Below are 288,358 nucleotides of genomic sequence, written 5' to 3'. Positions count from 1 at the left end.
ACCGTGACCGGCTCCAAAACCTGCAATTCAAAGCCCAAGTAGTCTTTTATTAGGCTGCCCGCTTAAATCAATCTAAATCTAAGCATAATAAGTCTCTAATCAGGTGCTGGGCAGAATAATAGGTTGTCACGCTCCAGGAAAAATAGGCAATCATGGAATGTTTTCTTTAATTAGGCCGGCTAAAGTAGAAGGGCACGGCGCGAGCGCAGGACACATTCATCATAGCCAAGGTGGGAAATTACTTCAATTACTCAGGAAGGGGAGAGTGAGCCGAATTACAGGAGTCACAGACGCAGAAGAGAGGACAGGGAGATCGAGAAGGAAGTCCGAATGACACCGAGAGGGCAGAGGAGGCGAGAGAGGACGAGACGGGACAAAAAGAGAGGAGAGCGGAAACAAGGACAGACGAGACGAGGAGAGAGGAGACAGGACCTCAGAGGACTCTTGTGCAATTCTCCAGTAACTTTACCTCTGTTTTTATGAGGGGGGAAAGAACAAATTAATTTTTAAAAATTATTAAGTTCAATCAAATTATAATTTGAGGGGCAATTTGGTAATTATGTGTTGGCCATAAGGAATTTCACAGCACTTTCCTGTATTTTTTCCCTCATGAGCTCACTCTTTAATGATGAACTAGCTAAGGGTTCTAACTTCCTGTTATCATTGGAATAAAGTTTCATCACTGTTGTATTAAGGGTTCAAAATTTCAACTAACTTAGCATTATATGGATAAACAAACCTTCTGGGTTTGTCAATCTGAACATACTTGGTAAAAAAAGAAAATAAAAGAAAAAGGAAGAAGATAATAATTGCTCCAGAGTGCACTTCAAGTGCAGATCACTGCACAGACAGAGTATGTGGAATTTTAAGGTTACTGCCCTAATGATGAAAATGATGACTGATGATATGCTTCCACCCATTAAGACTGAGTTGTATCCAGGTGTTGCCCTGTTATGGTAGCTCAACTGTGGGACACCTAAAACAACAAAGTACTGTGCAATTAATGCAATTTAAAAATTGACTGTGGTTCATTCAGGCCTTAACCATACCTCGATTACCATATTGACGCTGACAGCCTTAATTTGTCATATGTTTAAAACTTCACTTTTTGGAGGAGGTAAGTAGAGGGACCTGAAATAACTTGAAGGGATGATAGTGACATAATCACTAAATAAAGACCAAAAATGGGTTAAAAGTGGCAAAAAAAAAAATGGTTCAAGGGAGGCAATAATTGAATAAAGCAGCAAATATAGGTAGGAAAGGAAAAGTGTCAAAAATAGGTGAGAAAATACAGAAAAGCAGTTAAAAAGTGGCAAAAAGCAATTATAAATAGGAAAAACTGGGTTTAGAGTGGCAGTAAGGGGTAAAAATGTGTGTAAACATTGTTAAAAGTGGTAAAAAAAAAAAGGCAAAATGGATTACAAATGGAAGAAATGGGTAAAAAGTGGTAATAAGGGGTAAAAATGTGTGGAAGTATTGTTAAAAGTGGTTAAAAAAAAGAAGCAAAATGGATTACAAATGGAAGAAAAAGAAAAAGTGGCAATAAGGGGCAAATGGGTGGGAACATGGTGAAAAGCAGTTGAAAAGTGGCAAAAATGGGTTCAAAGTGGCTACCTTTCTAAGTAACCTAAGTAACCTTGAGTGTTCAGACAGTCGCTGATAAATAAGATGTATTATTATTATTATTATTATTATTAAATAAGGACAAAAATATGTAAGGAAATTGAGGAAAGCCACAAAAAAGTGGCAAAATGGATTAAAGATGGCAACAATGGGTTAAAGTGGCAAAAATAGGTAGGAAATGGTGAGAAGTGGTTAAAAAGTGGCAAAAATGGATTACAAACTGCAAAAATTAAAAGTGGCAAACACAGATCACATGAGCAACAGTGGAATAAAGCGGGAGATATGGTACAGGAAAATAAAAAAGTAGCAAAAATAGGTTGAAAAATTGTTAAAAGCGGTTGAAAAGTGGCAAAGATAGATTAAAAATGGCAAAAATAGGTTTAAAGTGGCATTAATTGTTTAAAAGGGGGGGGAAATGGTGGAAAGCAGTTAAAAAGTGGCAAAAATTGATTATAAATGGCAAAAATGAGTTCAGAGTGGTAATAAGGGGTACAACTGTTTAGAAACACAGTGAAAACTGGTAAAAAGAAAAGTGGCAAAAATAGATAATACTTGGGGAGAATGGCTCACAAGTGGGGCAATATGGGGGAAATATGGTGGAAAATGGTTAAAAGGGGGGTAATGGTTAAAAACCAATAAGGGGCAACAAAAGGGTGGCTAAAGTAGCTAAAAGTGTTAAAAATAGCAAAAACTGGGTTAAAGTGTCAAAAATGGGTGTAATGGGGTGTACAGATAGCGTAGCGGTCTAAGGCAGTACTCATGTATGCGGGCGGTCTGGGTTCAAGTCCGACCTGTGGCCCTTTAATGCAGTTCTCTCTCCCGTTTCCAACTCTATCCACTCTCCTCAATGAATAAAGGCACGAGAAGCTCAAAAATAAATCTTAAAAAAGTGGCATTAATAAATTATTTGATTATCAGAATCCAAGCAGAATCATCACATCAAGGCGATCTGTTTAGACGTGAAAGGTGCTCAGTGTCCGAGAAACCAGAGCTTAAAAAAAAGGAAGAGACATAACGCAGCTCTCCTCCTTTTTCTTTCTTTCTACCTCCACCTCCTCTCTTCTCGCTGCTCCATTGACCACATAGCTCCATCATCGTCGCATCTCCGTCCCATTTTTGTTGTAACAGCGATCAGTCATTTCTGCTTTCATCTATTTGCTATTGATGAATGACCAATTATTTGTCTTCTAATTTGCTGAATGATGACCCGGAGAGCAAATCAACTTCTTTTTTTTCCTCCTCTGTTTGATTTGACACAAGATGGCGGTGATTGATTGTATCCTTAAACTGTTATTACATTTATAATGTGGCGCTCAAAGACGACATCTCACTTAGCCCGCGCTCCCTCTCTTAAATAAATATGATATTCTATTGGTTTCATTACAGGATGATGAAGAGATGATAATTCAGACTCGAACAGACATCTGAATTAACAGGAAGGAAAATTAAAGACAGAGTGGATTGATCCATCTTTTAATCAAGCCCTATGGCAGGGCAGATTTTCAGACCCAAACTATGATTTGAAAAGTGGGATATTTACTATTTCTGTCAACATTTATAACATTCTCTTTACATGTTTTAAGAGATCAAATCCAACCTGATTTTGTGCTTATTTTGCACATTTTGAGCCTTGTTTGCAAATTTGGGTATTTTGGTGGAATCATTCAAGTCCATCAAGCTGTAGTCCAACCATGAGATAGGGGACTGGGTAAGAGCTACAAATATGAAATGTGGTACGCAAATGTATCATGATTAGACAAAAAAGGTCTCTTGGGGCCATCCTCTAAAATGTACAGGAAACACACTACAAACAGCTAAAGGTCAAATTTTGTCCTTTTTGGGCAATTCACAAGTTTCATATTCTAACGAACTACTCTGGGGGGTTTCAACCGATTGACTTCAAGCATTTTTTGCTCATTCTAGAAAACCTGGAGATCTAAAGTGTGTAAACTGTGAGTTTTCACCATAAGGCAGGGCCATGACTGGAGCTCAAACTTGAACTTCTTTTTTGTTTATACTTTGCAGTGAAAATACACCAATAATGCCTTGTAACTTTTTAATGCTTGGGTCAATCATCAACAAATTCAACAGGAATGATCCCACATTGACCCTGAACATGTTCATGCATCCTTATCATTATTTTGTCATAGCGTCCCCTTCTGGTGATTAATTGTTTCCGCCTCTGATTTTTTAAAATTTCCCTTTAAATTCTCAGCCCCGGCACACCATTCAGCCTAGGTCTTTGCTTTTTGGTCTGCATATGGGTCATCATCGGACCTACAAAAAAGCCTCTTGGACCCATGCCCAAATCCCACCAGGAAGTCCACCAGCCTCATCTGTATTCAAAACTCAGGCATTTTCAATGTTGCCAAATGCTTCCGGTTACATAATCTTAGAAATATGTACAGGGTACCTTAACATACACTCAAAAATTATACACAAGAACTCAGACCAAGAATACTCGAGATGTAAGATAATGTGAGAGAAAAATGCTGTAAAATGTAGCACCATTGCATTTCTGCTGTTCTCAGCCATGATATGCAAGAATATGCAAAGTTGAACGTCACAATTATGCAAACTGTACAAACATAATTTACTAATAATGAACAGTAACTGTGTAAGATCTATCATTTGATTACACACAAGAGGTTGTGATCAACCGCTTGATACCAGCTGTGATATGACGGGACAGAGGAAAAGCCAATTAAAAGTCCTAAAACTGGTTAGAATTTATTTGATTAATGTTCCGTATAATATTATAATAGTATTATAATAGTATAAATATTAGCAAATTATGTATTTCATTGCATTTTGCTCTAGATTTTCCACCCTGTTACATTCAGGTTCCACCTTGTTATACAATAATAACTTTATTTATCCCCAAAGGGAAATTAATTTGTTAGACTAAAATTCATCAAACATGACAAAAGTCATTGTTAGGACTAAAATCTAACAGGGTGGAAAAAAGTAGTTTACTTGTGTCAAATTTAAGCTCAACAGTTTGGACGTTTAAAAGGAAGCATAAAACTTCTCGAGAAAGTTTGTTTTAAATCACTTTTCTCCTTAAAATTCCCTCCAAAAAGTGATGTCACTTCCTGAAATAGGATTCATGGGAAATGTAGTTTGTTTATTTTTGTATGTATTATTATTATTATTATTATTATTATTATTATTATTTTATTTTAACTGAAGGTGAATAATCCCAAACTAGCAGGGCAGAACTTGATTCTGGAGACACACAGTTAATAACTGAATTAAACAGATTGTTAAAAATTGATGTTTGATGAAGTACAGAGATTATAACCTGATTTGTGCATTATTGAAAAGAAAGTAAAGATTTTATTTCTTATGATATTGCAAAGGTATCTAACTGAAACATAAAAAAATGCACTGAGGACATCATGAAAATGAACTATATTTCAAGTGTTTAGCAAGGGGTCTTCGTACTTACATTAATGTGATATTTCCGTTTTCAATGTTTCATGCATTGTAAAAAATTCCAAATTTCTGCTTTGACTTTGTCGTGATTGGATAATGAGTGTAGATTAATACGTTTTTTTTTTTTGTTTTGTTTTGTTTTGTTTTACTGTAGCATCTGGTTGCAAAATAATGACATTGAAAACAAATTAAGTTGGTCTGAATATGTATATGTAATATAGATACTTTTATATAAGATGTCTGTGCTTTTGTTTTGTTTATTTTCATTGTTTGGGTATCATCTTAAGTGTTGTTAGTGTAATTTGGGTTGTTTCATACCTTCTTATTCTATGGTTTTTTGTTAATGATGCAGCAAATAAAGATTTAAAAATAAAAAATTACAGGTATGTAAAAATATTAAAGGAGATTTTGCTCACTTAAATGTCTTCAAACGCGTTAAATTCTCACTTAAAAGAGCTTCTTTGCTATTACCACTCAGCGGCCTGTAATATAAACTTTGGCCACCAGATGGTAGCATTTCACCGCTACTGTTATCCTGTGTTTCTATTGAGGCTGGTGCATTTCTTACAGTATTCCGCTTTAAATCAGACAAATGACAGGGAAAACAAACACTAATGAAGTTGATTTTTCATTGTCAAAAATACTGTTGAATCAGACTTTTGTTTATGTTGGAATTGATGCACATGTAAGCTCAAGAACGTCATCGATGAGTGTGAGCTTTAGTTTGGAAATTTGGCCACAAGATGGCAGCGTTTGACAACTTATCGTGGCTTAAATGCAACCTCTCTCCAAAATAGGGTTTTATTAGCCTGAAGAATTATTATTCACAGCATTTAAAGGAAATTTAACATCTGTAGAAGCAGTGTGTCATTAATTAGCCTTATTTTTCACCATTTTAATGACTTTTAGGGGGACTAAATTTTAATAATTCATTGTTTAACTTCTCTGGAGTATCAAGGTCATACATGTATGACGTTTGATTATGCAGATGCATATTTAAATGGTTTCATGAGACTATGTTGAAGATTTGCGGTAAATCTGGGATTAAATTCAGCTTCTAGATTTCATTTTAGGAGGGGATAGAGCACAAGGAGTGCAAACAGAGAGGAGTTGTTCAAAATTTCCAAACATTTCTGCAAAAGTTAGGCAGTTTTTAGGCCAAAAATGATTGTTTGCGCAAATGAGAGTATTGTTTATTACCTCATCTTAATAACAGATTATTTGAAGGTTTTACTTATGAAGTATTTCATTTTTAAGCCTTATAATCAGCTTCTTTTTTATTTTTGGAGGGCAAAAAGAGCAGACTTCTGCACAAATAAGGGTAATATTCACACATGAATGCCTTTTTCAAAATCTTAGACAAAGTAGAGTAAGATTTCATATGAAAGTTTGCTGATTTTCTCTTCATTTCTTTCATATTAAGCTACCTTTGTTGTTATTATTTGCAAATAAATAGGCTAAATGATCAGCAAAAGGTTGCTTTTTCTCAATTTTGAAGCTCAATTTGGCATAAAAGTGTTAAATAAAGATGTAAGAAGCAACAAGATGATCATTTATTTAAATCAGAGTATCATTTATTCATCTTTTTATCCTCAAACCAGATTAAATAAGGGATTAATGGCTGATAACAACAGGCTATCTGAGATTTTCTGCTTAATTTTGCTCTGTTTCCCACTATCTCTTGTAAAGTTGCCAATAAACGCAGCAGGAGTTGCTTTATTCCTTCTGTTGCGTTCAATCAGAGTCTGTCTGTGAATGCAGCCGTACAGATCAGTCCTTTTATTCTCCGCAGTGTTGTGAAAAATAAAGTGTCTCAGTCCCATTTCATTTGTCAAAAACCTCCTTAAGAATGAAAGATGCTCCCCCCCCTCCTCACTCTCCCAAGGACGTATGAGCTCATGCTGCTGGCCGGCTGCCTGGACGAGGAGGAGGAGGACGTGGTGGAGGAGGAGGAGGAGGAGGAGGAGGAGGAGGAGGCGAGGGGGCGTGAGCATTCATCAGGTGCATTACGTCACCGCAGGCCAATCCCCTGCTCTCTGACACCAGCAGCGTCTGTTGCACGGTTTCACATGTGTGAGTTGGCTCAGAAACACGGGCCGAGGTTCACCTGGAGGACGGGGTCACAGGGTTGATTCAGGTTCAGGTTCAAACATAAACGCACCCCGCTGTGCGGTGTGTAACACCAGAGGAGCCCTTACAAGACCTGGATGATTGGATTTTTTAAATGCAACCTTAAACTGGGTCAGTGAAGAAACAAATCCCACATTTAGAGAAACAAACCTGCAAAACATGATTTTAAAAAAGCACAAGGCATCATGAAATGTATGCAGGTATTTCTGCATTTACCAAAAACACCATAGAGACATTTAGAGACATTTTTACTCATGCATTTCTGAAATCTTTGGCCAATTTAGTGTCCAAAACACTGAAGACGTTGTTGCATGTGCACAAAGCTTGCACCAGTTGTGAGATTCAATGTTGTCCATGAAATGTGTTTTATTTTTCAATTCTAGCCTTACATGCAAACTCTAAAAAGTCTCTACAACAAACATGCAAACACCATCCTGCAGAAAAAATCACGTGTTGTTTAAATGATTCAAAAACGTGATTCAAGTCATAATTCTATTGTTCAGATATCTCCCATCTGGTCCTTTTGTCACAGCTTTGATGCTCAGTTTTAAACTTCCTGGTCGAAAGTTCACCCAAAGATTGTGCAATTAAGTGAAACAATCCTGATGCAACGACTCGGTGGCGTCTCTGCAGATAAACTTGACATTTGAGAGTCTGATTTTAGCTGAAACAGACTGATGACAGCTGTGAGAAATGAGGGATGTACGGTTTATTTAGGTCTCTTTCATGTGAGTTTTATCTGTACTCTATAACTCCGATCATTTCTGTTGGGATTCTGTCATCATTTACTTTAGAATAAAAGTTGGCTCTGGTACAATCAGCCAACCAGCCTTGGTTTAATGTTTGTAAGTCTTTAAACAGAGATAAATGAAATAAATTAATGCAAACTTGAAAAAACTGGGAAGACTCACTGAATGCACACCCACATATTTCATAATGAGTGAATGTTTAGCAATGAATATTTGAATATTTGTATACATTTATGCAAAGAGTGAAGAGGGAGTTGAAGGACGAGATTAAAATTTAAAGACAGAGTAATGTTTAAGAGTGGAGGAATGAGGAGGATGATTTTTAAAAGTAAATAGTTGAAAGTTAAAGGTGCAGTGTGTAATATTTAGCCTAGTAGCATTTAGCTGAACAAATTTGGTAAAATAAAGCAAAACATTTCTAAGACGGTCTATCTAAATAAGTGTTTAGTCATCTAAATTCAAAAATAGCTATTTTGAAAAAAACATCTCAGAATAAACCTTTAATTCATACATAGGGAGGGTCCCCTCCATGGATGCCGCCATCTTGGATTTTTATATGTTTCCATGGTAACATAGAGGAAAAAAGGGGAAAAAAACATAAATAATATTGTATTGTATTCACATTACAGATACACATTAAATTCAACTGGTTGCCACAGTTTCCAGCAGAGAAATGCAATCTAGAACCCACTTCTAGATGTTGATATTTAGTTTTACACACTGCACCTTTAAATGAGTATTTTTTACATTTTACAAAAAGAAGAAGACAGAAAACGATGATGGATGGATGGATGGACAGATGGATGGACGGATGATGGATGGATGGATGGATGGATGATGGATGGATGGATGGATGGATGGATGGATGGATGGATGGATGGACAACAGGATGGATGGATGGGAGGATGGATGGATGATGGATGGATGGATGGACAGATTTATGGACGGACAAAAGGATAGATGGAGGGATGGATGATGGATGGACAGATGGATGAAAGGATGGATGGATGGATGGATGGACAGATGGATGGATGGACAGATGGATGGATGGACAGACTGAAGGATGGATGGATAAATGATGGATGGATGGATGAACAAATGGATTAATGTAGATGTATGGATGGATGATGGATGGATGATAGATGGATAGATGAACAAATGGATTAATTTAGATGGATGGATGGATGATGGATGGATGATAGATAAATAGATAAACAAATGGATTCATTTAGATGGATGGATGGATGATGGATGGATGATAGATAAATAGATAAACAAATGGATTCATTTAGATGGATGGATGGATGGATAGATGGACAGATGGATGGATGGACAAAAGGATAGATGGAGGGATGGATGATGGATGGACAGATGGATGGATGGACAGACTGAAGGATGGATGGATGAACAAATGGATTAATGTAGATGTATGGATGGATGGATGGATGGATGATGGATAGATGAACAAATGGATTAATTTAGATGGATGGATGGATGATAGATAAATAGATAAACAAATGGATTCATTTAGATGGATGGATGGATGATGGATGGATGTTAGATAAATAGATGAACAAATTGATTCATTTAGATGGATGGATGATGGATGGATGTTAGATAAATAGATGAACAAATTGATTCATTTAGATGGATGGATGATGGATGGATGTTAGATAAATAGATGAACAAATTGATTCATTTAGATGGATGGATGATGGATGGATGTTAGATAAATAGATGAACAAATTGATTCATTTAGATGATGGATGGATGATAGATGGATGGATGATAGATAGATACCAGGTTTACAACTGGATTAAAACTTATTTTAGATATAGAGAAATTGTATTGCATTGATTAATTATTGAACTAAGGTGGAAATTTGGCCATGATGCAGGAATTATTCAAGAATTATGAGCATCTGATCAAATAAAGCAGCTTTTTCTTCATTAAAGTCTATTTACATGAAGTATTAAAGGTCATGAGCAACAACAAATATGTCATTTTTTCTTAAGGAAGATTTTTTAAAAGGGTGAAAAATTGAAACTTTTCCTGCACCAAAGTGCTAGATTTGAAGTAAACCAATGAAAATCACTGCAGAGGCTTCTGGAGGAGCTGCAGGACTAAATCAATGAAGCATCTGTGAGGGGTGGAGCCCAATCCAATCACCCAATGACTTACACGCCCTGCCCCCACCTCCCCCGTCCTCCCCTCTCACACCGCTGCCAGCTCTGTACATAAGACGATCACTGAGCTCTAATAGCATGAAGCGAGAGTTAGATCAGATACCGGAGCTGGCAGCGTTATCAAGCCGCGTGTTTGGAGCGGCGATGACAGCGCTGGCACAAACAGGGAGCGCTGGAAGCTGGACCCAGACCAGCCGGGGTTCAGTGTGTGTGTCGGTGTGTGGCGCCTGTCTGGCTTTTGGCTGGAGAGTGAAGCCTGTTGGAATCAGGGAAATTTAAGTGCAGAGGCCAAATGTGGGCACGTTAAAGTCCAGTTTAAGAGGAGCAAACAGCTGCAGTATGCATCTTTTATCATGTTTATGCTACAATAATCACCCTTCTGCTGGAGTTTGCAGCTTGCAGCCCATTTTTTCACTCATTTTCCATTAAAATCATACAGTTTCATGGCTTATTTCACTTCCTGTGGGAGAGGCCTGCGACAACCTGCAGGCAAAAGAGAAGGCAACAAAGCTCAATGTGCAGAAGTGCATTCATCAAAGTTATCAGATCAGATTTGGGTGATCTCAGGACAACAGTAGCCTCAAACACACATAGTTTATGGCTTACTGATTTGACAGACAGCTAGGAAGAAAAATGGGGACGGATAAACAGTTCAAGCCAAGAAAATCACTTCGTTGCCATACATAAATAATATTGACTTAAAGAAATGAGGTAACCTGATTTATGATGAGACTTGTAGAGACTTCCAATAGTCCCTTTTTACTTTGACAGTCTATCTTTGTAAATATGACAGAAATATTTCTCCATGCTCAATCTTATGCTTGCATATAAAGGATATGCATGCAAAAAGCAGGTAAAAGGCCTAATGTCTGATTGCACTATTGAGATTTTTGTCCTAGAAAAAAAAACTTGATTAAAAATGCACAATTTATAGATTGGAATCAGTGCTTCTCCAATCAAATAATCCATTCACCTATGTTTGATACTCTGGTGGCCACTGCTGAGGGTGTGATAATACAATTGCAATGCCTGCCAATAAGCAAGGGCGATCAAGGGGGTTGTCATTGTCGTCGTGTACATGGCACCGTTGTAGTCAGCAGTATCATGTCATCGATGTGAGCCCTGATTGGTGGGAGGTGCCTGCCATCTCTCCCCACCAACCACCCCCTTGGAAGCTCCTGTAATTACTTCCTTTGCGTTGTGAAGCTATTGAGGAAATAGTGCCATTATAACTATTCTACTACTTGACAGCCTGTCGTGAAATTGCTATACTGACGCGCATCCTAATGTCTCGGATGTGTGCTTTTGCACCCCTGGCACTCTTGAGAAAACAAACTTTCCCTAAATAGGACTAAACAGTACTCTTAAACATGTAAAAACAGGGGGGGTTGGGACCAAACAAAATCTTCCCCTCTACATTTAGAAGTGAAATGGATCAAAACAAGTTTAGTTCAGAGGACTCCTTCTCCTTGGGAATCAGGATACCCACTGCTTTACAGCAGGCTTTTGGGATAGTTTCTACCACACTAACCTTATTAATCGCCTCAGAAATCTAAGTGCATCAGTCACACTTATACAAATCTGGTAGGGGACTCAGTTGGCCTTGGGTGAGGGTTAGGTCATAGCTCTAACACGCCTCGGATCTGTAAGCCTTTCTGAAATGCACCTCTACATCTAGCTGGCCCGCTCTTTCTGCTTCCTCTTCCTCCTCAAATGTTCGGCCTTAAAATCCTAATACCCTTTCTCTCATCTTGAACAGATACATTTGTTTGGAGGTGATTTTTAAGTGGTGTTAAAACTTTTTCAATTGTTAGACTAAAAGTACAGCGGTAGGTCAAAAGTATATATTAAGTAAAGGCCTAATGAATAAATTGGGTTGGTCTCTCTGGGTGGGGAGAGTGTCTTTGCCTCAAGTGGGGGAGTTCAAGTACCTTGGGGTCTTGTTCACAAGTGAGGGTAGAAGGGGCCGCAAGATCGACAGGCGGATCAGTGCAGCATCTGTGGCATTGCAGAGGTTGTACCACACTGTAGTGGTGAAGAGGGAGCTGAGCCGAAAGGCATTACTCTCAATCTACTGATCTATCTTCATCCCAACCCTCATCTATGGTCATGAAGTCTGGGTGATGACCGAAAGAGCAAGATGGCGGATTCAAGCGATTAAAATGAGATTCATCAGGAGGGTTGCTGGGCTCAGCCTTAGAGATAGGGTGAGGGGCTCGGACATCCAGAAGGATCTCAAAGTAGAGCCACTGCTCCTTTGTGTTGAATGGAGTCAGTTGAGGTGATCTGGGCATCTGATCGGGATGCCTCCTGGTCGCCTCCCTGTGGAGGTTATGCGGGAACGTCCAACTGGAAGGAGAACCCTGAGTAGACCCAAAACTCGCTGGAAAGATTATATATCTTATCTGGCCTAGGAATGCCTAGGAATCCCCCAGGAGGAGCACAGGAAAATGTTGGGGAGAGATGTCTGGGTTGACTTGCTAAGCATGCTGCCACCGTGACTCGACCCCGGATAAGCGGAAGAAAATGGAAGGATGGATGGTCTGATGAATTTAGCGCCAACCTCCGAAATCTAGTCAGCTCATCCATGAGTTTTGGTGGCCATCAGTGCAAAGTTTGAAGAAAATTTATCCAAAAATGGCCAGGAAAGCAAGGGACCAACATGAGGTCAAATGGCCCTCACATATGACCTCCAAAAGCTATCAGTTCATCCTTGGGTAAGGGTGAGCCTTCCTGCAAATCTGATGAAAATCCTGAAATATTGTGTTCACAAGAATCACTTTGACGTTTGGGCAATGCATGTATGTAGACAGCTTTGAACAAAGGATTGGCATCTCTGGCTTGGTGGTTGTGTTTGCACATCCAGGGGTGGTTGTCCTTGAGGTGGTCAACCTGGTTCAGTTTCAGGGTTGGCCGGTCGCTCCTTTCCTTTACGTCATTCCCCACTTTCTCTCTGCTTTCCAACACTGTCCACTGTTTTTAAGACTTGTCTCCACACTTATGCTTTGGTCTCACTGGAAAAAGAGGCGATGAATAAATATTTGCCTACAGAAATTGACCGTAGCACAAAGCGAACAAACACAGTCATATTTTGAGTATGAGATTAGTCCTGAGCTCTCTTTGACTCTGAAACATCGCTGGAGAAACACTGTCAAAAAAAGCTGTTGATCAGGTTAGTGGTCTTCAAAATATCCTGAGCTATAAGTGACGATTATATTTTATAAGATGGCACATCTTTCACTTTGTCTGCTCTTTTGAATTTTTCTTCTTTGTCTCTCTTGTTCACAGTTATGTCCTTCAGCTCCTCCTTGTCCACTAATGCCTCTCTTCCACCTGCCAAAGTCAACCTCTTTTATGAAATACACAACTGCTTCACCTCCAAAGGCGGCGCCTTCATCGTCACCTCCTTCACCCTCACCTGCAACCTCCTTCTGGTCCCTCTCTTCGTCCTTGTCCTCTACTTTGGATACCAGAGATCACGGAACCAAAGCTGCGATTCACAAATGAGCCACACAGACTTTCTAACCCACCACATGGTGGTCGTTGAGCTTTTTAGCCTCTTTGGTATCACCATCATCTGCTGTGGCATCCACGCTGACCTCCCACTCATGACGATGTTCGGTTTCCTCCTGTATACCTTCATCCTAACAGCCCAGTTGCTTATTCACATCCTGACCTGCTTGGAGCGTTACCTGGCTGTGGTTCACCCCCTTACCTACTGGAGCCTGAGGACAGCCAAGAGGACCAGAATCAGAAACATCACCATTTCCTGTGTCTATCTCCTCAGCTTTACTGTGTCTTGTATCTATAACATAGCAGATTATGTGACCATGTCCATTGTCTTCTTTAATGAGATGGCCTTCTTCTTAGTAATCATCTCTTTTTGCAGCCTTTCAGTTCTCTGGGTTCTGACTCGTCCAGGGCCAGGGGACGCGGAGGGAAACAGACGAGTTGATCAGTTAAAGATGCGGGCGTTTTACACCATCATGGCCATACTGGGAGCACTCTTGTTAAGGTTTGTGGGTCATATGATTGGCATTGTTGAGCGTGAATCCATGAGGATGGGGGAGAGTACAGCATGTTTCATGTGGCTATCCGCAGCCTGGTGCACGCTACCAAGCAGCCTGGTACTTCCTCTGCTCTTTCTGCACAGAACAGGTAAATGGCCGTGCTGCAAAAACAGCACTGAATCAGGGCAGGCCATGGATTGTTGATGCCTTTCAAAGAAGCAAAACTCTGGTTTAGGGATTACTTTGGGTTACCTTTGAGTGTGAGATGTTCTGCCTAGCATGCTCAATAAATTGCATTTGAATGAGTTTGACATGTATTTGCATGATTTTTATACAAATACAAAAACTTAACTACAAATTAAATCAAAACTACTTAGTCCATACATTTAAAAAAGATTGTTCTTAAATATTCACTTGGTGGAAAGACTGAATGGTATTAAATGCTCCGTTTGTTTACTTTGTGTAGACAAAGATGTAAATATCTACGACAGCATTCCTGCTCTGGCATCCCTAGAGAAAATTTGCCTGCAGAAATGAACCGTTTCAAGAATCGCTCACACCCAACACTTTATCCTACTTTGAATATTCAGAGATGTCTCTGTTAAAGGATTACAGATGTAAACTAGGGCTGCAAGCAGTACTCACACCTTGGCGCTTGTCAGGGTGTGTCACAGCCACAGGAGTATGGGAGTAATTGAGTGTAAGCAGGTGGTGCATTAGCAAAGACATGCAAAACACATTAAAATACATAGAGGGTTAGAACCTAGTCATACGTGTGAGGTTTCATGCAAATCAGAAGTTTTATATAAGAGTTACAGTGACTTCCTGTGAAATGGCGAATTGCTTGCCAAAAATAGAAACGCCCCAATTGTGTCACCTTCTGTTGCCAGTAGGGGTGCTACATCAAAACAAGAAAATTAAACCTTTGAATATGTAGAGGGGCACACCTTGATCTTACATGTGAAATTTGAAGGCAATCTGAAGTTTTGTATGAGAGTTACACGTACTTCCTGTCAAATTGGTGACATATTGAAATGCTTGCCAACACAGGTGAGGCATCCTCAATGAAACATACCGTTGTTGTGGCCAATTACTGAGGCCTTTGTTTCAAATCAGAGCTCAACAGGTTAAGCACAATAAGAGGGATGAAGACCCATTTGTGTCACTTCCTGTTGCCAGTAGGGGGCACCATGATGAGATATTTGCATGTGAGCATGTTCAGTGTGATACTATTGTTTTGCAAAACAGAGCAGAAGATCACAGAAAATTGTTTACTGAAGTTTGAACAGGTTAAAGTCATGTGGCACCATCAAAAATGCCTTATTTTGAAATTGAGACAAAGCTGGTGGACTTCCTGTTGGGATTAAGGCATGGGTCCAAGAGGTTTTTTTGTAGGTCTGATGATGACCCATATGCAGACCAAAAATCATAAGGGTAGGCTGAACGGTGTGCGGAGGCTGAACATTTAAAGGAAAATTTTTGCAAATCAGAGGCAGAAATGTTCAACACGCACAAGGGGGAGCTGTGACAAAGTAATGATATAAACATATAAATGTTTTCAGGATCAATGTGTGATCATTCACGTGAAGCATGGTGATGACTGATATTGGAATTAAAAAGTTATAAGGCATTATTGAAGTATTTTCACTGCAAAAAAAAATGTACAAAAAGTAGTTAAAGTTTGGGCTCCTGTCATGACCCCGTCCTGTGGTAAAAACCCACAGTTCCTACAAACTTAGATCTCCAGGTTGTCTAGTGTGTGCAAAAAAATTTTGGAGTCATTTGGTTGAAACCCTTCTGACTAGTTTGCTAAAATATATAACTTGTGAATTGACCAAAAAATTCCAAAATCTGGCTGTTTTTTTGTGTGCTTCCTGTACATTTTAGAGGATGGCCCCAATAGACTTTTTTCCATCTAATAATGTAGACTTTGTGATTACGTTTCTTTGAAACATTTGGGATCATTTGAAGAAATGTTTGTACATTTTCTATGAGAAACTTTAAAATATGTTTATGATTTTTCACAGAAATTTTAGGTAGTTTGGTTGAAATTTCAGGGAAATTTTGTTGATGCTGGACTTTATTTTTGCTCACAATTAATTCCTGTTCAAAGACAAGGCTGTGCTTTAATACTTATCAGGTCTAAATTATCCCAAATAAGTGGGGGGGGACTAAAAATGCATTCCAAACAAAAGCTCAGGTCTCAGGAGGTTAAAACACGTACACAAAAAGTTGGGTTTTATGTTACTTAACCTGCGTATTGACTGTAAACGGGATTCTGGAGTTCCTCATGGCGCAATTTTAGAGCCACACAATTTTCATATTCTAAGAAACTCTGCCTCTAAAACCTGCCTCTTTCGGGAAAAATACCTATCTTTGATTCAATGTCATTTTGTTTCCATAGAGAGAACATAAAGAAGCTTTTCTTATAAATTTTAAGTCTGTGTAGTCTAATGTGCTGTCAAATCAATTGGGACATTCCTCATGTTCTGTCTTCAAAATTGCATACAGTGCCAGTCGAGGAGATTAAAACACTGAATTACATTAATTTCAGAAAATTTGGTTTATCTTATTCGTACAACCCTGCCTAGATCCTTGCTTGTGTTGTACCTACTCTCCAACATATGTCACTTTGTACCAACTACATAGAAATCAACACTGTTACTTATACAAGTCAAATTTCATAGATTTTCTTCACTGCTGCAATTACTGCCATCATCTGGTCTACATTTACTGCTACATTGCATCCAGGAATATAAATCTAGAGCATGCAAAATATGAGGATACATGAGGCTAATGCATCTTCAAGACTGCAGAAAGTGTGCAATTCATCCTGATATATGTACGCCCTTCATAGAGCCCAACTTTCTCAGTAAGCATGCACAGAGGAATTTATAGCTTTAATTGATAACATTTGACATCAACACTCTTTAGACGTCCATAAAACGTGCAGAAATTTCCTTGAAATTCGCCCCAAAACCCTGAACTCAAAGCTAAATTTTATCCCAGCATTGACCCTGAAACAAAGTCCTCACCTTCCTGTAAATAAGCGAAGATGAGATAAAACCTCCTTACTTTCAAGGTCTAAATCTGTGCAGACCTGACAAAGATAGAAGATCTCACACGAACACGCACACTTGCACCTTTCCCCCCCGAAGTGTTTTGATCTCAGTAATCAGGTTGGCCAGGGGGAAGGAATCCCACAGCTATATTTATGACCGACACAGCCAGCAGAGAGAGAGTGTAAACACACTCAGATGTGTGTGTGTGTGTGTGTGTGTGTTTTCCTCTCACCTTATTTCAACCCTTCACAGAGTATCGCCACACCTCCTCCATGACTGTGACAGCCTCATCTGGATTAAAAGCAGATAAAAGAGGTAAAATAACACCATCAAAGGGAAAAACATGATGTTAAAGAGAGTTATGACCATGTTTGGGTCAAATATAGAGCCTATGTGGGTGCAGCTGTTCTCCTCGTTGTTGTGTCGTTGTCCTGTGGTCTGCAGGGTGTAATCAGCCCAGCCCACTGGCCCGCTGTGAATGCTCCATGCTTATCGCCATATTTTGCAGCATATTAAGCCAACCACAGGCGTTTTCACACTGTGGTTTTGCCACATTTGTGTTGATTCACCTGCAGGATGTTACTCATGTCTCCTCTGACATCTGAAATATGTGTTTAGGGATCAGCTGGTGGGGAAACTTTGTCCTCAAAGTTTGCATTTTTGCCATTAAATGTAAAACGAAACTAGGGCTGCATACAGCACCGAAAGGCCCTTGTACCTCAGTGCAAGAAAATGACATAAACATTTAAATATGTAGACGGGCAGACCCTAATCAAACATGTTACATTTAATGCAAATCAGAAGTTTCACATAAGATTTAAAGTGACTTCCTGTGAAATGGTGAGATAATGAATCGCTCGCCAATAAAGCAATGGCCCAATTGTCTTATTTCCTGTTGCCAGCAGGGGAGCTATGTCAAAAATAATGAAATTAAACCTTTAAATATGTAGAGGGGCACACCTTGATCCTACATGTAAAATTTGAAGGCAAACTGAAGTTTTGTATGAGGGTTACACATACTTCCTGTCAAATTGGCGACATATTGAAATGCTTGCCAACACAGGTGAGGCATCCTTCAGTGAAACATATCTGTATTGTGGCCAATTATTGAAGCTTTTCTTTCATAATTAGAGCTCAATTGGTTGAGTGCAAGAGGAAGAATGAAGATATGACCCATTTTTGTCACTTCCTGTTGCCAGTAGGAGGCGCTATGTTGAGATGTTTGCATGTTAGCATGTTTAGTGTGATACCATCATCCAGAAAGAAAGAGCAGAAGATCACAGACTATTTTTTTACTAAAGTTATAATACATTAAAGTCATGTGGCACCATCAAAATGCCTTCTTTTAAAAGAAGCTGGTGGACTTCCTGTTGGGATTAGCGCATGGGTCCAAGAGGCTTTTTTGTAGATCTTATGATGGCACATATGCAGACCAAAAATCATAAGGTTAGGTTGAATGGTAGGCAGGGGCTGAATAATTAAAGAGAAAAATAAAAATATCACAGGCAGAAATTCAACTGCCACAAGGGGGCGCTGTAAAAAAGTAATGATGTTGTATGCATGTGTTCAGGATTAATGTGTGATAATTCCTGTGAAGTTTGGTGATGATTGACATTAGCATTAAAAAGTTATAAGGCATTATTCGTCTATTTTCACTGTAAAAGATTTGCAAAAAGTAGTTTTTGTTTGGGCTCTGGTCATGGCCCCGCCCTGTTGTGAAAACTCACAGTTTGTACAACTTTAGATCTCCAGGTTGTCTAACACGAGCAAAAAAAATCTGGAGTCAATCAGATGAAATCCCTTGGAATAGCTCAATAAAATATGAAACTTGTCACTAGAGCAGCTTTGTTTTCTACAACTTCAAACATCACTCTAAAAATAATCAAGGTCCTTTCCATTTTATTTAATGTGCACCATGCTTAAGGATGAGCTATGAACTGTAATAATTCCAGAGGACATACTGAGTCAGGTTTACTATAAAAGGTGCAAACGTTGTCAAAATATTACTTTTGAAAGATTATTGAAGGAAAAATAGAAAAAGGAGCAGCAAAACATTCTCGCTATCCTTGGCAGATCTTGGAGTAAATGTTTGTAACTGTATAAAGAAGCAGATGGTTTAAAAAGAGAGGAAATTATTAAAGCATCCCTCCCCAGAGACATGTAGTTTGCTAAAAAAGTATTTAATATTCAAATGTATTTCTTCTTGAAGACAGATTGAGGCCAGCCTTGAGTCTCTGTCATCCTCCGCTCCAAACAAATCATCAGCGGGGGAATAACCACAAGCACTCCTTCATCTTTGTTATTCTGTTGCCTTCGCCATAATTGACGGATATTAACTTCCCATCAAGCAGCTCTAATTATAATCAATCCTCCAATAAGGCACACAATTAAAGGAGCAATTTGATTGGTTAAAGTTGAACCCCAGAGTCTAATGAAGACGTGCAGGCAAACATATTCATCAGCGTGACAGCGAGTCAGAGTGAACATCTGGAGACAGAGTTTTGAATTAGAGACGCTGACAGAGCAACATGTTGTCATCAGGACCTTGGGTGAACTTTAATGAGCACATCTTAATCTGTCCTCAGGAGGATCAATCAATAAGTACCTTCACATTGTCTTCTGAGATTGTTGTATGATCATTTAAGTGGCTTCAGTCAGGATTTTTATTTTGCTACATTGCACAACTCTTCTCTGACACTAACAGCTGTTTTAACCTTTGCAACCTCAGAACTATGTGACAGAAAGTCTGTGATGTGCTTTTATTTTGTTTTGGTCCATCTCAAGTTTAAAATGCCCCTTTTTCACTGAAAAGGATTTATTATGACTAAAACTTTCAATAGAATGTGGGTCTTAGTTGTCTCTATGGAGGTGGTGGGTCCTGATGCTTGACCAGCTGAAAACAATTTCCCTCTAAGGTTCTTTGTAACTTATTACTCACTTGGAGAGCAACCTTTAAGGCACTTTGTCAGGATTTGTCCAATGGAAGGCACCCTAGAAGGCACTTTATCACAATGTACCACTGGAAGGTAACACTAGAGGGCACTATCATATTTAAACCACTGGAAAGTAACCCAAGAGGGCACTTCATCACATTTAAACCCCTGGAAGGTCAACCCTAGAGGGCCCTTTATCACATTTAGACTACTGGAAGGTCAGCTTAGAGAGCACTTGGTCACATTTATACCACTGGAAGGGCACCCAAAGGGCACTTTATCACATCTATACCACTGTAAGGGCATCCTAGGGGGCACTTTATCACATTTAAACCACTGGAAGATCATCTTAAAGGGCACTTGATCTCATGAAAACCACTGGAAGATCATCTTAAAGGGCACTTGATCTCATGAAAACCACTGGAAGATCATCTTAAAGGGCACTTGATCTCATGAAAACCACTGGAAGGTCATCTTAAAGGGAACTTTATCATATTTGAACCACTGGAAGGTCTCCTTAGAGGGTACTTTATCACATTTAAACACTGGAAGGTAACCTTTGAGGGCAATTTATCACATTTAAACCACTGGAAGGTCATCTTAAAGGGACTTTGTCACATTTGAACCACTGGGAAGTCACCCAAGAGGGCACTTCATCACATTTAAACCACTGGAAGGTAACCTTAGAGGGCAATTTATTGCATTAAAAACAACTGGAAGGTCAACTTAGAGGGCACTTTATTACATACAAACCAGTGGAGGGACATTCTAAGGGCACTTTATAGCATTTAAACCCCTGAAAGGTCACATTAGAGGGCACTTTATTGCATTTAAACCCCTGGAAGGTCACCCTAGAGGGCACTTTATCATATTTAAACCACTGTAAATTCACCTTAGATGGCACTTTATTGCATTTAAACCCCTGGAAGATCACCCAAGAGGGCACTTTATCACATTTAAATCACTGGAGGGCACCCTAGCGGGCACTCTATCACATTTAAACCACTGAGGGGGGAACCCAAGGGAACTTGGGCTTTTGGGAAAGCACCCTTGAGAGCACTCTATCATATTTTGCCCACTTGAGGTCTCCCTATGGGGCACTTTATCATGTTTGGTCCACTGGAGATCACATTGAAAGGCACATCATCATATTTTGTTCACTTGAAAGCACTCTAGAGCAGTGTTTCACCGATGCACTACAATTAGCCCCAGGTCAAATTTTGGCGTTTTTAGGCGTTTAAGTTTTGTGTCTTATCTTATTCGTATCTCTGGAGATCTAAAGCTGTGCAAACTGTGAGTTTTGACCTTAGGTCGGGGCCGTGACAGGAGCCCAAACTGAAACTACTCTTTTGTACAGTGAAAATACACCAATAATGCCTTATAACTTTTTAATGCTTATGTCAGTCATCACCAAACTTCACAATGATGATGACACATCGATCCTGAATACATTTATAAATCAAAATCATTACTTTTATTACCCCCCCACCCCCAATCATGTTTTGTCCACTTGAAGTCACATTGAAGGGCATTTTACTGTCCACTTCAAGGGCACCTTTTAAGGACATTTTTCCTTCACTAAGAGGGCACCCAAAGGGTATCTCATCATGAGTTATGCACCAAAGGTGCATTTAAGGGGAATTTTAGCAGGTCTCATGTACTTTGAGCAAAGTTTGGTACACATGACTTAAATGAAAACCTCAGGGCTTTGGTTGAATAAACCTTTCACTTTTGTCTAACAGAACACTTTTCTGGCTTTGTTTTCACATTAGCTGAAGGACATTCACCCTCCTATAGACATGATAAATAATCACACCTTTTGAAGTAAATCCTGCGTTGTTTCTTTGCAGCCCACCGTCTTGAGTACCTGTAAACCCTGGCCCTAAATGAGGCTGGAAGGAATAAAAGACAGTGGCCCTGTTTGATGTCAACATCTCCCCGCTCACTCAATCAATGCCTGGAGCCTAAATGAAAGATGAAAGGCCGAGAGAGAGAGAGAAAGAGAGAGGAGCTTTTTTAGCCAACAAAAGGATCCCTGTGCTCTCAGACACTCCAGCAAACATCGATCTTATTCCCCCCACCAACCTCCACAAATGGATTTGATTGAACACACAAACTCAGCATCAAGTCGCATGTTTTATTCATCATTTGGTGCTGATACTCTTCTGTTTGTCGCTACTTTAGGTGATGCTTTTATCTGTGAGGGAAGAGGTGATGGCATTACAGAGGAAAGCATTCAAACTGGGGCTTGTGAAGCTTCTTGTGTGCTGTGGTTCATTTTGGCACCAGTAAACACAACAATAAAGGACTAAATTCAATCGTGCCTTGCAGCCACATCATATCTTGCATGTGAGACCACCAGTTACGAGGCAGAACTCGTGACCAGACCTAAAAACTGAAGGTCGTACAAGGGGAATAAAAATAGTAAAATAGGTGAAACATCCTGGCGGCCCTCCCGCCTGTTCACCATCTCGTCCTCGACACCGCCTCATCAGATAACAAGGTCCTTCCCAGAGGGCGACAGGACGCTCCGAGATGGAAATGAGGAGTCTGAGGGCCGAGAGCTGCAAGGACAAATGAGATATGTTTCTCTGCAATGATGTATGACATTCACAGGGAGGATAAAACACAGAAGGAGGAGGGTTTGCATGGTTTATAGACCCTAAGTTTCACTATAAATTTACACTGTTATTGCAGTGTTTTTATGAGCATATGTAACTTGTAGTTGCAGAGAGTTGTCACATGCATGGTGACAGAAAAATGCAATGGTAGAGAAAAACAATGCAGCAAATCCAGAAATAATGCTAACTTAACTGCACATGCAGTGAATTAGGGCTGCAATTACTGAATATTCTAATAATCAATAAATCTGCCTATTATTTGTTCTAAATTCAAATTTCAAATTATTTTTCCCCATGCCATCTTGTGCCTTAAAACTAAACTCAGATTCCTTCAAAGTTATGACCATCACAGATCTATTTAGTCTATCTTTGTCATTGAAAAAAGGCTTTCAATGATAATTTCCCACATATTTTTTTGCTAATCATTAAATTATTACCACCATTGTACTAAATGAAAGTAAAGATGATTGATATAGCACATTTTAAAACATTTTAAGCTGGCCAAGCGCTGTTCAAGCCACTTGAGTGTCAATGGCCCATGAAGCTTGTGGGCTCATCTTCCCAGGAGCTCTTGCAGCACTTCACACCAAGGTGTGAAAAGGACACATCTCAGAGTCTCTGATTCGAGGAGACCTAAAGAAAAGGCTAGAAAAGGTCTCAGACTCCCTCCTCTATCGCCAACAGGGTCAACAATTTAGATGGCCATAGCATACTAAACCATTTGGAAAGTAAATGTGATGTGCACAAACGTCAGGATGCCAGAGAATAAAGTAGAAGGAACTGAAATAATTTGAAGAGAATTTTTTTATTAGGCAAAAAAAAAAGGAGAAACTGGCAAAAATTGGTTAAAAGTGGCATATGGGATGACAGCAGCAAAAATGGGTGGAAAAAAATGGTGAAAAGCAGTTAGAAAGTGACAAAAATGGGCATAAGATTGCAAAAATAGGATATAACCAGCAAAAATGGGCTAAGAAAGGCAAAAGTGGGTGAGAAATGAAGAAGTGAAGAGTTGTTAAAAAGCAGCATGAATAGTTTGAAAGTGGCAAGAATTAGCAAAAATTGTAAAAAAAAAAAAAAAAAAAAAAAAGAAAGAAAGAAAGAAAGAAAGAAAGGAAAAATTGGCAAAAGTTGCAAAATAAAAAAAAAAATTAAAAGTTGGATAACAGCAGCAATATTTGGCTAAGCAAGGCAAAATTGGTGGCATGAAATTGAGATATGCTGTTAAACAGCAGCAAAAATTGGTGAGAAAGTGGAAAAAATGGGTTATAAGTGGCAAAAAGTAACAAAAATGGGTGGAAACAGTGATGAAAAGTGCCTACAGAGAGAAAAAAATTTGTCAAAATTGGCAAAATGGGTTAACAGCTGCAACAAAGGGCTAAGAAATGCAAAAATGGGTAGAAAAAATAGAAAAAAGCAGTTTAAAAGCAGCAAAATGAAACAAAAACAGATTAAAAGTTGGATAATCGCAGCAATATTTGGCTAAGCAAGGCAAAATTGGTGGCATAAAATGGAGATACGCTGGTAAACAGCAGCAAAAATGGTTTAAAAGTGGCAAAAAGTAACAAAAAATAGGTGGAAACAGTGATAAAAAGTGCCTACAGAGTAAAAAAATTTGTCAAAATTGGCATCATTGGGGTAACAGCTGCAAAAATGGGCTAAGAAATGCAAAAATGGGTGGGAAAAATGGTGAAAAGCAGTTTAAAAGTGGCAAAATGGCTTGAAATTGTCAAAAAAAAAGGCAAACAGTGGCAAAAATTGGAACAAGATTTGCAAAATAAATCTAATATCAGCAAAAATGGGCTAAGAAAGCCGAAAATGGAAGAGAATGGCGAAAAGCTGTAAAAAAGCAGCATAAATGGCTTAGAAGTCGCAGGAATTGATTGTGTGAAAAATTGAAAAAAAAAAAAAACAATTGTAAAAATTGGCAAATGTTGCAAAATGGATAAAAAGAGATTAAAAATTGGATAACAGCAACAATATTTGGCTAAGCAAGGAAAAATTGGTGGAATATTATGGTGACAGGCTGTTACAGAGTGGCAAAAAGTGACAAAATTGGGTGAAAACTGATGAAAATGCCCACATAAGACAAAAAAAAATTGGTCAAAATTGGCAAAAATGGGATAACAGCTGCAAAAATGGGCTAAGAAATACAAAAATGGGTGAAAATAATGGTGAAAAGCAGTTTAAAGGCAACAAAATGGCTTGAAGGTGGCAAAAACAGATGAAAAGGGACAAAAAATTATATAACAGAGGCAAAAATGGGTTAAGCATGGCAATAATGGTTGGGGAAATGGTGAAAAGATGTTAAAAAAAAGTCAAAAATATGTCAAAACAAGCTAAAATATGCAAAAAGAGGTTGGAAACAATTAAAAGCGGTCAGGGAAAAGGGGTAATAATTTCATGAATAATTACATTGAACATCAGAATCAAATAATGATAATTTGAAAATGTTTTTCAAATGAATTTGTGGCTTAGCATAAGTCTAAAAGACAGTTGAATGGTGTTTAAGCGACAAACGTACTTTCAGTGAAGATGAATAAGATTGAAATTTGTGCCAACAGATGCATGAACACAAGTTTAATGGGGTTTTTGAGATTGGGTTGTCCCAGGACTACATGCAAAACACTTGAAGCTATGATCGCTGGCATTTCCCCTCCGCCTGGAAATGAGAACAATGTTACAAAATGCAAACTCGGCACATCCAGTGTTTCCCAGCAGGGAAGGGATTAACGGGAGGATACATGAGGACGAGGATTCCCAATATGAGCTGGAAAATCTCCAGTGAGAAGGAAGTAGCTTCTCACAGAGGAGCAGAAATCGGCATTGTAATTTGTTCTTCACAAAAAGATTGAGTACACCGTGAGCTGAAAGCGCTCTGCACACTACGTCCACATGATTTAGCAAATGTAATCTAAACCAGTTACATCATATGAGTTATATCTGGATCTTAAAGGGTGCAACAGCTGTGTAGGTGCTTTGTGATTGCTTGCGTGCCCTTCTAACCTTGCTGTGCAATGTCAAACACATCATCTTAATATAGATGTCAATGGGAAAAAAGGAAATTATACACCTTCTGTTCTTAATCCTGCAGGGAGAATCATCTACAGGCAAGGTGTTCCGACTGTAAACACTCCATCTTAAAGATTTAAACTCATTTCTATCAGAGCTTTCTTATGCATGTTTCCTCAATTAACATCCTCCTTTTGTTTCTAGGAGTCACTTCATGTTAGCTAAATTTGTGTGATTACATAAGAGAAACAAAAACCCCACAAATCCAAACACTATTACAGCTACAGGCAAGGGTACAGGGCCCTCACACCTTCACAGTGTTGTGTATATGTCAGGTCATTGTACAGCTGGAAAAAATGGCCTGCTGCCCTGATCTCAGCTATGAACTCTAGTTTTGCACACCGATGTGAAAATGTGATGATGGAGTTCTGTGTCTTACCAACACATGATCCTAAAACAACTATACATTTGCAGCGATGGTCAGACTGGTTCAGGAGGGAATCTGACCAGATACAGAAGACACAGAAACTCCTGTTTACATGACATTGAAGCCTAAAACATTACATTTGACAGGCCACTGCAGCCTTGCCCTGTGAGTTTTGTTCATGAGCCACAGAAGATTAGTTAATTCCATGAAATTTACTATTACTTATATATGGATCAAACAAACTTCCCTGGAGGGTTTCATCCAAGACAAATCAATCATTCCCAAGGCTCAATAAGTCCAAAAAAAATTCCCAAGGCTCAATAAGTCAACAAATCAAACATTCCAAAGGCTCAGTAAGTCCACAAATCAAACGTACCCAAGGTTCATTAAGTCCACAAAAAAAGTTCCCAAGGCTCAATGAGTCCACAAATCAAACATTCCCAAGGCTCAGTAAGTCAACAAATCAAACATTCCCAAGGCTCAGTAAGTCAACAAATCAAAGGTTCCCAAGGCTCAGTAAGTCAACAAATCAAACGTTCCAAAGGCTCAGTAAGTCTACAAGTCAAACATAACCAAGGTTCATTAAGTCCACCAAAAAGTTCCCAAGGCTCAATGAGTCCACAAATCAAACATTCCCAAGGCTCAATAAGTCCACAAATCAAATGTTCCCAAGGCTCAATAAGGCCACAAAAAAAGTTCCCAAAGCACAATGAATCCATAAATTAAAAGTCCCTAAACTCAATGAGTCCACAAATCAAACATTCCCAAGGCTCAGTAAGTCAACAAATCAAACATTCCCAAGGCTCAGTAAGTCAACAAATCAAAGGTTCCCAAGGCTCAGTAAGTCAACAAATCAAACGTTCCAAAGGCTCAGTAAGTCTACAAGTCAAACATAACCAAGGTTCATTAAGTCCACCAAAAAGTTCCCAAGGCTCAATGAGTCCACAAATCAAACATTCCCAAGGCTCAATAAGTCCACAAATCAAATGTTCCCAAGGCTCAATAAGGCCACAAAAAAAGTTCCCAAAGCACAATGAATCCATAAATTAAAAGTCCCTAAACTCAATGAGTCCACAAATCAAACATTCTCAAAGCTCAATGAGCCCAAAAATGTAATGTTCCCAAGGCTCAATTAATCCATAATTCAAACATCCCCAAAACTCAGTGAGTCAATAAATCCATCATTCCCAAAAGTCAATGAACCCATAAATCAAACATTCCCAAAATTAGTGTGTCTACAAATCCAATGTTCTCAAAGCTCACTGAGTTCATAAATGTTACATTTCAAAGGCTCAATGAATCCATAATTCAAACATCTCCAAAACTCAGTGAGTCAAATCCAACATCCCCAAAGCTGAATGAGTCCACAAATAAATATTCCCAAAGCTCCATGAGTCCACAAATATAACGTTCCCAAGGCGTAATGAATCCATAAATTAGACATCCCCAAAACTCAATGAGTCCTCAAATCCAACATTCCGAAAGCCCAATGAACCCATAAATCAAACGTTCCCAAGGCTCAGTGAATCCATAAATCAATCATTCCCAAAACTCAGTGAGTCAATAAATCTAACATTCCCAAAGCTCAATGAGTCCACAAATTCAACATTCCCAAGTTTCAATGAACCCATAAATCAAATGTTCCCAAGGCTCTATAAATCCATAAATTACATGCTCCCAAAGCTTAATGAATCCATAAAATTAAAAGTTCCCGAAGCTCAATTCATCCATAAATGTAACATTCCCAAAAGTAAGTGAGCCCTTAAATCCAACATTCCCAAAGCTCAGTGAGTCCACAGATCAAAGCTCAATGAATCCACAAATCAATCATCCCAACATCTGAATCTGAACCGAACATCCCAACCCTTGGCCATCAAATACGTGTAAGGTCATCTCCTTGGGTACTGCCTGAGAAAAATTTTAGCATGATCTGACCAACCATGTAGGGATCGGAATGTGAAATTATGGAGTCTTGACTTCCTGTTGCCAGAGGGTGGCGCTGCACTATTTTTCAAAATTTCAAGTAGGAAAATATTCTGGCTTGGGCTGTTATTGAGCACATTAAATCTGTCTCAGATACGATGATGTACACCAGAGTTCTGACTGTTGAAAACTTTTCAGCAAGACGAAATGGCAGCTTTTTCATTTGTTGCCCTGCTGAGGCCACACCCTCTGACGAAAAGTCACAGATTTTTGCTCAGACATGAATCCACTTCTTAAGGCCTTCCTGACACCAATTTGACGTGGATATCTTGGATCATCTTGGAACTTGCTTGCATTGTAAACCTTGACATTTACTGTCACCACTAAGTGGCGCTATGATGTATGCTAAAACTGACCATATGAATGTGTGCAGGTATGGACTTTCCATGAACACAGGAAGTTTGAGTCTGGTTGGAATTTGCACAGCTGAGTAATAAACAACTTCCTGTTCGTCAAAAAATGTGCACATTTGAGGGCTTGCCACGGCCACGCCCTTTGACTAATGAATATGTCACAGAGAACCTTTAATCATCAAGGTGTCTTCTGCCTCTCTGCCAAAGTGCAAGTTGGTCGGATGAAATCCCTCAGACTAGTTCGATCAAGTATAAGTCCTGAGAATGGTCCAAAATGCTCCACTTTTGGCTAATTTATTCAAAACAACAGATTTCCTGTTAGAGATAGAAACATGGTCCCACTAGGTTTTTTGTAGATCTCCCCAAGCCGCAACTACACACCAAATTTCATAAATTAAAGAAAAAATGCCTTTTGACAGTGTTGAATAAAAACACCAAAGGGTGGCGCTACTGAGGCAGTTACTAGCGGCCTTTTTTGAAACCTATATCAGTCTCTCATTTCTTCAGAGTTTTACGTGTATGCCAGTTTTCACAACAATTGGTGCATGTCTAAGGCCCCAAAAATGGACGAGAGTGGGAGGAAACAAAACTTCTATGATTACAACAGGGCTCTCGCATTCACTGGTGCTCAGACCCTAAAACCAATAAAAATCTTGGGAAATCTTATTCCAAATCTGCAGGATTATCAAGAACAGAGAGGCCAAGAAATATTTCATTTTAACTTTTAAAAAATTGAGCTCTGTTGCATCTAAGTCTTTGATCTGTAATCTTTGTCCTTCCTCAAATACTTAACCAAAGATTTCTGAGAGATGGTGGTAGTAAAAGTCCAAAACAAATCAGGATTGATGGCAGGAAGAAGAAGGATCTATGAGGAGGCAGAGCAGGAATTAAAGCCTTATCTATAAAGTCTAACAGACTTTAGGAGAGGCTAAATGCAATAAAATGAAGCACCAGCCACACTGCAACACAGACATAAAAGTGTTTTGTTGAAAAGAAAACATTTTGAGGGTAAAAACGCAAAAAGACATGTTGCACGCAGTCAGAAAGACAACTGGACTTTTTAGATACATTTTTCCAGGCATACATGCACACAAAGCACGTTAAGCCCTGATCCTGAAAGGATTTGCACATGCATTAAAGTTTAAAGCGTGTGCAAATCCAGCCTGATCTTTCATACAAACACTACAACTCTTTTGCTTTCTTTTGCATATCCCTGATGTATTTCCTATCCCCATTGTCTTCATAAGAAAAAAATACATTTGCATGTGCAAAAAAGAGATTCATATGTATACAGATACAGATGGAGCCTTCTGTCTGCACTCTATATTGGTTTTGCCTGTATTTTTGCACATGTGTTGGGAGGTTTCAGCACCAGACCAGTTGCATTACACCCATGCAAACCTGAAAAGTGTACAGATCAGTTTTGATACATTAAGGGAGCATAAAGGAGACTTGGGCTTGCAGAAAATATGCAAAAATATAGATCTTAATTACAGCTCTGCCTGTATCATAATGTGCACTAAAAAACCCTTACACTTTACGACTAAGGCTTTAAGGCACATTAATGCTCTAGATTTAATAACACTGGTGTACTCAGAGGGGGCAGGAGAAGCAACCGCCCCCCCCCCCCATGGCACCTCAAAATCAGAGCAAAGGTGCCCTCTTTGATGCCGTTACAAGTAGACAAACACGAGTCCTCTAAGCTGACAAAATTTGACAAAGTGTCATCTGAGTGGACAAAAATTTAGAGACTGCCCTTTGAAGTGCCCTCTAAGTGGAAAAAATTTGACAAAGTGCCCGTTAAAGTGTCATCTTAGAGTGGACAAAATTTGACAGGGTGCCCTCAATCAGACAAAATTTAACAAAGTGCCCTTGAAGTGCCCTCTGAGTGGACAAAATTTGACAAAGTGCCCTTTGAAGTGTCATCTCAGTGGAAAACATTTGACAAAGTGCCCTTTGAAGTGCCCTCTGAGTGGACAAAATTCGACAAGTGTCCTTTGAAGTGTCCTCTGAGTAGACAGAATTTGACAGGGTGCCCTCCATCAGATGAAATTTGATAAAGTGCCCATCAAGTGCCCTTTGAAGTGCCCTTTGAATGGACAAAATTCAACAAGTGCCCTTTGAAGTGTCATCTCAGTGGACAAAATTTAACAAAGTGCCCTCCATCAGACAAAATTTCATAAAGTGCCATTTGAAGTGCCCTCTGAATGGACAAAATTTGACAAGTGTCCTTTGAAGTGTCCTCTGAGTAGACAAAATTTGACAGGGTGCCCTCCATTAGACGAAATTCGATAAAGTGCCCATAAAGTGCCCTCTGAATGGACAAAATTCGACAAGTGCCTTTGAAGTGTCATCTCAGTGGACAAAATTTGACAAAGTGCCCTCTGAAGTGCCCTCCATTAGACAAATTTCGTCAAAGTGCCCTTTGAAGTGCCCTCTCAGTGGACAGAATTAACAGTGCCCTCTGATGTGCCGTCTCGGTAGACAAAAATGACAAAGTGCCCTTTGAAGTGCCCTCTCAGTGGACAAAATTTGACAAAGTGCCCTCCGAAGTGCCCTCCATCAGACAAAATTTGACAAAGTGCCCTCCGAAGTGCCCTCCATCAGACAAAATTTGACACAGTGCCCTTTGAAGTGCCCTCTTTGGACAAAATTTGACAGTGCCCTTTGAGAGAACAACATCTGCCCTATGAGTGCTCTGAGATGTAATTATAATAAAAAAAAGTTTAAACTTATCCAGGTTTAGTGACAACTTCATGTTGAATATTTGGTGCCCCACCACATACATCAGGTGCCCTTTTCACCATTTTTGCCCGTGCCCCTTAAAAACCCTGAGTCTGCCACTGTCTGATAAGTCATCAGTATTCAATTCAATACAAAACAATACAAGAACTTTATTTACTTATTTATTTATTGATTGATTGATTGATTTATTCAGTCATATTGTTAACTAAAAGAGAGATGCTGCTGTTTGAATTGCACAATGCTGGCAACAGTTGGCAACATTTTAGTGAATTCAACAGGTGAGGAGCGAGGGAAAAGAATAGTATCAAAGTCATATTTGAAAAAAGCTAATGCAATGCATTTCTATGATTGCATTCCACCAGGCAGCAGCCGTGGTGCTTCCTACTTTTGCAATGCATTCCTGCAATTTAGACAGCGTGTAGACGTTTGCTTGCCTTTTTGATATAAGAAACCATTACTTGCTGCTGTTTTCGGCACCTAGAAATCAGTTTATGTTAGAATTTTCTCTTAATTCTAAGAAATATAATGACAACACAGACAAATCCTGGAACATTTCCATTCAAACCATGGTCCGCTTTATTCGGTGGACTCGTCATCTCTTTTAAACACTCATACTCTCACAAACAGTTGTTCACACTTCCCCCAGGTGGTTTCCTCTTTCCTCAGCGGCCGTGTTCATCACTTCTCCCCGCCTGGCTCTGACACTCTCTCCACTTCATCACTGTCACACCTGTGCGTGCATATGTGCAGGATTTTTTTCTGTTTGCATGTCTGGGAGTGCACATTTCTGCAAACATTGGAGTGTTTTCCTCCCCGAGTGTGACCCAAAACACACCCACCCAGACAGCGAGGCACACCTCGGGCGTCTGATGCAAACACAAACATTAATTTCAATTATGGCAGCTTTCTTTCCAAAGGTGCCAACGTAGAAAAAATAAAACAACAACAACAAAAACCTGCTGGAGTTTCTCCTCCAAAGGCCGCGGAGGAAAGCAAATCCCTCCACGCTCACCCGCCGCCTGGCTTGTTCTATTTTAGGTCGACTTTAAGTTTTTAATTTGGATTGATTACAGCAGCGTAGGTGTAGCAGCCGCCGAGATAATGAACGCTGTGGGAGAGGGAGAGCTGAAGCATTATTAATGAGACATTTAAAGGTGAAGGAATGGGAGGAGGAGGATGGAAAAGAGGCAGACTGATGAAGAGAGAGAGACGAGGGTTTGATATTTGGGGAGAGAAGAAAGAAGAGGGAAGAGCACCCTAAAACATGCCTAAAATCAGCTCGTGTGTAGCCAGCCCAAGCCAGGGGAAGTCACCTCCTGCTGGCCATTAAGGGAAGGCAGTCTAGTGGTATATCTGCACCGGCTCCATGTGGAAACAACCTCTAAGAAAATCAGTTTAAATAGTCTGTTTTAAAAGTTCTACATGAGTGACATTTTGCTCTGAACACTAGAAGAGCACCTCTTGTGTCTCCTTTAAAATACAGTCAATTATTTCAACTGGGATTTGTGCGGACGCTTGTTTGTGTGATTGACAGCCCCAGCTTTATCACACTCTGTTTGCCCAGAAGGTCCATGGAGAGATTTCTGGCTTCACTGACAGACAAAGACGGCAAGAAATGAGCCCGATCACAGACACAGAGGCCATATTTATGAACATTTTGGTTTTACGAAAGAAGGAAATATGTAACATTAATATTTATCAGCTGGTATATGTAACATTATCATCTGTAGGACTCATTATGTGTTTCTGGACTGAGTTTAGTCAAATCTCAAAGCAATAGCAGACACACAATTGTGCTTTGAATAATAAATAAATGGTTTGATATCAGCTTTGTTTCCTCTTTACATAAATCAGAAAATAGGACATGGCATAAAAAAGGTTAAAAGAGAAATCAAAGAAACTTTTAGGTTTTCATATATGATTAAAGATTTAGGTTTCATCAGGTTATGTCCTCTTTTTTTTAACTCTTTAAAATACTTCATGCCAATAAAACCTTTAGTTGTGCATTGATATCAAGAAAATTGTGGCTTTAGCTCTTATGAAGATTCTACTTCCTCAGGGACCCGTCTGTATGTCTCAGGGAAGAAGACCCCCCTAGGACCCACCTGGAAATATATTATTAGAAATAATAATAATAATAATAATAATAATATAATAAATATAATGATAAATATAATGGTAAATATAATGATAAATATAATAGTAATAATAATAATAATAATAATTAATAAAAGTAGTTGTAATAATAATCAATATAATGATAAATAATAATGATTAGAATTAAATAAAAATAATGACAAATAATAAGAAGAATGATAATATAAATAATAATAATTATTATTATTATTATAAATAACAATAACATAATAATGATGATAAAAATAATAATAATTAATAATAATAATAGTAATAATAATATCAAAATAATGATTAATAATAATTATTATAATCAAATGAAAATATGACAATAATAATAATAATCATTATAATAATATATAAAATAATAATATTATGATAATAATAATGATAAAAATAATGATGATAATATACTAATGATAAATATTATTATATAATGATAAACATTATTATTATTATTATTATTATTATTATTATTATTATTATTGTTGTTGTTGTTGTTATTCACAGGCAAGGGATGATCATGGGGCCCAGTGACCTTTAATGTTGACCTTTGGTCTCAAAAGTCTGATCAGATCATCCTTGCTTGAGCTTTGACATTTGTGCAAAGTTTCATGAAGATCTCTCAAAGCATTCTGGAAATAACACATTCAAAAGCAAGGTATGAACATGAGGCCCAACTACTTCGATTTTAACTTACAATCTCTAAAATGCAGTCTGTTTGTCTTTGAGCCAAGTTTGAGCAAGCTGTGATCAAAATCCTGCAAAAATTCTTCACATATGTTGTCAAGAGCAAGGATTAACATGAGGCCTAATGGCCTTGACCTTAAATCTATGAACTCCATAATGAAGGCAGATCATCCCTGAGTCAGAGTGGACAAAGTTTAAAGAAGATTTGTTTATGTGGCTTGAGGTATGGCATTCATGAGAATATATAGATAGATAATTGGACCTGAAAACAACCCAAACACCTCGGGCCCCTGGCTATCTCCAGCACAGAGGCATAACAAAGAAAACAAAAGACCGAAAAGGAGTTAAATAATTTCTGCTGCTGTTCCAAACATCTTCTTCACCTGTGTTTAAGTGCTGATGCTCTCCAGGCTGTTCGTAGTGTTTTGGTGAGGCTGCAGACACAACAGCATTAATAAAACGGATCCCCACGGTGCTGCAGATGTGTTCCTCATTAGTCTCTGCTTCGCTATAGAGGTCCAAATTGATTATCTCTGCAGCATGTCCCAAACTGAGAGAGCTTTTTGTTTTTTTTTTCAACAGAGGAAAAACAAAAAAAGGCTTCAGTTGAGTTAAAGCAGAAGAAGGAAGATCGATTTTATGCTTTGAGGAGGTTGTATAGGTGGAAATGCTCCCCCTCTTCAAGCCAAGAGTCTGTTTTTGTGGATACATGGCTGGCTTCATACTCGACAATTTTAGGCCTGTTTCTGGGCTCGTCTTATACCAGCAGTCTAAACCAGACATTCAAAACCTTTTCTTTACATCCTTATTCAGAGTCAACGTTTGTCTTTAATATGGGGAATAGTCCTCATAGAGTCTCATAGATATCATGTTCTTATGCAAGGGATAAACATGAGACCCAATGATCTTGACCCATGACATCCAAAAACTATTCTTGACATCTTTATTCCTAGTGGACATCTGTCATAGTTTGGAAAACAGTCCTCATAGTGTCCTAAAGATATCATGTTCTTAAGCAAGGAGCATGAGGCCCAATGATCTTGTCATAAGACATCCGAAACCTATTTTTTTCATGCTTATTCAGAGTTAACATTTGTCTTTAATATTGGGAATAGTCCCCATAGTGTCCCATAGATATCAAGTTCTTAAGCAAGGAGAGAACATGAGGACCACTGATCTTGACCCATGACATCCAAAAAACTATTCTGTACCTCTTTGTTCATAGTGAACATCTGTCTTAAGTTTGAGAAATAGTCCTCATTGTGTCCTAAAGATATCATGTTCTTAAGCAAGGTAAACATGAGGCCCAATGATCTTGACCCATGACGTCCGAAACCTTTACTTTACATCTTTATTCAGAGTAGACATTTGTCTTTAATATGGGGAATAGTCCTCATAGTGTCCCATAGATATCAAGTTCTTAAGCAAGGGATGAACATGAAGCCCAATGATCTTGACCTCATGACATCCAAAAAACTATTCTGTACCTCTTTATCCATAGTGGACATCTGTCTTAAGTTTGGGGATTTGTCCTCATCATGTCCTAAAGACATCATGTTCTTAAGCAAGGGATGAACATGAGGCCCAATGATCTTGACATATGACATCCGAAACCTATACTTTACATCTTTATCCAGAGTTGACATTTGTCATAGTTTGGGGAATAGTCTTCATAGTGTCCCATAGATATCATGTTCTTAAGCAAGAGATGAACATGAGGCCCAGTGATCTTGGTCCATGAAATCCAAAAGCTATTATGTACCTCTTTATCCATAATGGACATCTGTCCTAAGTTTGGGGAATAGTCTTTAAAGTGTCCTAAGGATATCATGTTCTTAAGCAAGGAATTAGCATGAGGCCCAATGATCTTGACCTAAGACATCCAAAACCTATTCTTTACATCCTTATTCAGAGTCAATATTTGTCTTTAATATGGGGAATAGTCCTCATAATGTCCTGAAGATATCATGTTCTTAAGCAAGGGATGATCATGAGGCCCAATGATCTTGACCCATGAAATCCAAAAACTATTCTCTACCTCTTTATTCATAGTGGACATCTGTCACAGTTTGGGGATTAGTCCTTACTGTGTCCTAAGGATATCATGTTCTCAAGCAAGGGATGAACGTGAGACCCAATGAGCTTGACCCACGACATCCAAAACCAAAAACAAAAGTAAGAATAGATAATAAACCATACAAACTTAAAACTCTGGCTTGTCTTGAGTTTTAATATATGTATAGACCATGAATCATCTGAGGTTACACACTCTATATTTGAAGTTTTTCTCTTCTATTTTCAGTTTAACCCAGTTAAATTAAAAATAGAGCGTAGGTTTACTCCACTACGATAAGAATATACAGTAACATGCTGCACGACAACTGGGATTACCATCGGCAGAGACAGCAGAGACAGAAGAGTCTGTATCTGAGCGTATAAATACTGTATGTGTGTGTTAGTGCTTCCTGAATATATAATACACACTCAGAGACACACCTGTCAGCGCCTCACCTGATCCTGCATCTCCAGGGAACAGCAGCAGCCGTCTCCTGAACACCAGCAGCTATATATAACGACACATCATTTGCATCAGACTACAACAACTTCATTTTAGTGCTTTCAGCGCTGACAGCAACATCGAGGAATATTTTCTCAATAATATTTCCATTTTTCTCACTTTATTTTCACCTATTTCATCACTCCGCTGTCCTTGAAGCGCTCTTACTCTCCTTTACATCACAGTTCTTCAACCTGAGAGTGAGTTTTTGAATCCCTCTGCATTTTCCACGACAAGAATTTCATTCAAATGAGGTCCACGGCCCCCTCGTTCTGCTCGGCGGGGGTCCCTGACACCTCTGCGAGTGATTGCTCGGTGGTCTGTAGTCAGACGAGGGAGGGTGTCTGATTTCAAAGGCGGAGTGGAGAAAGATTTGAGGAAGCCTTAAAGCCCTGCAGGCAGGCTGGCGCCTCTTATCCTCGATCCCAGTCGGAGGAAGCCAAAGCCTCCTGTTGAACCGACCTGTGCTGCAATTACTGCAGAGGAGCAGCCGAGGATGGATGGGGGGAGCTTGTCTGAGGGTTGTGTTTGCATGAAAAGGTGGAGGTGAATATGAGCCTTACAGTGCTTTTTCTGATGGTGCAAAATCTTCCTAAAAGTTGCGCCTTTAATGTCACATTTACCTCACAACTGGTGCCAAAAACTGACCTTTTGGTTGTGTTTTGGCTCTTCTTTTACACCACAATAGTATTTTGTGTGCCTAAAAAACTTAAATATTCAAAAAAAGCTCCAGGTGCACAAGGGTGGACTCCTGGGTTCTGATTCCTGTTGGAAATGAGGGGCAGGTTGTACCTGGGCAACATCGCCCTTCAACCTGAGGTTTTCTAGGGCCTACACACCTTAAAGAATGTAAATCTTCCAGAATGCCCTACAAACCATCATAAAAAATCATGACATCTGTTTACAGCAATGTCTGAAACGACATCTGAATACATATCAGGAGCTCGAAGGGTCGTTCCATTCCTCCACTGCTTTTTGCAACACTGTTTTGCTGTGCAATGGGGCACATGATAATTACGGGTACTGGTACCCTGGTACTGGTGCCGAAAACATGCCCGCACCGCATCATGTGACGCACCTTAAGTCCCGCCCCTAACACCCAGTCAGCAGTATATTGCATGTCAACAATCAAACTCCCCCAACAACCACTGCTGGGCCAGGCACTCCACTGATTGGGCAAAAGTTTCGTTTATTACAACAAATCAGTGCAACAAGGCAAAATGAGGTTCTACGCATTTTCAGCTCCAGTGCTTGACTGGCAAACACTGCTGTAATTTTTTATCCATAGAGCTTGATGTGGGTAAAATTAATACCAAAGAGAAGCTAACAGTGTGTCTCTTTGCTCTTGTTCTAATAAAGACATGTGGTCTGTTTCCGATAAAACTGCCACTGTGGCTACATCGGAGCTAATCGCTACACTGGAGGAAGTCATTACTAACGACTTCCAGTACAACTTGACCCCACCTGTAGGTACTGCCCAAGCTGCAACCTCCTGAAAGGCAATGCGGAACAACAAAACTGAAGTAGCGAGTGTCCACTTGAGGCTGGCTGCAGGAACACCGGAAGTTAAAAAGCCATTTTTTACACCAGAAATAAACTGGTTTACAGTCTGGTTCAAAATTTGGCTCATTAGCTCAGGTCTTCATGAGCACACTGTACAAGGAGGGACAGGTAAACACTACTTATCTGTCAACCAGAAGGCTAGCTTTAGCGATAGCTTAGCTGACAGAAAGTTGAGCTCAGTGGGCAGGCTCTTGTCTGCGGTTAGGTCGATCCAAAGTTCGGTTGAGACAGCAATATGGAAGCCGACACAAATTGGCTTCAAAAGCTGTTTGAGTCCATCTATTGCTGTCAAGGGTTACGGGGAAAAACTCAAAAGGGAGGACCCAAATGCAGATTAAACAGAAAGATTTAATTAAACAAACTAAAGTCCAGGAAAAAGCAACTGAGGATCACGAGGAAAAGCCATTAACAAAACTTACTTAAAACAAAGTCCAACAAAAGCAAAATCCACAGGGAGCACGAGGAGAAAACACTGAGATAAACACGAGGAGTAACAAGCACGAGGAAGACATTTGCAATGAACCGACACAGACACAGGGAGACACAGAGCTTAAATACACAGGGAGTGATTAACAATGGCAGACAGGTGTGGACAATCAGACACAGGTGAAACTGGTGAAGGATAATCAAAGTGGAGGGAAACTCAGGCAGGAAGCAAAACTGGAATAACACACAAGGGAAGGCAACTACAAAATAAAACAGGAAACATGGGACCTAACACAAGAAGCACACAAGGACTGAAAACTGAACACAAGAAGCAAAACTACAGAAACACTGAAAACACAGGAGGATACAAAGAACCAAGGAGTGAGCTCAAACACAGGGAGTAAAACTAAACATGAGACATAGGAATTAACCAAACATGAAACACAGGGAATAACTAGACATAAAATACAAGGAGTAACTAAACATAAAACACAGGGAGTAACTAAATACTAGAAACAGGAAAATACTACACAAGAAACACGAGGGCTAAAGAAAACTCCTAATAAACTCCAAACCTAAAACAAGATCAAACTAGAAAACAAGAATTCACAAAGATAACCATATGAAAACTCAGAAACATAATAAATCAAAACCTGGATCATGACAGAGCCCCTCCCTCAAGGGACGGATTCCAGACGTCCCAAACCAAAAAAAATCCAAAAACAGTTCAAGACCAGCAGGGTGGGTGGGAGGGGGGCCTGGAGGAGGGCCAAAGAGTCCATGTGGGCTGTCAGGGGGCAGCCCAGACGGGCACGAGAGTTCAGGTGGGCGGCCCGGAGGCGGCCCAGAGGGGCACGAGAGATCAGGTGGGCGGCCCGGAGGCGGCCCAGAGGGCACGAGAGATCAGGTGGGCGGCCTGGAGGCAGCCCAGAGAGGCACGAGAGTTCTGGTGGGCGGCCGGGGGGCAGCCCAGGAGGACACGACGATTCAGGAGGGCGACCCAGGGGCAGCCCAGAGGGACACAAGGATTCAGGAGGGCGGCCAGGGGGCAGCCCAGGAGGACACGAGGACTCAGGAGGGCGGCCAGGGGGCAGCCCAGGAGGACACGAGGACTCAGGAGGGCGGCCAGGGGGCAGCCCAGGAGGACACGAGGATTCAGGAGGGCGGCCAGGGGGCAGCCCAGGAGGACACGAGGATTCAGGAGGGCGGCCAGGGGGCAGCCCAGGAGGACACGAGGATTCAGGAGGGCGGCCCAGGGGCATCCCAGGAACACAGTTGGGGGTCAGAACCACCGACGGGGAGCCAGGAGCCGAGGGCTCTGTCAGGACCTCCGACAGGGAGCCAGGAACAGAGGTCTCCCTCAGGACCTCTGACAGGGAGCCAGGAACAGAGGTCTGGACAGCCACAGATGAGGAATAAGGAGCTTGGGTCTGGACGGCCACCGACGAGGAACCAGGAGCATTGGTCTGGACGGCGACAGACGAGGAACCAGGAGCTCTGGTCTGGATGGCCCCCGGCAAAGAGTCAGGATCTGGGGTCCGGACGGCCGCCAGCAGAGAATCAGGATCTGCGGTCCGGACCGCCTCCAGGGAAGAGTCAGGATCTGGGGTCTGGACGGCCTCCAGGGAAGAGTCAGGATCTGGGGTCTGGACGGCCTCCAGGGAAGAGTCAGGATCTGGGGTCTGGACGGCCTCCAGGGAAGAATCAGGATCTGGGGTCTGGACGGCCTCCAGGGAAGAGTCAGGATCTGGGGTCTGGACGGCCTCCAGGGAAGAGTCAGGATCTGGGGTCTGGACGGCCTCCAGCGAAGAATCAGGATCTGGGGTCTGGACGGCCTCCAGCGAAGAATCAGGATCTGGGGTCTGGACGGCCTCCAGCGAAGAATCAGGATCTGGGGTCTGGACGGCCTCCAGCGAAGAATCAGGATCTGGGGTCTGGACGGCCTCCAGCGAAGAATCAGGATCTGCGGTCCGGACCGCCTCCAGGGAAGAGTCAGGATCTGGGGTCCGGACCGCCTCCAGGGAAGAGTCAGGATCTGGGGTCTGGACGGCCTCCAGCGAAGAATCAGGATCTGGGGTCTGGACGGCCTCCAGCGAAGAATCAGGATCTGGGGTCTGGACGGCCTCCAGCGAAGAATCAGGATCTGGGGTCTGGACGGCCTCCAGCAAAGAATCAGGATCTGGGGTCTGGACGGCCTCCAGCGAAGAATCAGGATCTGGGGTCCGGATGGCCTCCAGCAAAGAGTCAGGGGTCTGGACGGCCTCGGACAATGGGGTACCAGGCACAGGCCTCCAGACCGCCTCGGACAACGGGGAACCAGGAACAGGGCTCTGGACAGCCTCAGACGACAGGGAACCAGGAACTGGGGCCGGGATGGCCTCAGGCAGGACAGGAAGCAGACAACGCTCAGCCGGGAATAGTGGCTGACGGCGCTCTGCCGGAACAGGAACCAGAAGGCGCTTGGCAGGAACAGGAGGCAGACGGCGCTCAGTTGGGACTGGTGGCTGACGGCGCTCTGCCAGAACAGGAGCCAGATGGCGCTTAGCAGGAACAAGAGGCAGACGGCGCTCAGCCGGGACTGGTGGCTGACAGCGCTCCACCGGAACGGGAGCCAGACGGCGCTTAGCAGGAACGGGAGGCAGACGGCGCTCAGCCGGGACTGGTGGCTGACGGCGCTCTGCCAGAACAGGAGCCAGATGGCGCTTAGCAGGAACAAGAGGCAGACGGCGCTCAGCGGGCTCAGGAACCAGACGACGCTCAGCGGGCTCAGGAACCAGACGACGCTCAGCGGGCTCAGGAACCAGACGACGCTCAGCGGGCACAGGAAACAGACGGCGCCCAACCGGAACAGGTGGCTGAGGCTCTGCGGCTCTGGAGACACGTGGCTGAGGCTCTGCGGCTCTGGAGACACGTGGCTGAGGCTCTGCGGCTCTGGAGACACGTGGCTGAGGCTCTGCGGCTCTGGAGACACGTGGCTGAGGCTCTGCGGCTCTGGAAGCTGGAATCTCAGGGGTACTGGAAGCTGGACTCTCTGGGGCACTGGAAGCTGGACTCTCTGGGGCACTGGAAGCTGGACTCTCTGGGGCACTGGAAGCTGGACTCTCTGGGGCACTGGAAGCTGGACTCTCTGGGGCACTGGAAGCTGGACTCTCTGGGGCACTGGAAGCTGGACTCTCTGGGGCACTGGAAGCTGGACTCTCTGGGGCACTGGAAGCTGGACACTCTGGGGCACTGGAAGCTGGACACTCTGGGGCACTGGAAGCTGGACACTCTGGGGCACTGGAAGCTGGACTCTCTGGGGCACTGGAAGCTGGCTGAGGCTCAGGGAGTGGTGGCTCTGGCTCAGAGGAGTTTATAAAAGCCAGCAGCCACCCAGGCAGCGAAAACTTTAGCCATGGTTTTACAGCAACCTTTCTTTTGGCTATCTTTAAAGCTGCCTCTCTAACAGAAGAATGAGCTGCTTTGTCCTTCCAAAGTCCATAGAAGGGAACTAAAATGTCAATTAGTTCAAAAAGCTCATCTTCAAGGTGAGGATCTGCTGGGTCCATTTCTGGTCGGTTCATTCTGTCAAGGGTTACGGGGAAAAACTCAAAAGGGAGGACCCAAATGCAGATTAAACAGAAAGATTTAATTAAACAAACTAAAGTCCAGGAAAAAGCAACTGAGGATCACGAGGAAAAGCCATTAACAAAACTTACTTAAAACAAAGTCCAACAAAAGCAAAATCCACAGGGAGCACGAGGAGAAAACACTGAGATAAACACGAGGAGTAACAAGCACGAGGAAGACATTTGCAATGAACCGACACAGACACAGGGAGACACAGAGCTTAAATACACAGGGAGTGATTAACAATGGCAGACAGGTGTGGACAATCAGACACAGGTGAAACTGGTGAAGGATAATCAAAGTGGAGGGAAACTCAGGCAGGAAGCAAAACTGGAATAACACACAAGGGAAGGCAACTACAAAATAAAACAGGAAACATGGGACCTAACACAAGAAGCACACAAGGACTGAAAACTGAACACAAGAAGCAAAACTACAGAAACACTGAAAACACAGGAGGATACAAAGAACCAAGGAGTGAACTCAAACACAGGGAGTAAAACTAAACATGAGACATAGGAATTAACCAAACATGAAACACAGGGAATAACTAGACATAAAATACAAGGAGTAACTAAACATAAAACACAGGGAGTAACTAAATACTAGAAACAGGAAAATACTACACAAGAAACACGAGGGCTAAAGAAAACTCCTAATAAACTCCAAACCTAAAACAAGATCAAACTAGAAAACAAGAATTCACAAAGATAACCATATGAAAACTCAGAAACATAATAAATCAAAACCTGGATCATGACAATTGCATCCAGATGCATCTGGCTACCACCAGTGTGGGTTTGCTCATTGAAAATAATGTTGGGGACTGTTTTGATGCACATCACTTGGTGGCAGTGTGTTTTGGACTTAATGCTAGAAATGGGACTGAGCCCAAGTTGGCATTGTCATGTTCTTCATGTGCAAGTTGTTCGCAATCACATGAACCTGGATGACCGTTGGCGTCAGGAAGTGGCGGACCATTAGGAATGACTGAAAATTGAGAATGTTAGTAGTTTAGTGTTATCCTGGGTTTCCAGGGCTAAAGCTTACTAGCTGATATAAAAAAAAAAACATAATTTTAGTTAGACAATCTTGTTCTACTTTGCAATGTGCTAAGTTTAGTTTCTCATCATTATCAACCTTTATTTAAGCCTCGAAAAACATGTGATGGTAAGTTACAAAAATACACAGTTAGAACAGTTATATCAAAAAGTATGATAAAGATTATTTTTTAAGCCTTAATTCAGATGGACAGTGCATTATGTTGATAATAGAGAGGGAAGCCAGGAGCCACAGGCCAGATTTGAACCCAGGACCTGCTTCGAAGACAACTTCCTGTGTACTTGGGGTACAGACAAACTACCATGACAACCAGCGCCCCTATACAGGCCATGCTTTTGGCACTGGTTTACCCCTGGTTCTTAAACTTTGTTAGGTAAATGTAAAATCAATTGTCCATCATTTGAGGTAGTTTCAAGGCTCTTTCTCCCAGTAAAGTGAAAGAATCAAACTCTGAGAAGTCACTTTCTTCATCACTTTGAAGCCATTAGCCACAGTGTTTTTAAATGAATCCATCCCCTCTTTGTTGGAGTGTTATAAAACACTGAAACTGTCACATTAACTGTGGTTGGACGCACTGCACTGAAATGTTGATCAGCGTGTGTGCTGGCACCCGGCCTGGTCCGATCCGCAGATCCAAGCCAGCAGCACCACGGACGCTTTACAGTGTTACGCTGGCGGATGTACCAAATTCAGCTGCAAAAATCCCCGTAGTATCACATTTCCACACATACAGGTTTTATCACGTTTAAATAAACAGCACACCTTACTTAAACATCACTTTGGCTATGTTTTAGTCATGAAAAAGGTGCAGAAAACTTAATATTTCAGCATCTCATTTGCAGAATTATTGGTACCAGGAAGCTGAAATGTTTGGCAGACTGTGCTTCGCAGGAGACTCACACATTCTGGGCTCGCAGTGAGAAAAAGAGAGACATTAGAAAATTAATTGTTGGGTGACATTTTCTCTGATTATGTAAGTTGTAAGTTGTTGGAAGCAGAATTGTTCCGTTTTGTGGATTTGACCCAGTTTTTTTCACACTTCTAACAACAAGAGAAAAGGCACTGACCTCCTTTCAACACTTGTGGGCATTTGTGATTGCATGCAGACCCGTGCATAGGACAGGAAAGTAGGCAAACACATGCAAAAAGAAGCTTTAAATGCTATTGCGATGCAGTAGAATGTACAGTACAGTTGGGTGTTTGTGGTGGGGCGTCAGTCAGGATGGAGCGATCCATCTGAAGTGAGATATTATACAACGGAGTCAGACATAACATGAGGCTGAACATCCTGGAGGAAAGAGGACAAAGTGTGTTATAGTCTTCGCTTGTCTGACATTTCAGCTGTCTGCACAGAAAAGCAAAGAACTTATCCTTTAAGTTCCTTTCTGCCTTGGATCAAAAACTTTAATGACCCAATTTAACATACTTTAGATTTCCAATGAAACAGTATGACTTAGTTTTTGACTTAGTGCATAGTTAGAAGAACTTTAAATATTCTCGAAATATCCCATTTACAAGCGAGCAATAAACACGAGGCCCTATTGCCTTAGCTTTGACCTTTGACCTCATAATTTACAGGAATTCATGTGTGACTTGGAGTAAACCTTTCTGCAAGTTTTTGAGAAAATCCCTTACAGACTTCTTGAGATATTGCATTTCTAATCAAGGGATGAACATGAGCCCCAATGACATAACTTAGAATTGGTATTTTTGAAATTTAGTCAGTTTTTCCTTGGATTATCATTTAAGTTTGTTCAAAGTTTACAAGAAATGGCTCAGAACATTCTTGAGATATTGCTTCCATCGGCAAGGGGTGAACGTGAGGCGCAAACCTTAAACCCTGACATATGTTCTCCAAAATTAAAATAAGTTACCCTGGACATCATGCAAATTTTGGAGAAAATATCTCAAAATATTCTTGAAATATCCCATTTACAAGCAAGTGATGAACATGAGGCTCAATTGCCTTAGCTTTGACCCAAGACCTCGAAACCCTAACTATTTCATCCATGAGTATGAGTGAACATTTCTGCAAATTTTTGTGAAAAACCCTTTAAAAGTTCTTGAGATATTGCATTTGCAATGCAGGGATGAACATGAGACCCAGTGACCCTGACTTTTGTATCCTACCTTGTTTAGCATTTAGAGAATAAGTCTGCAAATTTCTAATAGAATCCCTATAATTTTCTCTGAAATTGCATTCACAAGCTGAATGAACACAAGGAGTAATGACCTTGAAATTCCACTTGTGACATTCCCGCAAAGTTTGAAGAAAATCCTGCAGAATGTTTTTGGGATATTGCATTCAAGAGCAAAAAATGAACATAAGGCTCATTGAGCTATTCTTTTTAACTACAACATTTACAAGCTAATCAGCTTAAAACAGAGATAAGAATTGACATTTTTGCACATTTCTGGCAAAAATCCTCAAATTCCCTTGAGGTTTCAGAAGCAAGGAGTGAGCATGAGGCCCAATGACCATAATTTTTTGACCTTGTGTTTCCAAAAGTGCCAACTTATCCCTGAAGTACAGCTAGCATGTGTCTTATGTTTGAAGAAAATCCCTCAGACATTCTTGAGATATTGCTTTCATTGGCAAGGGATGGACATGAGGGCCAATAACCTTAAACTTTGATAATGTCCTCCATTATTAAATTAAGTTATCCTTAGGTCAGAGTGGACATTTGTGCAAAGTTTGAAGGAAATATTTCAAATATTTTTTAGCTGTCCCATTTGCATGTACGGGATGAACATGAGACCCAGTTACCTTAAACTTCGACCGATAATCTCAAAAATCAGAAACCAGGTTATCCTTTAGTCAGAGTGGACATTTGAAATAAATCCTGCCGAATATTCTTGGTATATTGCATTTATGAGCAAAAAAAAATGAACATGGGGCTCATTGACCTGTACTTTTTATCTACAACAAGTACAACCTTATCATCTTAAACCAGGAGTAAGAATTGACATTTTTGAAAATTTCTGGGAAAATACCTAAATCTTGTTGTGGGATCATACGCAAGGGGTGACCATGAGGCCTAATAGGCCTGACTTTTGACCTTGTGTTTCCAAAATATAGTTAGTTTATCACTAAGTTATAGCTGACATGTGTCTTAAGTTTGAAGGGAATCCCTCAGACCTTTCTTGAGATCTTGCTTTCATTGGCAAGGGATGAACATGAGGCCCAGTAACCTTTCACTTTGACCTATGACCTCAGAAATTAAACCAGGTTATTCTCCAGTCAGAGTGGACATTTGTGCAAAGTTTAAAGGAAATCCTCCATAGCATTACTGATATATCAGGTTCATAAAAATGGTTATAATATATCCGACTTTGTCTATCACCATCACAGAGAAGGTTTAGGTAAAACTTGTCTCTATTATTGGTTTAGAACAAACTTTCCCAAGAGAAACAAACTTTGTAAACCATACTTATTCATGTTTTAAGTTGTCAACCTTGCTGATAGTTTTCTGAGAAGTTTCAGAATTATGAAATATGTTTTTGAGAAAATAATAAGTCTATATCGAGAAAGAAAGAGGAAGATAAAGATGGAAATGAAATAAATTTAGAAAAGGGAAGAACATCAGAAGGCACAAGGAAGCAACCAGGATACATGAGAGGAAAACAGACGCTGTTGTTTTGTATCTAGAGAGAAAAAGTGATGATGAGGGATAGACATGCACGTCAGAGAAGACGGATAGAAAATGAGTCTCAAAGAGAGAAAAATGAGACAGGTCTGATCAGCTAAAGAAATGAGACGGAGGCCTGCATCCGTCAACAAAAGAGAAAAAATGAGCCGGACAAAAGCTGCTGTGGAGATGTGAGGAGAGAGAGAGATGTGTGTGAAGAAAGAACTGTAATTAACTGGAGAAAAAAAAAGAGACTATGAAAAGGGCAGAAAGGTCTGCATTTATTTAAAAAAAAGAAGGAGAAGAAAAGAGGGGAAAATAAGATTGAAAGAGCAAAGAGAGGGAGAAGTCTGCATTCATAAATTATTCACAGAGATGGATACGTGCGGCTGATAGATGGCTTTAAGACACAGGTAAATACTTAAAGAGGAGGAGATGGAGAAGTTTGCATCCAGAGAAAATGAAAATGGAAGAGAGAAAATGGATTAAAAAGAGTCTGATGAGGGGACAAACCACTCCACATGAGAAAAAAGGCGACAAGATGTAAAATTAGATGCTAATGGAGACAAGAGAAGATGAAGCGTCTGCAAAGTTACACCTTTAAATGAGAGCTAGCTACTTATAACCTCTCAAAGATCATTAGTTGATTATTTTCTATTAGCAGCAACCCTGGAGCAGATGCAGCAGGTCTTGTGAAAATTGAGTGTTGTTTAGGTTACAAAAACCTGCGTTCCAGATCAAGAGGACCTCCAACACCTCCTTTAACTTGGCCAAGAATTGAGAAATTTTCTGGGTAGAAAAAGCCTGACAAGAGCTACACAAAGTCTCTTAGACACATACCTCAACTCAACACGAAAATCTGCCATATGGGGGAAAACTTTGACAACTTCACGGGTTGAAAATGAAGCCAAAGTACCAAAAAACTTCAGTTCCTAGAATGGCCACTTGAGGCTGGCTTCAATGGTGAGTCATTCCCCATCAAGTCCCATGTAAAACACCTAAAATTATAAAATATTTACTTAGGATTTCACCCAACAAGTAAACATGTAACAGCCTGAGAAGCTTTGTCATTTAGACAGCTGTAATGCTGAATTCAAAGGCTTAAAAGAGCAAAACATTGTCATAAATAAAGAAGAGTGCTGCAGATTTAGTCATCTTAAGTTTTGCTTTATGTCATTTGTTGAAAACCAACAGTAACAGCAAACAAACATACTGAAAAAAAGGTTGTAACTTCAGTATTTGAAAATAATGCAAAATTGTTAAAAAAAAAAAAAAAAAAAAAAAAAAACTGTAGTTCCTAGAATGGCCACTTGAGGCTGGCTCCAAAGGTGAGTCAATCCCCTTTGACTCCCATGTAAAATATCAATTCCACAAGAGTTAAACTCATTTAAAGCCTGGAATTTAGTACCAATTTAGTATGCAATGACCTGCTGATGTCTAATGTCTAAGCCACTTGCAACGATGTCCTCTCAAAGTAAAAGACCTTGCTAAAGAAAAAGCAGCCCAAGATGACAATCATAATGCTAATCAAAGGCCTCAAAATAGCAAAAAATAGCCACCAAAATGGACAAATGAGCTGTAGTTTCAATAGTCAAACTTCAGCTTCCTGCCATTTGGTGGAACCCAAGAATAACATTGATGTTTCAGGTGGAAATTGCAGAAAAAATATCACACCATTGCATGAAATTTGCAGTAAACAAACATACGAAAAGAAAGGGAACAACTTAAGTAGCTGAAAATAATGCAAAATTGCCAAACTGCAGTTCCTAGAATGGCCACTTGAGGCTGCCTCCAACGGTGAGTCAATCTCCTACAACTCCCATGTAAAACACCCATATTTACAGAAGTATAAAGCATGTTAAAAAAAAAAAAAAAACTTCAAATTAGTGAAAATTTAGCATGTAGCACCTAAGCTGATGTACTTACCACTTACAACAATTGTTCTGAATGAAAGGAACTTCATGCTAAAGAACAATAATAAAAAGGAAAAAAAACAAAAGTGGAAACCAAGAGTAACACAGAAGTTCACTGTGGAAATTCCAGAGGAAAAAGTACACCTTTTCATGAAATCTGCAGAACCAAACATACTGAAAAAAGTAGATAACATCAGGGCTTGAAATTATGCAAAATTACGAAAAACTGCAGTTCCTAGAATGGCCATTTGAGGCTGGCTCCAAAGGTGAGTCAGTTCCAATGACTGTCATATAAATTAGCCAGTTTTTACAGGAGAGTTTAACATGTTTGCAGCCTGAGAATAGATGGGAAATTAGTATGCAATGACTCCAGTAATGGCAAAGATGTCTTTTGAAAATCAAGGACCCTAAGCACAATTAAGAAAACATCTCAACAGCCCATGTGATTCTAATCCCAAAATTATAGGATTCAATTAGAAATTTTTTCAGCTGTGAAAGTAATTTACTCTAGACTGGAACAACCAAACATTTTGGGGAAAAGGGGACAACTTAAGGGGTTGATAATAATGCAAAGGTGCCAAAAACTGCAGTACCAAGAATGGCCACTTGAGGCTGTTCCAAAAGGTAGTCAATCTCCATAGATGACCATGCAAAATACCCTACTATATGCTCAAATTAAAAGGAATTCAACTTGTTTGCATCCCGAAACATCAGAATGAGCCAGAAAATGTATTTACCTCAGGCAGAGAGCTCTCCAGTCTAGATTTGCTGACTTTTCTGTCCAAAAGCAACAATGCCAGGGTGGCCTTTATGCTAAATTTATGGCTTCAGAGCAGCAAACGTAATTCAGAATACATTAAAAGATATTTAAAGAAGACTGTCTGGTATTTTTAGGGAGTCTAAAGAAAGGTTATCCCAAAGCAAGGGGCACAGGAAGTTTTAGTGGCTGAAAAGAGCCCTTGATGGCAGGGTAGATGGATGGTTTGAATGTCTAAACTGGTTCAGGGCTTGTTAAAGTTTGCTAAGAGGCATCTCAGTAATAAAAGAAATCACTAAGTAGATAAAAAGTTTTGTGGAAGGTAAAGAAAATAAATGAGACTTTAGTGCAGACACTGATGATGTATAACAAAAAAGATTGCCCTTGAAGTTGCTCAAAAGCATCTTATTTTGCTTGTTCTGCCACGTTCATTGTTATTATCAGCTCTTTTATACAGAAACACGAAGCTTTCACTTATAACAAATAAAGAAAATACACTGACAATAATCCCAACAATTACTCCTCATCACTGGACAAAGCTAGAACATAATTATCCCCAAGGAGAAATTGATAAAGCAACACCAAAGCGCTCTTACGTCAGTGAGGCCGTGTGAGAATGAGGCGCGCTGAGAAAGAAAAGGAGCTGAAGTACATTGTGTAATATCACCACATATGATTCATGTAGTATTTCTGTCAGCTCTTGGCGTGATGCATCATGTCCTCTGCTTTATATTCCGCACAAGGCGTCCATCTCATTTTTCAATCTGCAACCTTGAAGGAGGAAGAGGATGGATGCACAGGCCTTCATGTGGCTGCATCTGAACAGCAAATAACTAGAAAATCCATGTATTCTCATTCACAGAGCATTTATTTTCCGTGTTGGCTTTTTATTATAAGCACTGTTTTTACTCATGCAATCATTTATCAATAAAGTGTGGGTCTAAAGCTGTTTATAAGAGCCATGCCGCAGGAAAAATCCATCAATTTACAGCTTTTAATGGCAAATGTTGTTGATGATATTGTGCTTCAAACTGCAAATTCCTTTTTGTGTTAATGGTGCTTTGCTAAAGTGTCCTATCCTTCGTGTTTTATTGATTGTCTGCTTTAGGAAGGGTGGCTTACTACTCAAGAATAACTGCCAATTTAGACATGATAACTTTACAAAACATAAATGGGAGCAGGTGCAGAGAGGCAGCAAACAAAAGCCCTTGAAAAAGCAAAAAACCTGCAGTTCCACAAATGGCCACTAGAGACTTGCTCCAAAAGTGAGTTAATTCCCATTAAGCCCCATGTTAGAGCAACATTTAACATGTTCACAGCCAGACAGAACAATTTTCCTCAAAAAATGGATGCAAGTGTGATTTTTCTTTTTTTTTTAATAAATCTCCCACACTAAAGCCCATGACCACAGATATGAGAGTCCACATATCTATCGCCTCGTCACAGGGCAGACCAAGAAGATGTGTGGACCGTTCATGTGAGAAGCCATCTCTGTCAGAAGAAACTAAAACTTTGGTGACAAAATCGGATTAAACTTCTGTTTGGGTCGAGTAAACTGTCTATTTCCAGGAAAAAAAAGCTTGTCCCTGTCCAAGCTTACAAAGCTCTGTTAGCTGCATAAGCTACTTAGATAAAGTAGCTATAGAGCCAATATAGCTATTGTAGCTAACTCTAAGCTCACAGAAAAACTACGTGAGCTACATAAGCTTTAGCTATGTTTACTAAAGCTATTGGCTTATGTAGTGCTGTTAATTATGTAGCTTAGCATAGCATAGCTATATTAGCTTGCTAACGTAAGCCACCATTTATGTCACTACTTCTAAAACAGGTTGATACCAAGGTTTTAATAGTTTGGGATTTTTCATTAGTTTTTATTTTATTTCATTTTCACTTTCTGCCTTCAATTTCAGTCTAGTTTTTATAAGTTTTTACCTCTGGTTTGTTAGTTTAGTATGGAGGACTGAAAGAGCCAAAATGAAATATATAAATAATTAAATAATTAATTGTGTCATTAATTATTTTATTATGGAAATAAATCAACAAATATATAAATAATTATTTAATTAATTAATTAAATGCATGTCTTATTGAATAATTAATTTGTGTCATTAATTATTTAAAATTGGTAATAAATAAATAATTTATGAAATACATAAATAATTAAATAAATGTTTAAATAACCATTTAAAATGTTCATTCTATGTAAAAAACACATCTACTTATTTCACTATTTATTTAATTATGTCAGTATTTATTTAATTATTTCACTATTTATTTAATTGTTTCATGGTTCCTGCTCCAGCAGTGCATCATGAAATAATTTTATCTGTCATCCTCTCCTATCAAACTCAGTGGGCGGGACTAAAGCTGATCGAGTTACAAACCATTGCTTTGATCTGCCGGGTTGCCAGACATGGGGATTCCCAAGCGGCAACCTCCGGTCCTGAAAAATGAAGCCAATGCAGAAGTGCAAAAAATTGCTATACCGCGAGTGTCCACTTGAGGCTGGCTGCAGGAACACCGGAAGTCCCGTCTGCACACATGTTAAACAGCCGGTTTTGACACTAGAAATAAACTGGCTTACAGCCTGGTTCAAAACACCAAACGTGTCTCATTAGTTAGTGTCTTATTGTGCTCCCACTGTAGGGGGGGTGAATTTTTTTTGTACCACGATCGTTTGGATTATATTTAGGATGTAAGCTGATTGGCGTGTCTCATTTGATTGACAGGTAGCTCGGCTGGCAGAGGCTCCGTTTCTGTCAACCAGAATGCTAGCTAGCAGGCTGACAGGAAGTCGCACTTAGTGGGCGGGCCGTTAGGTTGATCCAAAGTTTGGTTGAGACCACAGTTTCAATATGGAAGCCTCCATGGATTGGCTTCAAGAGCCATTTGAGTCCGCCTATTGTAGGCAGACGACGTCACACAGGGTTTGTCCGATTCTTTCTACAGTCTATGGGGATTCCCCACCAAACAAACAAACACACAAACATGGCAGCAATCACTGAGGATCTGCATGAGCTTTCCCGTGAGTTGATAACAGATAATTTAGTCCCGGCAGAGAATGTTGACGCTGGAATTTCGGACCCTGAATGTGGCCAGCAAAGCAGAGGGATTTATTGAAGTTCTTGGAGTTATTTCCACTCTCTCTGACCAAGATATTGACCAAAGAGTGTTCGCAAACTTAGAAGAAGTTCGTCAGTGATTCTCCCATACTGGGCCGCAACACACACGGACCAGGGTGCCCGGCTTTTGACATACCCACTGCCGTTCTAGAGCATCATCATGTCAATAAGATTGTCCTCTTTGAAACTCCAACTCCAACAACAGCATCATGTCTAGTGTGTCCTACCAGCGAGTAAAATTGCTGAGATGTTTGGAGTTTCAAAGAGGAGGTGAGAGTTGAAGCGCCTTCTGACAGGGGACTCCGCCAGACGTTCCCAACAGACCCACACAATACGTTTGGGCCTGCCAGGACTGACCGGCATCCTCCCCCACCAGCGGAGCCAACTCACCACCAGGTTGTGATCGGTTGACAGCTCCACCCCCCTCTTTACCCAAGTGTCCAGGACATGTGGCCGCAAGTCCGATGATAGGACTACAAAGTCGATCATGAAACTGCGACCTAGGGTGTCCTGTTGCCAAGCACACATGTGGAACAGCGCTCAGGTTCAGATCAGGGGAGGTGTTTCTTCCAATCATCCCCTTCCAGGTCTCACTGTCTTTGCCCACATGAGCATTGAAGCCTCCCAGCAGGACAAGGGAGTCCCCAGAAGGAGTGCTCTCCAGCACCCCGTCCAGCGACTCCAAAAAAGGGTGGGTATTCTGTGCTGCTGTTCAGTGCATACACACAAACAACCCCCCCCACCTGAAGGCAGAGGGAGGCTACCCTCTCATCCACCGGGGTAAACCCCAATGTACAGGCTGCCAGCAATCAGTATGCCCACACCTGCTCAGCGCCTCTCACCAAGGGTAACTGTGGAGTGGAGTGGAAAAGAGTCCAACCCCTCTCAAAGGGACTGGTTCCAGAGCCCAAACTGTGCTTTGAGGTGAGACAACTATTTCTAGCTGGTACCACTCAACCTCACTCACAAGCTCAGGCTTCTTCCCCACCAGAGAGGTGACGTTCCATGTCCCCAGAGCCAGCTTCTGCAGCCGAGGATCGGACCGCCAAGGTCCCCACCTTCGGGCGCCGCCCAAATCCAACGCACCCAACCTCTATGGCCCCTCCTACAGATGGTGAGTCCATGGGAGGGGGGACCCACCTTGCCTCTTTGGGTTGTGCCCGGCCAGGCCCTATTGGTGCAGGCCCAGCCACCAGGCGCTCGCCATCGAGCCCCACTCCCAGGCCTTGCTCCGGGAGGGGGCCCCGGTGACCCACGTCCAGGCAAGGGAGATGGAATTCCATCCTGCCGTTCTGCCATATGAGGTTTTTGAGCCATGCTTTGTCTCGTTCCTCACCTAGGACCTGTTTGCCTTGGGAGACCCTACCAGGGGCATGAAGCCCCCGACAACATAGCTCCCCTCCACTAAGTTAAGGTGGCAGCTCAAGGAGGGGTAGTTAATGACACATTATTTAATTTATTATATATTGATATATTTCATTTTGGAACTTTTAGTCCTCCATAGTTTAGTTTAGTTTTTTATTTGCAAAAATGCTTCGTTTTACTTTAGTTTTTATTAGTTGTAGTGTTAGTTTTAGTTTTTACAGATAGATGTCGCGGCTGAGCGAGCATCATACATTTTTAAAAACATATCAAAACAGGCTACTCTTCACTTATCATTTATTTATTTAATGATGATGTTTGAATACAACTCCAGATATAAAACTGCCACTGTGTGAAGTCTTAACCAATCAGATCAGGCAATTTTACACTCCCCAGACTTGAGCGTTGGTGTCAGTCAGTATGGTTGTGTCAAAGACTAAAACTAAGGATATTTTGTCTTCATTTTTATTTTAAGTAGTTTTGTAACTGCACTATACAGTTTTAGTAAGCTTTTGTTTTTTTTAGTAAAGCTTAGTTTTTTGTTTCAGTTTACTTAAATGATTATTTAATTTTAATTTTAGTCATTTCGTTAGTTTTAGTTAACTATAACAACTTTGGTTGATACATAATTTAATTCTTGATTAGACTGGTGACCTTTTTCACTATTCCATTTACGAAATGTTGTTGGAGTCTGGAAAAGAAAATGGGGATTTGTACTTTTATGAAAGTGTAGCTGATAACGAATTGCTTGTATTGTAAAACTAACACATTATGTTAGTTGTAACAGCATAAAAGTAACTAAACAGATTACTTTTTAATGTGTTACCCCCTCACTAGTGGTTTGTTGTACCGTGGGTTATTTTACACAATGGCTGTAAGTGGAATGATTAGCTTGGATATAGCCTCTCACTGTTTTGTCAGAAGTGGACAACTTTTCTATTTTGAAAACAAGAGAAAACTGAAAGTTTTCATGACAGAAAAGATGTTTTCCATCTTCTCCCGATCTGCCTCGGCATGGTTTTGTGATCGTTATGGGTGGAGTTTGTGGGTGAATCCAACAGCTGCTGCTGCAGTAGCTATTAGCTTAGGTGTAGCTGGAGGAAAGTGGTAGTGTATCAGAACTGGATCATAATTTCCTTTGAGAGTCACATCAAAAGCACATTTTTGCACCCATCTAACCCTATCAAGCCCTGGCATTTACTTATTCACCTGAAGAACAAGAAGATTTTTCTTTTTTTAGAAAAAAAATGTAGAAAGAATATTGATGTTTGGTGATTTAATAGCATTTTGTATGTGTACATTTTTGCCTCGAACGTGTCCAGAGGGTACAAAACTCATTCATTCAGATTTATTTTGGGCCTTTTCCTGAATTTATTAAATAGAAGGGGACAGTGGATAGACTCGCAAACAGGGAAAAGAGTGGGGAGAGACATGCAGGAAATGGTGCAACAGGCCAGATTTGAACCTGGGCCACCTGCCCTTCCCACTTTCAATGGGAGCTTTCCCAGATAACTATTAAAAATCATTTAGCATAAAAGCTATGTACAGACACATGTAAAATACACTGAATGAATAGACACTGGATGACTTAAGTATTGTTTTCAAATTTATTTTCAGGGGTTGCGTAGGATTTTGGTCAAGACGTCGCGAATGTCAGACACAAAGATGTCATTGCCTCTCTTGCTGAATTGTACACCATCATCAAGAAAGAGACTATCCTCAAGGTATCTAATCCGGTAGTGCTCGATAATTTCCCCTCCTAATCCACTGACAACCCTCCTCATGGTGTTGTTGACAGCCTTCCTGTCATCGTCAAGCTTCCGCAGTCTCCCGCCGTTTCTCCAGTGCTGGCGCTCATTAATGCAGGAGAAAGCGATCCTCATGGAGGGAAACTCACTGTGGAGCTTTGTAAGGTCTCTCTCCATAAGAGTGGTCAGTTCATCCACACTCAGCAAGACTCAGCATCTTCAAGCCTTCAATCAAAGACTTGACAGACAAGTCGATTTTAGCTTTCTCAGAGGCTTGCTGGTTTTCTAGACTTTAAGACCAAGAGCTGGATCTAGAAAATGAGCCAAGACTCCTTGGCTCATCCTGTTTCCAGCTTGGACTCTCAGGAGAGCAAGAAATCTCTTGACGGCTCACCTGAAAGGCCTGGATCCTGGCAATAGGACTCTCTTTTGAGATGCCTTGCAGCTTGGTCTGGTCTTCTTGGGTCAGTTCAGTCCTCTTCTCCGCAGAGCCAGGCCAAATGATTGGTTGATCATCTGGTTCCAGCATCTCCACGTCTTCATATACAAACTCTTCATTTATGTCAATATCTTCCACTGAGGCTTGCTGGTTTTCTGGATTTTGAGACCTAGAGCTGGATCTAGAAGATGAGCCAAGACTCTTTTGCTCATCCTGTTTCCAGCTTGGACTCTCAGGAGAGCAAAAAATCTTTTGACAGCTCTTCTGAAAGGCCTGGACTCTGGTAATAGGACTGTCTTTTGAGATGCCTTCCCTCTTGGTCTGGTGTTCTTGGGTCGGTTTGATCCTAATCTTTTCTGGGGAGGAGAGCTCTGGGCAACTTTGGGTGTCCTTAAAAGTTTTTGTGTTGGATAGTTTTTTCCGAGATCCTTTTTTACTGATGCTGATCTTTCCCTGTTTTGGGGAGATGCTGCCATCATCTGTTTTGCTTTTCTGCTGTTTTTCACCATCAGTCCTATTCCTGTTTTTCATTGGCATGACCTGGGCCAAAGTTGAATCATCCTCTTGAAGGACTGGCTGTTGGTCTGGACTTAAAGGTGGAGAGCCAGGCAAGATGATTGGTTGATCATCTGGCTTCAGCATCTCCAAACCTTCATTCACAGCCTTGTCAGTCAAGTTGGTTTTAGCTTCCACTGAGGCTTGCGGGTTTTCTGGACTTTGAAACCTAGAGCTGGATCTAGGAGATGAGCCACCACTCCTAGGCTCATCCTGTTTCCAGCTTGGACTCAGAGGACAACATAAATCTACCTTAAGACTCTTTGTTATGAATGGATGTCTCAGTACCTCACTTGGTGTGATTCTTTGAGCTGGATCAAGTTGCAGCATCCTCTTCAACAGTTCAACAAAGTCATCTAGCTCAGCCTGGGGATCTATTTTGGATAGAACATTTCCTGGCATCTACTTGATTTCTTTGAGCTCATCCAGAGAGCTGAACAAGCTGTTGTTCCATGGGATGGATCCATACTCATATGGAGTTTTGAATTTCCAAATATTAGGCCATACTTTCTTGTAAAACTGGCTTGTTTTAAGTCCAGCATTGACCATGTGTGCTGGCAGCTCACCCTGAGTTTGCCTGATGAACCACAGCATCTCATAGTCATGGCATCCTGGGTAAAGCACATACCCAAGGAGGAGCTCAACAGCGATGCTGCCGAGAGCCCACATATCCACTGCCTCGCCACAGGGCAAATCTAGAAGGGTCTCTGGTGCCCTGTAGAACCTGGGCTGATGACATGGACGATCCTCTCCTCCTGAGACATTAACAGCTGATCCAAAGTTGATCACTTTGACCTGTAACGGTTGCCTATTCCGGTCTACCACCATAATATTCTCAGGGTTGAGATTATTATGAGCGATCCCCAGGTTCTTCAGAAGAAGAAGGGTCTTGGCCACCTGGAAAACGACTTCCCGTATGTCCCTAAGCACAAAAGAAGAGTTGCGCCTCATGTCTATATAGTCCTTGAGACTGATGTCTAACAGCTCAAACTCCTGACACAAATGTCCCTTGAAGATAAAGGAGTTTTCCCACTTTACAAAGTGAAAGGTGTCCGGGTTGAAATCTCTCAGCTGTTCAAGCGTGCCATCCCGATAGTCGTCCTCAGACTCTTGGTCGATCTTTGTGATTTTCAAAGCGACCTTTTCATTGGTTGCCATCTTCAAGCACTTTGCAACTCTTGCAAAGGCACTTTTACTGAGAATATCCTCAACAATATAGTCTGAAGAGATCTTCAGTCCTCGGACGACTTGGAGGTCGATGTCTGAATAGACGTTGGTACGAGACATCTTGACGATCGTCTGTTTGTAGGTTAAACCTTTGGTTTAAGAAACACCAGCCCACAACTGCGTACTGGTATCTGCTCAAAAATGTCTTAAACACCAGCCAAAAACTGTGTACTGGTATCTGCTAAGAACGGTCTTAAACTCGAGCCAACACCTTCGTCTTGCTGTCTACTCTATTTAGACAGAATGAGCTGTCCTTTCATTAAGGGGGTTTACAGCCTGTAGAATCTGCCTTTGATCCTCGGATATGCCACTGTTCCGGAATTCCCCCATTCTGGGGAATCCACAGGTTGCCATGGTAACATACCACACAGGAAGTAAACAGCTCTAAAAAACAAGAGCCTTTATTTTAAAAACTGACCAGGCCAGTGGAAGAAGCAGATGCTTTACTTAGAGCGAGGCCTTTTTTTCTTATAATCACTGAGAAATATAATTGTTCATATTTTAGCACAAAGAAAATATCATAATTTAACCCTTGTGCCCTCCTCAAATGTACTACCCTCTGGACACCTTCCAGGCAAAAATGTACACGTACAGAAAAATTGCCATCAAACCACAACACCTCAATATTTTTTCTACTTTTATTGTCATAAATCTCTTTAACAACTTCAGACCTGCTAAAAAACTACCAAACATTTAATAATTTTCAAGATTTTAACCCTTTAAATGCCAGTTTGATTATGTGGAATACTTCATTTTTAACTAAAAAAAAAAAAAAAGAAAAAGAAAAATTGAATTATTTTTCATATAATAAATAGTGGAAAGATGGGGCATTGGAGGTGATAAGAGTCTTGGATGGGTCAAAGATTAGCAACAAAATTGATTTCATTGCATTTGTATTTTTTATGTAGTGCCAGCTTTAACATTAGGGCACTCTCTGGACACCTTCCAGGCAAAAAATGTACACGCACAAAAAATAACTTACATTAAATCACCATACATCAATATTTTTTCTTCCTCTTTTTCATACATCTTTTAAACAACTTCAGAATTGCAAAAAAGTACAAAAAAATTCAATAATTCTCAGAGTTCTAACCCTTTTAATGCCAGTATGATTATTTGAAATATATGCGTTATTTTCTAGTGCAAAGAAAAAAAAACATGCAAAAAGAGAATTATTTTCCATATAATAATGAGTAGAAAGATTGGGCTTTGGTGCTGATAAGAGTCTTGGATTGGTCAAAGATTAGCAACAAAATTGATTTCATCGCATTATTTTTTTTTAATTTTTTTTTTTTTTACGTAATGTCAGAAATACCCTCTTGACATCTTCGAGGCAAAAATGCCCCATTGACTTCCATTAAAACCACGGTTTTTAATCTCACTGTCAATGCAGTATAAAATCATGCATCCTCAAATGTCAGCATTTCAATGTGAAGAAGGCTACTGAAATTTGACATTTTTACCGTAGTCCACCAGATTCAACCATTTACCCATTGTAGGACCATGCACGGAATTCTACAATTTTTGCCCATTATATTATGGAGAGTTTTGTTGTAAGTTTAAAAGGGTTAAAATTCTGAGAATTACTGAATAATTGGTAGTTTTGAGCAAGTCTGAAGTTGTTTAAGAGATTGATGAAAAATGTAGAAAAAAATATTGATGTATGGTGATTTAATGGCAGTTGTTTTTGACGGTACATTTTTGCCTCCAAGGTGTTCAGAGGGTGCCCTAATGTTAAAGCTGGCACTACATAAAACATACAAGTGCAATGAAATCAATTTTGTTACTAATCTTTGACCCATCCAAGACTCTCATCAGCACCAAAGCCCATTCTTTCCACTATTATTTTATGGAAAATATCACTTTTGGGTTTTTTGTAGTAAAATAAAAAAAAAAAAATGAAATATCTAAAATAATCATACTGGCATTTAAAGGGTTAAAATTTTGAAAATTATTGAATGTTTGGTAGTTTTGAGCAGGTCTGAAGTTGTTTAAGAGATTTATGACAAAAAAGGTAGAAAAAATATTGATGTTTGGTGATTTAATAGCATTTTGTATGTGTACATTTTTGCCTCCAAGGTGTTCAGAGGGTACAAAATTCATTCATTCAGATTTATTTTGGGCCTTTTCCTGAATTTATTAGATAGAAGGGGACAGTGGATAGACTTGCAACCTGGGAAAAGAGTGGGGAGAGACATGCAGGAAATGGTGCAACAGGCCAGATTTGAACCTGGGCCACCTGCCCTTCCCACTTTCAATGGGAGCTTTCCCAGATAACTATTAAAAATCATTTAGCATAAAAGCTATGTACAGACACATGTAAAATACACTGAATGAATAGACACTGGATGACTTAAGTATTGTTTTCAAATTTATTTTCAGGGGTTGCGTAGGATTTTGGTCAAGACGTCGCGAATGTCAGACACAAAGATGTCATTGCCTCTCTTGCTGAATTGTACACCATCATCAAGAAAGAGACTATCCTCAAGGTATCTAATCCGGTAGTGCTCGATAATTTCCCCTCCTAATCCACTGACAACCCTCCTCATGGTGTTGTTGACAGCCTTCCTGTCATCGTCAAGCTTCCGCAGTCTCCCGCCGTTTCTCCAGTGCTGGCGCTCATTAATGCAGGAGAAAGCGATCCTCATGGAGGGAAACTCACTGTGGAGCTTTGTAAGGTCTCTCTCCATAAGAGTGGTCAGTTCATCCACACTCATCTGTCCTAGGTTGTTCCCACCGGCGTGGACCACCAGGACGTCAGGAGGGCCTTCATCTGAGACGTGACCGTAAAAGCAAGGAAGAACACCGTTCCATCCCATCCCACCTTTGCCAAACCATTCAACCTCGGCATGCAGTCCAAAATCTTTCCCAAACTTTTCAATAACAGCTTTTCTACTGTGTAGAATGTAGCTGGATCCAATGAGCCATATTTTGCTCTTTCCACCTCCTCTTCCTTCTGGGGCTGTAGCGTTATTTGGGGGTCCTACAGCCCTCAACTGATTGCCTGTAGATCCAGCCTTGATTGTGATAGAAGGACCAGCTTGATCGGCCTCAGGCTTAGGAGAATCCTTCAGATACAGGAATCTGATCAAAGGAATTTTTCTCTTCTTTGGGGCCTTTTGAAGAGCTAAAGGACCCCCTTCTTGGGCTTGACTTAAAATTAAAGAAACCTCTTTCTTGACCTGGACTCTGGTAATAGGACTCTCTTTTGAGAGGCCTTGTAGTGTGGTCTGGTCTTCTTCTTGGGTCAGTTCAGTCCTCTTCTTCAGAGAGCCAGGCCAGATGATTGGTTGATCATCAAGACTCAACATCTTCAAGCCTTCAATCAAAGACTCGACAGACAAGTCGGTTTTAGCTTTCTCAGAGGCTTGCTGGTTTTCTAGACTTTGAGACCAAGAGCTGGATCTAGAAGATGAGCCAAGACTCCTTGGCTCATCCTGTTTCCAGCTTGGACTCTCAGGAGAGCAAGAAATCTCTTGACGGCTCACCTGAAAGGCCTGGATCCTGGCAATGGGACTCTCTTTTGAGAGGCCTTGCAGCTTGGTCTGGTCTTCTTGGGTCAGTTCAGTCCTCTTCTCCGCAGAACCAGGCCAAATGATTGGTTGATCATCTGGTTCCAGCATCTCCACGTCTTCATATACAAACTCTTCACTTATGTCCATATCTTCCACTGAGGCTTGCTGGTTTTCTGGACTTTGAGTCCTAGCGTTTGATCTAGAAGATGAGCCAAGACTCCTTGGCTCATCATCTAGATCCAGCATCTCCACGTCTTCATATACAAACTCTTCACTTATGTCCATATCTTCCACTGAGGCTTGCTGGTTTTCTGGACTTTGAGTCCTAGCGCTTGATCTAGAAGATGAGCCAAGACTCCTTTGCTCATCCTGTTTCCAGCTTGGACTCTGTGGAGAGCAAGAAATCTCCTGACAGCTCTTCTGGAAGGCCTGGACTCTGGTAATAGGACTCTCTTTTGAGAGGCCTTGTAGCGTGGTCTGGTCTTCTTCTTGGGTCAGTTCAGTCCTCTTCTTCAGAGAGCCAGGCCAGATGATTGGTTGATCATCAAGACTCAGCATCTTCAAGCCTTCAATCAAAGACTCGACAGACAAGTCGGTTTTAGCTTTCTCAGAGGCTTGCTGGTTTTCTGGACTTTGAGACCAAGAGCTGGATCTAGAAGATGAGCCAAGACTCCTTTGCTCACCCTGTTTCCAGCTTGGACTCTGTGGAGAGCAAGAAATCTCCTGACAGCTCTTCTGGAAGGCCTGGACTCTGGTAATAGGACTCTCTTTTGAGAGGCCTTGTAGCGTGGTCTGGTCTTCTTCTTGGGTCAGTTCAGTCCTCTTCTTCAGAGAGCCAGGCCAGATGATTGGTTGATCATCAAGACTCAGCATCTTCAAGCCTTCAATCAAAGACTCGACAGACAAGTCGGTTTTAGCTTTCTCAGAGGCTTGCTGGTTTTCTGGACTTTGAGACCAAGAGCTGGATCTAGAAGATGAGCCAAGACTCCTTTGCTCACCCTGTTTCCAGCTTGGACTCTGTGGAGAGCAAGAAATCTCCTGACAGCTCTTCTGGAAGGCCTGGACTCTGGTAATAGGACTCTCTTTGAGAGGCCTTGTAGCGTGGTCTGGTCTTCTTCTTGGGTCAGTTCAGTCCTCTTCTTCAGAGAGACAGGCCAGATGATTGGTTGATCATCAAGACTCAGCATCTTCAAGCCTTCAATCAAAGACTCGAGAGACAAGTCGGTTTTAGCTTTCTCAGAGGCTTGCTGGTTTTCTGGACTTTGAGACCAAGAGCTGGATCTAGAAGATGAGCCAAGACTCCTTGGCTCATCCTGTTTCCAGCTTGGACTCTCAGGAGAGCAAGAAATCTCTTGACGGCTCACCTGAAAGGCCTGGATCCTGGCAATGGGACTCTCTTTTGAGATGCCTCCCCTCTTGGTCTGGTGTTCTTTGGTCGGTTTGATCCTAATCTTTTCTGGGGAGGAGAGCTCTGGGCAACTTTGGGTGTCCTTAAAAGTTTTTGTGTTGGATAGTTTTTTCCGAGATCCTTTTTTACTGATGCTGATCTTTCCCTGTTTTGGGGAGATGCTGCCATCATCTGTTTTGCTTTTCTGCTGTTTTTCACCATCAGTCCTATTCCTGTTGTTCATTGTCATGACCTGGGCCAAAGTTGAATCATCCTCTTGAAGGACTGGCTGTTGGTCTGGACTTAAAGGTGGAGAGCCAGGCAAGATGATTGGTTGATCATCTGGTTCCAGCATCTCCACGTCTTCATATACAAACTCTTCACTTATGTCCATATCTTCCACTGAGGCTTGCTGGTTTTCTGGACTTTGAGTCCTAGCGTTTGATCTAGAAGATGAGCCAAGACTCCTTGGCTCATCATCTAGATCCAGCATTTCCACGTCTTCATATACAAACTCTTCACTTATGTCCATATCTTCCACTGAGGCTTGCTGGTTTTCTGGACTTTGAGTCCTAGCGTTTGATCTAGAATATGAGCCAAGACTCCTTGGCTCATCATCTAGATCCAGCATCTCCACGTCTTCATATACAAACTCTTCACTTATGTCCATATCTTCCACTGAGGCTTGCTGGTTTTCTGGACTTTGAGTCCTAGCGCTTGATCTAGAAGATGAGCCAAGACTCCTTTGCTCACCCTGTTTCCAGCTTGGACTCTGTGGAGAGCAAGAAATCTCCTGACAGCTCTTCTGGAAGGCCTGGACTCTGGTAATGGGACTCTCTTTTGAGATGCCTCCCCTCTTGGTCTGGTGTTCTTTGGTCGGTTTGATCCTAATCTTTTCTGGGGAGGAGAGCTCTGGGCAACTTTGGGTGTCCTTAAAAGGTTTTGTTTTGGATAGTTTTTTCCGAGATCCTTTTTTACTGATGCTGATCTTTCCCTGTTTTGGGGAGATGCTGCCATCATCTGTTTTGCTTTTCTGCTGTTTTTCACCATCAGTCCTATTCCTGTTGTTCATTGGCATGACCTGGGCCAAAGTTGAATCATCCTCTTGAAGGACTGGCTGTTGGTCTGGACTTAAAGGCAGAGAGCCAGGCAAGATAATTGGTTGATCATCTGGTTCCAGCATCTCCACGTCTTCATATACAAACTCTTCACTTATGTCCATATCTTCCACTGAGGCTTGCTGGTTTTCTGGACTTTGAGTCCTAGCGTTTGATCTAGAAGATGAGCCAAGACTCCTTGGCTCATCATCTAGATCCAGCATCTCCACGTCTTCATATACAAACTCTTCACTTATGTCCATATCTTCCACTGAGGCTTGCTGGTTTTCTGGACTTTGAGTCCTAGCGTTTGATCTAGAATATGAGCCAAGACTCCTTGGCTCATCATCTAGATCCAGCATCTCCACGTCTTCATATACAAACTCTTCACTTATGTCCATATCTTCCACTGAGGCTTGCTGGTTTTCTGGACTTTGAGTCCTAGCGCTTGATCTAGAAGATGAGCCAAGACTCCTTTGCTCACCCTGTTTCCAGCTTGGACTCTGTGGAGAGCAAGAAATCTCCTGACAGCTCTTCTGGAAGGCCTGGACTCTGGTAATGGGACTCTCTTTTGAGATGCCTCCCCTCTTGGTCTGGTGTTCTTTGGTCGGTTTGATCCTAATCTTTTCTGGGGAGGAGAGCTCTGGGCAACTTTGGGTGTCCTTAAAAGGTTTTGTTTTGGATAGTTTTTTCCGAGATCCTTTTTTACTGATGCTGATCTTTCCCTGTTTTGGGGAGATGCTGCCATCATCTGTTTTGCTTTTCTGCTGTTTTTCACCATCAGTCCTATTCCTGTTGTTCATTGGCATGACCTGGGCCAAAGTTGAATCATCCTCTTGAAGGACTGGCTGTTGGTCTGGACTTAAAGGCAGAGAGCCAGGCAAGATAATTGGTTGATCATCTGGTTCCAGCATCTCCACGTCTTCATATACAAACTCTTCACTTATGTCCATATCTTCCACTGAGGCTTGCTGGTTTTCTGGACTTTGAGTCCTAGCGTTTGATCTAGAAGATGAGCCAAGACTCCTTGGCTCATCATCTAGATCCAGCATCTCCACGTCTTCATATACAAACTCTTCACTTATGTCCATATCTTCCACTGAGGCTTGCTGGTTTTCTGGACTTTGAGTCCTAGCGTTTGATCTAGAATATGAGCCAAGACTCCTTGGCTCATCATCTAGATCCAGCATCTCCACGTCTTCATATACAAACTCTTCACTTATGTCCATATCTTCCACTGAGGCTTGCTGGTTTTCTGGACTTTGAGTCCTAGCGCTTGATCTAGAAGATGAGCCAAGACTCCTTTGCTCACCCTGTTTCCAGCTTGGACTCTGTGGAGAGCAGAAATCCATTTTATGGCTCTCCTGAAAGGCCTGGACCCTGGCAGTAGGACTCTCTTTTGAGATGCCTTGCATCTTGGTCTGATCTTCTTGGGCCAGTTTGATCCTCTTCTTTTCTGGGGAGGAGAGCTCTGGGCAACTTTGGGTGTCCTGAAAGATTTCCGTGTAGGGTCTTTTTCGCAGAGATCCTCTTTTACTTATTTCGATCTTTCCCTTTTTTGGGGAGATGTTGCCATCATCTGTTCTGCTTTTCTGACATATTTCATCATGGGTCCTTTTCCTGTTGTTCATGGGCATGACCTGGGCCAAGGTTGAATCATCCTCTTGATGGACTGGCTGTTGGTCTGGACTTAAAGGCGAGGAGCCAGGCAAGATAATTGGTTGATCATCAAGACTCAGCATCTTCAAGCCTTCAATCAAAGACTCGACAGACAAGTCGGTTTTAGCTTTCTCAGAGGCTTGCTGGTTTTCTGGACTTTGAGACCAAGAGCTGGATCTAGGAGATGAGCTCCCACTCCTTGGCACATCCTGTTTCCAGCTTGGACTCTGTGGAGAGCAGAAATCCATTTGATGGCTCTCCTGAAAGGCCTGGACCCTGGCAGTAGGACTGTCTTTTGAGATGCCTTGCATCTTGGTCTGATCTTCTTGGGCCAGTTTGATCCTCTTCTTTTCTGGAGAGGAGAGCTCTGGGCAACTTTGGGTGTCCTGAAAGATCTCTGTGTAGGGTCGTTTTCTCCGAAATCCTCTTTTACCTATGTCGATAGTTCCCTTTTTTGGGGAGATGCTGCCATCATCTGTTCTGCTTTTCTGATATATTTCATCATTGGTCCTTTTCCTGTTGTTCATGGGCATGAACTTGGCCAAAGTTGAGTCATCCTCTTGAAGGACTGCCTGTTGGTCTGGACTTAAAGGCGAGGAGCCAGGCAAGGTGATTGGTTGATCATCTGGTTCCAGCAACTCCAAGCCTTCATTCACAGCCTTGTCAGTCAAGTTGGTTTTAGCTTCCTCAGAGGCTGGCTGGTTTGCTGGACTTTGAGACCAAGAGCTGGATCTAGGAGATGAGCTCCCACTCCTTGGCACATCCTGTTTCCAGCTTGGACTCTGTGGAGAGCAGAAATCCATTTGATGGCTCTCCTTAAAGGCCTGGACTCTGGCAATGGGACTCTCTTTTGAGATGCCTTTCCTCTTGGTCTGATCTTCTTGGGCCAGTTTGATCTTCTTCTTTTCTGGAGAGGAGAGCTCTGAGCAACTTTGGGTGTCCTGAAAGACATCTGTGTAGGGTCGTTTTCTCAGAGATCCTTTTTTCCTTATGTCAGTCTTTCCCTCTTTTGGGGAGATGCTGCCGTCATCTGTTCTGCTTTTCTGCCATATTTCTTCATTGGTCCTATTCCTGTTGTTCATGGGCATGACCTTGGCCAAAGTTGAGTCATCCTCTTGAAGGACTGGCTGTTGGTCTGGACTTAAAGGTGGAGAGCCAGGCAAGATGATTGGTTGATCATCTGGCTTCAGCATCTCCAAACCTTCATTCACAGCCTTGTCAGTCAAGTTGGTTTTAGCTTCCACTGAGGCTTGCTGGTTTTCTGGACTTTGAAACCTAGAGCTGGATCTAGGAGATGAGCCACCACTCCTAGGCTCATCCTGTTTCCAGCTTGGACTCAGAGGACAACATAAATCTACCTTAAGACTCTTTGTTATGAATGGATGTCTCAGTACCTCACTTGGTGTGATTCTTTGAGCTGGATCAAGTTGCAGCATCCTCTTCAACAGTTCAACAAAGTCATCTAGCTCAGCCTGGGGATCTATTTTGGATAGAACATTTCCTGGCATCTGCTTGATTTTTTTGAGCTCATCCAGAGAGTTGAACAAGCTGTTGTTCCATGGGATGGATCCATACTCATATGGAGTTTTGAATTTCCAAATATTAGGCCATACTTTCTTGTAAAACTGGCTTGTTTTAAGTCCAGCATTGACCATGTGTGCTGGCAGCTCACCCTGAGTTTGCCTGATGAACCACAGCATCTCATAGTCATGGCATCCTGGGTAAAGCACATACCCAAGGAGGAGCTCAACAGCGATGCTGCCGAGAGCCCACATATCCACTGCCTCGCCACAGGGCAAATCTAGAAGGGTCTCTGGTGCCCTGTAGAACCTGGGCTGATGACATGGACGATCCTCTCCTCCTGAGACATTAACAGCTGATCCAAAGTTGATCACTTTGACCTGTAACGGTTGCCTATTCCGGTCTACCACCATAATATTCTCAGGGTTGAGATTATTATGAGCGATCCCCAGGTTCTTCAGAAGAAGAAGGGTCTTGGCCACCTGGAAAACGACTTCCCGTATGTCCCTAAGCACAAAAGAAGAGTTGCGCCTCATGTCTATATAGTCCTTGAGACTGATGTCTAACAGCTCAAACTCCTGACACAAATGTCCCTTGAAGATAAAGGAGTTTTCCCGCTTTACAAAGTGAAAGGTGTCCGGGTTGAAATCTCTCAGCTGTTCAAGCGTGCCATCCCGATAGTCGCCCTCAGACTCTGGGTCGATCTTTGTAATTTTCAAAGCGACCTTTTCATTGGTTGCCATCTTCAAGCACTTTGCAACTCTTGCAAAGGCACTTTTACTGAGAAGATCCTCAACAATATAGTCTGAAGAGATCTTCAGTCCTCGGACGACTTGGAGGTGGATGTCTGAATATGCGTTGGTACGATGCATCTTGACAATCGTCTGCTTGTAGGTTAAACCTTTGGTTTAAGAAACACCAGCCCACAACTGCGTACTGGTATCTGCTCAAAAATGTCTTATACACCAGCCAAAAACTGTGTACTGGTATCTGCTAAGAACGGTCTTAAACTCGAGCCAACACCTTCATCTTGCTGTCTACTCTATTTAGACAGAATGAGCTGTCCTTTCATTAAGGGGGTTTACAGCCTGTAGAATCTGCCTTTGATCCTTGGATATGCCACTGTTCCGAATTCCCCATTCTGGTGAATCCACAGGTTGCCATGGTAACATACCACACAGGAAGTAAACAGCTCTAAAAAACAAGAGCCTTTATTTTAAAGGTGCAGTGTGTAATATTTAGCCTATTAGCATTTAGCAAAACAAGCTTGGTTAAAATGAAACATAACATTTATAAGTAGATTGATCTAAATTAGTGTTGACATCTGATAACACATTTTTAAAATTTATGTTTTAAATTAACTCAGAATAAGCCTTTTATTCATACATAGGGAGGGTCCACTCCAAGGAAGCTTCCATCTTGGATTTTTGCATTTTGCCTGTTTCTATGGCACCATAGAAGGAACCAATAACAGTTAAGCATGTATTGATTTTTAAACTTCACTGGTTCCCACAGTTATCACCAGAGAAATGAGCATCACACTCCAGAATTGACTGTTAGATGTTGATAGTCCCATTTTTACACACTGTACCTTTAAAAACTGACCAGGCCAGTGGAAGAAGCAGATGCTTTACTTAGAGCTAGGCCTTTTTTTCTTATAATCACTGAGAAATATAATTGTTCATATTTTAGCACAAAGAAAATATCATAATTTAACCCTTGTGCCCTCCTCAAATGTACTACCTCTGGACACCTTCCAGGCAAAAATGTACACGTACAGAAAAATTGCCATCAAACCACAACACCTCAATATTGTTTCTACTTTTATTGTCATAAATCTCTTTAACAACTTCAGACCTGCTCAAAACTACCAAACATTTAATAATTTTCAAGATTTTAACCCTTAAAATGCCAGTTTGATTATGTGAAATACTTCATTTTTAACTACAAAAAAAAAAAAAAAAAAAAAAAAACAGAAAAATTGAATTATTTTTCATATAATAAATAGTGGAAAGATGGGGCGTTGGGGGTGATAAGAGTCTTGGATGGGTCAAAGATTAGCAACAAAATTGATTTCATTGCATTTGTATTTTTTATGTAGTGCCAGCTTTAACATTAGGGCACCCTCTGGACACCTTGGAGGCAAAAATGGACACGTCAAAATCAACTGCCTTTAAATCACCATACATCATTATTTTTTTCTACTTTTTTTCATAAATCTCTTTAACAACTTCAGAATTGCAAAAAAAGTACAAAAAAATTCAATAATTCTCAGAGTTCTAACCCTTTTAATGCCAGTATGATTATTTGAAATATATGCATTATTTTTTAGTGCGAAGAAAAAAAAACACGCAAAAAGAGAATTATTTTCCATATAATAATGAGTAGAAAGATTGGGCTTTAGGGGTGATAAGAGTCTTGGATGGGTCAAAGATTAGCTACAAAATTGATTTCATTGCATTACTTTTTTTTTTTTTTTTTTTACCTAATGTCAGAAATACCCTCTTGACATCTTCGAGGCAAAAATGCCCCATTGACTTCCATTAAAACCACGGTTTTTAATCTCACTGTCATTGCAGTATAAAATCATGCATTCTCAAATGTCAGCATGTCAATATGAAGGAGGCTTCTAAAATTTGACATTTTTACCGTACTCCACCAGATTCAACCATTTACCCATTGTAGGACCATGCACGGAATTCTACAATTTTTGCCCATTATATTATGGAGAGTTTTGGTGTCAGTTTAAAAGGGTTAAAATTCTGAGAATTATTGAATATTTGGTAGTTTTGAGCAAGTCTGAAGTTGTTAAAGAGATTGATGAAAAATGTAGAAAAAAATATTGATGTATGGTGATTTAATGGCAGTTGTTTTTGATGTGTCCATTTTTTCCTCAACGGTGTCCAGAGGGTGCCCTAATGTTAAAGCTGGCACTACATAAAACATACAAGTGCAATGAAATCAATTTTGTTACTAATCTTTGACCCATCCAAGACTCTCATCAGCACCAAAGCCCATTCTTTCCACTATTATTTTATGGAAAATATCACTTTTGGGTTTTTTGTAGTAAAATGAAAAAAAAAATGAAATATCTAAAATAATCATACTTGCATTTAAAGGGTTAAAATTTTGAAAATTATTGAATGTTTGGTAGTTTTGAGCAGGTCTGAAGTTGTTTAAGAGATTTATGACAAAAAAGGTAGAAAAAATATTGATGTTTGGTGATTTAATAGCATTTTGTATGTGTACATTTTTGCCTCCAAGGTGTTCAGAGGGTACAAAATTCATTCATTCAGATTTATTTTGGGCCTTTTCCTGAATTTATTAGATAGAAGGGGACAGTGGATAGACTTGCAACCTGGGAAAAGAGTGGGGAGAGACATGCAGGAAATGGTGCAACAGGCCAGATTTGAACCTGGGCCACCTGCCCTTCCCACTTTCAATGGGAGCTTTCCCAGATAACTATTAAAAATCATTTAGCATAAAAGCTATGTACAGACACATGTAAAATACACTGAATGAATAGACACTGGATGACTTAAGTATTGTTTTCAAATTTATTTTCAGGGGTTGCGTAGGATTTTGGTCAAGACGTCGCGAATGTCAGACACAAAGATGTCATTGCCTCTCTTGCTGAATTGTACACCATCATCAAGAAAGAGACTGTCCTCAAGGTATCTAATCCGGTAGTGCTCGATAATTTCCCCTCCTAATCCACTGACAACCCTCCTCATGGTGTTGTTGACAGCCTTCCTGTCATCGTCAAGCTTCCGCAGTCTCCCGCCGTTTCTCCAGTGCTGGCGCTCATTAATGCAGGAGAAAGCGATCCTCATGGAGGGAAACTCACTGTGGAGCTTTGTAAGGTCTCTCTCCATAAGAGTGGTCAGTTCATCCACACTCATCTGTCCTAGGTTGTTCCCACCGGCGTGGACCACCAGGACGTCAGGAGGGCCTTCATCTGAGACGTGACCGTAAAAGCAAGGAAGAACACCGTTCCATCCCATCCCACCTTTGCCAAACCATTCAACCTCGGCATGCAGTCCAAAATCTTTCCCAAACTTTTCAATAACAGCTTTTCTACTGTGTAGAATGTAGCTGGATCCAATGAGCCATATTTTGCTCTTTCCACCTCCTCTTCCTTCTGGGGCTGTAGCATTATTTGGGGGTCCTACAGCCCTCAACTGATTGCCTGTAGATCCAGCCTTGATTGTGATAGAAGGACCAGCTTGATCGGCCTCAGGCTTAGGAGAATCCTTCAGATACAGGAATCTGATCAAAGGAATTTTTCTCTTCTTTGGGGCCTTTTGAAGAGCTAAAGGACCCCCTTCTTGGGCTTGACTTAAAATTAAAGAAACCTCTTTCTTGACCTGGACTCTGGTAATAGGACCCTCTTTTGAGAGGCCTTGTAGCGTGGTCTGGTCTTCTTCTTGGGTCAGTTCAGTCCTCTTCTTCAGAGAGCCAGGCCAGATGATTGGTTGATCATCAAGACTCAACATCTTCAAGCCTTCAATCAAAGACTCGACAGACAAGTCGGTTTTAGCTTTCTCAGAGGCTTGCTGGTTTTCTAGACTTTGAGACCAAGAGCTGGATCTAGAAGATGAGCCAAGACTCCTTGGCTCATCCTGTTTCCAGCTTGGACTCTCAGGAGAGCAAGAAATCTCTTGACAGCTCACCTGAAAGGCCTGGATCCTGGCAATGGGACTCTCTTTTGAGATGCCTTGCAGCTTGGTCTGGTCTTCTTGGGTCAGTTCAGTCCTCTTCTCCGCAGAGCCAGGCCAAATGATTGGTTGATCATCTGGTTCCAGCATCTCCACGTCTTCATATACAAACTCTTCACTTATGTCCATATCTTCCACTGAGGCTTGCTGGTTTTCTGGACTTTGAGTCCTAGCGTTTGATCTAGAAGATGAGCCAAGACTCCTTGGCTCATCATCTAGATCCAGCATCTCCACGTCTTCATATACAAACTCTTCACTTATGTCCATATCTTCCACTGAGGCTTGCTGGTTTTCTGGACTTTGAGTCCTAGCGCTTGATCTAGAAGATGAGCCAAGACTCCTTTGCTCATCCTGTTTCCAGCTTGGACTCTGTGGAGAGCAAGAAATCTCCTGACAGCTCTTCTGGAAGGCCTGGACTCTGGTAATAGGACTCTCTTTTGAGAGGCCTTGTAGCGTGGTCTGGTCTTCTTCTTGGGTCAGTTCAGTCCTCTTCTTCAGAGAGCCAGGCCAGATGATTGGTTGATCATCAAGACTCAGCATCTTCAAGCCTTCAATCAAAGACTCGACAGACAAGTCGGTTTTAGCTTTCTCAGAGGCTTGCTGGTTTTCTGGACTTTGAGACCAAGAGCTGGATCTAGAAGATGAGCCAAGACTCCTTTGCTCACCCTGTTTCCAGCTTGGACTCTGTGGAGAGCAAGAAATCTCCTGACAGCTCTTCTGGAAGGCCTGGACTCTGGTAATAGGACTCTCTTTTGAGAGGCCTTGTAGCGTGGTCTGGTCTTCTTCTTGGGTCAGTTCAGTCCTCTTCTTCAGAGAGCCAGGCCAGATGATTGGTTGATCATCAAGACTCAGCATCTTCAAGCCTTCAATCAAAGACTCGACAGACAAGTCGGTTTTAGCTTTCTCAGAGGCTTGCTGGTTTTCTGGACTTTGAGACCAAGAGCTGGATCTAGAAGATGAGCCAAGACTCCTTTGCTCACCCTGTTTCCAGCTTGGACTCTGTGGAGAGCAAGAAATCTCCTGACAGCTCTTCTGGAAGGCCTGGACTCTGGTAATAGGACTCTCTTTTGAGAGGCCTTGTAGCGTGGTCTGGTCTTCTTCTTGGGTCAGTTCAGTCCTCTTCTTCAGAGAGACAGGCCAGATGATTGGTTGATCATCAAGACTCAGCATCTTCAAGCCTTCAATCAAAGACTCGAGAGACAAGTCGGTTTTAGCTTTCTCAGAGGCTTGCTGGTTTTCTGGACTTTGAGACCAAGAGCTGGATCTAGAAGATGAGCCAAGACTCCTTGGCTCATCCTGTTTCCAGCTTGGACTCTCAGGAGAGCAAGAAATCTCTTGACGGCTCACCTGAAAGGCCTGGATCCTGGCAATGGGACTCTCTTTTGAGATGCCTCCCCTCTTGGTCTGGTGTTCTTTGGTCGGTTTGATCCTAATCTTTTCTGGGGAGGAGAGCTCTGGGCAACTTTGGGTGTCCTTAAAAGTTTTTGTGTTGGATAGTTTTTTCTGAGATCCTTTTTTACTGATGCTGATCTTTCCCTGTTTTGGGGAGATGCTGCCATCATCTGTTTTGCTTTTCTGCTGTTTTTCACCATCAGTCCTATTCCTGTTGTTCATTGTCATGACCTGGGCCAAAGTTGAATCATCCTCTTGAAGGACTGGCTGTTGGTCTGGACTTAAAGGTGGAGAGCCAGGCAAGATGATTGGTTGATCATCTGGTTCCAGCATCTCCACGTCTTCATATACAAACTCTTCACTTATGTCCATATCTTCCACTGAGGCTTGCTGGTTTTCTGGACTTTGAGTCCTAGCGTTTGATCTAGAAGATGAGCCAAGACTCCTTGGCTCATCATCTAGATCCAGCATTTCCACGTCTTCATATACAAACTCTTCACTTATGTCCATATCTTCCACTGAGGCTTGCTGGTTTTCTGGACTTTGAGTCCTAGCGTTTGATCTAGAATATGAGCCAAGACCCCTTGGCTCATCATCTAGATCCAGCATCTCCACGTCTTCATATACAAACTCTTCACTTATGTCCATATCTTCCACTGAGGCTTGCTGGTTTTCTGGACTTTGAGTCCTAGCGCTTGATCTAGAAGATGAGCCAAGACTCCTTTGCTCACCCTGTTTCCAGCTTGGACTCTGTGGAGAGCAAGAAATCTCCTGACAGCTCTTCTGGAAGGCCTGGACTCTGGTAATGGGACTCTCTTTTGAGATGCCTCCCCTCTTGGTCTGGTGTTCTTTGGTCGGTTTGATCCTAATCTTTTCTGGGGAGGAGAGCTCTGGGCAACTTTGGGTGTCCTTAAAAGGTTTTGTTTTATAGTTTTTGTCATGAGATCCTCTTTACTGATGCTGATCTTTCCCTGTTTTGGGAGATGCTGCCATCATCTGTTTTGCTTTTCTGCTGTTTTTCACCATCAGTCCTATTCCTGTTGTTCATTGGCATGACCTGGGCCAAAGTTGAATTATCCTCTTGAAGGACTGGCTGTTGGTCTGGACTTAAAGGCAGAGAGCCAGGCAAGATAATTGGTTGATCATCTGGTTCCAGCATCTCCATTCATATACAAACTCTTCACTTATGTCCATATCTTCCACTGAGGCTTGCTGGTTTTCTGGACTTTGAGTCCTAGCGTTGATCTAGAAGATGAGCCAAGACTCCTTGGCTCATCATCTAGATCCAGAATTGCCATTACATTCAATAAAACTCTTCACCCTTAATGTCCATATCTTCCACTGAGGCTTGCTGGTTTTCTGGACTTTGAGTCCTAGCGAATTGATTTCTAGAATATGAGCCAAGACTTTTGGCTCATCATCTAGATCCAGCATCTGGTCATTACAAACTCTTCACTTATGTCCATATCTTCCACTGAGGCTTGCTGGTTTTCTGGACTTTGAGTCATAGCGCTTGATCTAGAAGATGAGCCAAGACTCCTTTGCTCACCCTGTTTCCAGCTTGGACTCTGTGGAGAGCAAGAAATCTCCTGACAACTCTTCTGGAAGGCCTGGACTCTGGTAATGGGACATTTTTGAGATGCCTCCTCTTGGTCTGGTGTTCTTTGGTCGGTTTGATCCTAATCTTTTCTGGGAGGAGAGCTCTGGGCAACTTTGGGTGTCCTTAAAAGGTTTTGTTTTGGATAGTTTTTCCGAGATCCTTTACTGATGCTGATCTTTCCTGTTTTGGGGAGATGCTGCCATCATTGTTTTGCTTTTCTGCTGTTTTTCACCATCAGTCCTATTCCTGTTGTTCATTGGCATGACCTGGGCCAAAGTTGAATCATCCTCTTGAAGGACTGGCTGTTGGTCTGGACTTAAAGGCAGAGAGCCAGGCAAGATAATTGGTTGATCATCTGGTTCCAGCATCTCCAAGACTCTCATACAAACTCTTCACTTATGTCCATATCTTCCACTGAGGCTTGCTGGTTTTCTGGACTTTGAGTCACTAGCGTTTGATCTAGAAGATGAGCCAAGACTCCTTGGCTCAAATCATCTAGATCCAGCATCATACTTCATATACAAACTTAAAATTTGTCCAAATCTTCCATTGAGGCTTGCTGGTTTTCTGGACTTTGAGTCTCTAAGCGATTTATGATCTAGAATATGAGCCAAGATGTTTGGCTCATCATCTAGATCCAGCATCTCCACGTCTTCATATACAAACTTTTCACTTATGTCCATATGTTCCACTGAGGCTTCATTCATTGCTGGTTTTCTGGACTTTGAGTCCTGAATTGATCTAGAAGATGAGCCAAGACTCCTTTGCTCACCCTGTTTCCAGCTTGGACTCTGTGGAGAGACAAGAAATCTCCTGAACAGCTCTTCTGGAAGGCCTGGACTCTGGTAATGGGACTTTTTGAGATGCCTCCTCTTGGTAACTGGTGTTCTTTGGTCATTTGATCCTAATCTTTTCTGGGGAGTAAAATACACTGAATGAATAGACACTTTGGGTGTCCTTAAAAGGTATTGTTTTGGATAGTTTTTTCCGAGATCCTTTTTTACTGATGCTGATCTTTCCCTGTTTTGGGGAGATGCTGCCATCATCTGTTTTGCTTTTCTGCTGTTTTTCACCATCAGTCCTATTCCTGTTGTTCATTGGCATGACCTGGGCCAAAGTTGAATCATCCTCTTGAAGGACTGGCTGTTGGTCTGGACTTAAAGGCAGAGAGCCAGGCAAGATAATTGGTTGATCATCTGGTTCCAGCATCTCCACGTCTTCATATACAAACTCTTCACTTATGTCCATATCTTCCACTGAGGCTTGCTGGTTTTCTGACTTTGAGTCCTAGCGTTTGATCTAGAAGATGAGCCAAGACTCCTTGGCTCATCATCTAGATCCAGCATCTCCACGCCTTCATATACAAACTCTTCACTTATGTCCATATCTTCCACTGAGGCTTGCTGGTTTTCTGGACTTTGAGTCCTAGCGTTTGATCTAGAATATGAGCCAAGACTCCTTGGCTCATCATCTAGATCCAGCATCTCCACGTCTTCATATACAAACTCTTCACTTATGTCCATATCTTCCACTGAGGCTTGCTGGTTTTCTGGACTTTGAGTCCTAGCGCTTGATCTAGAAGATGAGCCAAGACTCCTTTGCTCACCCTGTTTCCAGCTTGGACTCTGTGGAGAGCAGAAATCCATTTTATGGCTCTCCTGAAAGGCCTGGACCCTGGCAGTAGGACTCTCTTTTGAGATGCCTTGCATCTTGGTCTGATCTTCTTGGGCCAGTTTGATCCTCTTCTTTTCTGGGGAGGAGAGCTCTGGGCAACTTTGGGTGTCCTGAAAGATTTCCGTGTAGGGTCTTTTTCGCAGAGATCCTCTTTTACTTATTTCGATCTTTCCCTTTTTTGGGGAGATGTTGCCATCATCTGTTCTGCTTTTCTGACATATTTCATCATGGGTCCTTTTCCTGTTGTTCATGGGCATGACCTGGGCCAAGGTTGAATCATCCTCTTGATGGACTGGCTGTTGGTCTGGACTTAAAGGCGAGGAGCCAGGCAAGATAATTGGTTGATCATCAAGACTCAGCATCTTCAAGCCTTCAATCAAAGACTCGACAGACAAGTCGGTTTTAGCTTTCTCAGAGGCTTGCTGGTTTTCTGGACTTTGAGACCAAGAGCTGGATCTAGAAGATGAGCCAAGACTCCTTGGCTCATCCTGTTTCCAGCTTGGACTCTGTGGAGAGCAAGAAATCTTTGATGGCTCACCTGAAAGGCCTGGACCCTGGCAATAGGACTCTCTTTTGAGATGCCTTGCATCTTGGTCTGATCTTCTTGGGCCAGTTTGATCCTCTTCTTTTCTGGTGAGGAGAGCTCTGGGCAACTTTGGGTGTCCTGAAAGATCTCTGTGTAGGTCGTTTCTCCAAATCCTCTTTACCTATGTCGATAGTTCCCTTTTTGGGGAGATGCTGCCATCATCTGTTCTGCTTTTCTGATATATTTCATCATTGGTCCTTTTCCTGTTGTTCATGGGCATGAACTTGGCCAAAGTTGAGTCATCCTCTTGAAGGACTGCCTGTTGGTCTGGACTTAAAGGCGGAGCCAGGCAAGGTGATTGGTTGATCATCTGGTTCCAGCACCTCCACGTCTTCATATACAAACTCTTCACTTATGTCCATATCTTCCACTGAGGCTTGCTGGTTTTCTGGACTTTGAGACCAAGAGCTGGATCTGAGAGATGAGCCAAGACCCCTTGGCTCATCCTGTTTCCAGCTTGGACTCTGTGGAGAGCAAGAAATCTCCTGACAACTCTTCTGGAAGGCCTGGACTCTGGTAATAGGACTCTCTTTTGAGATGCCTTCCCTCTTGGTCTGATCTTCTTGGGCCAGTTTGATCTTCTTCTTTTCTGGGGAGAGCTCTGAGCAACTTTGGGTGTCCTGAAAGACATCTGTGTTGGGTAGTTTCAGAGATCCTTTTTCCTTATGTCAGTCTTTCCTGTTTTGGGGAGATGCTGCCATCATCTGTTCTGCTTTTCTGCCATATTTCTTCATTGGTCCTATTCCTGTTGTTCATTGGCATGACCTGGGCCAAAGTTGAGTCATCCTCTTGATGGACTGGCTGTTGGTCTGGACTTAGAGGTGGAGAGCCAGGCAAGATGATTGGTTGATCATCTGGCTTCAGCATCTCCAAGCCTTCATTCACAGCCTTGTCAGTTAAGTTGGTTTTAGCTTCCTCAGAGGCTTGCTGGTTTTCTGGACTTTGAAACCTAGAGCTGGATCTAGGAGATGAGCCACCACTCCTAGGCTCATCCTGTTTCCAGCTTGGACTCAGAGGACAACATAAATCTACCTTAAGACTCTTTGTTATGAATGGATGTCTCAGTACCTCACTTGGTGTGATTCTTTGAGCTGGATCAAGTTGCAACATCCTCTTCAACAGTTCAACAAAGTCATCTAGCTCAGCCTGGGGATCTATTTTGGATAGAACATTTCCTGGCATCTGCTTGATTTTTTTGAGCTCATCCAGAGAGCTGAACAAGCTGTTGTTCCATGGGATGGATCCATACTCATATGGAGTTTTGAATTTCCAAATATTAGGCCATACTTTCTTGTAAAACTGGCTTGTTTTAAGTCCAGCATTGACCATGTGTGCTGGCAGCTCACCCTGAGTTTGCCTGATGAACCACAGCATCTCATAGTCATGGCATCCTGGGTAAAGCACATACCCAAGGAGGAGCTCAACAGCGATGCTGCCGAGAGCCCACATATCCACTGCCTCGCCACAGGGCAAATCTAGAAGGGTCTCTGGTGCCCTGTAGAACCTGGGCTGATGACATGGACGATCCTCTCCTCCTGAGACATTAACAGCTGATCCAAAGTTGATCACTTTGACCTGTAACGGTTGCCTATTCCGGTCTACCACCATAATATTCTCAGGGTTGAGATTATTATGAGCGATCCCCAGGTTCTTCAGAAGAAGAAGGGTCTTGGCCACCTGGAAAACGACTTCCCGTATGTCCCTAAGCACAAAAGAAGAGTTGCGCCTCATGTCTATATAGTCCTTGAGACTGATGTCTAACAGCTCAAACTCCTGACACAAATGTCCCTTGAAGATAAAGGAGTTTTCCCGCTTTACAAAGTGAAAGGTGTCCGGGTTGAAATCTCTCAGCTGTTCAAGCGTGCCATCCCGATAGTCGTCCTCAGACTCTGGGTCGATCTTTGTAATTTTCAAAGCGACCTTTTCATTGGTTGCCATCTTCAAGCACTTTGCAACTCTTGCAAAGGCACTTTTACTGAGAAGATCCTCAACAATATAGTCTGAAGAGATCTTCAGTCCTCGGACGACTTGGAGGTGGATGTCTGAATATGCGTTGGTACGATGCATCTTGACAATCGTCTGCTTGTAGGTTAAACCTTTGGTTTAAGAAACACCAGCCCACAACTGCGTACTGGTATCTGCTCAAAAATGTCTTATACACCAGCCAAAAACTGTGTACTGGTATCTGCTAAGAACGGTCTTAAACTCGAGCCAACACCTTCATCTTGCTGTCTACTCTATTTAGACAGAATGAGCTGTCCTTTCATTAAGGGGGTTTACAGCCTGTAGAATCTGCCTTTGATCCTTGGATATGCCACTGTTCCGGAATTCCCCCATTCTGGGGAATCCACAGGTTGCCATGGTAACATACCACACAGGAAGTAAACAGCTCTAAAAAACAAGAGCCTTTATTTTAAAGGTGCAGTGTGTAATATTTAGCCTATTAGCATTTAGCAAAACAAGCTTGGTTAAAATGAAACATAACATTTATAAGTAGATTGATCTAAATTAGTGTTGACATCTGATAACACATTTTTAAAATTTATGTTTTAAATTAACTCAGAATAAGCCTTTTATTCATACATAGGGAGGGTCCCCTCCAAGGAAGCTTCCATCTTGGATTTTTGCATTTTGCCTGTTTCTATGGCACCATAGAAGGAACCAATAACAGTTAAGCATGTATTGATTTTTAAACTTCACTGGTTCCCACAGTTATCACCAGAGAAATGAGCATCACACTCCAGAATTGACTGTTAGATGTTGATAGTCCCATTTTTACACACTGTACCTTTAAAAACTGACCAGGCCAGTGGAAGAAGCAGATGCTTTACTTAGAGCTAGGCCTTTTTTTCTTATAATCACTGAGAAATATAATTGTTCATATTTTAGCACAAAGAAAATATCATAATTTAACCCTTGTGCCCTCCTCAAATGTACTACCTCTGGACACCTTCCAGGCAAAAATGTACACGTACAGAAAAATTGCCATCAAACCACAACACCTCAATATTGTTTCTACTTTTATTGTCATAAATCTCTTTAACAACTTCAGACCTGCAAAACTACCAAACATTTAATAATTTTCAAGATTTTAACCCTTTAAAATGCCAGTTTGATTATGTGAAATACTTCATTTTTAACTAAAAAAAAAAAAAAGAAAAAGAAAAATTGAATTATTTTTCATATAAAAAATAGTGGAAAGATGGGGCATTGGAGGTGATAAGAGTCTGGGCTGGGTCAAAGATTAGCAACAAAATTGATTTAATTGCATTTGTATTTTTATGTAGTGCCAGCTTTAACATTAGGGCACCCTCTGGACACCTTCAAGGCAAAAATGGACACGTCAAAAATAACTGCCTTAAATCACCATACATCAATATTTTTTCTTCCTCTTTTTCATACATCTTTTAAACAACTTCAGAATTGCAAAAAAGTACAAAAAAATTCAATAATTCTCAGAGTTCTAACCCTTTTAATGCCAGTATGATTATTTGAAATATATGCGTTATTTTCTAGTGCAAAGAAAAAAAAACATGCAAAAAGAGAATTATTTTCCATATAATAATGAGTAGAAAGATTGGGCTTTAGGGGTGATAAGAGTCTTGGATGGGTCAAAGATTAGCTACAAAATTGATTTCATTGCATTACTTTTTTTTTTTTTACCTAATGTCAGAAATACCATCTGACATCTTCGAGGCAAAAATGCCCCATTGACTTCCATTAAAACCACGGTTTTTAATCTCACTGTCAATGCAGTATAAAATCATGCATCCTCAAATGTCAGCATTTCAATGTGAAGAAGGCTACTGAAATTTGACATTTTTACCGTAGTCCACCAGATTCAACCATTTACCCATTGTAGGACCATGCACGGAATTCTACAATTTTTGCCCATTATATTATGGAGAGTTTTGTTGTAAGTTTAAAAGGGTTAAAATTCTGAGAATTACTGAATAATTGGTAGTTTTGAGCAAGTCTGAAGTTGTTAAAGAGATTGATGAAAAATGTAGAAAAAATATTGATGTATGGTGATTTAATGGCAGTTGTTTTTGATGTGTACATTTTTGCCTCAAGGTGTCCAGAGGGTGCCCTAATGTTAAAGCTGGCACTACATAAAACATACAAGTGCAATGAAACCAATTTTGTTACTAATCTTTGACCCATCCAAGACTCTCATCAGCACCAAAGCCCATTCTTTCCACTATTATTTTATGGAAAATATCACTTTCTGGGTTTTTGTAGTAAAATGAAAAAATTTTCTTTGAAATATCTAAAATAATCATACTGGCATTTAAAGGGTTAAAATTTTGAAAATTATTGAATGTTTGGTAGTTTTGAGCAGGTCTGAAGTTGTTTAAGAGATTTATGACAAAAAAGGTAGAAAAAATATTGATGTTTGGTGATTTAATAGCATTTTGTATGTGTACATTTTTGCCTCCAAGGTGTTCAGAGGGTACAAAATTCATTCATTCAGATTTATTTTGGGCCTTTTCCTGAATTTATTAGATAGAAGGGGACAGTGGATAGACTTGCAACCTGGGAAAAGAGTGGGGAGAGACATGCAGGAAATGGTGCAACAGGCCAGATTTGAACCTGGGCCACCTGCCCTTCCCACTTTCAATGGGAGCTTTCCCAGATAACTATTAAAAATCATTTAGCATAAAAGCTATGTACAGACACATGTAAAATACACTGAATGAATAGACACTGGATGACTTAAGTATTGTTTTCAAATTTATTTTCAGGGGTTGCGTAGGATTTTGGTCAAGACGTCGCGAATGTCAGACACAAAGATGTCATTGCCTCTCTTGCTGAATTGTACACCATCATCAAGAAAGAGACTATCCTCAAGGTATCTAATCCGGTAGTGCTCGATAATTTCCCCTCCTAATCCACTGACAACCCTCCTCATGGTGTTGTTGACAGCCTTCCTGTCATCGTCAAGCTTCCGCAGTCTCCCGCCGTTTCTCCAGTGCTGGCGCTCATTAATGCAGGAGAAAGCGATCCTCATGGAGGGAAACTCACTGTGGAGCTTTGTAAGGTCTCTCTCCATAAGAGTGGTCAGTTCATCCACACTCATCTGTCCTAGGTTGTTCCCACCGGCGTGGACCACCAGGACGTCAGGAGGGCCTTCATCTGAGACGTGACCGTAAAAGCAAGGAAGAACACCGTTCCATCCCATCCCACCTTTGCCAAACCATTCAACCTCGGCATGCAGTCCAAAATCTTTCCCAAACTTTTCAATAACAGCTTTTCTACTGTGTAGAATGTAGCTGGATCCAATGAGCCATATTTTGCTCTTTCCACCTCTCTTCCTTCTGGGGCTGTAGCATTATTTGGGGGTCCTACAGCCCTCAACTGATTGCCTGTAGATCCAGCCTTGATTGTGATAGAAGGACCAGCTTGATCGGCCTCAGGCTTAGGAGAATCCTTCAGATACAGGAATCTGATCAAAGGAATTTTTCTCTTCTTTGGGGCCTTTTGAAGAGCTAAAGGACCCCCTTCTTGGGCTTGACTTAAAATTAAAGAAACCTCTTTCTTGACCTGGACTCTGGTAGCTCTCTTTTGAGAGGCTTGCTGGTCTGATCTTCTAGTTTGATCCTTTGGAGACCAAGAGCTCTGGATCTAGAAGATGGCCTGAAGACTCCTTGGCTCATCCTGTTTCCTATGCTTTTTGGGGAGAGCTGCCATCATCTGTTCTGCTTTTCTGATATATTTCATCATGGGTCCTGGATCCTGGCAATGACTCTTGAGATCCTCTTGCAGGACTTGGTCTGGTCTTCTTGGGTCAGTTCAGTCCTCTTCTCCGCAGAGCCAGGCCAAATGATTGGTTGATCATCTGGTTCCAGCATCTCCACGTCTTCATATACAAACTCTTCACTTATGTCCATATCTTCCACTGAGGCTTGCTGGTTTTCTGGATTTTGAGTCCTAGAGCTGGATCTAGAAGATGAGCCAAGACTCTTTTGCTCATCCTGTTTCCAGCTTGGACTCTGTGGAGAGCATAGGACTCTCTTTGAGATGCCTTCCCTCTTGGTCTGGTGTTCTTTGGTCTGGTGTTCTTTGGTCGGTTTGATCCTAATCTTTTCTGGGGAGGAGAGCTCTGGGCAACTTTGGGTGTCCTTAAAAGTTTTTGTGTTGGATAGTTTTTTCCGAGATCCTTTTTTACTGATGCTGATCTTTCCCTGTTTAGGGGAGATGCTGCCATCATCTGTTTTGCTTTTCTGCCATTTTTCACCATCAGTCCTATTCCTGTTGTTCATTGGCATGACCTGGGCCAAAGTTGAATCATCCTCTTGAAGGACTGGCTGTTGGTCTGGACTTAAAGGCAAAGAGCCAGGCAAGATGATTGGTTGGTCATCTGGTTCCAGCACCTCCACGTCTTCATATACAAACTCTTCACTTATGTCCATATCTTCCACTGAGGCTTGCTGGTTTTCTGGACTTTGAGTCCTAGCGCTTGATCTAGAAGATGAGCCAAGACTCCTTGGCTCATCCTGTTTCCAGCTTGGACTCTGTGGAGAGCAAGAAATCTCCTGACAACTCTTCTGGAAGGCCTGGACTCTGGTAATAGGACTCTCTTTTGAGATGCCTTCCCTCTTGGTCTGGTGTTCTTTGGTCGGTTTGATCCTAACCTTTTCTGGGGAGGAGAGCTCTGGGCAACTTTGGGTGTCCTGAAAAATTTTTGTGTTGGATAGTTTTTTCCAAGATCCTTTTTTACTGATGCTGATCTTTCCCTGTTTTGGGGAGATGCTGCCATCATCTGTTTTACTTTTCTGCTGTTTTTCACCAACAGTCCTATTCCTGTTGTTCATTGGCATGACCTGGGCCAAAGTTGAGTCATCCTCTTGATGGACTGTTCGGTCCTCTTCCTTGGAGAGCCAGGCCAGATGATTGGTTGATCATCAAGACTCAGCATCTTCAAGCCTTCAATCAAAGACTCGACAGACAAGTTGGTTTTAGCTTCCTCAGAGGCTTGCTGGTTTGCTAGACTTTGAAACCTAGAGCTGGATCTAGGAGATGAGCCACCACTCCTTGACTCATCCTGTTTCCAGCTTGGACAGAGGAAAACATAAATCTACCTTAAGACTCTTTGTTATGAATGGATGTCTCAGTACCTCACTTGGTGTTATTCTTGAGCTGGCTCAAGTTGCAACATCCTCTTCAACAGTTCAACAAAGTCATCTAGCTCAGCCTGGGGATCTATTTTGGATAGAACATTTCCTGGCATCTGCTTGATTTTTTTGAGCTCATCCAGAGAGCTGAACAAGCTGTTGTTCCATGGGATGGATCCATACTCATATGGAGTTTTGAATTTCCAAATATTAGGCCATACTTTCTTGTAAAACTGGCTTGTTTTAAGTCCAGCATTGACCATGTGTGCTGGTAGCTCACCCTGAGTTTGGCTGATGAACCATAGCATCTCATAGTCATGGCATCCTGGGTAAAGCACATACCCAAGGAGGAGCTCAACAGCGATGCTGCCGAGAGCCCACATATCCACTGCCTCGCCACAGGGCAAATCTAGAAGGGTCTCTGGTGCCCTGTAGAACCTGGGCTGATGACATGGACGATCCTCTCCTCCACAGACATTAACAGCTGATCCAAAGTTGATCACTTTGACCTGTAACGGTTGCCTATTCCGGTCTACCACCATAATATTCTCAGGATTGAGATTATTATGAGCGATCCCCAGGTTCTTCAGAAGAAGAAGGGTCTTGGCCACCTGGAAAACGACTTCCCGTATGTCCCTAAGCACAAAAGAAGAGTTGCGCCTCATGTCTATATAGTCCTTGAGACTGATGTCTAACAGCTCAAACTCCTGACACAAATGTCCCTTGAAGATAAAGGAGTTTTCCCGCTTTACAAAGTGAAAGGTGTCCGGGTTGAAATCTCTCAGCTGTTCAAGCGTGCCATCCCGATAGTCGTCCTCAGACTCTGGGTCGATCTTTGTAATTTTCAAAGCGACCTTTTCATTGGTTGCCATCTTCAAGCACTTTGCAACTCTTGCAAAGGCACTTTTACTGAGAAGATCCTCAACAATATAGTCTGAAGAGATCTTCAGTCCTCGGACCACTCGGAGGTCGATGTCTGAATATGCGTTGGTACGATGCATCTTGACAATCGTCTGCTTGTAGGTTAAACCTTTGGTTTAAGAAACACCAGCCCACACCTGCGTACTGGTATCTGCTCAAAAATGTCTTATACACCAGCCAAAAACTGTGTACTGGTATCTGCTAAGAACGGTCTTAAACTCGAGCCAACACCTTCGTCTTGCTGTCTACTCTATTTAGACAGAATGAGCTGTCCTTTCATTAAGGGGGTTTACAGCCTGTAGAATCTGCCTTTGATTCTTGGATATGCCACTGTTCCGGAATTCCCCCATTCTGGGGAATCCACAGGTTGCCATGGTAACACACCACACAGGAAGTAAACAGCTCTAAAAAACAAGAGCCTTTATTTCAAAAACTGACCAGGCCAGTGGAAGAAGCAGATGCTTTACTTAGAGCGAGGCCTTTTTTTCTTATAATCACTGAGAAATATAATTGTTCATATTTTAGCACAAAGAAAATATCATAATTTAACCCTTGTGCCCTCCTCAAATGTACTACCCTCTGGACACCTTCCAGGCAAAAATGTACACGTACAGAAAAATTGCCATCAAACCACCACACCTCAATATTGTTTCTACTTTTATTGTCATGAATCTCTTTAACAACTTCAGACCTGCTAAAAAACTACCAAACATTTAATAATTTTCAAGATTTTAACCCTTTAAATGCCAGTTTGATTATGTGGAATACTTCATTTTTAACTAAAAAAAAAAAAAAAAAAAGAAAAAGAAAAATTGAATTATTTTTCATATAATAAATAGTGGAAAGATGGGGCGTTGGAGGTGATAAGAGTCTTGGATGGGTCAAAGGTTAGCAACAAAATTGATTTCATTGCATTTGTATTTTTTATGTAGTGCCAGCTTTAACATTAGGGCACTCTCTGGACACCTTCCAGGCAAAAAATGTACACGCACAAAAAATAACTTACATTAAATCACCATACATCAATATTTTTTCTTCCTCTTTTTCATACATCTTTTAAACAACTTCAGAATTGCAAAAAATTACAAAAAAATTCAATAATTCTCAGAGTTCTAACCCTTTTAATGCCAGTATGATTATTTGAAATATATGCGTTATTTTCTAGTGCAAAGAAAAAAAAACACGCAAAAAGAGAATTATTTTCCATATAATAATGAGTAGAAAGATGGGGCTTTGGTGCTGATAAGAGTCTTGGATTGGTCAAAGATTAGCAACAAAATTGATTTCATCGCATTATTTTTTTTTTAATTTTTTTTTTTTTTACAAAAATGCCCCATTGACTTCCATTAAAACCACGGTTTTTAATCTCACTATCAATGCAGTATAAAATCATGCATCCTCAAATGTCAGCATTTCAATGTGAAGAAGGCTACTGAAATTTGACATTTTTACCGTAGTCCACCAGATTCAACCATTTACCCATTGTAGGACCATGCACGGAATTCTACAATTTTTGCCCATTATATTATGGAGAGTTTTGGTGTCAGTTTAAAAGGGTTAAAATGCTGAGAATTATTGAATAATTGGTAGTTTTGAGCAAGTCTGAAGTTGTTTAAGAGATTGATGAAAAATGTAGAAAAAAATATTGATGTATGGTGATTTAATGGCAGTTGTTTTTGACGGTACATTTTTGCCTCCAAGGTGTTCAGAGGGTGCCCTAATGTTAAAGCTGGCACTACATAAAACATACAAGTGCAATGAAACCAATTTTGTTACTAATCTTTGACCCATCCAAGACTCTCATCAGCACCAAAGCCCATTCTTTCCACTATTATTTTATGGAAAATATCACTTTTGGGTTTTTTGTAGTAAAATGAAAAAAAAATTGAAATATCTAAAATAATCATACTGGCATTTAAAGGGTTAAAATTTTGAAAATTATTGAATGTTTGGTAGTTTTGAGCAGGTCTGAAGTTGTTTAAGAGATTTATGACAAAAAAGGTAGAAAAAATATTGATGTTTGGTGATTTAATAGCATTTTGTATGTGTACATTTTTGCCTCCAAGGTGTTCAGAGGGTACAAAATTCATTCATTCAGATTTATTTTGGGCCTTTTCCTGAATTTATTAGATAGAAGGGGACAGTGGATAGACTTGCAACCTGGGAAAAGAGTGGGGAGAGACATGCAGGAAATGGTGCAACAGGCCAGATTTGAACCTGGGCCACCTGCCCTTCCCACTTTCAATGGGAGCTTTCCCAGATAACTATTAAAAATCATTTAGCATAAAAGCTATGTACAGACACATGTAAAATACACTGAATGAATAGACACTGGATGACTTAAGTATTGTTTTCAAATTTATTTTCAGGGGTTGCGTAGGATTTTGGTCAAGACGTCACGAATGTCAGACACAAAGATGTCATTGCCTCTCTTGCTGAATTGTACACCATCATCAAGAAAGAGACTATCCTCAAGGTATCTAATCCGGTAGTGCTCGATAATTTCCCCTCCTAATCCACCGACAACCCTCCTCATGGTGTTGTTGACAGCCTTCCTGTCATCGTCAAGCTTCCGCAGTCTCCCGCCGTTTCTCCAGTGCTGGCGCTCATTAATGCAGGAGAAAGCGATCCTCATGGAGGGAAACTCACTGTGGAGCTTTGTAAGGTCTCTCTCCATAAGAGTGGTCAGTTCATCCACACTCATCTGTCCTAGGTTGTTCCCACCGGCGTGGACCACCAGGACGTCAGGAGGGCCTTCATCTGAGACGTGACCGTAAAAGCAAGGAAGAACACCGTTCCATCCCATCCCGCCTTTGCCAAACCATTCAACCTCGGCATGCAGTCCAAAATCTTTCCCAAACTTTTCAATAACAGCTTTTCTACTGTGTAGAATGTAGCTGGATCCAATGAGCCATATTTTGCTCTTTCCACCTCCTCTTCCTTCTGGGGCTGTAGCGTTATTTGGGGGTCCTACAGCCCTCAACTGATTGCCTGTAGATCCAGCCTTGATTGTGATAGAAGGACCAGCTTGATCAGCCTCAGGCTTAGGAGAATCCTTCAGATACAGGAATCTGATCAAAGGAATTTTTCTCTTCTTTGGGGCCTTTTGAAGAGCTAAAGGACCCCCTTCTTGGGCTTGACTTAAAATTAAAGAATCCTCTTTCTTGACCTGGACTCTGGTAATAGGACTCTCTTTTGAGAGGCCTTGTAGCGTGGTCTGGTCTTCTTCTTGGGTCAGTTCAGTCCTCTTCTTCAGAGAGCCAGGCCAGATGATTGGTTGATCATCAAGACTCAGCATCTTCAAGCCTTCAATCAAAGACTCGACAGACAAGTCGGTTTTAGCTTTCTCAGAGGCTTGCTGGTTTTCTAGACTTTGAGACCAAGAGCTGGATCTAGAAGATGAGCCAAGACTCCTTGGCTCATCCTGTTTCCAGCTTGGACTCTCAGGAGAGCAAGAAATCTCTTGACGGCTCACCTGAAAGGCCTGGATCCTGGCAATAGGACTCTCTTTTGAGATGCCTTGCAGCTTGGTCTGGTCTTCTTGGGTCAGTTCAGTCCTCTTCTCCGCAGAGCCAGGCCAAATGATTGGTTGATCATCTGGTTCCAGCATCTCCACGTCTTCATATACAAACTCTTCACTTATGTCCATATCTTCCACTGACGCTTGCTGGTTTTCTGGACTTTGAGTCCTAGCGTTTGATCTAGAAGATGAGCCAAGACTCCTTGGCTCATCATCTAGATCCAGCATCTCCACGTCTTCATATACAAACTCTTCACTTATGTCCATATCTTCCACTGAGGCTTGCTGGTTTTCTGGACTTTGAAACCAAGAGCTGGATTGAGGAGATGGGCCAAGACCCCTAGGCTCATCCCGTTTCCAGCTTGGACTCTGTGGAGAGCAGAAATCCATTCGATGGCTCTCCTGAAAGGCCTGGACTCTGCTAATAGGACTCTCTTTTGAGATGCCTTGCAGCTTGGTCTGTTCTTTTTGGGTCAGTTCAGTCCTCTTCTCCGCAGAGCCAGGCCAAATGATTGGTTGATCATCTGGTTCCAGCATCTCCACGTCTTCATATACAAACTCTTCACTTATGTCCATATCTTCCACTGAGGCTTGCTGGTTTACTAGACTTTGAAACCAAGAGCTGGATTGAGGTGATGGGCCAAGACCCCTAGGCTCATCCCGTTTCCAGCTTGGACACTCAGGAGAGCAGAAATCCATTCGATGGCTTGAGATGCCTTGCAGCTTGGTCTGGTCTTTTTGGGTCTGTTCGGTCCTCTTCCTCGGAGAGCCAGGCCAGATGATTGGTTGATCATCAAGACTCAGCATCTTCAAGCCTTCAATCAAAGACTCGACAGACAAGTTGGTGTTAGCTACCGCAGAGGCTTGCTGGTTTGCTAGACTTTGAAACCTAGAGCTGGATCTAGGAGATGAGCTCCCACTCCTTGACTCATCCTGTTTCCAGCTTGGACTGAGAGGAAAACATAAATCTACCTTAAGACTCTTTGTTATGAATGGATGTCTCAGTACCTCACTTGGTGTTATTCTTCGAGCTGGCTCAAGTTGCAGCATCCTCTTCAACAGTTCAACAAAGTCATCTAGCTCAGCCTGGGGATCTATTTTGGATAGAACATTTCCTGGCATCTGCTTGATTTCTTTGAGCTCATCCAGAGAGCTGAACAAGCTGTTGTTCCATTGGATGGATCCATACTCATATGGAGTTTTGAATTTCCAAATATTAGGCCATACTTTCTTGTAAAACTGGCTTGTTTTGAGTCCAGCATTGACCATGTGTGCTGGCAGCTCACCCTGAGTTTGCCTGATGAACCACAGCATCTCATAGTCATGGCATCCTGGGTAAAGCACCTGCCCAAGGAGGAGCTCAACAGCGATGCTGCCGAGAGCCCACATATCCACTGCCTCGCCACAGGGCAAATCTAGAAGGGTCTCTGGTGCCCTGTAGAACCTGGACTGACGACATGGACGATCCTCTCCTGCACAGACATTAACAGCTGATCCAAAGTTGATCACTTTGACCTGTAACGGTTGCCTATTCCGGTCTACCACCATAATATTCTCAGGGTTGAGATTATTATGAGCGATCGCCAGGTTCTTCAGAAGAAGAAGGGTCTTGGCCACCTGGAAAACGACTTCCCGTATGTCCCTAAGCGGAAAAGAAGAGTTGCGCCTCATGTCTATATAGTCCTTGAGACTGATGTCTAACAGCTCAAACTCCTGACACAAATGTCCCTTGAAGATAAAGGAGTTTTCCCGCTTTACAAAGTGAAAGGTGTCCGAGTTGAAATCTCTCAGCTGTTCAAGCGTGCCATCCCGATAGTCGTCCTCAGACTCTGGGTCGATCTTTGTAATTTTCAAAGCGACCTTTTCATTGGTTGCCATCTTCAAGCACTTTGCAACTCTTGCAAAGGCACTTTTACTGAGAATATCCTCAACAATATAGTCTGAAGAGATCTTCAGTCCTCGGACCACTCGGAGGTCGATGTCTGAATATGCGTTGGTACGATGCATCTTGACAATCGTCTGCTTGTAGGTTAAACCTTTGGTTTAAGAAACACCAGCCCACAACTGCGTACTGGTATCTGCTCAAAAATGTCTTATACACCAGCCAAAAACTGTGTACTGGTATCTGCTAAGAACGGTCTTAAACTCGAGCCAACACCTTCGTCTTGCTGTCTACTCTATTTAGACAGAATGAGCTGTCCTTTCATTAAGGGGGTTTACAGCCTGTAGAATCTGCCTTTGATCCTTGGATATGCCACTGTTCCGGAATTCCCCCATTCTGGGGAATCCACAGGTTGCCATGGTAACACACCACACAGGAAGTAAACAGCTCTAAAAAACAAGAGCCTTTATTTTAAAGGTGCAGTGTGTAATATTTAGCCTATTAGCATTTAGCAAAACAAGCTTGGTTAAAATGAAACATAACATTTATAAGTAGATTGATCTAAATTAGTGTTGACATCTGATAACACATTTTTAAAATTTATGTTTTAAATTAACTCAGAATAAGCCTTTTATTCATACATAGGGAGGGTCCCCTCCAAGGAAGCTTCCATCTTGGATTTTTGCATTTTGCCTGTTTCTATGGCACCATAGAAGGAACCAATAACAGTTAAGCATGTATTGATTTTTAAACTTCACTGGTTCCCACAGTTATCACCAGAGAAATGAGCATCACACTCCAGAATTGACTGTTAGATGTTGATAGTCCCATTTTTACACACTGTACCTTTAAAAACTGACCAGGCCAGTGGAAGAAGCAGATGCTTTACTTAGAGCGAGGCCTTTTTTTCTTATAATCACTGAGAAATATAATTGTTCATATTTTAGCACAAAGAAAATATCATAATTTAACCCTTGTGCCCTCCTCAAATGTACTACCTCTGGACACCTTCCAGGCAAAAATGTACACGTACAGAAAAATTGCCATCAAACCACAACACCTCAATATTTTTTCTACTTTTATTGTCATAAATCTCTTTAACAACTTCAGACCTGCTCAAAACTACCAAACATTTGATAATTTTCAAGATTTTAACCCTTAAAATGCCAGTTTGATTATGTGAAATACTTCATTTTTAACTACAAAAAAAAAAAAAAAAAAAAAAAAAAAACAAAAATTTAATTATTTTTCATATAATAAATAGTGGAAAGATGGGGCGTTGGGGGTGATAAGAGTCTTGGATGGGTCAAAGATTAGCAACAAAATTGATTTCATTGCATTTGTATTTTTTATGTAGTGCCAGCTTTAACATTAGGGCACCCTCTGGACACCTTGGAGGCAAAAATGGACACGTCAAAATCAACTGCCTTTAAATCACCATACATCATTATTTTTTTCTACTTTTTTTCATAAATCTCTTTAACAACTTCAGAATTGCAAAAAAAAGTACAAAAAAATTCAATAATTCTCAGAGTTCTAACCCTTTTAATGCCAGTATGATTATTTGAAATATTTCTCTTTTTTTAGTGCAAAGAAAAGAAAAAAAAAAAACCCTGCAAAAAGAGAATTATTTTCCATATAATAATTAGTAGAAAGATGGGGCTTTGGGGGTGATAAGAGTCTTGGATGGGTCAAAGATTAGCAACAAAATTGATTTTATTGCATTTGTATTTTTTATGTAGTGCCAGCTTTAACATTAGGGCACCCTCTGGACACCTTCAAGGAAAAAATGTACACGCACAAAAAATAACTTCCATTAAATCACCATACATCAATATTTTTTCTTCCTCTTTTTCATACATCTTTTAAACAACTTCAGAATTGCAAAAAAGTACAAAAAAAATTCAGTAATTCTCAGAGTATATATAGAAATATATAAAAAATGAACTGAAAAAATAAGCCTGTAAAGGTATTTTTGAGTTGTTCGGTGAGAAAATTGACTAATTTTGCTTTAAGGGTCTTTGTTTCATTATTATTGTTTGTGTGTGTGTGTGGGTGTGGGTGTGTGTGTGTGTGTGTTTTTCTTTTATATATTTATATATATAAATATTTGCGTTATTTTCTAGTGCAAAGAAAAAAAAAACACGCAAAAAGAGAATTATTTTCCATATAATAATGAGTAGAAAGATTGGGCTTTAGGGGTGATAAGAGTCTTGGATGGGTCAAAGATTAGCTACAAAACTGATTTCATTGCATTACTTTTTTTTTTTTTTTTACCTAATGTCAGAAATACCATCCTGACATCTTCGAGGCAAAAATGCCCCATTAACTTCCATTAAAACCACGGTTTTTAATCTCACTGTCATTGCAGTATAGGATCATGCATTCTCAAATGTCAGCATTTTAATGTGAAGAAGGCTACTGAAATTTGACATTTTTACCGTAGTCCACCAGATTCAACCATTTACCCATTGTAGGACCATGCACGGAATTCTACAATTTTTGCCCATTATATTATGGAGAGTTTTTGTGTCAGTTTAAAAGGGTTAAAATTCTGAGAATTACTGAATAATTGGTAGTTTTGAGCAAGTCTGAAGTTGTTAAAGAGATTGATGAAAAAAGGAGAAAAAAAACATTGATGTATGGTGATTTAATGGCAGTTGTTTTTGACGGTACATTTTTGCCTTGAAGGTGTCCAGAGGGTGCCCTAATGTTAAAGCTGGCACTACATAAAACATACAAGTGCAATGAAACCAATTTTGTTACTAATCTTTGACCCATCCAAGACTCTCATCAGCACCAAAGCCCATTCTTTCCACTATTATTTTATGGAAAATAATTCAATTTTTCTGTCTTTTGTAGTAAAAATTTTCTTTGAAATATCTAAAATAATCATACTGGCATTTAAAGGGTTAAAATTTTGAAAATTATTGAATTTTTGGTAGTTTTGAGCAGGTCTGAAGTTGTTTATGAGTATTATGAAAAAAAAAAAATAAAGTAGAAAGAATACTGATGTTTGGTGATTTAATAGCATTTTGTATGTGTACATTTTTGCCTCGAACGTGTCCAGAGGGTACAAAATTCATTCATTCAGATTTATTTTGGGCCTTTTCCTGACTTTATTAGATAGTAGAGGACAGTGGATAGACTCGCAAACAGGGAAAAGAGTGGGGAGAGACATGCAGGAAATGATGCAACAGGCCGGATTTGAACCTGGGCCACCTGCGCACATGGTGCCTTAACCACTCGACTAACAGCACACCCCACCTCTTGAGAATTACATGAAAAGTCCTGCCTTTCCCACTTTCAATGGGAGCTTTCCCAGATAACTATTAAAAATCATTTAGCATAAAAGCTATGTACAGACACATGTAAAATACACTGAATGAATAGACACTGGATGCCTTAAATATTGTTTTCAAATTTATTTTCAGGGGTTGCGTAGGATTTTGGTCAAGACGTCGCGAATGTCAGACACAAAGATGTCATTGCCTCTCTTGCTGAATTGTACACCGTCATCAAGAAAGAGACTATCCTCAAAGTATCTTATCCGGTAGTGCTCGATAATTTCCCCCCCTAATCCACCGACAACCCTCCTCATGGTGTTGTTGACAGCCTTCCTGTCATCGTCAAGCTTCTGCGGTCTCCCGTTTCTCCAGTGCTGGCGCTCATTAATGCAGGAGAAAGCGATCCTCATGGAGGGAAACTCACTGTGGAGCTTTGTAAAGTCTCTCTCCATAAGAGTGGTCAGTTCATCCACACTCATCTGTCCTAGGTTGTTCCCACCGGCGTGGACCACCAGGACGTCAGGAGGGCCTTCATCTGAGACGTGACCGTAAAAGCAAGGAAGAACACCGTTCCATCCCATCCCACCTTTGCCGAACCATTCAACCTCGGCATGCAGTCCAAAATTTTTCCCAAACTTTTCAATAACAGCTTTTCTACTGCGTAGAATGTAGCTGGATCCAATGAGCCATATTTTGCTCTTTCCACCTTCTCTTCCTTCTGGGGCTGCAGCGTTATTTGGTGATCCTACAGCCCTCAACTGATTGCCTGTAGATCCAGCCTTGATTGTGATAGAAGGACCAGCTTGATCGGCCTCAGGCTTTGGAGAATCCTTCAGATTAGGGAATCTGATCAAAGTAAATGGTCTCTTCGTTGGGGCCTTTTGAAGAGCTAAAGGACCCTCTTCTTGGGCTTGACTTAAAATTAAAGAAACCTCTTTCTTGTCCTGGACTCTGGCAATAGGACTCTCTTTTGAGATGCCTTGCATCTTGGTCTGATCTTCTTGGGCCAGTTTGATCCTCTTCTTTTCTGGAGAGGAGAGCTCTGGGCAATTTTGGGTGTCCTGAAAGATCTCTGTGTAGGGTCGTTTTCTCCGAGATCCTCTTTTACCTATGTCGAATTTTCCCCTTTTTGGGGAGATGCTGCCATCATCTGTTCTGCTTTTCTGATATATTTCATCATGGGTCCTTTTCCTGTTGTTCATGGGCATGACCTTGGCCAAAGTTGAGTCATCCTCTTGAAGGACTGCCTGTTGGTCTGGACTTAAAGGCGAGGAGCCAGGCCAGATGATTGGTTGATCATCAAGACTCAGCATCTTCAAGCCTTCAATCAATGACTCGACAGCCATGTTGGTTTTAGCTTTCTCAGAGGCTTGCTGGTTTGCTGGACTTTGAGACCAAGAGCTGGATCTAGAAGATGAGCTCCCACTCCTTGGCTCATCCTGTTTCCAGCGTGGACTCTCAGGAAAGCAAAAAATCTCTTGACGACTCACCTGAAAGGCCTGGACCCTGGCAATAGGACTTTCTTTTGAGATGACTTGCATATTGGTCTGGTCTTCTTGGGTCAGTTCAGTCCTCTTCTCCGGAAAGCCAGGCCAGATGATTGGTTGATCATCTGGTTCCAGCATCTCCACGTCTTCATATACAAACTCTTCACTTATGTCCATATCTTCCACTGAGGCTTGCTGGTTTACTAGACTTTGAAACCAAGAGCTGGATTGAGGAGATGGGCCAAGACCCCTAGGCTCATCCCGTTTCCAGCTTGGACTCTGTGGAGAGCAGAAATCCATTCGATGGCTCTCCTGAAAGGCCTGGACTCTGCTAATAGGACTCTCTTTTGAGATGCCTTGCAGCTTGGTCTGGTCTTCTTGGGTCAGTTCAGTCCTCTTCTCCGGAAAGCCAGGCCAGATGATTGGTTGATCATCTAGTTCCAGCATCTCCACGTCTTCATATACAAACTCTTCACTTATGTCCATATCTTCCACTGAGGCTTGCTGGTTTACTAGACTTTGAAACCAAGAGCTGGATTGAGGAGATGGGCCAAGACCCCTAGGCTCATCCCGTTTCCAGCTTGGACACTCAGGAGAGCAGAAATCCATTCGATGGCTTGAGATGCCTTGCAGCTTGGTCTGGTCTTTTTGGGTCTGTTCGGTCCTCTTCCTTGGAGAGCCAGGCCAGATGATTGGTTGATCATCAAGACTCAGCATCTTCAAGCCTTCAATCAAAGACTCGACAGACAAGTTGGTGTTAGCTACCGCAGAGGCTTGCTGGTTTGCTAGACTTTGAAACCTAGAGCTGGATCTAGGAGATGAGCTCCCACTCCTTGACTCATCCTGTTTCCAGCTTGGACTGAGAGGAAAACATAAATCTACCTTAAGACTCTTTGTTATGAATGGATGTCTCAGTACCTCACTTGGTGTTATTCTTCGAGCTGGCTCAAGTTGCAGCATCCTCTTCAACAGTTCAACAAAGTCATCTAGCTCAGCCTGGGGATCTATTTTGGATAGAACATTTCCTGGCATCTGCTTGATTTCTTTGAGCTCATCCAGAGAGCTGAACAAGCTGTTGTTCCATTGGATGGATCCATACTCATATGGAGTTTTGAATTTCCAAATATTAGGCCATACTTTCTTGTAAAACTGGCTTGTTTTGAGTCCAGCATTGACCATGTGTGCTGGCAGCTCACATGTGTGCTGGCAGCTCACCCTGAGTTTGCCTGATGAACCACAGCATCTCATAGTCATGGCATCCTGGGTAAAGCACCTGCCCAAGGAGGAGCTCAACAGCGATGCTGCCGAGAGCCCACATATCCACTGCCTCGCCACAGGGCAAATCTAGAAGGGTCTCTGGTGCCCTGTAGAACCTGGACTGACGACATGGACGATCCTCTCCTGCACAGACATTAACAGCTGATCCAAAGTTGATCACTTTGACCTGTAACGGTTGCCTATTCCGGTCTACCACCATAATATTCTCAGGGTTGAGATTATTATGAGCGATCGCCAGGTTCTTCAGAAGAAGAAGGGTCTTGGCCACCTGGAAAACGACTTCCCGTATGTCCCTAAGCGGAAAAGAAGAGTTGCGCCTCATGTCTATATAGTCCTTGAGACTGATGTCTAACAGCTCAAACTCCTGACACAAATGTCCCTTGAAGATAAAGGAGTTTTCCCGCTTTACAAAGTGAAAGGTGTCCGAGTTGAAATCTCTCAGCTGTTCAAGCGTGCCATCCCGATAGTCGTCCTCAGACTCTGGGTCGATCTTTGTAATTTTCAAAGCGACCTTTTCATTGGTTGCCATCTTCAAGCACTTTGCAACTCTTGCAAAGGCACTTTTACTGAGAATATCCTCAACAATATAGTCTGAAGAGATCTTCAGTCCTCGGACCACTCGGAGGTCGATGTCTGAATATGCGTTGGTACGATGCATCTTGACAATCGTCTGTTTGTAGGTTAAACCTTTGGTTTAAGAAACACCAGCCCACAACTGCGTACTGGTATCTGCTCAAAAATGTCTTAAACACCAGCCAAAAACTGTGTACTGGTATCTGCTAAGAACGGTCTTAAACTCGAGCCAACACCTTCGTCTTGCTGTCTACTCTATTTAGACAGAATGAGCTGTCCTTTCATTAAGGGGGTTTACAGCCTGTAGAATCTGCCTTTGATCCTTGGATATGCCACTGTTCCGGAATTCCCCCATTCTGGGGAATCCACAGGTTGCCATGGTAACACACCACACAGGAAGTAAACAGCTCTAAAAAACAAGAGCCTTTATTTTAAAGGTGCAGTGTGTAATATTTAGCCTATTAGCATTTAGCAAAACAAGCTTGGTTAAAATGAAACATAACATTTATAAGTAGATTGATCTAAATTAGTGTTGACATCTGATGACACATTTTTTAAATTTATGTTTTAAATTAACTCAGAATAAGCCTTTTATTCATACATAGGGAGGGTCCCCTCCAAGGAAGCTTCCATCTTGGATTTTTGCATTTTGCCTGTTTCTATGGCACCATAGAAGGAACCAATAACAGTTAAGCATGTATTGATTTTTAAACTTCACTGGTTCCCACAGTTATCACCAGAGAAATGAGCATCACACTCCAGAATTGACTGTTAGATGTTGATAGTCCCATTTTTACACACTGTACCTTTAAAAACTGACCAGGCCAGTGGAAGAAGCAGATGCTTTACTTAGAGCTAGGCCTTTTTTTCTTATAATCACTGAGAAATATAATTGTTCATATTTTAGCACAAAGAAAATATCATAATTTAACCCTTGTGCCCTCCTCAAATGTACTACCTCTGGACACCTTCCAGGCAAAAATGTACACGTACAGAAAAATTGCCATCAAACCACAACACCTCAATATTTTTTCTACTTTTATTGTCATAAATCTCTTTAACAACTTCAGACCTGCTCAAAACTACCAAACATTTGATAATTTTCAAGATTTTAACCCTTAAAATGCCAGTTTGATTATGTGAAATACTTCATTTTTAACTACAAAAAAAAAAAAAAAACAGAAAAATTTAATTATTTTTCATATAATAAATAGTGGAAAGATGGGGCTTTGGGGGTGATAAGAGTCTTGGATGGGTCAAAGATTAGCAACAAAATTGATTTCATTGCATTTGTATTTTTTATGTAGTGCCAGCTTTAACATTAGGGCACCCTCTGGACACCTTCAAGGAAAAAATGGACATGTCAAAATCAACTGCCTTTAAATCACCATACATCATTATTGTTTTCAACCTTTTTTCATAAATCTCTTTAACAACTTCAGACTTGCTCAAAACTACAAAAAAATCAGCAACTCTCAGAGTTGTAGCCCTTTTAACGCCAGTTTGATTATTTGAAATATTTCATTTTGTTGTGCAAAAAACGCAAAAAGAGAATTATTTTCCATATAATAATTAGTAGAAAGATGGGGCTTTGGGGGTGATAAGAGTCTTGGTTGGGTCAAAGATTATCAACAAATTCGATTTTATTTCATTAATTTGTTTTTTTGAGTCAAAAAATGAAAAAGTGAAATCAAACTGGCATTTAAAGGGTTAAAATCTTGAAAATTATTGAATGTTTGGTAGTTTTGAGCAGTCCTGAAGTTGTTTAAGAGATTTATGGAAAAAAAGGTAGAAAGAATATTGATGTATGGTGATTTAATAGCATTTTGTAGAAGTCCATTTTTGCCTCTAAGGTGTCCAGAGGGTACAAAATTCATTTAGTATGAATGACATTTAAGAGTAAAACATGTTGAATATCAAAAATTTAACTAGAAAGACAAGTTCCTGTGAAAATTCATGCCACAAGCTGTAAAATTGACAAAATGATAACAAATTTAAAAAAAAAAAAAAGAAGAGAGAGAGGGAAGGCCAAAAATGGGCACAAGGGTTAACTTTAATAGCAATAAAAAATATTATTCTAATCGGGGGTTCAATTCTAACTGAATATTAAGATGATAAAATAAAATGTTAACTATCTAATTTTTTTTCTTGTCTTCCTTCCATGAGATAAATAAATCAGCACATAATAAAGGTGGGTGCGAGAGACTACAATGAGTTGCTATGGCTACAAAGACACCAAGCAAGGTATTGACATGTATTTGAGTGCTTTAAATCACATATATAAATCTGTAAATTATTACGCTTTATGCCACTTATTGCCTTTGGTTCTCAAGTTGGTCTACTGTGCGTTCACACCTTAAAACGAACCACACTAGGGTTTGTTTAGAAGCAAACCGAACCCCGTGTTTAAGCGGACTAGAGTCTGCTTGTTTGGTATAAAAGACTTTCAATTTGGGATTTACCAGTGTGCATTTAGGGCGCATTCACACCAGAGCTGTTTAGTCCGCTTCAAACGAACCCTGGTCCGTTTTCTCAGATAGCCCGGTTCATTTGGAGTGGTGTGAAAGCTCACACGAACTCTGGTGCGGACCAAACAAGCGGATTCTGGTCCACTTGAAAATGAGGGGTCACGGTCCGCATCCAAACGAACCCTGGTACGGTCTGCTTGAGATGTGAAAGCAATGGCATAAAAGCAATTTATATGTGATTTAATGCATTCAAATACATGCCAGTACCTCGCTTGGCACCTGTATAGCCATAGCAAAATGTAGTAGTCAGTGCTGATTTATTCATATCATGTAAAGAACGACATGCTGGACAGCTCGCTGCCTGCTCGTAATATCCCAATGCAAAAGCAGAAACCCTAAGGCAGTGTAAATTCTGTTTTTTTTTTCATTGTTTATGTGGAAAAAAAGACCAGCAGCCGGAGGTTGATTTTGTCTTCTTCTACGCATTCTTTTCTTCTTGGTCACTGTTTGTTTGTGACAACAGCAGCCCCAACGGACAGAGGTTGTAAGTGTTCAGACGGTTTGGTCTGTTTAAGAGCAATGTGAATGCGAACCAAACCATGGGAAAGTGCAACACTAGCTGGGTTTCCATTACACTTGGAAATGTGCAAAATCGAAATAGCGCAATAAAAAACTGGTAATGGAAACACCTGAATTTAACAAGAAAAACTAAAATATCACTCGAAAGTTTTACGCTTTCATGAGGAGGTTTTTCAGGCGTTTCAATATAGAAATATATCGCAAAAGTGCAATGGAAACACTTTTTCCGCATTTACAAGTCACGGGACGTGACGTATGGCGCCACGTGACCAGTCACTCCAAGACAACGTGGCGCGGTGCGTGTAGACAGAAGAAGAGACGAGACTTTTCTTAACAACATACTTCTACCCTTATGCGTGGCCTTTGCCATACACACAGACTTTACCTCTGAACCATCATCCGTTGCCTTTGTCTTTTGCTCAAAATTATCAAGGCAACCACCGTAGATGTAACCAAAACCGTACCAACACGCAACAGGTTTTGAGCGTCAAGCTTCCCAGCAGCGGATTCACGCAAGATGAGTTTTTACGAGAACTGCGAGGCCTATGCCCAAAACTTCCTTCAATGGAAACGCATTAGAAGTGCAATTGTACGAAATTTAAGGACTATCACTTTTATTTTGCGAAAAACCGTAATGGAAACCCAGCTAATGTTGCAATTCCCGTTCCAAAATGGGCCGAGTCCCCGGACTATCAGGTGTGAAAATGACCTTAATATTCCACTACCTCGGAATATCACCAAAGTTCCAGGCTTGCTAGAAAGCTTCTGTAGGGAATTCAAAGGCATGGATAGCGTCATTAGATCGGCAAAATGGTGACCTTGAGGAAGGAGAAAAAAAACAAGAGGTAACACAATTTATGGTTCAAACATTATGTACGTTTTTATATGTGTCACTTCTCTTCCTAAATGACAACACTGGTCTCAGAGAGCCTATATTAGTACTTATGCTTATTGTGTCCGGCATGGTAGCTGGTTCATTGCTCATCAAGCAGTGCAGAAGTCCACACATGGATATTAGTATTGTTTGAGGCCTTTTACAAGCCAGAATAATTGACTCCATGAAAAGCATTACTCAAATAGAATCTAAATAAGAGTAAATAGCATGGTAAACTAGCTTTTTAAGCTAATGTGTTAGCCTCAGGCATGTACTATTTAGCTTTGATAACTAGCAAAGCTTCCCAGCTCCAACCTCTCTGCCAAATACGGCCACTTCTGGCTCCAGAAAAACATGTTGACAGCAAAAATGCTGACCTCCAGGCTTCAAAACTGCAGGCAGCGACCCAAAAGGTGATGTCATGGTTTGCTACATCCATTATTTGTGCTGTCTACGGTGCAAAATGAGTCGTTTTGCCAAATTATCATCCCAGAGCTTTGTCACACCTCCTCACAGGATGGCTAAGGAGAACAAGGAGGAGTAGGAGGAGAGGAAGAAGCTGCACTCTTCCTCCTTTCGATAGCCGAGGAGCAGATGGTGCGAGAGATTGGAAACATCGTCTGGAGTCGGACAACCCTGGGCTAATGGCAAGCTGTCCTGGCAGCACTGCGGGAGTGTGTGAGGGGGTTTGAATTGTCTCACTGTGCAGATCTCGGCCTGCAAAGTTCATTCTGTGTTCGTGTGAAGTTCACAGACGTCTGTTTACGTGCATGTTCGCTTTTGTGATGGCTGCTAATGAAAAGATGTGACAGGGAGTTTAGGAGTCTTTATTTCTGCACACAAAAATCAGCCTGGGGCTGCATTTATCAGGGTTTTGAGGATTTAGAATATGCATTTAAAGTGTCGGCATGTGCGTCCATAAACAACCCAAAGGGAGTAAACAAGAGCAAATGAGAGAGCTACTTTACGTGTCGGATTCTCCCCCTGTGATGCAGCTTGTAAACGGTAAAACTAACTTCAATAAAGAGCCAATTTGTCACACAAGAACATGCTGTCCCTGCCAGCTCGGCATAGCTTGTTTCTGCAGGAATTTGGAGCCAATGCATGCAAAGAAAAAAACACGAGTTCAGCGGGAGGTTCATAGAAACAAGGCCTGGAGAGCTGTCTTTTCTTTATCACAGTCTTACATCTGAACAATCTGAGGTTAAGCTGCATTAATATCAAGCTCAGATCAAACTAATATGGTGAAAATGATGGATTAATGCTTGCTATAAAGCAATAAGACAAACTCCCTGCAGACAATTAGAGCACAAGGACTAACTGTGTATTTAAATGGTGTCAGAATAACCAGAAAAATTAGTTCCTAATGGAGACAATTTCCATAAAAATGCCCTCAAGTCTGGACAACAACATGCAAAGTTGTAGAAAAACTTACCATGGGACAACCAATCACAACCTGACTTAACAGACCAGAGTAAATACTGCTGTTGAAAACCGTGGACCTGGCAACCCTGTCTTGGGCTATCATTCTATTGTGCAGAATCCTAACCTGACATGCCAGATGGATTTGTTTCACTCATCCATTTGGTTAACCTCTCATAGACAGCGTTTGGGAAAGGGCAGAGCCTTTGAAAAAAAAACTGAAAAAAAGAACAAGGTGTAAACTCCATAGAGAACTGCATAACGCCAACCATGGCGACTGTAGACATGTCAGTGCACGACTTTTATCCTTCTTGAAAAGAAAACAACTCAATTCTGTTCTTTGTTCTTCTTTTGACGAAGAAATGTCATCAAGTTCTGATAAAACTTACGCTTTTGCAGCATCCACGCTAATCTCTTCTGCCATAATTGCACCGGCCTCTTGTTGCTGCTTGCTAACGTCACGACTCTACCGCGCCCAAAAGTGCTGCCCCTCACCACTGACTTGTCCTGTCACTTTCTAATCAGGCCCAAACGGTTTAAACGGGAGCTTTGCAAGATGGATTCGCCAGTGAGAAATACGGAAACGGACGTATCCATCTGCTTTGCAAGGTTAGCGGTATCCTCCCTTCTGACCAAAGTCGTTGAAGACCCCATTATCAGATGGTTCAAAAGATTATCTTGCCAGACTATCCTGTAGGCAATGATAATTTTTTTGACTAAAACTATGACTAAAAATGTTCAACGACAGCCTTTTTTTTCCATTACAAAAACTAGACTAAGACTAACAAAAATAGAGCTGTGATGACTAAAACTGACAAAAACTACGTCTAATGTTTGTCAAGATGACTAAAACTGGACTAAAATGCAATGTAGCTTTCGTTGGACATTCGAAATCCGGGATATTTATCTACTGGTGGTAAATCTGTCAAAAAACAATGCAGCTGTAGCTATTCTGCCTCTCAGTTGTAGAAGGCAGGGACCCCAGGTCTGGCAGAGTGCAGAGAACACGCTAACATCACTTGCTGCCAGATTTAAAGAAGAAAATAAATGTTTGGACTAAAAGTAAAGACTAGAATGTGAGGACTTGAAGGATATCTGGATTTTTGCTTTCGTATTTACCCTGTTTACCGTGAAGTTAGTGTATAATGCTGCAGATCCTGTATTCTAAAACAATGCTGCTTTGTAATCTTTAGGAGCACAGAATGAGCACAGGATGTTTCTGAATAACAGGAGATATCTATATCTACTAAAACTGTGCCTCCTCCACTGCTCGTTAGCTACACGTCTTGAAATCAACACACACACACACTATTTTGATACATAAAGGAGTGAATATACATGGGCTGACAGGTTGGCGCAGCCCATGACAGACAAGGGCCCTAGACCAGTATGAACTGGACCACTGAAAGACCAACCAATTGTACGGGGCGCGGCCCAAGAAGATAAATGTTCATCTCTCATGTATATCGGGGCTCATTCTTTCCGAGACCTTAGCTGACTTGCCGACGTGATTGATTGACTCTGAGACCACGTCCATTGAGGGACCACGGGCAGAGGACCTGAGGACCCTGGATCAGACAATTCTTTGGACCCTAAGAGATGGTATGCAGAAAACCTTTTGATTTTAATATCAGAATTTCTGTACATTGGATATTCTGAATTGAATTGTCTGATACAGGTAGTTCTCTGGTTGTAAATTGAGTAGATAATGTTCAATTATTCATCATTTTTACTTTATTTTTGAAAATTGAAGGTCACATGTAAAGTGTAAGGAGAGTCTACTCCAGGACTGGCTGTTGAGTAGATAGAGCTCCGCAATTGAGGCGTTGAACGCTCCACCCTTAGGGCGTTTGAGCCGAGATCAGCAATTGGGCGTTGATCATTTGTTTTTTTTTTTCATATTATTGTGTGGCTGGATTTTCATGTCAAAAGGCGTTTTTACAGGCTGATCATTGAGCGTATTGTTCAACGAGCGTTAACAAGAATTCCTTGGTGATCAGTCCTGGTCTTTGATATGCTCTGTGGGGCATTGGAATAGATAAGGGGATTTTCTTGGTAGTTAATAGTGGAACTAATAGACTGAGTTAAAATAGATATTCAGATTGGTTGGAACCCAAGCGGTCAAGCGCACAGTGTTTTAGACCTGTGAAGAAGCTTCTTGACTGGATCTGACTATCTAGGCCAAGAGCCACTCAGCTCTGTTGTGTTCTACGTGTGAAATAATTAAAATGTCACAAAAATTGATTGATAAGTGGCTTACGTGTAAATCCAGTACAGTGGTATCGGTACCATCACAAGGCCTCAATTTGTTGTTTATATTTGTCACGGTTTGTTTGTGATGTTATTTGTGGTCAGAAAATGTGTAATTTTGAGCTCAGAGGGAATCATCTTCATTTTTATTCAGTTTTGTTTTTGTCTTGGTCTGTTTTTCAATCTGAATTTATTTTTGTTTACAGCAAGCCTTTAAGCCCTAGAGAGGTAGACAGAATGCATTCATGTGTTCAGCACTTTGAAAAGGCCCATTATTTTTTCTTTTTTCCCCTTAGTTCTTTTATTTTGGTGCTTGCTTTAAAACCTGGTCTAACATATTAGAGAAAAAACTGAAAAATTGAATATGTCTAAATTTAAAGAAGAATTGGAATGTTTAGAGTAAAGAAATCTGGCATTCATTGCTTGCGTCACTTCACTTCAGTTGTTCTCAAAGGCTTGCTTATTTTTTTATATTTTTAAATTCGTTTGCTTGAGGTCATTCTGTAAGGCAGTGTAAAATGCAGGATAGAGGTGGAGAATGATTGGGAGAAAAAGGCACACTGTCAGAGTAAAGGAACTGAAACCTGTGGAGATGGGACTTATAAGCATGTAGACTAAAGGACATGTTCTTGTGTCTGAAGTCTATGAGACACTAAACAGAGAGGAGATGACGTAGTGTACAGATAGGGTGGAGTAAGCCTTTCCCTGTGCCTGTGTGTGTGTGTGCCTCAAGTAGCATTAGCTCGACCCCCCCACCCTTCTCAAGAGGCACACTGAGGGCTCGAAGGTTAATTTTTTTTTCTTTTAGATGTACAGCGGCCTTGTGAGGCCTAAATGGAGAGAACTTACAGAGGAGATTAATGAGCAAATAGAGAAATAGTTACACAGCTGTGAAGGAATAGAAAAAGTTTTTTTAAGGTGTTTCTACAAAATAACCATAGTATTAAAGATAGGACAGGAGGCTAAACAGAATCTAAAGCAGAATAAAAGTTGTCAGTTGATTACCAAATAAGATTGAAACATTTTTGTTTAATGGAACCTTAGGAAGTAATTTATGATTAAATATAACAACACACATTGGCAGGAGTTGAAATGGATTAAAGTCAAAAAAAAAAAAAAAACGGAAGAGTATTAGGGCCACTGAAAAAAAAAATTTTGAGACGAATTTTTTTTTTTTCACTTGTAAGAAAAAAGTCAGAATTCTGAGATTAAAGTGACTTTAATCGCAGAATTCTGACTTTAATCTCAGAATTCTGACTTTAATCTCAGAATTCTAACTTTTTTCTCAGAATTCTGACTTTTTTCTCAGAATTCTGACTTTAATCTCAGAATTCTGACTTTAATCTCAGAATTCTGACTTTTTTCTCAGAATTCTGACTTTAATCTCAGAATTCTGATTTTAATCTCAGAATTCTGACTTTAATCTCAGAATTCTAACTTTTTTTCTCAGAATTCTGACTTTAATCTCAGAATTCTGACTTTAATCTCAGAATTTTAACTTTTTTTCTCAGAATTCTGACTTTTTTCTCAGAATTCTGACTTTAATCTCAGAATTCTGACTTTTTTCTCACAAGTGAAAAAAAAATTTTCGTCTCAAATTTTTTTTTTTTTTCAGTGGCCCCAATACTCTTCCGTACTTCTGCATAGGCTGAGGGAAAACAGAATAATGATAAAAAAAAATAATAAAAGTGAGGAAAAAAGAAATGGAAAAAAAAACTTTTTGGGCTCATAAAAATTCTTGATATATTGTCAGTATTTATTGTGAAGTGACATAATTACATGTGTTGATGAAATAAGAGAAGGTTGAGAATGAAAGCTGAAGATACGGTTTTTTGGACTGGAAGAGATTGCTAAAAGCAAAATGTCTGACTTTATTAACGTTCTGTAGGAGTTGATGTGATAAATTGCTCAGAGATTGACGACAGATGGTAAAAATTAATTGAGAGTTACTGATGGAAACGGTAGATAGGGGACGGGAGACAAAAGAAAGAAGAGTTTTCTAAGTGTGTTTAAGATATTTTTGCTGTAAAGATGGAAAAAGGAAAAGACGCTGATTTAACAGACTGGTTGATAAATAATCTGTCTCATTGACCGAAACCTGAAGTGCCAGACAAATTCCAATAGTTATAAAGTCCACTGTCCCCTATTACACCTGGAAACAGGGCAGGAGGGGCAGCAGTTGCCCCAGTGCTGGCACAAAGCCCTGTACAAAACTAGTTGACTCACTTAAAGCCAGGAAAATAACACAATTTACTAATAAACTACATGATTAGGGTCACGATTTGATGTGAGTTAAGTAAAAGAATTAAGCATACATAAGTTCGATCCTTGGTTTCCTGACAATGATTTTAGGATTCAAGCTTTTCTGGACATAAATGATAAAATAACCTAGCATTGGGTAAACAAATCCATATTAGATCTGGGGTTAGATCGGTTAGACTACACAGTCAGAAATACTGAAGAGCAGGTGCAAACAGGGAAACAGGTTAAAGACGAATAAACAAATTCATTAAACTTGGGCTGGTTATTCTTCATGAAGCTGGCTGGAGTACACATAGTACACATCTCACTGTGGCGAGCTAAAAACAACATTGATAGAAAAAGAAATTAAGATTATTTTGAAATTAAAAACAGGAACAGCAGTAGAAAAAGACACATCTCACAGAACTCTCAGGGTAGGAGCCAAACAGCAGACACAAACAAATCAGAGGATTAATCTCTGCACAGGAACCACCCAAACGTTATGCATGGCTGTATAGGGAAGCCATATGCATGTTAGCAGAAATGAAAAGAAAAAGAGGTATAACAGAAACTTAACACACAGACCAACGACACAAAACAAAAACAGAAACTACAGTCAAGGCTACAAAGAAAACAGTTGCAGAGACATGACAGCAAATGCAATTTTGACTCAGACAGTGAAGTTGACAGACATGTAGACAGACTAAGAGACATAAACCTGGCTATGCACACTATGTTCATGATTATAATGATAGGCCAAAACCACACTATATGTGCCCAGTGATGACAGCTAGCGACACTACATATGGCCTATAATTTGAGATATGTTCCCATATAATACTGGACACAAAAGACTTAAACAAACTGCAACGCTGAGTCTGTGACATAGATGTAAGGATATATGGTCTCACAATTCCGCTGTCAGACGTGATAGATTTGAGTTCTACATTATGGTTAGACTGGAAAGCTCATATTGTTCAAAAAATGGCCAACCTAAAAGCAGATCTTCTAAATTTTAAAACAAGACTTAACTAAAGGAGAGATTTAACATGACAAGCCTGGTGTCGAATTTTCTGTGACCTCATTTTAAAAATAAAAATATATATAATAAAACTAATACACACCTGGCACAATATCTTGAAAATTACTAATGAACAGCTTAGGTTTTGGTGGGAAGAGAGCAGTTACCTTCACACACATTTGGATGCAAAAAGAAATTTAACACACAATGATTCACCCCTACACTAAAAAACACCCTTGCCCACTTGGCCCCTTTGCCTAGACCAGTAGGGAAGGCAGGATCATGGGGCTGGGTGATTATGGCAAAACTGAAGATCACAATTAATTGAATTTTTGACCTGGATTTTGATTAATGAACGATGTTGATTATTTTCCAATCAGTTGCCCAGCTCTAATGGTTAGCCCATGACGGGTAAGATCCGAAGTTTGCACCTTGGAGCAAAAGCCAAAGTCCCACATCCCTGGGTAGTGAGAGGACGACCTAACAGGCACTGTCACGATTGCTTGGTCTATGTCTCCGTGAAATGGGACTCACGTTGAGCGTGGCAAAGAATGGGGCTTCACAGGACATTTGTGGGCTGAGGAGGGGGAGAACCTGTGTCATTTTCACTGATCAAAGATAACTGACGTCCTCTTCCCTAAAATCTGCTCTCTACCTGACACATTTAATTTGGCTTTGTGAAACAAGACTGGTTTCAAAAGGGGGAGGAATGGGAGGAAAAGTGCATTAAGCATGAATTAAATGCAGATAGAAAAGTTTTGATGTATCAGTTATCATGTTCCTCATCATGACATAATTGAAATGGGCCATCCTGTTTGTATACGTCATATGTTACAACAATAGGAAAAGCATGGCTAAAACAGCCACACATAACTTTCAAAAGTGAAGGTATCAATATGGCAAATGAACACCAAACAAGACCACTGCTACACAGCAACTACAGACTCTGACATGAAACTTAGTGATGACAAGCACATTACCAGACCTGACCTATACTGTAATGCGACTACAGAGCAGACACAGGAAAAGTGGGAGCCAGCTTAGCAGAAGTACAGGGTATAACTTTAACTTTTACAATCAGATACTCAGGACTTGTAACACAACAAGATTCAACACAAAAAAAGCAGAACTAAAAAAAACCCTATATCCATACAGATTCAGCCTAAAATTATTTAGTAATGTAATTAGTCCTATTCTTATGTATGAAAGTGAAGTGTGGGGCCCTGTCCTGGGACTTAACTAAAAAAAGAAAATTTGTTGTTCAGTTCTGTAGAGACCGTATAGATCCACAGGAACTGTTCAATCACTGAAAATTATTTGGTGCTTACCAAGATTAAAAAACTTGGATTAAGAGGTGTTAGATAATTTGTCTCGTTGTAAAAGTTAACTTCTTACCTTAAAGGTGCAGTGTGGAATATTTAGCCTATTAGCATTTAGCTAAACAAGCTTGGTTAAAATGAAACATAACATTTATAAGTAGATTGATCTAAATTAGTGTTGACATCTGATGACACATTTTTTAAATTTATGTTTTACATTAACTCAGAATAAGCCTTTTATTCATACATAGGGAGGGTCCCCTCCAAGGAAGCTGCCATCTTGGATTTTTGCATTTTGCCTGTTTCTATGGCACCATAGAAGGAACCAAATAACAGTTAAACATGTATTGATTTTTAAACTTCACTGGTTCCCACAGTTATCACCAGAGAAATGAGCATCACACTCCAGAATTGACTGTTAGATGTTGATAGTCCCATTTTTACACAAAGTAGAGACTGTAGATGTCCTCATGGAGACTGTAGATGTCCTCATGGAGACTGTAGATGTCCTCGTAGAGACTGTAGATGTCCTCATGGAGACTGTAGATGTCCTCATGGAGACTGTAGATGTCCTCATGGAGACTGTAGATGTCCTCGTAGAGACTGTAGATGTCCTCATGGAGACTGTAGATGTCCTCGTAGAGACTGTAGATGTCCTCATGGAGACTGTAGATGTCTTCGTAGAGACTGTAGATGTCCTCATGGAGACTGTAGATGTCCTCGTAGAGACTGTAGATGTCCTCATGGAGACTGTAGATGTCCTCGTAGAGACTGTAGATGTCCTCATGGAGACTGTAGATGTCCTCGTAGAGACTGTAGATGTCCTCATGGAGACTGTAGATGTCCTCGTAGAGACTGTAGATGTCCTCGTAGAGACTGTAGATGTCCTCATGGAGACTGTAGATGTCCTCGTAGAGACTGTAGATGTCCTCGTAGAGACTGTAGATGTCCTCATGGAGACTGTAGATGTCCTCATGGAGACTGTAGATGTCCTCATGGAGACTGTAGATGTCCTCGTAGAGACTGTAGATGTCCTCATGGAGACTGTAGATGTCCTCATGGAGACTGTAGATGTCCTCATGGAGACTGTAGATGTCCTCATGGAGACTGTAGATGTCCTCATGGAGACTGTAGATGTCCTCATGGAGACTGTAGATGTCCTCATGGAGACTGTAGATGTCCTCGTAGAGACTGTAGATGTCCTCATGGAGACTGTAGATGTCCTCGTAGAGACCGTAGATGTCCTCATGGAGACTGTAGATGTCCTCGTAGAGACCGTAGATGTCCTCGTAGAGACTGTAGATGTCCTCATGGAGACTGTAGATGTCCTCGTAGAGACTGTAGATGTCCTCATGGAGACTGTAGATGTCCTCATGGAGACTGTAGATGTCCTCATGGAGACTGTAGATGTCCTCGTAGAGACTGTAGATGTCCTCATGGAGACTGTAGATGTCCTCATGGAGACTGTAGATGTCCTCATGGAGACTGTAGATGTCCTCGTAGAGACTGTAGATGTCCTCATGGAGACTGTAGATGTCCTCGTAGAGACTGTAGATGTCCTCGTAGAGACTGTAGATGTCCTCATGGAGACTGTAGATGTCCTCATGGAGACTGTAGATTTCTTAACGTTACAGTATAATTCTATATAAAGCAACATTTTTTTTGTCTTCATTAGTCGGGAGATCCTTAAACTAGGTAAATAACTTAAAATAAGCTACATTAGTTCTCTCACGCAGAGTCTCATTAAATAAATCTTGTTTTAAGACTCAAGTTGCTTGATTTAAAAACGACAAAAAAAGGATAAATAGAAAATATGATTGCTTACTATAACAAGTTTTTATGTGTTATTTGCTTGAATCACTCAGAGGGTTGATCTAAGGTCTAATTTTTACTTTACAGAGGCCTGAATTTTGACAGATATTTCAATTGAAAAATGTTGATGTAGAACTGAGATGGTTAAGAGATATCAGAGCATTATTTAGTTTTTATTCTTCCTTTTTTCCTTTTGATTGTCTTGTCTTCCTTTGGCATTAAGAACATATTTTTGGGTGATTGCTATTTGCTTTTTGGTGCAAAGGTTATGTTAAAATATTTTGTTTGAGCCATAAAAAGGTTTTGAATGTAAACACATATTAGAATCATTGAAAAAGAATTCAAATCTAAATACATTTGATGTTGGCAAAATGAAATAAAATCCTACAGTATATTGGAATGTTGTTGTCTACTGAGAGGAGAGTACTTTTTAGCTGAGTATCTTGCATGTGAGAAACACAAAACAAAGGAGAATTTTAACAATACACAGACTAAGAGACCATAAATTAGAAATTGAAACAGGTCACAGGAAAAAGCTGGAAGCCTAGAGACCAAACAATTTGTTGATATTGTGAATTGGGAAAGGCTGAGGATGAGGTACATTTTCTCTGTAAGAGCCAAGTTGCAGCAGCAGGATCACATGAAGACCTAATGAAACTGTCTAGAGGAAGAATTTAGAGATGTGCACTTAGATGCACGTTTTGTTTCTGAATGTCAGGACATTAGAGATGATAAGTTTTATAAGAGTTGATACCTGTGTGTTTTTTAGGATGTAATTATTATCAGTTTTATTGTTGTGATTGCCATTATTAGTGTTCGTTTTGATGTACTCTGATTTGGCAACAAAAGAGTCAACAATTAACCCATTAATGCCTGAAAACAATTATAGCCAGGAACTTTTAATTTCTTGGAAAAATGAAATGAAATGTTTATTTATGTTTATGTTTATCCTGTATTACTTATAATCTTGCCCAATACTGCACATGTAATATACCATTCTACTTGACCTCTTTGCACTACCTCATGTTCATGGCATAACACTTCTCTGTAAATAACGTGCTGCCAACAAGTGTACCATTTCACTTACACAAACACGTCACTTTGTTTACTACCCCTGAAAAGGAATGTGAATTGTATATATGTACTGTCCTTTATTTAATTTAATTTTTTATTTAAGTTTTGTTTAGTTATTTGTTCAGTTCTATCGTATTTTTACTACCGGTTGTGTTGCTGCAATGCCAGAATTTCCCCTCTGGGGTTCAATAAAGTCTTATCTTATCTTATTTGACTTTCTACTGAAATCCAGAAGACACTAATTTCCATAAAACTGAACATATATATTTTTTGTATTTCATTTCATATGTTAGATGTTTTTGGTGACAGATAATCCACCTGAGGGCAATTTTATCATTAATAAGATTATATTCAGAAGTTTCTGTTTTAGTAATTTACTGATCATGTTGATTAGATAGAGGTGTCATATAAGTATGTATGAACAATGATTTAACAGGCTTTCAGGGGTTAAAGCATATTTTCAAATTGAACTTGAACTTTGACATTAGGGCCACATTATAATAGTTACATGAGACTTTGATTACCTAAATAAGTTGAATAATATTGCACTAGGTGTTTCATAACAGGTAACTGGGATCCAGACACAAGAAAACGATACAGGGCAGTCACCAGTGAAAGTTGATGACTGGGTCTGGCAGACAGTAACCAGAATAAACTGAATAAACCATGATGACAGGGACCTTTTAAAGTAGCCAAGGTCCATGGACACAATATGCAAATCTGGAAAAAATACCAATTAAGAAATTGGATCAATAAAATTATTTCTTGCTAGGAGAACACCCAGAGAGAATTTTAACTGATGTCAGAGTAGACCTGGCCCAAATTGGAGCGTTACAGACATTGGCATACATTAACCCTTTAAACCTGGAGTCTGTTTTTCTCCATTTATCTTTTAGGTTTCTGCCTGAAAATTGCATGCCCGTAATACAATGGGTATATCTCTGCAACCACAAGGTCCATTTGAATAATTCTGGTGTCATTGTAAAGGGAACACTTGTGAGATTCGTTGAGATGTGTTAATATGAGTATATGTGATACTGGTGAAGAGTAGGCCTAAACGAAGATGGCACACAGCAAAAAGTTAAAACAAATTTCATTTTAAGGTGAGGATTGTGTGTCCTGCATGAAGTGTCGTAGCTGTAGAGCCAGCAATATGGTGAGTGGGTTAACACAGTCGAGCTGTACGGAGTTTGATATGTCCTAATTCATTTAGTTGTTATTTGAGTTGTGTTTGGGGGATGTAAAAAAGGGTTACATAGTGTAGCCCAGGTTCTGCTGTTTAATTTGATGTGAAACATCACTATATTCTTTCATGATTAGTGCATTATTTCACACTGGTTTGCCAATGCCTAAGTCCCCCAATTGGGGGACCTTAGGGTTCAAGGGGTTTTTAAGACACAATGGGCCGTGTAGTCTAAGGGGGACTGTATTATGTTTGGCTTTGATAGGGCTTATGGTAACACTACCTTTTATTTTATGGGAAACAATACAAAGCTTCAAAAATCTGACTAGGCCTGGCCCTTGAAGGCCTGAATTGTGTTGATGTAATTAGTGTACCTAGGGGTGTATCAGACCAGTTTAAACTAGCTGACCAAATTACTGGTGGTTTTGAATCAATTTTCCTTTGGATCACACCAAACAAAAACATAGACGGCATAAATTCCATGAATTATAATGTCTAGAAAGTGACCAACCTTACCAGAGATGCCATTTCTGGCCCATAAGAACAACTAGCTGCCATATGCCAAAAGACACTATAAATTAGAATGACCTTAGACATGCTTGTGGGGTAAAAAGGGGGTGTTTATGCTATGTTCAGAGATTATTGCTGTATCTAAATTGCTAACAATACAACACTAGATGGATCAGTCACAAAAGCCTTGTATGATCTAAAATCCCTTGCAAACAAAATGGCTGTAGACAAAGGCAAGAACTGTTTAGTTTTTACTAGTTTTAGGGTTAGTCTTAATTCTTAACTAATAGATGTCGTGGCTGAGTTAGCGTCATGCATTTTTGATAAAAAAAAAAGGGTTAAAACAGGCTAATCTTTACCCATCATTTTATTTACTTAATGATGTTTGAATACAACTCTAGACATAAAACTACCACTGTGTGAAGTCTTAACCAATCAGATCAGGCAACTTTGCACTTCCCTGAGTTGGGTGTAGGTGCCAGTCAGGATGGTTTTGTCAGAGACTAAATGTAAGGATATTTTGGCTTAATTTCTATTTTATTTTAGTTAGTTTTGTAAGTGCACTATACAGTATTAGTTAGTTTTCTTTTTTTTTTTTTGTAAAGCTTAGTTTTTATTTAGTATCAGTTAACAAAAATCACTTTGCCAAAAACTAAGACATAGATATTAAGTTTAATGATTGGCTAAACTTTCGCTTTGGGCAGTGGAAAGATCTGATCACCCTGAAATTAATTTCCTCAGTCTCAGTAGTGGCCTATTTAACCGTATGCGGGTGTTGTTGTATCCTATGTGCTCACACACCTGCTGGTGTATCACCACTGTCCTACTAAAACAGCCTCAGGTTTACCAGATGGCCACAACGGCCACTGAGACCATTCCACTAATACCTACTTCCACAAGTTCACCTTAAGATGAAGAAGATGACTGCGAGGAAGATGATGAAGATCGTTTAGTCATCACACCCCTGTAGATACATGTTACTCTATGCTAAGGCTATAATATACTCACATATAGCTTATACACACATGTAAAAGGCGTGATACTCATAGGTATGGTGTTGCTCATTGCCGACATGTCTGCCAGTGGAGTAGTTGAGGGCCTGAAGCTCCTAGGGACAACGGGTTCCTAGTACTAATGAAAATGTATACTCCTGGTAGTGAAAAGGATAGCTTATGCTTTTATTCAATCATATATGAAGTGTGAATATTATTATTTCCACTGCTCTGTGTAATGAAGAACTGCTTGCTGCTGTTAATGCAATGAAGAAACTGCTTACACATATTGCATACATATAGGTCATTGTTGATATAATAAAATTAAATTAAAAGAGGGAATTGAAGGATATCTGGATTTTTGCTTTCGTATTTACCCTGTTTACCGTGAAGTTAGTGTATAATGCTGCAGATCCTGTATTCTAAAACAATGCTGCTTTGTAATCTTTAGGAGCACAGAATGAGCACAGGATGTTTCTGAATAACAGGAGATATCTATATCTACTAAAACTGTGCCTCCTCCACTGCTCGTTAGCTACACGTCTTGAAATCAACACACACACACACTATTTTGATGCATAAAGGAGTGAATATACATGGGCTGACAGGTTGGCGCAGCCCATGATAGAAGAGGGCCCTAGACCAGTATGAACTGGACCACTGAAAGACCAACCAATTGTACGGGGCGCGGCCCAGGAAGATAAATGTTCATCTCTCATGTATATCGGGGCTCATTCTTTCCGAGACCTCAGCTGAGCACATGTACTTTACCTGTGACCATAATAAATGGTGCAGACCTGAGACTGATCCCTCTGCTGTCTTTCTTCAGAGCTTCCAACAAAAGAACTGCTTTTCTTCAACTTTTTATGGACTAAAACTAGACTAAAATATTTTTATGTGACTAAAACTAAAATGCATTTCATTTAAAGATTATAACTAAGAATAAAATTAAAAGTAGTCCAAGTGCTCAAGCGTCATGACCTACCAATATCTTTCAGGACAATATCGCGACCCAAATTTCCTTAAAAATATCAACAATGCGCGTTTCGTAAATAAAAATGTTGCACTTAAGCTCTTGGAGGAACAGAATTAATGATAGGAAAAAGACAAGACAAAAGTGGCATATATCTATTTTACAGAGATCTCTAGAAATGACATCATTATTGTGGTAAAAGCAGCTTTTTTATTATATAAGAAAAGGAGATAATGAGTTCATATGTTAATAAAACATTTACATTAGCCTATTCTCACAATAAAACAGTAAAATAAAAGGTATGGAAGCATGTTCTTTGCCACCATTTTTTTCCAGACACACATTCGTGACCTAGGAAAAACTGCTTTTGGGTCCCAACCCACCAGCTGAGAAGCATTGCTGTAGTATGTGGTGTTAAAGTCTTTCCATTTTTTCGTACGAATTTTCGCAAGTTGAAAAGAAAAACGATCTTATGTTCGAATCATGTTTGCACACGCTGAAACTTTCGTACGTGTTTTTATTTTTTCAGAACAGGTCCTATTTTATGCAAATTTTTACATCAGTCCAAGTCATTTTAATGGGTGATTGATGATTTAAAACCCTCTTTTCTAAGTACCTTGAATTCCCCCCACCTTTCTCAGACTTTTTTGCCTGATATAAAATGTACCAAACTAATTTGTATGAATTTACGTGATCAGATTCACTTTTTAATCAAAACTGTTTTCATAGCAACACTCTCTGGGACAAATAAACAAAGAAGGCAGAACTCTACCAATGAAAATCCAACAAAAACATCCAAATATGCTGCCTCTTATCTTCCCCCCCACCCTCTGCTCACAGATCGTGCAGAAGATGTCGAGGTCGAGTGTTTGTGCAAAAACAACATTCCTTTTCAAATGAAGATTGTTTCCCTGATTCTCTTTTGCCATAACAAAGCCGTCTTAGGTGCCTAACTTCACCATCACACCTCATCCATAAATAGGCCAGATAAGAGATTGCACATATAAATCAGTGGAACACAGAAAACACTGATAAAATACTTTCCAAGTGTTGTTTTAGTCTGATTAGAGCTCTGACAGGCGGCTGTTTGTCTACAACTGCACATTGAACACATTTTTCTGTCAGGAAACATAAAATCTGCACAAGGAAGAGCATTTATTTTAGCAGTGCAACATTCAAAAGTGACATTAAGTGAGTACTTCACAGGTTTGGCAGCGACATGTATATGACTGAAATATATTCTATTTTATGGTAGAATCCTTTCCTGTCTGTTCGACAGCTTCAGACAAACAGGTTTAGGATATTAAAGTATACCACATCACTATGTTTCAAAATCATGACTTTTTATCTAAGATGACGAATGCATTCCTTCTTTTTTATGCCTTTATGCCTCTGTGTCAGCAAAAGGCAAGGTTAGGCTACATCTGTACACATATATTTCCAACTCTTTTCGAACACAGTATTTCAAAAAAACCTTGAGGAAATTTCTTCAAATTTTGCATGAATTTCCTCTTGGTCTCAGAGGTAAACTGATCAGAATTTAAAGGCTGTAGGTACATGAGCAAGATCCTTGGGCCTCATGTTCTTCAACTACTTGTGAACTTGATATATGGGGCAATTTGATGGATTTTGGACATACTTTGCACAAATGTCCACTCTGACTCGGAGGTGGACTGATTACATTTATGAGGTCAAAGGTATATTCCTTGGGCCTGATGTTCACCCCTTGCTGTTTGCAATATCTCATGTACACTTTGAGCAGTTTTCTTTAAAATTTGCATAGACGTCCCCTTTAGAGGTCAGTGGTCAAGGTCCTTAGGTCTTATGTTTATCAACTGTCTGTGAACTCGATATCTCAAGAACAATTTGACTTTTTTTTGTCATACTTGGCATTAATGTCCACTCTGACTCAAGGATGGAGTGATTACTTTTTTAAAGTCATAGGTCAAAGGTTGTAGGGCCTCATATTCATCCCCTGCTTGTGAGCATATGTTGATATCTCAAGAACACTTTGAGGGATTTGCTCGAAACTTTTCACAAATGTCCACTCTGGCTCAATAATGATCTAATGATAATTTGGTGGTCAAAGGTTCGTGTTTATCCTTGCAGTTGAACTTGATATCTTGAGATAACTTGCCTCACACTTTGCATGAATGTCCACTCCGGCTATAGAATTTACTGATTAGATTTTTGTGGTCATAGTTCAAAGTCCTTGAGACTCATGTTAATATAGTAATGAACGTGATATCTCAAGAACATTTTGAGAGATTTTCTTGAAACTTTTCACAAATGTCTATTCTGACTCAAGGAGGAACTAATGACAATGTGGAGGCCAAAGGTTGAGATTTTTATGCCTGATGTTCACCCTTATCTGGCAGACATATCTCAAGACCCTTTGAGGGTTTTCTTTCAAATCTTGAATAAAAATGTCTACCCTGACTGAAGGTCAATCTGCATAAATATCCACATTGATTCTCTGATTAGATTTTGTAGTGATAGTGAACCTGAGACCTCAAGATAACTTGAGGGAACTGCTTCACACTTTGCATATTATCCACTCTGCTTAAAGCATTAATCCAATCGTGTTTGAGGTCAAAGGTCAAAGTCTATGGGCCTCATGTTCATCATATGCTTGTGATCATGATATCTAAAGATCTATTTGAGGGTTTCTGTCATACTTGGCATAAATGTCCACTCTGACTCAAGGATGGCGTAATAACACTGAGGAGGTTTTAAGTCAAAGCTTATGGGGCCTCATGATCATTCCTTATGAATGTACTATCTCAAGAAGGTTTTGACGTATTTTCTTGAAACTTTTCACAATTGTCCACTCTGACTAGAAGATTAATCCAATAAAATTTTGAGGTCAAAGGTCAAGTCTTTGGGCCTCATGTTCATCATATGCATGCGAATGTAATACCTCAAGAAGGTTTTTGAGGAATTTGCTTGAAACTTTCCACGGATGTCCACTCTGACTAAAGGATCAATTTGTTTAAATTGTGAGGTCAAAGGTCAAGGTTTTTCAGCATCATATTCATCATATGCTTGTGAACATGATATCTAAAGATCTATTAAAGGGTTTTTGTTATACTTAGCATAAATGTCCACTCTGACTCAAGGATGGCGTAATAACATTGAAGAGATTATAAGCTATATCTTTTGAAGGTTTTAGGGAATTTGGTTGAAACTTTCCACAAATGTCCACTCTAACACAAGGATTAATAAGTTAAAGTTGTGAGGTCAGAATCAAGGTCTTTTAGCCTCATGTTCATATGCATGGAAATGTAATATCTCGAGAAAATTTTGAGTGATTTGCTTGAAACTTTCTACAAATGTCCACTTTGACTAAAGGGTGAGTTTGGTGGTCAGACGTTGAGGTTGTTCTTCCAAATGTCCTTGCCTTGGACCTTGATGGGTTTTCTTAAGACTTTGCATGGGGGGCCAGTCATTGGGCCTCATGTCCATCCCTCAATTGTAAACACAAAATCTAAAGAATACTTTGAGGTTTTTTCTTCAAACTTTGCACAAATGTCCACTGACTCGAGTATTAACTAACTAGAGTTTGGAGGCTGTGACTTCAAATCTTTTGAGCCCAATATTTCCAAAATACGTGGCAGAATTTTTGCCAAAATTGGCACAAACCTTTACCTGGACTTAAGGGTGAACTGATCAAATTTTGAAGATTGAAGGTCACTGCAACCTTGTTATTTATCAGAGAGACAAAAGAGTCACTTAGGGATTTGGCAGACATGACTACAGAAAAGCAATGGTTAAGACCTGCCTCTTTTCTACCAATCAGCTTCAAAAATGTCTTCAGTGCCCAAATGGGTTAGAAAATTCTGACTTTCCCTTTAACTTGCCTAACTGGCTCAACCTAAAAAACACAGAGAGGCCACAACAATAGAAAGAATGTTTGAGATAAGAATTTTCACCAAACCACAAAAACATGCATAAAATGTAAATATGGCTATCAGAGCAAGACACCAAATTATGAAATCTTTTCAGACGTTGACACCCAAAGCAAACAAATTTCAACATTTTAGGGGCATGGCTAATGGCAGACTCATTCCCAGACATAAAACTTGCCTGCAAAGACAAGTTTAATCATAACTTTTCTGATCTTTATCCATTCTTGAGGCTTGGAGCTAAGTTTTTAGGAAAATTTGATCAATCTCTGCAGTAAATCCATCATTTAAGTGCATATAAATCTCCATTAAAGGCTCCCTGGGTGTATTTTTTTTACTCAGATAGTGTGTGGCCTGTTTCAGGAAATGCCAGGGCAAATGGGAGATCCTGCAGAGAAAAGTGGCGCCAAAAAAGCTCTGCTGATGTCACTGTCTCTAGACCGAGAACCCTTCCTCCTCCTCTCTCTGCCCTTACCTCCTCCTCGGCTCTGTCAGAAAAATGCCAAGTGAGGAGTTTGGTTCCAAAACAAGGTGAAGCCGTTTCATCCAACACAAGAAAATCCTTCTGAGAGAGCAGCCGAGTGAGACACTGCAGACGATTTACTCTTAAAGGACAGCAGATCTCTATGTTTCACTCTTTAAATGTTGCTCATTGAGGATTTGAAAGCCTCAAAGGATGCAGAGAGCTGGCCATTCACTCAGATTTCTCTGGGAACAACAGCTAAAACTAGTGATTGTTTCCTTTGTGGACTAATCCCAACGGTGTTTTCCAGTGTAAGTAATCCTTTAGTCTGCATTTCCAAGAAAATCCAAGAATGTAAGCCAGAAGACTTTAGATGGACCAACATGATCCCTATATAATAAGAACAAAAAGCTCTCATTACGTAAGCTAAATCCACAGTTTTTTCTCTGATAATTGACCTAAATGATCAATCTTGGCTGCTAAATCTACAACCCCAATTCCAAAAAAGTTGGGGCACTGTGTAAAATGTAAATAGAAACAGAATGCAAATCTCATAAATGCATATTTTATTCACAGTGGAATATAAACAACATTTCAGATGATGCCAGCCTCCCACAACCAATCACAGCTCTTTCACTCAACACAGCGGCCCATTAAGGCCCCGTCCACATGGAGACGTAAACGATATATTGCCGTTTCGTTTTGAAAAAGTTTTCTGTAAAGACGGGATCATTTCAGAAAATATCAGTGTAACCACGGAACCACTGAAAACACTGTAGTGCATATGCCAAGCCTGTGCGTGGCGCTGTAATGCTGTCACGGAAATGCATTAAAAGAGAGAAGAACACAGAAAACTGCCCCAAACTTTCTTCTAGTTGCCTTCCTGGTTGTTCTCCATGTGGGATTTAAAAACATATGGTGTATGAGTTTCGCGGTAGTGGTAAAGGAGCATCAGATTGTGCTGTAAAAGCCATAATAAGCTCAGTCGCTTCTGCCGCACGAACACAACCTTGTAGTCCGCCATGTTTGTTTTGGTCGGACGCAAGCGCCTTATGAGAGCTACACAATGTGTGACGTAATTGTTTCAAGAAAGATGCAGATAGCCATCCACACGGAGACGAAACGGTACTCGTTTACGGATTTATGCACTCTGGGACCCGTTTTCAAAAAGTATCATTGTCCCCAAAACGCCATGTGGACAAAACGCCAATATAACAAAAAATGTTTGCATATACTTTTTGCACCTTTATGCCACGCCCCACTCTCTTAGGGTCCCTGTTTACAGCTCTACCCACTTTCCTATCTCTGAAATAAAGCAAAAAGCCCAAAAATAAATCTTTAAAAGAAGTGTCTGAGGCAAAATGGAAAACTGTTCTGTGGTCACAAGAATCAAACACTGAAATTCATTTTGGACACTATCGACTGAAGAGGGGAGGGACCATCCAGCTTGTTATCCTGCCATAGTCCTAAAGGCTGCATCTCTTGTGGTATGGGGTTGCATTAGTGCCTATGGCATTGGCAGCTTACACATCTGGAAAGGAACTATCAATGCTGGAAAGTAGAGAGGTTTTAGAGCAACATATGCCCCCATCCAGACAATATTGCCTTCAGGGAAAGCATCCACATCCATCACAACAGCATGGCTTCACAACTTGCAGTCCAGACCTTTCATCGGAAACATTTGGCGGGAGATAAAATGGAAAAAATAGCAAAGACTCGGGACTGTTAAGCTGCTAGAATCCTGAATCAGACAAGAATGAGAGCATTCCTCTCCCAAAACTCCACACCTCATTTCCCAGACTTTTATTGTTAAAAGAAGGGATGCTACACAACAGTAAAAATGGCCCTGTCCCAACTTTTTGGAATGTGCTGCTACCATCAAACTCACAATTAACTAATATTTTCATGAAATGAGAAAATGTCTAAGTTTCAACATCTGATGTGTTGTTTTGTTCTACTGTGAATAAAATGGGTTTATAAGCTTTGCAGATCATTGTTTTTGTTTACATTCAACACAGTGTCCCAACTTTTTTGGAATAGGGGTTGTATTTTAGTGTTTGCCCATGTTTGACCTGTAATGTGGCAACAATATTAATGTTACACAGATGACAGGCTGTATTTTATCACTCAGTACTAATAAAGGGAAGTCTAAATTTCAGATTAAATCAGGTCATTTCAAAAAATCTGTTAAGTATTTTACTGTCAAACCAAACCAAAGTCTTGACGATATGTTTCTGTGTCATGTGGCACCATTCTGCAGGGGCGTTTTTCCAACTTTTTAGCTGTTTTTAATCAGGCACTCAGAAACACCGTAGATGCAGGATTAATGCTTGTTAGGAGGCTGCATTCCTTTTCTTACAAGTTTGACATTTTGTTTTAGTACTTTTTAACTTCTTCTGAGATCATGTTTTTCTTTCTTTCTTTCCTCAACAGACACATTCTACTGATTATATAAAGCATAAAAGTGGGATTAATGCTTCAAAAACATGTTATGAATGCATGCTAGATGTTAAAGCGTAGGACGAGAACATTTGAAGAAGCACCAAGACGCTGTGAATTTAAATGTTAATGTAAAAAACCTCTTATTTTTGGTATTGTTGAAATAAACCATGACTCATGAACAAATGCATCTCCGTGTTGACTCAACGCTTTTCTCCTGATGATGAAAAACACACACCAGGGGACGGATATGTAAATACGACTGTATATAGTAGAACAGGTGAGCTGGATGTGTATGCAGAGGCCATGTCGTTGCCTGTGTTCAACGCCCACACGGGGACCCAGTGCATTGTGGGAGTGGGGGTGGTAGAGCGGAGCCATCTGGTGCAGGATTGCAGAGATGTTTTATCTCAGGAGAGAACCATGGAGGAGAAATACATGAGGAAATTATGCAATAAGTATAATTTGTCTGGCAAACTTTTGGAGACTGAACAGAATGGATGGAAAATAGTTAAGAATAGCAAACGCTGAAGCTGCGGCTTCTTTTGATAGAAGGTCAAGGCTTGTGCAAAACTCTTTTAAAGCATTTGTTGACAATTGTTTTGACTTTGAAAGCACAAATAAAGAAAAAGCTACTTTTTTTACAACAGCTTAAATATATAACTAAGTATATCAATGAAGTCAAGGCCGCCCATAAGGAAGGAAAAGGGAGTGCTTTCTGGGGCCCAGCCAGATGGAGAGCCCATGAAAAATAAGCTGTGATAACCACATTTTATTTTAAATCTGAATCATTGCTGCTCTTATCAATGAAATATATATATATATATATATATATATATATACATGCATGCTGTAGTACAATAAAGCCTAATAAAAAATGTAAATGCAAATGCAAATTAAATTATTTGGAAAGTGATGACTTTATAGCTAACCACGATGTGCACAAATGCCAGGATGCCTGAGAATAAAGTAGAGGAATTTAAAATAACATTAAGTAAAATTTTAGTTAAATTATGAAATAATTGTTTAAAAAGGTGAAAGTTAGTCAAAAGTGTCAGGAATGTTTTAAGAAAGGTAAAAATGGATGTGAGAATGGTGAAAAGTAGACAAAAATTGCTTAAAAGATGAAAAAATGGGCAAAAATGTGTGGGAAAATGGTCGGGAGGGGTTTGAAAGTGGCTAAAATTGAATAAAAGTGTAAAAAATTTGTCAAGAAAGGCAATAAGGGGAAAAATTTGATGAAAATGGTGAAAAGCGGTTAAAAAGTGGCTGAAAATGGGTTAAAGACAATAAGTGTGTCAAGAAAAGCAAAGTAAGGGTCAAATTGGGTAGGAAAATGTTTGAAAGTGGTTAAAAAGTGGGGAAAATTGGATAAAAGTGAACAAAGGGGTCAAGAAAGGCAACAAAGGGAAAAATGTGTGGGAAAGAGGTTTAAAGTAGTGAAAATAGGATAAAAGAGGCTAGATGGGTTGAAAATAGCAAAAAAGAGCAAGAAATGGGAGGGAAAATGGTGAAAAGCAGATGAAAAGTATTTTAGTGGCTAAAATGGGATAAAGTTAGTCAAAAAAATGGCTCAAGAAAAGCAAAGGGGGCAAAGTGGGTGGAAGGTGGTTAACAGTGGCTAAAATGAGATTAAAGTAAAAAAAAAAAAGTTCAAGAAAGGCAAAGAGGGGGTAGATGGGCAGGAAAATGGTGGAAGTGGTTAAAAAGCAGCAAAAATTGGATAAAGGAGGCAAAAATGGAGCAAGAAATTTGAGGGAAAATGGTGTAAAGCAGTTAAATGGTGGCCAAAAAATGGTTAGACAAGAAATGGTTCAAGAAAAGTAAAGGGCAAAAAATGGGTGGGGAAATGGATAAAAAGTTCCAAGATGAGATCAGTGTGGGAGAATGGGTCAAGAAAGGCAAAACGGGGGGAAAATAGGTGGGGAAATGGTGGAGAGTGGTAAAAATGTGGCAAAAAAAATGGGATAAAAGAGGTGAAAATGAGTTGCGTGAGGTAAGAAGGGGCAAGAAGTTGGAGGAAAAATGGTGAAAAGTAGTTATAATACTTTAGCCACTTTTCAGAAGTGACTTAAATGGGATAAAGGAAAACCAAAAAAAATGGGTCAAGAACAGCAAAATGGGCAAAAATGGGTGGGAAAATGGTGGAAAGAGGTGGCTGAAATGGGTCAAGAAAGGTGAAGAGGGGGGGAATGGGCAGGAAAATGTTGGAAGTGGTGAAAAAGAGGCAAAAATGGGATTAAAAAAAGGTAAAAATGGGTTGAGTAAAGCAAAACAGAGCAAGAAATGGGAGGAAAAAGGGGTGAAAAGCTGTTAAAAAGTGGCTAAAAATGGGTTAAAAGTAAAAAGAAAATTGGTCAGGAAAAGCAAAGTGCAAAAAATGGGTGGGAAAATGGGTTTTAAAAAAAAAGTGGCTAGAATGGAATAAAAGTCAAAAAAGTGGCCAAGAGAGGCAAAAAGGGAAAATGGGCAGGAAAATGGTGGAAAGTGATTAAAATGTAGCAAAAATGGGATAAAAGAGGCAAAATTGGTTGAGTAAGACAAAGACATGGTAGGGGAAAATGGTGAAAAGCAGTTAAATAGTGGCTAAAAAGGATTGAAAGACCAAAATTTGTTTAAGAAAAGCAAAGAAAGGGGCAGAAATGGTGAAAAATGGTTAAAAAGTGGCTACAAACGAATAGAAGTTGGGAAAAAAATGGGGGAAAATGGGCAAAAACAATGATGAAAAGGGAGTGGCGTGAGTAAGTAAAGTCAAAGTCAAAACCTAATAATAGCTTGTAACACCTGTCAGCTCCAAAATGAAGTAACTGCTAGCTATGACGCTCGCAACAATGCTCCTGATCCATCACATGCATTGATATTTAAATAAATCACAACTGGGAAGGGTCCAGTCTCTGAGTTTCCCAGGCTCTTTGATCCCTGCCATGTGTCAATGCTATGTCTAACTCCACTTGCTTTTGCCTGGATGAACAATGGACAGAACCGGTGTTTAAGCACAGACATGTGAAACCTTTCAGCACATTTTCACACACTGTATCTGTAACATGTCAATGAGCCAACTCAGAGTAAATGTATTTACTGAAGAGTGCGTCTGTTTGGCCGTGAGCAGCGGTGCAGAATTTGTTCAGATTTCCAAGGTCAGTGGAAAGTGCATCAAATGTTCGAACGGAAGCCTCCTTCTTTGTGACGACCGCTCCGTGCAGTTTCCCTCTTGTCCACTGTCACCATGGAGATGATCTCTTTTGAATCATTTCCCATTACACTATTTGTGTAGTACTTTACAAAACCCAGGGCTGTACATCCTCCAGTTCCCTGTTGAGAAAAAAAAAAACATGTTTTCATTGTTTGGCTGTTTTTTTTTAATACTCCCTTTGAATTCTACACAAAACTAACCTACTAGTTAAAAAGCAATTTTTCCAGTAATAAAAAAAAAACACTGACTCACCGGGGACAACAACACAGGCCTTTTCTGTAGCTGCGAATAGCTTCATCCGCCTCTCCTTCCAGGAGTATATACAATCTCCTGCCACTTCATTAGGTACATCCATTCAACTGCTTGTAAACACAAATAGCTAATCAGCCAATTACTTGGCAGGAACTCGATGCATTTAAGCACGTAGACGAGGTCTGGCTGACATGCTAAAGTTCAAACCGACCATCAGAATGGGGAAGAAAGGGGACTTAAGTGTCCCTGAACGTGACGTGGTGGTCGGCACCTGCAGGCTCATGCACCATGTCTCATAGCTCACATCATCTCTCACTGGTTTCTTTATATTTCTATAATTCCATATATAAAATCCACTAAACAGCATAAGCTTCTTTGTTATCTACTCTCTTTAATCATAAGGAAACACAGGTGTGTGACTACGATTATGAATGGAGCTGGACCAGAGCCATCAGTAATGGTAGTAGTCACACCTGTGCCTTCACGGCCCAGGTCAGTCCTCGTCTGGACTTTAACTGGTCCATATTTCACTTTGTTTCTTTAATAGATATGTTATCTTAATACATTTTGTAACATCAGCATCAAGACTTATTGCGTTTTTTCTTTTTAAACTTCTCCTGAAAATCTTAAGACCCTTTCAGAGTTTTTTCTAACTGTACATGAACAAAGTTTCTCACTTTAAACATGAAATATTTTGTTTTATTGTGCTGTATGTAATTAATTATAGGTGGAAAGGATTAAAGATTCATGTATTATGTAATGATTTTTTAATTTCAACAACTCTTTTTATGTTTTATGTTACAATTTTACAAAATAAAGGACATGTAATGTTGTAACATGATAGGAAATATAATGTATCAGGGATGAGCCCTAAAAGATGAAACATTAAGAGAATGAGTTAATTTTTGTTGAAAAAAAAAAGTAAATACATAAATAAGTAAATAAATCAGGAAAAAATCTAAATGTTTGAGATTATATCGATTACATTTCCAGGGAATCAAACTCAGAATTTCAGTTTTAAAAAATCATATATTCAAGAAAGAAAGTGAAATTTACAAGTTTAAAAATTCTTACATTTTGAACTCAAAAATGAAAAGTTTTTAGTCAACTTAAAAATTGATAGTTTTCAATCATAATTTTACAAAAGTGTTAAGTACAAGTGTACAAGAGACCAAACTGAAAACAGTGGTTGAATTTTTAAATTTAAATTTATTTTTTGTCTAGACTGGCCATGATACACTGTTGTAAAAACAATCAAAATTTTTTAGACTGTAAAGATTATACTTACAAGAAATCAAACTCAGAATTTTAGTTTCCAAAAATCGTACATTTTCAAGTAAAAAAAAAAAAAGAAAAAAATTTACAAGTTTAAAAAGTCTTACATGTCGTCACTAGACACGAAAGACTTTCAAGTTTTGAATCGTAATTTTACAAAAGTGTAAAGTGAAAAAATTTACAAGACCAAAATGAAAACAGAGGTGGGATTTTCAAATCTAAAGTCTCAAAAATTTGATGTTTTGGTTCTCAAACTTTTCCAACTTTTAAATTAAAACAACAACAACACAAAAAAACCACTATTTTTTTTGTAAATTAATGACTTTCGAAACTTAAGAATTATGATTTTTTTACATATTTTTTTGTCTAGACTGGCCCTTATACACTGATATAACAGTGGATAGCTTATACATAAATCTTTTGTGTATTTGGCCTTTATTGTTGGGATATCATCAATAAAAACATTAAAAATTATGTTAATTTTTTCTGAGTGGGTCTTGGAGGGGCCTTCACCTCACCTAGATATGAGTAGGGGGGCCGTAGGTTGGGAAGCACTGTCCTAGATAGACATGCATCCATTCCTCTATTGACTCCATTGACAGAGCAAACTAAAGTCTTATTTTTGAATCTTGACTTATTTATGCCATTACCTCAGACATTTCATCAAATGACTAAAACCTGCCCTGATCTCAGGATATCTACACTGCTACTCAACAGATTATATTTAAATGTATGGCTGTAGATCTTCTCTAGGCTTCCATACAAACATGATTGTTTTGAATTTATAATTAAACATAATCAAGAGTAAGCGTTTGCTTGCAGAGCTGCAAAGATTTCTTCTGTGATACAAAGAGAATAAAAAGTACACTGCAGGTTCACGAGTTAATTAGAAATCCCCCTGAAAGCAGAGATAACCTTTAGTTTTACAATTGAATCAGAATTAAATATCACTTTATTAAATATGCCGTAGCCTCTCGGTACAGTCTGAAACCTTTTAATTAGATCTCTTAAACGCTGTGATTATTTAATGGCAGTCTGAATGTTATGTTAATGAAGTGGTGCAAATATAGATTCACAGTCTAGAGGTCATTTTTGAACCATGTGCCTGAAATTATAATTTAACCCTTTCAGCAGCTTCTAATAAGGGTAACTGCACAGTTGCCTCTCTTACGTTGGCAACAACCTGTCTATAAAGATCTGGCGTATTGAGTTACATTCCCCAAATATCCCGCTCTCATTGTCGATTACATAACAGTCACGTCACACTCCAAGCATGCGGCCTCCTCAGCTTTAACGTGGTGTTATTTTCAAACTAGCCTGGTCATGCCGATGCGTATTTTGGTCGCGTTGGTATTAAATTTAGAGCTGTCAGCACCACATCACACCCTGGTATCCCTCCTGAGAGGGAGCGAGCCAGGAGAGGTGGGCCGGTGCTGGAGTACTCCTAAAGTCAACCCAGAAACATCAAAATCCATTTTCAGAGCCGGTGATCACAGCTCTGAGGATTGGTGCTGCAGATTTGTGGCTTAAAATGACAACACAGAAACATAATCCAGGAGGAAATCTGACTGAAAACAACTGTTCAGAGCGTGAGAATGAGAGGAAGAAACCTCAGAGATGTACAGGATACATCTAACAGCCTGGCAAAGGTCAAGATTTGCATTTAAATGCAGCAGCGGCAGGCCTTGACACGAGTGCTTTGAGCTCTGAGCAGAATAAATGAAAAGCATCTGATGCCGAAGCTTTAAAGCGGCACAGTAAGTTGGTCCTTTGTGGCGCATATACGGCACAATGTGCATCTCTGCAGCGTGCGTCATCATCTGCTTCAGTACATCCATCCAGGAGAGGAAGATTCACTCCAACACACAGGAGATATTGTTTATTTGACCTTTATTGGAGCGGGGAAGGTTGCATGCTCTTTTTTTCCCGACACCCACATGCCTCACATACTGCTACATACTGGTATGCAACCAGTAGAATCGCTCTCCTATACATCCGCTCTGCAGTGATTTGTTATTCTAAGGTTACATCGCTGAAAGCCAGCGTAAACACAAATCCACAAATACCTTCTATCTGTAAAATTCAGGGTCTTATTTTCATAATAACAGGCATTTACAGAGCCTATTAAAAGTAGTCACCACCTCAGATGTGTTACACTTTTATTGGTTTTATATATCAGTCATAGTCGATGCAACTAGGTTTTTTTTTCCTTCAATTCAAAGCAAAACATATTTCTACAAAGTAATGCCAGTATTCCTGGCTACCATTACACCATAAATACAAAAGAACACTCCAAGCAACTCAGAGATTCTGCCATCAGAATCGGGCTGTCCTCACAAACTAAGTGACCATGCACAGGCCAGCCCACAGATTTGACCGGGCCCCTGACAAACCCAGAGAATGGGCCCCTCCCACCTGCTAACATCAGTGTATGTGTGTTGGATCAGTAGCATCGGTGCTAGCTATCCTGGCTAACAGTTTGGAGTTCGGTAACAATTTGGAGCTGGAAAGTGTGACAAGCTTGGATCTGATGTTGAAGTCATTCATTTGTGCTACTTTTTAACCTCTTTTCACCACTTTTTCTGACCATTTTTGCAATTTTTGTTTTCCACTTCTCATCTCTTATTTACACTTTAGACCCAGTTTGCTGCTTTTACCAATTTTCACCACATTTTTGCCCCTTTTTCCCACTTAGGTTTCTATAAATCAGTTTTGACACTTTTTAACTGCTTTTCACCACTTTTTCTGCTGTTATTGCAACTTTTGACCCACTTTTGCTACCTTACCCCCAACCAACTTTTGCCACATTTTAGCCCCTGTTTAGCCCCCACCCATGTCGCTATAAATCAATTCTGACACTTTTTAACTGTTTTTTCACCACTTTTTCTGTTGTTTTTGCCACTTTTGACTTGGTCTTTCCTCTGCTAACCAAGTTTTGCCTCTTTCTTCCTATTGCTTTGCCTCTTACTTTTGGCAAATTTTTGCATATCTAACCCAATTTTTGCCACTTTTCAACATGCCACTTTTTCATCTTCTATGTGCACTTTTTCCCCAATAGCCTCTAATTACCAATTTTTGCCACATTTTAGCCCTTTATATCACTTTTTTCACACCCATGGCACTACAAATCCATTTTGACACTTTTTAACTGTTTTTCACCACTTTATCTGCAGTTTTTGCAACTTTTGACCCAATTTGTCTCTCTTAAGTCTTTTTCCCCCACTTTTAACCAATTTTTTACCACATTTTAGCCCCTTTTGGCACTTTCTGCCCCGCCCATGTCACTATAAATCCATTTTGCCACTTTTTAACTGTTTTTCACCACTTTTTCTGTCATTTTTGCAACCTTTGTTTGCCCCTTTTCAGCCCTTATTTGCCCTTTTCCCCAATTTGCCTCTTATTGCTTATTTTGCTGCATTTTAGCGACCTTTTGCCACTTTTTTCTCCACCCATGTCACTTTGAATCCATTTGACACTTTTTAACTGCTTTTCACCACTTTTTTCTGCTGTATTTATCACTTTTGACTCATTAATTTCTCTGCTAACCAATTCTGACACTTTCCTCCCATGTTTTGCCTCAAACTTTTTTCCCACTTTAACAAATTTTTGCCTATCCAAACCAATTTTTTGACACATCTCATCCCCTTTTCATCACTTTTTCTGCCATTTTTGCCACTTTTTACCCATGTTTGCCATTTTCATAACAATTAATTCCCTATCAATCATATTTTTTCACTTTTTGCTCTCATTTTGGGGGATTTAAGCCATTTGGACATTTTTCCACCACTTTTCTGTCCATTTTGCCTCTGTTAACACATTTCTGCCACTTTAAACAATTTTTATCCTGTCTGAAGAAAAGGGGTTGATATTTTGAAGAAGGCTATATAGTACAGCGTAAATACATGAATAGATATTGATAAGAGTAGTAGTTGTTCAGGTAAAAAAAAAAAGAATGTTACGGTTATCACAGCTTAAATTTACAATGGATCATGATTTTGCTGACCTCCATGGGCCCCTCCCATTTAGCTGGGCTCCAGAATGCTCTCCCCTTTAGGAGACTAGTGAGAGAAGCCACCAAGACACCTATGACTACTCTGAGAGAGTTCCAAGCTTCAGCAGGTGAGATGAGACTCTGCATACAATAGCTGTTGGCCGGGTCCTTCACCAGTCAAAGCTTTACGGGAGAGCGGTGAAGAGAAAGACACTTGTAGAAAACTCACTAAATCTGGAATAGAGTTCACCAAAAGGCATGTGGGAGACTCCATGGTCAAGCGGAAAACACACCATCCCCACTGTGTAATACGGTGGTGGCAGCATCATGCTGTGGGAATGCTTCTCGGCAAATCATTTTAGAAGCACACCTATTATGGCGATGTCTTGAGGCCCTTTTTAACATTATTTTTGCTGTTTTGCCTTCATTAGATCCAGGTCCAGGATGCAGAATCAATTTAGCTGTCCTCAGTCCGGTTCAGAACTACCAAATACTAAATTATTTTCCAGATTTTAACCCTTTACATGCCTGATTTATGACACTGAGGGTCAGAGCAATACCTAATGCCACTTTTTAGCCTTTTTTGAGCGATCCATTCATATTTTTGAGAGCAAATGTTAATATCTAAGCTAATGCATGAAAATACTAACTTTTAATGATATGTATAGTCATGCATTTTGTTATGCATGGTTTCTTTTTCCTTTTGGCTCTGGTGATAAAACACAACTGAAACAGAAAGTGTAGGGCTGCACAGTCTTGAAACCTCTTTGCTTTCATCTGGGCTGACTGTTAAGCCAGCAAGTCTAGATGCAAGATTAGATCTGGCATGGAGAGTTCACACCCCAAACAGGTTGTAAAGTGCACTTAGAAGACTCATTTTTGGGAAAAACAACAGATGATACCTAAAAAGTAACAGGACTGCGTTACAAATGTCTCTTTTGCTCCAAATCAGCAAATTTCCTGCGCACAACTGTGTCAGAAGGCGAATTGACAGAAATCCATGCACTGCAAGCAAAGCAGCAACACATCCAACACCAAAAATCCTCTCCTCGCCCTTCTCTCAGATTTCCGTTAATGCTTCATGAGACTCGACTTCGATTGCATGTATGCATTTTGCTATTTCGAGCCACATCTCCAGAGGCTTTCGTGCACAAGTCGCTTAAATCTCCCTCCGGTTGACCTCTAAAGCTCCATGTTTCGTGGCTCTGCTGCTGACAGCTCTTGCATGTCTGGGTGTAAAAACAGGAGCTGCAGCAGATCTCTGCTGGCACGCTGGGGATTAAGAAGACAGCGATACCTGCCTGCATGACATAAGCGTGAACAGACGGGGCCACGATTGACGATGCAGCCGCAGATTTGTTCTTTCTTTCTCCTGCTGCATCCTGCTGACCTTGAAACCCTCAAAACTCCTTCTGCTCAGCTTAATCTGTGCTTCAGCGGAGATATAAAGTGCAGCTATGAGTGATGAAGGCTCATTTTTAACTCGCTAATGCTTCTTCTTCTGTGCAGGGTTCATGCAAGGACAAGGAAGGCAGCTGGGTGCCAGATGAGAACGGTAATTAGGCCGGTATCCACCGGGCTTTGGTTACAGGTGCAGATCTGCCTGCAGGGATGAACAAAGCTGTCAATGGAAAAGATCATTCATGCTGAAACAACAGAAAGGAGGGAGGGGGAGGGTTAGCTGGCTCCGGCTACAGCGAGCCAGCGCCAAGACAAGATAAATCGTTCTGAGTGGCATCGCGACAAGCCCCAAGCAGGCGTATAAATCATTTTCCTGGGCGCTTTAAGAGCAGAAGGAGCGGCTTTGATTTTCGCCTGAGAGCCGTAACCTGGCCTCAGAAATACCTGCTGATCATTTTTAAATCACATGTTCTCTGTGCATCGCAGAAAACGTGCAAATATCTCTCTTGCTAAGGTGCTAAAGACTCTAGAAAAGATTTCTGGCCCAAATGTTCAATGCTGGATGGCTGCCTGGTGGATTGCATGCAGTAGAAATGTATTTCACTCTCTTTTTAATGTGGCTTCAATGATATTGTTGCCTTCATGTCTTCTCTGCAGTTTGCAAAACAGCTTCTTAAACTTGCCAGGTAATTTCTTGGGTCTCCAAGTAAGTCCCGGACAACGAATTTTCTCCAACTTTTTTGCTCTTAATTATCAAAAATTGCAGACAAACCTCACAGGCTTTCTCTGCTTCTCGCCATTTCCACCCACTTTTCCAGATGTCATGGATTTAATTGTGTAATTTAGACAGCGCTCTCTCACTACAAATGTTTCTGAAGATCCTTCACTTTCTGTGCTCTGTGATACCGGCAAAGATTAAAATATAGGAGAGTTAAGCTTTTTCAAACACATTAAAGACTATAGAAAATGTTCACAACCTTACAGGATTGAAAAGTTGGCAGTGTTTTTGTGCAACCTAGATAGTGTGTAGTAGTTTGCATGTGGTTTCTGATAGCTTTAAGCTTTAGAGGGAATTAGCTCACCCTTCATATAAACCCATGTAATCCAAGAAGAGAGAGGGTGGAAAAAGGAGGGTGGCACGATACGATAAGATATGATGTGACGTGATGATACTCTTTCACCTGACCTGATCTGGCTGATCTAAAGCAGGCCCTCAATAACTGACCTGACAGCCAGCTTATTAGCTCTAAGCATGCTATTGGCTAACCGCACTCATGCTGTCATTCTGCCGCTCTCTCTGCAAGCTCCTTTTGTAACCCTCCTCCATCCCAGCTCCTCCTTTATGCTATATCTGCATTAATCAGTGTCGTTCAGTTGTCATTATAAAATGAAATATAGGCCACACAAACATCTCAGCAAGGAGAATTTATTGATGTGTTCTTTGTGACTAAACTTAGACAGCACAGTAAAAAGTAAAGACACTGGCAGTCATAATAATGACATCATGTTTCTGAACTCCCTGATGCATTTTGGCAGCAAATAGCAGTACTAATAATATTCCAGGGGCTAGCCAGTGGCAGCTAGGACCAAACAGGGCCCCCTGAAATTTGATTGTCATCCCCCAAAACCTGGAATTGATTGCCTTATTAGCATTCAATTGAGCTTTAAGCGTTATTTCAAGCAAGCTCGGCTAGCTGATTTGCTTTGAGCACACTATTGGTTTATTGCTTTTATGGTGCCTTATTTAAACTGCTCTTGCCTGCCCAGGCAATGCTGCTCTATCTGCAAGCTGCTCTTGCAACCCTTCGCCACCCCAGCTCCTCCTTTATTATGCTTCTGACTTAATCAAAGTCATATAGCTAGCCATGTGGATATTAGAGTGGCCCAAACACCCTTATATATTTCTGTGTGTGGCCCTCGCTTGAAAAAGTTTGGACACCCCTGCAGTAGATAATACGATACAACATATTGACAAATGATATGATAAGATACGATACAATAAGATACAATACAATACGGTACGATATGGTACGGTACGATATGATACGATACAATTCAATACAATACGGTACGATACAATATGATACAATACGATACAATAAGATACGATACAATACGGTACAAAACAATACGATACAGTATGATACAATACAGTATGGTACGATACAAACAAAACGATATGATAAAATACAATACAGAACGGTAGGATATGATACAATACGGTATGGTACGATACAATATGGTACAATGCAATACTGTACGATACAATACAGTACGATACAATACAGTACGGTACGAAACAATAAAATATGATATAGGATGGTACGGTCCTGATACAATACGATATAATACGATATGATACGATGCAATACGGTATGAAACAATACGGTACAATACAATACAGTATGGTACGATACGATACAGGACAGTATGATACAATACGACATGATATGATAAGATACAATAAAATACGATACTGTGCGGTATGATACGATACAATACGGTACAGTACGATACAGTACTGTACGATATGATACGATGCAATACAGGACGATACAATATAATATGATACCATACAAAACAATACGATATGATACAATTTATTATGATATGATACCATTTGATACACAACATTACAATTTAATTTTATATGACACTTCCTGATACAGTATGATACCATGCAATAGGGCAGTGGTTTTCAGCTGATGGGTCAGGACCCAAAAGTGGGTCACGGAGCAGTTTTCAGTGGGTCGCAACTAGGTGTCTGAAAAAAAATAGTGGCTGACGTCCTGAAGTCATTGTTGGACAGGCATAGATACCTTTTAGTTTATCCATGATAATGAAGTCATTTCACAAGCTCTCTGGAAAATGGACAAATCAGCACAGAATGATGGGAAAGAGGGTCCATTCATGCCCCAAAATGCATTTTAAATAGTTTAAATTCAAAGATACAAAAATGTGTACATACCAATGACAGTTGAACCCTGGATCTCACTAATTAGATGTACTGTATATATCAAATTCTGAAGACTTTGACTCAGAGATTCCACCCAAAGTAAAAGCCCTGTTCAGAGTCTCGTCTGCAGAGGAAGTTGCAGCGACAGCCTGATTTGAGGTCTGGGAAACTCCATCCTTCCATCTATCATTCATGACTGCATCTGAAAGTCTCCACTTGCCTCGGTGTTTCCCTGCCTCCCTTCTCATCGCTCTCACACATCCTCATCTCTAACCTCAACATTAACATTTTGAAGCGTGTGCGTGCCATTTTAGATGTATTTACATCCTTTGTTGCTCTGCGCTGCACTTTGCAGCAACCTGCTTTTTGTTAAAAGCACTTTGTCGATAAATTTGACTTCCCTTGACACTCAATACCGAGTCCATTAAGCCGCAGAGCCACAGGGCTGCTCTGGAGCAAGGGCCACTGGTTCCAGTAAGGTATATCTGCTGAGCTCTCATTAGCAAGCATCATCATACGTAATTCTGGCACGTGTAATGCCATTAGAGGGGATTTGGCATCTGATAGTTGAGTAATGGGATTAGCTGGCCGGTAAATCTCCAGTACCAGAACTGGAGATCTTCTCCACTCAAAGGAAGACAGACAGGCACACAACCCAACCTGGCATCTCTACATGAGCGTATTACAAGTCATAGCTGGATGCTCACAGATCTATGTAAGCTGAGTCTTTGCATTCATGCATCTGAGCCTACAAAGATGCAAGTTTGATTGGAAAAAATGCAGACAGCTCTCGTCAATCTATCCTGGAAGACATTCAGGGTGCTACAAGTGACATTAATTCCAAATTTTCTAAAATAATAATAATTGTTGTAAGAATGAAAATGATTATACTTCATGTCATGTGGCGGGTTTGTGCACATGCATGAGCAACCATGCAAGGCCAAGGAAGAGTAGCTGCTTGGGCACCATATGGAGCACTCACACTTGTCAAACATCAGACTCTCTGGGTCAAACATGCATGGACACAGAACAGATTACCTAGTTTGAGTGCACTCTTGCTCTACATTGCAATGAAAATTGGATACAAATGTTGGTTTCTTACTTTCAAACGGAAAAGCCGCAGTTCTTTACATGTGATGCACATTAAAAGAGGAACTGTGTCTCTGAGGAACACCCTGCTCAGATCCATCCATCTCTTTTGCTTATTTGTTTGTTTGTTTGTTTTTTAATTGAGGATTCTGTTCAACAAAACTGCACTCCATAGTACTTAACAGTGCACTGCTCTTTATGTGCCACTGATGAGTTTCTCATAATGATGGAGAAATGATGATCAGTAGTCACAAAAAAAAATATTCGCTTGCAGCTGCAACTTATTTCATATCCAGTGTGCCAAAGACAGAAACTCAAAATTCAGTTAAAAAAATAAAAAAATAAATTTAAAAGACTGTTTGAATATCTTAAGTATAGTAATGGAGACTGAGTCCAAACAAAGCTGCTTTGGAAGCCTAGCTTTGGTTATGTAAGCTATGTTGCTACATTAGCTATGTAGCTTTATTATCTGAAGCTAAATTAGCTCAAGCAACATGAGCTTTAGCAAACAAAGCTAAAGCTAACATAGCAGCATAGATAACTTGACTACATAGCTAATATAGCTGCATTGTGAGCGAGCTTTGGCTATGTTAGCTGCTTACTCTGTTATCCATGGCAAGGTCAGCTTTAGCAACATGAGCTTTAGCAAACATAGTAGTGTAGATAATTCATTTACGTAGCTTACAAAGCTGCTATATAATCTTAGCTTAAGACACTTGAGCTATATGAGCTACATTGCACTGTTATCTGTAGCTAAATTTGCTTTAGCAAAATGAGCTTTAGAAAACACCACTAAAGCTAACTTAGCTATATAAATAAATTGCTTTGTTAGCTTAGTTTGAGCTGTACTAGCTACATAGCTCCATTAGCTTCCTAGCTCTATTCTTTGAAGCGAAGTTAGCTCAAGCAACATGAGCTTTAGTAAACATAGCTAAAGCTAACGTAGATGCATAGATAATATATTTTCATAGCTTACATAGCTGCTTTTAAGCCTTAGCTTGGCTACATTAGCTACTTAGCTCTATTATTGTCATTATTATTATTATAGCTAAGCTAGCTTCAGCAACATGAGCTTTAGCAAACATAGCTAAAGCTAATGGAACTGCGTAGATAATTCACCTACTTAGCTTAAATAGCTGCTTTGTGAGCTTAGTTTTTGACACTTTTGCTACACAAGCTACATTGCGCTGTTATCTGTAGCTAAATATGCTTTAGCAAAATGATCTTTAGCAAACATCACCAAAGCTAACATAGCAATATAGATAATGTAAATGCATCCTCTGCATAGCTCCTTTGTTAGTTTAGCTGGAGCTATGTTAGCATAGTAGCTCCTTTAGCTTCATAGCTCTGTCATCTGAAGCTATAAGTTAGCTCTAGCAACATGAACTTTAGTAAACACTGCTAAAGCAAACACAGCTGCATAGATAACCTACTAACATAGCTTACATAGCTGCTTTTTTAGTTGAGTTTTCTTAGCTTTTGCTACATAGACTAAGTAGCTCCATTATTATTTTGTTGCAAGTTAGCTTTAGCAACATGAGCTTTAGCAAATGTAGCTAGAGCTAACATAGATAACCTACCTACATAGCTTAAATAGCTGCTTTGTGAGATTAGCTTTGGACACTTAAGTTACAATAGCTACATGGGTATCTTATCTGTAGTTAAGTTGTCTTTCGCAAAATAAGCTTTAGCCAACATCACTAAAGCTTACTTAGCTATGTAAATAATGTTAATGTGTAGCTTGTGTAGCTGCTTTGAGGGCTAATTTTTGGCAGTATAATAGCTTGTCAGATACCAGGCCCATTATCTGATGCTCAGTTAGCTTTAGCAACAGTGCTTTAGCAAACATAGCTAAAGGCAATGTAGCTGTTTCAATAATCACTTACATAGCTTACATAGCTGCTGTTTGAGCTTAGCTACATTATTTATGTTGCTTTATTATCTGTAGCTAAGTTAGCTTAGCAACATGAAATTTAGCAAACATAGCTAAAGGTAACTTAGCTATGTAAATCATGTAGATAGGTAGCTGATGTAGCTGCTTTATGAGCTTAGCTTTAGCTATGTTATCTGTTAGGTTTTCATGTCAAGCTTTTAGCCTTAAACTCCTGGTATCGCTACCCATACCTTAACCCTGACCCAAACCCTGAACAAAGTTTAACCCAATTATATTTCAAAGGTTTCAGGCTGTATTTCTGTTCTGACAGGAAACCAAAACAGCAAGTTTGAAGCTACAAGATGATATTACATTAACACGTTTTTTTTTAATCACAGATTATGCTTCTAAGTCTCCACATTTTGATAAAAAATATGCACACAAACATGACTGATGAACATCTGCAAGGTAAAACTGTTCCTTTAGCTTGTCCCACATTGATGTCTCTGATATTTTTAATTTACAGTGATCTCTGTGGCACCCTTAGGCTCATCCATTCAACTACCATCCAATAACACCTCAGCTACTTTGGAGATAGCTATATAGAATGTAAGCACTAGGACAGACCTATGACTATGTAGGCCCAGGTTCCTCAGATCCTGCCCTGAATATGGTTGAAATGGGTCTTTAAGGACACAGATCCCCACTAATCTGATGTGGAAAGCCGTGGGGGGAGGGGTTTCCAAAGCTTTTTCTCCATCCTACAGGGAGTAAACTGGCCCCTTTAATGTCCATGGTGTAAGAAGTGGAGTGTGTAAGGACTTTGTTTAACATAAAAGACTTCCTAGAGCACTTCTGTTCTTTTCTCGATGGTATTAATCTTCCTTTTATGTTTCTAAGACGGCCTTTTGTTCTTTTTAATCTGTTTTCCCCAGCATGCAGACATACTGTACATTATTATAACACCTATTTATATCCCCAACTCAACTTACCAAACATTTAAATGCATAGAAAGGTTGCTGTTATATTCCCTGACGTATTCTTTGAACCTTTAAATTCAACTATGGATCTAAAAATATCACTCAGAATATGAAAATCATTAAAGTGGCAGTACGCATTCCAATATATTTCATTTTTTTCTTTTAAGGTGTATGGCGCTGTGAACAAACAACATACATATTTCTTTGTTTGCTTCAGTTATTAAAAGACAAAAGCAACAATGTACTACTCAGGCTTGTGTTTAATACGCTACCAGTCAGGCATAGAAAATAACAGCTTTTTATTTATCTAACCAGCTTTTCAGATGTCATGGGTCATTTTTGCAAAAAAAGGGACACAAATTAGGATGTTTTGTTTGGTATAGACGTACCAAAATTGTGGTAAGGACATTTTTTTAGCCCATCAGGAGAGCCTTCAAGTTCACTTTTGCATGTTCATCATGTCAGATGAGTGAGCTTCTCTCCTATTGTGCAGCATATTGTAAAAGCCTTGGCCTCCAAATTTAATTGAAAATTGCTAGAATTCAGTCTTTTTTTTTCATTTTATTTCAAAAATGACTGACCCCACTTTCATAAAGCAATTTAAAGAAGTACAGAATTAGAAAATATGTCTTATTACTGCGTAGAAAATCCTCAATGTCCATCATGATAACTGCACCTGAGGCTGCTGGTTACGATATTTATGTGAGCTCTAAGAGTCAGACAGAGGAGGAGGATGACAATCAAAGATTCCTACAATGAGGCTAAAAAAGAAATAAAGATATTCATTTTCATACCTGGAGTGAAGCGCAGGTTTCATTTATGTCAGTTAAAGTTGTCACTCTCACTTATTAACTGATGCAAAACACTGATTTTTTTTTATTTTGCAAAAATGCTAATCTGACTTTAGGATAAACTGATTACATTTTGAGGTTATATGTTGAAGGTCTAGGTAACTGGGCCTCATGTTCACCCCTTGCTTTTGAAGATGATAGCTTAAGAACACTTTGATATATTTTCTTTAAATTTTGCACAAATGTCCACAAGGACTCAAGGATGAACTGACTGGAGGTTGGAAGTCACTGGGCCTCATGTTCATCCTTTGCTTGCTGATGTAACATCTCAAGTGGGGTTTATTTTCAACTTTGCATGAACATCCAGTTTGACTCAAGATGAACTGATTAGATTTTGCTGGTCATCTGTCAAAAGTCAAGATTGGGCCTTATTTTTATCCCTTGGTTGTGAACATGATATCTCAAGAATGCTTTGAGGGATTTTTTTAACTTTGCACAAACATCCAATTTGAGTCAAGGATAAACTCATTAGATTTTGGGGGTCATATGCCTAGGTCAAGGTCATTGGGCCTCATGTTCATCCATTGATTTTGAACATGAAATCTCAAGAGGGCTCAAAGGAATTTTCTTCCCACTTTGCATATTTGTACTCACTTGGTCAAGGAGGAACCCACTGGATTATCATGGCCGTATGTCAAATGTCAAGATCTTTTGGCCTCATGTTTACACCTTAGTGGCTAACATTACATTTCAAGAATGCTTTGAGGGATTTTTTTTAAAACCTTGCACAACTATCCAAGAATTACAGAATGAACCAAGTAGACTTTTGGGAGTCATATGTCCTAAGACAAGACTGGGCATCATGTTCATCCCTTGGTTGTGAACATGATATCTCAAAAATGCTTTGAGGGATTTTTTTTAAACTTTGCACAAACATGCAGTTTGAGTCAAGGATGAACTCATTAAATTTTGGTGGTCATATGCCTAGGTCAAGGTCATTGGGCCTCATGTTCATCCATTGATTGTGAGCATAAAATCTCAAGAGGGCTCAAAGGAATTTTCTTCCCACTTTGCATATTTGTACTCGCTTGATCAAGGAGGAACCCACTGGATTATCATGGCTGTATGTCAAATGTCAAGATCATTTGGCCTCATGTTCACACCTTGATGGCTAACTTTACATTTTAAGAATGCTTTGAGGAATGTTCTTAAAACTTTGCACAGCCATCCAAGAATTACAGAAGGAACCACATAGATTTTAGGGGTCACATGTCAAAAGTCAAGATTAGGCCTAATGTTCATCCCTTGATTGTGAACATGATATCTCAAAAAACGTTTTAAGGATTTTCTTACAATTTTGCACAGATACCTCCTCTAGACCAAGGAGGAACCCATTGGATTATCATGGCTGTATGTCAAATGTCAAGATCATTTGGCCTCATGTTCACACCTTGATGGCTAACATTACATTTCAAAAATGCTTTGAGGAATGTTCTTAAAATTTTGCACAACCATCAAAGAATTACAGAAGGAACCAAGTAAGGATTTTCTTACAATTTTGCACAGATATCTCCCCTAGACCAAGGATTAGCTCATTGGATTATCATGGTTGTCGGTCAAATGTCAAGACCTTTGGGCCTTATTTTCAGACTTGAGTTTGAACGCAACATCTCAAGAATGCTTTGCTGGACTTTCTTCAAACTTTGCACAAGAATTCTACTTAATGCATGGATGATCTGGTTAGAATTTGTTGATAAAAGGTCAGGGGTCACTGGGCCTTATGTTCATCCCCTGATTGTGAGATCTCAAGAAGGTTTTGAGGGATTCTCAAAAAAGTTGCAACAATTGAACCAATTTCAAAGAAACTAAAGATTTTTTGGCTTTATTTCCACTGCAAAGTATAGAGTTTCCTATTGAATTGATGGTTAACTTCATAATAATGCACCATGAAACCTTTAACATTCACTGAAGTCTCCTTGTGTTACGTATCTGACAGTGAAGGTCTCTGGAAAAACAAAATTATGATTAACAGCTGTTTGTGCAGCTGTCTCACTGTTATAACACTAATTTCTAACTTTATTTATGGCATCCTTTCCCTGCTATAATAAAAAAAATCTGAGCTGCCAAACAAAAATATTAATAAATCAAATCATGATTATTAAAATCATAATACTTTGGGGTCATTGTGCTGGTGAATTATGTTGATCATGCAACTTTAATTAAATCAAGAGGTCGTGTGAGGTTCACTTTGAATTCCTGTAATTCAATTAGCTAATTGTTTGTGACGCAAGACGAAGGAATGTAACAATGAACGCTAATCTGATTATGCTCTGATTTGGTAAACCATGATGGTCCACTTTATAGATGCATGTTTTTGTATTAGTTATGAGTTGCACGAGAAAACTGCAGACATTTCCAAGAAGAGGGGATCTTTTAAGGGTGAATGTCTGTGCAAAATCAAGCTATGGGGAATCACATCTTCACAGGATCTGAACCCCTCACTCTGAGCCTCAAGCTCCAACCTTTAAGCTACATTCAGGCTTGTGTGTTTTGCTGAGGATGAAAGCCAAACGCTCCAATATCGAACAGGTGACTCAGCTTCCAGCTTGGCAGAGAAATCCCATGAGACCTTTGACCACCTAATCGTTTAGCAGCGCTTATGGTTGGAGATCTGCTCCAGGCTATTAGAGAGATTAGTGTCACGCAGATTTGGGAATGGGCCAAGCCTATATCTGTACTTCATGGTATTTTCAGCATTTATTACTGAGCACCCAACACATGTTGAAATCTGATAGGTGACACTATAGTGCTGCAGCATGGGGCTGTATGGAGCTGCAATATGTGGTGACCTACATACGCTGACATGCTATATGTTGTGGGTATGCTGCCAATTTATAACAGGATACATTTTATGGTTTGAACCTCGTGAAATTTAAGTATAATTGGCTGTGGATGCTGCTTGAGATCTCTGGCATTACATTTTTTTAATGTTTCCTGAATATTTTTTACTAATTAATACAAATATTAATGATGCAACATATATTATCTGCATGAGAACACAACGACTGTAGCCTCTTGATTATAAATATATCCCAAACAAAAACTGGGGAATTACTTATTTATTATCGAAAATGACAGCCGCCCCTCTTTTCCGTCAACGGCTCGCGCAGCAGCGCAAAACAAACATCCCTCCCGAATTAAAAACAATCCCTAGCTCGTAAAGCAGTTTCATAAAGTTAGCGGAAGTACACTGATACAATACCGGAAAAGACGATTCTGGCTCCAAAATTAAAAAAGCAACTAAAAACTGAAGAACACCTTCGCCAAAATGCAAAGAAAAAAAAATTATTTATTAAAAAAAAAAAAGCCACACTTAAAATGGTCCGTTTAAGGGGAAAACGTGAAAACAAAGCGTATTGTCATTGTTAATTATCACGCTTAATTGATTATTTTTTTTAATGAAAATATACCTTAATCTAAATTATTAAAAAATCAAACTGTAGTGCGACTTTCTCATTATTGTGTATTTTTTTTAAAATAAAATCCATGTTAAAATGTAGGCAAACAACATCTGCGTCTCTTGGACGGTATTTCACTTTAGCCAAGATTATTATTTTTATCTGTAATTGTAAAATCCAGCCTTTGGACTTACTTAAGGATCAATTATAAATATAATGGTTTTTAAAACCTGTTATAAATGTTTTACCTTTTTTAATGTTTTGTTTCGGACTTTGACAACTCACTTGATGAGATAATTAGCCTTAAAAGCAATGAGTATGTATAAAGGGTATTTCATCGGCAAAAACAACCCTGAAGTGTTGTAAAAATTGCTTACACAAAAATACGACGCCACCTATCTTTACCAATGAGTCTTTGAAATCTTCAGTTCTCTCTTGTTTGTTGAGTTTTAACTTACTCTTGTCTTCTTTAATGACTGTTTTGCCCTTTTTTTAACGTTCTGATACTGAACGTTCGTTTGTTCATTTTATTCTGAAATGCTCCACCGGAAGCTCAAGCTTGTACTCTGACGGTTGGGCTCACTTGACGCTGGATGGTGACGCCATCTTGAAATTGTCCCGACCAGAGGAGGCGAGGAGGAGACGGACTTGGGAAAACCAGCTCGTCCTAAACTCGATATGTGCTTTAGCTACACGGATTAACAGCAGCTTTAGAGGTTATTGCTAACATATGATACTGTTTCCACTCGTTCGCTGATGTTATTTCGACGCTAAAAAGCTGTTTGGCTCACTTTAGAGACGGTAAAGAGACGGGAGGGAGCCTCGTAATCGGTTGTTTCCCTGTCAGAGCGGACGGAGCTGTGGTTGTGGCCGGGCAGCACCGCCGGACTGTCGGGACGAGACTAAAGCTTCCACGCGGAGTATAACAACGAAAATACACAATTAAGACATCAACTTTTTGTTACAGAAGCCCGGGAATGCTAAATTGAACACCCTTTTGATGTTTTAAAGCTATGCGACGGAGCCTTTCGAGGATAAGTTTGATTGGAGGACGGCGTAGTGCGCTTGATTTCCAGTCCGATGGATGTTAGCCCTGCCCGGCTGTGGCTCAGCTTTCTTCTTCGCTGGTTTGAAAACGGCAGGTTGAACACCTCTAGGCACAGGTGAACACGTCTGTTCATAACAATGCTGCAAACCTGGCAAGTGAATGACAGCTCTGGCTTGAATGCCAAGAAGTCAACTGCTTGTGTGTAAACCTGGAAATACCACCATCTTCTTCATCATCACCCTCCTCTTCTTCGCTTCTTCTTTTTTTTTTTTGGACTAGTAAGGCTGACATTACCTGGGATATTCTGGATTCAGGCTTGATTTTGACATTTTAAAATGTCCTTTTTGCAAAGACAGTGCTCTCTAGAGCAACAAGACATCTAATCTGACTCATTTATTTTAGAGATTTTGTTGCTTTTTTGTTTGTTTTTATTCTCTTTCCAGTCAGAGGATCAGATTCGGATGGAAAATGGGAGACGCCACCAAACTGGCCTTCGCCGTTTTCCTCATCTCCTGCTCTTCAGGTGGGTGTGGAGGGGGGGTTTATGCATGGCTTATTGTCAGCTGTGGAGAATTCAATTCAATGCTTATTGTTACCTCTGCAGAGGACAATGTATAGCGCGATTTTGCTCGTGGAGAATGCAAAGAAATGCACTGCAATGCAAGCCTGTGGGAAGAAGGGGGGAAAATCCCACTCTGCCGTTACGCCTCATTATTGGTGCCTTTTCTTTGCATTCTCCATGTGTGCATGTAGATGTGCGTTGACATCCATTGTACAGTGAGTTCAAGATGGGGCCTGGGGTTCTGCAGAGACTCCTACCAGAACAAATAGGACTCTTTAGGCTTGATTTAATTGGAGTAGTAAGGGTAACATTTGGAGCTGCATAAGGAGGGCTGTTTTTTTACACACTGTCACTGCTAGTATGGACTCTTATGTAACATATTACCACGGTTACCCTACTTGCAAGCAAAACTACACCAGTATAGTTAGAAAAAACTTAAATATGTGTGTTTTAAAGCACATATCTAACACAAAATGACCAGATTCAGTCATCCAAAAGCAAATTTCACACGGGGAAATGTGCATGACGTCTTTCACATCACAGGTGTGGATGCTCTGTGATCCCAGAGAGGTCACTGAGGTGACAAAAGGGAGGAAAGAGGTCAAATCAGGAGTGCTGGTTTCTTTGCAGAGGGTGCTGCCTGCATGGATCTGCGTGCAGGCTGAGATCTGAAAGTAGATGCTTAAAGTTTATATCTTTACTGAGGTATCTGAATTGAAAAAAAGTGATTGACATCACATAAAGATTGTGCAAGCATGTTTTGCTCACACTGTTGGTGCAAAAATCCAAATTTTAGTGAGAAAGAAAGTGTACGCCAGGTAATTGGTTAGTCCGTAAAAGAAAATGAGCCGCCAGCTATCTTGAATGTTGCAATATGTTTGCAAATTTTACACCAAAACTGGTTGCAGCCTCCTAAATGTGAGTTTTCCCGTCTGAGTTTAATTTTCTAATGCAGTAACGTCCAGGAGATGATTACAGGACTGTTCAACGATACCTGAAAATAACCTTTGTGAGCTCTGGGGGACCTTTTGCCCCCAATGAACCCATTCAACCTCCCAAAGCAGACCATGTAGCATCATATGACACCAAAATAGTCCTGTCCGAGCAGGCGTCCCTCCTCTAATGGGTAAACAAAGTCTAAATACACATGGAGAGCTAATTCAAGTATCATAATACCTAAACTTGCTCCCATGTTTGCTTCATCACATGCCAGAAAGGTGACAAATAGTAACTCAGCGCTTTTAACTTCCTTTTATTGCAGTGCCATAAATAACAACACATACAATCTGATAACAGCACAGCATTAGTTTCACTTTATGCTGGTTTGAGTGGATAGTTGTTGACAGGAGGCAGAGGCTGTTGAAGGGATTTAATTGCAACAAAAACGAAGAAAAATCCCACCTAAGGGTTGAATTTTCTTTGTATTATTGTTTATTAATCCCAGTATTAAGTTTCTATGAAAACACAAAGTGTTGTTGACAATTGCGTTGGTGTTTGTGTAACATTACAAACCGGTTTTCTGTTGTGTTTGGGAGTGAATGACCCGGCTTATGTGCACGCTAATAAAAGCTCTCTCAGAGAAGGTAAAATAAAATCTGGAGCTGCGGTGGAATCGTCTTTTAACGGCGAGCCCTGGGGTGTCTTTGAGCAGAAATTAAAAGGTGTCTAAAATACGGTAATACTCCGGGTTGGTTGGAGGCTAAGCCAGGTGCCGTTTGTGTGCGGCAGATGATTATTCCACTCACTCGTTACTGTCTGAAGTGGGGAAATAAACCGTTCCGTCTTGAGGTGGAATAAAAAAAAATCCTCTCTGAAATACAAGTTGAATTGGCATGGCTCAAGACGACACCAAGAAACCTGTGATAAAGACAGGGCACTAAGCCCAGAATGATTTTCTTCTTTACTGCAACATGCCAAAAACACCAAGATAATGCTGAGATTTTTATACTGAGCCTCCTAACACAAACAGGGAGTGAAGAAATGATACAGGAACTGCTTTATCCTAAAACCACAAACTCCTTTTTGGCAATGATATAAAACTGAGAAATGAAAACAAGGTTAAAGTTAATACTCGATTGAAACCAGAGCAGCAAATAAAGCTTGCTTCATTCAAGATAAGATGCTTTTAGGGCCCAATTCAACCCCTCCAATGATCAGGGAGTCATGACCTGATTTGAGGCTTGGTGCTATTGATTATTTCTCAAAATAATCCTCAAATTTATGCTGGCAATATGATCATTTTCTGTTCCTATCAAACATGTTTGATAGTCTTGGTTTGGTCATCTAATCTTTTAACTATCAAAAAAGTAGAAAAGTAGTCCCTCTTCTTGGAAGCTAGTCTTTCAGGCTTGCAGTGCAGGTTCAAATCAAGCCTTATCCACTACCCTGTCCTCTTCAAATAAAGATAAAAAGACCAAAAGATTTAACTTTAAAAACTCCAAACTCAAGGATTGTGTTTAAACTGCATCGCAAGATTGTAAAGCTGTTAAATTTTGGCATTTATTTTCGTAGAAATTTGGGAATACTTGGTCCGATTATCAAAATAGTTGATTGTTTTTGTGTCCATCAACTTAGGCTGGAGACAATTTCAATATTATAAGACTTTAAAAAGTGGTAGACCACAGACATAAGGACTCTTCCAAATACAGCCAGACTGCAAGACCACACACCTCCTGTTTGTGGTAAGAATTTCACACTGGTTACACAAGATCTGACACAAAAAACAAAGATGGAGGATGTTCAACATCATCGGCTAACTCCTGGCGTGCATTCTGTTGTGCAGCGTAAAAACAAGATCGGGAATATCTGGGAAATCCTGACTGAGAAGACAATACAGTCTACACTTTGCCATGTTTCTGAGCTTTACAAATGCGCCACATCCTGTAGGTGACTTGCTATCCTTGATAGCCCAGAAAACATTTCAAAAAATCCTTAACTCCCTCTGCAGTAACCACCCTGAACAGTATCGAACAGGCACTGCAAAACACTTGATTTTAGCAGTTGTTTGCCTTTAACTTTCCCCATTTTTTTAAGCCTTTACTTTGTGCTTTTAATGTGTTTTTAAATGTTTGAGCCTTGCTGAAGGAGAAACTCTATCACTGTTAGGACAAACACATTATTTATCCATCTTTTGGCTATCAGAGGGGTTACATTGAAGACAGTCTTGAATCATGAATATCTAACATGTAAGATGAGATCAGGAGTTTTCTACTTAATTTGGAGCTGTAAAATAATGGTTATAACCACAAACTTAAGGATTATTTGTACTGACAACGCCTCATAACAAGCCAAGCAACCTCGATGACTGATCGGTTCCAAAATCGGCTTGTATTAAGACTAGCCCTTTTATTATAACAGACATGAAATCTAGCAGCAGTGATTTTAACCATTGCTTTTGTTCCAAATGCAAGCCTTTACTTTTAAATCCTGAACAGTTGCTTTATTTGCTCATTGAGCTGCCATTAGGGCAAAACAACAAAGCTCTGTTATCTTGTGGTTTTTATTTCTCAGTTTTCTGACATTTTAGTCACCTAATTGCATCAGTTTTCACCAGATACTTTTTAAAGAGAGCAAATGTTCAGTTTTACTGTATGTTTTGAAGATAAATCTCAATTTTAGTGGAACTGTATACCATTCTCTTTGATTCTTTTTGCATGCTTTATAAAGCCTTTAACTCTAGACATAACATGCTTGTGTAATATTCCTTTATTGTGGAGGAGAAGGTGTCCAACAGGCAGGAATGTGAAATTTGACCTGGTTTATTGTTGCATCCAGCAGCTGCCCCGTGTTTTGATCCCTGCTGGCGTGTCTAAACTCTGCTCTAACACATGGTGGGTCAAGGTTGTCTGCTCGAGTGTTGATGTGACAGGGTAGTAAACGGGCTACTTGTGTTTGTTTTGTTTTTGTTGTTTTTTTTTTTTTTTTTAACTGCTTTTGGTTGCATTTAAAAAAAGAAAAGAACAGGCCTCTACTGAAGTGGAAAATGACATTTTGCCTGCACTGATCTGATAATGTGACGCTGCAGCAGGCGGATGTTGAACTCAGGCCGACCTCTGCCTCAGATCACGTGTGAGCTTGAACTGTTAATCTGTAAATATTTACTGTGCTGCTTCCTGACTTATTGCGTGTTTAAACAGCAGTGGGTAATGTATCATGAATTTAATCAGGATGTTTTTTCTTCATTTTAAGAGCAATATTAGTACTTATCAAATATTTATATAATAGTCCTGCTAGTAAGAGGAATGTCATGAAAACAATGGTATCCTGAAGAAAACAGGAAATTCTTTCATTGGCATTGAGAGAATAGTTAATTAACAATCTAAACACAGTTTCAAGCTGTGATTTTATTCTTAGTAGAACTGTCTAAAAACTACAGTGATGATAAACCTTAAGTGTGGTGTAAGTATGAGTATTTCACTTAAAGCATTCTCAGTCTGAAGTCACATTTGATAACACAAGTTTCTGTGAGATCTATGGAATTGCCGCTGTGATATCATTACTACAAACACAAGTTGTGGATTGGCCACATCTAGAAAAAAAGTTCTCAGCTCAAAAATGTTCAACCACTTACATTTTTTAGATTAAGATGGTGCAGTTTATTGGGAATGAAAATGGTTTTGCAACTCAGTTATGGGTCCTGACCCAGCAGCTGAGAACCAGCAGTCTGGCGTGTACAGTCCTGTCACATTTGTAAAACCAGTTAATGGTTTTTTCAGACTGGGTGCATGGTGGCGGCGTGCCTCCTGCGTCATAGCTTGAATATCATTTTGACGTGCATGTCAACAAGTCTGGATTGTCAGACAGCCTGCTTGAGCGCACCTAGAGCAGTGGTTCTCAACCATTTTTCCTTGGAGCCACCCCCCCCCCCCACTTGTTTCAAAGTCAAGCTGAGCCACCCCAAGACCTTCTACAAAAACCTTTTAGTGTCATGTATTGCCAAAAATCTACATCCCTTTAATTGTTTCATTGATACAATCCTAAAGAAGTGACTCTTCACAGGTTTTCTTACCATAAGACCATTATGTAAACTACTTTATCCTGATTTAACTATATATTTACAAATTTAATTTTGACAGCCTCTAAGCAAAAAAAGCCTTGCGCACCCCCCCAGGGGGTCCCCGACCCCAGGTTGGGAACCGCTGACCTAGAGAATAGAAGGCTTGGTTATTTTACCATGAACCGCGAGTGTCTCTTGGGCAAAATGTTAAAAAAAATTGTTAAATATGGAGCAATATCTGCTTTATTTTAGCAGAAATATATGTTAATGTTGGTGGAATATGTGACAGGAAAGATAAACAGTTGCACTTCTGGCTTGTGTTTTCAAAGTAAAAGCCCAGTTCTGGTGTTGATGTGAAGAAACTCACCTTGTTTGTACACAGAGCTTTTATTCTGAAAATTCCTAGCTTAGTTCTACAATGAATGAAGTCATTAGTAGTGAGATTTAGTGAGGTAAAACCTAACATAGACAGGGCTGCCACTGCAGTTATAAAGCTTGATTCTAAAGGTTTGACGGTGCAATCTTGAGCTTGCAAGAACTACAACCAACATGCAGAAAACACACACCCAGTCTGAAACATGCAGAAGAAATCAAAACACAGAGCATACATGTGCAGATGATGAACCTTACTCCCCAAGTACTTCTAGGAGATAAAACTGGCAACTTTCACTCTTCTGTTGTAGCCATTTTTTGTGTTACTAAACTTAAAACAGTGATTCCCGACCATTTTTCCTTATATACCTAAGAAAAGATCCCCCCCAGGACCCAAGAGAGAAGAAAAAGTGACACACTGCTGTCCAAAATCAACATAGATTTGAATTGTTTCACTGATAAAATCCTAACAAAGACTAATGCATGCTTTTCTTATCATAACACCTTAGTATAAACTACTTAATAACGACTTTATCATGGTTTTAGTCAATATTTGCAAATCAAATTTTGGCAGCCTCAAAGCAGACAAAACCTTGCCCCAAGATCTTTGGCGCCCTCGGTGGGGTCCTGGACCCCGGGTTGGGAACCAATGACTTAAAGGATATTTTACCAAAAGCCAAAATAAATGTTGCTAACATCTAATGTCCAGATCCCCAAAATGAAAACATTTGGGATTTAAACAAGAAAAACCATTACAAATAAAGCAGTTAACACTCCAGAATGTGCATTAGGTAGAGTTTTTGCAGCTTCAACAATACCAGCTGCTGACTTTAGCTCAGCTTGTTTCTCTCTTTACTCTTCGACATCCTTCATTTGGTTAAATAATACGCTTAAAAACCCATCAAAACAGAATAAAGTGACAGTGATGTGACTTGTAACTGAAGGAAAGTTGTCTCGTCAGTTTGAAAGATGTGGCATGAAATGAATAAAAATCTGCAGAATTACTGGTGTTTATTACAGCGCTGAAAAGGCTTTCAGATCTCTGAAAACTCTGAACAGATTATCAACATTTTCCACCGTTATTTTAGAACCTGTATGGAGATTATTTTACATTTAGCTGTATGTGCCAGCCTTGTCAGATTTAACGTGAGTTTGAGCTGACGGATTAGAGGAACCTTGATGTCTACCATGTTTCCTTGTCAGATATTTCCACGTGTCAGCAATTCAAAAGAAAAGTACAGAGTGGATTGTGCTATCTGGAAGCAAGCACCATCAGCTGTGTGTGTGTCTTCTATGGTTGGTAACACAGATGTTTGACCCTCACGTCTGTCTCATATTCTCTGTTGAGCTAATGAGTCTGAATTAGTGGAAGTTCAGCAACAGGACCCTGTCCTTTTTCCCTCTCTGTCTGATGTGATGTTGGTGCAACTCAGTCAATCATCCTCAGACTGTAGAGGTCATTCTCGGTGTTAGAGTCGTGCTTTATTGGTTATCCGAAGGAAAAACGGCTGTTTAGACTTCTGCATGTATCCGTCACAGAGGCTGATAGATGGGCGAGTCTTGTCTTCACATTTGGCCTCTTTTTTTGTACACTGCAGCAGTTTCACACAGACATTGATCCACTTGCACAGCCGTGTAAGGTTACATCAATATGGTGAGGATGGAGCAGCTCCGGGTTCTTTTTTTTTTTTAATCCTCAGCAGCAAAACAGACGTGGTGATTTGGTTTCAGCCTTGGAAAAAAAAAACACCGTCTGTGGATTGTCTGTGCAGAGTCCCCCCCCCCACCACCACCACCACCACCCATTGTAGTGGGGAACATATACCAGCACAATAGGGTTGCTGGTTGACTTCCACCATTTAATTCCTATTGTTGAACAACAGTATACTTCTAGCTGATGCTAGATGCTTTTTCTGTCTTTAGCCTGAAATAAATAACTACTTACTTTTTCAGATCAGCCTCAACATAAACTAAACAATCCTGTTTAATCTAATTTCTTGTTTAAATTCAGTTATGATATAAAAAATATGTATTGCACAACCCGTCCTCATAGTCTACTTCTTGGTTAAACATGTTTTTCTCTGCAGATTAGCATCTCTTTCTTGTTACGTTCAGGCTGGCACAGAATTAATAAAAAAGCTGCACTCACAAGCTTTAACATCCTCATCAAAATAGTGGTCTTTATGCAGAGATCTAATGAAGAAGTGATGCAGTGATAATTGATCAGACTGTATGTGTTTGAATCTTATGCTAACAGCCTCTAATAAAGCAGTATTTTGTTGTTTAGCTCCACAATCAGTGGCTGCCTCCATGCATTTAAGGGCTCATACCAAAGCAGCTGATGAATCTGATGTGGAGAGAGGATTGTGATAACATTTTCAAACTAACTGAGATGGTTGTCAGCAACTTATGTGAGTGTTTTTTTGCTCCAAGAAGAGGTTTTGCATCTTGTTATTCCACTGTGTTTGAAAAGTCCTGCTGAAGTCATTTTGGCTTCTTTCCTTACTAAAGGTGGGAATCTTTACGCACTTCAGGATTCGATGTGATTACGATTCATAGAGCTACAATTCTATTCTTCATCGATTATTGATGCATTTTTTGTTTTACATTTCTGTTGTTCTCGCTGTGTCTAACATAATAAACATTATATTTGTGTTTAGAAAAAAAGAGATAAATTTCCACTATCCTCTAATGGAAGAAGTGTTTAAACTGGAAATTTACAATTGCACTGAACCAAAGGTAGCAGCATCTTTTCTTTGTAACATATCTGAAATTACAAACATAAAAATGTCCTTTTTTACAGATGTGTGTCAGAGTGCCACCTTTTGTTCCTGCTATTCCTTGGTATTAATTATCGATCGATTCAGAATCTTCCACATCACGATGCATCTAAGAATCAATCTTTTTCTTCCACCTCTATTCCAGACTGAATCTTCACCACTTGCTAGTGCAAGCAGGCAAGGGGAGAATGTTTAGTTTCCAGTTTTTCGACCAATTGCAACTAAATCAAAAATGCTGCACCCTGCAAACTCGGCTGATGTGGACAGTCAGCTGGAGGGTTTGTGTGTGCGACATGGCAAAAACATGGTGTCTGTCATCGTTTTTGTCATATTTTCCACATCATCTTTCCCATCAGCATGCATTTTAGAGCATTCTAGTTTTCCACGTTTGACGATGTTGTATCTATGTTCGATGTTGCACTGATGCATTGGTGCATCACTAGTCACCAGTGTTAACTTAGTCATGAAGATTGCAAAGAAATCTATCAACAAGCTTTTTATATGACCAAGGTTAGTGGATAATAAGCTGAAAATAGATATTTGATGATAAAAACTGCGATGATGTGTATATTTTGATGATGAAATGAGAGTTAAATAAGTATCCAGCATTTGAGCATTCAGCTTTGTCCATTAAATTAAAGCAAAACAATACACCTTTGATACTCTTAAGTTTGAAAAAGGTCAACTTGGGCTGCTGCTGCTATGGCTCAGTCATTCTCCTTTTTAAAGTTGAAGAAGTTGACATTTCCTGCTGCAGCCCCCTTTTTTAAGCTTTCTTCCTGTCTGATCATTCCAATCCCTGGACAGTGTTATTGATGTTTTGAACTCTCTGTGACTTTCTAACAAGCTCTGAAATCGTGCAGTTCATCATCAGCATCGGCGGCGTGACCAATGGAGGGAAAACCACCCTCACCGACAGACTGATCAAAAACCTGCCCAACTGTTGTGTGGTCCATCAGGATGACTTCTTCAAGCCCTACAATCAGATTAAAGTTGGGGAAGATGGCTTTAAGCAGTACGATGTCATCACTGCTCTGGACATGGACGTCACGATGTGTACGATCTACGCATAGTTAGAGAAACCGGTGAAGTTTGAGAAATCTCATGGCGTTAATAACACCCTGGACACTGAGATTGTCCCAAAATCTGACACTAAGGAGGACGAGACTCACATCCTTATTGTGGAAGGCTTTCTGCTTTACACATACGAACCTTTGATCAACATGCTGAACCAACGGTACTTTAGTTCCATCCAGTATGCAAAAAGAGGAGGTCATGGTGCCAGATCCACCCGGCCTGTTCGATGGCCACGTCTGGCCCATGTATTTTAAACAGAAGAACAAGCTGTGGCAAAATCTTTTAAATTCTCGTTAGTCCCTACGGTTAGAAATAGAAATAGAAAATCCAACGCTGAAATCTGTGAAAATGAACTAAATGAAAGCAAGAAAAAAGAAGGCGACAAACACTTTAATGTGACTAGCATGCATTTCTGTTTAACTTCTAAATATCTGCCAAAAATAACACTCAATATCAAACCTAGGAGCGAGGAAATCATTAAAAAAAACGAAGGTTTCCATACCTCAGCAACAAAACTGACAACTTTTCTGCAGCAAACATTGCCAATGATTAATGCGCAGTTGGCTTTGGTTTAGTCAAGCAGTAGATTCCAGAGATTATTTTATTTTTGAACCTGTGCTCTTAGCATTGAATATTCTGATCACCTCCCTTTACTATAATCATGTTTTAATCTTTAGTTATACTCAAAAATGCCTTGTTGATCATCAAACCTGAACGTCACAACATAACGATCTGACCTTTTAGATGATTACCAAACAAACACGTGCCGTCGTTGTAGATCAATATGTTTTTGTCCTGTGTCTTTCATTCAATCAGTCACTTGTGTAAAATTCAATACAACTCGCTCATACAGACAAGGTACAAATGTTTCCCTCTGAAACGGTTAATGATTGGAGAATAAATGTGCTGCTTTGAAACGAAAAGCCAGGAGCAGAAGAGAAAATTCACTTCTGTTATTTTTAATCTGACACTTGAGTTACGGCTGTAACAAACTGTCCTAATGGCTCACTACAAGTAATGCTTACTGTGAGTGGATGAGTTGATTATTTACCCTTTAAATAGTACAAAAAGCAGGACAAGTGCGCTTGAATGGTCGAGCTGGAAACGAGTCAGTGAAGAGGAGCCCTGATGTGATTTGAAAAGCATTGAATACATTCAAACCCTGACAAAACCCTCCGCCTCAAACATCCTACACCATCCTGCTGCTGTTTTAAGTGTTTCCTACAGTGGTCAGAGGCCCTCAACCGGCCCTGTCCCATTTTCTCCCCTCTATCTATTTCTAATATGTGCTCTTGCATTATGCATCAGGCTCCAAAAGCACAGGTGTATTTGTTAAGGCCAGATGTAGTCTCTTTTTTTTTCCCCATTGGGCCCAACTAGTCTGACTGCTTCCTTGCAGGGTCGTGTATCATTCTGAGCTTTCACATCATAAAAAAAACGCACCGTTTCATGCACATGGAGGTAAAATCGTGACCAGTTGGCAGGTTCAGCTTGGGAAATTATGACGCTGGAGCGATGCTTAAATTAACACTGTGGCCAGGTGTTTGGTGCCCTGTGCACATGGCAGAATCTTGGATGGTTTTGATGCAGTTTATGGTGATTTGTGGGTCACTTGTGCTTAAATGCAAAGTAAGAAACATTGTGTAAGTCAGCTTGGCTTCAAGATTGAGAAATATGCAGTTTCATTGTGTCAGTTGGTGTTTGACGATAGCTAAAGCTAGCCAATGTGTCAATTTTTTTAATAGTTTCCTCAGATTAGAAGGTAAACACCACTTCCTCCTCAAAAGAAAGATTCTTAATGAATTACACAGCCTACTTCGGATCTGACTTTTACCTCCAAAAACAGGCCGAAGCGTCCTCTTTTTCCTGCAAATGAAGGCCGTTTTAACTGATTCATTCTATTCAACCAGTCCACTTAACCTCTGTTATTTTGCAAGTGCTGAAAATGAGAGTAAATAATATTGGAAAGCAAATAAAAGAGAAGATGACCTTTGGAAAGTTCAATGGGATCATTAACTCTACTTGTCGGTTAAGTTTTTCTGGTCACTGAACTACACTGAAACCAAACACATGTCTGTTGACTTAATTCCTCTTGTTTATTATGTGTTAAAAGCACGGCATGTAACCTTTAAAAAGTTACACAATGATGTTTTGACTGGTTTTGAAGGCCTAAGGCCTCTTGAAACACACTCGCCACATTAATGACTATCTAAACTTTCACTCCAATTATAAGTCATCCAAACACCATAATTACTATTGAGGGGATTTTCTCCTGCAGCAGCGATTTGTTTCAACCTGTTTCTGGTATCACTGGGCTGAGTTTTGCCACACAGGACAATCCACTGGAACAAAAAAGCACCACTGAGGTTAAGTAATTAGAGGAAATCATTTGAAAGCCACTTTACTGTACTTTTTCTAACACTGACGACATCGAACACAGTAAATCTTCCAGCAGATGCAAAAGATTATCTGTGAGGCTGTGAGTCTTTTTATAACAGCAGCGTAGAGGCAGTGAGGAGGCTAAAATAACATACATATTTAATTCAGCTTCACCTCCTGTGAGGAAGCAGAGGTGTAGGCTTGAAGGAGACGGAAGGAGCTACCCTGTTTTAGCTTAAAATAACAATCAGGATTGTTCTCAGTTTTACAGTAACGCTACTAATCACAACATAGTTTTTGCATCTTAAATGTCCTGATCAGGATCTTTGGTCATCATTATATAGTTAGAAATGTCAGCATTAGTGTCTTTTGCTCTTCCTGTTCATTCCTCACTTAAAACTGCTTTTTAATGTAACAAAAGCATCCATATCCGAAGGTATCCTCTCCATAATATTTTCAAACAATCGTCATAACAATCTGAGCCTGTCCGTTACAAAAATACACACTGTTAGTCGACATATTTTGATCCTGATCAGTCATCTTGACAGATTACATTGCAGCAATCCCAGCCCATTTCAAGGCTGTCAGCTTGTGAAGAAATTCCAGAACCTTTTGTCATGTTTTAGTCATTTAGATGCCTAAAAATTCCAAAAAACATAAAGAGCCTGGGCTTAAAACTAGCAAGAGTCCCCTTTAATTATTTAGCTGTAAGAGAAAGGTGGGTCAACAGTGCAGACAAGAGCTCCCTGTGTAACCAAAAGGTCACATGTTCAGCATCCGCTACAGGCTTTCATCCTGTCAGCACGTCCTTGCACAGAATCCTACCTGCTCAGCTTATTGTAAGTCATGCCGGGTAAGAGCATCAGCTAAAAGCCTAAAATGTAAATGCAGACGGAGCGCACCTCTGTAATGGGAAGTCGATGAATTGTCCCTGTAAGCATTACTGACTTAAATTAAAACTAATGATGGGGAAGACCGTGAGGCGAAGGTTGAAAAACAGAATCACGTTTAGAGAGAAGAGTGTGCTTTTTGCAATGTTTGAGTGAAATGTGGACATAAATCACACACACGATGATTTTGTCTTAGTTTAGATTATGTAGGCGTAGGCAGGGCTGGATAATATATTGGGTTTGGGGATATAGTTTTGTGTATAGTAGTGCTGTTTCACAGGGGAGACTCCTTACAGAAACTTGCATGATCAAATAGAAGAAAAACAAACATGGAGGCAGTCGAAATTCTCATCGGTTGTTGTAGGTGTTCCAGTGGAGACGGTCTGACCTCGAATAGTAAATATCAAACACGTCTGACATTTACAGTTTGAAGTGTAGGAGGCTCCAGCACACTAGGGAGCAATAAAATAACCGTTTTGACTCCATGCAGTCGAGGATTATTTGGACAGATAATCCTCAAGTGGCACAGGACACGCTTCCATATCATGAAGCGGGTCTCAGCTTTATATATTTGTGCAATTTAGACTATGCTTTTTCTCTTTTGGATAAAAATATAACAGAAGATTATTAGGGTTGTATACTTTATGATCCATTTAAAACACATAAGAGTATTCTGAGAATGTTAATACTGGAACCTCTGCAATTTTTAATTGTTAAAAAGCCAAAAAATGCCCTGTTTTGGGCTTCTTGGCCTGTTTTTTTTTTTGTTTTTGTTTTTTTTGGTCATGTTTAACAATGTTGTTTGATATTTACTGTAATCATATCAGATTTTATAGGTCTTGTATTCTGGCAACCATTTGTTATTTAAAGGGGACATACTATGCAAAAATCACTTTTTCAGGTTTTTATAACAAAAATATGTGCCCCTGGCCTGTCCACAATCCCCTGAAGTACCAGAAAAATCCATTCCCTTTCCCCCTCTCTTTCTGCACCTTTCAGAAAATGTGTGCTGAAACAAGCCATTCTCAGATTTTCCCCTCATGATGTCATGTCGGGAGTTAGCCCTCCCCTCTTGGAAGAAAGTTCTGCCCTCCTCAGCAGCCAGGTGAGAGGAGGATCAGGAGAGCCACATCCATTTCCCGAGAGGGGCGGAGTCAGACAGCTCAGTAACATTTCAAGCAACAGACACAGAAACAGCTTGTTCTGACAGGGCAGAAAAAGAGGGCTTTTTAGACATGCAAAAATCCAATACTGGAGTGTTTTTCCATCAACAAACTTCACAGGCATGTTTTGGGGACCTCTGAGACCAATATAAACTTGTCTTAAAAGGGTATAATATGTTACCTTTAAAGAAAAAATTTAGACATATTACTAGATTAAAACTGCAATTTCAGCTGATATTGGCGTGGGGATGCTGAGAGCTGAATTGTGGAATAACTGCTGAAAATAACCAAAAGCACAAAAATAGCATAAAAGTAGCTGAAAATGGCATTCAATAGCTCAAAATGGACAAAAATAATTGAAAGTGGCCTTAAAAAAGCTGAAAATAGCATAAAAATAGCTGAAAATAGCATATAAATAGCTGATTTTGGCCAAAAAGTAGCTGGTAATTATATTCAATGGCTGAAAACACATAGAAATAGCTGAAAATGCATAGAAATAGCTGAAAATAGCTATATTTTAAAAATTATAAAAGTTAAAAATGAGAAAAGTCAGAGCAGTTGAATGACGAAGAAACTGATTTTTTAAAGTTTAAACAGTGTCGATACAACAAAGTATGAGGGAGTAGATAGCTGGCGCAGAAGAAGAATAAACAAAATGACCAACGCGAATAAATAATAATTTCAAGATGATTTTTCCCAGTAGCCAGTAGCTTGTACTTTGCAATATTTGATCTAAATGTGGACATACAGTACATGCAGAACTGAAGCGTCTGTACCTTTGAGAATAGTCCAGATCGGTCCTTTACTGTAATTAATGCATCCTGCAGATGTTACTTTATGTGCTTGGGAGAGTTTGAGTCTAGACAGCCTGGCTGCTCAGACGGAGAGGCCCTGCTTTGATCCTTGATTAAAAACTGCGAGCTGTACATTCATCATGCTCTTGTTTCAGGCTCTCTTGAGGGTCCTTGCCCGCTTTACGCTCCCTCCTTCCTCGCTTCCTTCTCTCCGTCTTCGTCTTTGTCCATCTCTTGCCAAGATTCCTCACCGTCATGAAGGTCGCTGTAACCCCTTATCACCAAACCACTAAAGGGTAATGGGTTCTCGGGGACTCGGCGGGGCCTGGGTGAGCGCTGTTCGCTCGTGATAATGTGGGTTCATCATCCTGCCATTATTGCTGCCGTCACTTTGTGTTACTATCTAATAAGCCTCAAATGTCATTTAGGATGCAGCCATGTGAACAGCAAAACATCAACAGGTCTTTGGCGTGACATTTATTATCCTGTTAGAAACACAAATAACACATTTAGAGAAATTGAATGAGGAATAAGCTTGTAAATCAGAAAGGAAATCCTACTGCAGACTGCTATAATATAATGCTATCAGTGCTTCTTGAATACAAGCCTTTTAACTCCATGAATACGCTTCATTGCATCATCCTGTTTAAACTGATCTAAAATGAAAACCATAAAAGCCAGAGCAGTCATTATTTTTGCAACAGAAACCTAAGGCTTATGGATTATCACTTTGTAGGTTTGTTGATGACTTCATTTTGCATGTTTTGTGCTTGTTGCATGTGGTAAAAATTGCATTGGCAGCTTAAGTCTAGCTGCAGGAAATCGTCCTTAATGATACTGCTAAAACTGGTCTAAAATAGGAAGCACAACAGCTAGAGCTTGACTTGCACAGAGCATTTGAAAATACTCCAAGAAATTACATCATCTTGAGCAAAATTACAGTGTGCCTATGGTAAGGTGCTTGTTTTTCTCTGCAGTAATAAAAATACCTGAACAGTGAGGGTCACACCTCAAAAACTAATAGGCTCAAACTTTCCAGTCTTTATTGTTAGTGTCGCTTCTCTCCTTAAAAGTTTTGGTTCACTTTGGTTTGAAGGAAATTTAGTCACTGACAATAAGATAATCATGTAACTCCTTAAGGGATTTCTCAAGCAGAAATGTCAAACATTTTCACAAATATGCATGAGCTTAAGTCTGTTGTCTAATCTTGCATGTTTCAAATAGCTACAGTGACCAGACCACTCTTGCTATCTCTTTCTCATGCATGCACACTTATAAACAGCATTGCCTGCAAACACAACTAGCAACCAAATAATAACAATTATTCTGTGTGACCTGGAGATCAACCTATTTCATGCTCATTTTTATTCATTATAGTTGGAAACAGCATATCAAAATGCATTCCTGCTGTGGTTTAAGGTGCTGTCAGACAGTTAACAAAGGGAAAAGTGCCCCATAGTCTGGACTGTGCTCATGCTTCTGCTCTCACTTTTGTAAGACCAAAATATCAAACATGACAGAGAAGCGTCAACAAACAGACTTTAAAGTGAGTTGGTGGACTCATAATTTCTGCCTGACTCAGCAGGTAATCACAGAATGTACACTAGGCTTTATTGTAGCAGTCATTATGTAGCATCCATCATTTACATTTCAACAGTAACAAGTCATCTGTAATAAGGGACACCTCCAGTTACAGCTAAAGAAATTAAGCCTTTGTCTGACTCTGAAAACTCAAGGAAATATTGTATTTGAGATGTAAAACAGTAAAACATCTACATCAGTGATAATCAGCTGGAGGCTTGGGGGCCACATCAGGCCCCCCACATCTTCCCATCTGGCCCCCAGAATTTTATCAAATTCAAATGTAGGGTTTCAGGTATTTTTTTTCCAATACTCCCTACAGCTATTAAAGCACCTCCAAAACAACTGAAACATTCAATCAGGAATGGCTTTTTTCATCCATTTTTAGAAAATACACCTGTCAGCCATAAACATGTATTTATCAGTCCATTCTTTCTTGATGGAAACACATGTTTTGGGAATGCAATTTCCCTGCTTGGGTTTTTCACTTTCGACTACACAGCATATTAGCATCAAACCGGGTGATAGACAACATGACAGCAGCAGGAATGGTCAACTAAAAACATCTCACCGTTTGAGATCCTAAAAATTACATGCCTTCGAAAGAAAATAAAAATATTTAACCAAAAATATGTTAACTAAACCATTTTGAAAATGTGTTTGGTTTATTTGAGAGCCCCCCCCCCCCCAAGGGCCTGAGTAGGAAAAAGCCTGCCCTTGTTCAAATGTAGTTGATGACCCCTGATCTACATTGCTCTTTAAACTGCTGTAGTATGCTCAAAAAAATGACTTATTCCCAAGTTAAATGGGACATTTTAATGCCGAAATTTAGATTCAGTTGCAGTATATCCTGGAATATATTCTGCATTTCTTTAACCTAACATGGAGGGCTGAGCGATTACCCACCCCTGACTCAATTTGTGTTGTTAATTTTGTATTATTTTAAACAAATCAATGAAATTTATTGTATTTTTAAGTTTTATTTACAAGCTTGTGTACTTGGAGGATAGTTATTTAGATAAATCTATTAAAAAAAAATCTCTTTATAAATCTTGTGCTCTTGTAGAAATTAAACCAGACTGATACTGATTTCATTTTAATAGGCCAATTTCAAATGAATTTTCCAGGTTTAATTTAAGAAGACATGGTTTTTCTTTCCTTAAAACCTTTATTAGACTTAAAAAAAACATTTTTCTAAATTTTCTTTGGGCTAAAGGGTCATTTAAAGACACGTTTTACATAATGTAAACAAAATCCTAAAAATGAAAATGATTGAATATAACCTTTATTTTGTGTGTATGACAGGATTCAAAACAAAGATGGCCACTCTGAGTTAGCACATCAAAGTTAAAAAGACTTGCATGCCATGTTGAAATCTGTAATTGCACAAACGAGGTACAGATGTAAAAAAAAAAAAGAAGAAAGAAGAAAAGAAAAGGGGAACACATTTCATAAGAAATCGAAATCATCCTAAGAGAGAAATGAAGAAATTATTTGGAAGTCGGTGAGTCAGGAAAACAAGCTAGTAGCAACAAATGCAACTTTATTTTAAGTTGTCCAATTTGCTTAGATGTAAACACTTTGGCATAATTGTAGTGTTTAAGTCAACTCAAATGATTTGTGCTTTAAAGACTTATCAGCATGTGTTCAGCAGATTCCAGAGATATGATGCATTTGCAAGACTCCACTGCCAAAATACCCCTGTAGATAATTTCTGCTGCAGAGCTTGACTTGTCTTTGATACTGGTGGCTCTGTTGTATCTCAAACCTCCGTGTTGTATTGTCAGTGAGGTGAAGCGGGGATTTGTTCAGTCTTGAAACTCTTAAATGCTCGGGTAGTTTTCCCTCCCCAAGCAGTATTGATGGGAAGGAGTTTTGTAATGGCAGTGATTTCCTGGTAATCACTGACTCATCATTGGTATTGATACACAGGTCTGCTAAAAGCCCTGCAGATATGTATTATAGTTTACCTCTGCATCAGGCCGAGTCAGAATTCTTCACTCACTGCACATGTAATAAAATCCCAATTAAAAATACACACTTATTTTGGCCATGTGGGGCCTTGTGACAAGTATGCGTCATTAGTTTACTCTAAATATAAAGACCAAGACAGGAGTCAGCAAGGTCGTCTGATAGCTGCAAGGATGAAACAAAGAGGAGGGGGTTTTATTGACTCCCACCGTTTATTGGTATGTCTTGTACAAATGCGAACCCGGCGAGTGCAAACAGAACATAATTGAGCGGCAGACAACATGTCTTGGAGGGGCCACGTGAGATGACTCAGAATGGGGAGGTCTTGTTAGTTACTGGCTCTGATCTAGCATGGGCTAACCTTGACCACAGAGTGTATTTTTGTCCACTTTTAGCCCTCCTATTTTGGTTTTTCGAGCGTAAGCAGAGCTGCAGGAGGTGAACACGATAGCGTGTTTTGATTACACTGACTGTAAGGGGCTCTGCAGTCTGAATTGTGATACTGTTTCTCTGAAGGTTTTACTGCAAGCCTGCATTACCTTGTGATGGGTGCTTGAGGCGCATTCAATAGCTTTACAGCAGTGGATTATGGGAAATATCTCTCGCTGAACTGGACTCTACTCACAAAGGACCAATCTCCTCATATATATAATAGCTCGTCTGCCAGTCTCCCTCCCTCCCTTCCTCACTCGCTCCCTCCCTCCATTCTCCCTTCATTGATTGCTTGTTTTATAAAAATGAATTGAAATGCCCATGCTGCAGGCTTTGTGATATTGCAATATCACTGCAAACTCAATACACCGTAGAGCTTTAAGCCCAAGTGGCACTTAACACACCCTTCGAATAAATCCAAACAATCCAAGCACAGAGAGGATGGAAGAGAGGAGAGGGTTTTCACAGATCCTTGGTGGAAAGATAACGAGGAGTTTTAAATTGCTCGTCCTGTAAAGAATGTCCGGTATGCAATGGGTGACTGCATCACACAAGAGGGACACTGGCTGGTGTGTGCTCCTCAGGCCCAGCTCGCCCAATGTAGGGCTGGGTGATATGGACCAAAAAAATATATCAATGTTTTTTAGCTCATTGGGGTACACTGTATATATGTCAATATTGCTTACGTAAAAAAAATAACAAATGGTCATCACAATACCAAAATTATGTAGTTTGTTATAATTTTAGTGGAAATCAAACTTGTTTGATACCATAGCAAAAGCAAAAAGGATGCACTGATTTTGCTGATATACCAATATTCAAAAATGTATTTTAAGAGTAACTGATATTGAATGGATGTATAAATGTTATTATAAAGTTAAACTACAGTCCTCAAAACACACTTTAAAATTTTAAGGATGAACAAATTAAAAGAGGACAATATTTACAGCCGATTTAAACAGATAAGCACGACAAACATAGGCTGATATTTACTGCCAATTTAGGCCAATAATTACCACCCATTTAAGTGTATATTTGCAGCCAATTTAGGTGGATATTTTCAGCCAAGTTAGGCCAACACAGCCAATGTTGGCCTATGTTTCTGGCCAATACAGGCTCCTGTTAAAGCAAATGTTGGCCAACATGTACAGCCAGTATAGGCTAATATTTAAAGCATATTTGGGCCAACATGTTTAACTGATATAGGCTAATATTAACAGTTGATATAGGCCAATATATATAGATTCATTAAAGGCCCTTATTAAAGTTAATTTTTGCCAGTATATACAGCTGTTATAGGCAAACACTAATAGCCAATTTAGGTGATTAGTTACAGGCAATTTAGGCCAATGTTTTAGCGAATAGAGGCCCCAGTTAAAACTAATATTGACCGGCATGTACAGCCCATATAAGCTTATTTTAACAGCAAATTTGTGCTAACATGTAACTGATATGGGCCAATATTTGCGGCTGAAAAAGGATAATATTTACAGCTAATTTAGGCCAATATATGCCATTTTTTACACTTAAGAGAGGCTAATGTGTATAACTGATTTTGGTGAATATTTAGAGCTGATATAGGATAATATTTATTAGCAATAAAGGTGCTTATGTAAGTTAATATATGCCACTATAAACAGTAATAATATTTATAGCCAATTTAGATGATCATTTGTAACTAATTTAGGCCAATACAGGCTGATATATGACGTTTTATGTATACCTGATAATGGCCAATATTTTGAGTCTATATAGGCTCATATTTACTGGCAATAAGGGTGCTTATTAAAGCTAATATTTGCCACTATATACAGCTATTATAGGCCAATATTTAGCTGATTTGGGTGATTATTTACAGCCAATTAAGGCCGATGTTTCTAGCCAATAAAGGACCCCATTAAAGTCAATGTTGGCCAACTTATACAGCAAATACAGGCTGATGTTTACAGCATATTTAGGCTGATATTAACAGCCATCATATGGCTCCTTTTTTACACCCAATATAGGTCAATATGTGTAATTGATACAGGCCGAAATTTATAACTGATATATGCCCAAATTTACAGTTGGTTTAGGCCAGTATTTGTTGCCAATTTGGATGGATATTTACAGCCAATTTAGGCTGTTTTTTATGGCCAATATAGGACCCTATAAAAGGCAATATTAGGCCAATATGTACAGCTGACACGGGCTGATTCATTACAGCCAATGTAGGTCAATATGTATAACTGATATAGGCCAATATTTAGAGCTGATGTAGGCAAATAATTTATCTCTGCCAATATATACTCCTGGTACAGGCCAATGTTTGCGGCTGATAGAGACTGGTATTTACAGATAATATAGACCAAAATTTAGTGTAAACTTTGACAGGTTTATGACTGATATTTTTCAGACAATAGTCATCTTTTGTCTGTCAGATCCACCCACAAAATTTGCCAGTATATTTTTGTAATTTAGATAGTGTGCAGATGTTTGCCCATACTTTTTTGATTATTAAAATAATCAGTTTACCATATTTAGGTGTTTAGAACTAGTCCTGTCTGTTTCTCAGTTAGAAAATATATCAGTGTGTCTTTAAAACTCAATATAACGCCCATCCCTATGTGTTAAGCATTGGGTGACTGCATCACATCAGAGAGACACTGACTGGTGTGTGCTCCTTGTGCAAAGTGGTCCAGGCACTCTCCTCCTCCTCCTCCTCCTCCTCCTGACCTGTCCGGCAACCAGCTCCATCAGCGCTAATTGAGGCGGAGACCAATGGGCGTTTGTCGCTCAGGCATACCAGCGGGGATTAAAGGGATTGGATTCAGTTGCTGAGTGCTGTGGTTTTTAATGCCCCCACCACCTCGCCCACCATGCCCCCGCCTCCTGCCCCTGTGGAAAGAGTGCAGTCTTTGTGACCAGCTCACCCGAGCCAACCCGACCACCCCTGCCATGTCACGACACCATCTGATTGGGCATTAAAGCAGGGCTCCAGCTAAACCCTGTCTACTGTAAAATACCGTCTGGCTGTGCACACTGTTACCTCTCTATTCATTCAGCTGCTGCAACAAGATTACCTCTCCTACTGGAGAAAATATGGAACTAATGTAATTATACAACATCTCCCCCTGAAATACAACATTTCATCCGTAGAACAAACCCTGCCTGTCTCTTATCTTTCCCCTACATCTCCTCTATGATCACTTTTTATGATGATCACCATGCTCTCTCACTTCACAGAAGCACTGATTGAGCACCAAAGCTAACATGCTATCAAACTTTGTGCCAGGGGAACGGAGAATCTGCCACCAGCTTTAAAATGGCAATCGTTTAGGTGATGCCCTCGCCATGGGCCAGTGGTCTCCCATGCTGCCTCTGTGCCTAACGCCTGTGATACTTAAACAGCTTTTAAACGGTAAAAAAAATCCGCGAGCAGGCCACGAGCTGCCCTGAAGGCAAGCGCTGTGATGAATCTGAAACCAGCAGTGCCCACAGTTTCAGTTGTGATAGAGGAGTAAAAGGCTGATCAATGGTTCTAATGATGTGAATGAAATGATAATGTTTGCACCAACCTGCAGATAATTTAAAGAGAGAGTTGCAGCACAGAAAAGCTGCAAACACATGTTGAAGTGAAGAATAGCACTTTATGTTTGCATACTTTTGCAGGCAACAGCAGGTGAAGCATTATATTTCAAAGGGATTGGGAGTTAAGTGGGGTTGTATGAGGTTCTAATCAATAATAAGTCTAAAATTTACCATAGATTATAGATTACTGTCAGCATAATCCTTAATTTGAGAACAGGCTCAAGATCCTATATTTAAGCCAAGCCAGGGGCTTCCAAACTACAGCCTGTCAGACAATCCATTTTTAATTGGCCCACTGCAAAATTTAACATCCAAAATAAAATATGACCCACATTAGGACCTGCATTCTTCATTTCAGCTCTCCTCAAACAACAATGTTGTGATGTTTTTATGTCTGAATTGATATAAGAAATGGTAAAAAATGTCGACAGCCAAAATAATAGCAATATCTTTATTTTGAACACCATGATAAAAGAAGACATAAGGATTATTGCAACAAATAGCATGAATGGTGCTCACTGGCTCTGCTGTCTGCTTTATCTTAAGGCCTGATTTACAAAGCATATCGCTCTAATCGTCGTCAAACACCAACACTCTTTTAGAGTGCAATTTTCCCCCTGACCAGAAGCGGATCCACTGACCAGGGCCCCCCTGAAAACTTAATGGCCACCTCAAAAGTAACTGGAACAAATCTGCATTTATTATGATGTATGAAATGTACTTACTGTGGCAAAAGTAAAATTGCATGATAAAAAGAATAAGATAAATAATTCAGCCTAAGGTCTGCATGAGAAACGGCACTGTAGCAGCAAAAAAACAGGAAGTGATATCATAAGCGTTATGCATCAGTGGCACCCAGGCTTAAGAGTTGATGGGCTCATTATTATGTGACTTCTAGCCAGTCAGACTGTTGTATACAGGACTTTTGGTGAGAGGGAAAATAAAGGGTTGGACACACTTTGCAGTAAAATGATTTCATTGATTATTGATAATATAAAGTGCAGATACTGCAGATGATTGGCCAAATGCCAGATATCGACCTCAATAATCAGCCATGCTGATAATTGGTCTATCCCTACCTAAAACTCTTAGTATTTATTATCTGTTTGCCATTTGTTAAAAGCTGTGATAAAGCTCGTAAAATATTTTCTACAGTGTTGCCATCATCCTCATAATTTTCTGTTTACTGAAACAAGTTTGAACACCCTTGGGTTTCGCCATTTACCACTTCCAATGAGGTCAGGAGAAACATGTACCTTAGATATTAAGAAAGTCTTACATATGATGTGACATTTCATGCTACATTCATGGATATTCTATGCCATTCTCATTTACTCAAGGCAGCTGTGTTTTTAGGCACTAGATCTGTAGTCCTATGTCTACCATGCAGTGTATTCACCCATCTCTATTCCAGGTGTCTGGTGCTGGAAGTGCCATGGCAAGGGTTTTTTCCACTTTTGTGACTCTATTTTATTGTCAGGACATGCTTAAAAATATCATTAGCGTGTTAATTAGAATTCAGTTATGTGATTTTATGAATAGAGATTTCAGCAGCCAATATAGGCCACTGATACAGGCTGATATTTACAGCTGAAGTAGGCCACTATTCACAGCCAATACATGCCAATATTTATCACTGATATAGGCCAACACATACATCAGATATTTGCCAATATAGGCCCGTATTTACAGTTGATGTACAACAGTATTTATAACTAATACAGACCCTTATTAAAGTTGATATTTACCAGTATATACAACTAGTGTAGGCCAATATTTGTGCCAATTTGGGTGGATATTTACAACTAATTTAGGCCGGTATTTACAGCCTGTTAAGGCCAATGTATATAGCCAATAGAGGCCCCTATTAAAGCCAATATTGGCAAATAAACACAGCTGATATGACTGATATTTACAGCATATTTGGGCCAATATATACAGCTGATTGGTTGATGTTTTACAGCCAATGTAGGCCAATATGTTTAACTGATAAAGGCCAATAGTTGCAGCGAATAGAGGTCCTAAAAAATGTTCTTCTTTGCCAATACCTGGTATAGGCCAATATTTACAGCAAACTTAGACTGATTTATGGCTGACATTTTCAGCCAGTATGCACCATTTCTCCTTGCCAGTTCAAAGCACAAAATTTCCCCAGGCACCAGGGCTTCAACATCTGCCATGCAGTGTATTCACCCGTCTGTATTTCAGGTGTCTGGTGCTTGAAGTGCCCTGGAAAGGTTTTTTTTTTTCAGCTTATGTGGCTCTATTTAATTGTTAGGGCATTCTTAAAAATATTATTGGCGTGTAAATTAGAATTAAATTGTTCTTTTATAAATAGAGGTGCACCAGTTGTAAAAAAAATAGGGCTGATAGTGATGGTTCAAATACAAATTGAGACCATTTCTGATACCAATAGATTTTTTCAGCAGAGACCTATATTAAAATGAGGCACTGGTGCAATTCTGTTGAAAAGTATTCGACCTCATAGCGAAAGTTTCAGTTTTTTTCAATTCAGTTCTATTTAGTTGGCTTTATTGGAATGGAAAACATCAGTTTCATTGCCAAAGTAATGTATAAATGTATAAAAATCACAGAAAACATATCAGAATTGGTATCAAAAAAACTGTGTTTAACTTCATGTTGGTGTGTTGTTCATGGTTCTTCCTTGACCACAAAAGCTCACATAATGTGCTGCAGTGCTTCACCCAGCAGATCCAGAAGTTTCTGTTTGTTGTTCATGCTGATAGATTGCCTTTGTTTGCTGTTGGCTGCAGTGGGTGCACAGTCTTCCCTTGATGGTGAAGTTGTGCAACCATGGATGTAAACTGCCGCTTGAGTCACCTATGCAGGCAATCCAAGGTTGTCAAACCTGTTGATGCTTTTTGGCATCCAATTTCTATTGATTGCAAACCAGCAAGAATTGATATTTTTTGTTGCTATAGTATTTAAGCATGTTTGAATTGTTATATTTTCAGAATTTGGAATTGTATTGTAGTTTAAAATCTTTTTTTGTAGGGATGCAGCCTTTTACAGATAATTTTGTTGCCTGATCCCAACTTGACCCTCATATTATGTTAAATCTTTCAGCATACATCCTTCGTGCATGTCTTAAACACACTGTCTAAACTTGTCTTCTTCTTTGCCTCTTCTGCACATTAGAATTCTTACATAAAATAAGCAGGATTTCCTTCTTTTCCAGCAATGATAAGACATTTACTGCATATTGCATAGCTTTCCACATATGCAAAAGCTGTAGTCAGTTTTTGTTGGGCATTAGTATCAAATTACATCAGCAGCAACAGGAAGCGTTCCTTACAGTCAGCAGCTTGACCTCTTACCTCACCTCTTAATTCAACACAATTTAAAAATCATCACTCACATTTGTTTTTACCTCTGCTCACTCACATTCCCACACAAACCAGCGCCCCAAACTGCCATACATCACCTCAAGTCTATTTCATCTAAGACCGGACGCAGATGATAAGTTGATCCTTCGAACAAATTCCATCATAACGAACAATCCCCACTCCTGGCAGCCACACAAAAAAAGGCCTTGATGAATGAGTTGTTTACCTACTTCAGTGCAGGCCTGGGCCGCCAAAATGCCACTTCATTATGAGGCTACAGAGCGGAGTGCTGCACGGACGGCCTCTGTGACCAGCCTGAGAGGAAATTAGATAGTAGTTCCTGGATTTCTCGGCAGTCATCAGACAAAAAAAACATGCATAATGGACTGTTTGTGAGTTTAAAACAGCAGTTGTAGATTTTTTTTCTGCATTTCTGGGGCTAAGCCTTTCCTGTATTATGTAAAAATCACCCAAAGGAAGAGCTCTGTTTTCTCATAAGCTTTCTTAAACACCGTAAAGGTTGAATCAGTTTCATTGTGGTGTTAATACAGCTGCCAACGGAGACGAGCCAAGTGTACATTTATTTACCTAAAGACTCATTTGTGTTGGAAACCGCGAGGCTTTAAAGCAGCCTCTTTTGCAGGTGTTATGTAGCTGTTAAACCTCACAGGAGCAAACCTAAATTAATCACACGTTTGCTTTAGTTTTGGTGTAAAGAGAACAAAACCCCTGGGTGTCAGCTGGCCTCCATCCAGAGTGGCTTCTCCAACGTTTGGCAGGTTCCTGGTGGTCATTTCCCACCCAGCATGCACCTCACCTCACTGCTCTGGCCTCACATCAGACCAAAACACCCTCTGCTACCTTGCAGCGCTCTCACTCTGCTGATAAAGAGACGTGTGCGTACACAATAGATCCCATGTAGCTCTCTCCTGTGATTTTAGTTTCCTCTGAGGAAGTCTGGCTCATGTTTTAGATAGGAGGGGCGCTTAAGATAGAGCGTGTTATTTGAGATATTTGTGCTGCTCTCATAAAAGGACACACTTTCAAATTTCTTGACATCAAACTCTAAAGCTTTAAAAAGAAAGTTTTCTCACTCAGTAGGGAGAAAACAAAATGTTCTTTGACAAGTTTTTAAGCTGCTTCTCCTTCAGTATTCAATTATTTCTTCTGTCAGGACATGTTGAGACCAATCTAGATTTCTGAAAGTTTGTCTCATAGTTTTTAAAAGTAATGACAGGGCTTTAAACGCTGTTTTAATACCTGTCAATACACATGAGAGCTTCCCACTGACGATTTCAAAACCCTCAAGTAAGACTCATACATAACTACAATACCAAAACTTAGAGTGCTCCCTAAAGCTCTACGAGTCAGATGATTGATTTGAAAGCACCTGAGTGGACTTGCGTCACTTGAATCTCTGCCAGTCAAACAGATTTACCGATTTAAACCAGAAGAACTCTGGTTATATCAGTGTGACATGTGTGTTGTGCGAGGCGAATGTTTTCTAATTGGTTGGAATTTCTTCCAGGAAAATCACGGAAGTGAACAAAGACTAGTTAAGTTGTGCCTGGCCATGGCTGCTTCATCACAGTAGGGGCACAACTACACAGCTTTGCCTGTTGTGTTTGTATTGTTTGCATTTATTACAAGACATTTTGAACAAAGAGCTCAAAAATAACGTTGGTGCTTCTTGAAGACAGTTGTTCATCAGCACAAGTACTTCCTGAAGATCTGTCAGGTCAGTTTGTCTTTTAGACTTGCTCAGCAGTGATGAACAGAGAGGGATGACTTATTTTAGACGAAGATAGTAGTGCATGACATTTTTAGATTGACTCAACTTTTCCTGCGCTAGGGTCCCCCAATAAGTGTAATGAGCTTGTAGGCCTGAAAGGTCATTAATCTTTTTTTGTGAGCAGCAGGAAGAGGAAACATGCATCTCCTTGCTAGTCATAATGTGGTTGTCCAAATGACATGTTTGCATAGAAGCTATCTTTATTCAAAGTGATAAACCATAGCAGTAAGTACTGAAGTTTTGGAAGATTAAACAGATACGCTGAAGTGTTTTAACCCCAAGATGGCGCGAGAGGAGAGGCGGTGTGAAGTGATGGCCACTGTTGTTAAAAAGAGCAAGGAGAAGATGTAATTTCCTGGTTTCATAGCAGTTACAAAAGTTGGAAAGTCACCAACACCTCTGCACAAACATGCAGGAAGATTCAGGATTTTGTTTGACTGCTGCTAAAGGCGTGCCTCTTTCTACTCCCTCTGCACTGCTGTGCTCATGTCTATCAGCCTGAGAAACAGCGCAGATCAACACAGGCGAAGAAGGAAAGCAGGAAGTTATTCCGTAGGCTCACTGTGTCACGTGACATCTAGCCAATCATAGTGTGTTATAAAGGGCATTTGTTGTAACTGTGGAGAGTGAAAATGAAGCCAGAGAGGAAGACATACTTTGAAGTGGAGCCAGAGTGGTGTACCTTTTGATTACCAATTCTTATGTATCAGTAAAATAAAATGAAGATACAGATAATCGTCCCAATGCCAACTGTCGGAGGGATGCGCGTTATTACCAGCCTAATATAAGAATTGGCAGATATCTTAATTTCTGCCGATACTTCCATCTGATATTTTGGTGGTGAATATCAGCATATATCAACTCTAAATTTTGGCCATATATAGTATTAAATTAGTGGGTTTTGACTGGACCAACACATTTGTGTCAGTTGAGTTCTTTTTCTTTTTATATCCTCATTCTTTAAACTGTGAAGTGTTGTAAGGCCTAAAGTTTGTTTCTTATTACTTCCACAAACCTTAAACTGTCCTCAAAGGATAGAAGTTTTGGACCTTAAAAACATATTTAAATATCAGTATTGGTTTCGATATCAGCTAAAGTTAATCTGCACATCAGATACCTGCAAAAATCCAATATCGTGCATCCCCTAGCAATAATCAGTCAAACCAGTAATCAGTCGACCCCGATCGCTAACTGTTCTATTGATCAGTCAGCAATAAGTTTGATAAAATCTTTTTGCTATGGCTGGGTGATTATGGCAAAAATCCAAATCACGATTTAATTGAACTTCTTACCTCGATTTCAATTAACGAACTATTATTCCACTCCCGATTTTGACTCTGTTTTTTCTGTAATATTTGTATAATTTTAACACAGATAACTGAAAGGAACAGGCACAGATTGAAACATTTGAAATTAAAGCACACATCAACTGAAATGAAAGATGTTTTTTAGTAAAAAATCAAATTTTTTCCACCGAAAAAGGGGAAAAATTGAAATAATTGGCATGGCAGATTTATATCAATTAGAGGCTCTAAATGTCGGTTTCGATTATTTTTCAATTAATTGCCCAGCTCTACTGTCTACCGTCTCATAAAGATGCACGTGTTAATGTTGGTGTCTGCTACAGACAAATAGGGAATAGAGGAGAGAGGCAGCAACGTCTCCTGGTCCCTGAGAGTTTTCCTTTACATCCGACACGTGGACTTCACAGCCCTGCATAATCACTGACACCCATAAAATCACCTAAATATGAAAAAAGATAGAAATAACAGACAGGAAGTAGAATTACTGCCTACATTTTCAGTTTTATTGATGAGACAGATGAGGTAGACTGTAGTGCTATAAGGAGTACTGCCTTTTATTAAACAGCTTGTCGAACCCTTCTTGTATGCATGTTGTTTAATGAAAGGCAGCTAAATTCAACTGTTTTGTGTGCCCTGATAATCATTCTTGCTGCTGTGGTATTGTAACAGGTATCAAAATTCTGGTCTAGTGACAACTCTTCTACCAGAGGTAACCTTAAAAGCATACTAAAGGCAGAGTGCATCAGAGTCCTAAAAAGTGGACTAGGACCCGCTTTTAGTGGTCACTGTACAGTTGTTTAGTCAGCACCATAGTTTGATTAACAGCTTTCATATCGGTGCAAACACCCCACTTACCTGTCAAGTTACGCACTAAAAAACAGCAAAGTTCTCAGCTATTAGGGAGTCTACCAAACATCTGGTGGAAGTCTTGCTAATAAAACATGAGATTTTAGTGGCTGAATGAAGGAGTTAAATGTAGACTTGTACTTGGAAAAGGATAAAATTTTCAGTTTATGGTATTGAAAAGCCAAATATGATTTATGTGACCTAATGTCAATCAGCTTCAGTCTTTATTATGTATGAATAAGAAAAAAATGAATGCCTTTCAAGCATGCATTTTCTGTTAACTCGAGTGTAGCTTAAAATGAAGCAGTGTATCTCAATTACTACCTTGGATTCTGTAATTTATCCATAGCATAGCTGCAAATCTGCTCTCTACACATCATTTTTCAAACATTTAATCTGTGAAAGCTTGAATCAATTCGGCGGATCCGGTTTCCCTTTTGAAGCCTCAGGTGAATTGAGGCCAGCAGCGAGTTGGCTGTCAGCCTTTAGGTCTATCACGGTGCATCTCGCTATCAAAGAGGAAAGCTTCGCCCTCTCGTTGTGTTCACCGTGTCACGGCCTCCCACTGTAACTCTCAGATTCTGCTGCTCTGAATCGACTCTACCTAGCGTGACCTGCTTGGCTGTCACACAAAAGATCGAGTTTTTCAGAGCCGGCTGCAGATAATCAGTCATTTCTTCCTGTTGCAGCATCTCTGCCAAGCTAACAATCTTTTCCATCTTCATATCACACTATCTCTGGTGAATCACATCTCCTGTTTGCAGCCTAATTGCTCTTTAAAACCCCCCCGTCTAATTCCTCTATCTGATCACTCTGCGGCTGCAGGAACATCTTAAACCCTTTTCTGTAGCTTTCTTTGAATTGCCATGTAAAGAGCATCAGCTTTGAGCCTGAAATGTACAAAATTTGAATGTCAGAGAGGCAACAGGCTGCTAGCGCGGGGTGAAAGGCAGTTTTTCTGAATAAAACCCCGGTGGACTGAGAAGTGGGTCGTGTGTTTTCAGACGTTTTGCAGTGGGAGGCGTTGCAGAAATGTCCGCAGCTAAAGTAGGTCGTGGTTAACCTTGATAAATCTCCTGTATGGGTGGAAAAAAGAGAAAGGAGCTCCAGTAAGAGAAAAAGGGTGGAGGGATTTGACTCATTGGGGCCTGTTTCTTCTAAGCAAATATTCATCTTAAAGGACAAAGATTTCTTTATTTTGTTGTTTAAGTTTCTCAGAAGTGAAGCATGGCAGCATATACTGTTTAAGTCAATGTTCTGCTGCTAATTTAGCCCCATGTGAGCTGACCTTCCTCTAGGTCTCACATTATTTTTAATTAACAAGACATGCTGATTAAGATTGAACTTCTTTCTTTTCCTCTATTTTCCCTCCTTTTCTTTTCCTCTTTTGTTCCATGTGTTTCCATTCTTTAACTTTGACACTTGGTGACGCTTTCCTTTCAGCACTTAATGAATTATATATACGCAACAAGCGTCATCTCGAAGAAACGACCTTGCTCGAACAACATGCAGCTATAGTCATGCAAACACTGAATTTCTTTTGTGATGTTTCTCTGCAACAACCTTATTACGGGCAAACAAAGCGAGCCTGTGCCACTCATGTTTGACATTTCCATGCGTGAAATATCTTTCTTAGACAAAGAGCCTTCTCTCTCTTTATTGCCTGGATGTGTGCTCGTGGGTGGAAGCCCTATTGTATGTCCTTGCACAATCGCTCCGTGTAGGCTCTGCACTCGGTGACATTATCCGCTTTAGTGAACTCTGAGCTGAGACTTAGTCAGAAGATTGATTTCTCTGCTTTCTATCCTTCATATCCACCATACTGCCACGCAGCTCTATGCCCACCTTTGGCACACGGCCCTATAGGCAGTCGCTTCAATTCAGAGAAGTGATTGATTTGTGCTCTCGACGGCTGTATTTACAACGCAGGACTGTGTTTGCAGTTCACAGGGCTGGCAGCCTTTTCTCACACAGTGTGATACCTGAGGGGAGGCGTTATCAACGCGGCTGATGAGGTGTTGCAGCTTGCCTTGGCAGAAGAACAAAAGGGACGGCTCTAAATCCTGCTTTTATACTCAGAAGTACATTAGTCGACTGTCACTTCATGAACATTTAGTTTGCATCTGCACAATCAAAGCTTTGATTGGGAAGTTTGGGACTTAAAACAACATGTCCAATCATTGATGGAAGGCATTTGAAATGATAACCGGCTCTCCTGAGAGTCAAGCCAAACATCCATCTCAACCCAACAAGTTCATCAATCTATCAGCTTCTATTTTAACACAAAAGTAATCTTTTTGGTCATTTTACAAGCCAAAAATCAAACATTTGATTGATCTCTTTGCATCATGATTGATAAAATAAATCTTCATTTATACTTCAGCATTCACGCTACGCTGTTCTGTATTGCCCTGAACCCTACGCAGAGGCCTACCTGATGAGCACCTCTTTTAAAATGCAACTACATGTCCAAACAACACAGATCACAAGCCCTTTGATAGGTCCGCTGGTTAGCACTGGTGACGGCCAGTTTCTGCTGAGATCGACGGGGGCAAACAATAATACAACTTTGAAAAATCTACTCGCTGATATCCACAATTTCACCATCCCCTGCCTGAGCGATTTCAGGAGCCATGCAGATAAGGACGATATTTTTAGGCCCCCTATGAAAATTTCAGCAAGTATTTCCAAAGGGCTGTGAATGGAGCAAGGAATTTTGAACACAGCTTTTCCAAACATCCTAGTTTTATTTTGGATCTTTATTTTATTTTTCTCACACAGAAACAAAAATATTTCCCAAAAACCACCAGGGTCTAAATTACCAGCCCCTCTAATGCTAACAGTCAGTTGTGTATTCTTTTTGCTTGATGATACCATGTCGTCGTTTGTTGTAATTTCATCAATTCTCAGGCCTTTGCCACACCGAGACGAAAACGATATATTTCTGTTTCATTTTTGAAAAAGTTTTCCGTAAACACGAGATCGTTTCAGGAAATGTCCTCGTAAGCACAGAACCATTGCCCAGATGACAAAATACTTATTGCGTATAATCCTGGATTTGTCTCCGTGTGGACGGGGCCTCAGGCATGTCTCCTGAGGAATCCCAGCCAGTTCTTCTTTGGCCAGTCTGTCAAGCTCCTCGAGATTTGGTGGTCTTCTAGCATGGACCTTGGTCTTCAGCTCCAGCCACAGAGTTTCACTGGGATTTGAGTCAAGGCTTTGTGCAGGCCAGTCAGAGAGTTGGAAGACAAAGCGACAACCCAGACCCAGTTTTGCTGCTTGAGGTTTTCTATCAAAATCTTCACATGTCCTTCTTTCTTCACAATTCCTTCCACCTTTGCAGAATTCCCAGTTTGAGACACACTGAAGCATCCCCACAGTATGAAACTCTCCCCATGTTTTACTGTGGGGATGGTGAACACACAGGCCAATATAAGTAAGGCCAAAGAGCTCCGTTATGCATAATCTCCAGGTTGTCCTAAGCATGCTTCAGTCTGACTTGAAGGTATCTCTTCTGCAGAAGTGGAGTTCTTTTTGGTCCAACAGGGCTCTAGAGATTGACTGAGTTATTCACGAGTGTCTTGGCAGTTTTTCTAGTCTTTAGACACATCTCCCACTAGTTTTCTTTCCAGAGGTTTTGAAATCTTTCTCTTCCTACCTCTGCCAGGCTTGAGCTGGACTGTTGGACTCTCCTTTTGCCATGACGCTTTCTCAGTGGCAGCTCAAACCCTTACCTAAGTTTTTATACTGTGTAAATTGGGAGATAACCCTTCTATCTTTTAATGGGCCCACAAAGTTAAGTGTATGTTTCAGTTTTCTTTTGCCGATATATTTCTAGATGTTTAGAGTGTAGAAAGTCTGGATTATCTAGAGCATGTGCCAACAGTTTAAGATTTAAGCGCCCTGTATTTATCATTGATCAGCTCTCCAGAAAAGCAAATTCACAATTTTTGCTTCCCTATCTGTTGACTGCACACTTATTAATATGACTGGCCCGTAACAGAGTCGATACAGGAACTCAGGCTTCTCCGTCTGGTGCATTCACAACGAGAAAAATGAAAATACATATGCAACAAGCACCTCAAAGCGGCGTCGGTAGTGATCAGCGCCGGCAGTGCCCAGAAGTGCCTAATGAGCCAACCTTCCACTTTACCTCTGCATACCTTTTCGTAATTATCACCTCCCGCTCCCACAAAGGCCGGCTGAAATGAGCGACACATTCATGCCCCCCCAGGAAGAGAAAAATGAACAACCAGCTGCTGTACAGTGGATGCTTAAACCGCTGAAGGGTCTGATGGAGATGATAAAGCGAGCAAACACAGGCCGGGATTATGCACCTCGTTTCAGACCGAGTCACAGCATCCATCATGGGGTTCAGAATCACGCCAGAGGAGGTTATCTGGGGACAGCGTCCAGGAAAAACATCAAACCTGCTTCCTTATCTTCTGTTGCCGTGAGCTGATCTGCACTGGGGAAAATAATCATTCGTCACCGGTCACAGCAAAACATCTTTATTTTCTTAACTCTGCTGGAGGCAACTCCTGAAAGGCATGATGGGAAATCTGTAATGCTGTAAATATTGTTTGCATTGTTGCTGTGTGTTCTCACTTCATCACATGTGAGTGCAGAGCTTCAGGGCATTGATTTGTCACAAAAAGCAAAGATTTGACTTTCTTTGCTTGATTTTCAAGGATTTAAACTCTCAAACTTTGTTTTCATAACTTGGTGGAGGGTTCAAATCTGTATTCATTTGAAGAAACTAAATGAAGAATGAAAAACAAATCAGAAAAGTGGTTTGTTTGCTGTTGCAAAGAGTGCGTAGGAGGGAGTGAAATGAAAACCACATGAACCACGAGCCAAATGATGTCATCCTCATGTTCCTCGTGGCGATATTTATGCTCGTGTGCACGTCTGGGCAAACTCAGTATTTCACAAACGTGATATAATACACCTTTGTGTGTGTTTTTTATTTGTGAAAGCAGCAATGTTCATGCATGTTAGCGTCCTTCAAATGTTTACTGCCTGCTCACAAATCAGGACTATTTTTCCAGTGCCCTCTCCTTTTGTTTGGCCTTTTCGCTCTCCATCTTTCAGCCAACAGTTCACAGCAGCACCTGTTGCTGTGAAATAGTTTAGGGCCTTCATGGGAAAATGGATTTTGACGAGAGAGAAAAAAACGCCGTCAGCGCCGCTAAGAGGCACCGTGACCTTGCCTGCCAGTGAAGTAGCCGCTCTCCTTCTCTCTTTTCCATCCGCAGCTGTTAATGTCGCTGAAAAGAGACCCGCAGTGCTTTCAGGGCCCCACGACAGCATCAGCTGCCTTTACATAAGCAGCCCATTTATTAAAAAATACATGATCTTCCTAAAGGTAGCCTCCATTAAGTTGAGCCCTAATTTCTAGAAGCTTCTGCTGTGACTGGAGTCAACACAGTCAGGGCGGTGCAGGACACACTCCTTTTGTGGCGACATAATTTCTCCAGCAGAGGAGAGTGGATAATCATCATATAAATGGGAGCATTATTCTTTATTTGCACTGCACTTTTCTGGTAAATTACAGAGCATTTTGCTACAGTAAAAAGGAACAATAAATAATTGGGGGAAAGGTTGCATGATTGCAACTGATTATAGGCTGGAAGAATAGAAGAGGAAGAGAATTTAAAGGTCATAAAACAGCTTTAAACACATAAATAAGAGAGCCTTTAGTGAAATATGCCCCGCTAATAGCCTGGGTGCATCTGCCCAGGAGGGCTACTTATGTTGGATTTAACTCTAGCATTCAAAACAGTGCAATACTTCAAAAAGTCATTTTAAAAGTGACTTTAGAGATCTCTAAGAGAAGGAAATAACCAGACCTCTTATGGGGTTATACATTTAAAGGTACCTGAGTTTCTGAAACTTGTAAAAATCAAACTGTATTGATACCTGTTTCCATCCCATTGCAGCTGACATAGTTGTCCTGGACATCCGATATTTGGATGCTTTTCTGTAAGATTTATTGTAGGCTTTCTTTATATGGAACAGTGGTGGAAATAATGAGAAATAGAGCCACAGGCAAGGTTTAAACCCATGCCACTCATTTGGAGCAGACAGACATGTGGTGCAATCCACCTTCTAGTACATCTGCACCCTTTTTTTGTTTTTTATTTCAGATAATTGCAAATTTGTGCAAGCTGTATAAATTGCATCAATATACCCGAACTGTAAAGCTGCCTTCATATTGGTTTAGTTTAGACAGTGCTCTCTCTCTCTTATATTTGCAGCAACTTTTGATAAATAACTTTGACTTGAAGTCAGAGTTTTGGTGCTCTTCTCATACAATCATCCAAATAACGAAGGTCAAGATTGCGACTCTATCTACTAACCTCCTCTTATGAAGATGTTATAATCAAACAGACTTTGACAACAGACTTTGACTCCCTTGTAGCCCAAGAGCTGAACATTTAGATGCATTTTCATCATCATGGCAATTTGAAAAAGCACTGAACTTAATGCAAAGGATGTCTGATATGCACAAGCCATTTACTCCACGAGCATGCAACATTTGAACAGTTAGACCAGTATTACTCAACCCTGCTCAACTAAAGAGCCAAAATGTTGAAAAATACCTTTGCAAGAGCCACAATCTAAGTGGTGAAAAGTGGTAAAAATGGCTTGAAGTAGTGATAAAAATAAGTTAAAGGAGGCAAAAAATGGTCCAAAAGTGGCAAAAACATGGGGAAAAGTCAAGAGTGGCAAAGTAGCGCAAAAAAATAGGAAACAAAAGGGGGGTTACATGGGAAAAAACAGCTTTAAAAAAGTGTTGGAAAAGTTGTGAAAAGAAGTTGCAAAAATTGGAAAAGAAGTGTCAAAAGGGCAAAAAAAGGGGGGGGTACTTAATGGCAAAGGTGGCATAACTGGGTGAAAAGTGGCAAAAAAAAAAAGGTGAAAAAGCGGTAAAAAGAAGTGGCAAAAATGGGCAAAAAAGTAGGGAAAAAAGTGTCACAAAATGGTGAAAAGGGGCAAAAATGGGATAAATGTGGCAAAAATGGGACAATTATGTTTGACAATTAAAGTCTTCTGTATAAGTCTGGGAAACAAACTGGTTAATGTGATTCACTTCTGAGGTCAAAGTTTCCCTTTTCTAAGGTTTTCTAGGGGAATAATGTTTCAAATTAAGACAAAAGAGGCACAAATAATTACAAAAGAGCCACATGTTGAGTATCACTAACTTAGACTGAGCCCTGGATTCACAACCACGCCACTGGGCTCAACTTGATAGTGACAGATGTTTGCTAGGATGGAAGACAAGGAAAGAATTGCAACCTAGTCTCTTTTATTTCATTATTCTAGACTTGGGCAAGATGATGCAAGGTCAAACCGAGGTAACTTGTCAAGCAGTTGTTGCTACTTCCAGAGGAAATGTGACAAACCTTACAAAACACGTCCACAAAGAACTAAACACAACTCATAATACTACGAAAACAAAAGCTGAGTTGCAGCCATTCAAAAATGGAACCATAGTTCAAATCCAATCCACTTTATTTTTAATGCACATTTTAGAATATTAAAGAGAAAGTGGAAATGAAAACACTAAAATGATTAAAGTGGTCATTATAGCAAACCACAGTCTACAAATGACCACAAAGGTTCCTTAAACATGCACTTTGATTTTAATCGCAGCCGTGCACAGTTCTGCAAAATGTGAGCATGTTTTTCTTGTTTTTTGGCCATTTTAACGCAGTTATCAAAAGCAATGCAAGAGACAGTGCTAATTTTTACGCTTCATGCATATTTGATTATTTATTCCAAGCCCAATATTGAACAATGTTATCACACATAGCATATTTTCCACAGGGCTGAAACATATTCATGGAAATGTTGAGCTGCAAGCACTGAGAACTCCGCCTGACTCAAACTTTATGACTAATACCAAAAGCCTGAGGAAATTATTAACCTTTAATCAAACGCACGGAACTTCCTTTTCTTGGTAGTGACAATGTGTTTGTCTCACAAACAAGTTAAGTAACACCTTCACTATAATAGAGACACAGAAGCTGGCTGATTAAGTTTGATTTGGAGTAAAACATAAATATAATCATCTTTAAAAGCATAGAAAAACCTTGGAAAGTAAACCTGTAAGTCTCAATTGTTCGGTTTGCATCACCAGAGAAGAAAGCAAACGCCTGGCCGACCATCTTCAGTCTCGTCAGCAGTCCAAAGTGGACCAACTCTCTGACAGGTGATGAGAAGCCGTGGCAGCAATGCTAAACTGACAAGCTGTCATGCAGCGTTTTCCCCTGGATATCAGTTTGCGAAAAAAGCTGCCGCCTGCATTCACCAGCAGGAAATCAGAGTCTCCTTTATTTTGGCGGGGAGGGAAAACTATTGGCTCACTCTTGAACAGGATTTTCTGCTCTGCTCTGGAACTTTTCTCAGTCATGCCTGACTGGTTTTTATTGTTCAGGTTTGAAAAGCTTTCACTATTCACTGGCGTATTGACTCCTCGTTCTTCAATTTGAAATAAAAAAAAGGGGCCTGATAGATGAATTTCACCGCCCTTTAAATGTTTTGTGGCTTCACTTTGAGGTTGTAAAAATGTGTCCTTCCACCACTCATTGATAGAAAAATAAATGATCTTCTTTGGAGGGAAATAACTTTTTCATCTCCTTGCTTCAGTGGCTTGTAAATCCCCAAATTCAAAAGCTGCTTTCATGAGTTTTTGAGGCTTTACCTTGACTGGGTAGTTTTCTCTCACAGTGAAGGTCAACAGCATTGATTTTGTCTCTTAAAATATCAAACATATTTCCTCTTTGTCCTTTGTAGGAGCCATCCTGGGACGCTCAGAGACTCAGGAGTGCACCTACTACAACTCCAGCTGGGAGAAGGAGCGCACCAACCGCAGCGGCATCGAGCCGTGCTATGGCGACAAAGACAAGCGGCGGCACTGCTTCGCCACATGGAAGAACGTGTCCGGGACCATAGAGGTCGTGAAGCAGGGCTGCTGGCTGGACGACGTCAACTGCTACGACAGGTAGACACTACACTTCCTCAAGCACTTTCCATCTGCGTTTTCACCATGGTGGTGTCAAGTTGGTGTCAAGGCAGCATTCAAAAGGTTCTTCAAAGTCTTTCTGTGGCCTTCAGGTGTCTTCCTACATGGCAAATCCACATCAAACCTTTTGATTTCTTTGGAAATTTGTAGCGTCTATTCAAAAAAAGTGAAAAAGAAAAGTTACAGTAGGTTGAATAACCTGGAAACAAGTCCATATTTGTTATATAAAAGGCCATCGTCTCTGCTTAAAACTTTTCAAGGGCTGCCAACGTATTTATCTGCTTCTTCAGAACGAGGAAATGAACCTTTATGTACTTTAAATTGATGTTCAGGCCTTTGCTTTAAAGCTGTGCATTCATTTTGGAGAAGTAGTAGAAGCGTACATCTCCCAAATGGTTCAAAGCCAGTACATCAAGAGTGAAGGTTGACTCTGAATACACCTTCAGGCAAAGTTTTTGTCCCATTGTGTGAAAAAATCACAAAAAGGTAGCATTTTAGTCCTTAAAAGTTGCCACAAATCTAAACTTCTCTCCACTTTAAACAGATCCAGCCTGATGTATGCGTCCAGGCCGTGATCAGCAATCAGATATTAATAGATGGTTTTATAATAGTTCGTTCCTCGCTGGAACATCAACCCAGCATCAGACGCCAGTTTGAGCCGGTTCTGCTCGTGTTTGTCTTTGATTCCAGAGCGATAAAGTTGCTGTAGATTCTGCAGCCCGCACAGTTTGGGTACCTCTGCTCAGACGGCGCCGCCTCGCCTCCCTGGAGAGTCCAGAGCGAGTCGAGGGCGGCTGCCACTTCCTTTGGCTTTTATCTGATGACTGTGCGAGTGTGAAAGCTCGTGCGCGTGTGTGTGATTGTTAGCGCACATGTGTGTTTATTTGCATGCGTGTGTATTGGCGATGTGTGGGAGTCTTTTTCTAAATGTTTTTCTTTCACATCTTCTGCGGCAGGAGAGGAGAGTGTGAGCGGTCCAAATGTGTGTGTGCTAGAAAACATTACGTCTTCTTCTGCCGTGAGTGGATGAAGAAGCACGTACCGTTTTCCATGTTTTCACTGCGTGCCAATAGAGGGGAGAGTGTTTTTTGAGTGTGTGCTCCTTGTTTCCCTCTGCAGTAACGAGTGTGTGGAGAGGAAAGAGAGCCCGGATGTCTTCTTCTGCTGCTGTGAAGGCAACATGTGCAATGAGAAGTTCCTGTACGCTCCTGAAGCGCCCCCACAGAGCGACCCGCACCATTCTACCGCCTACAGTATGTACAGTCCAACATGTACTCAAAAACGCACATGAATATGTTCCTTTTGAATATTACAGTCAGGTTTAGATTGCAGCTGTGCCACGAGACAGCTTCCTTTGAGTTTAAGAGTAAACTTTGTTCTCAATCTTTGCCTTCTTCTCCTCTTCTTCTTATATTTTCTCATCTCTCTTACTTTTTTCCTCCTCTTTCTTCAAAAACACTCTGTCTCTTTATCCTCCTTTTATTTCTCCTTTGTGTACAAGCTGTTTATATTCTGTTTTTCTCTGCTGCAGCTCTTGTCATATATTTTGTCATTTGCAGTCTTAGCTATCCGCTTTTTCTTCTCCATCTTTGTATTGCTAATCCCAGAGGATTCCAGATGGGGGTCAGGCAGTGATATCTGCATAGAAAGTGCTATCAAAGGCCAACTAAGGGGAAAAGCAATCTTGAGCTGCTGTCAAGTCCTGAAAGTCGTCATACATTTGGGCAGAAAGTTCAAAAAGCTCACAGAGTTTGCCCCAGTAAATCCTGGCCTTGCATTCAGCTCAGCTCCCTCATAAGAGCTTGTCTTTTGGCTTCTTAATTTGGTACCAGTCTGTTTCTTTAATGTGGGTTAAACCAGTGGTTCCCAACTTGTTTTGCACCATGGACCGGTTTAATGACGTACAGTATTTCCATGGATCTCTGATCAATGTGTGGGGGAAGTATAGGCCAAATAACATGATACAATCAGCATAAACTAAGTTTAGAAAAGTAATAACTCACCATAATGCTGAGTCAGCAGGTGCATGAGAATCCCCTTTCAAAATAAACTCTGTTTTAAGCAGGACTCTTAGTGTTCTTACTCTTATTGAGACTAGGTCTGGGCAATTAATTGCAAATTAGATTAAATCGCAATATGGCCAAATCGCAGAGTGTGCAGTATTTCTTTTACCTGAAATTTGTGTCAGAATACCAGTTTACAACTTTTTTTTGCAGCATAGATGCAACAATAATACAATAATAATAATACAATAATACTACTTTTTTGTACGGTTTTCTAATTAAATATAAGAAAGACATAAAAATTATAACTCCCTTGGCTACCTCAATTCCTAACCAGTTTGCGATAGGAGTCAAAATCATCACAATTAGATATTTTTCAAAATTACTCAGCTCTAGTTTTATCTAATATTGTGTTGGTTATAATATAGGATGATTTATTGCTTGGGTTGGTAAAAAACATAATATAAGGAACATAAGAAATAATCACATTTCCCAAATCGTTCAGCCCTAATTGGACTTTTCCCCTTTGCAGAGAATCGTGGGTTTTACTCATTTTAGCTGGCTTATGTGCTTAATGGGCTCTATACCCGCATTTGACATTCTGCCGCTCAGAAACTTCCAGTTGAGAGATTGATTGCAGAAGAGAACGGTTTATGATGGCAGTTTCGTTCTGACAATTGAAAAAACAAAAAATAAAACAGACAAATAAACACGGTATAGGACAGCTTACTTATGGAGAACGATGATAGTAGGTTTCGTATTGGCCGAGCACGTATGACGTCGTCAGGCCGCCTGATTTTTCACCTGAAAAACGTCACACCCTGCCGTGCATAGAGCCTATTTTTAGGTAAGATGCAACTGAGGCAAGCGCTAAAATGTGACTAAAAATGTTCGTCAACAGCCTTTTTTTCCATGACAAAAACTAGACTAAGACTAACCAAAGATAGATCTTTGATGACTAAAACTGCCAAAAAGTAAGTTCAGTTTTCATCAAGATGACTAAAACTGGACTACAATGTAATGTAGTTTTCGTCAGACATTCAAAATCTGTGATATTTCTCCACTGTGGGTAAATCTGCCAAAAGACAATGCATCTGTAGCTATTCTGCCTCTCAGCTGTAGAAAGCAGGGGCTGCAGTTTTAGCAGAGTGCAGAGAACACACTACCATGATTTGGTACCAGATTTAGGTAAGAGAATAAATGCTTGGACAAAAAGTAAAGACTTTTTATGGACTAAACTAAACTTTTTGTTTGCCTGTTCACACTGCAGTCAACTTCCAAAAGATCAGATACGTACCTGAATTAGAAAAACATACCAAAGTGGCCTGGATCTGATTCAAAAATGTCAAATTCAATGTGACTTGCACTGTTCACACTGTCAGGAAAAAAATCAGATTCAGGTCACTTAACTGCAGTGTGAAAGTAGCCTTGTAGTCAATAAAGGGAAATTACACGAGTTATTTATTCTCACTAACCAAATGGTACCAAACGACTCACAGACTGATACTGGGCCATGGCCCGGTAGATGGGGAACGCTGAATTATACAACAAAAGTGGGAGAAAAGGAAGTTTCTGTCAAACAGGAGACCACTTCTGTCATTTGCCGGCTCATAGAATCGGTCACTTAACTCTCTGAGATGGAAGTTGTCATACATGACAAGACGAGACACATGTTACAAAAAGCGTTAACAACTTCTGAACCATAAATTGTTGCCTCTTACTTTTTTTTTTTTGTTTTTTTGTCATCTGGAAGTCTGCCTCTTCAAAGACCTTATTCATGCCTTCGTAGTCTGGAGGCTTTTCTAGTGAGCTTGGAACTTAAGCGACTTCCCAGGCATTTGGAGGTTAAATCCACACCAGTGAATCTGACTTTGAGCAGCTTTTTATAATCAATTTTTAATCTATTTTCAATTGATTCTGCTGCTAGCTTAGCATTAGCATATTGTTTTGTCATCCTTTGCCAAACTACATTCAGTGAATGAAATTCACTTTTTAATTTGGGTTGGAATTCCCCCCTTTTATTACTCACACTGGGGGGATTTTTGACCAGAAGGGGGGAATCATTCAGAAACAAAAACATACAGCAATGAGTTTTTATCTTATGAAAAAAACAGACTGATGTTAATGTTGATGCTTCTATTTGACCTGAAAAGAAAAAAAAAACAGCAAAAGATGATTGCTTGAAAGACACATCCATCAGTGAGGTTTAGCTGCTTATATGCAAATTTATGGGACTCTCTATTATCAAATGTAGGAAAGAGAGCCAGAATAGCCGGCACGTACCGTCCTGCTTTTGTAGTAGCATACCTATATGACCCTTAGGGTGGACTTAAACACATCCATCTCACTCCCCCAGCCACCAAGTCAGAGTACAAGATACAGAAATACAAGCAATTTGGGGGTTTAAAAAACAGAGCCACTTGGTGGAAGCACAGCTTTAGTGTCAATAAATTTCTGAAAGAGAAAGAAATGAGCCTGACCGGGGTCCTACTGGGACAAAATCAACAATTTTTTTCAATTTGAAAGAAAGATTCTGCTCATCTAGGCCCAAGATTGAAGTATTAAGGCATGTTTGCTGATTTGTTTGTCCAAAAAAGGAAAAATATTGCTGTTAACTCCATAACTAAGCTTCCCACCATTCAATAACTGCTTTAAGTGTAGGCATCAAGCCTTCTCACAATATCTTTATAGCCGCCAATGCATTAGCATTCAGTTTGCTTTCACTTAAGATGTTATAATTGAGAGAAGGCCAGCATCCAAATGATGTTTAAGAGTTGACGCTGTAGTAACACTCCATACAGATCATTAAACTATACTGAAAGACCGATGATGACACAGAGAAGCCTCCTGGGGGATTTTTAGTTGGATTTTTGAGTAACAAAGCTCATCATAAAGGGATACTCATATGTGTCCCATCATGTAACCATCGCATTCACCAGCAAACTGCAGCTGCATTGTCCTTGCACTCATCACTTCACAGCTACGTTGTCTCTTTGTATTCCCTCCAAATCTGACTTCTTTAAACCTGCAGACACCCTGCAGAGAAAAACTTTTCACAAACACCCCAAGAGTCCCACGATGCAGCTGGTGCAAACCCCACCGGCCCCCCTGTGGTCAGCGTCCGGGCATCGGCGCTCTGACAGCACTGCCGAATCAGACTGTCACACCTTGTGATGGGAGGACAGGCTGAGCCAGCAGGCGTCACCCAGCGCCTCCTGCAGGGGTCGGACACAGTTCAGAGCTCCGTTATTTTTGGCAGGCGGATTACGTTATGTCACGAGATGGATTTGCTAATCCTGCTGCGTGTGTGCGTGTGTTGGAGTGTGTGCGTGCAATGATATGATCCCCAGGCACAGTGGCAGTAAGCTGTGAGCACGCTTGCTGCAGCACTTAGAGATGATGTTGCACAAAGTCAGGGCAATCAGGCATGCTATTTTTATTTTTTACCTCCCTCTCCATCTTTATTTTTACCTGTTTTTCTTGTTTAATTTTTTTCTTGTTTTACTTAATTTTTGCTTCAAGAAGATAAAATTATGAGTCCTGTTTTGTTAATTTTCTTGTCTTTCTCTTCCCTTCTCTGTTTCTTCTCCCCACAGCCACCTCTAACCCATTTTCCCAGAAGCCCCAGCTCTTCAACACCCTTCTCTACTCCTTGGTTCCCATCATCGGCCTGGCAGCCGTCGTCCTCTTCTCCTTCTGGATGTGGAGGCATCACAAACTGGCCTACCCTGCTGCTCTGGTCCCCACACATGTAAGTCTCAGCAGGGTTATGAAATGAACTATTTCTGCTCACTCTTCTGTCCTCATCTTTGCTCAACAACACTCATCGCTGCAGTCTTTCCAGAGGTCACCTGTCAATCAAAGTGGCAGCGGGGACAGCGGTGTCCCCTTTCTTCGAAGTTGCTGTTGAAGCAGTTAGAGTTTCTCTTTTTGTCTGTTCAGCCACGGTGGCCGCTGCATCCCATTTCATCTGTTAATTGCAAACAAAGGGGAAATGTAAAATGCAACAGAGCCTTCATGGAACAAAAGCTGAGAAACAAACAAAGGAATAATTGATGTTGTTAAATGTTACCTTTGTAAAATGTGACGAATGCTTGTGCTGCAGGGTTAAAAATCTCAAATAGTTTATTGCTAAGACTCGGCTCAGCATGATTCAGTTTCTTATTTTTACCTACATAAGGCAATGATCTTACTTTTCACTTTCTAAGTAGACTCAATGTTTGCAGAATTACACAGAAAACCTTGTGCTTTTTCTATTCTGTGCACCTTCACCACTGATCAGGTTTCTCAGAGGGCTGCAGGAGCTTCAGCCTTTCCTGCTTCATGCAGCAGAGGTACAGTCCTCTAGAATGGATGAACTCAAGTTTACATGCTGAGTGAAGTTGAGCTGCAGCTGCAGCCCTGCTATGCTGGACCACTGTGCTTTCCCAGTATAAAGAGGGAATTGATTTCTTGGCAGGAGTATGTCCCACTCTGCTAAGGTAGATGCCAATATACCTCCTTTCAACTACTTGCTGTTGACCTTGCAAACAAACTAGCAAGAGTTGTGCATCAAACACAACACAAACTTTACAGCTCAGTGTATGTCTTGCACATTCTGTGCTTTATATTTGACACAGATGCAATTCACACTTTCCCTTTAGGGTCAGTGTAGTTGCGGCCAACAGATTTTTAAAATGAGAATTCAAAATCAAGAAGAAGGTTGCATACACAGTTTATGGCAACAACCCAAAACAATAAAACATAAAGTCCAAAAAATTACTGGATTAAGCTCAAAGATACTCCAAAAGTATGCTGAGAGCATAACATGCTGACCTCAAGCCCAACACAGACAACAAATTCAACATTACTGTAGAAAACCATAATGTAGTGTCCACCCTCAGACTTCTAGAAATTAACTCCTCTCAGCAGCTGAACACATAACAACAGATCTCATGCATCACACATGCACATGATCAGTTAAGTTTGAAATCACTTAAAGATCATTCCCTGGGCCCATCACACCTAAAGCATAGAATTTCAACCTCACATGGGGGAAATAAAGGCTCACAGAAACATCAACTTCCACTGCAAGGGTTCAAAACAGGATGATACAAAAAAGAGATCATAAATACAGTTACAGAATTACACTACAGATTACTGGAGAAGCTTTTCAGTATTTTATTGCAATAATAGCTCTCAAAGGAAGTTCATAAGTGCAGCCATTGAATGTAAATTACTTCCAGCAGAACTTCATCCTCCACAATATTAATCAGCCTGCAATCTGTAGACCCCCCATTTAGCAACCACTGTTGAAAATTTGTTGCAGCTCTCTGCATTGGCGATGTGCTCGGCAAAGAAGTGGTACGGGGTATTTAAGACTCTACAAACTCAGGGTACCTCGGTTCTTGTCGACAGGAGGTGTAAATAACTTTAGTCTTATCTGGCATGATCTTAAAGCTACACCTGCCAAATAAAATTCTTCGTCATTTACCCATTTCTGCTCGCTTGCACCGCAACACTATGGCACCGCTTTCTGATCTTGCAGTATGATGATTTCTCATTCTCAATAAAAATCTGTTGGCTGTAAATACACTGATCCTCTTGTAGGCCTGGGCGATATAGCCTGACATCCATATCACAGCATTTATTTCCCTTTCACAGTAACGTTATTATACCACAGTATTGCCAAATTGAGAGAGAGAATACATTTAAATGCATATTCAAGTGTTTAAAAAACCTGTGATGGCATACTCAACTTATTTCTGAGCACAGAAACAGGATTTTATACTCCCTCTGTTCACTTCTTTATAACTGCACCTGTAGTCTTAAGTTTCATTTCTCTCCTGCTGAGGTGCTACTACTGAAACACATTACCTGATGTGGGCATTCACAATAAAAACACTCACTAATGTTTTGAAGAACTTGACAGATGTGGTATGTTTATCATTGATTTGTCTTAGCTTTAGCAGATGAGCTGGTGAGTGTATGGAGCTACTGTGTTTGTAGCTACTTCTTTGACCTCATTTAACACCGCAGCCCACTTCTTCCAATCGTGATGGCCTAAAACAGTTGTCTCAGCAGTTATTATTTGAATTGCTGCAGCTCTGGGCTCAAGACAAACCGAGTCGATCTATTGCAGCACGCGGCTTGTGTTAAACCCCCAGACAGGCCCACAGAGACGCTTTGCAAAACGATGACACTCGCTGCATGTTGCTGTTATTACAGACATCAAACTTGAGGAGGAAAGACCAAGCTTTCACATGACGACTGCACTTCACGTTAGTGAAACTGACACAAAGAGCTGATGATCCACATCAGCTGTTGTCTGCCACATATCACTCCGCTATGCTAACAGTGGAATTGGTTATCACTCTTATGTGTTTAAACCAGTAAAGGCGGTGTTGCAAAATCCACTCCATGGCTGAAATTTAACTGGTAATGGTGTTGATACTGGTGTAGCACCTACCACTACCCTCCAGCTTTTGGTGATATCCATAAGAAGATGATAGCATTGCAAGTTGTGCTATGCATCTATACTTGGTGACTTTCGAGGCTAAGTCAAGCACGGAAACCATTGAGCATGCTCAGAAAGCCTAGTCCAGTTTGTATCTGGTTGAGATGTATAGATGGATCTCTTACTACAGTCTTAAGTTTGATTTACTGTAATTTCAGTCTATCTAATATGTTTACAGGCGTTTTAAACATCCATTTTTAGTCAGACTTACACAATAATTAAACTTTTTCTATCTGCATGTGAAGATAGTGACTGCAGACTTTGATGTTGCTTTTTAAGTGTCTTCCTTTTTAATTCTGTACATGTATAAAAGAGGCTCTGTTTCTGCCTTTCCCTTTTCCAGGTGCCTCTTTCTTTCAAATATTTCAGACTTGCTCTCAAGTGTCTGTAGATGACTGTAATTTGGATGGTTCATATAGTGTCAGAGAGGTTTTAACTCACTCCAAAATGCTCAGATGAATCTTTAAAATCTTTAAATTTTAAGCGCACATTGTGCTGCTCGGATCAGAATAATTACTTGTGACCTACATCTCGTCGTGTACTCATTCACCTTTCATCTCTCCTCGCTTATTCACATAATTATTTTCTCTTCTTCTTCGCAGCTAATTAGCCGGGAAAAACCCTGTATCTTCACGTTTTTCACAATCTGCGAGTTTCATCATGTTTGTAAACCTCCCAAACATTTCCATATCTCCATTTTTGTATCCCGCATCTCCAAAATCCTGCTCCGTGTCGTTTTTTTTTTCCTGGGCTCTGAGGCGGTTTTCAGCTGAAGAGCCGAGCGTATATTCTCTGGTGCTCAGCAGCAGGGGAAAAAGAAAACCCATGCAGAGCCTCCACAGTATGGAAGAGGAGTCAGGGGCCTCTGCATTATTGATGAGGCTTTATATAGGCAAACAAAACTAAACACAGAGGCGCTCAGAGCTCTGCCTCAGAGGATGGATGGTGGTGGGTGGGTGGGTGGGTAGGTGGGTGGGAGGGGAGCGCGTAGGAGGAGAGCGAACAGAGACATGCAATTCTCTCAACCGAGTTATTGTATTTGCACAGCGCTAAAGCATAGAAGAGAGAAGATAAAGAGACAGTGATACAATACAGTTAGGAAACAAATGCTAATGTGCATCGGAAGGAAACATTATAAAGAATATATAAGGACATCAGGTAGGGCTGGGCAAAGTCTACACAAATTTATGGTTTTAGCTGAATTGTGAGACAGGATTTATGAATCTCTGGGTTTTTTCCTTGAAAGAAAAAATGAAAGGTTGTGCCGATATCAGAACGAAAAGCTGTTTGTCACCATGGTAAAAAAAAAAAGTAGAAGTCCTATACATCAAATATTGTGCTTTTTTAAGTAAAAAATTTGCAGGCAAACTCCTAAACACTGTCTAGATTTGACAAAAACATTGGCAACGTTTTCATATCCTCTTTTGTCTGTTAAGCTTTTTTAGTTTCTCACACTTATTGTGGATAAAAGTTTAAAACCTGCAGAGGAACAGCAAACAGAACAACACATCTCCAGAAGGCTCTGTTTCAGTGGAAACAATTCACTGAGTAGGTTTGTGGCCCAACATTTTGGCTCTATGTCAAGCAGAATAAATCACACATTGTCTTCAGATATTCCCCAAACATTTCAATGAAATGTTTTGAAAAAGCCCAAAGATTTAGATAAAACTCCACCCCAAAAATAACAATCTACAGCTCCCAAAATTTCAAGTCAAATGACAAACAGATTAAACAAAAACATCCATTGAATATTATGGAAAATTTTCAGTTTGATATCCCTAAGCATTCAAACAAATACCCTCATTTGTCTAATGATATTCACGAAAATTTCACTGTCACCTCTCACCAGTCAGAGGTCTGTTACCAGCTCAAACTAGCACGATGTAGCACAAATAACCTCGCTCCAAGATGCACCTATTTATTTTGCTTTTTTCTTTTGTATTTATTTTCTAATTTCAAGTCAGGAGATGTTATTTATCTCTGTGCCGCTTTTTATTTCACATCATTTTATCTTATATTCAAAATACAACAGACCATACCAGCTATACAGATAGCTTTAGGGCCATCCCTCAACCATTCCCCGTGGCCCCTCCCCTTTGTCTTCCCTCTGCCCTTGCCCCTCTTAACAGAGTGGTAAGGGGTAGGGATGAAAACCTTCCCTTCCTCATCACACATTGCTGATAAACAGCGCGTCATCAGAGGTGACAGTAAAGCCTCGACCATCTTGTTCATACTATGGATTCCGTGTTGATCTTCTCCATATATTTATACAGTCAATAGCCCTTGTTTACAGGTGTACATACTGAAAATACAATAAACTCCAACCTCTAGAAGCTGAACACTGAATATATGACAAAACAAAACTGTTGTATTTTCTGTAATCAATGCTGAAAATATTTACATTTATACACCTGCTCTGTAGTACATTGCGCCCTTTCAAAAGTGGGAAATTCATCATACCTCTTAGTTTCAAGTGTGTTCCTGAAAAATCTTCATTTCAATGGCTATGTTGCCCTTGGCTCCTAGCCCTTTATTCAAAAGAGAGAATTGGGATGCCCCTTCACTTGACGTGAACACGCAAAACCAAGGGGAAGGGTTAAGATAAGGGCAAAGGGGTAGAAATGAGATTGACCCTTAATCAACACAAGATTGGGGTACAGGTGGCCTAGCTGGGTTACACCCTATGAGCCTGGGCAGCCTGGGTTCAGGTCTGACCTGTGGCTCTTTCACCGCATGTCATATCCCACTCTCTTTTCCCTCTTCCCGGCTTTGTCCGCTGCCCAAAAATAAACCTTAAAAAGAAAGGAAAAACAGGAATTGTCAGTACTGCTAGTTAAAAATAATCAACAAAACAACCCCAGAAATATGCATCCAGGACTTACTGATGCTTTTTTCCACTGAACCAATACCAAATTGTGACTTCTATGGACCGTCACACCCCTACTCTTAAATATCGCATGCTTCAAAGTAGACAAATCACTATCATTCCAAGGATCTCTGGTGTGAAGAAGTACAGAAATTTAATGATCTTTAGTAATATTTTGTCAAAAAGGTGGAGAGCAATGAATAAATTGTACAAATATGTTGGCAAAATTTGTAAAAATGTCCCTCCTCACCAGTTCCACCCATTTTTGTGCAATGTATTTGTGCAATTTAAACCGTGTGCAGGAGTTTGTCTGCGATTTTGATCATTTAAAACAGTGAATTGCCCATTATTGAGTGTTGCATTTCAGATTGATTACACTGCGTTCAATAAGCATCTACTGTTAGGGGTTCCTATAGGAAACAGTCTTTTCTTTAAGCTCCAGGCCTAATAACATAATCCATACTGATATTAATGATACTGCCCTACTTTATATCTTATTAGATAATGTGTTAATATATCTTTAAAGCTTGAGAAGTTGCCCAGCCCTAAAGTCAGGTAGTTAAAACCAAACAAGATCATGAGCAACGACGATCAGATAACCAACGATGACACAGTGGAAAAAAACAAACAGCTGAAATATTCATAAAATCACAGGGGGGAGAGAAAATGAAATGAAATAGCCGGGATGGAACAAATGAAGTCATGCCGGCTGTGTGTTTATGTGTGTGTGCTGCAGGAGTGTATTAGTGCATGAATGAGTAGGTGTACAAGGACAGGAGATGGAAAGGAGGTCACGCTTACAGGAATGTATTTAAAAGTCAGCTCATATGCTTTTCTGCAAGGAGCCGATGCAGTAAACCCCACCCGGCTGCCGCACAAGGGCGACTAAAACAAACTCGCGATCACGATCTGAAACATATAAAATTGCTGTGGCGTCTGCGGCTTGTTTTGCACTTGATTAAAGCGAGTTTTTCAATATAGGAGATGGAGGAATCCCATCGAGAGCAGAGAGATGGATGCAGCGGGAGGGGAGATGTGGAGGGATTTATATTTCTATCTGCTTTTTTTTTTTTTGAGTGTTGTTGTTGAAGAATGTGTTTTTATGCTGCAGCACAGGCTCTTTTAAAAAAGCAGAGGTGACTCCTGACAGTCACTCAAACAGCTCACTCAGAAAGTCACAGAGGACAGCTTCTAGCAATTCTTGCACTGTTAGGAGTAAAAAACACATGTAACACCAATGTGTTTCACAATAGGCATGCAACACCTGCCTGATGAAATAGAATACATATATACAGAAGGACATTTCAGGACTTATTTTGTCCAATAAGATAACCGACATGTGAAAAATAAGCTGTTAAGAAAGGCTCATGGTGTGAAAACACTGACGTGTAGATTTCTACTCTAGATCTTGGTGAGAAACTATTGCTTTTTTACATATTGTGGTGTTTAAATGACTGTAAAATACAAAAAATATGCAGTTCCTCTTTTATATTCTGGGAGCCCTAAAACAGGCTATAATATATAAGTACATTGTTTCTGTATATCTTTATAATCAAGGCTTAAAACAGCCTAGTGAGCCATTTTTGCATGTTTTTCTATTAAAGGCCATAAAACACTGTAATTCTCCTTATGCAGCTAAATTTTTCAGCCTTTATTTAAGTCGTCAAGTCGTTAAAAATTGCCATATTAAATTCTCTGAGCTATTAGTTTTATAAAAATCCAGTTCTTTTATATCAAGTTTCAGCGCGGCAGTAAAACTTTTAAAGCCGCGGAGATATCTTTTACATTAAGTCCAGAATTAATGCTTTATCATGCTTGTTTCTTTGCCTTCCTGCATTCATCAGCGTATAATGCACTGTACTTAGTCATGTATTTTTAATGTGACAGAAACAAATTGCACACACCTGTTGCTGCTCCGCTTTTAAAGCATCCCGAGGATACTGGAAGTTATTAGAGCTGTTCATCAAAGGTGTTGCTCGTAATGGACCCGTTTCTCACCACTGGTGCCAGCGACAATGCTGCATCTTCATAATGGGCCGAGTTCTGCATCACACTGTGCACATTTAATCTAAACCTCTAATTAAAAGGAGAAGAAATGTGATTAAGTCATGAACAGGCAGCTGCAGTCTGAGCAGAGGAGGCACAAAGACGTGACACATGCACAATGATGATTTCTGATTTGTTTTGGCGGGCATTTTTTATTTTGGGGTTTGAGGCGCATGTCACCAATTTAGAAGGATCTGCAGACACATTTTGTTGCAACAAAGCACAGATATACAATTAAGCCTGAACATAATCTACACATATGTGCTCAATAGGGATGCTCTGATGATGTTTCTTTGCAGCAGATGCTGTTCACCTAGCTAGATCAGCTGATTTAGTCATATTTAGTGTTTTGATGTAACAGTTGGTTTAGCAGTTGCTTCACGATTGCAACAAATATCTTACAGTAAGGACAACTGAATTACAAATTGTGATGATTCATTCATTCCATGTGTTTCAACTGTTTAACACAGTAAATGGGCTGAAAGGAAATAAATAAATCTTAGAACATTAACTCAGCTGTATTATACAACTGTTAAATATATTCATACTGCTTAAACACCTCTTATGTATTCAAGTTTCTTGCCAAAACCTCATTTTCTTTTTTGAAGTTCCATTATAACACAACATGACATTTTGTTTGTTTTTTTCCAGAGCCAACCTAAAAGTCCCTGTAAAGTGAAATCTTAGCATCCATCTCAGTTCAGTCTGTTGTTAGCTGATGTCACTGCCTTCATATCAAGTTAGTAGCCAGCTACATGCTGTGTTTTTGTTCATTGTGAGGTAAATTTACCAAATCTATCAGCCCCCCATGACCTACGGGCCATTAAAAGTATCATAATGGAGAGAATTGCGCCAGAAAACAGTAAATTTAACCAAAATTTGTCTCTCTCTCTATCTCTCTCTGCTCTCAGGCAGCTGTATTCTGATCAGAAGCATTTTTTAAATTTGAAAGGATTGTATTTCTTGTGAGTGGGCGTTGCTTCAGCTCATTCAACTGACACGCCCACGCCATGGTCATTATTCATGATTTGGAAGCTTGATTTTATAAATGTAGAGATGTTTTTCATGGCTGAAATTTGGCCTGGTGGTTCAGAACACAGTGGCCTGTTGTACAGCAAACCTCAAATAAAGATTTAATAACACTTTACGGGGACTTTAAACACATCATGATGTAACATTATGACTGGAAATGTACTTAATATTTCACTATGTTAGTGTTATGAGCATTCTTATTAATATATATTTGCCTGTACACTACATGCACCACTGTAAGACACCACAGGACAGCTCAGGCTATGTACAACTGACGTATGTGTGGGATGTAAACTACAAACATGGTTACACTCAAAGAGGCTTCTGTCATGTTAATTCTGAGGTTTGAACTAACATGTTATGAACATCACTAAGCAATAGTAACATTGGGTCAGCTCAGGCTGACACCTGGTGGTCACAGCACTCAATCGGGTAAGGATGTAACACTCCTAGTGTATCAGTTTCATTCGTGACCGTATTGATTGGTGACTTTTAGCCAGCTGCAGTCATAGATGCAGGTATTATAAAAGGTATAAACTGTCCTCGTGCATACATTTTTTTTTGTTATTATGCCACAGTATGCTCATCAGAAATGCATTTAACAAAAAACACCATGAGCTTCTAAGCTGCTTATTTTTAATTTATATGTTCCCGAATCCAAAGCTACTGTTGCAAAAAGCACAAGCAAAGACCAAATGAAGATTAATTAGATGTATTACTACAAAGGGACTGTAGACCCTCCAAATTCCTCATTGTGTATACATTTCTGCATCTTCTCTGCAGAAACTAAGATTATAGTCCACCAAAGGAAACGTGCATTAAGCTGCAGCCATTACTTTCTTTGCAAGGTAATGAAACATGCAGTCTTCATGATGCAAAAGTAATTGTTCCCACTTAATGATCATTAACAGATCCATTACCACGGCTCTGTTCTTTTAATTTTACAATGAGAGGCTCTGAAGGAGGAAAGAAAACCACCGTGGTGGAAAGTGCTGCTGTACTTTCACATATAGTCGTCAGCTTCACATTAGTCCTGGCAGGATGTGGGAATAGAGTTCATAAAGAAGGAGGGTTTATCAGTGAGAAATACATGTTTGATTTTCTCGCACGCATAATTTATTAAAGCCTCTTCAAAAGGTTAAATCCAGCTATAAATCCAGAAATCACAAGAAGCAGAGTAACTATTGCACTCTGTCATTACACCGTAATCACACTCCACCGTGAGCTGCATATTTGCCACCATGCCTTCATTTTTAAACCACGGTGCGAAGTGGAGGCAAACTGGAATTGATTCTGTCTGAGTACACAGACACACAGCTTTCACACAGACCACTTAAACACAAGTCTCCACTTTTTTTAACTCTAATTTCTGATCTTGATCCATCCTGAAGATTGATTCATGACTGAAATCACATGAATTGTGTTTTTATGGAGTTACTTACATCGTGTTTGTCTGGGTGCAGCCTTTATAACAGACCTGGAGACTTCAACTGTCCTGAAAAGAGCCCATTTACAAATCTTTGGGTGTTATCAATTGATTTTGAAATAGGATGTGGAAGAAATTATTCACCAATATTCATTTTGAGCTGGAATTTGAATGTTGTTTGGACAACTTTATTTTCTCCTTATTGGGCTGCAGCAGCTGTTCTGCCTGTTAAATGTGTTGTTAACATGTGAATCAGTGCATTTTAGAGGGAAATATAAGCAGATATAGACAGCAGCTCCTGTCTGCTTTGTGATTTCTCTATATTTGAGACTGTCACAGGTCCACAGGTTCTGTTTGTTTGCTTTCTCTGTGATTCAGGGACATTTTTGTCCCTTTTAAACATTTTGTCAATCTATCTTTAGTTGATCTCTAGTAAAGAATTGATGGTTAAAAAAAAAACTTCTACAGATCTCAACAGTCAAAAGATCAGCAGTAAGCATCAACATATGTCACTGTTAAATACCAGAATATATCAGCTGTAAATATCTGAATTTCAAATGTAAGTATAAGCATATATTGACATTATTGGCATTTATTGACTATAAATTTCAGCAAATACTGGCTGTGAATATCCACAAATATTGTCTGTAAAATCAACATTTACTGACTGTTAATATCGGCATATATCGACTGTAAACATCAGCATTTATTGACTGAATATATCAGCACATATCGCCCATAAATATCGACAGTCATTAGCTGTAAATATCGGCAAATATTGGCTGTAAATTTCAACATTTATTGGCCGTTAAAATTGGCATATATCAAATGTGAATATTGGCATTTATTGATTGAATGTATCAGCAAATATTGGGTGTAAATTTCTGCATTTATTAAATGTATATTTTAGCAAATTTGGCTTTAAATATCAGCAAATATTTGATGCAAATATCTACATATGTATTGCATCAATATTCATATTTGTTTGCTACAAATAACAGCAAATATTGGCTGTAAATATCAGTATACGTCGGATCCAATTTTATTGATTGTAATTATCGACTTTTATTGGCTGTTTATATCAGTATTTATTGTCTGTATAAATCAGCCAATATTTGATGTTAGTATCTGTATTTATTGACTGTAAATATCTACATGATTACTTTTAATATTAGCAAATGATATAATTTATTAACTGTAAATACCAGCAAATATTTGCTGTCAGTATCCCCACATATTTGCTGTATATCAGCATTTATTGACTGGTAATATCAGCATATATCAGCTGAAAATATCGACATTTATTGACTGTATATATCAGCAAATATTTGATGATAATATCTGCATATATTGGCTGTTAATAAAGGCATTTATTGACTGCATATACCAGCAAATTGGGTGTAAATTTCAGCTTTTATTGACTGTAAATATCAACTTTTATTGGCTGGTAATATCCGCATTTATTGCCTGTATTTTCAGCAAATATTTGATGTTAACATCTGCCTTTATTGGCTGTTAATACCAGCAAATATTATTTGTAAATATCAACATGTATTGACTGGTAATATCAGCATATATCAGTTGAAAATATCAGCGTTTATTAAATGTATGTTTTAGCAAATTTGGACTGTAAATATCAGCAAATATTTGCTGTAAATATCTGCATATATATTGCATTAATATCTGTATTTGTTTGCTGCAAATAAAAGCAAATACCTGCTATAAATATCAGCATACATCTGATATAAATATCTTCAAGTAATGGCTGTAAATATCTGCAAATATCAGCTGTAAATATTAGCATACTTGGCTGTAAGTATTGACAACTATTGGCTGTAAATATCAGCAAATTTTGGCTGGAAATATCATTATATATAGGCACAACAGTGGTTGCCTACCTTTGATTCCATCAAATAAGTGCATCACTTATAATCCAGATTGATAAGCCTTTGATATTTTACAATACTTTGAACTTAAACTTTACTTAGTATGGATGAGAACTGAAAATGTTCTCAATCTTATCCACACAGGATCTGGTTTCATTAGAAAATTGAAAGAGTTGATTGTTTTTTATAGATAAAACTCATTTGGGTTTAAGATTGATCCTCCAGCATCTTCTGTTGTACGTGAAAGCATTTAGTTTCTGCTAGCAGAAGACGTTACCCAGCCTTTGTTGCAAACATTTTTGAGTCTGATTGTGCACAGTCTGAGCTCTCCGTTAATCTCTTTAGCTGAGCGACTTTCATTCACTGCCTTTACCCAACATTTCTCTGTCTTTTGTGGGAACATTTTTCTGCTTCTGTCATCGGGAGGCTTCGCTCTGAACTTTGCATTTCTGTTTGTTTGCTCTCTCTGTGATTCAGGAACATTTTTTTTTGTTCCTTTCAAACATTCTGTCAATCCATCTTCAGTTGCTCTCTTGTTTAGTTCCAAAAAATGTGCCATCTCTCCTTCGATGTCATGCTTATTAACGCCTTTATGACCCTCCATGTATCCCCTACCATAGCTTTCCCCTCCTCTGGTCTGGAGTGCGAGGAGGAACAAAAGGTTGCTCAGGGACGAGCCATCATCTCCTACCTTTTATCTGCCTCTATTTCATCCTAACTGACAGACAATAATTTCTCTGTTTGCTTCTTATGTTCCTTTTCAACAAGCACGCCTTTCACATTATGGTGGAGGTAAGAGCAGTTCAATTGAAGTTGAAACACTGTTAGTTTTCCCCCCTTTTTTGGGTTCAGAGCTTGGTATGAATCCTCCACTTCAATCCCAGACCACCATTTTGTTCTTTTTATGCTTTTTCAACACATCTCTGTCTGTTATTTTGATTTCTTTCTGCCTGGGTTTGTTGCATGGATGGATTTCTTTGTTGCTCCCTGCTGGAAATGTATTGTGCATGGTGGAAAGTAGCCAACACGGCTCCGAATGCAGCCCCCCTTTTTGTATGAATGTCCACCTTTAAATGTTTTGTAACGTATTGTGTGTAATGTGACCCAGTTTCCAGAACGGTATCTGCTAAGACCTATGACTCTCCACGTTCCCCGTGTGCAGGGAGACGGAGCAGAAGTGTTTGAAACTGAAATTGCAGGCTGCTTTTTCCATCTTAAAAGCAGACTGAGGAGGAGTGCAGATACATTTTGCATAAGTAGGAGAATTGCCACTTACCTGGAACATGTTTCAAGTCAGAGAGTGTAAATTACTTAAGTAGAAGAGGAGCATAAGCCTTTGCAAATGTGCTTTGGCTGGAAATTTATCACAGTGGAGTACAAGTAGGGCCGCAGACATCGCTAAAAAGTCTCATAAAAGTGGAAAAAAGTAGGAAAGTTATGAAATAAAACTCCCTTTTTTCAGGTCACATCAACACGTCTTTGTGTGTGGAGGTTTTATGAGCGTTTCAATAAAGTGCTGCCTTAGGATGAAAGATTTTTCAAGGCTGATGTCCTGAAAAAGTATACTGTAACGCCAAAAAACCAAACCTGGATTATGTTTATCCTCATGTTAACCTAGGGTGATTTGGACCCCAAAAAAAAACAAATCTGGGTATTTTTTTAAAGCTAAATGGCTCAATATGTCTAGATTTTTTCCATGAGGAAAAAAACAAATGGTTATCACAATAACAGAACTATAAACTTTAACATGATTTAAGTATATTGAAACATGTTAAATCCTGCTAGACACAACAGCAAGTCCTAGATACCCAGTATCAGATGGGTTTTCTGTATCTTAGTCATAATTTTAACCAAAAGAGAGAAAGCACTATCTAAATTGCACAAATATGTTGGCAACATTCAGAAAAGATGTTGTAACTGACAAGGAGCGAGCATTTCCCTTGTTCCTCATCAGTTCCACAGACTTTCCCAAAGGTTGCCAACATATTTGTGCAATCTAGATACTTTGCAAGAGTAGCCTGCATTTTTTAGATGATTAGAAACAATGAATTTCCCGTCATTGGATGTTTAGGAAAAAGATAAATGCACATTGATGCAATACAGTTAGAAAACAAATGCTAGAGTTCATTAGAAAGAAATATACTGTAGGGCTGGGAAATATAGACCAAAAATCACCTTGATATTTTTTAGCTGAGTGGCAATACAAATATTTATATCTTGATTTTTTTCTGTAAAGAAAACAATAATTTTTGTCACAAAACCAGCATTATAAACGTATATTTGATTCTAATTTTTAAAAAATCGAACTGTAATGAAACACGTTTGATACCGCAACAACTAAGAAAGAAGTCCTAGACGCCCATTATAGGGCAATTTTACTTCTATAATTATCAAAAAAGAATTGCAAATGAACTCAGACACACTGTCTGAGTTGTACAAAAACATTGGAAACATTCGATATGTTATAGTTTCTTTTCTTTTAAATATATGTTTCAAAAGGATCAAATGTTTGTTGTTTTATTCTTTGAATCAACAACAGAAACTTAATGAGCTTCAGTCATAATTTTAACCAACATCAGAAAACGCACGACTAAATTGTACATACAAGTTGGCAACATTTGGAAAAGTGGCTGGAACTGGCATCAAGCAAGTATCTGCAACTGATACCACAAATATCCTTACTCTCTGCCAGTTCTAACCACTTATCCAAGTTTTGCCCACGCATTTGTGCAATTTATGCCATGGTTTCCCTTTCCTTTTGCCAGTTCCACCCACTTTTCCGAGTATTGCCAACATATTTTCACAATTTATACCACAGTTTCCCTTGCCTCTTGCCAGTTTAAGCCACTTCTTCAAATGTTTCCAACGTGTTTATACAGCTTTTACAATGGTTTCCCAATTTCTTTGACAGTTCTGCCAACTTTTTCAAATGTTGCCAACATATTTGCGCAATTCATATGACAGTTTTCGTTTACCCCTCTTTTCCAAGTGTATTTGTGCAAATCTGCGCAATTCTTAGTGCAGTTTTCCTTTTCATCACCTGTTCCAACCACTTTCCAAATGTTTCCAACGAATTTGCACAGTTGATACGATGGTTTTCCAGTTTCCTTAACAGTTCCACTCTTGTTCTCAAATGTTGCCAACAAATGGGCGCAATTCATACTACAGTTTTCCTTTTTCCCTATTTTCCAAATGTTTCGAACATATTAGTGCAATTAATACAATGGTTTTCAAATTTCCTTGCTAGTTCCACCATGATTTTAAATTTTGCCAGCTAATTTGAGCAATTCATACTACTGTTTCCCCCTTCATCACCTGTTCCAACTACTTTTCCATATGGTTCCAACGTATTTGCACAGTTGATACGATGGTTTCTCAATTTCCTTAACAGTTCCACTCTTGTTCTCAAATGTTGCCAACAAATGTGCGCAATTCATACTACAGTTTTCCTTTTTCCCTCTTTTCCAAATGTTTCAAACATATTTGTGCAATTAATACAATGCTTTCCCAATCTTGAGTCCTTGCCAGTTCCACCAACTTTTTCCAATGTTGCCAACATATTTGCGCAATTCATCCTACCTTTCCATTTACATAACCTTTTTCAGCCACTTTTCCAAATGTTTCCAACGTATTTGCACTGTTTCTACAATGCTTTTCCAGTTTCTTTGCCAGTTCCAGCAACTTCCTCAAATGTTGCCAACACATTTACACAAATTATACTATCGTTTCACTTTTCATCACCTGTTCCAACCACTTTTCCAAATGTTTCCAACATATTTGCCCAATTTATACTATGCTTTTCGAATGTCCTTGCCAGTTCCACCAACTTTTTTCAAATGTTGCTAACAAATTTGTGCAATTTATCCAAATGTTTCCCTCCCTCATCAACTGTTCTGCCCACTTTTCAAAATTTTCCCAACATATTTGTGCAGTTATCCCATGATTTCCCTATCTTGCAAGTTCTTGCTTTTCTTTTAAATGTTGCAAACCTAATTGAGCAATTTATACAGTATGAATGAGCAATTTTTAGTTTCTGAAAACAATAAATCTCAATTTTGTGTGTTTAGGACTTATGTTTTTTTCAATATAGTTTACAGTAAATAAAAAATTCTGCTTTATTGAATAAAATCATTAAAATGATAATTTCCTGTTGAGACTAAATATAATGTTTTCAATCAGTTTGCTACTGTGCACAGTCTTTTTATTGAGCATTAATCCTCACATACATTTCCTAATTAGCATCGACATGAACTATACTGATATAAACAATATTTTCTTGTTTTGTATCTCATTTTTAACCTTTAATATGTCTTGAAAACGTGAAATATTTCCCAGCCCTAGGCCACATCAACACGTTCCGTATTTTAACATTCTGGTTGTTTCAGAATTTAAAGTCAACCTTTAAATTAGAGAGTTTTCAGGCTTACGTCCTTAATAAATACGGTCCAATACCTATAAATTAACTCATATTTTTTATAGTGTTACATCTACCATCACCTGAACCCAGAACAAACCATACTGAGCCTAGAAGACCCGTTCTGATGCAAATGATGAAGGTGAAACCTGATTAGGCAACAGGAGATGGTTGAGGGTTGGGAAGAACGGCGTGAAGCAGCAGATTCTGTTTTCCTGTTTCCTGTGGTCTGCTGACGAAGTGTAATGCGCCCCCGTTTGAGGCCACGGCGCCCTGTGATCGGACGAGGGATCCGGTGACTCCCGAGGGAGACCGGGCGAGCCAGGCTGAGCCGGGCTGGGCCGCCTTGTCAGGCCGAAGCCTCGTGACAGGCGAGACTTTTGAGAAAAATGCAGACACAAAGAAAGAAAAGCGTTATTTTTATTTCTTAGATGGTTAACAGCCTGGATCCTCCTCTTGATATTTCCCACTTACAGGCAAACCTGCACTAAAAACAGATGTTTAAATCAACTCTGTGAAACTTTACCTTCATTATTTTGGTTCCTATGAGGTGTTTTTTCAACATGTTTCTCAAGGTGCCAGCACACAGCCGTTTGGGTTGCTCTGTAATCCAACCTCAGCGCCATCGTGGGTAATTTTCCCCGTCGTTTGGCTGCCATTTGGTGTGAAAGCAGCGTGCAGAGACAGCAGGTCTGCCTCACAGCTCAGTGTTAGAGGGAAAAGGCTTTAAGTAAACATACAAGTTCCCACTCCAATCCTCCGTTACCCTCTTCTCACCGAGAGACGCCCTGCTCCATATTTCAACTCAGAAATACAAAGGAACAAACTTTTATTCTCACAAAGCTTCTTAAAGAGTACATATCTGCAGCTAGTCCTACAATAACAAGAGCTAATACAAGCTCAGCTCAATGGCAGATTAGCCTGGATGAAACTTTATCATCTCCAGGGAGAAATTAGAGGAAGAAAATAATACAACATGAAAAGATATTCATACAGCTGAGAGTGCACAGCCATGTTAGCAAGTTTATGAGGCTGCACTCTCAGCTAAAGAGTAACTTGCACATGTGTTCAAGCTTTAAATGAAAAGCTGACATTTAGCAGTTTAAACTATTATTACAACCTAAAGAAACCTAACCTCTTTGACCTTTTCACTGATGGTCTGATGTAGGGATGTATGAAAGTGCCAGATGTTAGCTCAGGTAAGTATCAATTTGTAATACTGGCAGACATCAAAACTTCTTGAATATTTACAACCAATATATCAGCTTTAATATCAGCATATCATCTGTAAATGTTGGCATGCATCGCCAACCCCTTATGGGCTGAAAATATAAGCAAGTATCAGCTTTAAAGATCAGCTAATATTGGCTGTAAATGTCAGCAAATATAGGGTGTGAATATCTGCGTATAAAAGTGGTAATAATCAGCTTATATTGGGTGTAAATATCATGTACCATCCTTAAATAGCAGCATCAGTAAGCTGTAAATATCAGCTGATAAATGTCTAAATATATCAGCTATTAATATCAGCATTTATCAGCTGTAAGCATCTGCACATATCAGTTTTAAATACCAGGATAAATTGGCTGCAGATATTGGCATACATAGCCTGTAATCATCAGCATATCTTTTCTTTAAATATCAGGATATATTGGCTGTGAATATTGGCATATATCAACTGTAAATATCAGCATATATCACCTGTAAATATCAGCATATCTTATCTTAAAATATCAACATACATTGGCCTTAACTATTGGCTTATACAGCCTGTTAATATCATCATATATCATCCAGAAATATCAGGATAATTGGCTGTAAATATTGGCATGTAGAGCCTGTTAATATCAGCATTTATCATCTGTAAATATCAGCATATATTATCCAAAAATATCAGGGTATATTGGCTGTAAATATTATCATATATAGCCGGTGAGTATCGGCATATCTTGGCTCTCATTATTGGCCACATTTACGAATGAGTGCAGTTTTCCTCAGTACCAACAGCCCTATGTCAGCTTTTCTTTTTCTTTCTTCATCCGTATCACTTGAAACTTTATATTTCATTTTGAGGACTGGACTTAAAGCTAAGCTTTAAGCTATTTTATTGGATGGATGATTAGACAGGGCCAAAAACATCCATAATCATGCATCCTTATTAAAAAAGTGAAAGCATCACATCTGTCATATATTTTAGTTAGATGGGAAGTTGTGCTCTACTATCTAAACAAAAAGGAATGAAAAACAATGTTAATTTATTATATTATTACTATTTAAATTTTCCTTTTTCCTTCTTGAACAACAGTTTATTATCAACCATCGAGAAAGGCTGTAATTGAACCATAGTTATTTCTTTTGTTGTTCAAACTATTTAATGTATTCTCATGCTCTAATATTGTCAGATCTAGCACGTCCATGCTAAGAATTACAGATGAAAACCTTCTTTTCAGCTCACTCTGTTGTTTCTTTCTTTTTTGCGTCGTTTTAAGCGAGTCACCTCTTTTGAAAACAAAAATCTGAATTAAAGTGTTATTTAATTCCCTTCTTTTGATTGAAACCATCGTCCTTGTCTTTGCTAGATGTCATGACCAGGCTCACAATTAGAAATCAATCAAACTGCTGATAAATGATCTACAGTTTGCTTCTGCAGCCACAGTAATCATGTCAGGACAGGCGGTAAAAACTGAAGCCACTTTTTCCTGTTTTTATTACTCATGCTGTTAAATGCTTTTTGGCTCTGCCCTGTAGCGTCACTTTGGCTCATTTTTCAGTGTGGAAATCACCATTATTCGTCTTTAAGGAAGTGTGGGTGCCAAAATTTACACGGCAGACTGAGCAGAGTTAACCTAAGGGTGCTGAAACGTACATTTTTATGCAGCATGAGGGATAAGTGTTGTTTACTTTATTAAGTTGTATCCGTCACTATAAAAATTGTTGCGAACCTTGTGGGGGAAAGTTAGAAAAAGAGGCTGAAATTGACAAAAGCTTTTGATATATTGTCTCAGTGTTTGAGAGGATCCTGTGGGCCTCAGGGTCTTGAAACTTGCTCCAGCTTATCAGGCACCGTGTAAGCCTCCAGTTCAAGTAAAAACATGAACATCTCTGCTGCTGCAGAGGGGAAAGCTTTTCCTTTTTTTTCTTTTTTTTTTTTACTGACAGCAGAGTCACGGAGGTAAAGTCGAGGATTTTACAGCAGCGTATCTGGTTTCATCAAAGGCCATCCGTCATGTGCTCGTCTTTCTCCTCTACCTTTTATCCTTTCTGGAAATGTGACTCCCTCCCTCGCTCGCTGCATGCTTCTGTTTAACCTTCTCTTCTCTCTCTCTCTCTCGTCCCTTCTCTGGGTCTTTCTATTCTCGCTCGCCCTCTGTCCTTCCCTGTGAAGTCACATGTGAAAGTGATCAGCTTAATCCCGATCACCAGCTGTGTTTAACCTACTTTAGATTTGGAGCACTCGCCTTCCTCGCTTTCTCTTTTGTTTATATGGGATTAGCATGAGCACACAGTGCACGCATGAGGTTTGACCTGCCAGGATTGGACACGACATCTTCATCGAAGCCATTTCCTCTTTTAAACCAACCTTCTTTTCATGTTCATCCTCTTTTATTTGCCTTGCACAACCTTTTTTATCCTCAGCAGCTCACTGGATTCAAACTGGCAACCGTCCAGCGACAGTCCCGCTTCTGTAAAACCCCCGAGCAAGTGCAGCCCTGGAAGTTTAATTGAATTTAAAATGATTTAATCTAAAAACCCTGCTTGCTATGCTGTGTCTTCTCTGCCAAAAAAACTACACAGTAATAATAATATTAAACATGCACTACTTCCTAAACTTTCCAAAGTGCTTTAACAATCGAATAAAGCAAACAACAGACCCATAAACCAAACAAAGCCAGTTAAAAAAAGCAGTGCATGAAATATAAACGAGGCTAAAAACAGCATTTTGGCAAAAATATTATGAAAGCATCATCACATAAAAGCGGGTCTATAAAAGTAATTTGTACGTCGTGATTGAAGACGTGAAGATGATAGTGATTCTGCTGGCCTAAGCTCCTCAGGCACGCTGTCCCGGAGCCAAACAGCCCGGTCACCTTCACTGTAAGCCAATGCTATTTTAATGCCCTGCAAAAATAAAGAATAACACCATCCTCTCTCTGTTGTTTTCTTTTCTCCCCCTCTACAGGATCCCGGACCCTCTCCCCCGTCACCCGTTTTGGGGCACAAGCCGCTGCAGCTGATCGAGGTGAAAGCCAGGGGCCGCTTTGGGTGTGTTTGGAAAGCTCAGCTGCTGAACGAATACGTGGCGGTGAAGATCTTCCCCATTCAGGTATTTTTCTCAATGTTTGTTGACCTCAGACTCTCAGTGATGATGGTCATGATGTAAAAATCAACAAGGCATTGATAAATAGAAGAGAAAGAGGAGGTGGAAAACGGTCTCTAGTCAGCTGATCATGAGCTCATTTACCTACTTTAAACTTTACTTTTTATTCAGGCCCGCCGTGGATTAATTTGGCCCCTGATAAACGCAATGATTGGGCCCTCCCCCGTTATGATTTATTGATAGTATCATCTGTATTTGTTGGATCAGTAGCATTGGTGCTAGCTCCTGTGCTCCTCCTGAGCTTAGGAGAGTGCCAGGCTGTTATTGGCTTCAGATATAAAGATATTTATTTGTGCCACTTTATAACCCATTTTAACCATCTTTTCCACCTATTTTTGCCACTTTTATTTGCCACTTTTCATCAATTTCTTGCACTTAGTCCATTTTTGCCATATTGAAATCAAATTTCACCTCCTTTTTTGCCCATTCCTGCCACTTTTCAACCCCTTTTGCTGATTATTTGCCAAGTTAACCCATATAAGCCACTTCTCAAATTTCAGCCAATTTTAGCCTCTGTTTATATATTTAACCCATTTTAGCCACTTTGCGCCAATGTTTTGCTCCTTTTAACCCAGTTTTGGCACTTTGTGCCAATTTTTTTCCCTTTTTAATGCATGTTTGCTTCTTTCTGCCAATTTTAGCCTCAGTTGATCTATTTTTGCCACTTTTAACCTATTTTGCCACTTTGTAATATAATTTCACCACCCTTTCTGCTCATTTTTGCCACTTTCTGCCATTGGTTTTCCTTTTTTTTACCTCTGTTAATCTATATTCCCCACTTTAAACCAATTTCTGACACTTTTAGCCTATTTTTCAGACATCAACTATTTTCCCCTGTTTTTAAGCCATCTTTGTCATTTTAAACCCATTCATTGACACCTTGAGCCAGTTTTTTTCCTCCTTTTAAAAGATTTTTGCCACTTTCTGCCATTTTTTGGGCTCTGTTGATCCAGTTTTGCCATTTTAAACCCATTTCTGCCACTATGAACCCATTTTGCCACTTTATAATATCATTTTGCCACCCTTTCTGCTCATTTTTGCCACTTCTCGCAATTTTTTTTTACCTCTGTTGATCCATTTTCCCCACTTTAAACACATTTCTACCACTTTCCACCATTTTTCCCCTCTGTTAACCCATATTTGCCATTTGAAACCCGTACATTGACACTTAAAGCCAATTTTTTGGCTCTTTTTAGCCCATTTTTACAATTTTCTGCCAATTTTTCCCCCTTTTAACCCATTTTTGGAACTTTCTGCCATTTTGCTGCCATACTACTTGATTCAGATCTAACTTCAAACTTTAATACAATTATGTAATTGCACAGCTTGACACTGTGATTGCAATCGCAGTTATTTTTTTCTGCACTAGCAGGGATCCAGAAATGGATTGTGGTCCCCTTTTCATTGAGTCCCAAATGTGCCACCGTAGACATCTTACACAGCTTTTTTGGCTTTATTAATGCCTTTATTTATAGAGGAGGCCAGTGGATAGAGCCAGAAACAGGAGTGAGCTTTTTATTGAGAGCCAAATGGCTACAAAATTTACAGTGTACATCTGAAATCGTTCTGATAGACTCTAAGAAAATTGCTGTGATAGCTGCAACTTCAGACACAAAGTACGACCACTTAAAGTACTTTTTTTGTACTGATAGATTCAGGTTGTTTCTCTTAAAACATTGTGATAAAGATCCCTTCTAGGACTGGTTTTGCAACTAAAAGCTCCTGTTAACATCACTTACCTCAAAGCTATCGAAGCCCTTTGAAGAAAACCAGCAACATTGCCCTCAGGATGGAGGTTAACAGTTTATCTTGCCATTTTTGACAAGGCATTTGTGTTATTTGGGTCACAAAAATTACAACTAACTACAGCTAACAAAGTGAAAAAACAAGTCACACAAATGAACTAACAGCAGCAGAAAACTACTGCTAGAAATAGAGTGATCTAACTGCTGTTTTTCGCTCAAATTGGAGATTATTCCCCCACAAAAAGGCCTCATTTAGCAGCAATCCTTTCTGCAGCATTGTCAGACAGTAAAGATAGAAATCTCAGCGCATCAGTGACCGAACAGAATCTTTTGGTGAACGTACTCTGCCCAAATGTTTACATTGCCAGTAAATGTTCCAGCTGAAGCACTCAAGTTATGTTATTAGGGCCTCAAAATATGAAGTGAAAAAGGTTTAAATGTACTGGAATTCAACTTGTGTACTTTTTAACACTTCTTGGCACCACTTCCCTTGTCTTGATGTAGCTAAACAAGATGCTTTAGTTAATTGGACAGCTTTTTTTAACAGAAATAACACCTGCGTCTGTCTCTCTGCTCCCGTGTAGGACAAGCTGTCTTGGCAGAACGAGTACGAGATCTACAGCGTGAGCGGCATGAAGCACGACAACATCCTCCACTTCATCGGCGTGGAGAAGAGGAACAACAACCTGGACCTGGAGCTGTGGCTCATCACCGCCTACCACGACAAGGTACGCTGTCACGGAGGGAGAGAAGCACCCCCAGCAACCTGCAGAACTTCTTCTTTTTACTGATTCACGATTTTAAGTTTGTTTTAGAACTTGGGGCTTTTCTTATACAAATTTTACTCTTTAAAAGCTCTGTCCAATCAAAGTTGATCCACTTAAAAGGTGCAGAAAAATAATTTTATTCACCAGTTCCAGCTTGTTTATTCCTGATACTGATTCCAGTACCTAAAGTGCTGTGAATACACCCTTTTATTACTTCCAAACTGCTTGATTTAGCAATTTTACTGGCTTTTATCTGCATAGTTGGAAGGAGACCTCTTCAGATTTTCAGCTTTCATGAAAAATCTGTTAAATATGAAGCCCTAAAGTAAGCAACACATGCACATAGATAGAAGCTCTGCTAACATTATGGGCAGGCCTCTATGTTGAAACATAAAAAAAAAAAGGATTTTGATGCACACAAAGATTAAAGGGGCGTCTAAGTTACTGTTTTTGATCACTACATGGCCTTGTACACTCCTGCATTTAAGGCCGTGTTTGAGGCATTTTTAGCTATCAGTGTCAAAATAATCCAACTTTAAAGCCCAATTCAAAACCTAAAATTTAAGCTTAGCTGAGCTAGCCTTCACTCAGCACATTGTGCAGCTAACAGAAACACTAAACACGGAAACTAATGCTTCAAAACAATACAGAGGGATTAAAGGAACTTCAATGTACTGAAACAAGTCAACACCTCACTAAATTAGCCAGATATGTGTATGTAAACGAGCAATTCACGTATTTTTACATCCAGCATTTAAGTAGTCAGAAGCATCACTTGTCAAATGAAAACCATTAGAGCAAAACAACGCACAGGAGAGGTCTGAATACTGTTCAACTGCTCTTCAATGCACATTTAGAGTCACTTAAACAACCCTTTTCCCCATCCTGATGCTTAGTTTGAACTTAAACACATCCTCCTGACCATGTGATTGGCTGATTGGATAATTGGGTTATCAAGCAGTTTAACAGGTATACCTAAAATGTTATTGGTGTGTGTGTAACCAAGTTTACACAGTGCTTTCAAAGGGATATAAAGCCCTTTTGGGGCATTTGGATACCAAGTGGTAATCCTTAATGCTTTGTGTGGACTCACCTCAGTGTGTACTGAAAACAGTTTGATATCTGATGGCTCAGACTGCATGCAGAGGCCATGTCTTTCTTTTGTGCAAAATGCCCTGGTTTATCGATGTGGCATAGATTTGGGCATAGAAATCCTCGCAGGACGAGGTCTACTTGTGATTTATGAAACCTACCAATCACAGCATACAAGTAATCATCCTTTCAATAACACAGCCCTATATTTACGATTCTGCTGGCTTCATGGTATGTAATACAGCAAAAAAGACCTTCTCTTGTTGCGTTGTTAATCCCCAAGTCTGCCTAAAAAGTGGAAGTAACCCTTTAGAATTCACAGTAAAATTAGTCCAAAACGCCTACTCAGGAATAAACAAATTAAATTGAATACTGTTTGAACCATTTGGACTACAAACACACACAGGGTGTCTTTAGAAACTCTGAAGTTTCTTCCCAAACTGTCAGATTCCCTGTAGCTGCTGCAAGTATTGAGCAATGAAACAAAGATGACTGGAGCTGGGAGGTATTAGCTGGAAAACTGAGCTAGTTCACATTTGATATAAAAAATTGAGCAGAAAATGAGGATTTCACACCTGTTTTTATAAGGAAAAGTCCAGGCATTTTCACACTGGAGACTCAAAAAAGAATCAAGGTTTAGCATAATAATTACCTGAAACAAGACAATACTACAGCAAATACAGTGGACAGTTTAGAACAGCAGCAAATTTGAAATGATGCAAAACCAGTCCATGAATTTTTATGGATGTAATCCTATGTTTGGACTAAAGCTTTGACTGGATTTAATTTTTGGGGACTCCTTCTGATGCAGCAGGGCTGTTTTTGATAGAATATTATGATCAGAGCTGTCACATTTACTATTATTTGTTTGTTTGTGTCCTGAAAAAAGCAACAACTGTGGCTAGGGCTGGGCAATTAATCGAAAATTAGATTTAATTGCAATATAGCCTGCGGCAATTTTCAAATTGCAAAAGATGCAATGTTTTTTTGACCTGAAATCTGTATAAGAATACCTTTTTGCAGCAGCAGAGATGTTGTGCATGACATGTCATGCGATCATTCAAGTGCTCTTTTTTTAGAATAGCCACCAAAAAAGTCCTACGCTCTTAATTTTTGTACTTTTTTCATATTTAGTATGAGAAGAGAAAAACTCTTTGATGCAGCAATTCATATTCAGTTGGCAATACAAGTGAAAATCATCAGAATGCATTATTTTAAAAGAATTGTTCAGCCCTTGTTTAGGAATAAGAGAATAATGGTATATCTAATCGCAATATGTTGGGAAAAAAATCGCAATTAGGTCATTTTCTGAAATTGTTCAGCCCTTATTGTGGCTGCTGTGGTGGTTTTATCCTGAAAAGTTTATATGGTCAGAATGCTGAGAGTCAGAGCTTTCTGGTGATGGTTTTACAAAATGTGCAGGACTGCACTCTGATTTTTGAGGGGTTAAAGGGATTAAAAACACCCCAATTCTTAAGATTGTGGCTGTGAAAAGAAGCAGCAAGCAGACAGGAGGAAGCCAGCCCGAAAATGTCCCAAATTGACAAGTCCCAAATTGAGAGGCCTCAATTTCAGGTGTAAGAGGCAAGGAGAGATATTCTGGTTAACAGCGGAGACAAACCATACTGAATTGGAGCGTATCCTCTGCTCTCATCCAGATTTGTAAATCCCGATCTGTTGGTGGAAATGACTGTAAATGTTGGATAAAGGAGGTAGAACCAGTCAGCTAACTTGATCTGGAAAAAAATGGCTTTATTTATGTCTGGTCATTCTTGCTTGGAGTGATGGGAATCGCAGTTCTTTTTAGGGATCAGGTTTGTCTCAGCTCAGTCAAAACAGACGATCTTTCAGCTCCAAAGCGGCTCTTCTTTGGTACCATTTTGCTTTAACATAAAAACAATGCAACAAAAGAGAAACGTCTCTCAAATTAGAGCTTTCTCCTGTCGTTCTTGTCCTTGAATCTGAATGCATTGGTGATGTCTCACAGTTTGCATGTAAAGAAAGCCGTCTCCTTTCCAGCCTAGCAGGATTATTCCTGTCCTTGTTAACTCATATATTCACTATACGGGTTTTAACTGTGCTGTCTCATTAAGTAAATCTTAAATAACACCAGAAAAGGTGGAAACTTGCTTAAGACTTCCACATTGTATTGATTCTTTTTGCCGCCTTAAGAGCTAATCCATAATTACAGTATACTACATGCTGATTTTTCTCTTTTAAACCTTGTTTATCCTGAGAAAGTGGCTTTCTTCGCCCCGTTGTGCTTCACTTACCCTCTCCACCACCGGTCTTTGTAGCATTTCGGGGGCTTTAAGTGCCTCTGTGTTTCGAGGGTCATTACAGAGGAAGTGGAGTGAGTCTTTTACGCTTTGCTTGCTTGGATTTCTCAGCCAGGGCCAAGAATTTGAATCCCAGTGCTTAAGAAAACCATCCCTGCGTGAATAAAGGTTGAAAAATTAAAGGCTGTGCGGGGTGTGGCGGCGAGGCTTTAACCCGACTATTCAACTCTTAGAAAGCCACTTAACCCTGCAACAGCTCCACAAGTGCCGCTCTGATTTGTAGCAGCTCTTCAGGAAGAAATAACACCGAAGGAATTTATTTTAGAGTGTTTTTAGGAAAGGTCGCACAGCTAAGTGCCTTGTCGAGCATGCTTTGTAATCATTTTGTAGCCTTTAGAGGATACATAACTTCAAATTTAACCTACAAAGAGCTTTCCCTTCTGGCCAGTGTTTTTTAGAGCAGGTGTCTGAGTCGGTTTGGACTGAAGCTGCGGTTGTGTAACACAGCTGGAGCCATGATTGCAGAGTTCAGCGTCTCCTTGACAGCTGATTTATGCCTCCATGTTTGATGCATCGCAGCAGCTTTATGCCTTTGTATTGGCAACATGCAGCAGCTTGCTTTCTAAGGATACAAGCCTCTCCAAAACTACTTAATCTTATCATTTATTGAGCCAGGCACTGATATTAATAGCTGTCAGTGAAATTATTGCAGGCATGCATTTCCAAAATTTAGCCCAAAACAGTAATATAGCTCAAAAAGAGAAGAAAAACACATAAGAGAAGGCATTTATTGAAAAACAGGACAACTGGAGTGATCATATTGATTGTTTTTCTTTTTTTCTTGGTGCTGCCTGCTCTCTAGTGGCCGCTCTGGTAACTACATCTGTCTTTGGCCTCAGCTGAAGTGACCTTGTATTATATTGACATACATTACGTAAGAACAAAGATGTTGTATAAGGAGAGGGAATGAAACGGAAGCAGATAGAGCATCTTCAGAGTGTTTTTTCTTTCTAGCCTCAAATGCTGTCATGTTTTTGCGTCTAAACGCTAAATTAGCATAACCACATACCTTTAACTGCATCTAATGGATGCTTTTTCATCTATCAACACTCAAAGATCTAATCAACTGGAATATGAATGATTAATCCAACAAGAACAATAAATTTGCAGGAACAAAAGTGGGCTTTAAAGTTGTTAATAGATGGTTTCAAATGTTATCTACCACTCCATACAGAAATCTGAAGCCCTTCAAACGCCAATGAATTCTAACACGTCAATATTAAACTCTACAATCACACCCAGCTCGGATTTCTCTCTGTGTAGTTTACCTTACTTCAACCGCATTTCTTTTAATGCCGAGTCCCCTGTGAAATACAATACTACCCACAAGCTCTCCATCCATTAGGGATGCTGCTGTTACCATGGAAACCTTACCCGCTCCAGCCATCTCTATACTGTTATGAAGCGTTGAATATATTCCTGCAGTTTTGGCTTTTACTGCTGATTCACTTTCTTGACATTTCAGGATGTGTTGAGTGGGTAATTAAACTATGAAAAAGAAATATTTTAAATAATGATGAAGTTTATTAATGAGCTTTTATGATGTGACCTGATTTTCCTCTAACACAATGATGAGATTCTGCTGTTCAGTGAAGAGGTGCTTTTGTTTTTGCTTTTCTTTCCATCGAAAGTCTTTCTGTGTTATTCTGTGGTTCTGGAAGTTTAAATCTCTTAATTTTCTCCATAGCAGATTGGATTATCCAGCTATAATGTCAAAACCACCCATGGTAGACTTGCCAAGAGCTACCTGAGTGTGAGATGATGGTATATGCTCCTGTAGAAGACACGAGTTTGTATAGGTTGTTTTCAGATGACATCATGGAGGAGCACCATTAAAATGCCAAACGTTTAGTGCTGTTAATGGCTGTGCTTATCAGTCAGACTGAGAGAAAAACAAACTTGGCCTACTTACAAGTCCTGAAAGCAGTGATACATTCAGGCAAAAAGGTTAAAAAGTTCTCAGAGGGACAGGGCTGACATTATTTTTATTTAACCAGGAAAAAACCTCATTGAGATTACAAATCTCTTTTCCAAGAGTGTCCTGGAAAGACTGGTTTGGTCTGTTACCAGTGGTCTAGTCTGTTTCAGTCCAGTTTGGCCAGTAAACCCTGATTCATAGCCAAAGTCTATCCCTTGTTCTAATGGGAAATCCATCTCTTTTTAGAGATCTGGATTTTTTGGCTCAGCTCAGTAGTAAGAGCAGGTCTTTTGGCTCCTAAACAGCTCTTGAATTGGTACTGCTTTGACTTTTTAAATGTATTTTAAATAACAATAAAAATGTAAAGAAGCTGGCTCTCAAACCAGCCAGCTACTGCCATACAAAGGAGAAAGCTGGCTCATGGAACAGACTCATTGGCACATTTATATTTGATCACTTACCCCACAAGGTGTATTTTATTCAGCGTTTCCATTGGAAGCATGTTTATGACAAATAAGGATGAGTATGTAGATCTAGTACCCGTCCTAACACATCCAATACCTACTAGACCATATTGATCCTTCATTACAATACCCCATAAACCCAGTGCACCTCTCTGCCACCCCAAATGAAAGGCAAGAAATAGCACCAAATAAATAAATTAAAAATAAAGAAATTACACTGGTTTCCTTTTTTTTAACTCCACTGGCATCTTCTGAAGATGTTTCTGTGAATCATTTATGATGCCCAGACAGCTTTTCAGTCAGGAATACTCATCATACATTTTGCCATTTTATTGCAAAATGGATATACAGTTTTACTTCACGGAGAGGGCTCTGAGATGCTCCCTGGGTTTGTCAAGCAGTATGCTTGAATTTTTAGGGAGTGCATGGCTAGAAACCACCATATGGATGGAAACATTAATGGCAGTGCATACTAAATACAATAAGATTAATTCAGAAGCTATTATTGAATCTGAATTTGAGGGTGCAACAAGCTTTATGCTATAAAGGAAGAGGCTGGGGTGGAGGAGGTTGAGCTCCGCCAGCAGCAGCAGTGTGTAATGACAAGTATGTTAAGTTTAAATACATCGCTGTGTTGAGAGAAAGAGCTGTGATTGGCTGTAGAGCTGGGAGGCGATAATTGGGATCAGCTGGCTGATGACTATCGTGCCCTGTTAACTAACGCTGATTTTGATTTATACTTCCACACCATTTAGGCACTAGCACTGTATAAAAAGTATCAATATAGCACCAGTCTCTGAAAAATCCAAATGATACCCAATCCTAATGACAAAAAGAGGAAGAAAAGCTGTTAAAAAGTGCTCAGCTAGCCTCTTAGCTCAGTACTAGACTCCTTAAGACTCTATGAAACACTATCAATTCAAAATAAGACGTACTGCAGTATTTTTTTTCTATAATAGTAGCACTACAGGATTGTTAAATGCAGACAGAAGAGCAGTAGATGTTTGGGAAGTTTAAAAAGCTAACATTCATAGTGGCTGAAGAGAATCACAATGGATTATGAGATGGGTAGTTCCTTCACTCTGGGAAAATCATGCATATATCTTTGTATCCTTGTCTTTTTCTCTGTTTCCAATCCTGTTTTTGCGCCAAATCAAATGATTTATAGTCTAGAGCAGTGGTTCTTAACTGGTGGTTTGGGACCCAAAAGTGGGTCATGAAGATCTGCCTATTTAAAATAGTGTCAAAGTTCAAGAAGCACTTCTAAACATGCTTGTTTGGTTTCATTTGTTTGGTTTGTTACATAATTTCTACCTTCTTAGACCCAAACGGCATTATTTTTTCATCAAATTAATCTGAAAGGTCAAAAATGTATGAAAATTGGTGTCCTAATTTGTCATGATGATGCTGGTTCTGAGGCTAGAGCAGTTGAGAACCACTGATTTAGAGTAATCAGGTATCTGATGGCTCGGTTCAGGGATTAAAAATATTGCCATGTAAGGATTTTGTGAAATGTCAATGGAAGATTTGAAGGGGTTAGATATATTTCTAGGTCCGGCTGAGCTTTGTTTAAAGTTTATTTTTGATAAATTGAGCAGTAAACTCGTATTTTTGACGTCTTGTCCTCTCTTTGTGTCTCCCTTTAGGGCTCGCTCACCGACTACCTGAAGGCCAACGTTGTGTCCTGGAACGAGCTGTGTCACATCGCTCAGACAGCTGCCCGTGGCCTCGCCTACCTCCACGAAGATATCCCGGGGCACAAAGACGGACACAAGCCCTCCATCGCTCACAGGTGCACTATCATAACATCTTCTATCAGCACATCAGGGACAGATTTGGTACGTTCTGATTGTAGCTAGAGGAGCTCTAAATTTACTTTTGTTTCTTTTTGTCTCACAGGGACATTAAGAGTAAGAATGTGCTGTTGAAGAATAATCTGACAGCCTGCATAGCGGACTTTGGCCTCGCTCTGAAGTTTGAAGCAGGAAAATCAGCAGGAGACACTCACGGACAGGTACACTTTGGTGTCTTTTGTCACCTTTGCATGGTGAATTAAATAAGTTTGATCATAAAGATGTAGTTTGCATGCACAGATCTTATCAGAAACATTCTGAAATAGTTTTATTTTAACTGATTCACAGTTTTTTTATTTGACATTATATGCAGATTCAGCAATAACCCCCTCCTCTGTGCTAAGCGTCTCTTTTTGCCGTCTCAGCCGTCTGCAAGCTGTGTCATGGCTTTCTCCCCCTGTTTGTTTTTCTCTTCATGTTCCCGTCCTCCTGCTGACCTTTGAGCTGTTTCTCTCTAATTCTGCAGGTGGGAACACGGCGCTACATGGCGCCTGAAGTCCTCGAGGGCGCCATCAACTTCCAGCGGGACTCCTTCCTGCGTATCGACATGTACGCCTTTGGCCTCGTGCTGTGGGAGCTCGCAGCACGCTGCACGGCCGCTGACGGTGAGATGAAATCATGAATGCTGTGCGATTTATTCAAAGTGTGCAATGTTACAGCAAGTTGATTTAGATTGTGTGTGTAAACAGGCCCAGTGGACGAGTACATGCTCCCGTTTGAGGAGGAGGTGGGTCAGCATCCGTCTCTGGAGGACATGCAGGAGGTCGTCGTTCACAAGAAGCTGCGGCCCTGCCTGAGGGACTGCTGGCAGAAACACACGGTGAGCAGAGAGAAGGATGATTGAACTGTGACTGTTTGGAGAGCAGGATCATCTTTGACCTGATTTACTTCAGTCTTTATACTATTTTAGTGCAGAGATCCTCACACAAGCGATACTAAAGAGGTCTAAAATAAGTCTGATTCAGCCAGATACTCTTCAGTAAAACCTTGATGGTTTTTACTACATCATTAGAAATCTTTTTGAGGCATCAGATGTTGAAGACCTGATTCCCTTTCAATGCAGTGTTCCGATAACACAGAATATACCTTGAAACATGCAGACAGAAAAAAATAGTCTTCAGTCATTCAAAAGATCCGTGGAAGGTTTTCTCTTTTTGAAGTATGGGGCAAGTCAAATAGATGCAAGTAGGACAACAGTATTAATAAAATAAAGCCGTAAAGTAACTCTTTTCGAACATTTCTGCTAATGCTTACAACCAGTTTATCTGCTGTGAATATAGATCTGTCTCAGTTGTAAATATGAGGCTATATACGGCTGCAGATCTTCCTGCATAAGCTGCTAATACCAGCCTACAAAAGCGGTAATGATGGCCTGTAGAGGCTGAAGATATCGGCCTGTATCAGATGTAAAAATATCAGCATATATCGGCTATAAATATCAGCCTAAGTAAGCTGAAAATATTAGACTGTTTCATTTAAATTTAACAGCATATGGTAGCTATACCAATGACCTGTATCGGCTGTGAATATAAGCCTATATCAGCTGGAAATATAAGCCTCTATCAGCTGTAATAATAAGCCTATATCAGCTTGTAAATATGAGTTTCTGTCAGCTGGATATATAAGCCTATATTAGCTGGAAATATAAGCCTATATCAACTGGAAATATAAGCCTGTATCAGCTGTAATAATAAGCATATATTAGCTGGAAATACAGGCCTATGCCAGCAGTAAATATAAGCCTGTTTCAGCTGTAATATAAGCCTATATCATCTGTATTATAAGCCTATATCAGCTATAAATTTCAGGCTATATCAGTCTGTACCAACTTTTTATATCAGCTGTTATGAAGCCAAACACTGAAACAAAGTCTTCCCTCAGGTTTCTAAAATATGTATAAGGGTTAGTTATTTTCTTAGTTAACCAGAAAAAAACTTGATGACTCCTGCCACTATCAAAGACATGTGATCACACCCGACTGATTCAATGCTGTAAATCATTTCAACCATTAAAATGTGAGAAATCCTGCAAAAACATTCTTCAGACTGTATTAAAGCCCCATAGGAAATCTACAAAAGTTGAATTTTGTTAGCTACTATTTCTGAACAGAAGACCTTTCACTTACAGCATGATGGGAAGCAATCAAGAAGTAAAAAAAAAAAGCTAAGAAATTCACTGAATTATTCTTGTTTTTAAAAATATTCACAGATCTTTCCCTCAGTATGTCCTGTATCCATTGAAAACATAAACATGCAGAATATAAAGGCTCTCTGTGTGCTGTTTCAGTGTTTAAAACCAAAGAAAAACTGACCCTGAACTCACTGACATTGAATAACCCCGGTTTTCTTCATCCTCAGGGTCTCGCCATGCTCTGCGAAACTATCGAAGACTGCTGGGACCACGAGGCCGAGGCTCGCCTGTCCGCAGGCTGCGTCGAGGAGCGCATCGGCCAAATGCAGCGCCAAGCTCCCATCATCGGCCCTGAGGAGATCGTCACCGTTGTCACCATGGTGACCAACGTGGACCTCCCGCCCAAGGAGTCCAGCTTATGATCAGTCTGACGAGCTTGCAGAAACACGGATCAGCGCGAGGGGGGATGAACGGCCGACCCTGGTTGGTTGGCGTTGAGTTTTTTTCTCTCTTTTTTTCTTTTTGTTTTTTTATTTTTCGTTCCTTTAAGTGCGGGCCGCTACTTCAGGAAACACCCTGCGCCCACCTCACCACATCAGTCGATATCCACCTCATTTTGATATGTGTGCCTGAGGATTTTGACATTTTAACGTTCGAGACAAACTCTCATCCCGAGCAAACGATTCAGGATTTTAAGGAGTGAAAGCGTCGACATGCTGGGACAAAACACTTTGATCATGTATTGTTTTTATACACATACACTCACACAGGAGGGCGACCGCTTCTGCTCGGGTTTTCTACAGAGAGAGGAGACCCGGCGGGGAAATTTCACAGAACTCTCAGTGCATTTTAGTGTAAAAACAAAAGAAAAAAAAAAAAAAGACGAGCACCTGGCTCTGGATTCATTTGCTGTTTTCTCGTGTGCGTTTTTTTTTTCTTTTTGAAGAAACGACTATCGTTCTGCCAATAAGCAACGGCTTCTGAATGTTTATAGTGTAATGCTGCTGTACATAGTGTATTATGGACCCAGACAACTTGGTAATCAAGCTTATTTTAAAGGGGGGGGAGGGGGGTGAAGGGGACGGGGAGGGGGGGTCCATTTTCAAGCATTACGACGATAAAAAAAACCATAAACCTCCTTCAACCAGGTATACCTCACTTCAGATGGACACAGATTAAATTTCCCTCTTCACAGTCACACTTTTTCTCCACCACCTTGGCTCTTCACATCCACACAATCTGCTCTAAGCCTCATGGGTAACGTAGTCCGCTAAAGCCTCGATACACATCGCCATAAAGACACAAGTTTCTCCCTTTTTCCTCCCCGTTCATTCTCACTTTTATGATTTTTTTTTGACTGAATAACAACCTTTTTTAGTTTTGTTTTCTTCTGATTCTGGAAAAATCATCCCTCCCTTCGATGAAGTTATTTTCTAATTAGCTGTGTTAACTGTCAGTGGTGTAACTTTACCAGGTGAGATCTGGATATTCAGTATTTTTATCTCTTTGGATCAGCGCTGGGTACCAGTTTAAGGCTCATTTATGCTCTCTGCTCCCAAGCGTTCTTTCCGTACAATGCGGCCATTTTGCTGCACGTTCTCTGCAGACCCAACGTTGCAACACCAACAAAAATCATGGAACCAGTGTCAAGTTTTGCAGTCAACAGTTCATGTAAGATGTCCAAAACAACAAAGAAAATGGTGAAAAATTTTGACTAAAGACTTCGCAAATTTGTCAGAAATTATCAACACATTTAGGATGTTAACTCTAGCTTCTCCTTATAGACGTACCAGTATCTGGAAAGCATAAGGGTCTATTTTCATTGTAAAAAGGAGCAAAAATGAGTTTTAATGATACCTTTAAATATTTATTATCAACACCAAATCAGAAGTTTTTAATCACTCTAAGTTCGTCAAACTTTTGGAGCATTTTCTTCTGATTCTTGTACTTAAGTGTGGTCTGATTTTGTTCATAAATAATCAACGAAAACATTCAAATTCATCTGAATGTGGCATTTGGATTCCTTTAAAGGTACCCAGCCCTCCTTTGGACATCAACCTGTATTTAGCTGAGCCAGCTTGCGTTTAATTTGGACCGCACACACTCACACAAACACATCACTTCTCCTTTATTTCGGATTACTATCAAGAGTCTGTTTTGATACACCTCAGGAATCTTTGCTACTCACCACACCCTCCGCCTCTTCCTCCTCATCCTCACCCGTCTCGGACTGGAATACCTCCTCTTTCGCTGATTCTTACGCTTCCTCTCTTTCTCTCTTTCTCTCTCTGTCTCGTCTCTTCTCGACTTGTTGGAGGTTTAGGCGTGCCGTCACGCCTGCAGGAGCTCTAGATTTGATTCATATTTGACCCCAAACTGAAAAAAGAAAGATTTAATCAGTAGATTTGACTCAAGAGCCAGCTTGAAAATGGTCTTTTGTCGTGGCGTTTTAGCTAAACTTTTAGTCTAGTTTTACCAAACTTGGCCTGGTTTGTTTCTACTTTCTTGACCAGCCAAACACTTCCTGATTCTCTCCTAAAGCATGCCAAAAAAGCTCAAAATCTTAGTTTTTGAGAATTAGTTGCACAAGACAGTGCTGCCTTTATATTAAGGCAGAAGTTTGAAGCTATCTACAGTTAGCTAACCTTTTTAGCTTTGCTGTTTTCAGTGTCAACACTGCCATCTCTAAGCTTGATAAACAATGAGGAAACCAAGCAGTTTTATGGCTGAAATGTCTTCCTCTGAACGGTGGCGGCATAGCTAACCGCCCTTCAAGCCGAGACGAGGTCTCTCTTCTCTCTCTCTTTCATCCTGGTGCCATTTCTACGTATCCACATTAGTTACTCTTGTAGATGTCAGGCAAAACGGATGTATCTGTCACTGCTGCAGAAGGCAACAATGACGTTTTTTGAATCTTTTATTTCTTCTGAGGGACATTGAACACTGGTGCCGGCAGACCTGCAGTCTCTCCTCAAGCTTTGGGACGGTTTTAGGGTGGGCAGTTTAAAATCAAGCAAGAAGTTAAAAAAATGTCATTCTACAGAACCATTTCACATTCAGGGCAATCCATGATTATGCTTTCTTTACAACACAAGTAGTATTAAAGCAAACGTACTGTAGTATTCAAGGAATAAGGGGGTAAAAGCAAAATATTTAGCCCTCAAAAGTCCAAATGTTGCTTCATATTCAACCAAAACAATCAGAAACTGTGACAGTCAACACTAAGCGTTCAGATCCTGCAAAATCTCCTTAAGCTTGTTTTAACTTCCCCTACCAACACCTCCAAAAACAGCAGATCTGATCAAGACAAAGCACTGCTACAACAAGCATTAGACACCATCCCAGCTCATGAAAAGCAACTACAACAACACAGCAAACCTGAGGAAGTAGAAGCCATCTTATTCGCCTACTGTAGCATCAGTTTGCATCAATATCGTCATTGTCAACGGTTCTCAAGGAGCAGGGATGATCAGCAAAACCCCAGCAGCCCTTTGATAAACACTACCTCACTCATGGGGCGGAAAGCCGTGGCAGAAAAACACCCAGGAAAACGGTTCCTGATTGGAAAATGTGAGCCAAACTCACCGCAAAAGTTGGTAAACTCCAAGATTTCTGTATTATCTTGGTGCCAACCAAGTATTTGGTTCTTTCTTTGGTATTTTCATTGCTAAACAAGACTTGAAATCTTTAAAATTCTTCCTTAGTAATGAGTAAATTATCAGTTAGATCTAAATATCCGCGACAAGGAACAATGTAAAACAGAACTGCAGTATTAAAGGCTTTTTAAAGGGATGGGAAATGATTTCTGGAAATTTGAACAGCATATTCAAGTATGAATAATCAATAATGTTATGCAACTAATATCTCAATTAAAACTGTATTATTCCAGCTGCTGGATTAGCTCACGGGGTGGAAAGCCAGGGCAAAAAACACCCAGGAAAACACTTCCTGATTGAGCCAAATTCACTGCAAAAGTTGGAGAAACTCTCAGCTTTGCTATTTTCTCCTTGCAGTTGACATTTTCTTAAGATTTTGGTTCCTTCTTTGATATTTTCCATGGGTCAGGGTGCCCATATATAGAGGCTTTAGTCCTCAACGCACTGGTCCGCTGTCCTTTCAAAAAGCCAAAAAGCCCTAGAAATATTGTTAAAAAAAATACATTATTCAATTATTTCTACTCTCGTTGGTTGTAATGTGGTACTTCCAACAGACGGTGGCTGTAGCGTGCCTGACAGCCTGAAAGCTACCGCCTTTTAAAGATGAATGAAGAAGAAAGCAGGAATGTCTAAGGTGCTAAGAAACCAACTTTCAGTCTTGTACATCAATTTTACTGCACATTTTAATGTAAATGATCATTTAAATGATCTTTTTAACTCAGTATTGTCAAGGGAAAACAGGCGTTTGTTCAGTTAAAATCAGTGCAAAGCAATGCTAAATCTGTTAGCCAGTTGACGGCAATATCCTTTATCTGTTAGCATCAAGCTAACCAGCTCTTCTCAGCCCATCTCTGAGACTCTTTTAAATAATAACCAGAGGTATATCCTTTCTAATCCTTGATTTTTCTACCAATCATGTTCCCTACAGAGCAGATCTCACAGTATTTCAGCAGCCAAGTGGATTTTTAACTCCCGCCTCCAAATGTTGGTGTGTTTCCTGCCAAAGTGGCTCTAAAAGTCATCAGACCTTTTAGCCACAGCAAAACAAATTCTCCAGTGTTCAGTTGGTGGCCACATTGATTTAAATATGTTCAGTGTTTGAAAGGTTGAGTTTAAACTGCGCTCGAGAAACCGTCCCAAACCGACAAATACCATTCAGGGATTCAGTACTATGCTTTTCTAAGTTCTCGCGAGTTATATGCAACCAGTGCCGCAAACTACCCTACACTTCTGTAGGATCAGCTGCAGGAGTGACTTTCAATACACACAAACACACACGATTAACTTGTAGCATTTTAATTTTGTTTTTTAAATCTTGCATATTGATATGTTGTATTTATTTTTTAATTTACAGGCCTGAGGTTTTTGGGGGATCGGAGCTCAGGTGCAACTCAGAATAACGTTGTAAGAGTTGGCACGATTGTTGTTTTTCTTTCTCGGGTTTTGGGAGGGGGGTGGAGGGGGGGTTTTGGTTGTAATTCAGGAAATACTTTACATGAATTCAAAAAGAAAAGATATAAACTGTAACGTGCTTCTTTCTATTCAGTCTATGGACAAAAACGACCGAGAATGAATGTTCTTCAGACTCCTGGATTCCAGTATTGTGTGTACTTTGATGGATTGAGCCCGGCCCTGTGTAACTTTAGAGGGCTTTGCGTTTGGCTGGTTTCGTGTGATTGTGCCCCGTAGTCGCAGAAACGAGTAAAACCAACGTATGGAGATCCATTTGTACTCCTTTTGTAAACCATCTACTTTGACAGCAAAGGATTAAAGAGACATTTAAAGCTCCTATTAGGAACTTTTTATTGATTTTGGCGCCCCCTGTGAACTCAGATTTTGTCATATCTCTAATAACAAAAACACTGCCCCATACTTTATTTAAACGGCAGTTAAAATGACTTTTGGGAATGGAAATTTGTCAAAAAGACAGTCTCAGGCATTAAAACGGTAATTTTAGGCATTTAATGTCACTTAATTTTGTCTCTCCTCTAATCTTGTCAGCGTTTGAACAACCAAAAGTCAACGGAATAAATTGAAGACGGTCTAACAGTCACCTTAAACTTCTTATAGGAAATTTTGCACCTTAAAAGCCCTGTCTTCCATTCTTTCCCGATCCTGAAATCCAATCCAGAGCACTTAAAATTCCCAGAAAAACTCCTCAAAAAAGCCTCAAAACTAACCACATACTATGCTCTGAACTTTATCAATTGACGCGATTTGAGACAATCTTATCTGCGATTTTGTCAATCATAAATTGGTTTCAGTCATCCTAATGAAACTCCATCCATCCAGTTACTTCTGTTTATCCAAGACTGGGTCATGTGATAAGCAGGTCAACACAGAAGTCCTTCTTCCCAGCAACATTTTCCAATCCCTCTTTGGGGATCTTGACCTCCAAAATTCCACGTACTCCTGCACTGCGATCTACTCGTGAAGTGCACTGTGGAGCAAATCGCCCCTTCAGCTTCAATTAAAGTCACAACATTGTTCTTTAAAGGTGTATGAATGGGTCTGTCCTACACGTAGGTTTTACCGTTTTCCCGACGTCCTCCAGCCCAGCACCTCACATTGCTGTGCATATAAACTACCAGTGAAACATTTGTGTCTTGTTGCCCCCCCACCCCACTATTTTAAGCAGTCTAGGATGTGTACAGACATGAGAACATAAATACCTGTATCAACTATATACTCTTGAGCTGAATCTTTATAAGTGCGTGTTGAACTTCAGTGTTTCCTCTACATTCATTTATACTTTTCTTGTGTTTTGACTCGGCAGCGGGGCTCGGCTTGGCTCGGCTGCAGAAAAAAAAAAAAAAAAAACTCGTCCTTCACTTTAAGTTGAGCTTTGTGTAAGCTGAAAGCTAGAGGCTCATTGGAGTACTTTGTAAGGTATCCCAGAAAGCACTTAACGGTTCTTGGCAGGGAGAAAATGACAGACATTTGGCCTGCGGCGTCCCACAAGGAGGCTACCCGGGTCCCCTCACGGTTGCATTTTAAAGACTCCCTGAAGCTCTCTAAGAGCAGTTGCAATACTCCATGTGTGATAAAACAATCACCCACTACAGGTATTTCATTCCAGCATCTCAATCTCCTGCTTTTTCCAACTGTTGGCAAAGATTTTAGAGGAAACATTGAACTCCAATGACCTCGCCGCCAAGGCTGTCTTGGCAGCCGGATCAGTCCGGTTGCCAGGCCTGAAATTTCTACAAAAAAAAAAAACACCATACACTACAAGCATTTTTGACCCCACATTTCTCGAGGCTCTCGAGTTGCAGCGCTGATCCAGGATCTGCCAACGCAGTCTGTCGTGATAAAGATACTCGCAGGGTTTCTGGGTTTTAGAGCTGGAAGATCAGTCTTGGTCACGAAATGAACGTGGGATGAGAAAAAGTGTCCAAACAGAAGAAAAACGTCTTGTTTCTTTACTCCTGATACGTGACTGTGCGCTTTGGCAAAAAATGTGAAAACAGGACAAGACGTAAAGGTCTGGAATTTCATACCAGGGAAGTGTAGGAAGTAACACAAGCATCCCACCAGGAGTTTTTAAAGCAGCAGAAATCCTGCGTATGTTATCACAAAAAGACAAAAGTGATCCCTAATCAATGCTGCAACTCCCTGCTAATGGTTTTTATCAGCTGAAGTGATCCACGTGATGTAAATAAATGTGTTTTTAGATTGTGATTTGTGGTGTTTTTTGTTTTCTTTCACCAACGTTATCAGGAAGTTCACAAAGAAGAACTGAATTTTTAAACCCTCCCGAAAAATCAAGGAGTTGTTGCATACTTGCATGAAACTTCTTATATTGCTAGTAGGAATTTTCAGGGTTACTTATAAGGAAATAAAATCATACTAGCATCGCAAATTTATGTAAATATAAAGGAGAACAATAGATTAGCTGAGCTGAATACTGAAATAAATCCCTCCAAAAAGATGACTTGTTTAACCTTTAAAGTGTAATTTTACAGGATAATATTTGCAATAAACTTTTTATCAGAACTTTTTAATACATAACCTTTTTATTTTACCTTTGCTAATTAATATCATAGCTTCATAAATGGATTAACCTCAGGACCCACCTTCATCTCCTCAAATTAGAGGCCCCAGGTAAATCCATCATGAGTTTCTTCCCTGTTATCTAGATTAAAATGAGTAAACACAATGTTTAGAAGCCTCTTTTCATACAACAAAGCCAGAGACCTACAAATCTGGGGCCAAGCAACACTGGAAAAACAATTTAAATCTGACATCTAATACACAACGTATATCTTAATTTTTTGGTTTTGAGCAATTTCATTTTTAAAGACCAAATATTGCATCTTAAGTTCTGCACACTGCTAAATTGATGATAGATGTTGGCAGCATTCAGAAAATGTTGCCAACACATTATGTGCAATGTGGACGATGCTCTCTTGTTACTATTGTCAATAGTATGACAGAAAACAACGATTTTCTGTTCTTTCTTTATACCACAGATCATTAAAATACAGATAATTTTAAATGAATGGGAATTAAAGAGTATAGAACATTATGAAAACTTAAATACGTGGAAATGTTGCCAATGTTTTTGCTAAATTTTGAGAAGTATTGCATTAATGATAAAAAATTTCAGCTTAACTTCTGCACACTCCTAAATGGAATATATATATATATATATATATATATATATATATATATATATATATATATATATATATATATGTTGGCAACATTTGAAAAAGGGAGCAGAACCCTCATTCCTTGCCACTTTCTAAATGTTGCCAACATTTCAGTGCAATTTCATCAGTGCTCTTTTGTTAAAATGATTAAAAAAAAAAAAGTTTTTCCTCTACTTTTTTAGCATCAATCATTAAAATTAAGATTATGGGGGGGGGGTATTTAAGATAACAGAAGATTAAAAAAAAAATTAAACAGAGAATGCTTTTGTACAATTTCAGGCAATTTCGATCAAAAATTGTCGGCAAAGTTTTGAACACTGCTAAATAAAACGTGCCTTGCCAGCATTTGAAAAAGGAGACTGAAACCTTGCTTCTTGCCAGTCCCATCCACTTTTCCAGATGTTGCCAACACATTTGTGCAATTTAGACTGTGTTTTTTGTCCTTTTGTTAAAAGTAAGACCAAGGACCATTTAACTTCACTTTTTCGTACCACTGATAATTTAAACAGTGATTATTTTAAAAGAAATTGTATTTAAGAGTACAAACCATTCTAAAATCTTATATTTACTTAAATGTTGCCAGTGTTTTTGTGCAATTTTTTTGTGCAATTTGGTTCTTCATGGCCAAAATTTGCAAGCAATTTATGGCACACCGCTAAACATAGCTTATTCATTGACAGCATTTCAAAAAGGGGGCAGAAAGAACGATCACTCCTTGCCAGTCGTGCCCATTTTTCCAAATGTTGCCAACACATTTTTGCAATTTAGACAGTGCTCTGTCCTTTAGTTAAAACCAAATTACTTTACTTTTCACGCCACCGATAATTTAAATATTGTTATTTTTAAAGAAATTGTATTTAGTAGAACAAACCATTCTGAAAACTTAAATTTACTGAAATGTTGCCAATGATACTGTACAATTTTTGGGCAATTTAGTTCTGAATGACCAAATTTGCAGGCATAATATTGCAAATTTCTACACTGAATTAATACTTTGGCGGCATTTGAAATAGGGGGCAGTAAGGAACCCCTACTCCTTGCCAGCTGTGCTCAATTTTACAAATATTGCCAACATATTTGTGCAATTTAGACAGTGATCTGTCCTGTGGTCAAAACTAAGGCCGAAGACATTTATTTACCTTACTTTTTCACACCACTGATCAGTAAAACAATTACCTTTTTTAAAACCAATTTTTAACCATTTTGCACATTTTCAAAATAGTGGAAAGTTGGCAATATTTTTGTGCTATTTTTCAGATCCTAGGATACAGTGACACCAAAAGTAGAGAAATGTAATGTTCTACCGTCACGTTTTTAACCAAAGGGGAGAGAAAAAACTCTTACTTGCAAATATTTGTTGGCAACATTTGGATAATTGAGTGTGAGTGGGAAGGGGTGAGGATTCCAGGAGTTTACCTGCAATTTTTGCGGATTAAACGATAAATGACTCTACATTTCAGTTGGAAATAAATCTTAAAATGTAACTTAATGTCCAGCCTTTCCTATAATGCTTATATTTTTTTCAACTATTCAGATTTATTAATGGCAAATGTTGAAGTTTTGACCCTAGATAAAACAATATGCAACTTGAGTGCAACTCTGAAAATCCCTTTTGCAGACATCCCTAGAAAACGGGAAAACCAGCTTTAATATTCCAAGACAAGGAGGCAAATAAGTTTAAATCAAGAGGAAACAAACAAAATTGGCCCACCGCTGATACCTACTGACTAAGGGACAAATCAGAAGATAAAATCTGATTTAAACACCGACGCCAGGACTGCACTCAGGTGGGGTTTTTTTTTTGTCCTTTTGCTTGAAGCCAATAAAAACCAGCCTCAATGAAGTGTCTCCTTCTGGGAAGTCACAGCTTAAATCATTCTTGCTGTCACTTCATAGATACAATTTAGGAGTTTTATTTCTCAATGCATACCTTTTCTGGAAGCTGTAAAGTCTTAACGGGACAAAAAAGAAGCTGCAAATCCCTAAAAATGTCCCGATACCTCTGGCTGATATTAATAGATCTGTTAACGACGTGTATGTTCAGTATGTGAGCAGGGACTGGACCAGGATGTTTTTATAGAGCTAAAAAAACTGATGTGAACCTTTTCCATCATGATTGATTAAAGATTTATAAGGATTAGGCGTACATATTCAATTACAAGCTCACAGCCAGGATGAAAATAGCAGCTAATGGGAGTTTTCTGTTTTCTGTCCAGGGTTAAATGCTACAGGATGTGACCACTAGATGGCAGCAACGGCAGCATGACTGAGAGAACTAAAGGTGAAATTATTATAGTCAAGAGGCTCAAATTTGGATGTTTTTAAATGGTATTCAAACAGGAAATCCAGTCATTTTTATCCACTTCATAGAAAGATTTTACTTGAATATCTACACACAGTATCACTGCTGAATAAATCGAAAGTGAAAGCAAAGATTTCCTCAAAAACGTATAGAGCACTACTTTTTTCATTATCTCTCTGCATCAAAAATGTGACCCTGGTTGTACAAAATTTATTTTTATTTCATTTCATCTCTAGGAAAACATCTTAAAATCCTGTGAGGACACAAATGCACCACCGGTGTAGGAATAAAACTGCAGACTGATACATAATCCAGAGCTGTAGTGGAAGTTTTCACTACATCATCTGTCTTTGTGTGCAAGAAAAACCCAGATTGAGGAGTGTCATTTTTGCATGCAGAGTCCTAACCAAACGCCGACATGGCCCACTGCTTGACATCAGTGGGGCACTGTGGGTACTTCTGCAGGGCCTCCATGATCTGACTGTGGTCCAGCATGAGTCTCATCAGCTGGTACTCCCTCTGAACTTTGGCCGAGGAGCCGTCGACAGGTCGGATCAGCTCAAGCTGCTGCAGGTGCTCAAAGGCCTGCGGAGATGTAAGTAAATAAACCAAAGTCCAGTCTTTAATTATGGATATTTTTATAGAAATACTATAAAAACATCAGTTCTCTCTAGAAAAATCAGCAAGAAAAATATCAAATACAGACCTTCATGATGACTGGCTGCTCAAAGTTGTACATGGAGCTCGTCTTTCTGTGCAGGAACTTTTTAAACTCTGAGAAGGAAAGAAAGGAAAGGAGGCCTTTACAGGATTATAGATGATGACTTTTTTAATTTTTACCACCAGGACTACATCCTGTTGTTTATTATTTAAATTCAACAGTCTTTGGGTTTATTTTTTTCAGCAAAGAAATGCTACTTTCTGACTTTTATTGTGGTCTCACAGGATAAGCTGCCCCCCTGACAAACACAGAGAATTCGCCCGCCCCAGTTGTGATTTTTTAATGGTATCAAGAATGTCAAGCCATTATTTGGTTTAAATGTAAACATTTCTTTTGTGCCACTTTTTTGGACACTTTAAACCCTTTTTTGACTATTTGTAATTTCATTTAACCAACCTTTCTGCCCATTTCAGCCTTTCTGAAGTATTTTTGCCACTTTTTAACCATGTTTCCCCACTATTTCTGCCCATTTTTGCAACTTTCTGTTTCTTCTTGCCTGGCTTAACTCTTTTTTGTTGCTCTTAACCCCTTTTCACCTCTTTTTATCCCCATTTACTAATTGTTTTTCACCACTTACTATATCAATTTTTGCTACATGTAACCAATTTTATCACCACATTTAAAATCCTGGTTTGCAGCTTTTCTATTCTTTTTTGCCATTTGAAATCCATTGTTGCCATTTTAAAATTTAGTTTCACCACTTTTTCTGCCCATTTCTTTTGGCAATTTTCATCCATTCTTTTGACAATTTTGCTTCTTGTAGCCCAACTGCCACTTTAAACTCATTTTGCCTCCTCAAACCCATTTTTTAAACCCAGTTTCACCACCATACCTACTCAGTCTTGCCACTTTTCACCTCTTTTTTCTGCCCATTTCTGCCACTTTGATCATAATTTTATTTAAGAGCCATTTGAAGTCTTACGTCACAAGTTTTAATTCCTTTTTGTAACTTACAATTTTGCCACTTAAAACCCATTGTTTATTTTTTAAATATTTAATTTCACCACCTTTTCTGCCTGTTCTTTCCCCTTTTCCCACCCATTTTTGCCACTTTTTATCCAACTGGCACTTAAGACCCATTTTCAAAATCCGTTTTCACCACCATCCCTGCACATTCTGGCCACTTTTAACTCGTATTTGCCACTTTTCACCTTTTTGTTCCGCCCATTTTTTTTTTTAACCCTTTTTTGACTATAATTTTATCTAACCACCTTTTCTGCCCATTTCAGCCAGTGTGAAGATACTTTGCCACTTTTTAAACACTTTTCACCACCACCTCTGTCCATTTTTGCCCTTTTTCACCTCATTTTCTGCCAATTTTTGCAACATTTAACCCATTTTTGCCACTTGTGACCCCTTTTAACCAAATTTGAAGTCCTGCTTCACAACTTTGCATTCATTTTTGCCACTTTTGAGCCCATTTTGCCACTTTTTAAATCTATTTTCACCACTATTTCTGCCCCTTTTAACCCATTTCTGCCACTCTGCGTCTCCTTTTGCCTAACATTTTTGCCACTATTTACGCCATTTTTATTCTTTTTTCACCACTTGTTAGATCCATTTTTGCTACGTTTAAAATATTTGTGCCACTCATGACCCCTTTTCACCACATTTGAAGTCCTGCTTTACAATGTTTTGGGGTTTTTTGCCACTTCTGACATATTTTAGCCACTTTTGTTGCCACTCTCAACTTAGCTTCACCACCTTTTCTGCCTATTTTTGCCTTTTTGTCACAATTGTTTAATATTTTTGTCACAGTACTAGGAACTGGGCCTGGGGTGAGAGCGTCTCTGTACCGTTGTGGACCATCTGCAGGTTGAACGGCTCTCCCTCGTACACGTCGTTGAGGTGTTTCATGGCGATGATGAGGCACAGCTCTAAGATGGACAAACCTGGAGAGTGTGGAAACACAAATATTAACAAATTTGAAGTTACTGGAGAAAACAGTGTGAAAGAAATTCTCATTTTGGGTTTAATTTTCACCGTGAAGCATGTTCGCCTTGGCGTCAGTAAAGCATATTCTGCTGGCTTCTAGCACGTCTGCAGGTTTGATGGTGGGTTTGGAAACAGACACTCGACTCAGGCACAACAACTAGGCATAAAATCACAGAAAGAAAAACAGGTCTGATACTAAACTTAATCAACCGTGGAAAGAAACACACTGTAGGAATTAAGAATGGAGAGTCTTAGGCTTTGACAGAAACAGGCATGAATGTCACTGTTTTACCAGCAGCATGTGCATGGAGCGGTAGTCTTTACTGGAGTTGAAGTGTCTCTGGAAAACTTCTTCCACTGATTTGTCTTCACACAAAGTCTGAGGATCGAAAACAAAACATAAGTGACAAAACTGAACACTGGAGCTGCAAATACGGACTCTGAAGTTCCGTGCATCGTCCAATTCGACTGTCTTTAATGCCGCAACCAGGAAAGAAACCCCTGAAATCCGCTCTGCCGTCTACCTTTACGCTGGCGTTCCAGTCCTCAGCAAACTTCTCGTCGGGAAAGTCGCCCGGCAGGCTGAGCTGGGTCTGAACTCGCTCCACGTACTGAGGGAGAGTGAGACTGCTGAGCAGGTGGATCTGACGGTGGGAGAACCGGGACTTCACCCGCTTCTCCAACAGCTCCAGAACATCCTGGATTGAAAAACAAACAACCATAGAAAATGTCTTTAACAAACACAAAATAAGGTTTCATTTAAGAGGGTCTGGATGTCGATCAAGGCTCACCAGCCTGCAGGTGACACCGACGACAGCGATGGGAGCCTGGGCCGACTGAGAGACGTCAAAGAGGTTGTAGAGAAGAGTCTGGTTCTTGTGGTGGGCGAAGAGGTCGAACTCATCCAGGACGAACAACACAGGGCGGCTGCTGCTGCGATCACCTGGTGCAAAAAAAAGAAAAGGAAAACAACTGATGAAAAAATGAATGAAAAATTATGAAAAGAAATGACCGAAAAAATTGACCAAAAAATTGTGGGAAAAAAAAAAGATGAAAAAAAAAAGGAAGAAAAAAAAAATCAGAACAATTAACGGATGAAAATCATGAAAAATGTTGAAAAAAAAAGAAAAAAATGGACAAAAAAACCTAAAAAAAAAAAAAAAAAAAAAATGACAAAAAATTGACAAAAGAAATCATGAAAGAAAGATCAAAAAGATGACACAGAATAACACAGAATAATTGACAAAAAAAATCACAAAAAAATTGATGAAAAAAGAAAAAAAATGATGAAAAAAAGCGAAAAAAAGAAAAAAAAAAAACAAAAATAGACACAAAAACTCCCCCCCCCCCCCCAAAAAAAGATGAAAAAAATCACAAAAAGTTATTGCAAAAAAAGATGAAAAAATGACGGCAAAATTGATGATTAGAAAGACAAAAAAAAAGACAAAATAAAATTCTTAAACCTGTCCGTTACTTTAGGAGATGTCAGAAATGCAGAATTTTTCTACCTTTTTTTAATGCCTCCAGCAAGAAAGCAAGATTCTCAGCAAAGCTGCCCTGAAATTAAAAAAAAAAAAAAAAAAAAAGCTTTTATAAAGTTTTTGCTGTACAATAAAAGAAAAAATCTCCAAATAAATAATACCTACAAAGACTTTGTCACCAACAACATTTTCAAGGTTGAGCTGTCGGGTTATTTCTTTTAGTGCTATTCTGTCGTCTGTCTGCAGGAGACCTAGAAGAAGTAAATATAAATGATTGTAAGAGGGTGAGTTAGTTCTTTTTTTCCTCTACCTATTTCTCTTATAAAATCATGCTAAAATTCTATGACATTGATGGAGAACCAGTACCATTTTGTTAAGAATCTACAGCTGTTTTTGCACTTTTTCTTTTAATTGTTTTAGGATCATTAAAATGTTCAAGATGTTTGATGAGGAGTCAGTACCGTTAAGATGAACCTGCAGCAGGTTTTTCTGCACCTCTTTTTCCTCCAGCAGATCTCTCAGCACACACTTCAGCAGCTGCACATAAAAACACAAACACCTTCAAGCCTCCCAGGATTAAAAAAAAAAAAAAACACTTTAACATCATCCATCATCTTCTCTGTCATTTTTTTTACCCATAAGGCCGTGTTCAGCGCCTGCTTCAGCTGTGGAGACTCACCATTGTTTTTCCTGCTCCCCTGGGCCCGACGATTAGCACTGAGTTACTCTCCCCGTGGACGGCCGTCCGCTTTAGCAGCTCCAGAAGGTGCCTGAGAAGACCACATGTTGACTACAAAACCCACAATGCACCTCAAGATGAGTGAAATAATGAGTTCTATGTCTGAAAGGGAGATTTAAGGCCCCATTTAATGAGTTAGAAGTTGTCAGAGGAGGACGTCAGAGCCTTCCCAACGAAAGCAACACCTGGAGTGCTCGTGTTGTGTTCAAGTCAGCTGGGAAATGATAGCGTTTCCAGGCTCAAACTGGGACAGAGCTGTCTGCCAGGTAAGAACAAACTGGGTCAAGACAACTTACGTGAAGACCTTTATGACCTCTTTATTTTTGGATGACAGCTCTGAATTAAGGATTTTCCTTCAGTTTCGTATATCTTTAACCATTTAAGGCAAAAAAAAATAACAGCAGAGATTTCTTCCAGTAGTTACAGTAAATAGATTAATGAGTACAAATATGCCTATGAGGTGAGGCAGATTTTCACAGTAAAATAATCTCCAAGTTTGTATAAAAAAAGTGTTTTCTCCCACTTTTCAGGTTTTCAAACTTTGCTATAAACATATTAACGAATTTATAGATCCCCCATCATGTACATTATCTAATTTAGGACAAAATATAACTTAAAAAACACTGAAAAAATAATATTCCAGCAAAATATACCGTCAAAGATGGCATAAACTTACTTTTGTTGAGCCTCCACTGCCTCTGGTTGTTCAGGAAGCTTCTGACAGCAAAACCGCTCCCTTAAAACCTTCTGAAGCTGCACATAAACACAAATAAAATGACATTATATCGACAAAACAAGTGATAATAGATGTTTTTGCACATTAAGAGTGTTATAAAGGAGTGAAAGGACAGTAAGTCAGACCTGTGTGATGCATTCTCCCACTGGCATGTGAGCATCTTTCCCTTTCCTCTTGCTCATGATGATGATGGGACTGTAAACAACTAAAACATGCTGCTTTGGTTAATAACGGGACATTTATTAGAGCCTGCAATGTTTGGCACGGTTCAGTTGTAAAATTAGTTTAAAAATGTGGAAAAAAACGCCAGTAAATTAGGTGTAAATGTAATGCAGCAGTACGCATCTGTTTGAACATATTCTCCACTTTAAAAGTTTGCTTCTTAGGAAAATCACCACAGTATTATTTAATAGTGTATGCCGAATTAAAGAGCTGCTCTTAATCATGCGAAATCAGTCAAAATTTGCGTTCTAACCTGTTCCCATGCTTGAATATAAGAGAATTTACTAATATATGGTATTTTATAAACGGGGTTTGGCGTCACTTTCTCTCCACATTGACGTAAACGTCACTAGAGCTCGCGGAGAAGCTAACTAGCATTACGTTTAGTCCTAGTGAGTTAAAATAACATAAAATATACATCTAGAATGATATAAGAGCATTTGAGGATCAATAAACACTTTAAAATAGCGGAACATACCTCGAAAAGGCAGAAATTCAACGCAGTGCGGTCTCAATCTTCGCGGGAAGACTGCTCCGCAAGCGATGACAATTTCCGGGTCTGAGTGATTCTCCGGCTCTGATTGGCTGAGGGGAACGCACCGATAAACAGTACAGAACAGAACAGAGGCAATTGTTGGACGAATATTAGAATGATAAATGATATAGATACAGCTTTAAATATTTACTTTGACTATTTTTAATTATAGGAACTTATAGTTTGACAAAGTTTAATTTTGTACGGATTTGACACGTGGTAAGACAAAGATTATTAGTATTTTACTACTTTGTATCAGTCAGGAAGCTAAATAACTTATTCTTATAATTTTTTTTGCTTTTTTGTTTATGTCTATCTACATCTGTATTATCATGAGTTTCTCTTTATTTTCTTTTTCTACATGTTCAAAACAAAATAATTCTTATTCAGTTTTATATACCGTTATGAGGGTTAGCATTAAATAATAAAAAAACAAAATTTGACCGTAAATAATATCCCAAAATTTTACCATTTTTATTTTCTTTAGTTTTCTGTTTGATGAAGCATGAGAAAATACATTTTATTCTTATCTTATGTGACACAGAAATTGTAAAAGCAGGAATAATAACATTTTTTTAATTAAATTCATAATTTATGGGCTTAAACTGAGTATAAACAGGATGGTGAACACCCAAACTGAGTCTAAAGAGAATAATTGTTCTACAACTAAATTTCTAACATATTCTGTAAATGCTTTTACATGCAACCTTCATTAATCAGGGGCTTTGATAATGAAATTTTAATCACATAGTGAATATAGTTGGAAAAATATCTCTGATCTCCTGTGCACAAGCAATGATGGTTAATTTAAAATAGATTATTGTATATTTTAAGCCCTTACTTTTACAAACGTTCTGCTTTTTGATCAAATATGCACAGAGAGTTGATCTGAGAATCTGTTTGACAGCATCTTTGACTCCTTCACGGTGACACTAAAGCTCAGAAGATACTCAGATTCTTCCTGTGGTGTTTGGATTTTTAAAAAGCAACAATAAACCACCAGATATCTCACAAAAATGTCTCCCAGCCTCTGCGCACATTTGGCCTGTCACATTATTCTAAAATACGACCCTCCCCTCGCACATTCAGCTTTGTGTTTGCCCTTAAAAATACATGAAGCGGCTCTTTTACAGCAGCCTGTACGTGGAATTAATTCACCGTCTCCTCAGGTCTGACCTTCAGAGGAAATTCAGACATTTTACACTGTGAGCTGCATCTTTTCACTGACTCAAACACTGACTTATTCATTCTTCTGGTTTACTCAAGAATACTCATTACATGGTATTTCATTGGATGTTTTCTTTTTATTTACAAGACTATCCCTATCTTTAAGTGAAAAACCCTGTTCAGTACTTTTCGTATATTTAGCATCCTTTTATTTTTTACGCTTAATTTAGCGCTAAAGGACAAGAGGTCGCCTCCTCATTTGCAGTGCTGGACAGTTAATCATGTTCCAATCCGAAGTAAAATTTTTGCATCCAACAAAAAACAAGATAATCAAGATTATCTTGACTCCTACCATGTGTGGTAAATGGAGCACACCCTCATTTCTCTCTCTGCCCATTTCGTCAAAATGGCTCTCACTATAATTTAAGTGAAGAGCAGAGGAAGCCATGGCATGTACTCTGGTTGCAACATGGTGGTGGCTGCAAAAATACAGATACAAACAGATAATTAAATACTGAATGGTCATAATCAGAATGTTTTGTTTCGTTTTGTTTTGTTTGTTTAATATTTTTTCATTGGTTTAAATTTTGTAAAAAAAAAAAAAAAAAAAAAAAGATAAACAGAGGTAAAGGGTGACCAGCAGCACTTATTTATTTTTTTAAAAATAAATAAATAATGATAAATGAAGATATGAGGTTGTGGCATTGTCCCAGCAAATTGTGGTAAAGTCACGTGTCTCCTGGCATGGAGCAAAAAAACAGTGGAGAGCTTTCATGAAAACAATCCCATGCCACAGGTGGAGAGTGACTAACTCAGTGGATATCTTCACTCATGGTGCAGAAGTGTCTAAACCAGTGTAACTCAACCCTGCTCAACCAAAGAGCCAGATTTTTGAAAAATACATTTGCAAGAGCCACAAACTAAGTGGTGAAAAGTGGCAATTAAAATGACTTAAAGGTTGGAGAAATGGGCTAAGAGTGGCAAACACCGGGAGAAAAGTGGCAAAAATGGGTTGGAAGTGACCAAAATAATGTCTTAAAAGTGGCAAAAACGTTGCAAAAAGAGAGTGAAAAATGACTAAAATGGGAAAAATCAGCTTAAATGGGCGGGAAGTGGCAAAAAGGGGCAGAAATTTGCAAAAAGCAGGATGAAAGTGTCAAAAAAGGGGAGAACAGTGACAAAAAGAAGTAGCAAAATTGGGTGAAAAGTGGCAAAAAAGATTAGTCAAAGGTGGAAAAAATGGTCCAAAAATGGCAAAGAAGAAAAGTGAGTTAAAAGTAACTACAGTGTGCAAAAATCTGACAAAGGTGGCAAAAATTGGCAAAAAGCATCAAACAATGGCAGAATGGAATTAAAGTAGCGAAAAAATTGGAAATAAGGGCAAGGGAAATATGTAGACAAAAACCAGAGGTTGACAATTAAAGCCTACTCTGTAAGTGTGGGACACAAACTGATTAATGATACTTGCAATGGATAATTTTTGAGGTAAAATTTCCCCTTTTAAAGGTTTTCTGGGGAATAATATTTCAAATTAAGACAAAAGAGCCACAAATCATCACTAAAGAGCCATGTTGAGTATCACTGGTCTAAACTAAAAACAACAACAATACTCCACCAGAAACAAGAGCAAAGGAATCCCCACAGGGATTATTGTACAAAAGACAACATCTAAAAACACCTTAATCCACCTACACCCATAAAAATACATCTAAACCACATCTGAACATACTGTTCAAGGGCATGATGGGAAAACTCCACCTCCCAGATTTGAAATTGCTGAAGATTAAGTGACTCTTGGTGGAGTTAGACTGACACTGAATGGATCAGCACTGTCAAATAACTCCAACACGAAAGGCCTCATAGTCAGAATAGAGTTAAAATGATATATTTGGAGTTTAGATTAACAATCTGATCAGGATTTAGGAAGTCTGTTTCCTATTCATACATTTTGACTGGAGTGACTTGAGATTTTCTATTTTTTTCAGGGTGCTGTTACAAAAAAAATGCTGGTATACAGAATAACTGTGACCTCAATATAAAAACAGATAGGATTTTTACTTCTTAAAGATTCTTATTATTATTCACTGGCTTTTGAGTCTTCCAGACCGAACAGCGACTGTAGCAGGAAATTAGGAAGAGAGTGGGGAATGACACAGGAGCCACAGACTAGGTTTGAACTGGTGCTTGCCATTTTTAGGCTCCAACAATGAGATTAGTCCCTATATCGCTGCCAGCCACAAGGGGGCGCCTGAGATATTTGAGCTAAATTTTTCTGTGGCTGTCCTGTTGTCTATCACTTGTTTTGATGCTCATATGCTGCATAGTGATAAATGAAAAATCCAAGCAGGAAAATTACACTCCTAAAATACCTGAAACCTAAAGTTTCCATGGAAATATCAGGTTTTATCAAGAATAAACTGACAAATATGTGTTTAACATGCATTATATTTGCTAGTAATGGCTTACAGGTGGATCTACAATTTTTCTTCTGCATATATTTTGATTTTATCATTTTCTGGGAGCTGGATGGGAAGATATGGGGGCCCCCAGGCTGTCAGTTGATAATGACTGTCCTACCTAATTATATTTTTGCTTTAAAACAGGACTAGTATTTTCCAACCAAAAAAGTCAATCTTAAAAGTCATTTAAAACACAGTTATTCATGTATTAGTAAAGACAAGCCAACATACAAGTACACTGTGAGATGATGGGGTGAAATCTAGTCCCTCTTGGACTGTGATGCAAAAGATAGTTGAGCTCTTAAAGGAAGAAATAGTTTCACTGTGGCGCAAGAGAAACAGTAGTGCATAGAACAGACGAGCATCTGCTGACCAACTTTTACGTATAAAGTGCTGCACAAGTATGCACAAGTGATTCTCAACAGGCAGGTTGGGACCCAAAAATGGGTCTCTGAGCTGTTTTCAGTGTGCTGTGAATGTGTGCCTGGAAAAATGTAGCAAAAAGTCTCAGTTTAGCTCAGTGGGTAGAGCAGATGAAAAATTTTAGATGCCTACTGAATATATTTATCTCAATATCTTGCGACAACAATGCTGGTTTTCTCATTATATTGTGCTATCTCTAGAAATCAACCAAAATGCACATTTTATCACAGGAATTTCAGTAAAATGAAGTATGCAAGCACATCCTTTGGGCTTGTTTTTTTGTCATTCATTATTTGTTCCACCGATGGTCCAAACTGTAAAATCTTTCACTAAATAAATTTGACTGGCTGGAAATTTGGGTCACAATTTCTCATTAAATAGGTGGTGGTGGGTCCTGAGGCTTGACCAGCTGGGAACCACTGGTCTACACTGTATTCATGGTGCAAATATTGTAAGAACTAGTAAGATAAGGGGGTCTTTTGCACACAAATATGCATAAAAAGCGCCACCACTCTGTCTAAGTCAGCCAATCTAAATATAAAGTTGATCACCATTATACTGATCATTTTATTGCGAACTTTTGCCATGCAGACCTTATGTATGTGAGCTCTGGAGGTAACTGTGCATCACCTCTCCCATCTGCTGCCTGCTCCTGCCGCGCTTGCGCAGTGCGGCTCTCCATCATTTCCAATATCCCAGTGTAGGAGAACCAGCAGAGGCAGAGAACTAATGGGTAGGCTTCTTATTCTTATTTTTCTTAAGGTCAGAAACGTACTGTTGCTTATATATTTCACTGTTTCCGCTCCGGTATGAATCCACGGGAATGCCTGGGTAAGAACGGCCTGTTTACGGTTTAATTTGACGCAGACAGAAACGTTATTGCCTGAAAAGCGTCTCTCTCTTCTTCTTCGCTCTCTCTCTGCAAACGCAACGGCTGTTAGCTAGCATGCTAGGCTAACCCGTGCTAACTCGGCCTGGCCCTGGCCTTGCCTGGCCCCTTTGGCTCGAAACCCCTAACGCGGGCCTAGCTGCTTTTTACTTCGACAAATTGAAGTCGGAACCTCTCTTGTTTGCCCCCGGCGCGCGCGAGCCCGGTTTCGGTTCGTTAATTAAATGCTAAAACGTTATTAGCGTAGCCGAGCTCGCCCTCTAATTCATTTTCGTTACAACAAGCTAGCAGGCTAGGCTAACTAACGGTAGCTAGACAGCTGACGCTCACAGTGCTAGCTGAGATGCTGTGTCCAATGCATCAAAAAGCACAGTCAGACAAGCAGATTTCGGTTGTTGACACGGTCACTTTTTATCATAAAGGCGCACAGACAATAGAGTTTAAGCTCTATACGCCCCCCTGCTGTAAAAACAACATTATTTAACACCTTATTCCGCTTGCTAAAACGTTAATAAAGCAATACTTGGCACAGTTGATGGACAAGTCTGGCTAATTCTCAAAGCTAATTTGCTATTATCTAACAGTCAGCCACCTATGGTTGCTTTGGTAGTGTACACAAGCGGTTGTCATGATGTCCAATCATAGGAAAAAGTCTTGTCATGTAGCTAGCATCGCTGTGAACTTGTGCAGCTGTCAACTTTGAGGGCTGCAGCAGCACAATATGGCTAATTTACCCCAATAGCTAGCCTTAGCCTGCTCCAAGGGGTTACAGTAAGATTTAGATGCAAGGTTGAGAATTAATGGATTTAATCTCTTCAAGCACTAAAAGAGCAGTGATTGATATCATTGTGTCAAAGGTGCAATAAGAGGAGGTTGCATCAGTCCAGTGATGCACGGTTTGTACTTTATACCTTCATTTCATACCAAACTAAGAATTATATTCCACATTTGGTGCATGCTTCTTTCAGGTACATGGCAATGCTTTACTAAATTCAGAGATCCTGCCAGATTTAAATGCAGAATGAAATGCTTACAAGAGTATCTGTAATGCCCTACACTGACTAGTCAGCCTTTAATGTGCATGTCAGAATCAGGATCAGCTTTATTGGGCAAGTATGCTTATGCAACAAGGAATTTGACTCTGTTATCTTTGCTCTCAACGCACAGGAATTAAACATTAGATACACAAAATCAATTAAACTGAAAAAGTATTTAAAAATTAAGATTTGAACATGTACAAGCTCTTGTTAGGTACATTTTCTAGTATATGCAAGCCCTTGTGCATTTGCAAGATATGTAAAGGTTGCAAGAATGCTAACTAGACATGATCAGAAGTATAAAATATGCAAGGATGGGAATCTGTAAATGACCTACCACAGTGGGCTTTCTTACAGTATTTGAGATACAGTAAAGCAGCAAGAGACAGTGGCTGTGTCTGAAATCACTCCCTGTAGTGCACTATATAGTGAATACGCCATTTTGCATTGGTGTCTGAATTCTGAGTGAGCATTGTTATTCACTATATAGTGCACTCATTCTATCCCACAATGCATTTTGAAAAAAAGCAGTGAACAACCGATGCTCACTAGCCCGGCGATATTTACCATAATGCATCGCGGTTGCTGCTCTTAAACATGACGGACGAATGAGAGGAGCACAGGAACACATCTAAAAACTTTATTTAATACTTTTTGTTTGTTGGTTTTAACCAAATCTGTTATAAAATGTTAAGGAATTAAAACGGAGTAACTCTGAGGATTACAAGACATGAGACCATCATCTTTATGCAAAAATAAGTTACATTACACACAAAAATGTACACTATTTTGCCACTAAAGACACAAGTTTTTTAACGATTAGTATTTTTTTATTTTTTGAGGGAAAATACATTATATTTAGTACTAGTTTTCAGTGAAATTCTACCGTTAATTTAGATCCTCAGCCGTTGTCATCAAAATCTAAGAGCCGTTGTTGCTAAACGTTTAATTGTGAGACACCGATGAAGTCATTTCCCGCGGCCAGAGTAGTGTCAAAAATCATTTTTGCATTTTGCAGTTGTGTCCACTATATAGTCCACTATATGCTGCTCACTATAGAGTGGATAGGGAGAAGGGAATGAGTGAGTGGTTTCAGACAGTCAGTATGAGATATTTTCCATAAAGCACGGCTAAGGTGCTTGTTAAGTGATAGTTCTGTTTACTGGAGCTCTGTGACTGTTGAGTGGTCATCACAGTAACCATTTAGATGTTTAAGATGTCAGATGTTAAATCTTACACACTCAGACACTATTCAAGGTGAAATAGCTACCACAAGAATCATGCAAAAACCTGATATGAAACTATTGCATGAGTGCACCATAAGAGATTTGGATGGTAACCAGTTGTATGATATCGCTTGCCTAATTCTGCATAGCAATATAGACTCTATACGCAAGGGTCACTTTTATCAGTTTGTGAAGTGTTTGTAGTACCGAACTGTATTAATCTGTCACGTATCAGCATGCACTGGTGTACAGATGAAATATTGCATGTCAAAATCAGTAGCTGGTAACAAATTTCAGTCCTTAAAACCCACTGTAAAGTGTAAGGGAAGATTATGAATAACGAAAATACGTTGGTCCAGCCTAAAACTCCACGAACTTATTTGTTCTTTTGGCCAATATGTACAGCTGATATAAGTAGAATTTTATAGCCAAAAAGTCACAAAACATTTTCATATGATGATACGCCACGGTAATATCTGCTGCTACCAATATCACTCAATCATATCCTCCATCACTTCTTCCATGATACATATTATTCTTATTTGTCCCTGTAAATGGATATCTTGCCTTAAATTGCAGCTAATGATCCAATTTATATCAGACACACTAACTTAAGCCTCAAATTTGCTTGACCCATTGAGATAAAAGTCTGTCATTCAGTTCAGATTCTCTCACTGCCTAAAAAGCATGAGTAATAATCATTTTGAACTCAATTAAAGGGAAGGGGGATGTTGTTTTCTTCTACATGGCAAAAGATGACAAAGCTTGACTTTTTACTTCTCACAAATCTGCTTTATTATGCCATATACACAAACTTTATTTCCCTTATTTTGGACAAAAGCACATTGAAATTCTTCCCTGGGCATGTACCAGTGAAGTCGTTGTATAGCTTGCTGTAAATTCTTCTGTGAAACTGGAACATAACATGAACAGCGCTACTTCAGGATGTTACAGACAAAGAAAGCATTAATTAACCTTGCAAAGCAGATGGATATGCCCGTGTTCTTCACTGGCGAATCCATCTTGTAAAGCTCCCCTCTGAACCGCTTAGGCCCGATTACAAAGTGACAAGACCAATCAGTGACAAGGGGCAGTACTTTCGGACGCGGCGGAGTCGTGACATAAGCAAGCAGCAACAAGAGACTGGTGTAATTATGTCAGAAGACATTAGGGTGGATGCTGTTAAAGCCCCAGTTTTATCAGAACTTGACAATATTTCTTTGTTAAAAGAAGAACAAAGAACAGCATTGAGTTGTTTCCCTTTTCAAAAATGACAAAAGTTGTGTACTGGCATGTCTACAGTCGCCATTGTTCGCGTTATGCAGTTGGAGTTTACTCCTTTGGCAGCGGCTACATCACGTGTTTTGTTGCTCTGATTGGCCCATAAAGATGTGACAGATAGATCATTCATCCAGTCACTCTCCAAGTTTTTTTTCCCCAAAGGCTCTGGTCTTTCCCAAACGCTGTCTATGAGTGGTTTACCAGATGGATGTGTGAAACAAATCCTTCTGGCGTGCCAGGTTAAGTGTTAATGCCATACAGAACAGGAAATCTTGCCCTGACAGCGGGCTTCACTTGAAAGAGTGAGAAACCTTTGTCCTTTCCCAGAGGATAAACTGGATAAACTACCTATTAGACACGTTAATGTAAACTGGATTGAACATCTGCTCATAACCTACTTTATTTTTAGTATGTAGCAAATCAATCACTGCAAAATACATTTTCTTCTTTTGCTTTCATATATTTGGTATCTTTGCGTTTTGTTTTTAATTTCTCAGAGTCTCTGCAAATATCCCAAAAATGAGTTTGACCTAAGCTTTAAAGTTCTGTAACTAATCATTGATGCAATATTCATCCGTTAATTTAAATATGGCAAAATAAAGGTGCATTAAGTATTGATCTAAAATATATCTGAATGTTGAAACATGGATGAAAAAAAACTTAACATACTGGAAGTTATCTCACTGTTACATTTTTTGGCTATGTTTGTTTTACACAAAAGCAATGTTTACAGACATATGCAACTTAAATAGCTGTATACACTTAATATAATTTTACTTTTTGAGTATTTTTAAATGCTTAATATTCCAAAAATATACACCACTTCAATCATATTCAAGTTAAGCAGTAGCTTTAGTTATTTTAATAAATTAAACAGGATTTTCCATGAAAAAATGAAGACCAGGTCATGACTGATGGTGCACTGCCTACCAAATATCACTATTCAAACTACTTTTATGATGCCAACGCCCAAGAAAGGCAGAATACCTTGCACACAAGCGTTTTATTTGCACATATTCCTCCAAATTCAGACACTGAGAAAGCATTTACATAAGCTTCTATCCTTAATGGACTGCAAATTTAGTTACTCCACCTTTGGCTGTACTTCCACTTGTCATTTTTATGTGATTTCTTATCTAATTTGTATTTTTCTTTGCAAGAGTGCATCACTGTAAGTCTCCTGAATTTATGTCTTTCTCTGCATTAACTTCTGTTCTTGTTCCACGCTGACTGTATGAAGATAGCAGCTGGATTTAGGCCAAACTGTGTAGCACTTCCATCAAAATGCAAGGCCAAAGATGGTTTCTCCTCCCCAAAGTATGTGTTGAATGTTATTTTTTAGCGGAAGTAATAGCGTATCATTTTTTACTATGTTGATATTTTCAAATTTAAGCTTACTTATTTTTTATAAGGTCAGATTAACCTTCATCTGTGCTCTAAAATGAATGAGATGCACTCTATTTTGTACTCTTGTCTCAAATGGCAGATCTCAGTGACTTTGCAGTGACGTTTTCAGACTCTAAAATACCCGTCTGAATTGTATTTCTGACATTTCTCCCCAATGAAACAATAACGACAACTTCTGCACTGCAGGCTGAGGACATTTTAGTATAGGATTAAATTTACTCTATATAACCTAGTGTGACCATTTCTGTAGGAGCCACATTCATCTATCATATTTAGAAAAGAAAAATGCTTTACTACGACTTCAAGTTAGCAAGTATTATTAACTGTATCCTTCTATCATCCTCACCTTTACTTCCAATATTTCCATCATGTTCTTAGCCAGAGAAATCCTTAATTTTACAGTTGTTATGGGTCGTCCCTCGTCTGCCAGGACAGGCACTACATGTTTATCGTTGCTGTGAAAAACAGATATTGCTACTGCTGCTGTATTTCTTTCATGTTTTGATTAGCTTACTTGTAAAGTAAATGGTTATTCGCTACCATCAGCCCGTTCTGTCGCCCAAGATGTTCCCATAACGTGCTATTGGAGTTTGTTTACACCGGGGTTGGGGGTGTAGTCGTAGAGAATAACTCACTTGTTATGTTTTAATTGAGAGCCCTTGACTTGAATTCCTGTGCATTTAGATATTTCACATGTAACTACAGGCTTTCCTAAAAAGCTATGGCCTTAATGCAGCAATTATGATTGACTCTGAAGGTATTTTTAATCCATTGCAGCTAACCTTGGTGGCAAAGTAAGAACCCAGTGGAAGCTGCCAGCACTGCAGATGAAATTGAATTTATTCTGTTTTTTGAGTTGTTTTTTATGCCCTTAGTTTGACCATCTGTGTTCTTTCCCCCTTCTTCTCTATTCACACCAGATGATTTTCAAACCTTAACCAAATTTAAAAACATGGGAAACAACAAACAAGGATAGTATTAACGATTTTGACGTTATAAACCTGTGAATGCCAACACTAGCTGATTTGGCCAGAGCGTGAGACCAAACACCTACTGTTTGTAGAAATGGTTTCACAGTGGAGATTCCACAGACATGAGAAAGTTAGAGTCATGTGACTCAACAGAAAACCAATATGGTGGCCAACTGATGTTGACAGCTGTTGTCCTAACATGCATTTCGGTTTTCTATTGTGTTTCTTTTTCCCTTTGTCATTGTATTTTAATGTCCTGTGTGAAGCACTAAAGTTAAGAGCTAGGAGCTCAGATAAGGATCCCATATTGGCCAGAAATGTGAAACTGTCTGGGACAGAATCTGGTCCCCAGACAAAGGTTGTTTCTGGCATCTTGGATCAGCCAGAAACATGAAACTGTCTGGGACAGAATCCGGTCTTCGTTCACGGTTGTTTCTGGCATATATATAGAAACATGAAACTGTCTGGGACAGAATCCGGTCTGCGGACCAAGGTTGTTTCTGGCACCCGGGATAGGTCGGAAATGTTAAACTGTCTGGGACAGAAACCAGTCTACGGACCACGGTTGTTTCTGACGGTCAGAAACGTACAACTGTCTGGGACAGAATCCAGTCTATGGACCAAGGTTGTCTTCGACGTAAAAAAAACAACAGAGAGGAACCCAGGTTTTTATCTTTTGTGGGTCTAATCTGCCGTTTTTATCATCTTTTACATTTTCCATTTAAAATGTTTCCATTGTGTTTCTTTTCCCCTTTGTCATTGTATTTTAACGTCCTGTGTGAAGCACTTTGAATTGCCTTGTTGCTGAAGTGTGCTATACAAATAAACTTGCCTTGCCTTGCTTTGCAGCGGAAAACAAAAACACGAGAAAATTCAGGGTGGGAAATCCTGTCTGAGACTATGGTAAAGTTGTGTTTGTTTGCTGCTATGTTTGTGAGCTCTCAAAGCACGCACAGTCTAGTTGGTGATGCTGTCTGTTGCAGGCAAGGTAGTCCATTGGAGGCTGGAAACTGAAATAGTTTCAAGATTTGGAAGGCTCCAACTTGATCAGGAGCAGTCAGATAATTTTACTAAGACCAGACACTTTGGACAAATATCAGGCCATGCTTGATTGTTGGGAAGCGGGGATAATAAGACCTAAAACCAGACCTTGAAAAGCCTAGTCTGTTGGCAGTCTTGTCCTTTTTTTCCATCTGGACATCCATAAAGATTAAAAAAAAAAAACGTTCAGTAAAAAAATCAACCTGCAGCAAGTTGGTTGGAAATTTGCAGGCATCGTACTGTATTTAATCTAGACCTGCGAGGGGAATAGTAGGAGGAAATGGGTTGTAAAATTGTAAGATTTGAGACTGAAATCTGTGCTTTCACATTAGCAAGGTGGCAGATTTAGGGAGTGTTGCTCTGCCAAAGGTTAGGATGAAATCATTTGGCTAAGGCACAAACGTAATTTTTTATCAAAATGACTGGTCCAGGACTTTTGCTGCATATAGCCGCCCTCTGTCAGTATCTTCTGTTCTGTATCCTGCCTGATCAAAGCAAAGAAGATAACAGATGGGAGAGAAGCCCTTTAAAAATAAAGGTTAATTTTTTTTGTATTAATGCTTGTGTCTGCTCTTAGCTTTTGTTTGAAAAATGCAATTTTCCCTCCAGTGTGAACACAACAGTGGGAATCATGTTTTCTTTTGGCATTTTCCAAACATGGACATGTGGGAAATGAGATTTTAATGATGTTCAGGTTGTGAAAGGATGCAACGCACCTCTCCTGAGATGATGAGGTGCGACTGTTGCTGCTGCGTTTATTTCCAGATAAACGGCGTGCTGCTGCCTTGTTTTTTTATACTGTGCCACGGGTACCTCTCTTCCTCTGTGGTGGTGTCACTGGGTTTGGTCTCAGCAGCTCACAGGGCAGTTATGAGTCAGCAGCAGCGGCGGCTGAGAGGAGGCTTTGCATGAAGCTCCTTCACTCACGTACAGAGTTCAGCCCGATTTAACAGCTTTGATGGGCTCATACCAGTGTTTGAAATTCTCTGTCTGAGAGAGGGGGGATGAAATACTGCCAAGATTTCAGCGTGAAAATACATCTTTCCACGGGTACAATATATTTTGACTGAATAACTTGTTTTTATAACAAAATACTTTTGTCCGAAATGGTTGAAGCGTCTCCTATATTGAGTCTGAAATATTTGCTCCATGTGAAGCCGTTCTGGTGGTGTAATGTAGTTGAATTCTGCAACATTTGACTGATCAATATGTTTTTATTTGATCAGTTTAAGGGATTTAAATCCTCTTCTTTTCCTGATTTTAAGTATTGCACCCTGGTTCCGAGGTGTACTATACAGTGGATCTGGATCAGTTTATTTGTTAAAAAAAATACATTCACCTCACTTTGATGCAAAGCAAAAAAAATAGCTTCATATGAAATCATCACGGTCACAGTAGAGACTTTGGAGACACTTAAATACCAACAATTATCTCATTTTAATCCAAAGAATAAGAGTATAATATTTTATCATCATAGCACATTGATGATTTACACCCCTACCCTCCTGGTACTTCACAAAGCACACTATTGCAATCTTAGAAGCAGTTCAGAAGCAGGTCTTAAAACCTGCGTTAAAACAACACAAGGGGCTACCTTGGTGGGCATGTGTTGCCTTAGGCTCAGTTTAGACAATGAAATGTGATCCAGGGACTCGAGTATGAGTAACAGATCTTTAAATCTAAAGGATGTTAAACCTCCAAAACACTCCACAATGTAGTCCTCTCAAGCAGCTGCTATTTTTACATTTTCTGCACCAGTTGAATTTAACAGATAACAAGTGTGACATTATGTTAAAAAGCAGTGTAGTTTGTATTCATATCTAATTGGCCACCATGACTCTTTGCCAGATGATGTTAAATTGTAGAAAATGCTTTTACTCGGTTGTATCACACCCCTGACCATACTTGGTCTGATTTGCAGTGACTTGAACCTTTATGACTCTGTGACCTCTTTTGTGAGCTCATTGGGGGATGCAACACTGACATAGTCCTTTCTTAATTTCAAAGCCTTGTTCCAGCAGTCTCGTTCACAGCGCCTTTTCAATGACTGTGATACTTGCACCCTGCAGCGTTTTGCTTTCACCATGAAGCAGGAGATCACTTCACCACCTCTGTACCAGCTTCAGAGGTGTTACAGAGGCAAGAACAGGCTCAGTGGAGCCAGTGGGGGAGCGTAGAACCGCATGCATGTGTGGATGTGGAGCTCCTGCTGTGGTGTTCCTTCTCGCACCCTGTAATGCCAAAGCACAGTGTAAATTGAAGGATGGAAATTTCACACCGTCTTGGTAAATTCATCGGAAATCCATCCATCCATTTTCTACACCATGTACCCCCTTTGGGGTTGTGGGGAGCTGGAGCAGATCCCAGCTGTCAATAGATGAGAGGCAGGGTATATCCTGGGCTGGTTGCCGGTCAATCACAAGGATGGCGTAAAGAGACAGTCACACCTACGGGCAATTTAGAGACACCAAAATGTAGAGAAAGGTTAATGTTGGTGTGATCGCTGCAATATTCTAACTATATGCTACACTCAGGTTACCATCAGCTAGGTTAGTAAATAACACCCTTAAAATTTTGTTTCCTAAATTAGTTTGGATTAAAAAAAAAAATCTTAGCTAAACCTACAAATTAGGTATTCATCGGTTAAACACTGATATGGGCCAGACATCGGCCATTAGCAAATGATGTGGATATGAACTAATATCAGTAGCCAGTGTTTATCTGTTGTGCCATATCAGTTTAATGCTAGCATGTAGCATATCTAACCTCTTATTCAGAGATCATCTTAGGTCCTTGTTTCCCAACCTGGGGCCCTAGACCCCCTTAAGGAGCGCCAGAGATTTCAGGGAGCGGGTGAGGCTTTGTCTAAACACGTATAAATAGGTCATACAAAGGTCTTTCGGTAGGAACGTTTGTGTTTAGGGCTTTTTTCTTTGGATTTGAACAGAAAAAGTAATTCAAATTAAGGTTAATTTTTGACCCAAATTGATCGTTTTTTTGATCAATTTTGATCCTTGGGTGGCTTAATTTTTTCTTCGATGCAAGTTGGGGGCTCAATGGAAAAATGGTTGGGAACCACTGTCTTGTGCCCGATTTGCATGGGACTAGTATTACCAAGGGACCTCAGGTTATTTGCAATAATAGTGCAGGATATCTGCATTTTTAATCCTGTGCAAATTGACCATGTCTGTAATCTGCTAATTAAAAATTCCAGGGCAAATTACTCACCATATTTCAGCACACAGAGATTCACAGGTAATTTTAACCCCGTGCTAATTGGTATCGCCATAAGTTTGGATGGTAATTGTATTTTACGGTCCGTGTGGATATTCATGCCCCCTTTTCCAATCTAAAAAACAATAGAGGCAATGTAGGAGCTTGTAAACAGATTTTTGACACATTTAAGTTATAAATACTCCTTCTCTTTCAGTTAATGCTAAGCTAAGCTAAGCTTAAGTGTAAAATGGCTTCATTTTACTGAATTTATTTATTTATTTAAACTCTGCTGCCCAAATGTGTGTGCGTGCACCACTGCTCTCTTCATACGTACAGCGCTTCTGCTCTGCTTCCTACAGTGTCTCTATGCAAGTGCCTGATCTTATATCGGTATTATTTAGCCTTACATTTCATGCATAACAGAGTTTTGCAATTTGTAATATGTCCCTGGACTTTCTCTCTTCCTGTCAGATCAGCTGCTTCATACAGGTGACTTAAGGGGCCTCGATGCGTGATAAGAGAGAGGAGATATTTCACTAGTTTAACCTTTGCTGTATCACATTCATGTTTTGTGCTGCTTACTTATAATCAATTGCGAAAATTTTCTGCCATCAGCTGTTTTGAGTTAAGTTCATTTGGAGTTCATTGTCATAAGATAATAGGGGCTGGAGTAGCAAGGAATCAGTCTCCCCTGATTGTAGAATATACATACTGTGCCTTTATTATCACTGATATCTCTACTGAAAACACTAATAAATGTTTTCCATTGATAGTTTATTTTGTTTCCTGATTGAAAAGTGGGCAAATTTGTTGTAAATCAAAACATCAGTGTCAAAAATTAAGATGTCTTCTATTCTCAGGGCAGGTTAATTAAATCATGGATTTTAACTTGAGAAATTGTTTAACACTAACCTTTTATTCATGTGCATCCTTTTTGTTTTTGCTCTCACAGGAACCATGGGAAAACCACTACCCAACCACATCTGGGAACCAATATGTTGAACATACTCTACTTGTCGGACTGAGGGACTGATTCCTGGACTGCTGAAAAGTCACAAATGGTGAAAAATTAAAGTAAGATTTTCCTCATCCTCACTTTGTCAGGCAAGATGCAGTAATGGAAGTCCACGCTCTGTTCAGCCCCATAACCATGAAGCTGCTCAAAGGGTAGGGGTCTGCCGTGAGCTCGCCTCACCCTACCCGACCGCCCCCATCAGCTCCAGCTGAGAGCACAGTCCCACCTTTCAAAGCATCATCCTGCAACTCTACCCGTCTCGACAACCCTCTCACCTCCTCCTCCACCACCACGGCTTTGGAAGACGAACATGACGTGCATCGTGAAGACGCTGGTTGATGTCTGATATATATCCCTCTGAGGTGTCGAGCGTAAAACCAGCGGAGCAATGAATGGCGGAAAGGACTGTGACACGGGAGATGAGAGGCAGGCCGTCCCTGTCCAGGTCCCCATCGGCTGGCAGCGCAAGGCGGAGCATGGCGGAGGGGTCGTATACGTAAGGTAAGGAGAGCTCCACTAAGAGTCGCACATGCTTCTACTGCAATCATTGAAACTATTTTAAGACTAGATGAACCCTCTCACATTTTCTGTAGAGCAGATTTAATTTTCTTGGCTAAACGTGTCCTTAAAAAGGGAAAATTGCCCATCAGAGTCTCCTAAAACAATAATGGTCTTCACTTTGTCCCAAATGCACAACAAAGCCCCAAATTATCCCTCTAATGAAGCTGAAATTACATACATTTTGCCTTTTCTCCTCCCAAATAGAATTAATGTTCAACAATTAATAATTTCACAGCTTTCATTTTAGCCAGCTGAAGGCCCTTAAAAGAGACGTTAGGGTTCTGACCAAGAAAATCAGAGAACTGGACAAATTTTGATCCAAAATTGTTGAAATATGTACTGCAACAGTGCATTAAACAAGGCCTTACAGACAAAACTGACTTCGCAATGAAGAAAAGACACAAACTACACTCCCAAAGCTAAAGCAGTGGAATTTAAGGCCATTAATGCAACCAGGACAAACATCCATCCATCCGCCCATCATGTAATTGTCACAAAACATAGAAAATTGATTTGACAATGTTATAGTGAGAAAAAGAAGCAGAGTTTGTGTTACAACTAAGTGTTTTAGTTACAACTTAAATATCCTCCCTATCTCTATAAAATAAGGTTGTCTTGGTGAAAGTTTAAGGTTGGATAACTTTGAGGATGACCAGTGGCAGATGATTTAGCTGTCTGTGGGTGTCTTTGTGATTGATTATACTTTGATATTCCATGATCAAGGAAGATAATCCTTTTTTTCTATTGTTTAATAAGGTATTGGTTAATTATCTTATGTTATTGGTGATTTCACCACTTGCTGTCGATCATATTGTCCTACACTGGCTTTTGGTTAAGAGTGTAGGCTTTAGTTATCACCTAATCACATTGCTTTGACATGAATTATTTTGCACACACTTTTCCCTTAATTAGAAATTGAACATGAATATTGGAAAGCTGTCAAAAAATTAAATGCCTTGAACATGCCACAGGATAAACACAAAAAATGAAAGTTCAGCAAGTTTTTACAATGAGCTGTGTTTAGATCGCTAGCGTCTCATCTCCATCATGGGGCACGGTAGATGATGGATATATCTACTCAGTTTTTCAGCTAATCATCATATTATAATCAGAGAAGTAATAAACTAAGCGAAAGTAAAGTTTATCAGCCATTTGTGTGTGATGTGAACGGCTCTGCGCCACGCCAAGTGATGCCATAATCATGCGACACAACAAATTGCTAAATAAATGTGTTGCCAAGACTTTTATTTAATGACATTTGGTTTGACTTGGTTTGCCTTTCCACCACAACCAAGCTACCCATTTGGGGTGCGTCTAGAGCTGACTATGCGGTCCTTGTTGATCTGATTGTCTTTACATTGTTTTAAAGCAAAAATCAACTGTACACCGCCGCACGCTGCTCTTTTCCCACACCTTCTCTCTCTCTCTTCTTCTTACCTTCTCTTTCAATAAACAAACAATTCACACTTATCGAGAAGAGAGAATTTTTCTACATGGAATTGAAAAAACAGTCTTCAGTTGATTGAGTTAAGAACCTTTAGAATAGCAGAAAATCAAGGGCTAAATGTTTCAAACATCTCCAAGTTTTTGTTTTTGAAAAGTTTGTCTATAAGAAGGGAGAAAGGTTAGACCTTTACTAGAAGGCCCCGACAAAGTTGTAATCCCTGCACTGCACCTGGTCCATCCTGATTGCACTTGTCCATAGAATGACTGCAGTATGATCACATAAAATCATGGCACAGTGAATGCTGACATTTGACCACCCACTGTAACAGAGTTGTCGTTAGTTGGTGCAGAGGCAGGGATAAAACTTGGAGGCGGGGCGGGCATGCTTTGGCCCTGCTCTAGAGCAGGACCATTCTCGGCGTAGCCAAACCAGTGATAGGAAAGTAAATCATTATGGCTTGGTTTGGCTCTGCACAGCCAATAGTCATAGCCCCACCTGACCCCCAACGGACATTTGGGATCACGTTGAATGCAGACACATTCTCAGTCCTGTCAGGCCTTCCGTAATGTGTGATGTTGATTGTTGCACTTATGGTCATGACAACACGAGCCTCAGCATACTCCAGATTTTCTAGTATCTAAAACTTCTAATATATCAGTCGGAAACAATAAGTTTTTAATTTGGTTTGTCAAAATCAAAGAGTCTCCTACAGATCTGTTGACTAAACAGTCATTATTTCTGTAACTGATTAGCTCTGCAGGAGATGATTAGAACTGTAATGCTTTGTGCTTTCTGTGTGAAGGAAAATCATTCCATTGGGTTTTGACACTGGGTCTATTAGAACCTGAGGCATAGTATTTCAATAAGTAATCCCTTATGACAATCTCACATGCTATTATCTTTTTACATATTTAAAAGGCAGCCCACATGCAGTGATGAAAAATCAAGCCAAACTCCAATAAATTTTGAATGCAACTGGTACGTTTCAGAAGTTGAATCCACCCAGCCTGTTGAACTGTGACATTTTTACTAATGCATTGGATCCCCCTGTAGCCGCCGTCTCTGCAGACTGGAAGTTGGTGTCCTTCCTGGCATCTGAACGCCGGCACGTGTGTTTACCAGCCACAATGAACCAAAGCAGTTGGCTGGTGTCAGGTTTATTTTGGGTGTTGGAAAGAATCCTGTCTACTTCTGTGACCGTGGCCTGATACTGTCACTGCACTCATGCTCTTTTACATTTGGAAATGTACATTTGCTGCAGGGTTGTCTTGCCTGTACACATTTTGTGTGGCTGATGATTCAGCCAGCGGTTATGTCACCCTATCGCTGTATATGTTTGATGGGATCAACAGATGGTACATACTGTTCTTCATCGCTGGTGGACAGTAGGAAATGTGTCACTGGAGATGTATTTTAAGATTTTCTTACATGTTTTTAAGCACAACAGGCTGCCTCATTTCTGCTTTACTGCAGCATTGACCTCCTTATCGCTTTCTGATTATTTACTTCTCCTCTCTTTATATCCCCAGGTTTTCAATCAGGAAATATATGCAGGCACTATAATAAAAGCTGCTATCACCCATTTTTTTAGTGTGGTTTGACATCTTTTGCTTTATAAACTGATGGAGTTTGGACTTCTTTTAGAAATAATACTCTCCATTATCTGATGACATCTGCTAAATTACAGGAGCTAAGTGCACCTACGTTTAACTTTACCGCTTTACTCTACCTCCAACTGATTATTGGCATTTGGCTAATCATCTGTATAATTTTACAAATAGCTGATAGAATTGAAGTGCACTACTTCAGCTCTTCTGTGAGGCACGTCCTCCTCCTGGCTGTGTTTTCACCAACATCCCGACCACAATACCATCTGATAGGCTAGAAGTCCCATGACTACTACCAAATTAACACTGAGGCTTGTCACTGGTACAATTGGCCTATGCTAGTAATAAATTAGTCATTTTTGATATTATTTGGGATTTGTCACTCTTTGCACGTTTCTTGACCTACTACTAATCGGTGTCAGCACTGGCGCTAGAAAACCAATATTGATCAACTCCTATAACTCACAGTGGAAAGATATGTCCAGCTCAGTTATCTTGTGCAAAAGCTGGACTTGATCCCTATTTAAGGTGTGCCTGGGTGTAACTTTAACACCGAGGCTAAAAAAGGTGTGTTTTAAATTTCAGACTTATGTTGTGTTCACACCGAAACGTAGGTCGCCTATTCGCGTGTATCAAGCGTCAAATCACAAGTTCATGAGAGCCCACAAGATGCGAGAGGGGAGAGGCTTCCTCCTCCCACATCTTGCATTTCAGTTAGTTGTCAACAAGCATTGCTGAACTTGACTACATTGAGAGGATTGCTGCTTTGTATCGGCTGTAACAAAGTGACAAACATTTTCAGAACTTACCAGGCAATTCCACCTCCTCACTCAATTTCCTCCAAGCGGGCTCCTTTTTTGTTTTTGTCCCCAAAAAACACATGCATGGTAGAACAGGCACATTGTGTCATATAGCTCAGGGTAGCCACAGACAGACACCACAATTTCCCCCCTCCATTTTTCTGGTTAAGTGAGCCTCCTCCCCCCCAGGCTGGTTCTTTGGAGATCCTCTCTTGTCCATGTGAAATACGTCAACGGAGGAGCTCCATGCTGATTGGCGATCACAGTGCGAATGATTTGCTTGAGTTCTGATTTCTTGACTCTCAGGGAATAAGCGAACAGCGCGTGAAACGTGGCATAAATTCGCCTCATTTGAGCAAATTACTCACTCAGTTTGCACGTTTCGTGTTGCATATATCCATTGACTTTACATGCAGTTAACTCGCGTAAATGATTTTACTCGTGCCTGGTGTGAACACAACATTAGGCTGCTGTAAAACTTGAAGTAAAAAACAGTTGTAACCCTAACCTTCTTGGTTAAGTCAATGAAATGGCATGAAGATGGGGTATTAATCTGTCATCGGAGAACAAACCCCTTGATGAAGAGCCAATCAAAAGGCTTTTTTTTTTTTAACAGAAAAACCTTGTTTAGATAAACAAAATAAATTACCTTATAGCATTGAAATTTTTTACAGAAACACAACTGTCCCTGTCCTGCAGGTGCTGATTCTCTCAGCATGTGCACTTCTCTCTCTTTCTCTCAAGCATCCTCGTAAATAAAATTCAGATGCACTTTTTTAGGGGTGTAACTGTTCACAAAGGTCATAGTTCAGTTTGTACCTTGGTCACCCCTCAGTAGGGTTTGGTTTATAAAAACCAACATAAAGTCCCAGATTTATAATTCTAGATCTTCCTCTCTTGTTATTTTTATTATTTTAAACTAACATTCTTGCAGCTTATTCCCTTCTTTTTTTCCTTCTAGTGTTAATTAGAACTATCAGGGATAGTTGGTACTGTAAAAGAAATAACAAATAAATTTTGATTTTTTTCTTTAGGTTCGTGTTATCCCAGCCTTTAGTTGATAGTTTGGCACAAGCGGTCAGACCGGATGGACCTGTTTTACATGGCAGCACTTACATATCCATGTTCACGTTGGACCAGGATTATACCCTGTTAGGCTCAGCACCATTTGTGTAAATTTGAGACATGAAGTCAGTCATACTTAAGCCAGTTATAGGAGATAAGACTGACTTTACTGATGCCCAACTGGTGCGCTCAGGTCCAGTTTCCTCTTCCTTTAAAGGTACCAAAAAGGTTTTCAATTGTTATTTTAATTCATTCAGATGGATGAATTCCACTGTAGTGAAGTGCTGTTGAGTGGGAGGATTTTACCTTTTGATTTCATGGTTGCAGGGCTGTTAAACCTGCAGCAGAACCAGCCTGAAGCAGCTGCTAACCCACCTTAAAAAATCATTTGTGTGTCTGTCAGCGGAGACTTCCACTGTGCATTGGTTTTACTCTTCTGAGTCAGGGATAAATTCACAGTGGGAAAGCTATACCTTTGTAATATTTCTGTTTTAAATGTTCACTTTGGTGAAAAATATAATGAAGAGCTTTGTTCCAAATCTGTAGAAGTATATTCCAAACACATGTCAGACAACGCAAACAAAGCTGCAACCCATGATATCATAGAAGAAGTGTTTGTGCTACACCAGCTGAAATCTCTTCACACCCTAACGTTGTTGTTTCCTCTCTGCAGTCCCAGTGGCTCGTTGCTGTCCAGCTTGGAGCAGGTGAAGACCTACCTGCTGACAGATGGAACCTGCAAATGCGGCCTGGAGTGCCCACTCATCCTCCACAAGGTAATTTTTTCTCCTCCTGATTCGTTTAAAACACAGCAGTCGGGCAGAGAGTTTACAGCTGCCTCTTAACTGAGGCTCCAGGAGATGGAAGTACCAATCTACAAATGAAGTTAGAATGCTGCTGTTCAAAATATTACAGCTCGACAAAGGACCCTACGGGATTAAAAACTGTCAGTCAAATCTACAGATATAGTAGCACCAGGCGCTTTTGTTCTAAAAATGCCACTCCTGGTCAAGCTTTATTATTCAGCAGGAACAACGTGAAGAAGAAAGAAAGTATATGAACCTTTTTTTTCCAAGTTTTCAGCTGCAAAAATCCTCTCGGTACGTTTACATGCACAGTTAAGTTGAGCCACATCTACAGTGTGGCTTGATTAGGATATAAAACAGGACTACTGTCCTTGTCCAAGTATACAGCGCCAAGGGAATGAAGATTTATTGACTGAAGCATGTCTGACTCCACTATACCAGATTGCTGTTTCAGCTTGTTACTGTGGATTGTCTTCAGGTTGACCTTGCCAACAAGTTAGCAAGTGGCTAACAGGTTTATACACTGTATGGACAAAAGTATTTGGTCATACGTATTGAATTCAGGTGTGGAATTCAAGGTTTGGGCTAGACCACATATCTCCAATGAAGGCCAATCTTAATGCTTCAGCATACCAAGGCATTTTGGACAATGCTTTGCTTCCAACTTTGTGGCAACAGCTTGGGAAATCCCTTTTCTATTCCAGCATGACTGTGCACAAAGCAAGGACTATAAAGACATGGTTTGACAAGTTTGGTGTTGAAGAACTTCACTGGCCTGCACAGAGCCTTGACCTCAAACCCATCGAGCATCTTTGGGATGAACTGGAACATCAGTGCCTGACCTCAGAAATGCTCAACAGAATAATGGGAACCAATTCTCAAAGATATACTCTTGTGGAAAGCCTTCCAAGAAGAGTGGAGGCTGTTACACTCCATATTAAAGTACACTGGCATTACTTTTAATACTTTTTTTTATATAGTGTAAGACACATGTTGAAAAGAAACTATTTTAAGCTTCAGTACATTTCTTACATGCCTTTGCTGTACTTTCAGAACAGATGTGATGCATGCTATCCTCATATCTGAAGGCGGATGACATTTATACTGTTGGACTTCTAGGTCGAGGGCCACCACAAAATAAAACTCAGTATTATAAATGAACCACTTTATTGTGTTAAAATCCAAATAAATCAATAAGTAGATGCACAAGTGAACAGAATTTGACACACTACCATGCGCCCTGCTCTCAATAAATCTTTGGTAGTGACAGATGAAGCAATGGTGTCCACAAAAACTAGCAAGCCAGGCTACAACAAAGGATGCACAATATTTGATTTTTACTGATGTATGATATGCCGATATTTACTAATTTATTTTAGTCAATACCAATACTTTCATGTAGTTCAGACCTAAAACTTTAATCCTTAAAACAATCAAATCATGACCCCCCATAATCTAATTGATTCTTGAGATCCTTAAGGATTCACATCTGTAATATCAATATTACCAGATATGAACATTTCTGCCCATATATCAACTGCACATATGTTTTGGCCCTAGATATTGGCAAAATGTACAACCAGATAAAGATAGATGCTTAGGATGCTCAGCGTGAGCCCTGAACATTTTGAGTGAAAGCCCCAAATGTAAAACGACTACCAGCCAGTCTACTTCCCTGCTCCTCTCTCTGCTCCACTTGACACAGAACTTCTCTTCACAAGAGACACTTTGTTCTTTTTCCTTTTTTCTTCACAATAAATGGGTCTGTATATATCAGTTTTGGCTAAAATTAGTTTGGAAAAATTGGCATATGGGCAAAAATCCAACATCAAGTATCCCTAAATATTTTCATCCCATTGTGGGCTGGATTCAGAACAGTGTTCTAATGGTCTTCCATGAGTGTTTCGTTAATTTTGAACAGTATAGATTTTATGTACTGTGTTAAATGTAGCCAATTTAATAGATAAAGCAGTTTAAGAACTGGACTAATCAACTGTGTAGAGAATATTGTTTAAAGTGCTTGTATATTTTCATTTTTAGTCTCATATATTTTTCTAAATATTGCAATGAATTTTTGTCAATGTCAGCAACATTAATGGACTTAAAAGGCATTATTAACAGTGTGAGCTTGTTTTAAATTCCCAGCATTAGGCTGGTTTTTGGACTGGCTTTATTGTTTTGCTAGTTTTGACTGGCCATTAGGCTGGTTTTTCACAGAGACCTGGCAACCCTGGTCAGAAGTCAAATGCTCTTAAAACATCCTGCATCTATGGCTGTCAGGTCCTTAATTAATTGTTTTATTTATGCAGATGTTTCTTAGCATTGCTCAAATTTAAACATTTTCTTCTTCAAACTTCACTGTCATTTTGACGGACTTGTTTATTGTCTGTCATCTGAAACAGATCTATTGTTGTTAATTAGGGACTTTCTAGTTGTCAAAAATGTGCACTTGCCTGAAGTCATTAACATGAGTGTTAGCTGAAGGCCTCCTCAAATAACAAGAATTCCTAATTCAGATCAGACAATCAGCTCTTGACACGTCCTCGGACACTTTTTTCTTATTTGACATTTTTGTCTGCTAGAAATGAGAGAAATTGATGATGGAAGAAATAAACGTGTCTGAGAGGAGAAAATGGTTTCCCACTAGTCAAGCCAAGGTTAAAACAACTCGTGACAGGCTGTTGTTAAAAATGATGTTTTTGTTTCTGTTGAAATGGATCAAAAAGTCACCTCTGTCTTCTTGGAAGGTGGCTGTAAAAAAGTTTGTAGTTCCGTCCTTCACGGAGCACAGTGGCTGTGGTCAGCTTACATTAACGCCACAATGAAATCCAAAAGTGAGCAGTTTTCACGGAAGAAAGGCACATAAAGACATCAATATAGAGCTCTCCTGCCACATAATCCACTTCTCTACTCTCTGCCATAAACTTGACAATGTATGAAATAAATTCAAGCTGCACACTTCCGCTGATCTCCTTGAAGGCCAAGCTAAAAAAGTGGGGATGCTGTCCACAGTATCATATTACACAGGGTAATCCGACCGATTATCCTTCTTGAAGCTAAATTTGTCCCCAACACACCATGTCTGTCCCATCAGGCTTTTATCAGGCTGGTGCTTTCTCATCTTAGAAACATTATGACTCTGTCACCCCTTGAATTATCTTCTGCTGACAGAAAATTATGACAGAAATGTTTCAAAACATCCATTTTTGTTGATTCTGTTAAACTTATGTGCATATAAACTGATACCTTAAAATATGATAAGCCTTAACACGGGTGAATATGAATTTATATCTTACTAAATGAATTAAATGTCACCGTTTTAGGTGTTCAACTTCGACCCAGGGGCAGCTGTTAAGCAGAGGACAGCGGAGGATGTGAAAGCAGATGAAGATGTCACCAAACTCTGCATTCACAAGAGGAAGCTTTTGGCTGTGGCCACGCTGCACAAGAGCATGGAGACGCACCCACCTCTGACGCTGACCAGCCCAGGAGGAGGTACAGTTTTATTTAGATCAATTTTTCATTGTAATTTTCTACAGTTTAATAGTTTAACCGAGTAAGTTAGATTTATCTAGTCACTGTGGTCATTAGTAGAGTTGCCAGTATACCAGAATTTTGATATGGTGGTAGTAAAAATCGATATCGATATCGATACCCCAGAGCAACAACACAAAAAAACCCCCCAGAAATTTCTTCAGCACCCAGAACTGGCTCATCCTGCATGGAAGCGTCACTGAAGAAATACCAAAAAATGGTTCACCTAAATAGTATTGATGGAATAGAATAATACAGCTAAAATGATGTTTTCTCTAAATTAGTCTTATTAATCATTAAGCAGCATATACAGTTCTTGTGCTCTCTGTTTCTGTTTTCTTATTTCGGACATTTTTTGCCATTAGCATTTGTGCTGTGAAGGTCACATTCAGAAGACCACAGGCTGAGATGCAAAGCAAAACTTTTCGGAACCAGGCGACATGGCTGTCTCTGTCTTCTGCGCTCTATTTGCAAGACAGTAGGAGTAATGTCTGCATCTTTATAGGCCACTATATTAACATTTTAAACCTGTTTTCCAACCAGTGAATAAAAACAGTTAATATTGTCAGTAGTAGAAGTACAGGTGCATCTAAAAAAATTAGAATATCATGAAAAAGTTCAATATTTTTTGTCACTCTTTTCTGAAAGTGAAACCCATATATTATATTGACTTGTTACACATAGAGTGAAATATTTCAGGCCTTTATTTCTTGAAATGTTGATGATTATGACTTACAGGTAAGAAAACCCAAAATTCAGTGTCTCAAAAAAATTAGAATATTACATAGGATCAATTAAAAAAGGATGTTTTACACAGAAATGTCAGGCTTCTGAAAAGTATGTTGATTTTTATGCACTCAATACTTGGTTGGGCCTCCTTTTGCATGAATTACTGCATCAATGCGGCGTGGCACGGAGGCGATCAGCCTGTGGCACCTCTCAGGTGTAATGGAAGCCCAGGTTGCTTTGATAGTGGCCTTCAGGTCATCTGCATTTTTGGGTCTGGTGTCTTTCATCTTCCTCTTGACAATATCCCATAGGTTCTCTGTGGGGTTCAGGTCAGGTGAGTTTGCTGGCCAATCAAGCACAGTAACGCCATGGTCATTGAACCAGCTTTTGGTACCTTTGGCAGTGTGGGCAGGTGCCAAGTCCTGCTGGAAAATGAAATCAGCATCTCCATAAAGCTTGACAGCAGAAGGAAGCATGAAGTGCTCTAAAATGTCCTGGTAGATGGCTGCATTGACTGTGGACTTCAGAAAACACAGTGGACCAACACCAGCAGATGCCATGGCAGCCCAAATCATCACTGACTGTGGAAACTTCACACTGGATTCTGTGCCTCTTCACTTCGTCCAGACTCTAGGACTTAGAAGAATGGAGAGGCACAGAATCCATAGAGAATCTATGGGGTATTGTGAAGAGGAAGATTAGAAACACCAGACTCAACAACACAGATAACCTGATGGCCGCTATCAAAGCAACCTGGGCTTCCGTTACACCTGAGCAGTGCCACAGGCTGATCGCCTCCATGCCACGCCGCATTGATGCAGTAATTCATTCAAAAGGAGGCCCAACCGAGTATTGACGGGATAGAAATCAACAGACTTTACAGAAGCCTGACGTTTCTGTGTAAAACATCTTTTTTAATTGATCTTACGTAATATTCAAATTTTTTGAGGCACTGAATTTTGGGTTTCTTATCTGTAAGTCATAATCATCAACATTTCAAGAAAAAAAAGGCTTGAAATATTTCACTCTATATGTAACAAGTCTATATAATATATGGGTTTCACTTTCAGAAAAGAGTGACAAAAAATGTTGAACTTTTTCATGATATTCTAATTTTTTTGAGATGCACCTGTAGCAGAGACATAATGCAGGTAAGATGGTGTGCAACTTCAGCAGCAATCCAACAAAATCTTGCACCGTCATGCACATTTAAGTGGAGTAGTCGGTGTGTTTTTAAGTTTTTTAGAGAACAACTGCTGTGAAACAATGAAAAAAATAAGGCATCATTTCTCTGATTCAACTCATTTTGTCACTAGTGGCGCTCCATCTCTGGACTTGATCTTAATGTTGATCACTGTCTGCTGCTCACACTCTTCTTCGTTTTTGCTTTCTCTTACTTTTTGGCATTGTCATACCTAAAAATCATAGATACCGTCTTGCTTAAATCAGTGGTTCTCCACTGGTTTTACCTCAGGACCCACCCCCACTTTTGTGATGACAAATTGCGGCTGAGATTTAGAAAACATTGTACTATTCAAATTGATATAACAAAAAATGCTTCATTTTGGGCCTGAGATGGTAAAAAACGAAACTGTATTTCCTTTAAGTCCCATTTGTCTGAGTAGAGAACCCATTTTTTATGTATTTTAGTCAGATTTATGTCATGCTTTGCTAAACTAATGAAAAAAGGAAAACAAAAATGTGCACATCTATTGTTTGTAAAGGCAACTGGTAACCAGTATCAGCATCCGTACCACTTATAATCTAAAAAAGTCACTGTGCAGTATCGACTTCTTGGCCAAACTTTTTTTTTCCCTCTAATCTGTAACCAACCTATAAAGGCTTAGTGACCCACATTTGGGTCCCAACCCACCAGTTGAGAACTGGATTAAAATATGTGGTGTTGAAAAAGAATCAAAAATGTTTACAGCCTTCCTCAGTAGATGGTTATGACTTTGCTATAGATGTAATATTTTGAGCAGAGTGTTTTTATTTATTCCGTTATAATAATTTTCTTTTCTTTTAAGGTACATCATCTGTGGTCTCTGCGCATTCCACGTCTCAACGAGCAATAAGGACTAAACCCCATGATGGTCTGCCAAATGCTGTTGGACCAGACTGCAAGAATCCTTTCAAGATGATGATCGCAGCTGGACAGCAGCAGCAGCAGCAAAGGCTGTATCCACCCCAGGAGATGGGTGGGGCCCAGCAGCCTGAGCTCTACTCTGGGTACTCCAGGCAGCAGAGGATGGGCAGTGGGGAGCCAGGTCCTAAATCCCCCTACCGGGTTGGGTACGGAGGCATGCTGAGCCCACCTCCCTCCGGTGCTAAGCTGTATGGAGAAGGCTCACCGTCTCCTAGCACGGACACTCTAGGCAGCCCTGAGGGCTTTCCAAGGACCAATCCTTGTGGGTTTCCAGGAGCTGGCAGCCCTGGCTCAGCCTCCATCCATGGGAACAATAGGACGCCTCTTTCCCCACCCAACGTAATGCTCCATGGCTCCCCTGCAGGCCAGCCATCCTGCGCCATGACAGGGAGGACTAGCACTCCCCTCTCTCCGACGGCCACTGCCAAAAGCCCTGTCATGAACATGAACATGCCGAGGGGGAACTTCCCCCCTGGTGTGGATCTGCCCCGTGCAGCGTTTCATCATAAAACACAACCCCCAGTGCACCCTGTGCCCCCTCCTCCATCCGTACCATCCTGTGCCCTCCAGAAACGGCCGTTAACCTCTGAAAAAGACCCCTTAGGCATCCTGGACCCCATCCCTAGTAAACCAGTTAGCCAGCCCCCTAACAACGCCCAAAACCCCTCCAACTTCCAGCCTAACATCCACTCTCAGGTACCAATGATGAATGTAAACATCCCCCCTCCCGCCATTGTTCCCTTGCCAAGCAACTTACCTTTACCCACGGTGAAGCCCGGGCCTGTGGGGCACGGTGGCCATGTTCAAAGGACTCAACAGGGGGGTCCTTCATCCTCCATGTCCCCCTCCCCTGTCACCTCTCCTGTCCACATGAGTGGGCCTGCTCTTGGGAGGATTGAAGCCTCTCCTCATCGCTCACGCTCATCCTCAACCTCCTCCGACCACGGGAACTTTGCAATGCCAGCGGGGCACCAGGCCCCATGTGGCACTATGAAGGTCCCTCCTCGCTCCCCCAGGTCGGCGATGGGATCTCCCAGACCAGCCATGCCCTCTAGCCCCTCCACTAACAAGTCTGACCCCCTTCACCAGTACAAAGACTCCCAGTTGCTGCCGGCGATGGGAAACTCGGTCAGCACCCAGCAGCACAGCAACCCAATGTACTCTCCCACCTCTTCCTCCTCCTCATCCTCTTCTCTGGCAACCCCCAGCGCTTCCCAGAAGGGCCACCCAGGACTCCTGGGGATGCCCCTCAACCAGATCCTAAACCAACAGAACGCTGCTTCCTTCCCCGCCAGCAGTCTCCTGTCAGCTGCAGCCAAAGCACAGCTAGCAAATCAAAACAAACTCAGTGCTGCTGGCAGCAGCTCTGCTGGCATGGCTGCTGCTGGTGTTGGTATGGCAGGCATGGGGGCAAGTGGGGGAGGTAACGGAGGAGGCGGTGGGCACCCTGGCTCCATGAGCGGCCCTCGAAGCATAGAGGGACACAGCACTTTAAACTCAATGCTCCCGCCAAACTCCACCATGCTGCTCAACAGTCCTGAGGGCCAGAGTGGTCGAGCAGCGCTGAGAGACAAGCTCATGGCCCAGCAGAGGGACCCCATGCGTAAGCGGAGGCAGTCGTCGGGCGGTTCTGCTGTGAACCACAATAACAGTAACAACATGGTCTACAGCATCCTGAACAAACAAGGCATGGGAGGGCCCCACATGCAGGGGCCGAGTGCTACTGAGCAGCTGCGAAAAGTGGGTCGACTTGGAAACCTTCCACCAAACACGTCCATGGCCCAGCTTCTCCAGTCCATGAGCTGCCAGAGCTCCCACAACCATCGTCCAGGTCTTAGTCCTCAAGGAGGTGCACAGCTGCACTACAACGACAGCACAGCTATGGGCCCCGCTGGCCCTCAGCAGAACCTTCTCGCTCAGCAGAGGCTGCGGGGACCCGGAGATGCCATGCAGCACTGCCAGAGCATGGACCCCTCTGGGGGCCATCTGGGCCCTCGGCAAGGCCAGTTCCCTGACATGATGGCTCCGATGAGTAACTGTGGGCCTATGGGGCCAGGAGGGGTACCTTTAGGCCCTGATGGCATGCCACTGGCACGCCAAAACACCAACCCCCCGCCGCTGTCCCATCCAGGCCCTCACCCCTCCCAGCAGAACCTGCTTCAAGGTATGGGACGGACTAACATGGTGGTGATGGCACACGGAGGGGGTGATGGAGGCTGTACGCAGAACATCTCTGATACAGGTGAGACATCGGCAGATCACTATTCTGTTATTTCAGCCATATCTACTTTGTCCATATCAAACACAAAGCAGATTCTGAAATGGAGCATCTCCACTTGATTGTTCGCACCACAAGGTTTATTCATTTGATAGTGCACAACCATTTAGGAATCCTTTACATGTTACACGGGCTCAGCCAGTGTCTTTGCTCAGTGCAAGACTACTCTAGACTCGTGTCTCCCTTCATCTGGATAGATGCTAGAAGGTATGCAGGACTGAGTAATTTGAGATATTGATTCCCTCCATGGCAGGAAACACTTTTTGTAAATTGTAGGGATTTTGTTCAATGTATGTAGAAATTTTCTGTTAATAAATGCAGTGTATAGGTCCATTTAGAGCTGCTCTTTTTCCTTTTCTTCCCTATGGCTGTCCCGCACTTCCTGACCCCAACAAACATTCTAGATCACGTGATTGCAAAGCACCTATCGAAAAATTCAGATACTGATTTACACTGCAAGTTATTTTAGAGCCTTACGCAGCTATTCAAACCTCTAAAAACAAAAAACTACGCTTCAGAGACGTTTACATAATAGCATATCTACAGTGGTGAAGAATCCTTCCTCTAAAGCTGCAACCACCAAGAAAGTCTACAGAAGTACAGACAGTTTAATGCAGGGGTGCCAAACTCAAGGACCAGGGGCCAAATCCAGCCCGTGGAACAGTTAAATCCAGCACACAAGATCATATGATATTTCTGTTATAAGTGGCTCATCAGTATACATATTTCCTCAAGTATAAAAATGTCAACTCAGCCTTGATGATTTAAGATATCCTTGTTAATTCAACAAATCTAAAAAAGTAAGGAGTAAAAATAATTAGATAAAAAGTCAGGAATGTGGGGAAATAAATTGATTTGTCTTTTAATTTCATATTTTCACTTTTTTTAATGTCACAGTAAGGACTCAAACCTGGGATTTTGGCTTTTTATTTCATACTTTCAACATTTCAGCATTTCAACTCATAATCTTGACTTCTTATATAATATTCTTAGCTTTTAGATTTATAATTTAAAATTTTAAGTCATGTTTGGACATTTTTAACTAATTATTTTGTATTTTATCTCATATTTTCAACTCCTTACTTTGACTTTATAATACCACAGTTTGACCTTTAAGACTCAGAATTTAAAAATTTAAATCATATTTTGACTTTTAATTTCATAATTACAAATTTTATTTCATATTTTGACCTCTTAAACTCTTGATTTTGACTTTCTTTCTGATATATTTTCCTTGAAAACGTTATTTTTCAATTTCATGTTTTGACCTTTTTGAACTAATAAATTTACTTTTCTCAGATTATGAGAATTTAACCTCAAAATTATTTATCATCGGTGCAATTTTTTTCATATTTTATAACTGGTGAAATTATGTTGACAGTTAAAAGTTAACAAGGTGACCCTGTTAGGCCCTCAGGTTAGACCTGAATCCAGAATCGGGCCCCTGCTTTGATTGAGTTTGACACCCCTAGTTTAATGTATTTATGAAGTGTTTGGGTCAATAATGCTGCTGTTTGGAAAGAAAAGGGTCAAGAAATTCTCTTCTCTTCCCCCCAAATCTGTTCCTTTCTGTCACTTTCTTCGACATGGAGGGGGATTGTGGAAATGTAGGGGTTGATAAGGCAGTGGGAGTGTCCTACAGGAAGGTTTTCTTCGTTTTTCGTTCAGGTTTCTCTCTAAGCAGAGCTTCTTTTCATTTACAAATCTGAGGTAATGCTGCACTTGTAATTCCCCAATCAGTGCTCGAAATTTTGGATTCCAATTGTTTAAACATGGAGGAAATATTATTTGGTTCTCTGCCGTCAGAGCACAACAAATGTATTTCCTTCACTTTCAAAATGAAAGCCCTAGGTGTCATATTGTTAATGGGAAAACTAAACTTTACAGGGAGAACTGAATATTTAATGTATACTGTGCGGACAGCAAGCATCCAGTGCCGCACTGTGTAAACTTCCTGAGTTGTTAGATGTTAGGACATGATGATACCAACAAAACATAAGCAGCTACTATCTTAAGAGTTCTTGTCTCTCTGGAGGTCTGGTTTAGTGAGTCAGTGTATCTTTCCTCATGATTGGGTGGCATTCAGATGAACATTTGGTTTCTGTGTTTGTGAGTGAACCAAAACCAAAGGATTTAGGTGATAGGCCCCGAGCCGAGACAGTCGGGCTCCTCCAGGTTCTGTGAGCTAATGAGCGGGCCCCTCATCTCTGGAAGCTCAGCTAATTGTCAGTCAGTCAGTGTTTCTCTTTGTTTTATTTGTATGCTAGCATCAGTCAATGGTGTAAGAAGATGGAAATGGGATCTGGATCTTGCTTTAAGGGAGGCAGCCCAGATAGGGCGCTCGAAAGAGCTTCTCCCGGCTAGCTGGTCGCTATAGTAACGATAGACCCTGAATAGAGACCAGAGTGAAGCCTTTGATGAGGGTTTTGGCCTGAATGGCCGTGTGTACTCTACTTGTGTTTACAGTGTGTGTTTTAATTTATTAGTGTGCGTGTGGATGACGTGTGTGTCAAAGCTTGTTTTTTTCTTGTTTTGGTGTATTAAAGCGCTGAAAAGACATAAATCTGGGTTTTTTCCTGCTTGCTGTGCTACCAGATGACGAGTTTATGTATTCATTGTGCGTCTGTGTGTCCTCATATGGTTTATAATGGAGATATCACCAAGGTCTGCTGCAGGCCACCTGTTCTTATCACCAGGTGTCCTGTCGTCTGTATATCTTGTAAGTCATTGAAATTCAGTTGATCCTGTGCAGGTCAGGAGGCAGCTCGTGATGTTTGCTGCCAGCCCTGAAGGTACAGGAGGAAAACCGTCATGCTGAGTTCCACTTTTGACATTTAGATTTTAAAGGGAATCTAAAAATGATCATTTCAATCAGCATAATTTGGGCACATCAGGCCCCCAAAATCTTCCCATACAGCCAAAGAAACTATTAAACTCAGAAAATGTGAGGAAGTAAAGTGAATGTTTTCTTTTTAAGTCCCTAAATCCCTTGAGCCGTTTTATCAGGATTGACTTCATGTTTGATCAGTTTTGTAGAAATCCAAATATCAGCTATTATAATTGAATATGAGGCATGATAAACACAGACTCATCAGTCCAGTCCTGATTATATCTGCTGTTTTCTGTGTCAGCCTTCCTCTTAAGGCTCTTGGAAAGTGTACTTTGCACCAGTGGTTCTCAACTGTTCTAGCCTTGGGACCCACCACATGTTCCATAAGACGAATGGTGACCCAGATTTCTGATGAATTTGTCAATCATTTGGGTTTGTTTAATAAAGATCGTGTTATTTGAACCCTACAAAGAAATGTGACCGAAAAAAGACGCTGAGTAAAATAAGACATAAAGATTTATTGAAAGAATTATAGAAGATTCCTGAAAGCTTCTGGAAAAAAAATACCTGATAAATTCCACAAGACTGTAACTGAAAATTTCCTAAATCTCTGAAAATTCCTGAAATACTACTGGAGAAGATTGTTGAAAGTTTCTGGGAAATGTCCTGAAAGTCTCTTATTCCTTGTGAAATTTTCTTGACAAGTTTGGGAGGAAATGCCTAAAAATGTAAGAAAACTCCTTGATTTCTTGGGGAAAATCACCATAAGTTTCCTAAAAAAATAAGTGAAAAAAATCACGAGTTTGAGTAAATTCACTATGAAAATTCTTTAATAATTCAGGATAAAAATATACAAATCTAATGATATCCTTTGCTGTCAAAAGCTTGAACAATAGAACAAAAGCACTTAAAAAGACACTTAGACAAACTCGCAACCCACTGAAAACAGCTCCACGACCCACTTTTGGGTCCCGACCCACCAGTTGAGAACCACTGCTTTACACTACCTGATAATCAAAACTAAGACCGGTTTTCTGCATGCGTTTTCCACTAATCACGGCACAGCATATTATTAGTGAATGCATCAGAGTAGTTGATTCAATAGTTCTTGGAGCAACAGCAGGCAGCTAGTTCACTATCGAAATATTAGTTAGTCGCATCCCTAATTTGCGGTGCGGTCTAGCCATTGGCCAAAACAGCAGATTGTGTTACTGTGTTCAGCAGCAATTCCACTGATGAAAGATCTCACAGAAACTTGCATGATCAAACATGATTTAAGAAGAAAAACAAACATGAAGGATGATTGATGTCATCAGTCAGCTGTCCTGAAAATGAGATTATAGGTGCAATCTCTGCTGAGAAATCAGTAAAGTTGGGTTCAAAATCATCTAGTTTGTAGCCAGCCTTAAAGGGTTTATAGTAGGCAAAACTCATTCTTATTTTTGGTGTAATAATCCTACACAGTGCTAATGTGTAATTTAACCTACCTAGCCTCTTAAAAGTGTCCTTGCTTTGTCTTTTTAGCCAAAGCACATTAAGAACTTGCTGCATCTTTGGATGAAAAAACATTCTGTCTTCCATTGGCAGATGTAATGCTGTACTCGAAGCTAATTTGGATGACATGTTTGGGATCTTAAGAGCACTCCAATCTCTTTGAAAGTGGCCTAGTGAGTGGCTTTTTAGCATTAGCCTCTAACCATCTGTTTCTAGACAGCTAGTACGCTTTGAACACCCCTCCTGCCCCCTCCTCCCAACTCCTGCCATCAACAAATACCCCAAAGTTCATTGTAAACCCCCCCAGACCTCCTGCCACCCAGCTGACCGCCCCCACATCCCCCAGCAGGGTAAAATCACACCACCCGACCCCGTAACCCCCCTCATCCACCCACCCAACTCCCCCCAACAAGCTTCCTGGCAGTGGACAGCACCACCAATCATCACTCGGTTCCCATGGAAACCTCCCCCGGCAACAGCCGTCACTATATCATAGCAGTAGCGGAGGATGTGGGGAGAAAGAAGGGGGGGGTTGGCCGAGTCGTGGCTCTCAGCGTTGGAGAGGAGAGGGAGAAAGAAAAGAAGAGAAAAAAATGGAGAGCACACACAGCTGCCCTTCAGCGACGTAGCATCGCACCAGCTGCTCCACAACCGCACACAGGCGCACACAACACAGCGATAGGCCTCGGAGATTTTGTATTTGCTTCCTCTTTGTCTGTACAACATCGCTGCTGGGCTCTCTCTTCATTCATTGATACATCTGTGGCCTCGATGCTTGTTGCTCATGTTCTGTCCCCGCACGCTTCGCTAACGAGTCTGTCTGCACATCGCATCTGGCAGCACGTCCGTCTGTTACTTCTGGAGCAACAGATTGTTAATGTGCAACTTTTTTTTCTCTTAATTCTCAAAGGATCTGTTAAGAGACACTTTTTCAGCACTGCTTTTTCAGTTGGGGATAGTCCTTTTCAAAAGGTGTAATTTTCACTGAGACAAAGTTGAGAACTGCAACAGCAAAGAGAACAGTAAACAGAGACTTGTGCTGAGTGTTCGAGTGCTATTTTATCAAGTTTTAAAAACATCAGTAATTGTAAAATCTAAGCAAGTTTAGGAAGTTTAATTTTGTGGATGTTTTTATTCTGTTTGTTAGATTTTTACTTGAAGTTTTGAGGATGTGACACACTCTTAGCATGATAAAATATCAGTTTGAGTCATGGCTAAATGAGATGTAGACTACATGTAAGCAGTGCTAATCAGTGCAAGAGAATAGTTTGAACTTTTCAGAATTGACCTGCATTTGTCATTTGAATTTAAGACAATATTTCTAGTCATGTATTCTATTATCAAAGCTAGAAAATAATGTAAAATTTGTTGTCTAGTCTAATTCTCATGAAGCAAGTGCCATAGTGCCTGGAAATAAATCAACAAATTAATCATAAAGTTTGGACAAAATAAGAGAATTATGTGACTGTCTATGTATTCATGTTACCATTAATGCACTTGCACAGCAGCTAGTTTCTGGTGCTAGAAATTCAGTTTCATAAAAGTAGTTAATGAAGGATTATGACAGACAAAAACACATTTTTTAAATTTAAGATCTTATTTCATACAGAAATTTGTGGCTTAATATTTTTTTAACGCATGGTGGATATTTTTCAATTCATGGTTGCCTTTGTTTTACCCTTACAAGTCCACAGGCTATTTTCCTTAACAAAGAAATTATTTCAAATGTTGAAAATTTGAAAAGATTACCAGTGCCACTCCTGTACAGCAGGGGTTTCAACTAGCCTTCTGGTATGAGGTCTGCTGAAATATCCTTAAGTCATAACAATTTGTAAAAGTACGAAGTTAAAAGTTTTAAGATAAAAAGTCAAGAATGTGGGAAAAGAAATTTGTGTTTTCGTTTTATATTTTCAATTTTGCATCTAACAGTTATGACTTCAACTTAATATTTTTACTTTGACATATTTTGACATTTTCAGTAAACAATTTTGATTTTTTATCTCACATTTTGACCTTTTGAATTACAATTTGAAATTTTAAGTCATCTTAGGACTTTTTTCAACTCCTAACTTTGACTTTTAATCCCATATTTTAAACTTTAAGATTCGCTGTTAAAAATTGAAACTCATCTTTTGTCCTTCTAACTCAGGATTTTAAACTTATCTTATATTTTGACCTTTAAGATTTATGATTTTAACTTTCTATCTCATATATTTTCCTTTTTAAAAACATTATTTTGACTTTTAATTTTCGTGTTTTAACCTTTTGACTTTTTATCTCAAACTCTGAGCCTTCGAACTTTTCATTTTGACTTTATTCAATCTTATAATCGTTTATCATCAGTGCTAAGTATTTACCCTGTTAGGCTCTCAGGTTAGACCTAAATTCAGAATTCAGTCCCTGCTGTGATTGAGTCTGACACCCCTGCTGTACAGTTTTGAACACTGTCCCCTGTTTGTAAATTTATTTTTAATATCAAATTTAAATGGTCATATTTCCTGTTTTAACTGTCCTATTGATATCAAACAAAAAACTGAAAGTTTTACTGCCTTGACCTGTTAAGATTTTATTAATAACAATACAATATAATAATAATATAATAATAATTAATCAACATCGACTCTTCTTTCAGCTGTAAATTTTCAGATTATAAAATGATGGATCTGCTGCGTTGTAACCCTTTTGACACTCTTTTATCTCCCTATTATTTTGCAGGAAACCCCTCATCCCTTGGCTGTGGTATAGGCGGCCTGCAGCCCCACGTAAATGCTGGCGGAGGTCCGATGTACCAGCAGCAGGTCCACCAGGCCATGCAGCAGGGCGTCAGCTCACACCCAGCCTACCAAGGGCAGCAGCACTTCTCTGAAAACCCCACCTACACGGACAGTAACAACGCCAACGCTGGCTCTATGGCCTGCCTCTACCAGAACTACCAGGTGGGACAATGTTTAACCTTTTCTACGTTTTCATGAAAACATTTTAGATTGTTTAGTGACATAACTCTTGTGTCCACAGCAGGGGATGTTGCCGCACCCTCAGTTTAGGGAGGGACAGCAGCCTCAAGGCGAGGGGCATCCAGCGGGTACGCCTGGCTCTGACAGGGGACCGGGTGGAGGCCCAGATTCAGTAGACGCCATCTACAGAGCTGTGGTGGACGCCGCCAGTAAGGGCATGCATGTAACCATAACAACCACGGTGAGCGGGACCACACAGGCGAGTCCAGTGCCCGCCCTCAGTGCCATGAGTGCCTTCACTGCCTCGATAGGGGAGCCTGTCAACATCCCCAAAGCAGTCAGCACAGTTCTGCACGGGCACCAGGAGGGGGAGGGGTTAAGTCAGCAGGCCAGACCGAGGCAGGTGAGGCCGGGGCAGGCTCAGAAGAACCTGGATCCTGGAAAGAGCACTCCTGATGGCCATGAGGCCAGTGAATACTTTCGCTCTCCTGGCCGTGGGACTCCCAGGGGCCAGTGGGACGGGGAGGGGCAGCACGGGGGAGGCTTTGATGCTCATGGCAACAACAGCACCTGGGGTGGCGAGGAGTTTCTGGAGTGTTCCACACAGGTGAGGAGTAGTCCCTGCATGGAGCGACCTGCAAGCCTGGCTCCCGCCCCACCTTGCCCCACTGAGGGGTCTAACGACCACGGCCTGGCCGTGGCCCACGATAAGGCCTTCCTTGATGACAGCTATCGCTTCAACAACTGCAGCCGGACTCCTGCAAACTACAAAGAGCGTCTGGAGCAGACGGTTGAGCGCTGTGCCCACATTAACGGTACCACCCCACACTTTAACACCCGGGGTTACGGGGAGGTCCTGGGCCCCCCACGGCAGGAGCTGACAGGGGACGACCAGTCGCCCAGCTCCTCCACCAGCCTGGAGGGGCCGCTGGCCACCGCCAAAGACTACGGCCACTACAACGGCCACTTCAACGGCATGGCACCAAGCCCTTCGGACACAAAGAGTCTGAGCAGTGAGGAGGATCTGCGTCAGCCGGACTCGCCCTCCTCAGAACTGCTCCACTACCGTTCCAGGACCTTTAACATGGGGGAGCTGGTCTGGGGCCCACTGAAGGGCTTCCCGCCCTGGCCTGCCAAGCTGGCCGGGGATGAACAAGTTCACAGTGCTGCTATGCAGCTGCGAGAGCAGGCCAAGGTAAGAAACCTCTCTGTGAACGCCTGGCTGGGTTTTATAAGGCAAGATAAGACTGCAGAGAAATGACGGGTTTGTGCTCATTTCCAACACTGCTTTCTTAAAAGTAATATTTTAGATTTTCTTTGAATAAGGTGAGTATGACTGCAATCAAGTTTGTCCCAGATGAAAACTGATTACAGCACTGAGGAGTAAGATGGAAAAGTGGTTTTGTAGTTTGGCTGCAGCAGCAGATGGATTCCAAAATACTCCAAACATTTTCACCATTTACCTGCCAAAACTGAATTTCAGAACAGAAAAGCTCCGACTAGTAATGACTGCCAAAAAATTTGGTTAACGGCACAAAAAAAAAAAATCTAAAATTTTCTTTTTGCTGGTGTGAAATGGTCATCCTGTTAGCAAACAGTCCCTAGACTAGATGTATGAAATGTTTTCTCTTGTGTTTCTGCAGGTAGAGCCAGAGAAACTAAAAACACTAACTCACGACTTAGAGGCACTTGATCGAGCCGCCAAAAGAGGCCTGAAGTAAGTAAAGCTACCAGTTTTATTGCTGCTCCAGGGGGTGTGGATAATTTTAAACTACATGGAGTATGTTTGCTGCTTTGTTTGCCTGGGTTTCTCCAGGATAGCATCAACACCAAGATGCTTTCTCTGCATGCACTGTTTTAGTCAATGCAGCAAACTAAATGTCCCAGATCAAACCATATAAAAGTCAATAATAGAACATGTAATTGTCTAACAGACAGGGGAAACTGAATAATCACTTGGAAGCTGCTATCCACGAGGCCATGAGTGAGCTGGATAAGATGTCAGGCACAGTGAGTATTTACACCCCTATTAACCAATAAAAAATCATTGTTCACTGTGTTGCAGTATTGATTTTATTCTGCCTACCTGTCCAGCTGTTAGAATAATATTTCTCTTTGTCTGCGTGCTATCAGAGGGATCGTCAGATGAAGCTCCCCAAGCCTAAGAGGAGGAAGATATCCAGATAACATTGAATGTGTCGTCCTCAAAGCCTTCGGAGACTTCGTCCGATCAGCCTTTGATGCGATCTGAGCTCTCTAACAAGGTGCTACACATGGACTTTCAGTGGTACATCTTTGTTCCATGATATCAACTTGACTTAATGACTGACCACAGAAGGTGCTGGAAATTTCCAATCACCAATACAGTTTTAACTGTAGAAAAAAAAAATAGAAAAAGTAGAGGAAAACGTCAAAAACGGTTGCAATTTGTCTACAGCTCACTGAATTAACTATTTTTTTCTAGTATAAGATAGTAAAACAAACAAAAAAAGCTACAAGCATTACCTTACATATTTAAGAAAATAGACAGTCCAAATATTTCTGATACATTTTCAATATGTATATAGATAATCCTGAAATTTCATGCTATTAAGAATTGTATGTAAATATTGTACAATGTCATGTACAAGCATACCTAATGCACATTTTATCTTTTATTGTACAAAACAAAGCAGAAGTGTACCAATGTCTTGGTTTCTATTCAGAAATGCGGCTGTATACGGCCGCATGCATAGGATAAATAAGAATACAGCCTAAAGCTTTTATATGATGAACTGTAAGACGTGCTGTTTGTTTTGGTTTTGTTTTTTTCCTTTGGTTTTATTTTGTAAGGGAACAGCAGTGGAACCAGGCATGAGTATATGAGTTCTCCATTACAAGGTCACTTCACGCCAGTTCAAGTGTTCGTTTGTTTTGGATAAAAAAAAAGAAAAACAGAATGAACTTTACCAGCAGAAAGTGTTCAGTGTTCGTCTAAAGCAGGCCGGACGAATGTTGGTTGATCTTCATCTGCTCTACCAGGACAGGGAAATCAGGATGTTTAGAGTTTAGTGCTCAAATGGTGAGAAGTAGGAGATTTTAGTTTACAAATTATGAAAGAAAGTTGGTTACCTGACATTTCTAGAGGGAAAAATCCACCTTCACACACCCTTAGGTGTTGCTGTTTGCATCACAAGAGCGTTGCAAATACTAATCTTTTTCTTTTTCAACAAACCTGAAGCTTGTAATTTCCCAGACTTATTATCCACAACCCAAAGGGACTCGGTACCAAGTTGCACCAGCTAAGCCTAAGTTCAGACGTAGCTTAGTTTGAATGCTGCAAAACTGTCATAGCCTTCCTTCACAGTCAGTGTGCGACTTCTCCCAGACAAGCTAGCTCTGGTACGGTTCAACCCGTCCTTCTCAGAGTCCTGCGTTTTTTTCAGATGTTCCGTGTGCCACAGGAGCTTTTCAAAATAAAAAATAGACAATAAACAAACCTGAAGCTAGTCATTTCCCAAACTGACTACCCCCAGGGCTGTCTAGGGCTTCCAGGCGTCTGCGGCCTGTGCCAAACTAGCATGTGGCTGCTAAACTCAAGGCAAGGGAGGCAGACCTTATGTGCTGCCTTCCCTCCCGCCTTCACTCCTTTTCAGTCTGACATGTCCTTTCAGAGTGCCACTAAACTTCTGATTATATTTTGGGGCTTCACTAGAAGAGAGAGGGGGAAGACATGCACTAAACACATGCCAGGATTGGTATTGCAACCAGCATAAGGATTGCAGCCTCAACTCAGCTGGACCAGTGCCGAACAGTAGTGTACTGTTAATTTCACCATCAGCTGTCCTCGTTTGTGTCCTACAGGCTGTAATGTAAGACTCTAGGCCACTGGCACCCAGAGGGCCACACCAGCCCCCAGTTCTGATAGTGTGTGGTTTTTAGGGTGTCTTTTGCCTTGATATCCCTATAGCTATTTAATCAACCCCAAAAACGATCAATATTGAAACAGTTTTATCCGGAATGATCCACGTTTGACTCACATTTACTGTCAACTTTCCACTTCCGGCTCTTGGAGAATGAATGCCTGGTATTTTAAAGGAAAGCTTTTTTCCTTTCACATGTTTCCCACCAATCAGGACACAGCATAACCCAGGGCAATGTGACAACTGGGTGCTAAAATATCTCAACACCTAAAATTTTAAGGAAATAGAAATACTGAAACAATATTATGTTGATTAGGCCAATATATTTATCTGATTTAGTTTATTTGGCCACCACAGTGTCTGTAGAAATAAAATCTGGCCCATGTATAAATGTAGTCGATGACCCCTGCTGTAGGCTTTGGTTATCACCTTGTCATAATGCTTTGTCATGCTGCGCAGACACTGAGGATTAACAGCACCTAACAGAAGTCATTTTCCAGTGTTATCCTCTAAAGACTAGAGGCAGCACTGCTACAAACACTGCATTCAGAGAAATGCTTTTACTGATTGCTTTAATGAAGATAAAACCCTGAATCTGCAGCAGTGTTTTGGTTCTTTTGGATGTTAAAGTATATGAGTTAAGGTGAGGCTTGTGTCTCTGTGGTGCAACGAATAAAACAACTTAAGCCCGTTTCAACTTAGGGTTTGGTTTGGACGTAAAGCCAGAGTTTAAGGTTGAATTTAGGGATAGCTGGTACAGCAGGCTGCAGGAATCCCAGGAGCTCAAGACTGTGTAGTTACATCTCAGAGACAAACCCGGCGTGTTAAGCTTACTTTATAACACATCTGTCTGCTCCTTTGCTTCAGTGTGACATCTATGAGCTTGTTTAGTGCAGATTAATGTTTTTAAAGTCATACTAGCTGCAAAATTCAGTATCTTAACATGATGTCATGTTAGCATTAGCCAAGTAAGAAAACACTGTTCCTGGATGCAGCATCAGCTCAACACTAAGACTGTTTTAGGGTGGATTTTTCCTTTATAAATTCTGACATTTGTTCTCCATTAATGTGTTCTCATCCCTGTCTGTACAGTGATTTTCCTCTATGACTGTAGTCCGTTTTATCTCCACGTTTATAGCTTCAGGTCGAGTAACCAACGTCAGAGGCAGAGTCTAGTTATCATGACGAACACTAACTCAAAAGCAGCGGTGTATCTCTCACATTTAGGGGCCTTTTGTTAATTTTTTTGTCTTTTTGTCTTGCATATTGTTGTAAATTATTTATGTACAGTGCTCCATATTTATTTTAAGCTTTACAAATATGCTAGATGGCAATAATACTACCAAGAGTTGAGAACTCAAGCCTTATATGTGTATATGTATGTTTTTCTTTGTTTCTTTAAAATAGATCATGTATTCAGAGTCCATTACAGAGGGCATGCTCCAGTTTATTTAAGATTACACCTCTCTTGTTTTTAGTGAGGCTTTTCAAGCGACTTGTTTTTTGTTACAGACTGTGTCACAGATCAGTACAGATAAAAAACGTCTGCCTGCGAGACTGTACTATTTATAAAAATGCACATCAGATAGAGGCAGGCAGCGTTTGTGCCGGTAACAAATGCAGTTTTTACACTACTCGCTGCAGAGCGATATTATCACTTGATCAGTCTTAAAAGTATTGGTGTTCAGAGGTGAAACACTTACACTCAGCTGCTCCTACAGATCAAACAACCTGAAATCACTACAAAAATATCAAGTGCAATATACAAATGGGTGGCAAAGATCAACAGCTTAGACGCACTGCATCTCTGATGGTTTCTTTTGTATCTTATTCTCCGTTTTGACCTTAAAATGCTCTAAAACATCTTTAACTTTTTCACATCCTAACCATGATGCATCATGATGTAGTAATTTATTAGTAGCATCACAGTTTACATGCAAATTTCAACATCCAAGCTCCAATTGCATTTTCTACCTGTTATAACACACTAAATCTATAATAAAGCTCCACTAAAAGGCTGCATGAACAGTAAAACCAAATAAGACACTACTTTTTGCAGACATTGTTTGCATAGCTAACACTACTATTAAAGCATATCCTATGCTTGCAGTCAAACTTTAGAGCAAACAATTACTGGCCACTTTATTAGGCACACCCATTCAACTGAGTGACAGGTCTCAGAGCCAAAATGTCTTGTTAATGGTTAATTCAAGCTGATAGAAAGGAATCAATAGCTTAAATATACACAGGTACCTTAAAGCAGACAGGCTACAGCAGTAGGAGACCAAGCCTGTCAGCTCAGAACAGCAAACTGAAGCTACAGCTCACATAGGCTCACCAAAACTGGACTTAAGAAGATTAGAAAGAAGTTGCCTGGTCTGATGAGTCTCGATTTCAGCTGCAACATTAAAATAGTCGAGTGAGAATTGGCCATAAAAGCCTGCCAGACCGACAAAAGTTCAGAGAAAATCACCTTTCTTACCTATTTGGACGCTCAGATTTAACTTGAGCGCATCATCTTAGCCACATCTAAATGCCTAAAGGCAATGGTTGCTGTCATTTAATTGGCTGATTGGATACTTGCATTGACAAGCAGTTAAACAGGTGTACCTAATAAAGTGGTCGGTGAGTCAGCATTTTCTAAACCATTTGCATTTTCATTTTTTTACACTTGAAAACATTTTCTAATTATGTTGTACTGTAATCAGACCTTAGCTGAAAACATTTCTCACCCTTTATGTTGTGTGCTCGCTGAAAAAAGCAGGGAATTGTGGGAGAAAAAGCCTTAATTTGTAGCAAAAAAGTCAGTATTTAAAATGAAGCTTGTAAAGACATCTGTGCATCTTCATGTCAAAGTTAATAGGCAACAGCTGCTTTAAATAGCCTTTTGAATACCTTTACATGCTAAAATCTTGTGCAAATATCCCTAATGATCCATACGTTGCTATTTTCGGCGAGCACACTCATAAGAATGTCTAAGTTAAGTCTCTGTGGCGAGGAAATCCTCCGGCCGTCTTCTAAAATGTGACTTTAGGTGTCAGGAACACGAGCTCTTCCGGTAAAGTTCATTCTGCCTCCCCCTCCTCCCCCGTTTTTTGTGCAATTACATGCAGGATCCTGGCGTCACGTTGGGATCCCATGTGTTATGGATCTGTTTTATCAGTTTCATGTTATTTGTGGTCAAGAGTTCAAAGCATTTTTTGTGTTTGAGATGATCTGTGCAGTCTATTTTTCCTCCTCCCGTCTGTTATTGTGTGTGTGTTGAGGTGTGAGTGTGATTTTTATTTCCCCCTCTAGTGAACTTTGTTTTCTGCTCTCTCTTTCACCCTATCATTGTCAGTATTTTATTTTTACAACTTGTAATTAAGTATATATTTTCTCACTAATATATACTTTACAAAAAATAGACTCGTGTGAAGTATGATGTGCACTTGATTGCTCTTGTTTATTTTTCTTTTTTGCATTAATGTGGGCTAGGGATAGTTTGTCAGAGTCCATTATTTTGAGATTGTTTGGACTTTTTTTTAATGGTTTGATGTAAGCAGCATTTTTTTGTAAATATTGTGAAACATTACAGGTCATGCAGTGATGTAACATTTTGAACAATGTTGCACAGATGTTTAAGATATTAAAAACATGGTCACTCTTACTTGAATAACATGCTGTGTGATGTGTTTTTATGCTCCCTGTTTCTTCTTTCCTGATATTATTTCCTGATTCTATCATAATGGGTTTAAAAAGCAGCCATTGAGTGAAAAAGACTAGAACTGCAGCTGAGTTTCTTGGTAAACGCTGCGCTCTGGTGGTCAAAAATGAGAGCACACTTTCAATGTAGTTGACGTTTAGCCTTCCCAAACTTCAGAGCACCGTGGCCCAGTTTGAATCCTAAGAATTTTCTAAGAGACCACCAAAACCTTAATTCATCCATAACAGTGATACTCAACGTGTGGCTCTGGAGTCACATGTGGCTCTTTCGTAATTATTTCTGGCTCTTTTATGTCTCAATTTGAAATATTCCCACAGAAAACGTAAAAAAGGGAAACTTTTTTGGCCTATTTCACCATTTTTTGCCACTTTTCAACCATTTAAGCTATCTTTTGCCATTAAATACCACTTTTTTCCTACTTTTTGCCCATTTTGACACTTTCTGCAACTTTTTACCAATTTTTTGCCACTTTTATCCAGTTTTTGCCCCTTTTCACCATTTTTTCTCCCAATTTTCTCCCATTTAAGCTACACTTTGTCATTATATACCACTTGTTTCCTCTGTTTGTGCATTTTTGCCACTTCTTTATGCCACTTTATCCCATTTTTGCCCCTTTTCACCATTTTCCTCCCAATTTTCACCCATTTAAGCTACTTTTGCCGTTAAATACCATTTTTCCCTGCTTTTTGCCATTTTGACACTTTTGTTTTGCAACTTTTTACCCATTTTTTGCCACTTTTTGGCATTTTTTTCTCCCTATATTCACCCATTTAAGCTACACTTTGTCATTAAATACCACTTGATCCCTCTTTTTTGTGCATTTTTGCCACTTCTTTATGCCACTTTCATCCCATTTTTGCCCCTTTTCACCATTTTCCTCCCAATTTTCAGCCATTTCAGCTACATTTTGCCATTAAATACCACTTGTTTTCTATTTTTTTTTTTTTTTTTTGCCTATTTTAGTCACTTCTCGCTAGTTTTTTTTTTTTTTTTTGCCACATTTGGACCATTTTATGTCACCTATAACTCTTCTTTTTTTGTCCATTCTAACCCATTTTTTATCTTCTTTCTGACCCCTTTTCACCCATTTTTGTTGCTTTTTGACCATTTTTTGCCACCTTTACCTTATTTTTATTGCTACTTCAAGCTGTTTTTGTTTCACCCCTTAGATTGTGGCTTTTGCAAAGGTATTTTTCAACAATTTGGCTCTTTGGTTGAGCAGGATTGAGTAACACTGATCCACATGGTGTTTACCTGCTTATTTTTGTTTCATAAACAGAAAATTTCAGAGCAAATGCCTTGTTTTCAAAGACGTTAACATCACAAGAAGTGCTGGTCATTAAGTACAATTACCAAACCACCATCGTTTATTTTTTTGTCTTTTTAAACAGGCATCTGCAAAGTCATCTAGGTTTCCTTTCTAATATTATCTTAAAATGCAAGTTGGGACTCTAAACCTTTTCCCAGAAATGTAAATGCAGCATTATCGGTTCAGCAGTAGAAAGAAGAACCATGACCTTTTCTATCCATCAGACAAAGTAAATGTTTAAATCTTATGGCTGTATTTTATTACTTGTACAATTAATCAAGTATTTTATGACCGCCTTATGTTCAGACAAAAGTAAGGGTTGCTTCTAGGTGTTATGGTGAGATCTGTTTCCATGTTGAATAATGAACTTTGAACCTAGATATTCAAACATGAAGCTAGCCAATGTGTGCTTCTGCGTTGACTGGTAACTAGCCTTCATAAGTTACCCTACTCTCATCAAAACTACTTTTAAATACTTATTTTCTTGCCAGAGCGAAACTGGTAGCAGTAATTTATTACTGGTTTTAACTTTTTGCCAACAAAACTAAAATATTAACAAAATTGTTATAGCCAATTTAGCGCTAAACGGTAGCTAGCCTAGTCGTTAAACCGCTAACTAGCGAGCTCTTCATAACTGGCTGAAACTAATTTAACTAATGTTGACCTAAACTAGAGTAGAGTTTTACGTCCAAACGAATCAAAATATTGTCGCAGGTACGACGTTTTCTCTTACTTTAACTAATCCCTGAAACGCAATTTTAACCCCCCTGGTTGCTACAGATGCTAAAGGCTAAAAATAACGTATGCTAACTGCCATTAATCCTCAAACAGCGTCCAGTGTGGATAAAAATATGACAAGGCATAGAGCCAGTATGAAGTAACAACACTGACATCGAGTAGTGACTTTTTAAAGGCTCTCTTATGTTCTGACAATAGTATTGGCTGCCACTTGGTGTTACGGTGAGATTTGTTTCCATGTTAAAAATGAACTCTATTCAAACACGAAGCTAGCTAATGTAGCCTTGACTGTTGACCGGTTACCAGCCTTTGTTCGTTACCTTTGCCTCATCAAAACTACTTCTAAACGCGTATTTTCTCGCCAAAGCGAGATTGATAGCAGTAATTATCATTTTTCGTTAATTTTTCACCGAAAATAAAATAATAACGTAACGGTTACAGCTAATTTAGCGCTTAACGGTAGCTAGCTTAGCTGTCAATCAACTGAC

General features: G+C 39.9%; 3 protein-coding genes across 7 annotated transcripts; 2 read left to right on the top strand and 1 right to left on the bottom strand.

Moving 5' to 3' along the window:
* The first annotated feature begins 144,683 nt into the window (after positions 1–144,683).
* acvr2ab (activin A receptor type 2Ab) lies at positions 144,684–233,393 on the top strand. 3 transcript variants are annotated; one of them, XR_005991652.1, is made up of 13 exons: positions 144,684–145,631; positions 183,767–183,974; positions 185,115–185,248; positions 189,595–189,749; positions 202,519–202,542; positions 210,345–210,488; positions 212,872–213,015; positions 220,514–220,659; positions 220,767–220,881; positions 221,187–221,325; positions 221,410–221,540; positions 223,078–223,333; positions 233,378–233,393. XR_005991652.1 is itself a non-coding variant. In XM_041782253.1 (12 exons), exons 1-12 carry the CDS (start codon positions 145,577–145,579, stop codon positions 223,270–223,272), a joined length of 1,590 nt encoding a protein of 529 aa, XP_041638187.1. In that variant the 5' UTR covers positions 144,684–145,576; the 3' UTR covers positions 223,273–223,892. The 3 variants fall into 3 exon arrangements, 2 of the variants coding, with proteins under 2 accessions (XP_041638187.1, XP_041638188.1); XM_041782253.1 differs by lacking the exon at positions 233,378–233,393 and having other exon boundaries at positions 223,078–223,892; XM_041782254.1 differs by lacking the exons at positions 202,519–202,542; positions 233,378–233,393 and having other exon boundaries at positions 223,078–223,892.
* Positions 233,394–233,466: 73 nt separating this feature from the next.
* orc4 (origin recognition complex, subunit 4) lies at positions 233,467–239,855 on the bottom strand. Its single transcript, XM_041782002.1, has 14 exons — positions 239,776–239,855; positions 239,201–239,280; positions 239,016–239,092; positions 238,280–238,370; positions 238,062–238,137; positions 237,766–237,851; positions 237,628–237,676; positions 236,911–237,062; positions 236,644–236,817; positions 236,412–236,498; positions 236,168–236,276; positions 235,981–236,076; positions 234,170–234,237; positions 233,467–234,048 (listed from the first exon to the last, which is right to left on the bottom strand). Exons 2-14 carry the CDS (start codon positions 239,255–239,257, stop codon positions 233,866–233,868), a joined length of 1,305 nt encoding a protein of 434 aa, XP_041637936.1. The 5' UTR covers positions 239,258–239,280; positions 239,776–239,855; the 3' UTR covers positions 233,467–233,865.
* A 4,690-nt stretch (positions 239,856–244,545) lies between these two features.
* LOC121506116 (methyl-CpG-binding domain protein 5-like) lies at positions 244,546–282,626 on the top strand. Of its 3 annotated transcripts, none has more exons than XM_041781688.1 (10): positions 244,546–244,614; positions 255,902–256,465; positions 262,118–262,220; positions 265,574–265,745; positions 268,541–270,901; positions 277,977–278,197; positions 278,277–279,410; positions 279,859–279,932; positions 280,150–280,225; positions 280,349–282,626. In XM_041781688.1, exons 2-10 carry the CDS (start codon positions 256,353–256,355, stop codon positions 280,400–280,402), a joined length of 4,308 nt encoding a protein of 1,435 aa, XP_041637622.1. In that variant the 5' UTR covers positions 244,546–244,614; positions 255,902–256,352; the 3' UTR covers positions 280,403–282,626. The 3 variants fall into 3 exon arrangements, with proteins under 3 accessions (XP_041637622.1, XP_041637623.1, XP_041637620.1); XM_041781689.1 differs by having other exon boundaries at positions 244,588–244,712; positions 278,280–279,410; XM_041781686.1 differs by having other exon boundaries at positions 244,588–244,712.
* Positions 282,627–288,358: the final 5,732 nt, after the last annotated feature.

Source organism: Cheilinus undulatus, linkage group 24 (assembly GCF_018320785.1).
Source record: "Cheilinus undulatus linkage group 24, ASM1832078v1, whole genome shotgun sequence".
NCBI lineage: Eukaryota > Metazoa > Chordata > Actinopteri > Labriformes > Labridae > Cheilinus > Cheilinus undulatus.
Note: the sequence above shows the minus strand (reverse complement) of the source record. Positions and strands in the feature narration are given on the sequence as shown.

Bases quoted from the DNA above. Each gene is read 5' to 3' on its own strand.
- acvr2ab (XM_041782253.1), top strand. From the start codon at position 145,577: ATGGGAGACGCCACCAAACTGGCCTTCGCCGTTTTCCTCATCTCCTGC. The intron at 145,632-183,766 runs GTGGGTGTGGAG...TGTCCTTTGTAG, and splicing joins CCTCATCTCCTGCTCTTCAG to GAGCCATCCTGGGACGCTCA. The intron at 202,543-210,344 runs GTAAGAGCAGTT...CCCCCTCTACAG, and splicing joins CCTTTCACATTATGGTGGAG to GATCCCGGACCCTCTCCCCC.
- orc4 (XM_041782002.1), bottom strand. From the start codon at position 239,257: ATGAGCAAGAGGAAAGGGAAAGATGCTCACATGCCAGTGGGAGAATGC. The intron at 238,371-239,015 runs GTAAGTTTATGC...TGGTCTTCTCAG, and splicing joins GCAGTGGAGGCTCAACAAAA to GCACCTTCTGGAGCTGCTAA. The intron at 238,138-238,279 runs GTGAGTCTCCAC...TTTTATGTGCAG, and splicing joins GGGGAGCAGGAAAAACAATG to CTGCTGAAGTGTGTGCTGAG.
- LOC121506116 (XM_041781688.1), top strand. From the start codon at position 256,353: ATGAATGGCGGAAAGGACTGTGACACGGGAGATGAGAGGCAGGCCGTC. The intron at 265,746-268,540 runs GTACAGTTTTAT...TTTTCTTTTAAG, and splicing joins GCTGACCAGCCCAGGAGGAG to GTACATCATCTGTGGTCTCT. The intron at 279,933-280,149 runs GTAAGTAAAGCT...ATTGTCTAACAG, and splicing joins GCCGCCAAAAGAGGCCTGAA to ACAGGGGAAACTGAATAATC.